Genomic DNA, 287,075 nt, shown 5'->3' on the forward strand with positions numbered 1-287,075 from the left:
CCCATGTCACTGGTGGCCTACCTCTCACATCAACAACTTTAATCTTACTATCATACATTCAGGTGCTTTCTTTCATATCAACATGAGTTATGCCTGAAGTTCCTGCAATATAAACAAACAGCCTTGTGCTCATTATATTAGGATTTGGATATTCAGAGGAATTCAGCCTCTCAGATTATGCCAAAATATAATCATGTACATAGATTGATTATAGAGCAGTAGATAATAGATTTCTTCTGTCAACAGGTATTGCGAGATTTCCCAAAGCTGGAGTTAGAAGTGAATGGGAAGAAAGAATCCATTATGAAGCGCACTTGTCTTGTTGCCAACACATCAAATATGCCTGTAGCTGCCCGAGAAGCCTCAATCTACACTGGTATTACATTATCTGAATATTTCCGTGACATGGGTCTCCATGTCTCCATGATGGCTGACTCCACCTCACGTTGGGCTGAGGCTCTTCGTGAAATTTCTGGACGATTAGCTGAGATGCCTGCAGATTCAGGCTATCCTGCATATCTGGGTGCCCGTCTTGCCTCTTTCTATGAACGTGCTGGTCGTGTTAAATGTTTGGGCAATCCTGAACGTGAAGGTTCTGTGACCATCGTTGGTGCTGTGTCTCCTCCTGGTGGTGACTTCTCAGATCCTGTAACATCTGCCACTCTTGGTATTGTACAGGTGTTCTGGGGTCTCGACAAGAAGTTAGCTCAGCGTAAACACTTCCCATCAGTCAACTGGTTACAATCATATTCCAAGTACCTGCGTGCTCTTGAAGAGCATTATGATGCTAAATACCCAGAATTTGTTACATACAGGTTTGTAATTTTTCCCTGCAATTTGTGACTGTGGCTCCATTATTTGAAATTTTGAACTGATGTGGATGAACCACTGTACATTTCACACTAATATAAGACACCTCTACAATACAAACACCTTTCGGGCCAAAACAAACCTTTTTTATTAACAAATTGATATTCATTCGTAACAGTATTCAGATATATGAAACTGAAACTACAAATCACATATGTTTAAAAGTAAACCCCTGTTCTAAGACTTCCGTAAAAGACTTACACTGCAGATTACATCTGATAAACTAAAAGCCCATTGGACTGAGTGTGGGATGTAATGGGGTAGTTCATTAGTTCCTGCCCTCATTCCGGGATGCTGGGCATCAGGAGAATATGTGAGAGACAGCTTATTGCATGTCACCTCAGTGCATTTTTTGCCTGTTTTATTCACACAGTGTTCTCTGTACACATACAGATAGTTTACATTGAACCCTGATTTACAATAATTTAATAGTGTAACCTTTTGTGCCATAAAACCTGCAAAGATATTTTAAAAAGAAATGTAAGGACAAAACAAGCATAGCTTAGTCATTGTCCACCAGTCTGAGATAAGTAACCTTTCTTCCCTCCCCCATGATCTATTAGAATGGGGATTTACTGTACACCAATTTCTATAGACTACTATCTAAAATATGAAAAGATTGACATCCAAAAGCAGTTTCTTCATCCAGGATGTTTTGCACTGTTCCCCCAGCAAGATGCTGTACATGTCATTGTCAATGGCCCCTTTGTGTGAGGTCTTTATATACATATACGTGTATTCTATTTTTTTCATACTCTCACCATTTCCTACATCAGCAAGGTAGTGTCAAAAACAGAGGACTGAGCCTTAGAGGGAAAATCCTCACTTGGCCCTCTTCTCTGTTCCTTCTTTTGGAAAAGTAAAAAGTGGAGGGGAGGATTTCCAGATGCCCAACTCCCTCCCCATTCCCGGAACACCCCAACAGGAAACACCATCACTACCCCATGCCTCAGCACCAGGAAAACAGACAGAAAAGGCCACATTCGTTCACACTCGGTCTCATATTATATATTTTTCATACTTATTCGCCATTTCCCTCTAGATACAAGGAAGTATTTACTGTTGAGACACAGGGTACTAATTATTTTAGTTATCTGCAAATGTAATTCTGTAATAGCTCTAGCTTTTTTATTTCAGGACCAAGATGAAGGAGATCCTGCAAGAAGAGGATGACTTGGCTGAGATTGTGCAGCTGGTCGGTAAGGCTTCCCTCTCTGATGCTGACAAGATAACACTTGAAGTAGCCAGGATAATCAAAGATGACTTTCTCCAACAGAATTCTTACACTACGTATGATCCCTTCTGTCCATTTTACAAGACTGTTGGAATGATGAAAAATATCATTGCATTTTATGACATGTCACGACAGATTGTCAACCGCACAGCCCAGAGTGATAATAAAGTGAGTCTTATTTTAATATTATGAATAATGTATTACATATAAAGAGGAAATTGAGAATTGGTTAAACAAAAGTAAGGTTATGAGATTTAGCAATGGAACAAGACATTGGTCTGAGCGAGAGTCTGGATGGGGAGAACCTGGAGAAGTGGAGTACTATATAGATACTTGACTTGTGGACATGGAAGCAGATAGAACTATGACAACTTTGGTGAACCATATGTGAGGACACTGATGTCCTGGGTGCATTAAGGACTGTTTGGAAGGAGAGGACATTGTCTGTGGAGAGAGGGCTAGGCAAATGTGTGGTAGGTGATCAGTTGCATCATGGGTATGAAGGGTCATGGGATATGTTTAAATGATGATTGTTGTGATGGGTGATGTCCAGTTTCTAGCTGTCATGTGTAATGCACCAAAACCAGAGCTTCCTATCCACATCCAGGTCCCACAAACCTTTCCATGGTTTACCCCACACATTTTGCATGCCGTGGTTCAGTCCATTGACAGCATGTTGACTCCAGTATCCCATGTTGTTCCAGTGCACTCTTTCCTATGTACACCTTTCACCCTCCTGCATGTTCAGTTACCAGTCACTTAAAATCTTTTTCACTCCTTCCTTCTATTTCCAATTTGGCTTCCCCCTTCTTGTTCTCTACACTTCTGACATATATCCTCTTTGTTGACCTTTCCTCACTAATTCTCTCCATAAGTCCAAGCTATTTCAGTACATCCTCTTCACTTCTCTCAGCTACACTCTTTTTGTTACCACACCTCTCTCTTACACTTTCATTACTTGATCAAACCCCCTCACACCACATATTTAATTTCCAATAGTGCCACCACTTACCACACAAAATCGTCTGTAGCTCAAGCCTCACAATATAAAATTGTGGGGGTTACTATGCCATCAAACATACACTTAATTGCCCTACCACACATTTTTTAATGGTCCCAGAACCTTGGCCTCCACCCCCACCCATACTGTGACTCGGTTCTGCTTCCATTGTACCATTTGCTTCCATGTTCACCTAGGTATCTGAATCACTTCACTTCCTCTAATTTTTCTCTGTTCAACCACACACCAACTGAACTGCCCCTCAACTCTGCAAACCTAATGACCTTACATTTATTCAGTTTTACTTTGAACTTCCTCCTTTCACACACTCTTCCACTCGGTCACCAACTTCAGTTTCTCATTCGAATCTGTCACCTGCACTGGTTCATCAGCAAAACAGCATCCGACTCCCTTCCTAGGCTCTCTCACCCCCTGCAGACTGCAGACTCATGGGGGGTTGGGGATGTAAACAACAGAAGAAAGGAAAGATAGGTAGTACGAGGAAAGGAACTTGGATAATCTACATCTGTGTTGAGCGAAGCTTAAGGGACTGGGGAAGAATGGTTTGGGAATGTCATAGGGCACAGGTCAGGAGTTAGTTACAGATGAGAGCTAAGGAAGGGGCAGCACAACTGCTGCAGCAGGAGTCATGGGAATGTTAAAGAATGAAAGGAAGGAAGCTGCAGACTGGTATGGGTAAAATTGAAGATGGGTTTTGAGGGATGAGAAAATGGATGAGTGCTTATGAGCCTGGCCATGAGAAGAAAGATTATTATGAGACAAGTGAAGCCTTGAGCTGCAGAAACCTTTAGAAAGGTCTTGAGTAACACCAGGACTTTTTCATACAGACTGACAAAATAAATGGGAAAAATTTGTGGTAAAAGGAAGAAGTCCTTATAGTAGTGCTCGGCCTAGCTTTGATGTACAGATGTTAAACATTATTTAGGTCAAGATAGGGAATAAGTAAGAAGAATTGAATGTCTTAAATGGTAAAGTTGTGCTTTTTAAAGAATAAAGAAGGTATATGGTAATATATTAGAGCTGTGAACTGCTTAGACCAAGAGATCTTTTAAATAAGAATGTTAGTGGCATGATTTTTTTGTGGTCACTGAAGTATTTGTGTGTGTGTGTGTGTGTGCAAAGCTAATTGAGATATTAGTCTCTTATGAATAATAAATAATTTTAGAATCACCTGTCACATCTGCAGTATTGGTCATTAGTGATTCATCAGCTCAGCGTCAATAGTAAAAAAAAATAAGTTTAATAAGTGAAGTGAAAGACTGTATGTACTTTTGATCTACTTCAAGTAAACTAAATTGAAGATAAGTAAAGATATATTGCTGTGCAATGAACAAGACAAATAGCAATAAGTTTTCTATGGAGACTTTTTCAACAAATGTCAGGTTACTACAAAGACTTTTTATCATAATTTTGATGTAAAAGAGGTTATAATAGAAAGCCTTACTTTATGCTTATATTCCAAATGGCCATTTTGGTACTTTTAGTTAAATGTTTTCCATTTGCAGGTAACGTGGCAGATCATTCGAGACTCGATGAGTCAGATTCTTTCTGAGCTGTCTTCCATGAAGTTCAAGGATGCATTCAAGGAGGGAGAAGTAAAGGTTAAGAGAGACTTTGATGAAATATATGAAAACATCCAGCAGGCCTTTAGGAATCTCGAAGATTAAGAGGGAACACAAGCTAATTATTGGTGCTTTTCTCTCCTAGACTTCCTTAATTATGTACCCACTGTTGGACACATAAAAGGAGAGAGAAGTCAAGGACACAAAAGATTGATAAGATTTCTTAGAACATCTGGCAGGCCTTAAGTAACTTCAGAGATTTAGGGGAACATATGCTAATTAGTGGTACTTTTCTCTCTTTTGACCTTGTTAATATACCCACTGCTGTACCTTACATGCATTTGTAAAAACAGATTATTTTATGTAGATGTACTCTTGAGCAAACAAAACACATTAGTAAGTATGGTACATGCTGAGGGTTAAGTTGTCAAGTTAAGTGGTGAAAAATGCCATATAAAAGCATTTTCTAAGGTCATTCCACCAGATGGCAATTATATGTTTTCCTCACCATCTTACAAATCATGTGGGCCACTTGTAAATTATATATTATTATTTATATGCTGGAAAATTAAATCTTTGTAAGAGCAAGATTCTTTTATATAGTTGTACATTGACATAATTAAGGAACTCCAGTATAAAACTATGTTATCTTGCTTTGTTAGCTAAGAAAGTGAGTATATTGAAATGATTACTTATTGTCAGTTGCACAGATTTTCACAATTATGAAGGTATACTTGATACCAGATGATACACTCATTTTAGAATTAACTGTATGTGCCCATTTATGGAAGCTTGCCAAAATATTGACATCCTATCACCATGTATGCAATATGTTGTTATTCTACCATATTACAACAGTCAGGTTTTGTTTTTATGCTACCTAATTAAAATTTAGTCTTGTAGTAAAAAGTGAATTATTTTGTATGATTATGAAAGTCTTGAAATAAGTTTGTGGTTAGAAATACAACTCCCTTGCTTTGTTAGCTAAGGAAGCAAACGAGCAACAATATTTCTAAGGAATACATTTTGGTGATGTGTAGAGGTGAAACCAGTATCAGGTATCAGATGATATGTCTAGTGGACTTAACTACCTGTACAAGTAATTTGAATATCTTCTCCTCTCTCATTTGACATTCCTCCTATGGAAGCATTTTCTTAGATCATTCCATATAGTTATGGCAGTCACATATTGTTCGCTTATGGATCATTGAAAATTATTATATAGTAAGCATTTAATTTTGATACTATTAGAATATTAGCATCTAAAAATTCAATAATCTTGCTTTTTCAGCTAAGAAAGCAAGTATGATATTCTTAGAAGGAATGTTGATTTTGTCAGTGTTGTAAAGTGGTACAAAGATTTTGTTTGTGCCAATTGTGGGATATACTGTTCCTGGAAAAGGAAAGAAAAATTTTAGCCTTAAATTTGATATTCCAGACTACAGTAAAGAGGTGTTGTCAATGCCAGGTGATACTCTAGTCAAGTATACCATCAGTTTAAAGAACTGAAAACTTTCTAATTTGACATTTTCCCTGGAAGCACTTTCTGTAATTATTGAAGTTATTTCTGTGAAATGTGTTCACTCAATTATGGATCATTTTTTTTAAATCAGTTAAGTACATTATAAAAACTGCTGTATACTTCTGCTAGAAGTGAATTTGACTATGAAACGATTGTTGTTATTTCTATCAGTGTTGTTAGGTGGTATAGAGGTTTAGTTGATGCCAGATGAAACATTGTTAAATTTTGTCTCTGCACAAGGAATTTAAAAACTAGCCGTTGATTTAACATTCCAGACTACTGTGTATATTTGTGATGTATATTGTGAATAAATGGATGGGAACTAATTTCTTGTCTTATTTGAAACATACCATAAGAGCAGAACCCAGTAACCAATGTATGTATCCAATAAGATCTAAAAAACAAAGCAGTCAGATAAAAAACTCCTATATACTAGACTAAATTACATCACATTCCTAAGTACATGTTCTAATAAATGCAATATGCTTGATTTTTGTTCATACTTGTCATTTCCCATGTTGACAAGGTAGTGAAAAGATGAAGAAAGAACTCGTTCACACATCCATTCTCTAGCTCTCATCAAAACCACAGACCCCATCTAAAACTTGGCCGTAGAGAACTTACCATGGTTTCCTATGGCTATTTCACATGACCTGGCACAGCCCATTGACAGCATATCACCCCTTGATATTGCTATTACTTAATCGATGAGCATTTGTATCAGGACCTTGCTCACTCTGTTCAAATGTATGTTTGTGTTGTTCATTCTATTACAGTATATATTCTTGATTTTAATTCTCTCAATCATTCTCTCAAGCATCGTCAATCACAGGGTACAATTTGCATGATGCAAATTCCATTACTGACCAATGCAGGGGTGAGATTAGTACAGGAGTCTGACTCAGCAAAAGGGTAAATATTGGCCACTACCTGGGTACAACTGATGTGGAGTGACTTTGTATATTTTCTTTCTTCGCTTCATTTTATAACATCACCTTCAAATCTCTTATGCAACAAATCCATTGGAAAGATGTTCCTGATGAAATTTGCAGTATAGGCGCACAGTGACTTTTGGTTCACCCTGCACATTTAACAGTGACACAACCCAAGATGATATGTTTAATGAAGTTTTAACACCAAAAACAAAGAAGTTGTTTGAGTAATTCACACAAACATGAACCAACAAAAATCTGGTCGAATGATTTTAACAAATTTTGTGAAATAAGAAAAGTAGGAACAAATTACAAATGCAGGTTGGACACAAACCAACAAGAAACACCAACAAATAACTTGGCTCAAATCACCGACTCTGAGGTTAGCAAGACTAGGCTAACCGACTCTGAGGTCAGCAAAGCTAGCATCTCAGATCACATCATTAAGGGACTGAGCCATTAATCAGTGCAGAAACTGCTGAGACCAGATGAAATGCTGTAAGGGATGAAGTGAGCAATCCAAACTTAAATTTCTATCAGAAGAGAGAATAAAGCCAGGGAAAAACTAGATGAACTCGTAAAATACATACAATATGCAAACAGGTATATAATTTATCAACCTGACTTAGAGGGAAGATGAACAGCTGGCTTGGCTGTGGACAGACTGATGCATTGTTACTGAATATTTGAAATCCTTTATTTGCATTGTACCAAGAAATACAGTTTTACACTAGTGGGACCCCATCTCTTGAGCACTCTCTTCCATCATTATTTATATATTTTTGGAGGCTGTCTGCACTGGTCCCGTTTGTCTTTCTACTTCATTCATCATCCAACCTCATCCTATAACAATCCTCACCACATCTTTTTAAACAAATTTCATGTTATGTCCTCCGTTGTTCTACCCTTTCATCTCTCAAAGAACTATTCACCATGTCATCCATCTCATAAAATCTGAGGTGATGTGATCAGGTCAACTTTCATCTCATTCCCCTGTTCATCTCTTGTAGGATCTTTCAAAGCAAGCGTTACCAGTGATTTACGCCAAACAGAAGCATGATTACGGTAATCATGCATAAGGCCCCCTTCCAAACGTACCTTAGGCCTGGGAACGTAACACAGGCGACCAACGAATTAAGAACTTTGTCCTAAGATGTCCATGCACGTGCACTAACATTACCAACCAAAGACTTTTTTACAGTTACTGTAACCCTGAGTGGTATTGCCCGGGCACCAGAGTTGCCAACTCAAAATTTCAGATGGAGCTAGATTCACTCACCAAAAAGCGCTAAACTTACTAAAATGACAGCCAAAAACGCTCTTCGAATTATTTCTGCTTTAGACGTGCAAGATTACTAATATCAGGTACGACTGACTGCTGTAACACTAAAACACTCACCATTATTCCAGATCTGCGGTGTCCTGGGTTTGTTAGTGTTCTATGTGATTCTTCGTTGCGGTTGGGATGACTCGTATGCTTTCAATGACCCAATGTTGTTCAGTACTTCCTTAGGCAGTTTATAATCATAACAGCAGTTTCCACTTCTTAGTCCACGTTCGATATTACAGCATTTAAGCTTTTCATGATCTATTTCGAAGCTTTGACCTCACGATGTTCATATGGCCAGATACGCTCTACATCAGCGTTGGAGTGAAACAATGTCTGCACAAAGCCAACTCAGAGAGGTCACTGAAGGGATTTTCTCCTGTTGAACCCTGGACGAGGTTACTTTAGCCTAGAGCGCTAGGGTGGTAATGATCTGTTTCCACAATACATGATGAAGCTTCCTCCACTGGAATTCAATGCGTGTGATAATTTCTTCGTTATCAGAAACATCCTTGCTAATTCCAGTATTCCAGGCTTTGTGGGTTGCAGGCATTCACTTGCACTCAGTAATGAAATTGACTGTAACATTTGGACATTGTCTGGCAAACGTTGACGAAGCTGTTTCACCAACTCCACTACAAACTGTCTGCATCTTCCTCGAATATCCTTTTCATTAGGAAACTTACATTGTGCCATCTCCTTTTCAAACTCGTACCCCAAGTGCGTTTGTGGGTCTAAGCAGTTCTCTACTGAATTTCCTTCCTTTAATTTTCTGCCTTGGATTAAGACTTTAGAACTGAGCAGTTTGGTTGGATCCTATACCTCCGCTTCAAATTTTTCATTTACATGCTGAACTTCAAGAATATACTTCAGGAATATCAGGACGGCATAGTTTTTCTTGTCACAAACATGTCAGAGAGAATATAAGTTGTGTAACACCTTTCACCATTTCTTGCCATTTCAAAGTGAGTTTTAAGTTCAACCCACCGCTGCAGTATTCTAACAACTGCTGATTCAGTTGACAGCCTTCGAGTCTGGTTTAGCTGTATTAATTTCAATGGAGCTTGACCATCATTGATCAAAGAAAAGATCTTGTACCTTGTTTGGCGAATGGCAGAGTAGAACCAATTATTGGTTTCTCTGATCATAAAATCCAGGTTCCTAGGAAGACACTTTGCTGCAGCATGAGACAGCCAGCTGCAGAGACTGATACACACACTTGATCAGGATCAGATGAGGAACTTCTAACCTGAGTTTAGTAAACACTCCACTGTTAACACCTGTCATCACAGAAGCATTGTCGGTGCCGATTGCAACAAGATTTTGTAACTCCATTATTTTTCAAGGACTTCTTGATGGCATCACATATCCCATTAGCATTAACAATCATTCAGCTCAACAAGGTCCAAGAACGTCACTACAGTCTTCTTACTTTCAGAATAAAACCTGATAGCGATACCCAGTATTTCGTTACCGTAATGTCATTACTCTCATCAGTTAAGAGGCTGACATTCTCAGTCTATATAACTTTTAAAGTCACTATCAAAAAGCGGGGCAATCACATGCTGAGTATTATTTTTACTCATTCGTTAAATGTAATGGCCTGCACACACACAATCAGCAATGTTACCGTCCTTCATGGTCCACGGATAGATGTGTCACTACCGAGGGTCTGACTGAACCTGAAATGAATGGGGGGCTTGAGGAGGGAGAGCTAGAGGAATACAACAAAAATGAACCTGCTCAAAAAAATTTCGAACATGTTCATTTCGATGAAAATAAATTACGTGCAATATTTGAATTGTTTCCCTTATTTTGATAGTTTCGATTACACTTCCTCAATCATATTAACATATTTTGATATGACACTATGTTTGGCGCCAAATGATAAAAAAAAAAATGCCCCGAAAACGTTCTAATGCACTAAATACGAAGGTTTGGCGCTAGATCTAGCGCCAAAAGCACTAAGTTGGCAACTCTGCCCTGGCGCCTGAATAGCCTCAAGAAGTTTTTAACCCATGTTGTATCTAAAAACGGTTAGAATGGAACCAATATTCGCTAAATTTTCATTTGGTCAATTATGTTAATTGGTTACTAAATATAGAGAAGGTAAACTTATATCAATACATATTAGCAATACAGATTACACATTTCACAATAAAACAACGGAAAAACTCGGAGAATGGGCAACAATGATTCCACGTGGCTGTCCATAGTATTTCTAGTGTATAACCCTCATAGACATAATATTTAACTCACCAAGTATATACTTAGTATTGAACACGAAATCCTTCGTTGAAATATTGATGATATTCATGATTGTAAGAATCAATGTACTGTACAAACATATTTTTGTTTTTCGTTTCCTTCTCCCTCCACACACCATAAACAAGTGCATGGAGGGAGAGGGAGAATGATTGACGATTTTTTTTGTTGAAATAATCTAGTTCCTTACTATCATCAGTTATCAAATTTCTCCAATAGTACATATAGAGAGAATAAGGTACCAAACCTTAAATAATTTCTTCCTCGAAACAATAGTTAATTGCAAGTGTGATAGAGACAGAACGGGCGCCAACTCCATCTTCCTTCTGTAATGTAATCCACTACAATATTTTTGTTTGGTCACTTCACATCTTTTATTTTATCCTTTACTTACTTCAGACACTGATACAAATGATAAGTTTTCCTACATATCACTCAGGACATCTAATAACTATATATTTTTCTCAGAGTTACCATGGGCAAAAAACGTTTCAACATGATAATGGTAATGCAACATGATAATGGTAAGTTGAATCACCATTTGATGGTGGTTGCCATCTTCCTGAGATGACCACCTGCAAGTGACATCATGGATCCTTAAACAGACGCCTTCAAAAACAACGACCACTCGCTCTCCCTACCCACTTAAACACATGCCTTACTCTCATAGTAAGAACTCACTGATCAAGGTAACTTTCCAATTACCACATAACTTTCGAGCATATTCCACTACGTCAGTGTCAATCCTTTCTCCTTATCTGTAAATGCCACATAATCCATTCTTTTTTGCTCGGTGTGCTTCTCTTACACATTGTTTACATGCATTCTCCCAGTCCTTAAACATTACATCCTGAGCCATGCAATGTTGAATTGGCTTTGACTAACATAAATTTATAACACTGACCTTTTCTTGAGAAACTCAAATGCAATGCCATCCAATCATGTTGGTTTATTAAAATTCATCTTTTTCTATTCACCAAGCCATTTCAACAGTGACAGATTTTCCAAATCAACTTTTCACACATCCTCTCCATAAGCATGAACCATTTCAGCAAAACTTTGTTGGTTGTCAGTCAAATTAGGCTTACCACGACACAGTTTCTGATAGTCGTTCTTTACGATAAACTGCCTCAAACTACATAAGGTTCCTAGGTATTTCATTTCCAACACATCCATCCTCTTCCTTACTTTTCCATTCAGGAAACAAAACTCCCATCCTTACAACATGGCTGGGACTACTAAAAATTCAAACATACCTCTCCTAACATTAAGTAATGACTTCTTCCACAACCTCCTTAATGTGCCCGAGACCTTAGCACCCTCTTCCACCCTATGACTTGCTTTCATTCCAGTCTCTTCCACTTCCACTCTTACTTACCTAAACTATGACCCATTTAAATTTAGACTCGAACCATCCTGTATCATCTACCGACAGCATCTCATTATGTTTTGATCACATTTACTCTCAGTTTTCTCCTTCACTCACTTCCGAACCATTGACGGCTTTTGAGTTTCTCTGGAAAATCCTAACAAAGGTGTATCTGAAAACAGCATCCGATACAATCTCCTAGTATCCCATCCCCGCATACTGTAGACCCATCCCTAGTCACCCTCAGAATAACATTCCTCCCCTACCCTGATCTGATATTGCAGCCATAGCATAATTATATATCCTTGATGGAGACTCTGCTTCACCAAGAATCACTAACCCAGATTGATGATGTGGACAGAGAACAGTTTCTCAAGATATGCAGAAATAGAACAAGCAAAGGACATATGAAATTGAGCTGGAAACTTTAAGAAAAATGTTATTTACTTTAATTGTGTAAGAGTTTTGAATGAATTGAATTGAATTCCTGCTCCCAAATCCTACCATGTGAAGAATACAAGTTTTTTTCTCCTCTATCCCCCCTGGAATAAATCCAAGCTGTAATGCTGTTCAACAAATGCATTAATAGGGGTCATCAACCACTCTTTTTGCAGTTTGTCATTATTTTACTATTCATTTGACCATCATTATTATCTTATCCCTGGGATAGGGAAAAAAGAATACTGCCCAAATATTCCCAGCGTGTTGTAAAAGGTGACCAAGAGGGGTTGGAGCGGATGGTTGAAGATCCTTCCTTCCTGTATTACTTTCCAAAAGAAGAAACAAAGCATGGAGCCAAATGGGGAAGTTTCCCCTCTAAGGCTCTGTCATCTGTTCTTGATGCTACCTTGCTTATGTGGAAATTGCAACCATGAAAAATAAAATCATTATTATCTGACTTGGGTCAAGAATGCTACCAAAGTTGAAGAAAGCCTCATGGCTGTTGGATCAAAGATGAAACTTTAACTATGGCTGTAAAAAAAAATGTAATGGTTGTTTTCAGTTTACCATTTGTCAATGTGGTTTCCAAATTGGGCAAACTACCATCTGGTTACTTCCTTTGCTGTCACTCCAAGGAGAGCGGACACCACAGCAAGTAAGGTGTCTATTGGGCAAGTGTTAACTTGTTTTTTTATTTCCCTCCAGAGATATGGAAATCTGTCATTCTGTATACATAGGATGATATATTACACCTCAAATTACATGCCTAGGGTCCACATAAACTATGAAATGTAAAAATGTAACACACATACTTTCACTTTGTGGCTATGCACTATATTCTCCAGTGACAAGTGACAAATTTCAGGTACTCACATAATTGGCTGGACTATAAAGTGCAAATTCCCATACAACTACACATGCTTTAAGGTGAACATGAATATCTTGTTTCCCACATCAGGAAACAGACGAAGAATGGCCCATCCACTCAATATATATATATATATATATATATATATATATATATATATATATATATATATATATATATATATATATGTATATACATGTGTATGGGGGGGGGGTTGGGCCATTTCTTTCGTCTGTTTCCTTGCGCTACCTCGCAAACGCGACAAAGTATAATAAATAAATATGAATATATATATATACTACACATTACTATAAATCCAGCACTTCTTTTCCTCCTAACTGCTATCTACAATCATAGTTGACCACTGAGTTAACATAATTGTTCAAAAAGACTACATATCAAATGAAGGTACTGATTTTGCTTATTTTCTAGACTATTAGTCCAACATAAAAAACTAAATGAATCTATATCATAGGCTGTGTAACAATGCACTTGCTATCTTTTGAATGACAACAGTACCATATAATGTTTTCATGAATGCCTAATTATATACTTAAGTATCTAGTAAGAATGGGTAATAAAAACTGATGAATATTGACATATTTCATTATATTTTCCTGGTAATGTACATGAGGCTTGGCACTGCTACACAAAGGAAAAGCAAGTGCCAAATAAATATATAACTATATACAGTAGTCTGTTTGTTAATGGATTCTCACTTTCATCCTAGCTCAGCAACAATAACTATGTTCATCAGGTCATTATATTCAAAATTCATACTTTGAGGTAACATATGAAAGGCTTTGCCTTCTTAGGAGCAAAAAGGGGATTTGGATCTTGAGTTAAATTCACAGGAACCCACATCTGCTGCAAGAAGTTTGATGATGCCACAGTTTTTCTTTGTTTCAGACCTTAAATACATAATGGGAACATAAACATTCAAAAGTTGGGTGCATGTTACTGAGGGGGTTTGAACGCAATCTTCCGGCTCTTAAGCACTGTCCACTTGTGCCTTTTAATGTAATATGAGATAGCAAAGATGAGCGAGAACATCATTATTGATTTCAGAGCCATCCTCTTGCGATCGTCATGCTCTGGTTCAGCAGCCCACTTGAGAAAAGTAGACACATCTTTAGCCATCTGTGATGCAGTAGCTGGGGTGCCATCACTGTACTCAATCACCTGAAGTGCACATATATTAAATCAATAACTTTTTCAGTTTTGCATGGTAAGCAATCAAAATAAAATTTATCAATAAAGTATACCGCCCTACAACAAAACATAAACATGACTGTCATTATACATAATTAGTTCCATATACTCCTGGATAGCAAAGATTCATCCTGCCATTCTCACACTCAATTATTATCTATCAAAAAGGATTTCTGTTGCTACTACTGGACTGAATGCAGAATGGAACAGCTGAGCAAGCCTCTTATACCATTCTTTTTCTAGAAGCTGTAGCTAAAGGCAGTGGAGGGTGGCAGAGGGCCATCTTGCTGTTCTATCCTTACCTTAAGTTTGTAGATTTCCAGATTTCTTGACAACCACATTAAAGACCAAAAGGCCTTCCTCCCGCAAAGTGATTATCTTGTGTATTCAATTAATCTTAGTAACCATTATTGTCAGAGAATAATGATCAAAATAAACCTGAAACTTACCTCATTGTAAAGGGCTTGGGCCATGCCTATGGCTCCTCCTGTGAAGTAGGGATTGTAGTACAGGCCCTCTCTCAATGAAACACCAGCAGGAGGGTCACAGTATCCAGTCAGTAGAGAAAAGATGTAATTCTGTGGAAAAAGAGCCAAAGACAATGTAACAAACTAGTACATACATAGATAATTGATGGAAAAAATTGTCTCCCCAATTTCAAGGCAAAAAAGTGCAGAAGGAAATTGTATATTTTCTGATGCTTAAATTTCTGAAAAATGGGAAATGTACAAACATGAAAAAATCTTAATAAACATAACATACCTCACCACCATGTCGAGCTGAAGTGATATAAGAGAGATCTGGAGGAAGAGCACCATTGTTGGCAGCACGGGCAGCTTCATCATTGGGATAGGGATTCGGGAAATAATCAGAGAGCTTTCCTGGTCTCTCATACATCTGACCCTCATCATCTGGACCATCTTGTATCTAATCGGATACAGGAAGCAGTAATGGATGAAAACAAATTCTTCTATAATGACTTATTCTCCTTCAAGAACAGAACAGCCAAAATCAATTTAAGAAAGGGATACAGTATCAAAGAAAATACAATTGAATGTAACAAAATAAATGATGGTGAAGTGGCAACTAGGGGGATGAATATTGGGAAATGTGTGAGCTGAGGACTTATACATGATACATGGGAATATAAGGTAAAACCCTTTCAGTGCTAATGTTTTCAATCACGTGTATGAGGGTGCCACAGTTCTCAATTAGCAATTTTTTTTCCTGTCATAAGATATATTCCATAGGTATCTGACACTTTACAGCATGGATGCACAAACTCCAGGCCACACATGGTCATCAACTGCAAGATGTAGAGCCTGGAATGCTTTATGTAATATTGAACAAAATGTCATTAAGCTACCAATTACTCAATTTCTATAAAGGGTTCCCTTACAATCATTATCTACGTTTGCTTAAGGCTACTATTTACAAGTGCTTTGGCTCCTCATCCCTTACCCTGATTAACTGCTCTTTACAACTGACTCCTGATGAATTCATGAATTTTTTTTTTATTTTCTCCTCCCTTGTCCACAATATTCTTTTCAAATCTTATTTGTTCTTCCTCTCTTATTATAGTATACTATATCCTTGCTCTCTTGAACTTAGTAGGTGCTGACTGGCAGAAGTACAGCATTTATATTACCCACTACACATCTAGACTCTCCTTTGGTTTATGACATTATATTAAATAATTCTTGCCCATTTAACCTTCCTTCTAGACTTGAGGGTGAAAATACCCATGCCCCTACTCCTTCATTCTAGATTTCACAGAATCTTTCACCGCAAAATCCTTCTTCCTATCTATTGAGCTCTATTTCCCGATATATGTTGCCACAGAAATATTTAAGTATTTGAGAATTGTGTAGTTTCCATGACTGTATTTCCTCTTTAAATTTTGTCTCACTCTGCACCTTCAATATCCACATTTACCACATTTAAACTTGAGCATTACATGATCTGGCTTTAAAAAGGTACACCATATATATATTATTCTAGATATGTCTGAGCAAGTACCCATTTGCCCAGTAAGGGGAGAGAGTTATAAACTCATGAGGCCATCTGCAGATCTTTCCACACCACCAAGCAGCCTTTTAAACTTTTATGACAGCCAGCATTCACTGCCTCATTGCTCAGTTTATTCCAACCATCCACCAGCCTAACACAAACATTACTTCTTAATATCCTTTCTAACAAGCCTTTTACCCAGATTTCTGTAAAGGTATCTACCTTTACACTACACTAATACTTCTCAATATTCTGTCTCAATAACTCTTTGCTCAACTTTCTACCATGGTATCAGGTTACTCTGGTGTTGCATCTCTTGAAGGTATGTTCACTTTCATACAGCTGATTGGATGGGTGTTATCAGGGTCCCCTCCTCATTCCATAGTAAGCAGCTTTGTAGCCCTGTCTCTCACTGAGGCTTAGTTCACCTAATTCAGGTATCATCCTACTTGCTCTTCTCTGTACTCTTTCACGAAAATCTTAATGCCTTTTCAGAAGCACTGACCATACTTATGAGGCCTTGTACAGTTCTGGTCTATGTTATGAATAACTTACTAAATATATTTTTATCCATACACTTAAATATGATCCTATTATTTGCCAGCAGATACTTCATCTCTTTCCCAATCCTCCATATGTGTATTTCTGGTAACGGATCAGGAACAATGACAACCACTCGGTCTCTTTCAAAAACAGATTCCTGTAATTTATTTCCCACAAAGTAATGATCACACCTATGCCTCAATGTCTTGAACTTCCATGGACTGAATCTCATTGTTAACAAAATGCCTTTTTTAAGCCTTGACATTTGCTGTTTTCTTGGTGAGATTATTCAACAATCCACCACCCTAACATTAACCCAGCCTTTCTAACCCAATATCTGCCATGCTTTCTGTCATGGCTTCTGTTACATTGGTGATTCATCTCTTCTAGATCTGTTCTCTACCAATATCATCCAGCTGATGGATTTAGAAATTTGAAGGTTGTTATCAGGAATTCCCTCTCGTTCCCCACCTCCATTACAGACAGCTTTGTAACCTGCAGCCTATTATCACAGCAGAAGCTCTGATCCTCTCTGTGAACCAGTGATACGTGAGCCAATTTATGTATCTCAGCTATTCTACCATCACCTATGAGATGAACCTGTTAAAATATCAATATGAATTTAGGTAAGGGCAAGCGACCATATCTATAGAGAATCAAGATATTGAAAAACTAGCTTTTTGAGAGTGAAGAGTTTCTGAAACAAACCAAAATAAGGGAATGCAGAAGAACAGCCAATAAATACCTGTGCACCCATAGCTTCTTCCTTTGCTTCAGCTTCAGTGTGAGAAACACCTATAAGGTTACGGAAGGCGATGTACTTCATGGAATGGCATGCAGCACAAACATTTTTATACACCTGGTGAAAAAAATAATGAAACTTATAACTAACACTACAGAGAGGAGAAAATGAAACTGGACAAAGTTTTGTGACAACAATGCATACGAGAATCCCATGTATATGTCTCCTTATTCTAAAAAAAAAAAAAAAAAAAAAAAAAAAAAAAAAAAAAAAGGGACCAAATGACATAAGACTCACAGAGCATTGTGTGTAATTATCTAATTGTACTGTACAGGGAAGGAATTTTTCATTCATAGAGCACTGTCTCTTGAACATTATCATCATACAGCTTAAATTCAAGTAAGGTGTGTGCATTAACAATGTCCTCAGTCATTATGTGTAATTACCTACTTGTACTGTATGGGGAGGGAATCTTAAACTCAAGGTGCCTCATTTCTTGAACTTTCTCTTCTACCATACCTCTCAAATCTGTGTATATGTCAGCATTAACTAAGTCCTTAGTCATTCTATTCCACTCATCCACTGTTCTTATACTATTAAAGTATTTCTTTAAATTCTAATTAACAAGTGTTAAACATTGACTTTCCAGATAGACATATTCCACCCACCTTTCCCTTTGCCTAAGAAAAAGCTCACTCTCTTATAGAAATCTAAGAGGTTTGTTACACAAAACCTCTTTCCCATAAAGCCATGCTGTCTCTCTCATGTAATTTCACATCTATAGAAAGTCATCGACTTGCTTTTAGTCATCTTTTCCAGTGCCTTACAGACCACACTCCTTAGTTAGATCATTCAGTAGTTCAGTGTCTGTTTCCAGTCTTCTTTCTTATGGAGAGTGATGATGTTTGCCCTTTACCATTCCTTGCAGCTGTTTCTCTTCAATGACATCTTTAACAATATCTGAAGAAGTTTATCAAGCATATCTGCAAATATCTTCAGCACCTGTCGTGAAATTTCATCACAACCAAAGCTCTTGTATGGATCACAGACTTTTAATATTTTGTTGATGTCTTTTGGAAATAAAGTTTTCTAAAACTTCCTCCTTATTGCAACTCATATATGTGTGTGATTAACTACTTCTATTGTACAGGGAAAATTTTAAATTCCTGCTTGTAGATGAATGTAATTACCTATTTGTACAATAAGTGGTGAATTTTACACTTGTGAGGCTTCATCTCTTCTATCACACAACTTCCTATATTTATGCATACAGAGTGCATTAAACATGTCTTCAGTCATCTCCTTCAATTCATTCACCACTCATATTATAAAAGTACTTCAATACATCTTTTTAAACAGTTTCTTGCTTAGCTCATGTTATGTCCTCTGGCTGTTCTATTCCTACATCTCTCAAAAAACTTTTCTATGTCAAGTCTTCACGCTATATCTAAACCTTAAATGCTGTAACTAGGCCACCCCTCACTCTTCATACTTCCAGGGGGCAATTTCAAAGCCTCTATCCTTTCCCTGTAACTTGGCTCTCTTAATTCTGGTAACAACAGCTATACCCTGGACCTTCTCTATTAGTTCTTTGTGCTCCTTTACAAGCAGTGACCAAAACTGATAAGCATATCCTAGTTTTTGGATTTTTGTATGCTATGAAAAGCTTCTTGGATATTTCCTTACCCATGAACTTTGTCTAGCTCAGTGTCTAAGTCCAAAATAGAGCATAAATAATATGTCTAAGTCCTGATATGTATTTGCTGGTCCTCACAGAACTCAGTCATGCAGTGCCTAAACTAAAAATTATTTGCACTATTCTGAGTAGCTGAGTCAACATCCTTCAAATAGCAGCATTTACCTTTCTTAAGCCAGTCCAAAAAATTCTGAGTGTTAAATTTACATGTTCACTTGTATGATGAGCACATCTTAGCATATATGGGAGTTAGCATATATACAAACTCCCATTGAATAAAGACTAGGTGCACTCCATGAATTTCTTGTTCTTACAATGATAGAAACAAGTAAACTCATATTTACTACATCCTTAATAAACCCAAATTTACTTCACTTAGCTCAAGAGATCTGCACTAACCATCATCACTATTTCCTTACCTTCACTACAACTTAATGAATCAGCTCAGATGCCACCTTCACTATACCCACATACAGAATTCATATTCTCATCCTCCCTACATCCTCCTCTTCACAACTTTGACACTACAGGCTCTGGCATGATCTTTAAGGGTAATGTTAAAGGCTACCTCCACCAAACCCATATCTTCACTACACCTTCAACACCACTTACCATTCATCTGACCCTCAAGAGTCAAGTCAAAGGACCTGAAACACTGAAGGTGCAACTGTCCAGACCTTTCTGGATATTAACATATGCATCTTCACTGCTTCAGGTACCTATGAATAAATAAAAACTGGATAAGAAGAATAAGAATAAGAAGACATATGAATGAACTAATATCATGGCATAATAAGTTTAAAACATCTTACAAAGTAAATAACTCTAAAACTAACCTCATATCCACGGCGGATGGATGCATGGTCCAATGATGAAAAAATTCCAGAATGTGGCCAAGGGAATTTTACAGTATGTAGCTCCAGCTCAGAAGCTTTCACAGACTGATTGAGAGCATAAACAATACCAGCAGCACTCCCACCTATCACACCCAAAGCACCTAAAACCTAAGGATCAAGAAAAAAGGAATGCATGAGACTTTATGAAAAATGTATACAAAAACTTTACTTCTATAATTTATCGCACAAAACAATAACAAAAAAATTCATGTTACCTTCAATGACTGACATACATTTTCAAAGCATAAGTCTCAAGATACTGGTATCCATATCAAAATATGTCTAATACACTCACAGATACATTTTCCTTTCAAACCTGATCGCCATTTCCCGTGTTAGCAAGGGAAGCCAGGAACAAATGAAGAAAAGTCAAAGCCACTCACATCTATTCCTCAGCTGTCAAGTGTAATGCACTGAAACCACAGTTCCATATTCACAACTTGGCCCCAAAGAACTTTACATGGTTTACCGAAAACACTCCACATGCTCTAATTCAGTCAACTGAGAGCACATCAATTCCAGTATACAGTACCATGACGTTCTAATTCACTCTATCCTGTGCACGACTTTCACTCTCCTGTATGTTTAGGCCCCAATTGCTCAAAATCTATTTTTTTCACCATCCTTCCAACCCCAATTGGTCTCCCTGTTCCCTCAATTTGACACATATCTCCTCTTTGTCAAGCTTTCCTCACTCATTCTCTCCATAAGTCCAACCATTTCAGTACACACTCTTCTGCTCTCTCAACCACACATTTCTCGACCCTTTTCATTCCTTACTTGATCAAACAACCTCACACCATAAATTGTACTCCAACATTTCATTTCCATATCCACCCTCCTCTGCACAGCCTTATCCATAGCCCGGGCTATGTATAGCAGATACAAGTTAATAACTATTTCTAATTATCATACCTCTTTGTACAGTAAGGTAACAGAGTTATGCACTCATAGAGCCCCACCACTTGAACTTTAGAATACAACTTTTTAAACTTTTGTGTACATACACCTTTCTCCCACTTAGCAAGAGGGATGTGTTCCTGGAAAAAATGCAGATGGAAAAAGTAGAGGTGTGTTTCTGATGCCTCCCAGTGCCTCCCATGTCCACCTAATTCACTATACACAAACAACCAACCCTCATGCAGATATAAAAAGCTTATCCCTGCCTCATATTTCAGCAACTTCTGTTAACAGATCCCAACACCAACAAATACAATAATGAAAAGAACAGATACATAGTGAAATAACCCAACTAAACAAGCACTAAACAAATGACCTCCAAACTCAGTCTTAAACCCCAACTCGCTAACCATCCATCCATCAGAAACACACTCCCCAAACAAATATGCCATACTCTCTTGCTTATGCCCTGGACATCATCAACACTACTACACTACAAATACTGTTTCAACTCTCCCAAGACCCTTAATGCTAATGATGCAACTACCATAACAAAGACACCAAGCACATGCTACCCTGAACTCGCTGCATGTAAGATGTAAATCACACCCTTTATGACTTGTGGTCCCAGCTGGATGACATGGCTAGCTTTCCAAGTGCTGCACGAGCCTCATAAGGATAAGGAAGTGAGAGTCATGACAAGGGGTTTGGTAAAAAGGGAAGTGATGACAGCCTTGCATAAGATTAAGTGCAGCAAAGTGGTTGGAGTGAATGGAATATCAGTTCAGTTACATGAAGAAAAGGGGTAATTGTGCTACTGATTGGTTTGCTCAGCTAAAGGATTGTTAGAATACCTGTACAGTACCATAGTATAAAAATGATGGATGACAAAAGTGATAATGATTTATAGCTACAGCACACCAAAACCTTGTACCTTATGATCAATAAAAAAAATCTGTGGACAATGAACCCATGAAAACTACTGCATGCACTTATGTAACAGTTAGTATACTTTCCATAAATTCTTTATAACTACAGGAAACATCAAACACATGCACAAATAAATACAAGTACTTACAGCTTTCCTCGCAAATGCCATCTCTCTCAGTGTCGAGAACCTAGATACCTGTTGAAGAAAAAATATTACAAAGATGAAAATTCACTTTCTTGAAAATGAGGTTCTAACTAAACTATATATACAGTAATAATAATAATATAACAACAACAACAACAACAACAACAATAATAATAATAATAATAATAATAAAAATAATAATAAAAACATTAGTATAATAATATTTATCACAATCACTGTTTAATGCGTCAGCGAGGTAGCATCAAGAAACAGATGAAAAATGGCCCATCCACTCATACACACACACACACACACATATATATATATATATATATATATATATATATATATATATATATATATATACATACATACATATCATTCATTTATTTATTATACTTTGTTGCTGTCTCCCATGTTAGCGAGGTAGCGCAAGAAGACTGACGAAAGAATGGCCCATCCCACCCACATACACATGTATATATATAACATACATGTCCACACACGCACATACCTATACATTCCAACTTATACATCATTTTCTTATACAAAAGAGTTACATCTACCAGTTTCCAACCCAGTGAGACTGTTCCACTGCGGAGAGCTTTATTGAAGAAATAGCTTAACATTTTGGCATTTACATTAGTCTTCAAATTTTTTATCTGTGTAACTACTTCTCTCACTGCGATAGCAAATATGTCACTGCTCTCTAGTGTAAAAACTTAAACAAAATTTTTTTTTAGTTTGTTGCTATGCTTTCATCATACACAAGGGTTTCCCATCCCGCTCCTTATGTTTCTTGTTATCAATATATCTGTAAAGTCTTTTAGGATCTCTATATTACTATCTCTTGCAATACTCACTTTGTATTCTTTCTTGGCTTATCTTATGTTTTCATATCACTCCTAATTGTTTTACAATGTGTTGCAAAATTTATTTAATTTTCTGATTTTTCTAGCTAGAAGAGTTCATTTTCGTACCCATATAGCTCTTATTACATCTGATGGGTACCATTCAGCTTGTTGTTGGTTCTATTGTTTCTGACTTGCATGGGAATAAATGTTTATTGTTGGTGCATAAACGTATGCTTAAAACTAGCCTATAATCTATCTGGGCATGAACCAACAAAGGCAAAACCTTTAATGCATCATGCAAATCATTAAAATCCACACTTTTAAAGTTTCAGGTAAAAATATTGGTTGTAGGGAGTTGGTTTTCATTTTAATGTTGAACCTAATCATATGGTCATATTTAACTAGATTTTCTCCATCACGGAATTTAGTTACCAAGAACTCCAGGGATGCAAGAACTAATTCAAGTTTATGAGCTTCACTCGTCAGCCCAGGGACGCTTTGGCAGAAACAGACGAAGAAAGACCCTTCCACTTTCATACATATATACACATACACATTCATACATATACATATATACACATGTACATATTCATACTTGCTCACCTTTAACCATTTCCATGGCCATCCCACCCCACAGATAATAATAATAATAAAAAGTGATTAATGCACGTAGGTTTGGCGGTGACAATAGTTTGTAACAAACTGGCACCAACAGACCATCAGAACCCAGCATGGGCAAACGAGGTCAGGTGTGGAATTTTCCACATATATTGTCATGTCGCCACCCAAAAAAGTTTCGGATCATGGAGCACTTCGGATTTTCGAATTAGGAATGCTCATCCTGTATTATCATTATACTTGATGGCCGTTTCCCCTGTTAGCGATGTACTTCCAGGAAACAAAGAAAGACCTATTCACTTCCATACATATATACCCATATATGCACATACATGTACACATATAAACATATTCATATATACACATGTACGTATTCATACTTGCTCACCTTTACCCATTTCCGGGGCCATCTCACCCCACATATATGAAAAAAAGATATATGCAAGTAGGTCTGGCGGTGACGATGGTTTGTAACAAACTGGGCAAGTGAGGTCAGGTGTGGAATTTTCCACTTATACTGTCATGTCGCAGCTTCAAAAGTTTCGGATTTTCGGATTAGAGATGCTCAACGTGTATTATCAACTATACTTGATCGCCGTTTCCCGCGTTAGCGATGTGCTGCCTGGAAACAGACGAAGAAAGACCCATCCACTTTCATACATATATACACATATGCACATACAAGTACACAGAAACATATTTATACATATACATATATACAAATGTACATATTCATACTTGCTCACCTTTATCCATTCCCGGGCCATCCCACTCCACAGAAAAAAAAAAAAGTGAATAATACACGTAGGTCTTGCCATGACGACTGTTTGTAACAACTAGCGCCAACAGACCGCCAGAGTCCAGCAACGGCAAGAGAGGTCAGGCGTGGACTTTTCCACTTATATTGTCATGTCGCAGCTCGAAAAGTTTCGAATCTTTTAGAATTTAGGATTAGGAATGCTCAACGTGTATTAACATTATACTTGATCGCCGTTTCCCGCGTTAGCATTGTACTGCCAGGAGGAAACAGACGAAGAAAGACTCATCCACTTTCATACATATATACACATGTATGCACAAACATGTACACAGAAACATTCATACATATACATATATACACATGTATATATGTAGCCTCCTGCAAGATCAGGCTACAATTGCTCAAAATCTTTTTCACCCAATCTTTCCACTTCCAATTTGGTCTCCTGCTACTTGTTCCCTGCACTTCTGACACATATATATTCTTCGTCAGCCTTTTCTCACTCATTCTCTACATACAAAAATAGACAAGCCGCAAATTGTCTGGCAATTACTGTCCTATCAGCCTCATCAATTACACTGGTCAACAAACTGTCCTATTAGCCTCCTCAATTACACTGGTCAACAAACTGTCCTATTAGCTTCAACATTAACACTGGTTAACAAACTGTCCTATTAGCCTCCTCAATTACACTGGTCAACAAACTGTCCTATTAGCCACAACAATAACACTGGTCAACAAACTGTCTTATTAGCCTCCTCAATTACACTGGTCAACAACGATTCTGTCCCATGGGAAAAAATGTTTCTTATTCTTTTACACTGAATCCAAATATATATTCAGAAATTCTGTATCACACATAGTTTTGTATTTTCTTTGTTCCAGCATACTTGTACATCAAAGCGTACCAGTGCTCTACGGATCATCTGAAACAAAATGTTGAATACAGCTATTTTCATTGTTTTTGAAGTGCAATACCTTCTTTTTGAAAGTAAAAGCCTACATAAATGAGTCACCAGAGGCCGACAGAAACACGCTTGGAAATGTTGGGACCTTCAAGCAGTGCCCACTCCTGAGTAGCAATTCTCTGTCGAGGAGCAACTGTGTATGTAAATTTCTGGAGGCACATATCAAAACATATATGATTCATCATCTACTGTTGAACACTTGTGTATTTAGATTAACACAAAGGTTTCCAAACTTTACATAAACATCGTGTACTGATGTCCTAATCAACAAACAGATATGATATTTCATGTGCGAGAGTTTACAACCAGCAATACAGGATAAAGACTCGATCATTCTTAGGGATTTTAATCTTCCAGAAATCAACTAGGAAAACAATCTCAGGTGTAGAAAGGGAATCTGCTAAACTTGCATACAACTTTGTAGAAAACAATTCTCTCTATGAAATCAGACTGACCTAAATATTGCAATGAATTATAATACAATTAGGAGAGATATGAAAAGACTCATCAAAAAAGCCAAGCGAGAGTACGAATTGAGTAATACAAGAGTTAGTAATAGAGATCCTAAAATACTGTAGATATATCAACAAGAAACACATAAGGGACCATTAGCAACGAGGACGGGGAACCCTTTGTGGATGATAAAAGCAACACCTGAACAAGTCTTTTGGTTCAGTTTTTACACTAGGATGCAGTGACACTAATTTGCAGACATAAAAAGTACTTACAGGACACCCGAATTTACCATCACAGTGAGGAAAGGCCTAACATAGACAGACAAGTTGGAGAATGATAAAACTGCCAAACCGTTAACCTATTTCTTCAACATATCTCTCCAGGATGGAACAGTCCCGCTCGTTTAGAAACTGTTGGATGTCACTCCTATACACACACACACACACACACACACACACACAAAGGCCGTGAGCTGCCTGGCAATTACTATCCTACTAGCCTCACACTGATCAAATGTAAAATTTTGGAAACAATGGTCAAGACATAAAATCAATTCATCGTCTGCCGCTTTTCAAATAAGCATAAACTTTTCCAATGAGTATACAAACATTGCGTATAGACGCCCAGTCAACCACCAGATATTGAAACTCATGTACGAGAGCTTACAACAAACAATACAGGATAAAGACTCAATCATTCTTCGGAACTGCAATCAAGAAATTAACTGGCAAACTCAGGCGTTGTAAGTAAATCTGCATGACTTAGAAACCGTCAACGAGTGAACCTAAATTACGTACTTGATTTAGTTCTTGCAACCTATGAGTTCTTAGCTACCGAAATCCGTGTTGGTGAACAATCAAGTATTTGTGACTATAGCATGATTAGGTTAGACGTAAATATCAAAACTGATTCCACTTAAACCAGTATCATTATCCTTAACTTTAAAGGGGTGGATATCATTGGGTTCCACGATGCATTAATGTCTTTCACTCTTGTTTCACGCCCGGAGGAATTATGAGCCAGTTTTAAGCCTCAACTTTTGCACCAAAAAGACATCTTCATTTATATGCAAGACAGCACCTACAAAACCAACAAGCTGAATGGGACTACCCAGATATTGCAAGAGATATACATTACAGAAAGAAACGATGAAAGCATTATAAAATCAATGACCGAGATACTGCAACGCAATATAACAGTTAAAAGAAACGTGAAAAGACTTATCAAAAAAGCTAATAGAGAATATACAGTGATAATTACAAGAGAAAGTGATACAGATCCTAAAAGACTTTATGCATATATCAGTAACATAAGAAACACAGAAGTGGGACATATTAAGACCATTAAAAACGAAGATGGGGAACAAATTGTTGGTTCATGCCCAAAGGAAAGGGACTTTCAAACCTCAGTTTCTGCAACAAGACACATTCATTCCCATGCACGACAGAAACAAAACCAACAATAAGCTAAATGGTACTCCTCATATATTGCAAGAGCTATACAGTGCAATGCAATATACCAGTTACACGAAACGTGAAATATATAAAAAGCCAAGAGGGAATATGAAGTGAGTTTTGCAAGATATCGTAAAAGAGAACTCAAAAGGCTTTAAAGATATATCAATAATAAGGAACATGTATGTGGGATAGGACCATTCGTAAAGGAGGATGGGGGAACGCATTGTGGATGATAAAAGCATAGCAACAACGCTGAACAAGATTTTTTGTTGTTTTTACACTTGAAGGCAGCGACACGAATTTGGAAACTAATAAACAGCACTCACACGACTACAAGAATTTACCATAACAGTTAATGAAGTACTAACACACAGATAAACAGAAGACTAAGCAAAGTCCAGGTCCTCATCGTTTCTATCCGCACGTTATTAGAGGCATGAGACACGAAATCGCCAAACCGTTATCCTATATTTTCGATGAATCTCTCCATGTCAGGAAAGTCCCATAAGACTAGACTGGCAGATGTCACTCCTATCATTATCATTATTACTAGTTGAGCTTCCCTTATCCGAAATTCCTGGGGCCAAAAGTGTTTCGGATTTTGCAATATTCACATATACACAATGAAATATGTAGAAAACGGGATGGCATGGAAAAAAACTGTTTGGAGCAGACTTATACCTCAATGTTTCAACCGTCTTCCTCAGGAGGTACTGATTCCAGCATTCTGCGGGACTGTGTTCCCCAACAAGTGATAATCACCCCCCCCCCCCTTGTCGGACGCCTTGGCGTGTCGCTCTGATTGGATCGCTTGTACTGCTCTGCCAGCTCACAGCGATCTTCGCAGCCTGACGTGACGAGCAGATGTGTTAACGTTGTTCTTAGTCCCTCTCTCTAGGCAAGCTATCACACTATCACCAGTTTGTCAACTTGCCTGTAGTTGCTTTAGCGTCGACCGTTTAGTGACAGTGTGAGAGCTTACCAGGGGGAAGGAATTAAAATCAACGTTAACACAAGTCTGGGTTCATCTGCCCCTCACGTCGCATAGCGGAGATCGCTATGAATAGGTGGAGGCGGCAAGACAGGCCATCCAATCAGAGAGCGACACGCCAAGGCGTCCGACCGGGTGACCATCACTTGCTGGGGAAAACAGTCCCGCCGAATGCTGGAAACTACCATCGGACGGTCGAAACATTATGTCTCAACTCTAACTCGTTTGCTTCCATACCATCGTGTTTTCAACACTTGTCATGATGGATAATATATAACGAGATATCTTGGGGAGGGGACCCAAGTCTAAACACAAAATCCATTTGTTTCATATACAATAAATATAGATAGCCTAAAGGGAATGTATACAATGTCTTTGATAATCTATGCCCGTAAAACAAAGTTTGTGTGACAATGAACAATCAGAAAGCTAAAGTGTCACAACGTCAGCCGTCAATGTGGACAATCTGTAGTTGTTTGGCATCACATTCATTCCTGACTCTGAATTTATATCCTAGTGATAAGCAATCATTTTCTTACACTTATTCACACAGAGCAAAGTATAACCAAAAAAAAACAAAAACAAGAGTAATGCACATAGGTCTGGTGGTGATGATTGTTTGTAACAAAATGGCGCTAACAGACCGTCAGAGCCCAGTACCGGTAAGTGAGGTCAGGCGTTGAATTTTCCACCTCTAACGTCATGTCGCAGCTCAAAAACTTTCAGATTTAGGATAATTTCGGATTACGGATGCTCAACTAGTATTATCATTATACTTGATCGCCGTTTCCCGCGTTAGGGAAGTACCGCCAGGAAACAGACGAAGAACCATCCACTTTCATACATATATGAACATACACGTACATATACACATATATACACAGCCAAACATATTCATACATAATACTTCCCACGTATTCCCTGCGTGTCGTAGAAGGCGACTAAAAGGGGAGGGAGCGGGGGGCTGGAAATCCTCCCCTCTCGTTTTTTTTTTTTAATTTTCCAAAAGAAGGAACAGAGAATTGGGCCAGGTGAGGGTATTCCCTCAAGGCCCAGTCCTCTGTTCTTAACGCTACCTCGCTAATGCGGGAAATGGCGAATAGTTTGAAAGAAAAAGAAAACATATATACAAATGTGCACATTCATACTTGCTCACCTTTACCCATTCACAGGGCCACCCCGTCCTTAAGTAAACAGCATTACTACCCAATGCGTTAGCAAGGCAGCGCCAGGAAACATACAAAGGCCGCATCTGTTCACATTCATTCTCTAGCTGTCACGTGTAATGCACCCAAACCACAGCTCCCTGTCCACCTTTAAGCCCAAGGGACCTTTCCAGATGTTTCACATACCTTGGTTCAGTCCAGTGGCGGTACATCAACCCAAGCATACAACATCGCTCCTATTTACTCTATTCCGTGCATTCTTTTCACTCTCCTGCATGATCAGGCTCCAATTGTTCAAAATCTTTTTCACTCAATCCTTCCAACTCCAATCTGGTCTCCTGCTTCTTGCTCCCTCCACTTCTGACACACATTATATTCTCTTTCTCAACCTTTCCTCACTCATTCTCTACATACAAAAAAGAGAAGCCCCAAACAGTCTGGCAATTACGTTCCTATTCGTCTCATATCAATTATATGTAAACCTATGGAGACAATTATTAAAATACAAACGATTTATCACCTGCCGCAGTTGGACAATTGTGTGTTTCGATTAGCATAAAGCTTTATTTATACACTTTACATAAGCATCGTGAATTGATGGCCTTGTCAACCAGCAGATACTAACACTTCCTGTGTGAGAATTTACAACAAACAATACATGAGAAAGACTCGATCATTCTTAGGGATTTCAATTTTCCACAAATCAACTGGGAAAACTATCTTCGGTGTAGAAAATGAATCTGCTCGACTTTGCTGAAGACAATTCTCTTTACCAAATCAATGACCCAAATATTGCAACGCATTATAACACTATTAGGAGAAATATTAAAAGACTCATCAAAAAAGCCAAGAGAGAATACGTATATCCTAAAATACTTTACAGGTATATCAATAGCAAGAAACACATAGGAGTGGGATGGGACCAACAGCAACGAGGACGGGGAACCCAATGTGGATTATATATAGCACGAACACCATATCAGAATTTACCATCACAGTTAGTGAGGTATTAACACATATATAAATTAAAGACTAATAAAAGTTCAGGTCCTGATCGCTTCTATCCTAACGTTCTTAGAAACATTAAACACGAGTTTGGGAAAGTGTGTGAAAGGAGAAAGTTGAGAGTAAATGTGAATAAGATCAATGTTATTAGGTTCAGTAAAGTTGAGGGACAAGTTAACTGGGATGCAAGTTTGAATGGAGAAAACTGAAGGAAGTGATGTGTTTTAGTTATCTGGGAGTGGACTTGGCAGCAGATGGCACCATGGAAGCGAAACCGAGTCACAGGATGGGGGAGGGGGCAAAGGTTCTGGGAGCGATGAAGAATGTCTGGAAGGAAAGAACGTGATCTCGGAGAGCAAAAATAGGTATGTTTGAAGGAATAATAGTTCCAACAATGTCACATGGTGGCTAGGCATGGGCTACTGGTAGGATTGTACGGAGAAGGGTGGATGTGTTGGATATGAAATATTTGAGGACAATAAGTGGTGTGAGGTGTTTTGATCGAGAAAATAATGTAAGGGTAAGAGACATCAGTGGAAATAAAAAGGAGTATGGTTAAGAGAGCAGAAGAGGGTGTGTTGAAATTGTTTGGACAAATGGAGAGAATGAGAGAAAGAGTGAAGAAAGATTGACAAAGAGGATACATGTTGTCAGAGTTGGAGGGAACAAGAAGCAGGAGCCAAATTGGAGGTGGAAGGATGGAGTAAAAAAGACTTTGAGTGATCGGGGCCTGAACATAGAGGAGGGTGAGGGGCGTGCAAGGAATAGAGTGAATTGAAACGATGTGGTATACCGGGGTCGGCGTGCTGTCAATGGACTGAACCAGGGCATGTGAAACGTCTGGGGTAAACCATGGAAAGGTCTGTGGGGCCTGGATGTGGATAGAAAGCTGTGGTTTCCGTGCATAACACATGACAGCAAGATACTGAATGTGAACGAATGAGGCCTTTTTGTCTGTATTCCTGGTGCTATCTCGCTGAAGCATGGGATAGCGATGCTGTTTTCCAGTGAGGTGGGACAGCGACTAGAATGGATGAAGGCAAGCAAGAATGAATAAGTACATGAGTATGTATACAACGTATGTGTATGTGTACGTATTTATATGTTGGCATGTATATGTGCGTATGTGGGCGTTTATGTACATATATGTGTAAATGAGAGGATGAGCAATTCTTTATGTTTCCTGGCAATACCTCGCTGACGAGGGGAACAGCGATTATGTATAATAAGTAAATATATGAACATAGGCTTACATATATACATACAAATATATTCATACATATACATATATACAAATGTGAACATTCATAATTGCTCACCTTTACCCATTCACAGGGCCACCCCGCCCCTCAGTAAACAGCATTGCCATCCAGTGCGTTAGCAAGCTGGCGCTAGGAAACATACAAAGGCCACATCTGTTCACATTCATTCTCTAGCTGTCATGTGTATCCAAACCACAGCTCACTGTCCACCTTTAAGCCCAAAGGACCTTTCCGGATGTTTCACATACCCTGGTTCAGTCCAGTAGCGGTACATCAACCCAAGTATACATCATCTCTCCAATTCACTCTATTCCGTGCATTCTTTTCACTCTACTGCATGATCAGGCTCCAATGGTTCAAAATCTTTTTCACTCAATCCTTCCAACTCCAATCTGGTCTCCTGCTTCTCCTTGTTCCCTCCACTTTTAACACACAGCATATTCTCTTTCTCAACCTTTCCTCACTCATTCTCTATATACAAAAAAGGAAGCCCCAAACTGTGTGGCAATTACTCTCTATTAGTCTCACATCAATTATATGTAAACCTATGGAGACAATTATTAAAACAAACGATTTATCATCTGCCGCTGTTGAACACTTGAGTTTTTCGATTAGCACAAAGCTTTCTAAACTTTACATAAGCATCATGAATTGATGGCCTTGTCAACCAGCAGATACTGACACTCCATGTGTGAGAGTTTACAACCGCCAATATAGGATAAGACTCGATCATTCTTAATGATTTCATTCTTCCACATATCAAATGAGAAAACTATCTCAGGTGTAGAAAGCGAATCTGCTCGACTTAACAACTTTGTTGAAAACAATTCTCTCTGCCAAATCAAACAATGGCCCAAATATTGCAACGCATAACACAGTTGAGAGATATGAAAGACTCTTAAAAAAAAACACGAGAGAATACGGAGTGTGTTTTGCAAGATACAGTAAACGAGATCCTAAGATACCTTACAGATATATTAATAACAAGAAACACCCAGGGAGTGAAATGGGACCAATAGCAACGAGGACGGGGTACCCAATGTGGATGACAAAATCATAGAAACAACCCTTAATAAGTTTTTCTTTTTAAGTTCTGTTTTCACACTAGAAGGCCTCGAGACGAATTTGGAGACAGTGATATACAGCACGAACACGATACCAGAATTTACCATCATAGTTAGTGAAGTACTAACACACATAAACAAATTAAAGACAATTCGAGGCCAGGTCCTGATCGTTTCTATCCATACATTCTTAGAAACATCAAACACGAAATTGCCAAACCGTTAACTTATATTTTCGATGCCTCTCTCCAGGGTGGAGTGGTCCCGCAAGTCTGGAGACTGGCAGATGTCTCTCCTACTATCATTATCATCATTATCAATTATCATCATCATCATTAATGCTATTACAGGTTGAGTAACCTTTATCCGAAATGCCTGGGGCCAGAACTTTCGGATTGTGGAATATTTGTACATATATAATGTGAGATGTAGAAAACAGGATGGTATGGATACAAACCGGTTGGAGCAGACATACCACAACATTTCGACCGTTCTACGGTCTTCCTCAAGAGATACTGATTCCAGCATTCTGCGGGACTGTTCCCAGCAAGTGATGGTCACCTGTTCGGACGCCTTGGCATATCACTCTCTGATTGGATAGCTAGTCCTCCTGCCTCCACCCGTTCAGAGATCTCCGCTGTCTGACGTGACCAACAGATGAACCAAGATCTAGTATTAACGTTGTTCTTATTCCCTTCCAGTAAGTAAGCTCTCACACTATCATCAAACTGTTTGTCACTTGCCTGTAGTTGCCTAGGCGTCGACCGTTTAGTGATAGTATTGAGAGCTTACCTAAAGGAAGGGATTAAGAACAACGTAACACAAGATTTGGGTTCATCTACTGGTCCACTCAGGCAGTGGAGGTCTCTATGAACGGATGGATGCAACAGTAAAAGCACAGTAAAAGAAATCTAATAAAGAGCGACATGCCAAGGCGTCCGACCGGTTTACCCTCACTTGCTGGGGAACATAGTCCCGCCGAATGCTGAAATCAGTATCTCCTGAGGAAGACCGCCGAACGGTCGAAACGTTGATGTCTCAGCTCTGACCCATTTGAATCCATACCATCGTGTTTTCCACATCTGTCATGATGGACAAAAGATAATGCTATATCTTGGGGATGGGACCCAAGTCTTAACACAAAATCCATTTATGTTTGACATACACCTTATAGCCCGAAGGTAATGTATAAAATATATCTAATAATTTTGTGCATGAAACAAGGTTTTTAACACTGAACCATTAGAAAGCTAAAGAGTACAACGTCAGCCTCTCATGTGGATAATCTGCGGTTGTTTGGCATCACCTACATTCTTGTCTCTAAATTTATATACTACTGATAAGCAATAATTTTCTTACACTTACTCAAAAAAAGAGCAAAGAAAAAAAAAACGGTAATGCACGTAGGTCTGGTGATGATAATGGTTTGGAACAAACTGGCGCTAACAGAGCCCAGCATGGGCAAAAGAAGTCAGGTGTTGAATTTTCCGCTTCTAATGTCATGTTGCAGCTCAAAAATTTTCGGATTTTGGAACATTTCGGATTTAAGACTTTCATATTATGGATGCTCAACCTATATCATAAAACTTGATCGCCGTTTCCCGCGTTAGCGATGAATCGCCAGGAAACAGATGAAGAACGGCCCATCCTCTCTCTCTCTCTCTCTCTTCTCTCTCTCTCTCTCTCTCTCTCTCTCTCTCTCTCTCTCTCTCTCTCTCTCTCTCTCTCTCTAACACACACACACACACACACACACACACACACACACACACACACACACACATATATATATATATATATATATATATATATATATATATATATATATATATATATGCATATATATATATATATATATATATATATATATATATATATATATATATATATATATATATATATATAAACGCCCATATACATACACATAAATACAACGATATATAAATATATACACATGTAAATATTCGTACTTGCTTGCCTTCATCCATTCTGGCGCTACACCGCACCACAGGAAATAGCACTGCTACCTACTCCTTCAGCGACGTAGCACCAGGAAAAGACAAAAAAAAAAAGGGGGGGGGGGGCAATTTTCTTTCGCACTCAGTCTCTAGCTGTCGTATATTAATAAACTGAAACCACAGCACCCTATCCACATCTAGGCCCCACAGACCTTTCCATGGTTTACCCCAGACGTTTCATATGCCCTGGTTCAGTCCAATGACAACAAGTTGACCCTGGTATACCACATCGTTCCAATGCATTTTATTCCTTGCATGCCCCTCACCCTCCTGATAATTCGGCCCCAATCGCTCAAATTCTTTTTCACTCCATCCTTGCACCTCCAATTTGGTCTCCAGCTTCTTGTTTCCCCCACCTCTGACACATATATCCTCTTTATCAATCTTTCCTCACTCATTCTCTCCATATGTCCAAACCATTTCAACACACCCTCTTCTGCTCTCTCAATCACATGCTCTTTATTTCCACATGTCTCTTACACTTTCAGTACTTACTCAACCAAACAACCTCACACCACATATTGTCCTCAAACACTTCATTTCCAACACATCCACCCTCCTCTGTACAACCTTATCTATAGCCCATGCCTTGCAATCACATAACATTGTTGGGACTACTATTCTTTCAAACACCCATTTTTGCTCTCCAAGATAATGTTCTCTCCTTGCTCCCAGAACCTTTGTTCTCTCTCCTAACCTGAGACTCACTTTCGCTTCCATGGTCCCGCTTGCTGCTACACTCCCAGATATCAAAAACAATTCACTTAGCACCAGGAAACATACAAAGAAAGACCACATCTGCTCACATCCATTCTATAGCTCTCATGTGTAATGCACCAAAACCACACCTTGTCTATCTCTTGGCCCCACAAACCTTTCCAGATGTTTCACATGCCCTGGTTCAGTCCAGTAAAGGCACTTCAATCCCAGTATACAACACTGCCCTAATTCCCTCTATTCCATGCAGCCCTTTTCACCCTCCTGCAAGATCAGGCTCCAATTGCTCAAAATCTTCTTCACTCAATCTTTCCACCTCTAATTTGGTCTCCTGCTTCTCTTTGTTCCCTCCACTTTTGACACATATATTCTCTGTCAACCTTTCCACACACAGTTTATATATACAAATAAGAGAAGCCACAAATTGCCTGGCAATTACTGTCCTATTAGCCTCACATCAATTACACTAGTCAACAAAGATTTTGTCCCATAGGGAAAAAAAAAGCTTCTTATGTATTTTTGCATGCTGAATCTAAACATATTTTCAGTTTCTTTATCAAAAATAGTTTTTTGTTCCAGCATACTCACACATCATTACATACCTTATATATGTAACAGAGCTCTATGAAGCATTTGAAACAAAAAGTTTAACAAATACAGCTATTTTCATTGTTTGTGAAGTGCAATAGCTTCTTTATGAAAGCACACGCCTGGAAATGTTGGGACCTTCAAGCAGTGCCCACTCCTGAGTAGCAGTTCTCTGTCAGCTGCAGGCTAGAACTCAATGTGTAAACAGTGTCTTTTCCACTGTTGACAGACTGTGCTTTTGTGTACTCATGTGTAGTGCTGATACCCCATCCACCATTATAAAACTGAGAAAATGTCTAAATAGTCCTGAATTCCTTCTGCTACATCTGCGGTGAACTGACATTCATATAAAAAAGTTCTTTGACACCCCTCATTAAAAAATGCTGTGAACATTACTTTCATTGTAAAGTGGGTAACCAGGATAAAAGTTGTTGTGTCACATATGTCAGGCTTCTCACAGCATGGGCATTAGGTTCATGCCATATGCCTTTTGCCACTCCTAAGGTTTGGAGAACCTACGGATCATGCCTCAGATTGCTACTTCTGTCTGATAAATATGAATGGTAGAGCATCAAAATCCAAGCATAATCAAACATCCTACTTTACCATGTGCCATGTGCTATGAGGCCAGTACCTCAGAGTCAGGAATTATCTGTGCCAGAGCCTCCTTAAAACATGAAACTGAGTGACGAAGTTTAGTGATGAGAAAGTAGACCAAGGAGAAGGCAATATAGATCCAACACTTAAGGCAAGCTGTTCTCCAAAATAACCATATCTGCAGAGTCAAGGAGATCTTAATGATGTCATCTGCAAACTAAATCTTTCTAAGAAGCAAGCTGAACTTTAGGGTTCCATGTTGAAGGGCTGGAATCTTCTCCAGAAAGAAACTCAAGTATGTCTCTATCTTGATCACCATACCGTTTTTAAAGATTTTTTCTCCCTTGAAGATGGTCTGGGGTTTTGCAATGACGTCTGTTCTGTTATGGAGGCACTTGGCCATGAACATAACACATGAGTGGCACTTGATTATAGACTTATCAAAAGCTTGAAAGTGGGTCTACTCCACAATGGAAATAAGTTCCCCTCCATTCCTCTAGCTCCTGCAGCTAACATGAAGGAATCGTATAACACGAAACTTCTTTTGGAAAAAAATTAAGTATGGGTAAGAACGTGGTGACAAGTGCCACAACCTATGGTTGTGGCACTTTTACTCAGAAGGCAACTTGGCTACACAAAGTTCTGTTGTTTCCTCTGTGACTGTGACAGCCAGGACAAGAAAAATCATTATGTAAAGAGAGTGTGGCCAAAACAAACATCCCTCATTCCATTGAAGAATGTCATATATACTCCTCTTGTTGATCCTGATAAAATTTATCTTCCTCCTTTGCACATTAAGCTGGGTTTGAAGAACTTCGTCAAAGGTATGGATAAAACTGGCCATGGATGCACATATTTGAGGAATAAATTCCCAAGAATCGATGATGAAAAAATCAAGGAGGGTATTTTGTTGGACCACAGATCAGGGAACTGCTTCAAAATGAGAAGTACAATGAAGAAAAAATGGTTAATAAAAATTGCATGGCTATCATTTAAAAGTTTTTCAAAATTTTTTCGTAATCACAGATCAGAAAACTACTGTGATATTGTAAAAGATTTACTAACTTCACATAAACCTCTCGGGTGCAATATGAGTTTTAAAATTCATTTTTTGGTCTCAAACTCAGACTTTTTCCCAGAAAACCTTCAGGCAGTCAGTGATGAGCATGGCAAAAGATTTCACCATGACATTTTGGACATGGAAAAGCGGTACCAAGGAAAGTGGAGCCCCTCTATGTTGGCAGATTACAACTGGACACTAAGGAGGGATATTCCAGAGGCCATATATAGCCGAAAATTCTACACTTCCACACTTTAGAGGTATTCTTTTTTTAGTGTAATACCAGCCTTATTCATGAATGAGTAATATACGTGATGTGATCAAGAGTGTCTCCACGAGTGAGTGGCTCCAAGAGAGTCCCAACGAGTGAGTTGGTAACGGAAAATGTACTCAATAAGAGTAAGCCCATTTCGATTTGGAATAGTAGAAAGGTTAACCAGAGCAGGATGTTGGGCATCAAAGTAACCCACGTAGATCATACCACGAATCGTAGGAGTAAGGAAGGCCGGAAGATTGAGAATGATACGGGTACATGAATAAAAACAATGGGCATAAGCTAAGGCGGTAAAAGATTCCACAAAGCTTCACCAGGGAGCTGAGATCCCCAATCATCCCCAGGGAACAGGCTATTATCAAACCGCCTCTACCCAACACAGCAATACTGCCCTAACTTATATCATTCAATCTAATACTAAAAGTCATACTAAGTGGACAATACACTATTACTACTAAGCGAATCATAAAATCCATATCTAATGGCGATACCTAGCTGAACAACACGCGCCAAATACCAGTGCTCAAAGTGATACTCCCAAGCTTGTTGCATTCTTATACTGACAAATCCGTTCTGTTAAACAGAATCTCCCGATATTCAAACTTAATATAGATATGGTGTCAAACTAGTCCTTTCACAATAACTTCCATACTATCAGAATTTCAGTCTGAGATTTTCATCAACAAGACTTTTCTGTATTTAAGTCCAGTCTTGAAAATGTGATAAAAAAAGAGAAAGGCGAAGATAATGTTTATATCTACGTGAGATCAATACCAGCATCATGAATCTAATAGCTAGTTCACACCTAATAACATTCCCAGGGACATCACTGGAGAATCCTAACGGTAAGGTTTCGTAAACAATCCTTTCGTTTTACAATACTTCACTATAATTCAAAACACCACACAATCATCACTGAAATCACTGCATCAACTGGAACAATAAAACTAAAATATGCTATTTACCGGCATATGCAGCCGAGAAGAGTCAACTTTTAAAATCCCGGTTCGCACTATTCGGCCAGCTGTCCCAGCCATCTTGGCTATTAAGCAATAGTGAAAGGCAAAAGAAGTCGATAAGATGAAATACAGAAGGTGTCCAACATTCTTCGCCCGAAGTGAAATAATGAGGAAAAATATTGACGTGCATGATACTTCTATTCATCATCATTTATTCGTGTAAACTAGAATTTATAATTAGAGCGTCGAATAATGATCTTCAAATTTTCGACTACTTTAGTCATGCATTGCCTTACAAAACCATCAGCTGTTTTCCTGCGAATCAAGAAAGGCTTTTTTAATAGTAATATCAGTATCTACCTCTGGGTCTATAGTATAAAACTAAGAGGAAAAGTACTGTATTCTCGTAATTGATAATACAAAATAACTCTATTCACTCCTTACGATTGGATAGTGCTATTGTTACCTTGTAATGGTTCCAGATATATGGTAAAGATCTGATAATGGACTCAGTTTGATAATAATACTTCCATCTGTATGAATATTTCATGTTTTTATATGATGTACCTACCTTTCATCAGTTTCTAAAATTATTGGAACTTCCCGCCTCAAGGGTTTTTCGCAAAGACTTCGCAAACATTACAGAGCGTGAAAACTTTTTGTTCATTGACTACATACTTGAATTTGTGAATTATTCTTAAAGAAAAAATATTCATTACTGATATCGAGTAACATCAAGCCTCGAAAAATGCCTTTGCTTAAATCCTTCCGGTGCTTGACCTGTGACGTCACGGACCGGTAACCTTCGTCGAACACAATGACTGAGAGATCGTTCAAATCGTAGCAAATATCGAAAGACATCGGTGTTACAAATTGGTAAAAAGTGATCATCCACCATGAGTGGTCCCATACCCTTTTTGGGCAGTAAAATTAGCCTAATATCCAAATCAGAAATTCGATATGAAGGGATTTTGTACACCATCGACGCTCAGGAGTCGATTATCGCTCTGGCCAAGGGTAAGTTTTGTTTGTTTACAATACAAGGCGGAAGTTGGAACATGAATAAATTTTTATCTAACCTTTGTACCCTAACAACTTGCTATTCGTCATTTTTGTGTTGCCTTTGGTATTATTGAGGCATTATGTTTGTGTTTTTCAACTTATTACGCCGTTTACTTTGCCAAGTCGCACTTTCTCTGAGTGACGCATATAACTCCATAATTGACATATTAAATTTCATGTCGTCGTTTCGGGCATTTTTCTGTTTTGATGCAGTATGATTTAACATTCGAAGTTACCACATGGTTTTATGTTACGTTATTTTTGTTATAAAGTTCAGTAAGGCATTGTTTACAAACTGATGGCTCTGTTCAACTGTCATTCACAGTTCATTTCTGTGTGTGTGATTATCATGATTAAAGTCTATGGTTTTCAAGGTACCTCGTGATAGGTTAAGTGTGGTTATATGAACACTCTTTTTGTTATAGTTTAGAACTGTATCGTTGTTGCAAAAATTCTAACGAAAATAGTCAGAATGGTTGCGGAAGGATATGTGGAATATCATTGAGGCAGTAAATAGACCCCATAGTTTAAGTAGGATGTTGAAGCAGACTGAAAATGTGGCTGTATTGAAACATAAAGTTCAAGTTAATAGGCACCCTATGAAGTAAGGATTTGAAAGAATTTAGTATTTATGGACTCGGTTACATTTAATAGAAGGGATTTTGATTGAGGGGGGGGGAGGGCGTGGATGAGAGCATTTTCTTTATTGCGTAGGTCAACTATGATGGAGAATATTGGGTAAGAGTAAGTGAAAGTTAGAAGTTGCCACAATAAAGTACAAATTTAGCTCTTCATTCCTATCCATAAGTCATTGTCAGTAATTATAACGTATTGCAATTAGCTTTGAATAACAAAGTTTTTTCTGCAGTGCTTTTTTGGTGTTTATTAAAGATGATTGGAGCTTTACAATTTATTCATCTCAATAGTGAAAGGGTAAAGGAGGTTGATTTGTGGCAAACTTAGGTTGTACATTTGTGAAATATCGTGATTAGCATTGCTGACTTTTAACACATGCATGGATCTCCCATGGTGGAGCTTTCCAGTTGTCAACCCAGGTGTTCATCCTCCTGAAATGGTTGGTTAATACATGGGGTGACTGGCTTAGGGTATGGTTTGTATATATATATAGCTTAAAAGAGATGGCTAACGAATAGAAATATCTGCTGAGGGTGTAACAGATCTTCAAAATATGCTAAAATGAGCCAAAGTGTATGACACAGTGTTTGCCATCAAAATTGCCATATGTTCACTTGAGACAGTGGAACAGTATATAAAAGAAATTCCTAAAGCAAAAATCAGAGGTGCTCTTGCCAGAATTAATCACCTAACACTAATGTGCAGGTACGACAAAACCCTGAATTTCTGAAATTAGCCAAAATGGACCAGAGTAACACAAATGTCATTCATTATTCAAAAGAGCTGGTTTAACAATATTGATAGATTTTTAGCCAGAGAAATAATTTTTCGCAGTGCTCTGACCAGAACAGTCTCTCAAACACCAATACAGCTACATCTCAGCATAAGTGGTTTATGTCTTGACCTCCCCCCTTCCCCCCAAAAAAAGATTATATATATACAGGAGGATGAGAGGCATGCAAGAAATAGTGAATAGGAATGATGTGGTCTTCTGGGTTCAACATGCTGTCAATGGACAGCCATGGCATGTGAAACGTCTGGGGTAAACCATGGATAGGTCTGTGGGGCCTGGATATGGATAGGGAGCCGTGCTTTCAGTGCATTACATATGACTAGAGACTAGAGTGTGAATGAATGTGGCCTTTTTTGTTTCGTTTTCTTGCGTTGCCATGCTAAAGCAGGGGGTAGCACTGGAATGGGTGAAGGCAAGCAACTGTGAATATGTACATGTATGTATATGTCTTTGTGTATGTATATGAGTGGATGAGCCATTTTTAGTCTGTTTCCTAGTGTTACCTCGCTGAAGCAGGAAACGGCAATTATGATATATATATATATATATATATATATATATATATATATATATATATATATATATATATATGATAATAGGGAAATTAATTTATTGGAGCATGTTTAGATGAGTAATGTTAAGAATTAGATTGATGTTGAAATGGAACTGTATGTAAATTATACAGGTCCCATATGATCACCTTTTAACATTTTAAGGAATTGGTTAGATAATCCCTCTTGTCTGTGTACTTGCACTTTGTGCATATGACTATTCCCATACAAGAGTTTTTAGAAGGAAAATATTTCTACAGGGGTAGTCCAGTGAGCATTCGGCATACTTGGCCCACATGCTGCCCCTTGATTTTTTCTTTTTCTTCTATGATTTCTTTGAAGTTCAGATGAAGCTCATTGTGTCACCTCCTACATTGATAGTATTTAGAAAACTGTATTATGAGGAGTCCAGTAGAACTGGAGTTGATCTCTGCAGGTGGTCCACCAGATGGAAGAGGGTTGATTTAAACCCTGTTACCCCAATTTGATGAGTTGGCACACATGTATTTTAAGAAGTTTATCGGAACCCTAGTCATGATAATTTGAAGATTCTTCGTAAACTTTAATTCTTAAAATCCCAGATGTTTACCTCAAGTTCTTCTTTCATACATGACCAAGGAACTTTCCCACCACACACTACTTATTAATCAGCAAGTATCACAAGACACCAGTCTAAAGATTTGGCAAATATATTTTTTTATAGTTTGTTGCTGTCTCCTGCATTAGTGAGGTAGCACAAGGAAACAGAGGAAAGAATGGCCCAACCCACCCATCGCCACCCTGCTACACATGAAATAACCCCCTCCCCCCTCACGTGCGCGAGGTAGCGCTAGGAGAAGACAACAAAGGCCTCATTCGTTCACACTCGGTCTCTAGCTGTCATGTAATAATGCACCAAAGCCACAGCTCCATTTCCACATCCAGGCCCCACAGAACTTTCCATAGTTTACCCCAGACGCTTCACATGCCCTGGTTCAATCCATTAACAGCACGTTGACCCCGGTATACCACATCGTTCCAATTCACTCTATTCCTTGCACGCCTTTCACCCTCCTGCATGTTCAGGCCCCGGTCACTCAAAATCCTTTTCACTCCATCTTTCCACCTCCAATTTGGTCTCCCACTTCTCCTCGTTCCCTCCACCTCTGACATATATATCCTCTTAGTCAATCTTTCCTCACTCATTCTCTCCGTGTGACCAAAACATTTCAAAACACACTCTTCTGCTCTCTCAACCACAATCTTATTACCACACATCTCTCTTACCCTATTATTACTTACTCGATCAAACCATCTCACACCACATATTGTCCTCAGACATCTCATTTCCAGCACATCCACCCTCCTCTGCACAACTCTATCCATAGCCCATGCCTCTCAACCATATATCATTGTTGGAACCACTATTCCTTCAAACATACCCATTTTTGCTTTCCGAGATAATGTTGTCGACTTCCACACATTCTTCAAGGCTCCCAGGATTTTCGCCCCCTCCCCCACCCTATGATTCAGTTCTGCTTCCATGGTTCCTTCTGCTGCCAAATCCACTTCCAGATATCTAAAACACTTTACTTCCTCCAGTTTTTCTCCATTCAAACTTACCTCCCAGTTGACTTGTCCCCCAACCCTACTGTACCTAATAACCTTGCTCTTATTCACATTTACTCTCAACTTTCTTCTTTCACACACTTTACCAAACTCAGTCACCAGCTCCTGCAGTTTCTCACCCAAATCAGCCACCAGTGCTGTATCATCAGCGAACAACAACTGACTCACTTCCCAAGCTCTCTCATCCACAACAGACTGCATACTTGCCCCTCTTTCCAAAACTCTTGCATTCACCTCCCTAACAACCCCATCCATAAACAAATTAAACAACCATGGAGACATCACACACCCCTGCCGCAAACCTGTTGATTTTGTGCATTGGGGAAATTCATGTGATTGCTTCTATAATTTGAATCACAGTGTCATGCTTTGGCAAGTAATCTTGAAACTTGTGCATTTCTTGGTGAATTGTTTGAATTTATCATAGAAGGACCCAGTAGTTTTTCTTGCAATTTTTGTTCTGGCTTTGGAGAGTTTTTTCCTTTATGTGCACTTCCTTTATGGTTTTTACTTTGATTTCCATTCATCACTATTGTTAAGATTTCCGTAAGAAAGTTTGTCTTGAGATGTAGGTAAATGGTAAAGGTGGTTTTGGTTCACGGTTGCAAGATATGGTAGACTTCACAAGCTGCTATCATTGGATAACTATTCAGAACATTATCACATTACCCTGGGATCCTCCCAGACAGCCTCTGATGACCACCTGCCTGAATTCCACCTGTCAGTAGTAGTTTCCAGATCGAGCAGTTTTGCCTTCTACCCCTTGAAGGTACCAAGCTGTCAAACGTGGAAAACATTTGTCCCAACACTGTCATGTATTGTGGGATGATTTTGAATAGCAAATGGAAGATGATTTTTAACTTACGAGCATAGTTGTTTTATTGCTGCATTACATTATTGTGAAAAAGAATATTATAAGTGGAGTTGTCATGAGAAATAATAATGCTGTCCATCTCGCTTCCATGGTCTACTGTGCATTTTTCCCTCTTGAGCCTGCATGCAGGTATAAGTATCCCTCGGTTTTTGTGTGAGGGAGGAATTTGAATGATGTGCAATGGAACTTGCACTCAGCTTTTTGGTGATTTTTTTTTCACAGCAGAGATTTGGAAACGGCTACTGTTCATTGCGAGAATTTCCTTGAAGCAGTCCATTATAAGCCTGTAAGACGTCATTTTTCAGTTAATGAACCCTCAACCTCTGCAGGTCGTGGTCCTGGTGTGAAGTAGTATGCAGTCTGGTGACCAGCAACAGCGTAGAGTGAGTTGCTGTCTTTGTGGATTTTCAGGCTGATGGGCATTTTAAATGACAGCTTCAGAATGTTTTGCCAGCATGTATCAGATTGACCTCTGATGTGAATTAGTTGGCCAGTGTGGTGAGTACAGATTCCAAATTTTGAACATTTAGGTTAAGTTGGATTTGAGGGACAAGAAAGAGTACAAAACATACCACATTTACATCAAGGTTGTAACTGGGTTGCCCCTTGAAATGCGGTCAGTCAGTCACATGGATAAGACTTTATTTATTTATTTTATTTATTTTCTACCTAATAAGTAAGATTGATACTTGCAAATTATGAATAGGTAATTGCTATAAAAAGTGTATTGCATATAGATTGTGCCAGTTATGAATAACACATTGTTTATTCATGGCAAGCCATGCTAGAGCTTGGTTGATGACAATAGAGTTCGGAAAAGTGTCATTGGCATACAAGAAAGTGAACCTCGTTTTTGTGTACATGAATGCCATAAATATTTGGTCGCTGTCTCCCGCTTTAGTGAGGTAGAGCAAGGAAACGGACGAAAGAATGGCCCAACATACCCATATACACATGTATATACATAAACGCCCACACACGCATATATATATATATATATATATATATATATATATATATATTATCCCTGGGGATAGGGGAGCAAGAATACTTCCCACGTATTCCCTGTGTGTCGTAGAAGGCGACTAAAAGGGGAGGGAGCAGGGGGCTGGAAATCCTCCCCTCTCTCTCTCTCTCTTTTTTTTTTTTTTTTTTTTTTTTTTTTCCCCCCCAAAAGAAGGAACAGAGAATTGGGCCAGGTGAGGGTAGTCCCTCAAAGGCTCAGTCCTCTGTTCTTAACGCTACCTCGCTAATGCGGGAAATGGCGAATAGTTTGAAAAAAAAAAAATATATATATATATATATATATATATATATGATCCACTTCCGCTTCCATGGTTCCATCCGCTGACAGATCCACTCCCAGATATCTAAAACACTTCACTTCCTCCAGCCTCTCACCATTCAAACTCACCTCCCAATTGACTTGACCCTCAACCCTACTGTACCTAATAACCTTGCTCTTATTGACATTTACTCTTAACTTTCTTCTTCCACACACTTTACCAAACTCCGTCACCAGCCTCTGCAGTTTCTCACATGAATCCGCCACCAGCGCTGTATCATCAGCGAACAACAACTGACTCACTTCCCAAGCTCTCTCATCCCCAACAGACTTCATACTTGCCCCTCTTTCCAAAACTCTTGCATTTACCTCCCTAACAACCCCATCCATAAACAAATTAAACAACCATGGAGACATCACACACCCCTGCCGCAAACCTACATTCACTGAGAACCAATCACTTTCCTCTCTTCCTACACGTACACATGCCTTACATCCTCGATAAAAACTTTTCACTGCTTCTAACAACTTGCCTCCCACACCATATATTCTTAATACCTTCCACAGAGCATCTCTAGGTGGATCATAGGGTGGGGGAGGGGGCGAAAATTTTGGGAGCCTTGAAAAATGTGTGGAAGTCGAGAACATTATCCCGGAAAGCAAAAATGGGTATGTTTGAAGGAATAGTGGTTCCAACAATGTTGTATGGTTGCGAGGCGTGGGCTATGGATAGAGTTGTGCGCAGGAGGATGGATGTGCTGGAAATGAGATGTTTGAGGACAATGTGTGGTGTGAGGTGGTTTGATCGAGTAAGTAACGTAAGGGTAAGAGGGATGTGTGGAAATAAAAAGAGCGTGGTTGAGAGAGCAGAAGAGGGTGTTTTGAAGTGGTTTGGGCACATGGAGAGAATGAGTGAGGAAAGATTGACCAAGAGGATATATGTGTCGGAGGTGGAGGGAACGAGGAGAAGAGGGAGACCAAATTGGAGGTGGAAAGATGGAGTGAAAAGGATTTTGTGTGATCGGGGCCTGAACATGCAGGAGGGTGAAAGGAGGGCAAGGAATAGAGTGAATTGGAGCGATGTGGTATACAGGGGTTGACGTGCTGTCAGTGGATTGAATCAAGGCATGTGAAGCGTCTGGGGTAAACCATGGAAAGCTGTGTAGGTATGTATATTGCGTGTGTGGACGTGTGTATGTACATGTGTATGGGGGGGGTTGGGCCATTTCTTTCGTCTGTTTCCTTGCGCTACCTCGCAAACGCGGGAGACAGCGACAAAGTATAAAAAAAAAAAAAAAAATATATATATATATATATATATATATATATATATATATATATATTTCTTTCGTACTATTCGCCATTTCCCGCGTTAGCGAGGTAGTGCAAGGAAGCAGACGAAAGAATAGCCCAACCAACCCACATACACATGTATATACATATACGTCCACACACGCAAATATACATACCTATACATCTCGACGTATACATATACACACACAGACATATACACATGTACATAATTCATACTGTCTGCTTTTATCCATTCCCATCGCCACCCCGCCACACATGAAATAACAACCCCCTCCCCCCAAATGTGCACGAGGTAGCACTCGGAAAAGACAACAAAGGCCACTTTCGTTCGCACTCGGTCTCTAGCTGTTATGTGATAATGCACCAAAACCACAGCTCCCTTTCCACATCCAGGCCCCACAGAACTTTGCATGGTTTACCCCAGACGCTTCACATGCCCTGGTTCAATCCATTGACGGCACGTCAGCCCCGGTATACCACATCGTTCCAGTTCACTCTATTCCTTGCATGCCTTTCACCCTCCTGTATGTTCAGGCCCCGATCACTCAGAATCTTTTTCACTCCATCTTTCCGCCTCTAATTTGGTCCCCCACTTCTCCTTGTTCCTTCCACCTCTGACACATGTATCCTCTTGGTCAATCTTTCCTCACTCATTCTCTCCATGTGACCAGACCATTTCAAAACATCCTCTTCTGCTCTCTCAACCACAATCTTTTTATTACCACACATATCTCTTACCCTATTATTACTTACTCGATCAAACCACCTCGCACCACATATTGTCCTCAAACATCTCATTTCCAGCCCATCCACTTGCCTCCGCACAACTCTATCTATAGCCCACGCCTTGCAACCATATAACATTGTTGGAACCACTATTCCTTCAAACATACTTATTTTTGCTTTCCGAGATAATGTTCTCGACTTCCACACGTTCTTCAACGCTCCCAGAACTTTTGCCCCCTCCCCCACCCTATGATTCACTTCCGCTTCCATGGTTCCATCTGCTGCCAAATCCACTTCGAGATATCTAAAACATTGCACTTCCAACAGTTTTTCTCCATTCAAACTTACCTCCCAATTGACTTGTCCCTCAACCCTACTGTACCTAATAACCTTGCTCTTATTCACATTTACTCTCAGCTTTCTTCTTTCACATACTTTACCAAACTCAGTCACCAGCTTCTGCAGTTTCTCAGACGAATCAGCTTGGGGAAGAGAGTCAGTTGTTGTTTGCTGGTGATATATATATATATATATATATATATATATATATATATATATATATATATATATATATTCTATTGCAAAGTACAGCATTTGAATCTTAGAATGTCATATATATGGATGATACATTGATTTTTTTCCCAGTTGCAAAAGTGGCAATACTTTGGAAATTGTTTTATGTGCAATCAGATGGCCATTTCTTGTGTAGTCTTTGCCATTGCCATTCTGAATTCCCGCCAGCATAAGACTGCACTTTTTGCTTTAGTTCTTGGTGAGACAACTATGATTGGATTTGTTTGTTGTCTGTGGATTTTATTTTGTGTTAGTGAAGGAGCAGGCAGGTAATCTTTAGGTCATGTCTTTGAGTTGATATTTTCCCCTCTTGTTATATTTAAATCATGATTTTTTTTTCTAACCTTAGATCATTGCAAATTAATGTTAATGTATTGTAGTTGTTGAGGGAAGTATTTGTACACATTGTATCATTCTGTTAATAATGTTTTAAGTAGTGGCTTTGTATTAAGCTACATTTTGACTTGTTCATGTATAGTAACCATAAAAGATATATGCTACTCATGACTTGCTTATTCATTAATGAATTACTAAATTTTTTTTCTTTTACATGGTGTGCACTTTATTTGGTTTATGGAATGCTAGAAGTACAGAAGTATCTTGCATGAAGTTTTGTATGGAGCTTTTGCAGCTTCATGGCTGAATTACATCCAGCAGTAGGAAAAAAGACTTGATGTGAGAGTGCCTCAGCGAGGTTGTGTTCTTTTTCACTGTTTGTGATGATACAGCCTTGCAGAAAGTGACTTTTTACTCATGGTAGAACCATAGGCAGGTGGAGTCTGCCAATGACTGTTCAGCATATATGTAGGAATATACTTGATCACATGCAAAATTGTGAGCCTTTCCAATATGTATATATATTTATATAAATATATTTTATTTATATTTTACTTTGTTGCTGTCTCCTGTGTTAGCAAGGTAACTCAAGGAAACAGACGAAAGAATGGCCCAACTTGCCCACATACACATGTATATACATACATGTCCACACACACTCGTATGCATACCTATACATTTCAACTTATATATACATACGCAGACATATATACACATGTACATAATTCATACGTGCTGCCTTCATTCATTCCCGTCGCCACCCCGCCACACATGAAATGACACCCCCTTCCTCCGCGAGCTAGGTAGCGCTAGGAAAAGACAACAAAGGCCGTATTCGTTTACACTCAGCCTCTAGCTGTCATGTATAATGCACAGAAACCACAGCTCCCTTTACACATCCAGGCCCCACAAAACTTTCCATAGTTTACCCCAGACGCTTCACGTGTCCTAGTTCAGTCCATTGACAGCACGTCAACCCCGGTATACCACATCGTTCCAATTCACTCTATTCCTTGCACACCTTTCACCCTCCTGCATGTTCAGGCCCCAATCGCTCAAAATCTTTTTCACTCCATCCTTCCACCTCCAATTTGGTCTCCCACTTCTTGTTCCCTCCACCTCTGACACACATATCCTTTTTGTCAATCTTTCTTAATAATTCTCTCCATGTGACCAAACCATTTCAATACACTCTCTTCTGCTCTCTCAACCACACTTTTTATTACCATACATCTCTCTTACCCTTTCATTACTTACTCGATCAAACCACTTCACACCACATGTTGTCCTCGGACATCTCATTTCCAACACATCCACCCTTCTCCAAACTACTCTATCTATAGCCCACGCCTTGCAACCATATAACATTGTTGAAACCACTATTCCTTCAAACAACAATATATACTCAGGCCCTCTTCTCTGTTCCTTGTTTTTGAAAGTTCTATACCCTGGAATGAGCCAGGTACTAATTGTATCAACCAATCCCAAGGGGTGGATGAACATCTGGGTTGATTATGGATCAACTACCGTAACCAGGATTTAAACCTGTGTCCTCAATCCTGGATGGCCCATGAATGTGTCAGTCAGGAACGCTAACCGCTACACCACTGATATTTTGTAAGAGATCAGCGAGTAGTGTAGTGGTAGTGTTTGGGTCTGAAGCCATTCTGTGGGTGAGCATAGGATGTTTTGTTTGAATCTGTGTAGTTTCTCTACTACTAAGCCGGTAAGTTGTGATATGGATCAAGATCCTTTTCCCTGAAAATTGAAAGTATTTCGAGTTAACATAGATTGATAGGCACATTCTATTTATGTTGGAAGCTGCAGTCATGGACGAAAGTCCACATCAAGGCTAGGCCTTAATTGAAATGTTGGGAGGATTATGAGACCTCAGTATGGTTTATTTTTGCAGTACGGTCCTTTGGAACTGAAGATCGGCCAGCAGAGATGCCAGTGCCAGCCAGAGATGAAGTGTATGAATACATTATTTTTAGAGGCACAGACATTAAAAAGATAGAAGTTTGTGATACTCCAAAGCAACCTACTCTTCCAGGGGGACTGCATAATGACCCTGCCATTGTCCAGGTATGTATTCCAGTAACACATGCTCTTTCTAGCTGTGCTGAGATAGATTTTATAGGTTTTAATTGGATACCTTTTCTAACCTTTCATAGGAGGGTATGAATTTGTGTGTTTAGAGCTCTTAACCTTCTTTATTATTGGATTTTTTGGAGGTTTTGATTGGATGCATTTCCTAACCTTTCATAGGAGGGTATGAATTTGTGTGTTTAGAGCTCTTGACCTTCTTTTTTATTGGAATGAAATACAACGTTCATCATTTTAAAAGCTTTTTAGTGCAAGCCAATAGAATCTGCTGTATTTGTAGTGCTCAGATCTCCAAGTAAACTTGTTTATGACTTCAATTTTGCAGTGGTACTTTGGTGACCCCAAAATGGGGGGATTCTGCTTGTCACATGTTAGTGATAGCAGAAACACATTCCTGTACATAATGAAATATTGATAACTTAAAGTATGATATGCCATACAGGTGTATCACTGTAAATCCATGTATTAAAAAGCAAAGGAGAAAGGTAGATACTGTTATTTGTTCTTTTCAGCACTCGGCTCCGGCAGTTCCATCATCCTTTCAGGCAGCACCCTTTTCTCGGCAGTCCTTGGGTCCAATTGGTGGTGGCCTAGGTCTGTCGTATGGTGCTTATGGCCAGTCAATGACACAGCAGGGTATTCCAGGGGCGGGAGGTTTCCCAATGGGCACAACAACCCAGCCCAGTGAGTTGAGTACTGTGGCAGGTGGTGGTAGTGGTGGTGGCAGTGTGGGTGTTGGTAACCTGGATCAGCCATCTGGCACCACACCAGTGGCAGTGCCAGCCCCTATTGGTCCCCCACCTCAGTCTAGTACACATGCACTCCACCAGACAGGTAGGAACAAGTGCCACTTTTACACATGATTAAAAGTAAAACATATGTTTACAGCATATAGGCTAGTATAATCATAATTTTGTTGGCTTTTAAGCTTTTGCATTTTTTTTTGATAATTGGCATTTGTTCCTAAAAATATATTCGGGTGATGGTAGCACTATAACAATTAAAAGGGATGGCTGGTGTAGTTCATCATGTAGATTTTGGTGAGTTGATTGTAAAAATGACTATGTAGAAGTAGCACTACGCGTGAAATCACTGTGTTCAAAAATTAGTAAGAGAGGGATGCTGTATTGGTGAATAGAAAAGTATGCTGTAGATCTATTCGTAGGATTAGAAATATTTGAAATCTTATATTCACATATTTTAGGAGTAGGTAGTAGTTTTTTTGCAGCCACTGACCAGGGAGGTATGATACCAGTACTATCTGCTTGTGTATTGGGAAGGTTAGTGATGGCTGCATAATAAGCCAGCACTTTAATTTTTAAGTTGCACTCCTTTGACCCCGATAGCTGTCTTTTTTTTCTGCTCTACCCAGAGCTTGACTGGTGGCCTTTTGTCCACAAACATATAATCTGTCCTTGTCACACATAACACTTTGCAACATTTGTCGCCTAGCTCGTTTTTCGTTACTTTAGATATTCTTAAGGTGAGCAGTGAATGCTGTGCACAAGCCTTGCCTTTTGGTAAATTGTAGAAGCAAAAGGTAGAAGTATTAGATGGGAACATTAGACAGGAGCATTAGGTAGGTGGGAACATTAGACAGGAGTATTAGTTAGAAGTAATAAGTAGGAACATTTAGGTTTAGGCATTAGGTAAAAGTGGTCGAATAAAACATCAAGCGGGAATATTGAGTATTAGTCAGAAGGAACTTTAGTTAGGAGCCTTTGGAAACTGTGCTGGAGTTGCCATCTGCCAGTGGCATGTTAAGGGCGAGACACTAAAACACTTAAGAAGTGACACTGGAGTTCACCATTTATGGAGATGTTTGTCATGGCCATCCTCATAATGAAGTTCCTGAAGGGAACAGGCATCAGGGATGCAGATAGATAGATGTATTCAGAAGTCATAAATGTACCATTTTTGTTACGCAGGGATCTGGTAACTAGATACTAGGCGAAATCATGGAAGGGTGGGGTATCTTCTTGAAACGGGAAGCACTAATTTGGAATTGAGTGAACACAAAGCTCATTGCTAGACTCTTCATTTGTAGATTACTAGTTTCATTCAGGACACTGCTTTCCTGTTTTTAAACTTGGAGCTTTTAACCATTAAATCATGCAGTTGGTTGTAGGGATCTCTCCTTTGCATGAGAAATGAATTAAAAAGTAATATACTTAACTTCGTATTGGTGTGGTAAGGTTGTGAATGGACAGTGTTTATGCAGAAAGGTCAGTGTATGATGTATTTATTTTGCAGGCATGTTTCACTTATTTGTATATTCATGAATACACACTTTAGCACAATACACTTATAAGTATTCATTGATACTGTACATACTAATAGCACATGTATCCCTCTTTATGTAATTTTATCAATTTATTGTGCAATTTTGTTTTATAATAATTTTTTCTTAGAAATTATTTCATCACCAAATGTAAGCCATAATAATAGAAAAATTTTTTTTACTCAAAAACTGTCACTTTTCATTAATTGATGTTTCTTTTTTGAGAGAAATGGCAAAATATACACTTTTTAAAGATAAATGTGAGTGACTCGGGCATATTTTTTCTAGCTATGACATTAAAATGATGGCTACATAAGTAGGTAATTGGTGGAATTGGAAAATAGGTGAGAATTCATATGAGGATGGGAACCATTAAATTGTCCCTTAATGATAGCAACAAACAATGAATCATCATTTGGCAGTTGTAGCAGTTTAAGGGTGGGAGGGCTGAAACCTCATCTGATGTATATTTTTTCGTTTAAAGTTTGTACACATCTTGATTAAGAAATTTTGAAATGCATGGAGACAGATCTACATCAGATGGGTAAGTTCAACCCTCCTGGGGTTCTACCCTCCACCTGGCCTTCATTATATCCTGTGTCACTTTGTCTTAGTAGGTGGTGATTCAGAAAAGTGGGAACTTTCAGGAGGGGTGGTGGGAGTGGGACACAGTGATACAGTATGATATGTTGGATTGGACTTCAAGGGGGGATGAACTCTCCATCTAAAATATATTTTTCTTATACATTTATGTATTAATTTATCGTTCATCACCAAGCAGGCTGATTCTGGAAAACATGAGGATGGCTGGAGGAGTAGGGGGTTGAGGCTTTCAATAAGGCATCAGATTTCATTGAGCGAAGGCTCTCTCTCTCTCTCTCTCTCTCTCTCTCTCTCTCTCTCTCTCTCTCTCTCTCGCTCGCTCTCTCTCTCTCTCTCTCAACAGACTTGACAGTGATGCAGGGTAATATTCATGGAAGGCTTTGGAGTCATGGAATTTAAACCATCCCTTCTCGTGTGTATATGATTACTGAGTGCCAACCATTTTTGCTGTATTTACTACTTTTTTAATTGTAAAGTGACTAATATTTTTCTTGGTAAAATACGTTTTGAAATTCTGGTCATATGTTCATGTATTATGTAATGTATGGCATATTCACAGGGATGCACTGTTCAATACGTAAGTGTATGATCTCATTGTGCACATAAATCCTAATGTAGTGTACAAAATAAATCAGACATTAGGTAGGAGCCTTTGCAAACACTGTGCTAGACTTGCCCTGTGCCAGTGACCTGTTAAGGTTGAGGCACTCAAAGCTAAGAAGCAGCACTGGAGTTTTTTAATGGTAGAAACTGTTGCCGTGGCCATTCCTTTGGTTGTTTCCTATTGGAACAGGCTTCAAAGATATAGATAGGTAGCTAGATACCAAAAATTGGGGTTACCTTTTTTTGTATATTATTTGCAACTACTCCTCTCTCTCAATTCTCTTTAATGCACACATTTAATCTTAGAGGCTAAGAAAAGGTGATACAGTTTTAGATCATAATTTATTCCTTTGGTAATACTAGATGTATAATTATACATCATTAAATGATGAGATGGTGCAGTAAGGAATAAGAACCATGTTTACTCTGACTTTGGTTGCTAATTGTTATTACAAATATTTTAACTGAAATAATGAACAAGCTTCAGTACTATATTACTGTGAGGTAGATAATGATGATTTGGCTGTATCCTCAGTATGATATAGTATGGTTGTGAATATTTCTTGTGATAGGTACCAAAAAAGTTCATGCTGTATGGAATTGCACTATATCATGATATCCAGTTCCTTAAAAGTTAGAGGTTAGGGGCCATGTGCTAAAGAAAATACAGGAATTGCAATCAAAATGTTGTGCAAGTTGTGGAATAATGTCCTTACATTCCCTCCTTGCATGCACCGTTCATGCATTAATCCCCTATTTGTCTCCCTCCAGTATTTTTACTTTCTAGTTTCCCATATGTGGCTTTTCTCTCACACCATCTTCTTTATTTTACAGTTGTACACTTTCCCTGTAAACTCCCCATCTTTCATTCTTACCACATGCCCAGACCACCTCAAAGTATTACATTTCACCCACTCTACTAATACCCAATTCATTCCCTTTGCCTTTTCTGCCATACCAATTTCTTGAACACTGCCTCGTTACTTTATTCATTCCCACGTGCTCCTCACAAATAACTCCATAGCCTAGATTCTTGACAACTGTGACTTGTTGCATGTTCATATTTTGGCTGCATGGGTCAAATTGGGAGGACTATTTTGTTTCTGAATGTTTCTTTCATTTCCATACTTAAACCTTCATTATTCTAAGAGATTCAGTGACTCTTCTACCCTGTTGTGCTATTTCCCTTCTCTCTAATAGAATGTCTAAAGAAAACAATTTACTGTGCCATTAACTGAGTAATATGCAAGTTTTGAAAAGTGACAGCCACTGTGCACTCGCCTCCCCGAACCAGAAACATTTTCAACTGTACACTGTTTTTACTGCCGATATTTCTGTGACAGTATATATATTAACAATGTGCATTTATGTAGTCCAATTTTAGTGTAAAAGATATAGAAGAAATATAATTTGTCATAGACGATGATAAATACCATGCTTATGCAAAAGACATAGCTCAAATCTACGTTGACCTGTATGAGTGGTATTATGAGCCTCTGTCTATACAATAAAATGATGTGCAGGAAACCACTGATAGATAAATTTTGAAATCCAGTAGGTCAGCCATCATAAGAAGCTGTAGAACCAATTTGCAGAACTGTAAGAAATGCAGACAGCAACACACTTCCAAAATATCAAGAACAAAATCAAGCACAGAATTAGTAAACCAATTACTGTGATTTCAGATCTGACATTGATTCTTCCCTTATCTAGTGTGTAACCTTATTCTTCTATAGTTATCTGGAGTTCCACTTTGCACACACTGGAGACTCGCATCAGCTGTTGCAGCTTCACCTAAGGGTCTCATTTCTCAGGCTATGTCTGAAAGAACTATGAAGCCAACTCTGCATTGCAAAGAATGAGTTGTGCAAGTTAACGTCAGCATGTTACCTCAGGAGCATATTGCTAGATGGTGCATCACATGGAATGAACTTGGATCATGTTCAGAATTTTTCCTGATTTTGACATAATTTGTCACTAATGTGCTACACCTGACATAGATATTCATCTGGAGGTACAAGTAAGGGGTTGAATACCTTGACTTTTAAGATTTATTTTTCTAAGTTAGAATATTGATTTGCATGGAACATTCATATATATATTTATCAGTATGTTAGAATCACTTGGCAAGACCATGAACCCATACAAAACTGACACCTTGTGGGGAAGGTGGAAGGAGTGTTGGTCATGACCCTCCCATACCCAGCACCACCATCCGGCTTCTCCTATGGAATTGGCCGATCAGGTATTGCACAGAGTAATTGTTTCAAATGTATTCTTAGAGATGGGGAAGAAAGAATACTTGTTCACTTAACTCTTTTGTGTCACAGGAGGCAGCTAAAATGGGTGGGATGAAAATCTCCATTTTTACCTTCCAAAAGTAGGAACAGAAGAAAGGGCTAAATGAGGATCTCAAACTCTTAAGGCTCAGTCATCTGTTCCGTTTGCTACCTTGCATACCCAGGAAATAGGAGCATGTAAAAGAAAAGGCAAATGTAGCGTGTTTAGTATATATATATATATATAAAACATGGTTTCATATTTAGATACTTTTCTGATGTATTTGTACCAAAATAGAATACTAATGTTTATGATACATAAGGTCCTTGCTCTTAAGTTGCTTGAACATTCATCGTTTCTGACATACGCTGTCAGTTTTTTTGGAAACCAAATTGCTTTACGTTGAGTAGTTTTGCACTAACGAAAAGCAAGAAGTTTTATGCAGCTTTTATGTATCAGAAGAAAGCATGTGACAAGGGTTGAGTGGAATGCTTCATGGGATGTGTTAAGGATATATGGTGGAGGGGGTCAACTGTTGGATGATGTTAAAGCCTTTTATAGAGGAACAAATTTGTGCATAAAAAATGGGTGGAGAGTTAAGCAAAACTTTTGGGTTACATGTAGGTGTGAGGCAGGGCTGTGTGATGGCACTAAGACTTATCAATATATATGTGTTGGAAATGAAATGGTTGAGGACGTGGTGTGAGGTGGTTTGATCGAGTAACTAATGAAAGGGTAAGAGAGATGTGTGGTAATAAAGAGTGTGGTGGAGAGAGTAGAAGATGGTGTATTGAAATGGTCTTGTCACATGGAGAGAATGAGTGAGGAAAGATTGACCAAGAAGATATGTGTGTCAGAGGTTGAGGGAATGAGAAGTGGGAGACCAAATTGGAGGTGGAAGGATAGAGTGAAAAAGATTTTAAGCGATCAGGGCCCAAACATACAGGAGGGTGAATGGCATGCTAGGAATAGAGTGAATTGGAACAATGTGGTATACCAGTGTTGACGTGCTGTCAGTGGATTGAACCAGGGCTCTTGAAGTGTCTGGAGTCCAGGCTCGTGAAGTGTCTGGAGTAATCCATGGAAAATTTTGTGGGCCTGGATGTGGAAAGGGAACTGTGGTTTTGGTGCATTACACGTGACAGCTAGAGACTGAGAGTGAACGAATGTGGCTTTTGTTTTCTTTTCCTAGCACTACCTTGTGCACACGCGGGGGGAGGGGTGATGCCATTTCATGTGAGGTGGGGTGGCGACAGGAATGGATGAAGGCAGCAAGTATGAATGTGTGCATGTGTATATGTCTGTGTATGTATATGTACATATACGTTGAAATATATAGGTGTTTATAAGTACGTGTGTGGGCATTTATGTATATACGTGTATGTGGGTGGGTTGGCCCATTCTTTCGTCTGTTTCCTTGCGCTGCCTCGCTAACGTGGGTGACAGTGACTAAGTATAATGATGATAATGATAATATATGGAATGGAGTGATGAGAGGGATGAAAGCAAAACTAGGAAAAAGGTATGCAGAGATGGAGTTTGGTAGCAAGATGTGATGGCTAGTGTTAAGCCTGTGTTGTTTGTTGTGAGTGAAGAGGAGTTGAAGTATTATTTTTTTTTTTTGATATGTTTAAGCATATTCAGTTGAAGTTAAATGCTGATAAAACTATAGTAATGGTGTTTGAAAAGGAACAGAGTGAAAGTATAGATTTTTATAAAACCGTATAGAGTGAAAGAAGTGTAATAAATAGTGCTTTGGATATGGGGAGAAAGACTAGAAGTGGGAGAATATAAGTGTTTAGGAGCTCTCTTGGGCAAGATCAGTGATATAGAAGGAGAGATAAAGGAGAGAGCAGTATGGGGTAGAAGAATCATTAGGTCCCTCGTATAATGATTAAGGGTGGAGGTGTAAGTATGGAAGTGGAGAGGATTAAGAGACAGCATAGTCCTCCCAACCTTGACTTATGCAGTCGAAACAGGACATGGAATGAGTCACACAGGTCAAGGATCTATGCTGTGGAAGAGCATGTGATGTTACTAGATAGATGAAATAAAGGGGTGTACAAGAGATATGGTATGGCAGGGAATGCATTGGAATGATTTGTGGATTGGTAGAATTGTTGAAATGTATTACTTTGAGGTGGTTTTGGCATGTGGAAAGAATGCAAGACTGCGAGTTCACAAGGAGTGTATGATAGTTCAATTAAAGGGTTTTGTGTGAGAGGAAGACCACCTGTGACATGGGCAAATGGGGTGGAGGAAGAGAAATGGTGGAAGAATGCATGGAACAGTGTATACGAGGGAGGCATGTAAGGACAAGGGTACTTGGAGACTTTTGTGGTGGCCACCCCTTGAGAGGAGTTCCCAGTGGGGACAGGCATCATAGATGTAGGAGAGTAGATGGCACAAATGTCATTTTCAGTTAAAGCTGAAGGGATTGAGGTAAACTGACCTCCATGCAGGCTTGATGCTGGGTAGTTGATAACGATTTCTCAAGTGTACCATGATGTTGCACAGTGCCTCTGTCCATGATTTCCTCCCACCCAGTTTGTAGGTAATGAAGTGAATGTACTGTCGTCTTATATCCTTGTAATCGTACAACTGTTAGTGGAAAAGCTAGTGCCATTGGAAAGTTGTCCGGTGTTCACCAAAGGCAACATAGTAGTGTTACTCATGATGTGAAAGTTTTGATAAAGCATTGTAGAAATGAAGAATGGGCTGTTGATATTGCATGCCAACTTGGCATGCTGGTTAACATTGTTTATACCATCATCAAGATGACGAGATTATGGCAAACCCAACTAGTCCATTTTTAAGGTAAGAATGGTAAATTTTTGTCTTTAATTCTTTTTATTTGTATCTTGCTCATGTAAATTTTTGGTTTTAGGTACACATATGTTAGTATGTTGGTTCTTTACATGTGTAAAGAATGTATCTCGAGCCAGTTAGAGTATTCCTCGTAGGATAAAATTCCTCTTTAAACATTGATTCGCTGTCGTGTTATTCAGGGACGTAACCCTGACGTATATAGAGGACCCCCTTATGTTAATATCTGTTGCTCAAAGCGGAATTCTTGTGTGAGACATCGCAAACCCTTACCAAAGACAGGCACCTCGTATCTTGGAGTGATGATGGAAACATTATATGTAGTGTAATTACCTAATCACTAATTTACACAGTATGGGGAAGGCTTTTACACATGTGGCCACTGTCACCTAAACTTTCTCTGCCATCAAGTAGCCTTTAAAAACCTTAGTAAACTGTCAGCATTTACTGCTTCATTGGTTCATTTATTCAAGTGGTCCACCACCCTGACACCAAACTAGTACTTCTTAATGTACTTTCTGACAAGCTTTGTACCCAAGTGTTTATCATGGCCTTTGGTTACTTTGGTGCTCAATTTGTTGAAGAATTGTTCCCAGTCAGTATCATCAAGCTGATTTAGAAACTTGAAATATGTTATCTGGTACCTTGTCTCTCCTCTCCTCCACTGTGGACAGCTTTGTAACCCCGAGTGTCTCATTGTAGTTCAGTTCTCTTAATTCAGACAATCTTAGTAACACTTCTCTGTACCCTTTCAAGGAGATTTATGTGCTTCTTAAGGTGCAGTGATAAAACTTGAGGCATAATCCAGTTTTGGGCATTATACATGACAGCTAGAGACTGAGTGTGAACGAATGAGGCCTTTGTTGTCTTTTCCTAGCGCTACCTTGCGTACATGCGGGGGAAGGGGATTGTCATTTCATGTGTGGCAGGGTGGCGACAGAAATGAATAAGGGCAGACAGTATGAATTATGTACATGTGTGTATATATATATATATATATATATATATATATATATGTATATATATATTATCCCTGGGGATAGGAGATTAATACTTCCCACGTATTCCTGCGTGTCGTAGAAGGCGACTAAAAGGGGAGGGAGCGGGGGGCTGGAAATGGGGATAGGAGATTAATACTTCCCACGTATTCCTGCGTGTCGTAGAAGGCGACTAAAAGGGGAGGGAGCGGGGGGCTGGAAATCCTCCCCTCTCATTTTTTTTTTTTTTTTTTTTTTTTTTTTTTTTTTTTCAAAAGAAGGAACAGAGGGGGCCAGGTGAGGATATTCCAAAAGGGGCCCAGTCCTCTGTTCTTAACGCTACCTCGCTAACGCGGGAAATGGCGAATAGTTTAAAAAATATATATATATATATATATATATATATATATATATAATGTATACGTTGAGATGAATAGGTATGTGTATGTGTGTGTGTGGACATGTATATATATACATGTGTATGTAGGTGGGTTGGGCCATTCTTTCTTCTGTTTCCTTGTGCTACCTCGCGAACGCGGGAGACAGCGACAAAGTATAATTAATAAATATCCCTATTCATCCCTTGGGTAGGGAAGAAAGGATCCTATGTCAAAGGTTACTAAGAGGGATGGAAGTTTAGGGAGGGATGGTTGGAACCATCTTGTGGTTTTTGATATCTAAAAGTTGGAGCCAAGCAAGGAGTGCTAATTCTCACAGAAGACTCAGGCCAAGGTGTGTGGTTGTAACCAAGATGAGAAGAAAGAAGAGATGGGTACTGTTTTAAAGGAAAGGAGCCTGGATGTTCTGGCTCCAATGAAACAATACTCAAGGGTAAAGGGGAAGAATAGTTTAAGAATGTTGTACAAGTATAGTCAGAGGTTGGTGTGAAATAGAAGCCAAGGAAGTGGTAGTACTACTATTGAAGCAGGAGTTGTGGGAATGTGTGAGAGAGTGTATAGAAGTGAGTTCCAGATTGATGTGGGTGGAAATGAAAGAGGATTGCAAGAGATCAGTGATTATTAGTGAATTTACATCTTGCCTTAGGAAGAAAGATGAGAGACATTTTGGGTGCAGCTGAGTGAGCGTCAGCATTTTTGATGCAAGAGACTTGGTATTAGTGATGGGTGACTTAAATACTAAGATGAGTAATGTGGCAATTGAGGGTATAATAGGGGGCATGGGGTATAAAGTGAATTGAAATGGTGAACTGCAAATGGAGTTTTCCCTAAAAAAGGCCTAGTGATTGGATATACTTGGTTTAAAAAGGAACATTCATAAGGGAAAGCTATGAACAGGTGCACTCTATCTTCATTTGGTCACTTCCATTAAAGTTATTGTGTATAATACAGTGAAACTAGAAACTCATCCACAGCCAAGCCCTACAGTCTATAATGGGGATTCCCCTTTACCCCATCACATTTCTTAGTTCAGTACTTTGATTATTCCTTGTATACCACATTGTTGCCACTCGTTCAGTTCCATGCACACTTCTCGCCTTCCTTGATTATTCAGGCCACAGTACTTCAAAACTTCCTTTGCTCCATCCTTCCATCTCCTCCTCAGTCTTCCCTTCCCCTTGCTCCCTATGCTTGACACATATCATTTTCGATGTTCTTTTCTCTCTCGTCCTCTGTTTATGTCCAAACCATTTTAGCATGCCATGGTCAGCTTTTTCAATTAGACTGTGCAAACTACCATTCCCTTCTTTTGCATTGCCATTTTTCACACAGTTGACTCATTTCATGTTGCATTGTATCCTCAGATATTTTGTTTCCAACATTTTGCTTACTTTCACCCTCTTCCATTCTTTTGCATTCAAGGCACAAGCTTCTCATCTATTCAGCATTTTCAGGACTACAGTACCTTAAAACATACATCTTTGTCCTAACACATTGTGACCTCTCCTTTTAAACATTCTTCATTGTATTGAGGATCAATTCTCCCTATTCCACCCTTTGACTGACTTTGGCCCCCATGGTTCTGTCTGCTACAATATCCACTCCTAGGTTCCTAAAGCACTCCTTTTCCTACAGGTCCTCCCCATTCAAACTTGCACTCACACCATCTGTCTCGCCCCTCTGCTACACCAAAACCAAAGCTAGAATGTGCTTCTCAAGTTGGGTCATCGCTCTTACAGAGGCATGAAGAACTTATTATGGAGATCATGAGGTGAACAAGAAAGGTGGTACCAAAATTAAGAGCCACATTACAGTGAGTTTAGAGGCTATAATTTACCCACGATGAACTAGAGAAGAGTAAGGGTGACACTTTATTACCCTTGATGACACCCTTAAAGTTTTAAAACCAGTTTGTCAACAATGATACGTTCTCAAGAAGGAAAGACTGCCACCAAAGGCCATTCGAGATGGCTAATTATTAGAAACGATGTGAAGTACTTCATCTTTTTATGAATAGTGAATGAATGAAGTAAACGATGAAATTGTGAATGCTGACGGTACCCAAAAGTTTACACTTGTGTGGTGTGACAGTAGAGAAAGTTAAAGATGGAGCCTAACTAATGTAGAACTCCCTTTACTGCTTTTATTGGTAATTACATAACTGAGATTAGATTTTTTTTTTTTTTTTTTAGTGTGATTAAAACACTACACGTATTAGTTATAGTATGATGCAAACAGATAAGAGGAATTATTTTCTGGAACATTTTGATTATGTATACTAACAAAATTTAATTTTGTTTTGTGCTGGTATGCTGTCAGACATTCTAGTAGGATCAAGGTCATCCACACCTACCACCCGCAAGTCCCCAGTATCTGATGCAGGAGTACAGGTTTCTCCGCCTCCTACTAGAGAGGAGAAAAAGAAAGCACCACCACAACAGCAGAGGCAGTCTCAGCAAGAAAGGTAGTAAATTGTGCTCTTTATGTACTATGTTTATGTTGTCGAAACCGATATAAATTGTCCCCAGTCATGCAGGTTGCATTTATTATATTGATATTAGAACCTTCAGTTAAATTTAGAATGGAGTAATGATAGTCTATTATGCCTTCAGACATACCTAGCTCTGCCTTTAAAGACAATTACATATCTTTCCTCATATTTCTTGGTGTGCCTAATATCTCATATCCACTCTTTAGTATTATCTGAAATACTCCACTTCTTCCAAATTCACTCCATTCAGACATCACTCAAAATAATCTACCCCTCTGCACTGCTAAGCCTGATAATGACCTCTCTTTTATTCACATTTATTCTCGACATTCACCTTTCACACACTACCAAACTCTGACATCAATTAATGCAGTTTCTCACTTGAATCTGCCACCAGTGCTGTCACAAACAAACAAGTTACATGCTTCCTAGGCTTCTTCACCCCCAACAGACTGCATAATAACCTTTTGCACCAAGATTTTTGCATTTACCTCCCTCACCAACCCCATTCATCAGCAATTGAACAGCCATGGTGACAAAGTACCCCTGCTGCTGACCCACCTTTTCTTTGAATCTCGCACTCTTTGCATTCTGTGAAAACTTCCTGCTGCATATAGTAGATTTCCGCTTGCTCTATATATCCATAAGACCTTCCGCAAGGTGTTGAGAATTAAATTTTTGAGGACAATATGTGGCATGAGGTGGTTTGAAGTCTTAAACAGGTAAGAGAAGTGTGGTAATAGAAAGTGTGGTTAAGAGAGTTGAATGCTGAAATTATTTGGACATATGAAGAGGTTGACAAAGATATATGCATTAGAAGTTAAGGGAACAGGGAGAAGGGATAGGCCATTTCTTGTTCAGTAAAGCTTCACTAGGTATCTTAACCCACCTCACACTGCGTTACCCTCAATCATCAAGTTTCTAACATATTTACCATATCCTTTGTATTTTGTCTTTGACTTCACTAAGGTGAAATATTTCGACAGTTTTCCTCTGTCACACCTTGAGTTTTGATTCTTTTCAGCCGACCACAACGGAATGGTAGCCAAGGTCAGAGCCGTCGTACTAATCAGCAGCAGTCACAGCAACAAATGGCACAGCAACAGGCTCAGCAGCAGAGTCAGCAGCAGCCACAGCAGAATCACAGCCAACAGCAACACTATAATAACCAGTACTATTATCAGCAACAATACCAGGGAAGAAGTGGTGCAAATCGTGGACGAGGAAGTAGAAGAACTTCAGGTCAACGTGGCAGAGGGCAGATTTTCAGTCAAGGCAGCCGGCATAGACAGTTCCAAGATCGGCAATTGTTTGAAAAGGAGTATGATTTTGAGCAAGCAAATGAAGAGTTTGAAGAGCTAAAAAATCAGCTTGCCAAAACAAAAATAACTGAGAATGGTGAAAAAAAAGATGATTCTGGACATGAGACAGCTGGAGGGGATGATGTGGAGGAGCATGCATCATTTTATGATAAGAATAAATCCTTCTTTGACAGTATTTCATGTGAGGCTATTGAACGTAGTAAAGGGTAAGTTTATGTTGTACGAGATTGCAGAATAATTATAAATTGAAATTGTATTTACTAGCTTCATCCTTACAGAATGTTCAGGATTATTGAGATATTCAGAATTCCTAATTGCATCTCATTATTGGAAGGTGCCTGTTGAAATGCTTTCTAGAAATTTGCATAAATTATAATTTTCAGGAAGAGCCAGCGTCCTGATTGGAGGCTTGAGCGCAAGATCAATGTGGAAACCTTTGGTGTGAGTTCAGCAAGGAGAGGATATTATCCTCGTGGCCGAGGAGGTTACTACCGTGGTGGCTATTACCGGAACTATAATTATAACCAAGGGTATTACAGGTAATCAGGGTAATTTCTGGATATTTTTTACCTATAGGTATGTGTGTTAGAAAATGCATCTTCCCTGATGGGTCTGATGAATTTTAAAATGTATAATAAGACCTTGTCAGTAGTAGGGTTGGTAAGCTTGAATGAGAAAGATTTCCTTATAAATATGGAAGCCCCTCTATATATATATCTTTTCATATTTTCTTTCTTGCATTAATGTTGTATCACTAGGAGCAATTGAAGAAAGCCACTTATTCATGTGCATTCTCTAGCTGTCATGTGCAGTGCACCAAAACGACAGCCCCTGATCTGCAACCAGGCCCAATAGACATAATCTTTTCATAGTTTTCCCCCATGCTTCACATGCTCTGGTTAAGTCCATTAACAGGATATCTACTCCTGTGTACCACATTGTTCCAGTTCACTCTATCCCATGAATACCATTCACCTTTTTGCATGCTCATGCTCCATTGACTTGAAATTTTCTTCACTCCCTCCTCTCATTTCCACTTGGGTCACCCTCTTCTCCTTTTCCCCTCACTACTGACAAGGAAATGCAGCCTTTTTTCACAAACAGCCTTTTTAGCCCTCTTGGATAACAACCTTTCCACATGTTCCTCAGTGCTACCTGAACTTTCGTCCCCTCACCCACTTTGTGACATTTTTTCTTTATTAAAACAACCAGAAACTTTCATTTTTATTTCCTTGCCAAGAAATGGTCTTCCAACTGCTGTTGCCCTTGCCAGACTCGCACTGAATCATTTCTCTTTTCACATGCCTTCACATGACCTTCACCCTGCTTACCCATGTACACCTGTGTATTCATCTTTTTTAAACCAGATATTCCCAGTGACTGTTTCTTTGTCAGCACATGCTGATTTATTTATATATTTATTATACTTTGTCGCTATCTCCTGCGTTAGCGAGGTAGTGCAAGGAAACAGACGGAAGAATGAAATAACCCACCCACATATGTATATACATACACGTCCACACATGCACATATACTTACCTATACATTTCACTGTATACATATATATACATACACAGATTTATACATATATACACATGTACACAATTCATACTTGCTGCCTTTATTCATTTCTGTCGCCACCCTGCCAACATGAAATGACAACCCCCTCCCCCCACACACGCACGAGGTAGCGCTAGGAAAAGACAACAAAGGCCACATTTGTTCACACTCGGTCTCTAGTTGTCACGTATAAATGCACCGAAACCACAGCTCTCTTTCCACATGCAGGACCCGCAAAACTTTCCATGGTTTACCCCAGGTGCTTCACATGTCCTAGTTCAATGCATTGACAGCACGTCGACCCTGGTATACTACAATGTTCCAATTCACTCTATTCCTTTCACGCCTTTCACCCTCCTGCATGTTCAGGCCCCAATTGCTCAAAATCTTTCTTCCATCCTTCCACCTCTAATTTGGTCTCCCACTTCTCCTCGTTCCCTTCACCTCTGACACATATATCCTCTTTGTCAATCTTTCCTCACTCATTCTCTCCATCTGACCAAACCATTTCAAGACACCCTCTTCTGCTCTCTCAACCACACTCTTTTTATTACCACACATCTCTCACCCTTTCATTACTTACTCAATCAAACCACTTCACACCACATATTGTCCTCAAACATTTCATTTCCAACACATCCACCCTCCTCCGCACAACCCCATTTATAGCCCACGCCTCGCAACCATATAACATTGTTGGAACCACTATTCCTTCAAGCATACCCATTTGTGCTTTCTGAGATAATGTTCTCGCCTTCCACACATTTTTCAATGCTCCCAGAACTTTCGCCCCCTCCCCATCCTGTGACTCACTTCCGCTATCATGGTTCCATCCGCTGCCAAATCCACTCCCATATATCTAAAACACTTCAATTCCTCCAGGTTTTCTCCATTCAAACTTACCTCTCAATTGACTTGTCCCTCAACCGTACTGAGTTGTTCCCCATTTTTATTTACATCAGACACCCCATTCCTCCTTATTACATATAATTGTCACATCACAGAGATAGGCTCATGGTTTTCCATTAGATATAAAGACATGATTGATAATGCTGTTATATTTTTTCTTGTTCGACTGCAGTTTATTCGGTATTGCTATTTCCCTAGATTGTGTGAATTCAGTCAGTCAGATGTTAGTGTAGAGATGATGATTTGCTTGATGAGAATATACATTTTCCTTTTGTAATTACAGACAATATAACTGCAAAGTATTTACAGGGCTGGCAGTAGTGTGTATCGTGGAGGCAGAGGTGGTGGGGGTGGTGGAGGTAGAAGTGGGATACCAAATGTAAATGGAATATCAAGAGGAGGAGCATCGGGAAACTCATATGCATCTGCAGTCAGAAACTCCACGCCAACAAAATAGTCCAGTGAATTGCAATGATACTGCACCATCATCACATTAGAATTAAGGAGGAATAGCAAGATGTTGACTGATGAAATATGCTTGGATCATTGTGCGTGGGTAATGGAAATAAATTGAAGCTTTAATCATTGCAAATGGACATCTTCCTTCTTGTGGTGTTTTGATACCGAGTGAATATTAATCGTGGAATTAAACTAGTTAAAAAATGGTGCAGGAACAAATTTATCTTAAGACAGTTCTAACTCGTTAGAAACTATTAAGTTGGGATATTTTGATTATACATGTGAAGGTAACCTACAGGAAGGCAATTCTTTCAAACATGGTGAATGCTGATTATATAAGTATCTGGCGACAGATAGTGTATATTGGAAAGAAAAGAATTATGTGATCCGTGATTGATAGTGATTTGACCTGTTTTTATATGGCAAGATGTGACTGGATAGAAGTGTTTTGGAATGAATATTGATACGGAGTCAGTTGGTATATTATTAGGAATGTGGAATGGAAAAGTTGGATATGGTTGTGCACAAGACAAGTTTATGACTGATGGATGTGTAGAACAGGTTTTTCTTTTCATGGTGATACCAGGCATTGGTGTGAAAACCAGCAGCATTTTGTAGTCTTTGGTAGATGCAAGGAACTACTTGGTTTAATTAGTAGCTGACAGACTACAAAATATAGAAGCCACTGTTATGCTATAAACAGTTGTATGCAGTTCCTTTTTTTCCTGGCAACTGGAATAAACTAGATTTATAAAAAATAAATGTACAAATAGGGCCCTCCTATTGTCAGGTGATAGCATGCAGTAGAAAACAATGGGGACTACAAATGGATAGATATATTAGATTGGTTGTTAATAAGGAGCTTAGGAAGAGGGTAAAATGTGACTTGCATGATCTAATGAGATGCAATACAGAAAGCTCCAACAGTATTTTTTTTTCTTTTTAGATTTTTTATGTAATTTAGTTTGATAGGCTGAACATTCACTTTGAGGGAAGATGTATGTTGGTTACCTTCCCCATGCATGTTGGGTAGGCTGCCAACCACTTGCATGAGATCAGTTTGGTTTATTCCAACATAAGTGTTTGAGAAATGAACTGAAAATCCTTCAATGTAGAACAATGCAGCTCTAACACATTGGAATTGTGGAGCAACAGGTTTGTCAGACTATAAGTCAGGATATCTTCCTCATTACTGCCCCTGCGTGTTATTATTGGCAGCATCAGACAGCATTGGCTCAGCTTTGCAGGGGCAGCCAATGGACACCAACATTGTCCACTGTAATTAGAAAATGTGGAGGTCATCATCCACACAAAAAATGTGCTGTTGAACATCTATTTTTACAATAAACAATAAAGCACATCATTTGTTTAACTTAATGGACACACAATTATTCCCGGACTAGTTTTTGTAAAAGTTCTTGCGTTAGGCAGGATCTTTCCTCTAACCCATAGCTGCAATACTTCAATAGCAGGGAAATGTAGATGACTTTGGAATGAGAAGTTCTTTGAAAAAGACCATACTCCTAATGATGATGATGCATCGAAGCCAAAAGTGATTTTCACTGACTATATAACCTTGAACATTTGGATTCGGATAATGCCTGTGCATATATTTTTTCTATCATACCTGATTGCCATTTCTGGAATTAGTGTGGTAGCATCATCAACAGACACAGAAAGGCTACACCCACTCACACCCTCAATTTATTTGTAATGAACCAAAACCACCCTTCCCTATCCTCACAGACCTTTTCATGGCTTCCCCTGATGCTTTGCATGCCTTGATTCAGTCCATTGACGGCAAATTGTCACTTGTATACCACATTGTTCAAATTCGCTTTGTCCTATACACGCCTTTTACATTCCTGCATGTTAAGGCCCTGATCCTTGAAAACCTTTTTCACCCCATCTTTCCATCTCCAGTTTGTTCTCTGTGTTTTCCTTGCTCATTCTACTTCTGACACACGCATATCCTTTTTGTCAACTTTGTTTCATACGTATTCGCCATTTCCTGCGTTCCTCTCCAGTTCTCTTCAAATTTTCAAACCATATCAGCACGCCCTCTTCAGCCCTCAACCACATTTATCACATCTTTTTTATCCTTTAATTACATACTTGATCAAACCACTTCTACCTACATACTGAGGTGGTTATTATATTAATAAGTACTCCAGGTCCAATTACTGTGGAAGAGTCCTGGTGTCTTCAAGGGAGACAAGTAAGGACTGGTATAAGTGGAGACTTTTGCTGTGACCACCCCTGCTATGGGAGTTCCCAGAGGGAATGTACATCAGAGTTAGATTGTGGTATCTCTTCACATATGCTTAATTTTCTAGCTCACTCACATTCACCACCCTCTTCCAATCCCATATCTTTACCTCTTTTCCTAAAGAACTTACAAATTGTCACCCTTGCCTCCACCAATTAGTGATCAAACAACCCGCCAGCCTTTCCTTTCAACATATCCACATCCAGAATTATATTTTGCTTACCTATCATTTAGTGCATTATCCCATAATGCCCACTCGCTCACAAATAGTTGTGCATGTCCCACTTTTTAAACTAGGTATTCCCTATTGATGGTAATTTTTCAGATCTTTGCTCCATAAACTTTTCACCATTTTCATTCACAACACTGGGTACCTTGTTACCCCCTCATCTACTACAATACTCTGTCATATCCATGTCACCCATCACTTGATCCCTTGCATAAGAATTGTTAACATTTAGCTCCTCCCATAAAACTCATCTTTCCTTCTTACTACTCTTGTATTCTGGTGCATAAACGCCAACAGTCGCCTGCTTCTCTTATTCCACTTTTAATTTTTACCTACACCTGTGTGGGTGTTGCTATACAACTCTTCCTCCATCAGAAGTGCTACCCATTAGCTTCTGCCCTCACACTAAATCTGACTTTGCTCCAAAGATATTCCTAAAGCATTCTCCCACCTTCCCTTTGAGTTTAGTTTTATTCAGACCTAGATCATTTGGTTCCTTAACCCATATATGCTGCCTGTCATCTGTTCTCTTCCTGGTTACATTTGTGCATGTAAAGAAACCCCTTCCAAAGCCTTTGAGGAGGATGAGTACTCTTTGCTTTGCTGCTCACCTTCTAGCTTTTAGATGAAATATATGAAGAAATATCATATAAGGGATGATATTTTCAATATAAAAGGCTACTTGGGACATGGCCAAGAAATGGACTGTGGTCTTTATGAAGTTTAGTTAGTATCCACCATACCTTGCTGGATGCTGACGTATTAGAATTCAAGGGATTGTGCTGAGGCTGTGTATTAACTTTTGGGCAATTGGAGACTGTGGATGACGTCAGTGACTTAAGGTTGAGGTAGTTGGCTCTACTCAAAATGCACTCCAATGATGAAATTGCTGCTGATGTAGACATTTATGGATAGCACCTTCACCCTAGACCCACTTGATTTGGATGAAGTTGATGAGGTACCAAAATAGGTTTGTGGTTGCTCCCATATTAATCATTTCATTAGCTATGTGATTTCGTGTTTGATGAGGTACAGAAAGAAAGGCTAAAGGGACAGACCAAGATTGGGGATTATTTTATGGTTCCAGAAGACTCCAAGAGGAGCAGCAGCAATATCGATAGCATGAGCATATTAGATTTGGGCAACAGAAATAATGACCCCACAAAGTCCCAAAATCACACCGTTAGAGGTTGCAGTAGCACTACCAGTCACTTTGGATGTCTCTTCAAACATTATGAAGGGGAATGACGTTGAGTGGTCCTTCAGTAGGGTACAGGTACAAAGCAGGCTGTTCTGTATCCCACAACAGTTTGCCTTCAGTGACATGCCAGTCAATCTCAACTTGTCAGCCACAGCTGGTGAGTGTTTCTTTACACATTCATTTTAGTAGTTTGGTATTATTTTTGTTACTTTATTTAAATTTCTAATGTACTGACAAAGGCAGTGAAAGATCAAGGAAAAAAACGCTTTAAGCAAAGTAAGAGAAAAGACCATGGATGACTTTGGAAACTACTCCCAGTCATCTGCTGCATTTGCTTAGTAAAAAAGTAAAAGACCATGAATGACTTTGGAAACTACTTCCAGTCATCTGCATTTGCTTAGTAAACTAGACATCGAATTAGTAATTAAGTCAGCGAAGGTATTCAAAAGCAGGAGAAATTGTATAGAAAGAATTCTTGATTTATGGGTTATTGATGTTTATTTATGATACTCTACAATGGGAAGGTGTTGAAATACGCTACAGTGGAAGTTAGAAGTTATATTGAACAAAACTCTTATCTAGCCCTTTGGAAGTGATGCAATAGAGGAAACATTGTGCTGGGTTCTCAAGTTCAAAAAGATTAAAATCAAACTTGAACTTCTGAATTTTGCAGGAAATAAAAGACATATTGTGAATATCTTGATACATTTGTAAAACATATCCCATCCATGAACCTTTTTGTGCACACTGAATTTGATCGTACTCTCAGACAGCCTGTTATATATATATATATATATATATATATATATATATATATATATATATATATATATATATATATATATATATTCTTTCTTCTTTAAACTATCCGCCATTTCCCGCATTAGCGAGGTAGCGTTAAGAACAGAGGACTGGGCCTTTGTGGAATATCCTCACCTGGCCCCCCTCTGTTCCTTCTTTTGGAAAATTAAAAAAAAGAAAACGAGAGGGGAGGATATATATATATATATATATATATATATATATATATATATATATATATATATATATATATTATATATGACGTAGTAATCAAATTCTGTTATATACTTGTGATGAGTGACAGCGTGTCAAGTAGCCCGACTTTGCTTTTCCTGGTTGTTTGAATGCTTGTCTCGTGAGAGCCAAAGTGATAAGGATCCACAGATATATATACCAGCCTCCACTTCACCTGTGGCCATCATCAGGTGTGAGTGCAGCATGTGCTGCACGAGAGGAATTTTCACACAAGCACATCCATGTTGAATTCTCGTACGTTTACATGAACCTGTCCACTTATACAAACATGCTTACACATGCACTGTGAAACACCTGAACTACAATATAATCAATTACACGGACACATGACCTACCCAAGGGTATATATTCAACTTAGGAAAGCAACGGTTTGAATGATGTATTCAACACTGGTTTTTAACGAGGACGTCGGTCAGGCAAAATTTTTCATTTAATTGCTGTACTCAGCAGATGGAGAATTAGGGTACTTTACTAATACAGTTGTTGCAGAAAGAAAGCGTTATTTGTGAACTCTTAGGCAATACTCTTCCCATGTTCTCTATCTTACCACACCCGCTTCTGCTGCAGGATGTCCTTTTATGGACATATGGGCATTATTCTTGTCACTTTGCTTACTGTTAACTATATTGCTATTTTTTTTTCAGCCTTTGTATATCCAGACAAGTTTGTATAAGAGCCAGGTGTGAGGACAGGTGTCCAGTGGGCAAGTGTGAGGCGGTTCATACTAGTTTTCGACAACACCGAACACCTGGTTAGGGTTGGGTTTATGCGTCACCGTTACTACCTACCATCAACAGCAACAGTTATGATATACACCACAATCCACTCCATCTATACCCCCATCAGCCATCACTAACACCCTCACAAAATTCTCCACCTGTATAATCAGTTCACACCATATTAATACTAGCAAGCAATCCCATCATTACCCACCTAACAATCCCCACTGCCGACAAATTTGCATATCCCAACCACTATCAACCTTACTTTGAAACATATGATCTAACCATTTTGTTTCTCATTTAAGCCTCCTTCCTAGATCATACTAGTTCATCAATTAGGGCAAATATTGTCATTCACACTCCTGTGAAGTTTCTACGGCGGTATATTCAGCGTAATATATAGTACTAAGCTATTTTTCCGCTGGATGTTGTACAAGTGTGTTGGGTGAAGAGGCGCCTACTGCTTCACTATCCTGTCTTTCACTGATAAGATTAAGAACTCTGAACACTATTATAATATTCCAAAAAGTCTTGTTATCTGCCATTTGCATGCACTCCTTACAACTCCCCACGATCTACATGAACCTTAGCGCAGTGGTGGGGTTTGTGTGGATCAGTGATGGAATACAAAGTTACATAACAGAGGGTAATAAGATACTGGAGGTGCAGGATTATAAGGAGAAGGGATAGGTCAGGTTGAGAAAGACGAGGCAGGCTTGGCAGGGGTCCTATGATGCTGATGATGGCAGGCGTCACATGAAGAAGGGAGCACTTGAGAGAAGTGTGCGGCTTAAGAGTCGACGTGGAGCTCCTGCAGATGAATTGTGGCCTGTATTGCGGCGACTACCAAATAGTGATAAGGAAGCAGGAGGCTCCATGAGTGTGCAGTAACTGCCGAATAGTGCTTGGGTTGCAGGAGGCTCTTGAAGAGGTGCTAGGGATGCAGGAGTGCCGCGGGCGTGAACGTAGGTCCCTGTTGTTACAACTGCTGCTTGTGACGAGCGGAAGCGATGTCCCATGCGATTCCCGCAGAAGGTGACGTCGAAGATGAGACACTACAAAGAAACCTGCCAGGAAGATGAGGTGTCAGGAGTATCGTTGGGAGATATGACGGAGGGAACGCCCTAAGGGCGGCTTGAGTCTGGAGTCACATCGCCAAGACTTCAGGCGCCGGAGTGGTACACTTATTTAATGGTGAGTCAACTGACTGACTGGTTTGCTGCTGTGTTTCCCGGTATTTGAGAGGCGGTGAGATCAGGTCTGTGAAGGTCAGCTATTCCCAACGGGAATTTGAGACGCTGAAGCCGAATGTCGCAAGCTTCTGGCCTTCCCCATGCTCATGAACTTGAGGTTAAGTCCTTAAGAGCGGCGTTTCTTATGAAAAGGATCAGGTCATTTATAATTATAACGGCAATTCTGTTCTGCCACCTCTGACATCGAGTGTAAGTGTCAGGGATTAATAATGCCGAAGCAGACGTGTAGGATGGGCCGCTAAACACTCTCCGAGGATTATTATGTCAGGTGAAGTCACAGCTTTAAACCCAGTCGATGGTGACGTTATCAAGGTGACCCTAGGTCACTACATAACTAAAGAGGGTGGAAGCTATTTGCCTTAATTACTCGTCTACCAAAGTCCTTGACTTGGCTCAAGAAGGGAAATCTTATCTTGATAGGGGATGACCTTTACACCTTATCATATAAAACTTTTGATGAGGGGTTAGATAGCACTTGGGGATTGAAGCAATCACCACAAAATTATTGTTCCTAATTTGAGGACCAGCTGCGAAATCGGACGTATGGCACCTCGGAGTCGGAAGTATAAACGTCAGTCGCGGCGAGACTGGAGTGGAGGGAGGAAGAAGGCAATTGACGCTATGAAGGCCAATCGTCCCGAAAGTGGGAGGAATTGGGATAAACTCTTCCCCACGCCATGGAGTTTCATCATTTTTGTGGCCTATATGGCATTATTCATCAATCAGGGTAACGTTAAGAAGACTTTGGGTGTTGTGAAGTATTATTCGGGTATAGGTTTGTTATATCGCGTTATCGGTGTTGATAGATATGAAGTACTTTGCAACAAAGTTTGGGCCAAGCATTTCCGTTGGGGTTCATTTTCCAGCAACTGATTTAACATTCAGAACAAAGAGAACTTATGTTACCACTGTAAGACAAGAATAACTTGTAAAACTTAGTAGTCCTGTATTGGGACATGGTTTTGATATAGACCTTTATTACATATAAAAGCAAGATATTTCTTGGATGAGTGGGTTTCAGATCATACAGGAATGGTAGTAGAGCATACTAATTATGCAGTTTAACCCCACTGCAGAAATAACTTAGGGAAAATGTTACAAGTATATCCAGAAATGGAAGAAAATCATGTCTATGGGACCTGAACACACAGTAAAAATAAATCACGTGTAGGGATGCCTTAAAACTTCAAGGAAAATCATACCTGTGGATTTCTATTGCTTACTGAAATTATTGAGCATGGGTTTGATAAACTAGATATATTTGCTTGGTGTTTATGAGTGAGGTAGTGGGGAGGGCAATGAAGGTTTGGGAAAATGATGGGTTTTGTAATGTAAAAACTGATGTGTAAAAATCAGCTGAATTATGGAAAACTTTTCCACTTTAAACTACACCTCACCTGGTCATCTACCCCCTCAAAAGCAAATATAACAAAAATGCAAGGCACACAAATCATGCACTCAGAACCATCACTGGCTGCCATATCTGTGGGCGTGAAGCATGGACGTGGAGTAGAGCAAACAGTTCTAGAATTCAGTCTGTTTAAATGAATTATTTGAGGGGTACCTGTGGTGTTAGTAAATGGGATGAAATAAATGGTGGTGAGGTGTTGATGTCAGAGAAGGGGGAAGACATATGGTGTGGTATTACTAAGTCTAAGAGAAATACCTTGAAATGACTTGTTGATATGCAGAGAAGCCTATTGGATTTTCTTTCATATTCATTCTAGTTGACTTACAAGTCATTTAATGACATAAGATAGAAAAAAGTACTGAATTATTTAGGTTGTTTTGATATGCATTCAGTTGGATGACATTGCTTTTATCAGTACAGTGTTAGTAAATTGATGATGGGGCTACTTTCAACAACTTTTACCAAATTTTAATAGATTGATAATGGAACTACTTTCAGTCTTTTTTTTTTTACCAAATTCTTAACATTGAATTGATTATGGAACTACTTTCAACCACTTTTACGGAATTTTTAACAGTGAATTCATAAAGGACCTACGATCAACTACTTTTACCAAATTTTTAACTGCTGTAGAATTAGGATTTGGTTGTGCACCTTCATTGTTGTAAGGTGAAAAGAATATTTTGCAATCTTGTTTATGTTACACATATGCTAGGAGGCTGAGATAGGATACACAATGCAATATGATAAAGGTTTATCTTAGGATAGAGAAATTGCCAAGAGAATTTATATGGTGTTATATGTACCTAATTGTTGTTGAAATATTGACTTATTTTATTATTTTTTGTGATTACAGAAAATCATACATTTAATGTAATAAAAAAGTAGTTAGGCATGGCTTTATATTGTTGTTCACAGCCTTTTAGATATCACTTAAGCTACATACTCATATTGAATGCAGTACACTATATAAAGTACGGTAGAATTTTCTTAATTACAACAGTAGTGAATTCAGTTAATTGTGAAAACTAGCAGTTGCTCTTTATATCATTCCACTCAGTTGTTTGTAAGACTGCTTGTGATATCACTTCCTCTTTGTAGGTATTATGGTTACTGCATCCCAGCAAGCAGACAATACCTACAGCTACAACACAGTGACAGTGGTTTTACTGACAGAGGCCACCAAGCTAGTTGCTTCTCTTATCATATTTCTTAAGGAGTAAGTTCAACTCTGAGGTTGAGAAAAATTTTGCTGTATAGCCATCCCATAAGTTTCAACAGTGCAGATGCAGTAGTAAAAGATTTAGATTTTGAAGTTAAAAAGTGCTTTTAGAAATGAAATCAACCCTGTTATACTTTCTATTTATTTCTATGCCCGTTCCCATCGGGAATTCTCATGAAGGGCGTTGCCATGGCAAAAGCATCTCCACTTTTTCCTGTCCTTACATGTCTCCTCCATTTTTTTCATCTCCCTGCAGTACTCTTGCACTCTATTTTCTTGTCACAGGTGATCTTCCTCTTATACTAACTGCTTTAATCTCACTATCATTCCCTCTCCTTGTAAACTCCTTGTCTTGCAGTCTTTTCACATGCTCAAACATCCTCAAAGTATTACAATTCACCCACTCTACCACTCCATAATTCATTTCATTTGCATTCCCTGCCATACCAAGTCTTTCATATACCCTCTCATTACTTTCTTCATTCCATCTAGTCGTACCACATACTCCTCTCAAGTAACTCATTTCCACAGCATAGATTCGTGATGTTTGTGACTCATCCTGTGTCCATGTTTTGGCTGCATAGGTTAGGGTTGGGAGGGCCATATTGTCCCTTAATCCTTTCTTCGTTTTCATGCTTACACCTCTACCCTTGATTATTCTGTTAAGGAGCTTGGTGATTCTTTTACCCTGTACTGTTCTTTCCCTTATATCTCCTTCCATATCACCAGACTAACTGAAATAACTCAAATCACATAAATTCTGTCACCTCTTCCAAAGTTTCTCCCCCAAAACTAATGATACAGTTTAGTACACTTTCTTCTCTCACTCTGTAGGGCTTAGTAAAATCTATACTTTCACTATGTTTCCTTTTATACACCATTACTTTACTTTATGGGCATTCACTTTCAATTGCCTCTGCATACACACATCATAGAATGCACTTATATCTTTTTGCAACTCATCTTTTCTCTCGGTAAACAACACTGTATCATCCGCAAACTAGCTTACTACTAGTCATCATACCCTTTTTCCCTAGTTTTGTTTTCATCTATCTTATGACTCCATCCATATATATGTTAAAGACCCAAGGTGACAATCATGCAGCCCTGCCAGTTATACTGCAAGTGTGAATAGCAGCATTTCTTCAAATGTAACCATGTTATTTGGTTAGTGTCATGTTCAGATAATGAGCATTGTTTTACTTTATAGTTGTAAAACTCCATGACAAACCTAATTACATACCGTGCTGTGTATTGTTATAGAATTTAGGGATTGATAGTGGTGTTATACAATGAAATTCTGATTACCCGGCCTAGTTGGAACGTACTGTTAAGTTGACAACCAGGAAGTTGTTAGATCAAGATAGTTGTAGTAATACGTTATCAAAAAAATAAAGGAAATAAAGCTGAAAAATCTGAATTAACTGATTATTCATTGCTGTATTGTATATGTTCCCACCAAAAAAAGATACAGAAGTTGCTTTTAAGGTCTTGTAACAGTTTTAGGTGAAGTAAAGCCTTTACTGAAGTTTTCTTGCATATGTTAGACTCAGCATAGTCAAGCCTAAATTTTTTTTTACCTGAATACTTAGTCCCACATGCTTACACCTCTTTGTAATGTTTTCAGGTAAACTATATACACTTGCACTGTTTTTAGCTGATATGATGGATTTTTTTATGAAGTCTAATACTAGTGAGAGCACTTATTGAGAAGCAGTGAGGGACTCAAAAATGGAAATGGAGGGAACTCTGTGTGAATGAAGAACTGCATCTTTAGTGACTGTCTCAAGAAAAAGTCAATTTCGGATTAGGGCTCTGGAAGTTGGATGACAGGATGATAGATAATTGGTAGTTACCAGGTTTCAGTGAATTCCTGTGGGTAGGTGGAATAATTCAATGCCAAGAAGTTAGATAATCAGACTTTTTCTGTTCCTGATAGTCTTATGTGATAGGTACCCATTGCACACAGTATTTACCAAAGTGTATTTTACCTCTTATGTGAATCTATGATATATATCCAGGACACACAGTGATTACTGAATAGTGCATTTTATCTTTTATGTGCATTTTCGATCTCCTACCTTCCTTGCTGATGTATGGTGAAATGTTTGTGCTTTCATCTATTTTTCTTCTTCAGTAATTTTTCTGTTGTATGTTTCTTCTTACATTATTTCTACGTTTTCCACTTTCATGATAGTTACATTAATCTTTTTTTGTTTTCTCCTTTTTCATGTGAACCTTTTTCATTTTTTCTTCATCTTCTTTTTGCTCTTTTTCTCTTTTATTCCTCCATATCTCTCCACCCTTTTTTGTACTTTTCAATCTTCAGTTATTTTCTCTACTTGCTTTTTTCCCCTTTCTCAAAATTTTCCTCTACATCTTTTTTCATTTACTCTTTTCTTTCAGATCATATATCATATCCTCTTCTTATATGTACATAATAGGTTAGAAGGAAAACAGATATTGAAGATGAATTACAGTAAGTATGTACTAATAGTGATGACCCCAGCCATAGACAATAGATTTGATGTCATACAGACCACCAAAAACTATGAAGGGTCTTCAGATGTGTTGAAATGGTGTTTGTAGTGTTGTAGTGGTGGGTGATATCCAGAGTGTAGACAGAAGAGTGTGACTTAGTTTTCGTCTGGGTGCTTTTAACAACTGCTATGATATGTGTTGGGGGGATGATGTCCAGAATGTAGATAGAAGAGTGTGACTTGGTTTTTGTTTGGTTGCTTTTAACAGCTGCTGTAATATGCATAGCATCTTTTAACAACTGCTGTAATATGCATAACATTTTAGTGTGGTATCAGTTTTTATTTTGATATACGTCTTTTTTCACTTGTTTTCTTTTTTTTACAGCAGTAAGCTCTCTACTCTCATTGCTGACATGAGGATCCATGTTTATGGTAAGTAAATGAAACCTGAAGGTTGCCTTTCCTTAATCAATAAATAATTAGGTAGTATAGGTCCGCATTTCATATTATATTCAAATGTATGTATAGGGAGAGTGAGTGTAGCATTACCACCTTCTTTTTATAAAGGTTTGATATGTATTCAAATGTGTGTACAGAGAGAGTGAATATAGCAGTACCACCTTCTTTTGGTATTAAGGTTTGATATGTATATAAGGATTTCATTTTGACCTTCCATTATGGTTTAGTTTTCTTTCATCTTTCTGTGATTACAGTGCAGTAGTGTTAAGGGTCTCTACCTGGAAGTGCTTACACCATGTATAAGGAATCACCTTTGCTGAGGTTGTATCACTGTTAGTGGAGAGTGAGGAGTATAGTCTCACTAAGAACCTTCTGAGCTCAGAAGAGTCCGTCATTTGCCTGCTCTTATGTAGAGTTCAGCTTTGATGCTGCAGGATGCCCATGAGAGGGGCCCTATAATTGTATTATAATAATGATAATAATAATAATGATAGAAATTATCATAATATGGTGCAGCCAGAATCCTTCATATGACATGAAGTATTGCTTTAGGGGCCTAAAGTAGTCTTGACTGAATTGTTTTCATGTTTACTTATTTATTTAATAAAGCCATAAAAAGTGAACAATAAGGTCTATAATATCTGTAATATGGTGACTGATTTTAATACAGAATAATGTTGTAGAGAATTTTTGTTTTAGAATTCTGGGACTTGTTTAGAAAATAACATATCCCAGTTGAAAAATGATTTGCCACTCAACACATATATTTTGCCTGACTTTTTGATTTGTGGACAAAATTTCATGTAAAGCATCTTTTGTTTAAGAATTGTTTCAGAGTAAAGACCCAATTCTGTATCTGCTTAGTAGACTACGTTCCCTCCAAGTCTGTGAAATATATTTTGTTTTCTTGGATCCTCACTTGTACTGCATTTTGCTGATCACTGCAGACTTTTTGATTAAGGACTTATTGTCACTGTGGATGTGCTGTTATAATGTAGTTAAATAAAAGAAAAGGTGTTACTGGATTCCACCTGCTTGTAGTTACTCTGTAAGTGAAGAGTCACCTTCGGCAAAGCTGTATGTCATTTGTTGATGAAAGGGAGTACAGTCTCTTTGAGGATTTTTTTGCTTCAGTGGAGTACATTGTTTCCCTACTTTTGACTGTAGTGCAGTCTTGAAGCTGCAGACTCCCAATAAAAGGGGTGCTGGGGCTGTGTGCAATAACAATGATAAACCAAAGAAACTAAGATCACAGCATGTATGTGGCCTTTATCAAGAGGAATTGATAGAACCGTCACTTTACCATGAACAGTCCCCTGATGGACATTCCTGGATGGAAAAGGCATCAGAGATATAGATAGGTAGATAGAGCATGATTATCACAAGCAGGAAGTATCTGGAGTAAACCATGGAAAGGTCTGTGGGGTCAGGATGTGGATAGGGAGCTGTGGTTTTGGTGCATTACACATGACAGCTAGAGACTGAGTGTGAACGGATGTGGCCTTTATTGTGTCTTCCTGGCACTACCTCGCTGAAGTGGGGGGGTAGCAATGCTCTTTACTGTGTGGCAGGGTAGTGCCAAGAGTGGATGAAGGCAAGTGAGTATGAATATGTATATGTCTGTGTATGTGTATATATATTTGTGTACGTTGATGTGTATATGTGTGTGTATGGGCACTTATGTATATATATATTCTTATTATACTTTGTCGCTGTCTCCCGCGTTAGCGAGGTAGCGCAAGGAAACAGACGAAAGAATGGCCCAACCCACCCACATACACATGTATATACATACATGTCCACATATGCACATATACATACCTATACATTTCAATGTATACACGTATATACATACACAGACATATACATATATACACATGTACATAATTCATACTTGCTGCCTTTATTCATTCCTGTCGCCACCCCGCCACACATGGAATGACAACCCCCTACCCCTGCATGCGCGCGAGGTGGCGCTAGGAAAAGACAACAAAGGCCACATTCGTTCTCATTCAGTCTCTAGCTGTCATGTATAATGCACCAAAACCACAGCTCCCTTTCCACATCCAGGCCCCACAAAACTTTCTATGGTTTACCCCAGACACTTCACATGTCCTGCATCAATCCATTGACAGCACGTTGACCCCGTTATACCACATCGTTCCAATTCACTCTATTCCTTGCATGCCTTTCACCCTCCTGCATGTTCAGGCCCCGATCACTCAAGATCTTTTTCACCCCATCTTTCCACCTCCAATTTGGTCTCCCACTTCTCCTTGTTCCCTCCACCTCTGACACATATATCCTCTTTGTCAGTCTTTTCTCATTCTATCCATGTGACTGAACCATTTCAAAACACCCTCTTCTGCTCTCTCAACCACACTCTTTTTATTACCACACATCTCTCTTAGCACAACTCTATCTATAGCCCAGTCTCGCAACCATATAACATTGTTGGAACCGCTATTCCTTCAAACATACCCATTTTTGCTTTCTGAGATAATGTTCTCGCCTTCCACACATTTTTCAATGCTCCCAGAACCTTCGCCTCCTCTCCCACCCTGTGACTCACTTCCGCTTCCATGGTTCCATCTGCTGCCAAATCCACTCCCAGATATCTAAAACACTTCTCTTCCTCCAGTTTTTCTCGATGTGTGTGTGTGTGTGTATATGAGTGGTTGGACCATTCTTTGTCTGTTTCCTAGTGCTACAACACTGACGCAGGAAATGGCAATCTAATATGATGAAATAGATAAAGTTCATGGTAATTGAGGAAAAACACCTATTCTATTTCAGGCTTTGATTAATGATTTTTTTAAGTGAACATTAGTTTGAATTGATTTGAGAAACAGTGAAGGAAGAAAGGTCCAGAGTATTTTTAACCAAGGTCTCATTTTGCAGGTTTAAAGAGACGGAGTATTACTTCTTGATTTTTGAAGAATTTCCTTTATATAGAAACTGTATTTTCTAAAAAAAACTGCTCTCACCCCATGAAAAAACACAGCTTGGAAATTCATGTACCTTTTGTGCCATTTTGAAATATAATTTAGTGTACTTTAAATTTGTTAGGTTTGACTTTTAAATGGCATAGCTGACTGCATCCAACTCTTTACAGTGTTGGGATTGTACATGATACCTGCACTCCTCTATTGCCTCTATAACAACCTGGCCTTTGTCAACCTGGCAGCTTTTGACCCAACAACATACTTCTTATTCCTTCAGCTCAGAGTCGTGGTCACAGGAATTATTTTTCAGGTATGGCTGAAAGGCATTCTTTTTTATACTGAAAATTAAGTCTTGAATCTTAGTAATTTAAGATTTTCAGTAAGTTTCTTTTTCAGAAGAAATTTAGGTTGCAATAAGCAGTGCTATAGAGAGAGGATATATGTGTTAAGAGTGGAGGGAACAAGGAAAACCAAGAGACCAAATTGGAGATGGAAGGATGGAGTGAAAAAGATTTTGAGCAATCAGGGCCTGAACATGTAAGAGGGTAAAAGGTGTGCACAAAATAGAGAAAATTAGAACAGTTTTAATGTGCTATCAGTGGACTGAACCAAGGCATGTGAAATTTCCAGGGTAAACCTTGGAAAGTTCTGTGGGATCTGGATGTGGATAGGGAGCTGTGGTTTTATTGTATTACACTTGACAGCTTTTGTATGGATGTGTGCAGATGTGGCCTTTCTTCATCTGTTTCCTGGTGCTACCTCACTGACATAGGGGGTAGTGATGCTGTTTCCTGTGAGGCAGGGTGGTGCAGGGAATGGATGAAGGCGAGCAAGTATATGTACATGTGTATATAAATATGTATGGGTATATATGTATATGTATGTATGTATATATATGTATATGTGTGTGTGTATTAAGTATAATAAAAAAGATAAAAAAAAATATATTTATATGTATATATATATATATATATATATATATATATATATATATATATATATATATATATATAGAGAGAGAGAGAGAGAGAGAGAGAGAGAGAGAGAGAGAGAGAGTACCATTACAAATGTGGATGGGCAGGAACACTGTAATGCTCTAACGATGTGACCCAGAAGGTCTTCTTCAGAGTGCTGACTACAATTCACCTGGATCTGACATTATATGCACCACAGGTTGATATTCTTTCAGGCTGTCTCCAGACTCTTCCTCCTGATTGGGTACTTTTCAGTTGTGACCGTGACTCCTTTGTTTCTGAAAGGACCAGTCTAATACCTACCTTTTCCATACACACAAATCCCTCTCTGTTGTTAGCACCATTATTTATGCTTATGTATGCAGCCTCATTGATTGTCCCCTTCTTATCCTATCCTTTATGTTACATAAAGGATGATGTTACAACCTCACCTTGGGATAAAGGTGTTTAATCAGCCCATAGGCCCATTAAGACAGAACTTTGAAATAACAGCTTCTTTTGATAGAGAGATTTGGGCTGGACACAGATTCCCTTACCATCTGGCTGACATCTCTTGACAGCTGATTGCTGCTTTATATATCTACACTTCTCTTTGGATCCAATACTGTTTAAATACCAAACACAGTGGTATAGAATTTATAAGAATATATTTACATCAACAAAAAATAAACATGTGTACTCTGAACATAAAATATAACTTATTTACTCATGATATAATGATCTCCCTCTACTTATTTTACTTAGGAAATCTTAGGCAAATATACTGGCCTCAATTTGTAACATAGCTCTTTGAAATCACTAAGATGTGTACAGATAATGTGATACATTTACCCGACAACATTCTACAACATCCTACCAAGACCCATTCAGAGGGAGAGAGAGAACAGAACGTAAATATTCCAATACCTTTTCTATTTTTGTGTACAAGTACTTTCTATTATTTTATTTTAGCTCTTACATATTCCTTGATCTTCCATAAATTTTAATAAAAGTAAAAATATTTACTATTTATTTACAATCTAATACACAAGATTTCAAAATGTAACATATGATAATGTACAGACTTTTCAAAAGAATATAATGTACCTTAGGTAGAAAACTGAAAATATAATGGATAACAAACAAAATTTGGGAATGAGGGGAGATAATTGTAACATTGGGATAAAAAGATTAGGCTACAATTGACCTGGATCTGACATTATACAGGTAGATATTCTTTCTGGCTGTCTCCAGCCTCTTCCTCCTGGTTGGCTGCTTTTCAATTGTGGCTGTGACTCCTTTGCTTCTGTAGCCATCAATCCACTACCAACCTTTTCCAGGCACTCAAATCCTTCTCTGTGGTTAGCAGCCTTATATTTTTGTATGCAGCCTCAGTGATTCTCCTTGTCTTTTTATCCCATCCCCATTTACATAAAGGATAGGATAAAAAGTGAGGCTATGTGTGTTAGATAAGAAAATTCATATTAGATAGGAAAGTTCATATATTTTCACTTTGCAGAACAAGGTTGTTTGTCATATGAGACTTGTGTCTTCATTCATATTATCTTCATTGTCTTCATTCATACCATATTCATACACAAAATGCTTCCTTTGCATCCAGTCCCTTTCTTCATCTCAAGTTCCTCTATCCTGTATCATTTCTCTGATTACATCTACCCATCTCTTCTGCTGTCCAACCCTCCTCTTTGTACCATCTACTCTACCTCTTTATATATCTTCTTGACTAAACTGCTAATTTCCATATGATCAGTCTGATCACATTATCATAAAAGATTTTCATCCGTATGCCATTCTAATGACCTTTTCACACCACATAATCATCTTACATCTTTATTCTTTTCATACAGTTCTAACTATACTACACATGTTATCCTTCTTAGTGCTCCTATTTTGGAACTATCGTGACCCTGCATAAACTCTTAATTTCTTGGTCATAAGTTAGCTTAAAGAAAAATCCCTGTCATATTTTTTCTCTTTCTTTAAGGTTCTTTTCAAGAAGCAGTTAAGCAAACGTCAGTGGATTTCTCTCATCATCCTTACAATTGGGTGTGTGGTCAAGCAGCTCAGTATGTCAAAGAAGCCAGAAGCATCATCTGCTGAGACTGAGGCCACTTTCAAAGCAGTATTCTCAAACCTTATTTCCATCCATACAGGCTTGCTGTTAGTGCAGGTATAAGTTATGCTTTCTTAAAGTGTTCTTTATGCACATTTTAATGTATAATCTCAAGCTTTATAGTGGAACATAGTTTTTTAACTTAACTGATACTTATTTGTGATGTTTTTTCATATGTTTATCTACAGTGTGCCACCACTAACTCCCCATGAGTGTGACCAGTTTAGTGTCCTTCACAAAACTGAATCATTACTTCACTGTAAGGAGCTTCACATACATACTACATAACACTTTCCTTTGACCACTAACTTTGTAACTCTCGGCTTGTGTTCTCTTGAATGTAACTTGTCTAGCTCAAATCTTTTCATTTGACCATGTCATAGAAGAAAGATTGTCATTGCATTTAGGAACTGTTCATGTTTATATACAGTAATTATAAGATTTTCATTTCATGCACAGAGTTCATCCTGGCCTCCTTATATCCAAGCTGTAAAATGTTTTCAGTGCAGCTTGCTGTTTTGTTATTATCTGTAATTCTGTCGAACATTTGAGTTAGCTGAACGATAGATTGGGTTCATAAATGAAGGCTGACATTCTTCACAATTATAGATATGTATAAACAAGTCTGATTGTAAATGTTTGGGAAAGAATTGGGAATTTTTTTTGGTTCATTCACATTTATTGAGGAAAACTTCTTTCAGTTGATTCATATTCTATTTCTCTCTCTTATCATCTTATCGTCAGCCCTCTTCCTATTTACATGAAGGATCAGGTGCAAACAGCTCTCAATTCACTTCTAAACTCTCGTAGCCTTTTTGTCTTTTCCTAGCACTACCTCCCGGGGGAGGGATGCTATTTCATGTGTGGCGAGGTAGTGACGGGAATGGATGAAGGCAGCAAGTATGAATATGTACATGTGTATATAGGTATATGTATGTGTATGTATATGTTGAAATGTATATGTATGTATATGTGCGTGTGTGGGCGTCTATGTATATACATGTGTATATGGGTGGGTTGGGCCATTCTTTCATCTGTTTCCTTGCACTACCTCGCAAACACGGGATACCGACAAAATGTTTATTTAGTTATCATACTTTGTCGCTGTCTCCTGTGTCAGATAGGTAGGGCAAGGAGACAGACAAAAGGATGGGCCAACCCACCCACATACACATGTATATACATACACATCCACACATGTACTTATACATACCTATACATTTCAACGTGTACATACACATGTACATAATTCATACTTGCTGCCTTTATTCATTCCCACCGCCACACATGAAATGACAACCCCTCCCCCCACACGCAAGCAAGGTAGCGCTAGGAAAAGGACAACAAAGGCCACATTCATTCACACTCACTTTATCTGTCATGTGTAATGCACCAAAACTACAGCTCCCTTTCCACATCCAGGCCCTACAAAACTTTTCATGGTTTACCCCAGACGCTTCACATGCCCTGGTTCAATCCATTGACAGTACGTCGACCCCAGTATACCACATCGTTCCAATTCACTATTCCTTGCTTGCCTTTCACCCTCCTGCATGTTCAGGCCCCCATCGCTCAAAATCTTTTTCATTTCATCCTTCCACCTCCAGTTTGGCCTTCCACTTCTCCTCGTTCCCTCCACCTCTGACACATATATCCTCTGTCAGTCTTTCCTCACTAATTCTCTCCATGTGACCAGATCATTTCAATACACCCTCTTCTGCTCTCTCAACTACTCTCTTTTTATTACCACACATCTCTCTTACCCTTTCATTACTTACTCGATCAAACCACCTCACACCACATATCGTCCTCAAACATCTCATTTCCAACACATCCACCCTCCGCACAACCCTATCTATAGCCCATGCCTGGCAACCATATAACTGTTGGAATCACTATTCCCTCAAACATACCCATTTTTACTTTCCGAGATAATGTTATCGCCTTCCACACATTTTTCAATGCTCCCAGAACCTTTGCCCCCTCCCCCAACATATGATTCACTTCCGCTTCTATGGTTCCATCCGCTGCCAAATCCACTCTTAGATATCTAAAACACTTCACTTCCTCCAGTTTTTCTCCATTCAGACTTACTCCTCCTAATTGACTTGTCCCTCAATCCTACTGTACCTAATAACCTTGCTCTTATTCACATTTACTATCAGCTTTCTTCTTTCACACACTTTACCAAACTGTCTCCAGCTTCTGCAGTTTCTCACCCGAATCAGCCACCAGCGTTGTATCATCAGCGAACAACCACTGACTCGCTTCCCAAGCCCTCTCATCCCCAACAGACTGCATACTTACCCCTCTCTCTAAAACTCTTGCATGTCATTAGTGTGGTAGCCATGTCAAATGAAAATTGATTGTTGTGACCTTTTTTAGATATCAGAACTAAATCTTTACTCATTGGATAGTTGTAAAGATATTTTTATCTCATGTTGCAGGTGTTCTGTTCTTGCTTAGCCGGTGTATATAATGAAAAGTTGTTGAAGGATACGGGTGCAGAAGTTCACATTATGGTGCAGAATGTTTTTATGTACACGGACTCCATTTTTTGTAATGTAGTTGTTCTCTTCTGTAGAGGTGAATTAATCTCTGCATTTACAACTACATCACTATTACAGGTGAGTTTCTAGTGAATGTATAAGATCTGTATGTGACTTATTACAGATACCATTGTAGGTATGACCTAATGCATAAAGGCATTTGATGTGATAAAGATGAGACATATTTTTTCATGAAATAGTTGACAAAAACTGTATAATGTTGAAGATGCATTCTTGAGACCAGTCAGCTAAGTGAAAGATCCGGGGAAAGAGGTCATTGTAATGGAAATGGGTTCTTCGTTGATAGTGTAATATTTATAAATAGATGCATTTGAATATTGTTATTTTCCTACAGAATGACTATATGATGATTGAATATGCCAAAATAATGCTTAAACAAAAAAGTTGTACTTAGAGATACTTCTGGGATCTTCTATTGCTGTCTGTATGCAACAAGTAAACACTGAGTGGCAGCTCCAGCGAGCTGATGGTAATACAACAAACATGGCATACCTTAGTCTTGAATAAGAAGGCTGTGATAAACAATAAAGATGATTTATAGCACATCATAAAATACAAAAGCACATGCAAAAAATAATAAATGAAACTAGATTCAATTTCTCTCTCTCTCTCTCTCTCTCTCTCTCTCTCTCTCTCTCTCTCTCTCTCTCTCTCTCTCTCTCTCTCTCTCAGGTTGGTTACCATGCTCCTTTCCTGGTATGCACCTATCCAGGCAGTGGTGTCAGATAACATACAGCACTGAGTTTCTCCTGAGGAGATGGGCCAGGTTGTGGCCTGTCCTCTACCTTGTCTTTGATTACACCAAAGGGCTACCTACACCATGGCACCTGTCATTGTAAATTAAGACACCTCCTGTCTCATTCAATTTCCAGTGAACTCTTTCATCCAGATATTTCTAAAATGTTTTTGTCCCCTGAATTCATCCTGTTTTATAAATACACCAATTTTTTTTTTTTTGTGCATAAAATGTTTGTTCTTTCCATTTTGATCTTATACTTATGTTACTGATGAACATTTGTTAAACTCTTATGTTTTTGAGGGCCTTAAGAAAATCATTTGCTTGGGCTTGGTTTACAAATGGTATTTAAGTCCATGTTTGCACTAGTTTCAGTATGAATTGACTAAATTTTCTTCTTTCTCCAAATTTGATCCAATTTCAATGTCTGGACCTGGTCTTATCCATCACAGGACTTACTCAAGCCACTTGATTAGGTCTCTACATTTACCATCTGCTTTGGTTTATATATTGCTTTATTTCTCTCTATCTGTCTGGCATTTGCCAGATGTCTTTGTCCTTTAGTCCATAACTTTGCCAAGGCAAACTTTTCCTGTTCTCTTCAAACAGAGGCTTTGCTTCTTTAGAGGCTTTTATCAGTACTGAAATGGTAAATGGTCCCGCAGATCTACAAAACACTATTGTGTTTAGACTCACTTCCCACATAGAAACATTTTGACAGTTGATACACAGCATTCTGCACAACTAAAAAAACTGAAAAAAAATTTACTCTTGGCGCTAAGCATTCTACACATCCTCACAAAAAATTTACATATGACACAGAAACATATCTATTTTTGTGAAATGATATTCTCTTAAGAAGACAGGTAACTCCATCATGAAAAAACACGCTTCCTATGGCCCATCAGAACTTTCTGATGAGAAATTAAAACTTGCCTATTATTATCTCTGGCTTGTCTCTCATTACATTGATCTTTCTTCCTTGAACAATAAACATCATATTCGTGAAGTGTTCATGACTATGTTATCTAACTTTATGATAATATTCCCTCTCTTGGCTTTAGGAAAACATAATTCATCACAGAGAATCCATCTTAGAAACTCTACAAAAACGTCACAAAATCAGCTTAACAAAAACAAAGTGTTGCATAGGTATCATAATTATTTTCTCAAGAGCACCTGTTCCATATTATGCTGATAGCTCTGTATTCTTCTAAGAAGCTCTGTATCCTTCTAAGAAACTGGAAGTCTTGTTCAAATGCTGAAGATTCTTCTCTTGTGAACATGCTCTCTTAGTATGCAAAGGATTGATTTTTTCCTTGTACTGAGTACTGCTCTTACGTCTTGGGAGGTTAGAGGTCTATCTATTGACTTGTATACTTCATTCCATGTGTTCTGTGGTACAAAGGCAGTTTTCTCTTTGTCCTAAGCCTGCATACCATCTGTTATATGTATTTTTTTTATGTACTCCTATGTACTATGTCTTCTTTTGATAATCCATAAGACCAAGGATTGGCTGTTTTGCTCCCGCCATTTGGGAGTCATATAATCGATTTATGGTCCTTCTCAGCTCAGTTTCAACTTATGGTATTTTTTTTTTTTTACCATGTGTTGCTTTGGAGCTGTGTATCTTTCCATTTCTTTTATAGCTGCTACAACACTCCACTTTTCAAAAGGCATGTTTTCCATTTCCTCAAAAACTTTTGATTATTTTGTTCTCTTCTATTTGTTCATTTTCTTTCACCTTTTATAATGTTTATTTAAGCCTCAGCCTCAGTGATAGAAGCCTTTAGCATATAATAACACCATAAGATTGCTCTTCCGTAAGGGTTGACACAAAGAACTCTAATTAAGGATTTTGTAGTATAGGGAGTAATATCATCCTTAATTGTAATTTCCATCCTGATATAGTATTTCCACATGAAAAGCAGGTCAGGGCATATAACGTTTTTGCTAATGTTTTTATGATTGTTTTTCACCTTACTTAATGTGTGAATATGCCTCGTACTCCAGTGATTGGCAGCATGATATTTACAGGTTTGGCAGCCAGCTGTCATAGTGATTATTCTTAATAATGCTGCGGTTGGGATTGTAACAAGCTTTTTCTTAAGGAGCTTGAACTCTATTCTCAAAACATTTGCCTCTGCACTTGAGCTAATGTTTACTGCAGTCCTTTCATGGGTAAGTAATTTTTAACTTCATTTCTATTCATCTTACTGTTCCAGGGTATTTTAAAAATTTTATTGGATCCTATTATTTTCGTTTGTGATAGAGGTAGGTGTGGGACAGTAGATTGAAAAAGCAATATTGTGATAAGTAAATTTACTGAGGGAAGGGAAGTAGCCTCATTAGTATATAATTAGTGCCTAAGTTACTTACATCAAGTGTTCACAATGTTAAGGATCAGTTGAAAATTAGAAATATGTTGGAGTCATCTGGCATAGGGAAAGGGCATTAGATGTTGGGGTGGTGTTGTAAGTCTTATGTACCTGATGGGAATTTTCATATACATAGAGAAATATGTTTGAAAATAATTTTTTCTTGCCAACCATGAAAGGGAAAATTACTTCTGAGTGATGATGTAAACATTGCTGATTCTTAAGAGCTTGAGTGATAGTATGAAAAGTAGTTTCAAGATTGCAGGAAATGAAAAATTGTGGATGTCTGAGGGGTCTGGTGAAAATTAGGAATGTAAGAAGGTATCTATATTGAAGAATGGTGATTAGGGGTAATTACCTCGTATTTATTAATACATATGCTACTGTCTATTCTAAACCATAGAGTTTTGGATATATTTCATGCGAAAATGCTTGGATCTCTATTCTAAGATGCACCCCAGTGTTGAATCATTACTTTGAAAACAGGCATATGAAAGCATGGGAGCACTGATATGCCAGTATCTGTTTATGTTAGATTTGGAGATGTGGACAGATGAATTATATTTGAATGCTGTAATGTTTGCTTTCAAATGCACTTTATAACCTTTATCATTTTGATGTATATTCTCAGTTGAAAACACTATTGATATCTTAATGTTTTTGGAAGTAGGTTATAGTTAATAGTTGGTAGTCAGCCATGAACCAGGAAGTACATTACTGGTACTACCCTCTTGGGTATCAGGAAGGTCAGTGACAGTTACATAGTTAGCTAGCACTTCAGTGGTTGTCAAGTTGCACTTCTCTGACCCAGGTAGTTGTCTTTTCTCTCTGCCTCACCTTCATGTGGACTTCTGGCATTCTGTATGGAAACACATGATATCTCCTTGTCACACATAACACTTGATAACACACACATTTCATTCATCATAACACTAGTTTTTTCTATGATAAGCATTCAGCACTAGCCCTGCCTTTTGTAGACCCCGTTGCTCACCAATGTGAGACGAAGGGTATTCGAGTACATAGTATTGGAAGTTATTTCCTATTAGCCAGGCCCATAGCCTAGCAGTAGCATTCCCACATGTGGCACAGGGGTTCCGGGTTCGATCCTGGCTGTTGGAGGTTTCTATGTTCTATGAAGGTGCGCGTTCATATGCACTTTATTCGTATTCATATACCTCCGCGTTATACAGTTAGGTTCGGTAAAATGCTATCTGCTGGCTATGTGCGCCTGTTGGGAAAGAACTGGTGTAGACCCCGTTGCTCACCAATGTGAGACAAAGGGTATTTGAGTTCATAGTATTTGAATAGTTATTTCCTATTAGCCAGGCCCATAGCTTAGCGGTAGCATTCCCGCCTGTGGCACAGGGGTCCCTGGTTCGATCTTGGCTGTTGGAGGTTTGTATGTTCTATGAAGGTGCGCTTTGTTATGCACTTTATTTGTAAACATACATATACATACACATACAAAGACATATACATATATACACATGTACACATTCATACTTGCTTGCCTTCATCCATTCCTGGCACTGCCCCGCTCCACAGAAAACAGCATTGCTACTTCTTGCTTCAGCGAGGTAGCACTAGGAGAATGATCACAGAGTACAGATCATGGTTGAGATAGAAATAAATTAGATGAATAATACTCTTTTACCCAATCCTTATGTCTCATAAAAGTTTGAATTTACTGATTAGTAGTCTCCAAACTGAACTTTTATGTAAATGAAAGCCATGATCGTGCAATTAGAGATGATGATTTTCTTTGAGTTAGGTACTATGTTAGTGCAATATATGAAGGGAATTTCAATTTAAGGGTATCTTTATTTACTCAGAAAATGTATTTAAGTAATTTACAGTGACAAAGTTCCAAAATGAAAGTCTGGTAAATACAGAGGGAATATATGTTGTTTGAATGATTGTGTCTTTTGTCCAGGAGATGGAAGAACAGTTAAGTCAGGCCCTGTATATTATTTTTCTTTTTTTCTAGCCTGTTCGCTGTTTCCTGTTATGAATGAGGTGGTGTCCAGAAAACGTGACTGAGCCGAGGGGATTAGAAGTCCATATTAGGTTATTTCCACTGTTCCTTCTTTTGAAAAGCAATACAAGAGGGGAAGATTTCCAGTCTCTTTCTCTCTCTTTCTCTCCCCCCACCCCCATCCCACATCCCACACCAACTTTTCTTAGTTGCCTTTTACAAAATGCGGAATTATTTTAAATGAATAGTTTTGAACAGAGCTGACATAGGATTTTGATTCTAAGCAAAATAACAAGTAGTTAATGGCATTCAGTGTATTGATAGAATTGCATAAGTATTTCTTATGTAGGGAAAATGTTGGTAGACCTTATTAAAGGTAATTCTTACAACAGGTTATATTTGGAATTCCGGTTGATTGGTGCACTGCTATAGCAATAGCCCTGGTGTCATATGCAACATATATGTATGCTCAAAGTCCAGTGGTGAACAGAGGACGGCTAGATGAATTGGAGAAAAACTCTACTGCTGAGGAGGAAGTACTAGTCAAGAATGGCTCCCCATCACCTGTCTGATGTAAGTTTTGGGATGTACTGTACTTAAAGGTATTTAAAATCATAATTCTTGAAACCTTTTGCATCATAACTATACAGTAAATCACAAGAATGCAATACAGAAAAATGGAATGTACAGTGCATTTGAGTGAGAAGGTTCATCATGAATTGTGAGAGGTAGTGTATACCAGTCAAAATGTATGTTCATAGCATTTTTCATTGTTCCTTGAATCATTTTTGAATTGTCTTTTTCCTCAACAGGTAAGTAAACATTGTGTTTATAATGTATCTTATTGCTGCAATGTATAGCTCATGTCTCTTTTCAATTTAATGAATGTTTTTTTCTTTTGCACTAGTTTGCCTTTTCCACTTTTACAAAGTAGTTTTAGGAAAAGACAGATACTGGCTCCTTTAGTACACATCCAGTGTCTAACTGTGTCTTACAATGTATGGAAACAAAGTCAGTCATCTGGAGTAATTTCAATTTTTGAATATCTTAACTCCACATATTTCTGTTTCCTTTTACTTCTTTCTGGTGAACTTATCAGTGAACTTGCACTGTTTTCAACAGATTCTATGAAGGGATGATCTTATTTTCTCAGATAAGTTCAGGGCTGATGAGAGCATCAACCAAGAATCAGAGGGAGGGACTCAGCATTGTAAAGGGAAGTGACTATAGATTGAGCAGCACCTTTGGAGACCAACTTGCAAAAGGCTTTCAGTTTTATTTAGGAGACCAGAAGTTAAAACGATTTTAGACATGATAGTAAATGGATATTTGGAACATGGTGATCAGATATATGGAAGTTGTATGAACATTGTTATCAGTTTTGGATTATTCTAGATAGAAAATTGGAATAACTGAATACCTGGAAATTGGTAATCAAGCTTTTTTTGTATCCTGTATTAAAGTTTTTTTCGCAAACTGTATCTAGATTTTGAGACTGAGCAAAGCTTGCATCTTTGATAATATTTTCTGAATAAGTTCATGGAATTTTTCTCTATTTGTTGTTATTCTATACATATGTATTAGTGAATTTTCACTTTCTGATTGTTTTGTGGTGTCACTGTATCCATTTTCCTTACAGGTACTGACTTCTGACAGTTTGATGACATCGTAAGATTTTAAAGTATGCTGTAATCAGCATTTGGTTATGTATACAATGTATACGTTAACCATAGTTTTATTGCTTTATTTTGTGAACAGCTTTGATATTTCACATGAAATTATATTGAATATAACTGGGTACAGTTAGAAATAATAGTTAATACTGTTAACTATCATGAAAATGATATTCACTGGATTAATCAGTGAATCCAGTCAGTATCATTTTCTCTGCTTGAATCATGAAAATCTTTTTCATGGTTGTATAATGTGCCTTTAGAATTCAAATTAGAACATCTAGTAAGAATGGGGAAATGTGCATGCAGATGGTTTGGGATACAGCACAGTTTGACCCACCAAATTTGATAAAATGCAAGTACCTAATTTATTTCCACCATGTTATAATAATGAGTCATTGTGATACATTATCAGTCTAGCTGTCTCCATGGTGATTGCAAGCTACTCATTCTACCCACATCATGATGTCCAGGCACATCAAGCTGCACTGCCCTTTATGTCAGTTCTCTGCCATTATCCATTGTGTAATGACATACCGTTTGTTACTTATGTTAAGAATTCTACACTAGTATCCCAGTGTACCAGTCACTACTTTGCCTCAGCATCCAACAAGGTCCCCTTACTACAAGCACACCCCTTAAGATGAGAGGGAAGACATATGAATTAGAGGAATAGGTGAAAATACAGGATGAATTTTAGCTGGGTTCCAGTGCATCTGCTGTTTTCTTCAACATGTTTATTTTACACTTGGTGAATGATATGGCAGGCACATTGTATTTTTGTTTTATTTTTTTCAAGACAGATCTCTTTAGTAGGTTATTAAGTTCTTGACCAGTTCATGGATTAGAAATACAGTACGTCTTAAATTAGAAGATCTGGAAAATCAATACAGGCAGATAATTGATTGTTCTGTTGAGAACATTGACTTTTGATTCATAGAAAGATACAGTAAACTGAATTTTTTTTCCTTTTTTACTGTTTGCTTTAGCAGATTCTTCCAAATGCACAAAGTGGTAATTATGTATAAGTTGAAATATTCTAGAAAAAACTTAATTGCTTATCTTGGGGTTCCAGCCACTCTTCTGTTCAAAAGATTCACCTTGCATTTGGTGAATGTAGAGTAAATTGTATGTATAGTTATTTTTTCTACAGAATTCTCTTTAGAATGTTCTTGATTAATTTATACAATTATGAAGAGTACACAAGAAAAATTACGCGAAAATGGTAGTGCTCTCGTAGATAGGCAAATGATTGGTCATTCCGTTCAAAATCTTCATATTCTTGGTGAATGATACAGTAAGTCTTATTTTCTATACTATTTCAAGACAATTCTCTTCATGTATTAATTAATGCATAAAGTAATGATTACCTACAAATTCAGAAAAAATGTAGGAAAACTTATATCATTTCTTGGGGTCCTAATTGCTTTCCTGTTCAAAAGATTGGCAGTACATTTGGTGAATACTATGGTGAATTGTATTTATTTATATATTTTCATTGCAATTCTCTTAAGTAGGTTCTTAACTAACTAATTTCTTTAAGATAAATTGCATATTTAAAGATAAAAAAGTGAGTGCTACATTTACAGAGGAGTGAGTTCAAAATATCCGTCATTTACTTGATGAATGTTATGGTAGATTGTATTCAATAAATACATTTTCAATACAGATGTCGTCAGTAGGTTCTTACTGAATGCATAATCCAAAAACTTTAAATGTACAGAAAAGATATATGAAAACTTATCTAGCCTTTTTCAGGGTCCCGATCACTCTCCCATTTAAAAATGCTTCTTTCACTGGATGAAGGATATGGTAAATTGTATTTATAAATATATGTATATATTTTTCTTCATACATATTCACCATTTCCCATGTTAGCAAGGTAGTGTTCCAGAACAGATGACTGAGCCTTAGAGGGAAAACTCCTCGCTTGGCCCCCTTCTCTGTTCCTTCTTTTGTAAAAGTAAAACTGAAGGGGAGGATTTCTAGACCCCTGCTCCTGCCCCTTTTAGTCACCCTATATGACACGTAGGGAATATGTGGGAAGTATTCTTTCTTCCTTATCCTTACGGATAATACATATACAGCGATGGTATTTCCTGTGCAGCAGGGTGGCTCCAGGAATGGATGAGGCAAGCAAGTATGAATATGTACAAGTTTATATATGAATATGTCTGTGCATGTATATGTACGTATATGGGCCGTTCTTCTTCTGTTTCCTGGCGCTATCTCACTGATGCGGGAAACAGTGATGAAGTATAATAAGTAAATATATAAATGAATTAAGTATGATGAAATATATATAAAATGAATATGAATATATAAACACTGTTTTGAAATGGTTTGGTCACATGGAGAGAATGAGTGAGGAAAGATTGACCAAGAGGATATATGTGTCAGGGGTGGAGGGAACGAGGAGAAGTGGGAGACCAAATTGGAGGTGGAAAGATGGAGTGAAAAAGATTTTGAGTGATTGGGGCCTGAACATACAGGAGGGTGAAAGGCATGCAAGGAATAGTGAATTGGAACGATGTGGTATACTGGGGTCGACATACTGTGAGTGGATTGAACCAGGGCATGTGAAGCATCTGGGGTAAACCATGGAAAGTTCTGTGGGGCCTGGATGTGGAAAGGGAGCTGTGGTTTCAGTGCATTATTACATGACAGCTAGAGACTGAGTGTGAACGAATAGGGCCTTTGTTGTCTTTTCCTAGCGCTACCTCGCACACATGAGGGGGGTGGGGGATGTTATTCCATGTGTGCCGAGGTGGCGATGGGAATGAATAAAGGTAGACAGTGTGAATCGTGTGCATGTGTATATATGTATGTGTCTGTGTGTGTATATATATGTGTACATTGAGATGTATGGGTATGTATATTTGCGTGTGTGGATGTGTGTGTATATACATGTGTATGGGGGTGGGTTGGGCCATTTCTTTCGTCTGTTTCCTTGTGCTACCTTGCAAATGCGGGAGACAGCGACAAAGCAAAATAAAAAATAAATAAATATATATATATATATATAGGTACAGTAGGGTTGAGGGTCAAGTCAATTGGGAGGCGAGTTTGAATGGAGAAAAACTGGAGGAAGTGAAGTGTTTTAGATATCTGGGAGTGGATCTGGCAGCGGATGGAACCATGGAAGCGGAAGTGGATCATAGGGTGGGGGAGGGGGCGAAAATTCTGGGGGCCTTGAAGAATGTGTGGAAGTCGAGAACATTATCTCGGAAAGCAAAAATGGGTATGTTTGAAGGAATAGTGGTTCCAACAATGTTGTATGGTTGCGAGGCGTGGGCTATGGATAGAGTTGTGCGCAGGAGGATGGATGTGCTGGAAATGAGATGTTTGAGGACAATGTGTGGTGTGAGGTGGTTTGATCGAGTGAGTAACGTAAGGGTAAGAGAGATGTGTGGAAATAAAAAGAGCGTGGTTGAGAGAGCAGAAGAGGGTGTTTTGAAGTGGTTTGGGCACATGGAGAGGATGAGTGAGGAAAGATTGACCAAGAGGATATATGTGTCGGAGGTGGAGGGAGCAAGGAGAAGAGGGAGACCAAATTGGAGGTGGAAAGATGGAGTGAAAAAGATTTTGTGTGATCGGGGCCTGAACATGCAGGAGGGTGAAAGGAGGGCAAGGAATAGAGTGAATTGGAGCGATGTGGTATACCGGGGTTGACGTGCTGTCAGTGGATTGAATCAAGGCATGTGAAGCGTCTGGGGTAAACCATGGAAAGCTGTGTAGGTATGTATATTTGCGTGTGTGGACGTATGTATATACATGTGTATGGGGGGGGGTTGGGCCATTTCTTTCGTCTGTTTCCTTGCGCTACCTCGCAAACGCGGGAGACAGCGACAAAGTATAAAAAAAAAAAAAAAAAAAAATATATATATATATATATATATATATATATATATATATATATATATTGATATTATACTTGATCACTGTTTTCTGCATCAGTGAGTTAGTGCCAGGAAACAGATGAAGAATGCCTCATCCACTTGTATACTGAACCAGGGCATGTGAAACTTCTGGGTAAACCATGGAAAGGTCTGTGGGGCCTGGATGTGGATAGGGAGTTGTGGAGTCAGTGCATTACATATGACAGCTAGAGACTGAATGTGAACAAATGTGTCCTTTTTTATGTTTTCCTGGTGCTATCTTACTGATGCAGATGGTGGCAGTGCTGTTTCCTGTGGGATGGGGTGGTGCTAGGAATAGATGAAGGCAAGCATGCATGAGTATGTACATGTGTATATATGTATATGGGTGTGTATGTATATGTATGTATGTTGATATGTATATGTGCCAGTATGAGTGTGTAAATATATATGTGTGTATGTGAGTGGATGGGTCTTCCTTTGTCTGTTTCCTGGTGCTACCTCACTGATGCTGTCAATAGACTGAACCAGGGCATGTGAAACATCTGGGGTAAACCATAGAAAGGTCTGTGGGGCTCGGGTGTGGATAGGGAGTTGTGGTTTTGGTGCTTTACACATGACAACTAGAGACTGAGTGTGAATGAATGTGGCCTTTTTTGTCTATTTTCCTGGTGGTACCTCGCTGAAGCTGGGGGTAGCAATGCTGTTTCCTGTGGGGTGGGATGGTGCCGGGAATGGATTGAGGGCAAGCAAGTATGAATAGGTACATGTGTATATGTATATGTCTATGTATGTGTATATGTGTACTCTTGAGAATGACAAGACAGTTCTCTTTTGTAGGATATTAAAAGTTTTTAAATGATTTGTAAAAAAAATAAGAAAGTAGATAAAAGAGCATATTTTATTTTGTTTTCTTGTGTGTACAGTTTGCTTTATTAAGGGCATTGTGTTGGGAATAGAACAGATAATTCATAAATACTGTATTGTATTTTCCAAGTACAACTACATCTAAACATTCTAGTCAGATTGTTATTATATTTTGCTTCCTAATAATGGAGGAGATTCTTATGCTTTCTAAAAGTGAATAGAATTTTTCATTTTCTTTATTTTTTGCATTATCATTCTCTTGTATTGCATTCCATTTTATTAAGAAATCTGCATAGATTAGTGAATTTTTCTTTGGAGCACAGTCTTCTTGGAAACAATCTCCATAAAAACTTATTTTTTGAAACAACTACTTAAATTCCTGTAGCCTTGTCAAAATGGATTTTGCATTAGTTGTATGATTTTTCAATTAGCCTCAGAGTATCACAAATACATTTTTGGTCAAAATCATCATAGGAACACAGCGCCAAACTGTGAGTGCTCTTAGAAAAGTGCACTGTCTGTACTAGAATTTTCATTTGTAGCTTGTAGCTACATTGTCTGTGATGATTACAATGATTTATTTTTGTTTTCTCGTATATAGTAGTGTAGTTTTATAATTTTTCCATTTGCAATGCTTTATATTTTATATCTAAATCATGTATCATACTTATTAGATAGATAATCACTAGCTTCAGCCCTGAAATGTTCATCCACTTATTTTTTGAGCATAGGTTTGTGTTGGCTAATTTCAGATTTCTGCTTACATATGTATTTGTACATGATTATGCATATTACCTACACAGCAAGTGTTACAGGACTCTGTCTGCACAAGGTTACAACATGAGTGGAAAATCACCTTCAGTGAGGTTGTGTCATTGCTAGGCATTGAAAAGAAATACAGTGTTTTTGAGGAACTTCACATTCAGGAGGAGACCATCATTTCCTGCACATTGTAGAAAGTGACTAAGAGGGGCAGGAGCAGAGGGCTGGAAATCCTCCCTTCCTCTGTTATTTTTTAACAAAAGAATGAAATGAGGAAGGAGCCAAATGAGGATTTATTTCCTTGAAGGCTCAGTCACCTACTTCTGATGATACCTTGCCGTCATGGGAGATGATGAATATGTTTGAAAGAAAAAGTAGTAACATGGCCTGTAGTTGGCGTAATCCTTTAAAAGGAATCTTGGGTTTATAAGATTAGAATTGAAAACCCAAGTAGAGAGGGACATTACAATTTGTGCTCATGTACATTGGTATGTTTGCGTGGGAGGGGAAAGGGACCTGAGCATGTAGGAGGTTGAGAGGTGTTTGCATGAGATAGAAGGAATTGAATCAGCAGAGGGTGATTTGCTGTCAGTGAGTTTAACCACAGCAAGTAAAAATATTTATTATTATTATTACTCTTAGGACTAATTTTAGTGAAATAGTAAAAGATTCCTGCAGCCCCAGACTGTGGTACTTCTCGTTGCAGGGAAAGGCAGATTCCTTTGGAGTGAGATGTTTTGCCAAAGGTGACTTCTCACTCCTAGTGTAACCTTGTGCAGGCAAAGTCTAATAACATCAGCAAATGAAATGATTAAGGTAAAGAATGGAATAATTTGTTGGGCTTGGTTGTAAATGGTAAGATCTGGTTTCAAGATATTATACATGACAACTAGAGAGTGAATATGTGCAAATAAAGCCATTGTTCATTTGTTTCTTATGCTACCTCACTGACAGGTAAAGAATTAGGAATGAAAAATAAATGTATGCCAAGATATAAAATTGAATGGAAATGTTGCTGTATAAGTAGTAGACTAAATGTATTTGTATATGATGTAAAATAAACAGAGATGTCATATGCTTGCCAAAAAACTTCAAATTTGACAGTTTATCATGTTTATAACCAGTGGAAATCATGTGGAATGTAGAATTACTTTAATGATGAAAAGCAACACATTATATGTATGAAGTGGTGGTGAAAGTGAAAAAGAGAAACAGGTGAAATGAGAAAAAAAAGTGTTACAGAGTGGTTTTAGTGAAACTAAGAAAAAGGGATGCTAGGATGGCACCCCTACCATCCACACACTCCAGCTGCCTTGCCACATTTCATCTTGACTACTGTTTTCATGAACTCTCTTTTCACCAAACCATCTGCCTCGACTCACTTTGCATACCTCCCTGACCCAAATATCTGCCATCTGCCACCTGTCTCAAAGACATTCATCTGTCCTTCAAATTACTTACTCTCACTTTTCCTTTCCTGCTTGTTACCATTTCTTCAATTACCTGTCTTTGATGTTCTCATTTGTACTCATGTTTTTTCTCTATTAATCTCTTTCCAAAACATTTTCTTATTCTGTCAAAGATATGTGGTACTTGCTGGGCTCTACTCTCTTTTGTCCTCTTGTTCAGCCTCTGCATCTTCCTCTTGAACCCCCCTTTTTTTTTTTAGCTCCTGCACCTTCCTTTTCACCTATTACTTTTTCTTGTATATTTCCCAATCATTTGCTCTCTTACCCTGCAAATAATGCCCATATACTTCTCTTTTCTCTTTCACCAACATCTTAACTTCACCATCCCTCCTCTCTCTATTGTTTCTTATGTGTCTATCTCCTACCTTTTGCATGTCAGACTCTTCCCATGCACATGTAAGAAGTGCTCCTCCTAAAGCTACTGATTTCTCGCCAACTTACTTAGCTTCTTTTATATTCGCTGTCTGGGATTCTACTCGCAATCTCTCCGAGTATCTCATCGCATAAGTCTCTTTCCCTAGCTTGCTTGCTTTAACCACCTTCTTTCCACCCATATGATTTAATTTTTCCTAGTCTCTGTAAGCCATCATCCTCATCTCCACCAAGTAATGATCAGTCATCCTACCTGCTGCCCATGTCAACACATTCCCATCCAAGAATCAAGTTTTTGCATACCTGTCAGTTAGATATATGTTGCTCAGTAATGTAAACAGGTGGTGCAGTAAATCAAGAATGTCAAAAGGAAGGGATGAAAGATGTTGATATAATCAGAATAGTTAATTTGAAGGTAGGAAGTCTGGTTAAGGAAATGCTATGATCATGAAAGGTATATCTGCCATCCTGATGCCAGCCTTTGATCAAGGGGGAATTGTAACATTAGCATGATGGACTTGAAATTTCAGGTATGATTGATTGTTTTAAAAAAATACCAGTGTTTTGAAATTTGAGTCTAAAAGACGGTGTGCTATAGCTGTACAGATTAATTGAATTTAAATTTTGTACATGAATGATTGCCTTTATAAGTTCGTGTTTAAATGTTAGTTTTAAATGTCATACCTAAGAGACTTTTAAGTCTCTGACTGCCATGAAATTGCAGCATATGTGTAGTTTTGTGGAGAAAATGGGAAACATGCAGAGTATTTGGACTGGAGATAAAAACTTGGCTTTGGTCTCCAGTCCAAGTATTGTACCTTTAAAGTACAGCATTAATTCAAGAGAAGGTATGGAGTCACTTTGAAGATGATATGAATAAGATGGATCGTATATCACTGAAAATTGAAAAGCAAGTTCTGATAGGTTGAATGTTCCAAGAGAAGAGCTAGTCAAGGACATGGGAGAGGAATGCTTGAGGTGTCGAAATGAGGGAGTTGTCATACATGCAGCATCTAAGCCTAAAAGCTACTTAACATTTTATTGTATTCCAGACAATATTCATTCGAATCTAGCATATGTGATAGGACAGTCAAATGAAGATGCCTTTCTTAGTCCTAACTTCACATCCATATTCCTTCAGGGATGTGCTGCTTTGGGGAGTCTATGCACCTAGTGTTCATGACTATCTGAGGGTTCTGCATTCTTGTACAGTATTTATTAAAGTACATTATTTCTGTGTGTATATCATATTGTTTTAATGCTAAGTGATTATTTGTACAGTTTTTATGCTGAATCTCGAAAAAACCCAAAGTCCCCAATATTCCTGATTGGGAACACATTTTCACCTTTATAGGTGGGTTTATGTGGAAACGTGATGCTTAACAAAGCTTCACTAAACAAAAGCAATAGCTTCACCTAGTGAAAGGCATATCATGGAGCATAACTGTTTTGTATGTTAAAGATTGGCTGTATCTGTATAAATGTATGAATTGTGAACATAACAATGGAAGCAGAAGAGAAATTTTTTTAAAGAAATTGTAAAGTGAAGGTGTTGACATGTAATATGTATAAAAAAGGATATATCATATGCCTTGCAGCTCCTACCACCCTAAAACCTCATTTATATGGCTATCATGTTTGTAAGGTAGGTTTTGGAATAGTTATATTTCTTTTGTAATGGTTATACCAAAATTATGGGTGTTTTTTTTAAAAGTAGAGAAAGTAACCTCAGGTTTTAAGCATGCTTTAGTGAATAGGTTAAGGACCTCAGATGGCCAAAAACTTGATCAGTATTAGGGAATGTGCTGGTTAAATAAAAAAAGTTTCATCATTTTTTGTAATGTTTTCCAAGTATAATGTCTTGTGACGCTCCAGACTTTTAATTACCTTGGATAAATCTCACATTGTGTTTTGTTTATATAGCAGCTATGTTCCCTGACCCCAACTCTGGATTTTTATTAGATTTATCCCCTCTTTTTAATGATTTCTTCAAGTGGCAGTTTGTCATTGCAACATAGGGCTATTGTTAGAATAACAATGCAATAGCTTGAGTTATTGTGTGTTGTAGGCATATTTGTTATTGTGTAGGTGAAGGAAAGTGGAGTGCCAACTTCAGGCCTTGTTTTCTGGAAAGTAAGTTTGCATGTTTAGATCATGAAATTTTTGTAGATTATAGCTTGATTTTTGAATTTCATGATTATCATTCAGAGTTTCAGAAGTTATCGATATGACTGCCTTTTTCAAATCCCCTTTAGATTTTTTCCAGATGCTGTGGTGCTTTAGTTTCATAGTACAGTCTCTCCTTGTCACACATAGCATGTGACAACACTTAGTGGCACAGCTCATGCTTCATAACCATAGCTTTTCCTGCTGTGAGCACTATGCTTTAACCCTGTTTTATGGCAAAATGGTAGGAGCGATAGATAAAAGCAGTACATGGGAACTAAATATTTAGCTAGCAGCATTAGGTAGAAACAAGTAATAGTAGTAGGTGGGAGCATTTACTAAGAAGTAGGTTGTAACACGAGGCAGGAGCATTAGGTAGACAAATTAGAAGTCTTCAGTAGGAACATTAGTTAGGAGCCTCTTCAAACAGTGCTGAGTTGCCCTCTGCCAGTGGCCTGTTAATGGTAAGGCACTAGAGGATAAGAAGCAGCAGTGGAGTTCAATAGTTATGAAGATTCTATTGCTATGGCCACCCCCTTGAGGGAGTTCCTGGAGGGAACAGGCATCAGATGGCTATATAGAATTACTGTGGCTTGAGCCATTGGAATTTCAATATTTTTTGTCTGTTGAGTGCACTATTTTTTTATGTAGTGAATGTGTAATGTTCTATTATTATTTTTTCTGATTCTTTTACTAATTTGAACCAAGGTGATGATGCATACCTCACTCATTTCCTGATTCATTGTGGGAGGAGTTTGAAGTGGCTGCTGGGCAGCATCACTTTCCACATGAGGTCATCTCTGTTTAGCCTGTTGTCCTTGAGGATATAAGCTGCCCATAATATTTTTCACCATGGAACCCAAATGCCCAGCAGTTTTCATTCTGTAGATATGCCAAGCAAGAAGAAGCAAAGCATCTCCATAGCCATCATCAACAGTTCAGAAGGTGGTGATCCAAAGTGTAAGTTTTTATTTACAGTATTTTTTTCTTAAGCTAATCCTGCATTTGCCTGACTTTCACATACGGTAAACCTCTGTTATCTGTACTTCAAGCCAAAAATTTTCAAAACCATGATGTTTTTGCAATTAGTACTGCTATATTGATTTTGCAATTCATACTGCTATATTCCAAAAAAAAAAAAAAAAATTATAATGAAAAAATTAAATCAATTATATGACTGGGATGGAAAACAACGAAGTATTGGATATATTTGTCACCAGTGTTATTGCACATTTTAAACAAAGTTACCTATTCCTAAGATGAAAAAAAAATAATCAATAAACTTGTAAGACACGACAAAACTAATTAAAAGTATCCAATCCAACTACTAATTACTTCATTATGATGCAGGACAAGTCTTTGTTTATATCAAACTCTAACTGGCTGTTCACTTTTGAACAAACAATTTGTTAATTTCCCTTCTGTTGAACATCATACAGTAAACTTTACTAATATTCATATACTAAGAACAAATGATAATTGAAGACTTTTTCAGTTTTCTACATAATTTGACATCAAGAAGAAAATTTTAAAGACCAGAATGATGGCCATCTTGAGAGTGACAGAAGAGATATTAGGTTCTACTGATTGAAGAACACAATTCATATATTGTCATAGTACCTATGTTTATCACGAGTATTGTTATAGTAATCTGACATGATTACCATAAAAGTTTCTTCATACTTGTTTGCCGATTCCTGGATTAGCAAAGAGACACTAGGAACAGGTGAAGAAAGCCCCACTTGCTCCTATGCATTCTTTTGCTATCATGTGTATACACTGAAACCACAGCCCCCTATCCACAGTGAGGTCCCTCAGACCTTTCTGATGTTTCCCCTGGACACTTATCATGCCCTAGTTTAGTGGTCCATGCACAGCACATTGCCTCTGTATACCAAATCATTAATTCTATCTTGAGCATGCTTTACACCCTCTTATATGTTGAAACCCTGAGTACTGAAAACCTTTTTCACCATTCTACCATCTCTAACTTAAATCTCTTCTGAACTCTTCCACTTCTGACACACACACTCTCTGTTCACCTTTCCTCACTCATTACCTCCATATGTCCAAACTATTTCAGTACATCCTCAGCTCTCTTAACCACACTCTTCATATTACCACACCTCTTTCATAACCTATCATGTTTTCCTTTATTAAACCTCCTCAAACATTTAATTTTCAACACTTTCATATTCTCATTTATAGCCCATGCCTTGGGTTCATACAAAACTGTCAGGACTACTGTACCTACAAATATGTTCACCTTCTCCCTCCCAAGTAGTGACTTCTCTTTCCTTACATTCCTCAATACTCCCAGGATCTTCTTCCCCTCATCCATGCTACGACTCACTTCAAGTTCCATAGGTCCATTCACTACCATGTCCACTACCAGGTAGCTAAAACACTTCATTTCCTTTCTGTTTTCTCCATTCAAACATACCCCAACTAATCTCTCTCTCTCTCTCTCTCTCTCTCTCTCTCTCTCCTATATCTAATAACCTTGCTTTTATTCTCATTCACTCTCAAATTTCTCCTTTCATACCCTCTTTTAAACTCAGACAATAATTTCTGCAGTTTTTCACTTGAATATGCCACCAGTGCTGTCATCAGTATATATCTGACTCGCTTCACAGACCCCCTTCCCAATAGAATGCATATCTACCCCTCTCTCTAAGACCCTTGCATTTACCTCGCACATCACCCTAAACATAACTAGGAGCTCTAGGTTATATGTACTGTGGTTTACCTGACAACTTGAGCTATATAAAAAGTTAAAATGTTTGGGATACTCTTATCTGTATAACATGGCTATCATATTTCTATCATATTTGTGAACCATTTCTTGATAATTTACAGTTGAGTTTTTCATTTTGAAAGGTAAACTTTTTCATCATACAATAGTTTACAGAAAATTTTGGTATCATGGGGAAATTTCATGATTATTTGAGAACAGAAAACTAGTAAAAAAAAAAAAAGTGAAAAATAACAATTTCCATTTTTTGATGCAGAAGTATCACTGGGAATTTCCTATGGAGTTTAAATATGCAGCCAAAGGGTTATGGTGAAACCAGAGTTAAAATGTTTACGTTAGCAGTTATATTTACATTAACTGGGCCTAAAACCATTCAGCTTTGTTCCCGTCTCCAAATTCATGTATTTTTTTTTTCCCATATTTGATTGCCAGTTTCCATGTTAGCCAGTAGATGATGACATCATTGCTAAATGAAGGTTGTTGCTTTGTTCAGAGGCTGAACCCAGATCAAGCCAAGGCCATTAACATTGAGTGGTTAACAAGGAGTGAAAGGCATTTACCTCACCAATAAGGTTTCTACTCCCTGGAGATCTGAAATATCTCTCATGACTTGCAGAATGTACTGACCCTGGAAAGAAAATTCAGATTTTTCCACCCAATGGTAATGGGATATCCATAGCAATCTAACTGTTTTAAGTCTTGAAATGCATGAAGTTAGTTCTGACTAATGTGAGAAACTTCCCTTGTAACAGAAAATGAGACTTGGGGGGTCTAAAGCTGGCTAGGTTACAAGCCAAAGAACATGCAATTTAAAATAATGTGTGGAACTACAAAAATGCTAAACATCATGACATTGTGCAGCTACTCTGCCTTTCAGTGGATACTCTCTGACTTATATGACTAAGCACAAAGACTGCCAATACAGACAGACGATATGGGGTATGTAGACATTCACCTTGTACATATAACTATAAACTGACAAATAAAAAAATACACTATTCATTTACCCTTTACTTATAAAAACTAGAGGAATGATCGTTATCTATTAGGCAGTAAATTGGCTGGCCTCAGTTTTGTATGGAAGCACTCGATAAAGAATTATTGGAATGTCATGAAAATTTCTTCCTCCAGCAGAGTACAGTGCAGTTCATCCCAATAATAGGCAGGGCTTGGGCATGGTCCCTTGTCAGTCTACAAAAAAATCATTCACGGTGCCAGACATCATAAAGGTAAACTACAGAACATGAAAGGTTATGGTATCAACAAATCATTCGTGGTGCCAGACACCACAAGGGTAAACTACAGAACAGAAATGGGTATGGTACCATAACGGGGTCTGACAAAGAGGCGAGGCATTCTCTATGATCATTTTTATGAATTGTCTTGCATTTTTGCTGATTATAATCTGTATTTTATAGAAAAATCAATAAAATGTAATTTTATCACATTTTCCTGTAAAATTTTGTATATGCTTTCCCCTTTTGGTCTTTCTATCGAACCTTTCCTTCTATTAGTCCTCCCTCTTATACTTTTAATTACATTTCAGTCTCTGATAATATATTTATTGCACATAGAGTTACTGCCATTTTGATAACTTTTTTTTACATGCTTGCATTTTCCAGCTTTGGGAGGCAGGGTAAGGAACTGAGCCTTAGAGGAAAAAAATCTTTCCTCCTCCTCCTGTTCCTACTTAAGAAAGTAGGGAAACAGCAATTAAGTATAATGTATATATATATTTTCATACTTAATCACTGTTTCCCATGTCAGCGAGGTAGCGCCAGGAAACAGATGAAGAATGGCTCATCCACTCATAAACACACATATATATATATATATATATATATATACATAAATGCCCATACACACTCATATACATATACAGACAAATATATATATAAACATGTACATATTCATACTTGCTTGCCTTCATCCATTCCTGTCACTGCCCCGCCCCACAGGAAACAGCTACCCCAAATTCATACAACCAGTCAAGACCAAACACTGAGCCTTTACATTAACTTACCAACATCATTTCATTTGCGCTCGCATTACAATAATTTTTTGTGCATTATGTTACAGTTCTGTCATTCTAGGATATATAGTCAAAAAGAATTATACAAATGCAATAATAGGCAGACATGGCCTGCAGTAACAGAAATAGCAGCATAGAGAACTTCTTTTCAACTTAGCAATGTCGTATGAGTAAGTAATCCTTGTTTTCTTATAATTCACAAACCCTTATTGAAGTACACAGAAGCTGGAATATTTCCATGGCATTTACTCTCTAGTGCAGCATACACATCAGGCTCCACCTTTGCTATTGCTGCAGTACTGATTGAACTGCAAAGTCAAACATGATTATGTATCAGAACAAAAGACTAGATATAAACACTGTACTAATACTTTTTTAAGCAGTATATATATATATATACTATTTCTAGAATTGAGAAAATGTTATCATCTTATTTATGGTTCTGTTTAATACTGATCTTGTGAAAGTATTTTCATTCTTTTATTGAAGCTGCAATTTAATATCAATCTTAATGAATTTATTTTAAAGTTGACAGTAGGTAAATGATTTTATAAGTAAATGAAAACTGGTAACATCCTTTGTCTGACTACAGTATATGATAACTTTATTAGGTAAACAAAGAAATGTGATACTTAAATTAACGGTCCACTTTACTGCCCCCATATATATGAAGTGGATGAAGTGCATGCAGCATCCTATCTTATCCTAAACTTTTTTCAACAGGTTGACACGGGACAGGTATAAGCACGTACTAATCATTGCAATTACAGGTGACAGGATGAAGATGTAGTAAAGATTAATCTGAGCTCCTCTGGTGTTTGAAGATATAAGTCGTAAAGATAGAGAGGTTACAGGAAGAAAAACAACAGACAAAAGCCATATGAGGCATCACTAATAGCACTTGCTCAAAAGGGGTTGAAACATTTTATCTCTATATAGAATTTATACACCAGACTTTAACTCTCTTTGACCACCATAATATGTGTGTGATTAGTTAATGCTCGTTCATGGACACCATTAGTCACACAGGAACCAGGCCAAGCCAATAATGTTATGGGTGGCACCTTTCAGAAACTAATCCACTTTACTCACTGTCTGCTAATGGTTCTGCCTAAGTGCTCAAAAAATGGCTTTTTTAAAAAGAAGGAAAGAAAGGGATAGCAAAATGCCAGATGCTCAATGCTTTTGGTAAAGTAGTTTTCCATATCTAAAATCTATATTTCTATTCTGTGCCATTTTTCTTGTGAGCATATTAATATTATCTATGAAGATTTCTCCTAATCTTTGGTATTTCTGGTGAGGAAGTGCAAGCCTTCACTCAACCTTTGCTAAGAACATACTTATAATCATGGTGGCTTGTTCATTTCAGGCCTGCCCTTGACCAATCAGCCACTGGGCTCACATCATCAACCTACTCATTTTTAGTCTATCAGAACTCAGTGCTCTCTAGTAAGGTTTAAAATTGGGGATCTGACACTCCTAAATCTACACGAGGCCCACAAAAATGTGCTGACTAAGACGTTCCAGGGAGGGTCCCGTAAAAACCTTTATAAATGTATGTATGTAGTGTGTTAATTTTTTTTATATATAAAGCACAAGTTATGATTTAAATGAAACATGTTACAACAGCTTAATTAGTATTATCAACTGTAAGACCATTACAGTGTTTTATCCAAAATAAGCTGAGAGGGACATGGTGGTACAGGTTTCCCACCTCCTACTAATAACTAATATGATACAGGTGCACCACCGATTTTCCGGCACTCTTGGTTCCAAAGCCTTGCTGGATTAACCATTTTGCCGGACCAACCTTGGTCATGTAATAATAATTCATCAACACAACCTCTAACCCACTAATTATACATCTCCCATGTCTAAAGTATACCATGGACTGCTAGAAATTCAAATGAAACAAATATTGAATGTAAATTAAATAAACGAATGAAATACGGGTACTTATAATCTTGCTCAGGACTGAGGTGCTTGTCAGCTACGAGTTTTGCCAATTCGTCTACATACTTGGAAGCTCCTTCGTGGTTTGCAGACTGCTTTTCTCCGCACACTTTATTCATGGAAATTCCATGACGCTTCTTGAATCTTTGAAGCCATCCTTCCCTATAGTCACACTCATGTTATAATTGAAGTTCTCTATGGATTAACTTAGCCTGGTCCATTATCATGCTACCTGACAAGTCCACTCCATCATTCTCATGCTGTCAAAACCATTCCATCATCACTTGATCGTGCTCAGTACTCTTACCATCATTCATAGTTTTTCTAATCATCATTTGCTTCTTGGAATTGCTGTCTGCATAGAATTTCAATATTTTCTCCATTTGCTTCTTTATATCATAAACAGTTGATGAACCAATACTGGAGATGTTATACAGCTTATGCACCAAAACACCATGGTCCATTTTTTCAACAGTTCTTCTTTATCTTGGATCGATTTGGACTGGTGTGTATGTTTGACACCAAGACTGACACTCATGTCTTAGAAGCCATAGCTAGGGTTAAATTTAAGCAAAATAAGCTAAGAATCTCACAGAATTGTGGTATCACCACCAACAAGTGCAGTGTAAAGAATGTAAGTAAGTGCACCCCACACACAATGCCATCTGTGGCCACCCAGTAAATTAGTCTGGTGGCCGCAGTAATTTCAAGTTCCCTCACGTAATTTTGTTCGGACTAAAGGAGGCGCTGAACCATTAGTTGCCAGAAATTCAGAGGTGTACCTGTACTGCGGCATTCTAATTTTTGTGACTGATATTCTATTGTTATCTACATGACTGTCTATTCCCATTATTGTAATTCTAATTGGCCTGTGCTTTGGTATAATTCACTGTACTACCAGAAACATTCTGGCAGTACAAGTCATACAGTGGGTTTAAGAAATCAGATATCTCTTTATTCCCATGATCATGCCTTTGTACATAATGCAGTATTTTGGTTTAGGTAAATTTCTTTCTTTCAAACTATTCGCCATTTCCCGCATTAGCAAGGTAGCGTTAAGAACAGAGGACTGGGCCTCTGAGGGAATATCCTCACCTGACCCCCTTCTCTGTTCCTTCTTTTGGAAAATTAAAAGAAAAGACAAGTGGGGAGGATTTCCAGCCCCCCACTCCCTCCCCTTTTAGTTGCCTTCTACGACACGCAGGGAATATGTGGGAAGTATTCTTTCTCCCCTATCCCCAGGGATAGGGTTTAGGTAAATATGTAAATATGTATAAGTATATGAATGTGCTCAGGAAGTTATTTTGAACATTTTTAAAATATTCTTACTTTTCACAATATACAGTGGAATATCACTATAAACTCTCCAAGTAAGTAATTACAAACTGGCAATTACTTACCACTTTTGGTTAAATAGTGCACATGCAGTTGGGGTCATAAGAGTAAGCATCACTCCACATGCCAGGGTTTGGAATGGTGCATTTAAGCGTGGATTTCTACGAAGCCAAGCTTGTTTCTCTAACCGCTCCATGATAATTGGAATGATTGTCATTCCTGGGGCAGCCATGAAAATGCGAGAAAACACAACTTGGGAGATGCCTTTCAAGGCAGCCAGCTGGAAATTGAATGAAGATCAATGTATCAAACTAAACATTGCTGCTTACTCTCTTCTATTGTCTTGAACTCTCACCTCCCTCAACACAATATACATCATCACTTCCGATTTCTATTCTATTCCCTCTTTACATGCATGAAGAAAAAAAATCTGTATTTACACAATAATTCAAAATTTTCATAAGTATCAGCAAACCTTGCTAATTCATGCCTAGTTGATCAACTAATGTACTGGCTGGATGCATACCAGTAACAATTTAGGATTTGAAGGATAAAAAATTATTTCTTTGTGGTTGCCAGATTCCTATAAGCAAGAGAGCTTGAGGAACAAAGCAATTTCCCAAGAAATATTATTTGAATCACGAAAAAACTTTGAGAGTTCTGATTGGACTTAAAGGAGATAGTGGATGGTTTACTATGAATCAAATGAGAGCCTGCCAGAGTTCAAATCCTGGTTGAGGCAGTCAATTCACAGCCACCCCAGCCTTTCTTTCTCCTCATTGGGCAGGATGATAATAGGTAACTGGCCTAGGTAGCATCATATATGTTATATCGTCGCATCTGTGGGGTAGGCTAGTGTAAACCTTACGGTGCTACACAAAGAAAGATTATTTGCCCAGCTAAATATAATACCATGAAAGCTTGCACTTAATGATTCATAACAGGTGTTTACTTTAAAACAGACATAATAACATACCCAAGCAAAGGAAACTGGAGAAATATGACATGTTTCAATCCAAGTAAGATCATTTTCCAGTCACAGGAAAAAGATGGAGCATTAAAGCTGCAGCTAGATTTTCAATTGACACTTTTGAGAAAAAAGTATCCAGCTGAAATAAACTGATGATAAAACTATGAATAAATAAGGATGGACTGTCATACTGAAGTATATCCCTGAAATCAAAGATGAACAAAAACTTAGAATAAAGTAGCACCAGCCTGTGAGTTTCTCATACTATCACTTTAGACTGTGTTACCTTCACTATCTATTTATCATTATGCAGTGAACAGTGAACCTTGAGCTCAAATAATTACAGGAAATGTTGTACTTTTAAAACGGTATTGTGTAAAAGATTGTGTTGTAGTATTGAGACAAAAATACTAACAGAGGGCTTGGGAATGCATCCTAGTCTTTTACTAGATGAAAACATGTTCTCTTTGTGTGGTCATGTGAAACAGATTAGAGCAAAGAGAGGGAATGGTGAACTACAGTTAGATAATCAAGGAGGCCTGTACAGCATATCTGAAAAACACAAAAGACAGATATGTAAATTTAAATCACTCACCCTGGAGGTGACAAATTCATTACCGTCTTCATCACACACAATAATTCCATTCAGTAGTTCATTCTGACGCATTAAAGGAATATTGATACAATTTGCTGCAGCTACAGCAGCAAAGGGCACATATCTCTGAAAATGAATATAAGTATCAGGTAAGCAAAATTGGGTATTATACATATAATTAGTTTACCCTCATCATATCTGTGTATAGCTTCATGTCCTTTGCTTCAGCCCCTTTCCTTAAGTTTAAAAGATGACGACTCTAGATACTGGATATGGTCATAACATGAAACGTTACCATCCCACTTACCTCCCTAGCAACCAGTACACATATTGTGTTCAGTGATTTTAACCCTTTCAGTGATATACTCAATAAAGGCAAGTGTAGTAGAGTGCAACAGTCCTCAATCTAGCCACTTATTAACTGACATTGTGCATGCATTGTAAAATCTGTTGGCTGCCATAGTTGGCAACCCCAAAGATGCCAACTATAAAGGATATGAAGGGTAGTCATGTGGCTTTTTTCAGGACTTGTCCCATCTGAGGTGCATTCTTCTTTTTGGGAGTGCTGCACCCCCACTACCCATATAAGTACTTGTTGCATGACTTCCTATGTTTCATCTTTTAAAAGTTAGATTACAAGATGGGAAGGGTTTCCAGCCCCCTACTCCAACCCTCCAACCCCTTTTACCTACCTTATATTCCATAAGGAATATGTGGGAAGCATTCTTTTTACTTATATATTTCACATTTGTCTGCCATTTCCCAGCAAACAAGTATGAAATTTTTTCATACATACGTATTTACCATTTCCTGCTTTGGCGAGGGTAGCACCAAGAACAGAGAACTGAGCCTTTGAGGGAAAATCCTCACTTAGCCCCCTTCTCTGTTCCTTCTTTTGGAAAAGTAAAACTGTTTCTCATGTTAGCTAGGTTGTGCCTGGATCATATGAAGAAAGGACATATTCTCTTACATCCATTCTGTAACTGTCATGTGTAGTGCACAGAAACCACAGCACCCTATCCACAACCAAGCCTCACAGACCTTTCCATGTTTGCATGTGAAATGTCTCGGGTAAACCATGGAAAGGTCTGTGAGGTGTAGATGTGGATAGGGAGCTCTGGTTTCGGTGCATTACACATGACAGCTAGAGACTGAGTGTGAACAAATGTGGCCTTTTTTGTCTATTTCCTGGCACTAACTTGCTGAAGCAGTGGTTAGTGATGCTGTTTCCTGTGGGATTGGGTAGTGACAGGAAGGGATGAAAGCAAGTATGAATATGTACATATTTGTATATGTATGTGTATGTATATGTTGATTTATATTTATTATACTTAGTCGCTCTCTCCAGTGTTAGTGAGGTAGCGCAAGGAAACAGATGAAAGAATGGCCCAACCCACCCACATACACATGCATATACATAAACGCCCACACATACACACACACACATACATACCTATACATTTCAATGTATACATACATATACATACACAGACATAAACATATATACACATGTACATATTCATACTTGCTGTCTTCATCCATTCCCATCGCCACCCTGCCACACATGAAAAAAGCACTCCCTGGGGATAGGGGAGAAAGAATACTTCCCACGTATTCCCTGCGTGTTGTAGAAGGCGACTAAAAGGGAAGGGAGCGGGGGGCTGGAAATCCTCCCCTCTCAATTTTTTTTTTTTTTTTTTTAAATTTTCCAAAAGTAGGAACAGAGAAGAGGGCCAGGTGAGGATATTCCCTCAAAGGTCGTCCTCTGTTCTTAACGCTACCTTGCTAACGCGGGAAATGGCGAACAGTATGAAAGAAAGAAAGAAAATATATATATATCTATCCCTGGGGATAGGGGAGAAAGAGTACTTCCCACGTATTCCCTGCATGTCGTAAAAGGCGACTAAAAGGGAAGCCTTTGGCGAATAGTATGAAATATATATATATATATATATATATATATATATATATTTTTTTTTTTTTTTTTTTTTTTTTATACCTCGTCGCTGTCTCCCGCGTTTGCGAGGTAGCGCAAGGAAACAGACGAAAGAAATGGCCCAACCCCCCCCCATACACATGTACATACATACGTCCACACACGCAAATATACATACCTACACAGCTTTCCATGGTTTACCCCGGACGCTTCACATGCCTTGATTCAATCCACTGACAGCACGTCAACCCCTGTATACCACATCGCTCCAATTCACTCTATTCCTTGCCCTCCTTTCACCCTCCTGCATGTTCAGGCCCCGATCACACAAAATCCTTTTCACTCCATCTTTCCACCTCCAATTTGGTCTCCCTCTTCTCCTCGTTCCCTCCACCTCCGACACATATATCCTCTTGGTCAATCTTTCCTCACTCATTCTCTCCATGTGCCCAAACCACTTCAAAACACCCTCTTCTGCTCTCTCAACCACGCTCTTTTTATTTCCACACATCTCTCTTACCCTTACGTTACTTACTTGATCAAACCACCTCACACCACACATTGTCCTCAAACATCTCATTTCCAGCACATCCATCCTCCTGCGCACAACTCTATCCATAGCCCACGCCTCGCAACCATACAACATTGTTGGAACCACTATTCCTTCAAGCGATATATATATATATATATATATATATATATATATATATATATATATATACATACATACACATATATATATACACACACACGTGGATCAGGCATTTGCTTTAAAGAATTTGTGAGAAATACTTAAAGAAACAGATGAATTTGTACGTGGTATTTATAGATCTAGAGAAAGCATATGATAGGGTTGATAGAGATGTGTGCAGAAGGTCTTAAGAATATGTGGTTTGGGGGAAAGCTGCTTAAAGCAGTGAGAAATTTTTAGTAAGAGAGTAAGACAAGTATGTAGAGGAGGAGAGGAGAGTGAGGGGCTCCTCATGTAGGATGGTCTGCAGCATGGTTGTGTGATGTCACCATGGCTGTGTACCTTGTGTATGGATAAGGTGATGAGGGAGGTAAATGTACAAGTCTTGGAGAAGGGGCGATTATGCAATCTGTAAGAGATAAAAGGGACTAGGAAGTGAGTCAGTTTTTGTTTGCTGATGATAAAGCACTGGTGGCAGATTCAAGTGAGAACTTGGGTAAGTTGGTGACTGAGTTTGGAAGAATGTGAATGGAGGAAGTTGACACTAAGTGCAAAAAATAAAAAAGTAAAGTTATTTGGTTTAGCAGGGTTGAAGGGCAGGCTAGTTGGGGTGCAAGTCTGAATGTGGAAAAATTGGAGGGAGTGAAATATTTTTAGGACACAAACCACAAAACATTCTATGCACATCTTTCACCCTCCTGCATGTTCAAGCCCCAATCACTCAAAATCTTTTTTACTCCATCCTTCCATCTTTAATTTGGTCTCCCTTCCTTGTCTCCTTACTTATTCTCTTCAAAAGTCTAAACCACTGTAGCACACCTCTCTCAACCACACTTTTCTTATTGCTACACCTCTCTTACCCTTCTATTACTTACTTGATTAAACTACCTCATCACATATTTGTCCTCAGACATTTAATCTCTAACTCCCACACTCTTCCCTGCACATCCTCAACTACAGCCCATGCCTTGCATCTATACAACACTGTTGGGACTACTATACCTTTAAACATACCCATTTTGCCCTCTCAGATAATGAAATGTCTTCAAACATTCTTCAATGCTCCCAGAACCTTTGCCCCCTTACCCACCTATGACTCACTTCTGCTTCCATGGTTCTCTTTGGTGTCACCTTGGCTGTTTATTTTGTTTATGGATAAAGTGGTAAGGGTGGTAAATGCAAGGGTTTTGAAGAGAGGGACAGGTTTTTAGTCTGTATAGGGTGAGGGAAGTGAGCCAGTTGTTTGTTGATGCCATGGCACTGGTGGCAAATTTGAATGAGAAATTGCAAAAGCAGGTTTGAGTTTGGGAGTGTGTGTGAAAGGAGAAATTTAAGAGTTAATGTGAATAAAAGTTAGGTTATTAGGTTTAGCAGTGCAAGGAGAGAGGTTATTTGGGTTGGAGTAAAAGTTTTGACTAGTAAAAACTTAAACAGGAAGTGAAGATTTTTAAGATACCTGAGTGGACATGGTAGCAAATGGAAGTAGGAGAGGGTGCAGGTTCTGCGTGCAATGAGGAATGTGTGGAAAGAGGAGTCCCTATCTGGGAAGGCAAAAATGGTTATGTTTGAAGGTATAGTAGTCCCAATTATGTACAGCTGCAAAATATGGGCTTTAGATGAGAATTTACAGTAGAGGGTGGTGGTGTTGGAAATGGAATGTTTGAGGACAATATGCAAGAAGGTTTGATCAAGTAAGTAATGATAGGATAGGGAGGTGAAAAAATGCATGCTTAGTAATACTGCTAAAATTCAGTAAGTTCAGCTGTAAAAATATTGCCTGATGTCATATCCACATCATCAGTATGTATGTAACAAATATGTCAAATTTCAATTCGTTCATAAATAAGAGAGGCTGCTTACAAAAAACAGGGTACTGAACTTGAAAATACAGTTGAAAGGGAAAGCTTGCAACACATAAGTAAAAATTTATTTATGGGCACTATTATTACACACACATCTTCAATAAGTCGAAAGCAAATCTGCACAATTCTGATTTAATCCACTGATATTCACAAGAGAAGCTTATTACACAAACTATATGCTATTAATCAGTACAAAAATATGGCCATGCATGTAAATGGATGGGTGCAAATCAATATGCCTTCCCTTTATTGCATGCTGAGGATACCAAAAAGCATAGATAAAACATCAATGATATGGACAAAACTTCATGATACAAAGAAATCCTTAAATCCAGAGTCAGATATGATAGATCAAGTTGATATTCACCTGAAGAAGAGTAGAGGCTCTTCCAGTTAAATAGTTCTTAAGGCCTATAGCAGTGACAAGAGCTGCTCCAGTAGCAGATATATATGCCATACCCATCTGCTCTACACTCAAAGGGGATTTGGCATTCCGGTTGGTAAAGTTTACCAAAGCATTGAAGGACTGGTTTGCCCACTGCCAAAACAAAACTGCAGGGGTGGATCTGGAATGAATGTTGCATGTAAAACTTTGGTATATTCATTCATAAATATTTCTGTAACATTGTTGGCAATTTTTAGTCCTAATAAATAACAGCTTTTCTAAACGTTAGATGACAGGCATGGTTCAGAAAGTCCATCACAGTCATTTTCTCCCCAAAGAGATGTTTTGTTAGTTCATGATTTTCTGCAGTATATTCTATGGAAATATTAGCAGTAGAACCTTTGAACCCAATGTCCTTATGGTGGGTTATCACTGGCTTTCCCATCTGTCTACAGCCTCCTGAGTAAGTAAGCAGCAGCTCAGTAGTTCTGGGCCCACCAATGGCCACATCTGAAACCACTGCAGAAAGGACATCAATCACTCTGTTGCTCCTGGTGGTCAGACCTCAGAATCTGTGGTGTGTGGACATTAACCCAACAGTGGTCATAATAGGGAATGAAGGGTTTTTCAATAAGAGAAGAGGGGAAGGAGGAAAGGCCAAAGACACTACTTCAGAAAAAAATGGTTTTTCATTTCTTAAAAACCAGCATTTCTCTCCTCAGTGATCTGTCCCACAAGCACAAAAACATATTCACATGAAGGAAAAGGGTTTAAAGAAATAATAAATATAGTGTCTTTGTTAGTATTCTAAAGGCACATTACAGTATGACTCTCCTGGAGGAGGAAAACCCAAAGTCACACAAAGTAGATTCACAAAATTTCAGCTGAGGAACTGCCATACATTTAACATGATTAATGAAACATTTTTCCTCTGTTGACTATTCACTGAGTAGGAGCAATTCTCTGGGATAATTTTTAGGATAAGCAGTATTAGAACCCTTAATGTTTCTGGTGAGGAAGTTCTGACCTTCCCTACCCTTCACTTTCTAACCATGGTAGTGGAAGCTAGTGAAGCTGTGCCAGGAACAAACAAGGAAAGGCGAAATCAGCTTGCATCCACTCTCTCGCTGTCATGTGTAATGCACTGAAATCACAGCTCCCTATCAATAAGCAGGTCCCACAGAACTTTCCATGGTTTACCCCAGCTGCTTCACATGCCCTGGTTCAGTCCACTGAGAGTATGTTAGGGCCAGTATACCACATTGTTCCAATTCATTCTATCCTGTGCATGCCTTTCAACCTCCTGCATGTTCAGGATTACAAAGACCAAAGCTTGTAACTGCACAGAAGAGAAGAGAGGTATGCACACATATCAAAAGATCACATGTGCATAGTTCAAATATACATATTTCCTTTAGTTTCTGCAATACTCAAGCCCAACAGACATTATCGAGTCAAAAAAAATTAATGTACTTTTTAACCAACTCTACAAAAAGATGCACATTTTGAGGATCAAAAGTTTAGATTTTTAAAAAGTAGTAATTTAATATCCAATAAAAATTCTTTGAAGAAATTTAAATCCTAAATTTTGTGTAAATTCAAAGCCAACTAGAAACAGAATAGAGTACAAAAAAAAGGCATAATATCGATAACCCTTTATACATACTTGTAAAAAGTCATCATGGCTCCTGTCAGAATCATACCACCAGGGACTTGGAAGCACATTCTACCAATAACATTCTGCTTCTCACCAGTGTCCGGATGGAAGGCTGATTCATATGCTCGCTTAGCATACCAGATTGATTCTTCTGGTGTACCAGGTGGTTCTTGTCCATGCCTGAAATTACAGACCAGTATATTTGCCCATGGAGACAGGGAACAAATATAACTATGTATGTATCATTCATATCACGTATTATGTTGTAGCTCTGACTCCCATAACGCTATTACACCCTCAGGTGATGCCAGGATCCCATGACAGTGGGATATTCTCTCCTATGCTACACTCATATTGAGGACAGGCCCATAGGACCACTCAAAGTCATTCCTGGCTCCTTGGTAGAGTGCCATAGAAAGAAACAAATAAGGGGAATTACTCTTGACACATATAGAGAAAATATTTATTAATATAGTAATCACATTAGATACAGTTTACCTTTACAAAAATTCATTAATAAATGGACATGAACCTTACCAAGTAAGATTCAGAACAAACAAGATACTACAATACATATTTATAGCATTTTTTAGAATTTGAAATCTAAGGAAAAGCAACATTAGTTAGTATGGGGTCTTTAGAAGACTGAGTATTCATATCTCTACATAACACAAAAGTTGACACTTCCCACATGTAACTTGCCTTTGTCATGGATTACTTTTATCATTGGAATATTTTCATGGACAACAGAATTTGAAAGAGTAAATGTCCATTCACTAATACTTCAGTTACTATAGCCTTACCGATATTTCTGAAGAAGATCTTTCACTTCATCAAGTTCTTTGTTGGTTTTGAAACACAGTCGCCAGTCTGTTATACCAAGGAAATGCTGAAAACGGCCAACAAATTTTGACTGATCATATCGTGGAACATCTAAGTTGATTCTGGATTCAGCCATTCTGCATAAAGCAATAACAATATTAAAAAGAATAGAGTATCTAGCAGTTTTGTACAAGTTAAAAAAATGCAATAAACATTGAAAACTACTGTAAACAAGTATTTGAAGTTGTTAAATACTCTCCGTGGTACATTTGAACTTGTTAAATATTCTCTCTGGTACTTTCAAAATTCTTGAGAAAATAGATTTCATAAGACCCACATCATTTACTGAATAATGATTTGATAGGTCATATTGATTGACATATACATATAATATAAATAAAGTATTAAATACATACATACAGGCTGATACAGTATTTGCATATCAACTATTTGTAATTGTTGTTCAGGTTTAAAAACTGAGGTTGTTGGATAAATCTCTACTTACATTTTATTAGAGGAAAAGGGAAAATCTGACAGGTATCTTTTCAATGGGGGATGTTCCATAACTTTCTTGAACAAGACCAGCAGTGTCAGTTTTTTTAGATACTTTACCTTTTCAGCAAGTAGGATATTTTGGATTCTAATTACAATCAATGATCTATAAAAAAAATTTCCTGTTTTTTGAAATCACCACTCACTCATTTTCCCCTGGTCTGCACTCATCAGCTTTATGATGGACTGATGATTTTTCTCAATGCACTCAGCTTTATAATCGGCTGATGATTTTTCTCAATGCACAATTTGGACTGGTGTAAGCCACTACATTGTTTTCAATTCTGTAAAGTAGCCTGTGGAATAGTTGCATGGAGATGTTGTACCTAATTCATCACTCTACAGTAGGTTTGAAAAGTGCTGTATTGCAAGTATTTTAACCTATCATTTCATTCTGCTTACGATCCTGCCCATTTTGTGAGTCAATATCATTTTAACGGTTGTTCATGTATTTCTGTTTGGCAACAAAATATCTACAGGGAAAGGTTTAAGACTTTGAAGCTACAATCATAAGAAAAGAGAATGAAAGGGATCTAAAAAACCGACGAAATTTTGACAATAGGAAAACTGACAATCAGTTCTCCTTCAAACCAACGAAACTGGTCTTTAAAAGGAAATTCAATTAAACTCTAAAGAGAGGTCCAAATAATTTTTCTCCAAAGAATTTTACTCAAGTACAACATAAATAATGCGAAAACAACGAATTAAAGATTCCTAGATATTAGGAAGTATCAGGCTACGCCTATACAAGCCCATAAACTCCTTAAATGCAACTGTTATCATTGGAGAACCGCAAAAATGCCAGAGTTTAAAGCTACCAATACTGGGCATACAAGAATGACTAGACCACTGTCGGGCCAGCTAGCCCTGTTGAATTCATGACTGTAGTATTTTTCTAAATGACGGAAAAGTATGTCTATACCCATAAATTATCCCCACAGTTAACTTAACGGGATGACAATAAATAACACGAATGACAAACCTTAAGAGACGACTTAATCTTTGCCTCTCCTGAAGGATATCGAGACTACGACTGAGAGTGAGCAGCTGTTTACTACAGAGTTGCAAGAAAATCAAAATATATTAATAAGTTCTCCGATAATAATACACTATGAAATGTCTACCTAATGAATTGCGAAGAATCATATTTTCAATTGATCAAAATAAATCTTCAAACGAGATATATTGCTTTCTTACATTGCTATTATATGATGTAAAGATTTTGATCTTGGCAACTTTATGACGTCATAAGCACTCCCCCCCTCCCAATACTATATAACAGCTGTTCAAAGTCGTATTTTGATTAAAATTTTATCTTTGTCATATTCATACGTTTTTTAGGTTATTTTTTTTTAAAGAAAGGCGAGATAGGATTTCAAAAAATAAAATCATAGTGAATCAATCACTATATCTTCTATTGTAGTAGCTTTCAAAAGTAGATTCTTATAATCTGAATCCGGCTCAAAGTTGCTAAAATTTCAAGAAAATCATGGTATTTTCCACAAATATGTGTAAATAACTTGTATAAGGCTAATGCAACAAATATGTGACACATGAAGCCCAAGGACGAACAGGGCTCTATCGTTATGACTGTTTATTGTGTTAAAGAAAACTTGTATTCTTCCTCTTACGTTCTGCATCATTGCTTACATTGATCTTACACTTCTTTTTCACTTGTGTGTTTAGATATTACATGACGTGTATTATGGGTTGTCAACTAATTACATATGGTGTGTATACATAGATTTAGGAGACAGGGAAACTTAATTGTGTAGAAGGTATGTGCATTGGCCGAATGTTTTTAGTCATAGGTACAATAAGTTTACGTTGTAACAAAGACAAATAATTTGCTGGAAAGTTATTTGATTTACTTCATTTATTACTTGTGCCAGCTGTAGGTCTTTATTATCATATGTCCGTTGAATTCTTTTATAATTTGCTAGTCAATGAAGTTAGAAATGTCGTTTGTTGGCATCAAAAGAACAAAAATTACTGACGTAGTTAAGCGCAGAAAAACATCCATGTATGCATTCGTCCTTGCGTATTGCTGACTTTAATTGGGCAGTTATATTTAGTGTTGGTAATGGTAGCCTTCTCGTGTGACCGCTGTTTTATTGGTTTATCCTAAGACGCTATGTTTTGGTGAGTTTGCTTCGGAAAGTTTATGTCTCAGAGAACACACTGGATCTATATATATCCCTTCTTAACCTTTATTATCGTATCTTTTAGTAGTCAAATAAAGATAGGAGAAAATTCTTGATCGTACTTGCAACTCACACTGTTCATCAGGCAACATCTAACCCAAACGATTCGGACCAAGAACATGTATTCCTTGAGATATGCTGTGAACAATATGATGGTGTATATTTACGGTTGGCAACAACTTGAGCAGAAAAAGAAAAGGCTAATTTCTTTAGGGAAACAGCTCTCGTTTTCAGGAATAAATCCTTGATGCGACTTTGCTACGGTTAATCTCAGAACACTCATATATATATATATATATATATATATATATATATATATATATATATATATATATATATATATATATATATATATATCGAGCACATTATTAATCGTCTTCAGGCCCAAAACAATAATGCTAGTTCTAAACACTATGAATACCCCAAGGTCCTTTTTGCTAACGCATTTCTTGCAACTAAATAAACAACCAGCCGACACACTTTAAACCCATTGTTAACGTGATATATATATATATATATATATATATATATATATATATATATATATATATATATATATATATATATGTATTATATATACTTATGAAGAATAGTTAGGATTTGCTAAGCAAGAGTCTGATTTACTTGGCATTATTAATTGTGGGTGCAGAGCTTAGGTACTTTAGTCATATGTCTGTTGATCTTTGTATAATTGCTAGTCTGAATTAGAAAGCTTGTGCAAGCAGAGGAACAGTTTTAAATTTGACGAACGCAAAGAAAAGTAATGTATATCGTCATTGGTATTGCGACTTTAATTGGGCGTGTATATTGAGTGTTGGTATGGAACTTGTGAACGGGTTAAGGTTTATTAAGATCGCTGGTTTGTGGAGTTGCTCTGGAAAGTTGTCGGAAGCAGATCTATTATGGAGCCGATTTTGAGCCTTAAATGATCGTGATCTTAGTAGTCAAATTAAAGGAAGAAAAATGTGTTTGAGACTTGTACTCACAATGTTATCTAGGACTAGCTACCCAAGATCGGAAAGAACATGATCTGAATATGCTGGAAAATATGTTGGGAATTTGGTTGAACTGAGTCATAAAGTATATAGTATATATATATATATATATATATATATATATATATATATATATATATATTGGAAAGGATCACAATTTTGCCCGTGATCAAGATATTCCTATGAGTCCACGGTGAAAATGAAACACGAAAAGTTCCCAGGTGCACTTTCGTGTAATATTCACATCATCAGGGGAGACAAGAAAGAAATATAACAGTCAGTTGATATATATCGAAGAGACGAAGCTAGGACGCCATTTGGTGAGCATGCGACGACAATCGCATGTTTACCAAATGGCGTCCTAGCTTCGTCTCTTCGATGTATATCAACTGACTGTTATATTTCTCTTTTGTGTCTCCCCTGATGATGTGATTATTACACGAAAGTACACTTAGGAACTTATAGTGTTTCATGTTCCCCGTGGACTCACAGGAATATCTTGATCACGCGCAAAATTGTGATCCTTTCCAATATATATATATATATATATATATATATATATATATATATATATATATATATATATATATATATATATATATATATATATATACTACCAAAGACTATAAACGTTTATAGTCTTTGGCATACTACCAGTAAGCTGCCGAAGTTCATAGCAGGGTCAGAACCAAACTCAAACGGAAACCAGTAGGTTATTCCTTAGGTATGCACCCATAACTATTGTCAGCAAGGATATTGATTAGAGTTGACTATTCTGTCGTTTAAGCCCACTGCTGTCCAAAACTTCAAGTTTAGCCAATCGAAACAGCGAAGCTTCAGACCACTCTCGCTATATCCAAGATTGTATTGATGGTAGAAAGTGATTCATCGGTTCGGTTCTGGAGATTCGTTTCAGAGTATATACTTCGCTGCTTTTCATTTGGCTGGTTGTGTGGTAGAGAGATCGACTGGCTCAGTTTACAGCTGGCCCGAATCAAGACTTAAGTATCTGGAGTTGGTTATGGTGTAGTATCGAGCTGACAGATTACCGATGTTTCATATTTCATAATTTATGTATGTATTGCATGCCAAGGTAAAAGCCTATCTCTAATCTGTCCAATACTTTTTCAGTTCTTCTGGCAGCTGCAGTGCCCACTGGGCGGTGTTTGCTGCCACAGTGACACAACATACCCACCACCGTTTTTAGTCCATTATTTACATTTTGTTTTTCTCGTGTTATTTTCGATACTTATTTATACATTTTTCCAGTAGATTTAGGTAATGCTTATTAGATCACTGTATAGGGACATCTTACGGTCAAAAATCAAAAAGGGTATCTGGGCCTTATGACCTACCTCTTAGGTGTGTGGGGAACCAGCCATTCTCTATTTGTATTATTCAGTGCACGTCGCTACAGATTACAGAATACTTTCTCATTTGCCACCTTTGCTTTACCATGTAGATCCATGAACGCTAGACGCTCATAGTTTATTATGTATATGGCAATTTATGCATCATTTTATGTCCTTTTTCAGCCTACTTTTGTAACACATTTCATGATTTATATTAATGCACGGGTTAGTGAGTGTAGGATTCTTGGCGTCTCTAGGCTTTGCTTTTGCAAATGTGAATGTGACGTTTTATAATATTTATAGTGTATTTAAAGCTTTAACAACTTTAATTTTAGTCTGAAGATTATTTATGTTGTACTCTAAATATTTCTTATATAGTGACATAAAACTTGTGTCAAGAAAGACCAGGAAAGATTGATTATAGAATGTCAAGAACGAAACCAGAGGAGAGGGTGAGGAATAGGAGGTATTGAGGCAAGTAGTGATGACATATGAGAGAGAAGAATGGTATGTGGGAGGTGGGCATGTGAGAAGGGGGTATGAATGGTGGGATAATGAACTAAAATTGCCTGAAAAAATGGATGAGAGGTGTACGGGGGGTACTTCATGGGGGAAAAGTGCATGCAAGTGGGAGATGTGCAAGAGAAAGCGGCAGGAGGTCAAGAAGGAACACCGGCTGAAAAAAGAGGGCAAAAGAGGGGGGGGGGGGGAATATCAGCAGACTTAAAGATTTGTCGGAGGTTAATAGTAAGAGAACAGATGGGAACATCTGTGAAGGGGACAAAAGGGGAAGTGATAGCAGGCAGTGATGACCTGAAGAGGATATGGATTGAGCACTCTGTAGGATTGTTGAATATGTTTGATGATTAGGGTCGCAGATGTAAGATGTTTGGGTCGGGAAGGTATGTGAAGTGAGAGTCGTGGCAAGTGGTTTGGTGAAAAGGGAAGAGGCGGTGAAAGTCTTGTGTAAAACGAAGTGTGGTAAGGCGGCTGGAGTAAATCAATAGTGTTGCAACTGAATTTCTTAAGAAAGGGGGTGACGGTGTTATTGACGGCTTACGATTTTCAGTGTTTGTATGGGTCATGGTGAAGTGTATTAGGATTGCTGGAATGCATGCATAGTGCCAGTGTATAAAGGAAAGGGTAAAAAAGACGAGTATTCGAATTACATAGATACTATTATTTGAGTGTACCGGGTAAACTGTATAGTCGAGTGGTGATTGAGCGGGTAGTTGAAAGCTCAGAGCATCAGACTTGGAAGGAAGAGTGTTGTTTTAGGAGTGACATAGGCTGTGTGAATCAGGTGTTTGTCGTCTTTGAAGAATGAGTGAGAAGAATTAGAGAAACAGAAAAATTTGTATGGAGCTGACTGCTTGAATACCTCCACTGACTAGACAAAGGAACACTCGGTAGGCACTGCGTTCCACAGATGTATGTGGGTAACTCGAAATTTGACTGATTTGGTTGACGTTTGTTTCCTTTGTTCTTCAGGTAGACTGTGGAACTCAACTTTCTTAATTATTTAACCGACCCCACAATCTATCTTTAAAGATGCAGGTCTGTCGTTATTAGATGACCTAATGACCCCGACTTTGATGCTAGTGTTAACACTCGGTGATCTTTTTTATATGAAAATATTTAAGCAGGTAAACAGATGGAAAATGTGTAGTAAGAGAATCTGAACGGGAGATGGTTAAACATATCTAAATACAGATTTATAGTTACGTTTTCGAAAGAAAGGAATAATTTGCTCTTAATGTCGATAAAACGTGTGAGATTAGTGTTTCTATGACAACTATAGCAGGTCTTGACTACATCTTACGTAAGTGTTCTTACGAAACTCTGTTGACTCTGCATCAGGCTAACGTGCGATTATTTCATTATCAGGCGGCGGGGAGGTGTCCAGTGGTCAGCTACTGATAACTTGTGAGGGTGGGGAATGTTCACCGCGCCTGGGGCTTGGGGGAGACGGATCGGGAAGGTAAGAGTCGCAGTGGGACTTGACCAGCAGCCGAGGAAAGGTATCCGAGTCATCGGCACGTCCGCTCAATAGTCACAAGCCGTTTCTATCCATTGGGCGGATGGCAGTGACAGTGGATAAGAAATCCCATACTGAAGACGACCAAACACTCTAAAGACATTAGTTTAACCCCGTGACCCCTACGGCAGCATAATGAAATTTTTTTTCGTTTTGTTCGACAGTCCTGGTGTTGGTTAATCTTGTGCATGCTGTGTCGTCGACCTACCATACCACCTTATCGACCAAGGAGTAACGTCTTCATTCACATGTGCTCCAGCAGAACAAACGAGGCTAACAACATTTTCAAACAAGTAGTCGGTGAAGACGTACGAAAAAAAAAATGTATATAAGCCCATCATATCTGCGGAAGAGAATGCACTGAATTCCTGTGGTCTTTCAGCGTTTCTTCAATAGACAAGAAAGGGCATTGGATAACTGATTTGTGACGAAGGTGGCAGACGCCATGAGAATCGAGGAAAGTTGCGTCAGGTTATGAGCTTGACCGCTCGTGGAGGACAGACAAAACACCGAACGGCCGTACACCATGCACGTCGTGTGAGTAGTCTTCAGTTGGCATCACGTCAGTACTCTCGGGTATTTTGAAAAGCTGAACATTTAGAGTTCTGAGTGTAATTTCCCGACTTTATGCACGGCTGATTTAAGAGAAGGTAATGTAGTTAAATGTTTCTATACGTGAACGAGAAATCCCCGTCAATGATTGCAATTGTCTTTGTCATTGGCTAAAAAGACTTCAGAGTTCGTATGCCACATTAGTATCACAATTTAGTTCTATTTCAAATGAAAATGTTGAATAACATTTGTTAATTGTCATCATTTTTGTCTAAATGTCCTTGCCTTTGTTTGCAAATATGTGAACCCTTCACTTTAAAAGCCTTTGTTATTATCTAATTATTTCCATACTAAAAGCAAATGAACAATATCACTGTGCATTATTCACATAAATCACAAATTTTGTATCATTCATTCTCGACGAATCTTGCTGAAAGTGTCCCATTCTTCTAGTACAATTAAACCACTTTAGCTTAAGCACAGTATACTTGTCATTATTCTGGATGAAGTATACTGTCGAAGGTCTGTAGCATGAAGAAACTGGTACACAGAGCTCGACTTAAACATTCACACAAGTCGCCACCTCGCCCAGCAGGCTTCCTAAGACGCGTGTAGAAAATGGAGTACGTATGCTTGTCTTTATTTTTACTTGTGGGTTGTGTAACAACTGCTGCTGCTGTTCATTGTTCATTCCACCTGTGTCGCTGTTAGGTGTCTGCTCTCATGTTGATCACTTCATGCTGTTCTTGAACATCTCGACTGATAAGTCTATTTATGCTGGCGATAGTAAAAATAATTACTATGTTATTTATCATTTGGTCGATAATTCTAAGGAGTTTTGATAATATAGATAAGGGAAATGATGTATAATGGTAAAAAGAAATATAGAATGATAATAATAATGATAGCAATATTATTATTATTATTATTATTATTATTATTATTATTATTATTATTATCATCATCATCATAGTTTCAGCCTGAAAATTATATATATCAGAGAAGAGTAATATCAAAATTTGTGCCTGGTCTTGCACGGTATATCCGACTTGACGATCAAGGTACAAGATGTAGGGCAAGTATCTTTTTACCGAGGCAGAGGTATCTCACACCACTGTAGTGTGCGACAAGATTAGAAATGGGATTTGGAGGCCTTCCAAAATTGTCGGTTAACTAGAGGGCTAATATATAAGGTACTCATAAATAATTCACCACCGGATATAATCACCACAATCATATTTTTCGCTCTTCATAAATCATGTGTTATATATTCTGTGATAACGTTATAAAGGCTCGACAGCTAAGGGTGCCACTCTCAAGGCCCACTGGCATATAACAGGATTGGATCGAATTTAGTTTGGGCTGTATGCATCAGTTCTAAATAGATGTTCATGAGTGTTAATTATCAAAATGACTTATAAACGTTTTATGTCTGTTGAGAATCGACGAGTATTTATTTTCATGTAATTACAAACAATCTTTCAAAAGATTCACTTGAAGTAAAGATGACCCGAGAATAATGTCAAACACCACAAGAACTCAGGATAAGGTGATGTATTTACTGCAATCGTGAGAGAAAATATTGATATCTAATTGAAAAGTTTGTATCTATTCATTACACCAGAGACACCATATAAAAGCGATGATACTATTGTTCACATTCAAACATGCTTAATTCGTAAATATATTTGCCTTGCCAATAATGCACGTAAAGTCTATGCTCAGTGAATCGAGGCTCGCCTATTTCTACTATAACACGTAGGTACAGCCTTTGAGAACAAAGGTACGACCCTTGGGTACGTCGTCGTAACCCTTGGATATGATGACCAGGACTTTGATCTGAATCTTGATGGAAAAGTCGCGCTATCATACTCAAGGGCCGTTCAGCCGTTCTTGAGAAATCTAGAGCCTGTTGAGGCCTAACAAACATTTGCCCTCGCTGCTACATATCACCGTAAAAGATATGATAGCTAGGGGTTGAGTAAGCCCACAAGTGGTAGATCTTCAAATTATCCAATATTTCTCGTTCTTCCTCACATTACCACTGTACATGAAGCATTCCCATTATACATCCATAATTGCATCTGCGTAAATGGTTTAGTTTCATAATGTTGTAGGCTGTACCAGTGTTCATTATGATAGCCTGGTTATACAATACGGAGAGTGTTGTAAGCCTGTGGCAAAGTTGTCTCATGCACAATGTTCCGACAAAATTTTCAGATATGAAAGGAAGTCGATCGTTTTTATCAGTGACTTCTGAAGTCTTGGATAACATTATTTGGCAAGCCTAGAAAGTTTGTGGTATATGAGAGGCAGCACCCTGACTCGAGCTTGGTGGTCTGGTGCACAAGCCACGGCCCATTGTATAACTCCTGATGTTTCTCTTAATTCCAACTGATTGCAGCATGTATTTATTGAACGCTCGTAATACTGTTACTCATAAAATCATTAAAAGTGGCATTAACTAGAGAATTTCATCATATCACCTTCCGAAGCAATCGTAAGATTAAAACTACTGCAGTTTGAAATATCTTCAGCACACTTCATCCTATAAAAAAGTAGCTGCCTACTGTACCAAGTTTATTATCCAAATGCGCTACACTTGGTAGTTATTCATAGGTATTTATCCTAACAATAGATTTCTAGGTAAGATGTAGATAATACTAAGATATTACAATAAACAACGGTACTTATCCCAAATAGGATGAGGTGCTTAGGTGTCAGGCGAGAAGGCAAGATCGTTATTCCAAATGGGATGAAGTGCTTGGGTGTCAGGCGGGAAGGTTAGTAGCCTAGTCAGGGAGTGCTTGGGTGTCAAGCGGGAAGGTTAATAGCTTAGCCAGGGTAGACTGACCGCGAATCGAGAAGTTAATTGTGATCAGACGCGGTGTGGTAGAGGTCATCTGGACCGCAGAAGTTGTGATTAAAGGTTGGGGTAGGAGGTTAACTGGTGGTTATGAACGTAGATAAGACAGCCAGGGTAAGGAAAGTGGGGAGACAGATGAGTTGAGGTTACTGAGGTTAGCTGGTGGTTGGTCAGGTTACATCACAGGATGTGACCCCACCCGTTTCGAGGCACCGCCGACCCCCACCTCACCCCAGCTCACTTCACCACCGTCTCGAGTGTCTGGGGTACACCACCGTCTCAGGTATAATCCCCCAAAAGATATAGATAAAAAGAAAGTCAGGCAAACAAACCACAATACCATGGTTAGTAGTTATCGTCGTTGATCATGATCCACGCACGAGCCCAGCCAGGTTCGAATCCTGGGCGCAGCAGTCTGCCCACAGCGAACTTAGCTGTTCACCCTTTCCTTGCGCCTGGACGATAAACTACCGACAGAGGTGTCCACCGTCTTAGGCGTGCAACACAATCTCAGGTGTACACCGCCATCTCAGTGTACCAGTCTACCGCGCACACCCCCGTTTTAGCTATACATCACTGTGTCGGATGTACCCTAAAGTGTCAGGGTTCATACATCATCTAATCTGATGACATCATTGTGATGATTAGATGTTATCGACGAATAGAATCAGTTGTAAGAGGAGTTATACAACGTCATTTTTATGGCATATAAGAAATACTTTTTAAATATGATTATTGTTGATTTATATTTGTGTAAATGTCTGTCTGTGGATGGCATTTGGCCTGACAGTCAGCAGAACATTGCTTTTTGTATATAACTATCAAATGTCCCACCATTTTTTTCGTTACCCATAACTACACAAATTTATTGTACGTGTCTGAAAACTGGAAAGGAAAAGTTACAATTTCTTATCTGAAACAGTTTGTTGTTTGGCCTTCGTCCTATTACTATATATCTTTGTATTGGAGCGGTCAGGGTAGATCACGGAACTGACATCTGGGTTTGGCTGTAGATGGCGGGTTCTAGTTTCGGTGCGGTATACATGACAGCTGGAGAGTTAATGTGAACAAAAACTGCTAGGTGGTTTCTTGCGCTATTCGTAAAAGCGGGGAATCAGCGAACAGATACAATATATATATATATATATATATATATATATATATATATATATATATATATATATATATATATATATATGTGTGTGTGTGTGTGTGTTGCGAGGTTTCACCCCCATGTTGACTAGTCCCTTAACCTCTTATATATGGACCATGTCATTACTCCTATTTACGTATGTGTTAGTGTATAATAATTCCAGCTCTATATAGTTATCTGTTTACCAGAAGACCTAATAATCTACATAGTCCCAGATAACGCATTATTACCGATAACCAAGTGAGTAATTATGAAGTTGTTTACACAACTTTTCCAGTCATCGGGCAATAGGCACACAGCTTGTCGGACCAACAAGATGATGCAGTATTATATTAATTATCAGTATTTTACGTATAGATAGTGTCTGCATGAGTATCTGCCGTGAAGTACACTTACTATCGTAAAGGACATGTTACGTGAATACAAAAAAACAACTCGTCCAACTTTATCTCGAGGATTATTTATTCGTTTTATCAGGGACGTAAACAAGATATCGAAAGGCATAGTGCTGGGAGTTTGGTTCAGAGGAATGGTACCCATTCCAAATCCCATCACCAACCCTGCCCACCACTTAACCCAACCACCAATTTGCGTACCCCTAACCCCATCAACTCTGCTTACCCCTCACCCCACCACAGACGACCCTATCTCAACGTTACTTACGTGCATCTGTCACAAACTGCTGACTCTCGCAGTACCCATATAAAGGGTAATGTACTAAACTAGGGGGTACGCAATGGGTTGGGTGTAGGCCGACTGCCACGTCCAGAATTGAAGCCCATGTGGATCCGACCATGGACTGGCCCATGCTGGCTCACGGTCAGTAACTCTTAACCACTACGCCACACCACGGTGTGTGTGTGTGTGCGTCAGAGACCTCCGAGGCACAGCACCTTAGCATTCGCTAAATAACAACATTCGAGATCACCTGTTAGTTATATATATATATATATATATATATATATATATATATATATATATATATATATATATATGCTAACCACTCACACATACGGCCTCAAGACACGTTCACCCTCTCTTAATCTGCCCACTTCCTTTCCTCCCCTGAACTCTACTTATCAGAATAAAGTTCAGTCATTGTCATAGAGGTCGATGTCTGTCGCTTATCTGTAGTATCAGAGGCTCGAGAACTGATTTGTCTTCCCCTTTGGAACGTATCCTCGGCTCCACACTCTGGCGGCACTCGTCTCGCCACCCCATCAACATCTGACGTCACCACAAACATTGCATGCTTCATCGGTTGTCCGATGTTAGTAAGCTTGCAAAATAAACTTCAGCGCTTGACGTAGCATCTGTTGCGGTGTTTTCCCCGTCGACGGTCGCTATACTAGGCCGGTAAAATGGCCGATACTCACATGTCAGTTAGCTGCTGTACGGGGAGAATGATATTTCTGTTTCCTGTCATGAAGTAAGACTAATGGTGTTCCATGGTCTCATCTTACGAAATCTCGAGAACCACTATATAAGCCTGAAGCTGCCCGCTTATACTTCCATACCAGGTTGAACAGGCTCACTATCACCGGTCAGTGACGCCAGTCATCCCATGACCAAGCACAGAAATGTCCTTGATCCTTTGTGTTGATGCCACGAAAAGAAAAACGAAGGTTTCTTGACACTTCACTGATACGCCATATTGTAACAAGGCTGGCTGCTCTCTTATCTCAGGCACTCAACTTTGTTTTGACTAGCGCATTACAGTAGACTCTTAGCTTCTTTTATATGATAAGAGTTTTGTGAGGGATAACGCCGTGCAGCTGTGATCGCTGACTCTGCATCGGGTTAAGTATTTGTCTAAAGGGACAGTGTGTGCCGGCGTGGTCTTCACGTATATTTCAATACGGTTACTGCGTGTTCTGGCGAGACTTAAAATCTGCGCGTGTACAGCCTTTAGTGACCTGTTGTCGAAGGTATACGCAAAAACGATCCATCAAAACATATTTATGATAAATTGTACTTTCTTATTTCAGTGCTGAGAACGAGCAAGGAATTGTTGAAATTTGTAATCAGGTTACCCCTCACTCTTTTCCATGATGGGCAAATTCGTCTTCTATCCTTTGTGTGTGTGTGTGTGTGTGTGTGTGTGTGAACAGATGGTGAAAGAACGATAAGTGGATGAGACCAATCATGAGCGAGGGAGTGTTTTGCTGACTCTGGGGCGTCAGGTCATACGACGTCTGAACCTGGTTATCGACAGGAACGCTTGATTAAGCTCGCCAGGCGCATTATTTTGGATAGTGATAAAAAATGTATCTGATATTGATAGATACATAGATAGCTACCAATTATAGTGTAGCCATAGATTGTTCACTTCTGTTGTAAGTACTTTAATCCTTTTCAAGACTGGACTCAGACCCTCATTCTTTTCTTAGTCTTTTACATATTGTCTGATTCAGTTCCATTACTTGTACACACTTATGATCGACTAGTCTTCTCTACACCTTAACCTTATCTTTATATCCACAGCGTTTGTTTACCGCCTGAAATTGTCTTTATATTGCGCTTCGAACCTTAGACAGTCGCCGAATCTTACATCCTTTGCTTGTCGTATGACCATTGCCCTTTTTTCTTACTTCAGGAAATACCGACGTGCCTCCACCTACAGGCGAGATGGGCATCGCTGGGATTGGGCTCTGCGGGCTTGGGGGCAGACTGTCCATGTTGCCCGCATCCTGGAGGCACGCTTGTCACTCCTCAAGTTTGCCACGACCATCGCGTCCTTCATGGCCTTCCTGTGCGTGTTGCCCATCCTTTTCCTCCTCTACACGGGTAAGTACCCTACACTTTGCTTGAAAATGCCAATGCTTTATTATTCCGAGCATCTATCTAGGTACATCGATAGAAGCAGTGTAGGACCCATGTGTTTCAAGAACATTACAGTTTCCGGCTTCCTTAAATCATATGGTAACGAGGACTCCTTGTAAGGTGCTAGGCTCGTAAAGAGTATCGTAACCCAACTGTTGTGGGTAGGTTGTAATTCTAAACACAAGCAACATTGCGTGTTTGTGACAACTGCACTTCAGCAACACTGACATAGGATCATTTGAATGTATAGTGTTCATATATAAGATTACCTTTCATGTTCAGGACTACTTTTACATTTACACATAATTAAGGTTTTCTGCTGTTTCATTACAGCGATATTCATCTGAAAAACTATTAATGTGTGGTTTTTCTGGTGACTTTTTTGTCAAAAGGTATATTCATCGACTTGTTTGTCTGTCACCTTGTATTCTGAAGTATCACTGTAAAAGGAGAATTTTCCTGACCCTTTGTCCCTTGGCAGGCATTAAGTTTTGGCGGGCGGCAGTGGAGATGTGGGCTATGCAAGCCATGGACGGCGTGGAGGAGATGACGGGAGTAACGGTACGGGCAGCCATGGAGACACCAAACGACCCGGGCGTGGAGACCCTCCTCTTGCGTCTTTCTGGGACCCCACCCGTGGCCTACATCAGGAACAAGATCAAGGTACGTCCCAGACCCCCCGGCAGCCACACTGAGATAGTTCTTGGCATCGCTAGAGATAGAACGCTGGGTAAAAGGACCTTTAGAGCAATGTGAATTGTCAGTCAGAAAGGCGTACTTGTACTACAGTACAACCTGCTGAAAGGATTTGTAGAACTGTTACACATCTACAAAAATGTACTATTTCACTTGCAAAGATCTTCCTTCATCCCACTCATGTTATCAGAAGCTTAGGTATGGCAACATTGATTAAGAAGAACCAAAAGCTACTCTTTGTAAACAATATTCCATAAAATGTAATAGATCTTGAAAGCAACAAAATCCATCCATGATGCATTTCTTCAGGAAGATGTTGTAGACCGGCAAGACGCAAGCGGAGAGTTTCTACACCCAAATTTCCGGCGGCGGCTGGAACAAGTTGGGGGATATTACGTGTGGATGAGACACGAGGTGTTCAACATTAACCAACACGTCACTCAAGCGCCGCTACACTACCGTGGTCGCCTTGTCACATCAAGAAACATCCAGGTAAGTCTTGAGTGTGCAGTGTCCTATTAAAGGTTGAATAGAATATAGCAACTTGCGTTATGTTCTTTTGTGGGAAACTGGAAGACATTCCCCACGGGATTATAGGACACATGGAGATAACTGGGTAGAATCTGAAACAGAGCTGAATCCGATAATTTTTACTGATGCAGTTGTGCTTTAAATAACAAAAACCGTTGTGGGTTCTACGATATATAAGACAAACTGGGTTTTCTTTGCGATTTTTAGAATGTTATAATCAGAAGAGTATTTTCCTGTTATCCAATGTCTAACATCATTACTTCGAAGGTGTGTGTGTGATTACCATTTTAGTGTTACGGAAAGAGAATTTTACACTATTGTTCTCTCTATATATGTTTGTGCATGTGTTTGTATTTGTGATCGCATGAGGTACTTGCCTAATCCAGGCCTTCAGATACTTTTTCTCTGATTGAAGAGACAGGTTTTCAGTTGGCATTTATAATGGAAAGCCAACTTCTTTAAGGTTCTATAGAGCAAGGTTGCAGAGGGTACAAGCAAAATCATACACTTGGACTAGTAAACGAAGAACAAAAATATAAGCTTTTATTCATGTTCAATGCAGATCGCAAGGAAATGGTATAAAATGGTGGGGATGATTTTAATGCATAAAAGAAAGCATAAAACAGTTGGCATCAGGGTATATGTCACCATTTTCTCACAAAAAAGATTAATGTAACGTAATGAGTGATGGAATCCAATGCCGGAGCGATTGACCGTGACGGATTTGGTGATTGTTGATACTAGTTAAGTTACCTAATGTCTAACTTTAGACATTGAAAAAAAAAGAATTCATGAAGAATAAAGAACAGATAGAGGTGATTTAACTTTGTTTACATATTTAGGTTTATGAACAGAACATATCAGGTGTCGTTCTTAAGAATGAGTAGTTGGGCTAGGATGAAGTAAAGTTGCAGTATTAGATCTTATCCACAAGTGCCTGCTGGCAGATAATGTTCTCACCCGTTACATAAGAATTCTAAGTACATAAGAAAGAACAGGTCGTAAATTAGTGTTGACTAATATATCCCAATACACAAACACATCTCCATACGACTCTGTGGTAGCATATAGCTCAAATGTTTGTGTTTCCTGCAGGAGTATGTGAGCGAGGTGATCAGCCAGCCTCTACCAGAGGACTTGCCACCATGGCAAGTAACGTTGATAACGGCGTGCGACGTAGGTGGCGGTGACGACGGAGACACTTGGGTGGTGGCGCGTGCACACCATCTATTGGCCTCCAGGCTGTCACTGCCAGACATACTGGTAACAGCGTACCCTGACCCCTGGCGCTACCCAGCCACAAGAAGTTTTACCCTTCTAGCTGCTCCAGCTGCTACCAGACGATTTATTGACGCCTCTTGTAACTTGGCCATGACAACAGCAGTCAAAGCTAGCAAGGCCTGTAGACGGTGGTGGTGTAGACAACAGACCAACCTGGTGGCGCCTACCTTAACTTTAATCGAAGAAACTTTGCAGGCAACCCAGAAGCTGGCACCTGAAGAACTTCCGGCACCACTTGCACGAGTCATGGCTGTCTTCCTTACTATTCTCATTGTACTGTGGGGAAAATTTAAGTATTACTTTGATTTACTATGGAATGTGTTGAAAAAGTATTTGAATGCATGGTCCGTCTTCCACTTATGCCTCTTTGGTGTAGTCTGGGTTGTAAAGCTGTGGTTGCAATGTGCTGTGTGGGTCTTTTTACTCCCTTGGAAAATTCATTTATGGGGACATGTCCTCTGTCGATGGGTCAGTGAAGTATGTGCCAGAAAAGAGATTGGCATAATGGTGGATGCCATGATAGAGATATACTGGATGGTGCGTGCCTTTGTATCGTTGCCCCGCCTTGTACTGGAAGAGGCGCTGAGCGTCCGAAGAGCAATGCCCCTCATGGGCTGGGTTGGACGGCGCCAGAGGACACTGTCATCCCGAGGTTTAGGTCGCAAGGGTGGTGTGGCTGTGGCATGGAGTGACCCGGTACCCTTGAGCACAGCGCGAGGCGTGCGTGGTGCCACAGGGGCCACGCTGAGTGAGGTGCTGTTGACAGCCTCATCAGGTTCTGTGCGGGACTATCTTCGAGTAATGGGGTTGCCTGTACCCGATGAAGTTTGCTGTACTGTTCCTGTGTACTCACAGCGGTGGGCAGAAAGCCGTGGTACGGCCCAAACACCTGGTCTGGTGACCCTGGCTCTCCCTACAGGTGCTGCCGATTCATCTTCAGCCTTACATGCAGTACGGGAATCTATGGAGAAGATCCGCGACTACCCTGAGCGTTACTTGGCATCAGTGTGGCTTTTGAGGAATGTGGCGTATTTCTTGCCAGAGTCATTGCTTGGCTCAGTATTCCGGGCATTGTCAGTACGCTACCCTGTCCTGATGTCGAACCTGGCAGGACCTTCTCAGCCCATCACAGTCTGGGGCCATGACCTTCTCAACATCTTTTACTGGAGGCCTCCGCTTGATGGAGCTGGTGAGCTAAAATTCTTCTAGTTCATTTCTTACAACCGGTGTACATCTTTTACCCTATGCACTTTTTTTTTTTTCAACACATGAACTCGAGACATCCTAGGTATTCAATAAGAAATACCTCAAACGTATCTTTCATTATTTTTTATTCGTGTAGCTTCCTTCCCACTTAGCAATACGTACTGTGGCCAGTAACAGACATCCCATAAGCCCCTAGATTTATTCCCATTCTTCACTATTCTTCTCAGTGTAATATCATGAAAGCTGTATCTTGCAAAGTTTTTGCCCTCATCTGTTTACCTCTGTCATTTGAAACTCTACTGCTCTGATTTGTACTGCTATCAGACTGTTCTTACTCTGAAGAATTTCTCTGCTCTCCTTTGTAACACTTCACAATAGGTAAATGATATTATTAAACGAACCAATATTAACTAATATGTGGAAATCGCTTGTATAGTGTCAATTCAATAGATATTGTTAATATGTTGTGCACTCGGACGCAAAAATCTGTGATTAGTTTGTGCTTATAATGATTGAAGAAGAGTTTACACCCATCCTAAAATATACCATAAAAAAATGTGGCCTCAGTTAAGACAGATGATCAGTATAATTTCGATAGTTTTTGTCCTTATTAAACAAAATAACATATTGGACAAAATTATGACGGATGCATATCACTGTACTTTCATGATATATATGTAAAGTTATAAACCTATTTATACACGTCCAAGATGTTCATATATATATATATATATATATATATATATATATATATATATATATATATATATATATATATATATATATTATCCCTGGGGATAGGGGAGAAAGAATACTTCCCACGTATTCCCTGCGTGTCGTAGAAGGCGACTAAAAGGGGAGGGAGCGGGGGGCTGGAAATCCTCCCCTCTCGTTTTTTTTTTTTTTTTTCCAAAAGATGGAACAGAGAATTGGGCCAGGTGAGGGTATTCCCTCAAGGGCCAGTCCTCTGTTCTTAATGCTACCTCGCTAATGCGGGAAGTGGCGAATAGTTTGAAAGAAAAGAAAGAATATATATATATATATATATATATATATATATATATATATATATATATATATATATATATATATATATATTGGTGTTACCGGGCTCCGCCTTCAGTAGGGTACACCACAAGTGAAAGATCATCTTTGGCGAGGCTGTATCATTGAGAGTACAGTCTCTTAGATCTTATCATTCCAAAGGAGTCTACATTTCCCTGCTACTTTCCGGAAGTATCGCATTCTTAGGATGCAGGAACCTTTAGAAAGAGGTCCTGAGTTTGTGTGTTCTATTTATTAGGTGTGAATCTATAATGGTATACCAAACGTTATACAAAAATTATGTGCTGTAATTACTTGTTAAATTAAGTGTACTGAAATCGTTTGTCCTACTCTTACCCTTACCTAAGCCAGGTAGTAAATTTCATTACAGTGTCGTTTAACATTACATATTAAAGTCTTTATTTCTCTTATTGGCAGTATTATCAGTGTGTGTAGCATCATACCAGGGTCGAGCCCAGATGGGTGTGGTGGCGAACGGACGCGTGGTGCCCAACGCCGCCACCCTACCCCAGGCCTTCGTCACCCACCTCAACGAACTGGCTGTGGAGGCCGGCGTCAGGCTGTACGTCCTCTGACTCCTGTCTTAGTGTTGGTCCATCTCTCTTGTTTCAGGGAATGTTGCAATCTCCAAGAATTTAAGTGATAATGAGAGACTTTAAACCGTTCTATTATACTGCATTTTTTTTAGTTTTTTTATTACTTTGTATCTCTGTAGTTCTTATCACTGTCAATCGTCAGATATGTCAGTCATTGTACTTTAGTTTTAATGGCGTCAAAAGGTAAAGCAAAGATGAGTTTTGAACTAGGAACCACACTAGTTTTGCCCATTTTTTTTTTTTTTGTGTGTGTGTGCGTTAAAAAAGCAATATTGACATAATAATGTTTGACTTGCAGATCTCGTGCCATCAGACTAATCGAAATTTACTGTAATATAAACTTCAACCTTGCACAGTCACGAAAGTACTCTGGAGGATCTTTCAATTCATAATTTAGGATATTATAACATGTATTAAGAAAAATACCCTTCGTGAGAGAATAGTCGACTTTAGATCGCACTTAATGCGGTTTGATCTTTGTGATTTGTACATTTGGAGTATGAAATGGATTCTGGCTCTGACTTTTCGTTATTGATAAATGCTAGAGTTACCTCCAGAGTAGAGGTAAATGTAGTTTACCTAATAACCTCCAGTTTGCCAAATAAGTCTTTTTTACCCTAAGCCTTTCCTGCTACTTCATAAGAAGGGCTGATTACCCTAAGTATCACTCAGTATGCTTTAGAACCTTGAAGTAATGACCACAGATAATACTCCTTTAATTGGGGTCACCCAAATGGTTGGTAACTTCCTTCATATCCTGGCCAAATTGCTTTCTAACTCATTTTACTAACACGCTGTGCATTCCACGCTTTAGCTAACATCTGAATTTAAATCCTCTGTCTTTGCTTGTTTATGTCTGTAGGCATTTCCCTAAGATTAGCATCACTCAAAACTGTTGTGGGCCCGAGTCATCCCATAAGTGTAAGAGAGAATTTCTTCACGTTTGAGTAAAGTAACTCAGACTTTTTACAGTAATGTATATGTGTTACTGAGAAAACGTCTTTGAATTGTTACTCTGTACTTTTCCCTGGAATGCTTGAGAGTGCCCTAACGGCCTCATCAGCCGTTTGAGTGTTTGGGTTTCTTCCTCAATGATTCTCATATAAATCATTAATATCACTCAAACTTTCTGTGTTTTTCTGCGCAGGGAACGTCAGTGTTCACGCAGCTGGTTCCGAGGTGGCTCTCCAGCTGGTACACCCTCACCCACACCCCCACCCACCCCCACGCCCTCACACCACAGACTGTTCGGCCAGTGGGGTAAACACAAGTCAGCTGGTCAGCTACCCAGGCGACAGTCTTCGGTTTTCTAGCGAAATACACATAACCCTGCCTGGGCTGTCCACTGTGACCTAGTCATTAGCAGGGTGCTCACAACCTTGCCATGGCACTCCTCACTCCTTTAGTAGGGGCGTTTCCAATCATGTTTGGACAACCCTCCAGTGTTCATGTAGGGTGATCCTGCCTGAGCAATCTTCGGTGATCTAGCAGGGTGTTCATACCCGAGTCTAGCAAGTCCTCACTTTCAGTACGACGCTGAAGACTTATCCTGGGTCGTTCTTGGTTCTAGTAGAGTGTTCATAGAGCTTCCTGAACAGTTTCCAGTGTTTTAGTAGGATGTTCATACCCTTGCTTAAACAGTTCTGCATGCACTTACGAGAATGCTCCGCTCATAACCATGCTTTAACATTCCTTAGTTGTCCAGCATAGCACTCGAGCCCTCACTTGCGTGTTGGTCGGGTGCTTACAACCCATGCTGAATATTCCCTGGCATTCCTGTTGAGTATTTGTAACTGCCTGGACGATTCTCAAACTGAATTCCCTTTACAAGTAACAGTAACCGTATCACAAATAACTAAAAGAAACTGCAATGATAACCAACCGAACAGGTGATTTGTATATACAGTAAATGTATAACATTTTTATTTATGTATGTACTGCAAATTATTACGTAGGGTAACAAGAACACCAATTAATGGAAATATGCTTTTAAAAAAAAGTATAATGTATAACTTGAGTAAGGACTACGAAATTCCAGGAATTACAATTCTCAGAAAACATCCAGATTCTAAAAACAAGATTTTGTTGACTCGTAGACATAAAGGTCTTGCTTTATGTTGGTTCTTGTGTATGAATATACCTGAATGATAGACGTCACTGTTTATAAAAACTTCTCTGATTTTGCAGGGAGAAACGTTACGGCGGACTAAACTGGAAATGACTGATGTAACAAACAACAGAGACATTCTTCTGTCTCATATTTCATTATTTTCCATAATGCTAATAATGACATTTATTACAGTGAATAAAATAAAACTCAGTAATTGTACAGTATCTGCCGATGCCTTTAGTAAACTTGTGAAAATATTTAGATATTTACTGTCTTTAGTCTTCGCATTTACAAAGGTGGATCAGGCGAATACATGCATCTTTTGTGAGCAATAGATTTTACAGAACTGGGGTCCGCCACAGCCCCACGGGCTATCTTAAAAGGCAGAGGCATCCATACCCCAGGGTAAATTTACTGTCCATATCAATATGATCGCAAAATATACTTCCTTCTACCTCTATCTGCGAGTGTGAAAGACCACTGTAGATAATGGCTTCACCACGCACATTCCTCAGACACTCCAGTTCTTCCTCTTAATCACTACTCATGCAGAGAAGAATCGTCAGCCTTTCTGTTTCCTGTGTCCATCCTCTCTCCCTTGGGGTTGGCAAGTAAATGGGTATCTGGTGTAATTATCGATTATTATTTATTCATTATAACCCAGTAATGGACTTCTTTTTCACACTATCACGTTTATTACCAATTTAGCCTTGTAATAAGATCATAAAGTTTCGCTATCAGGCCTAGACACTTTGCAAGTGTTTTTCAAGTCGCACAAGAATTTGTCCAGCCTCTTACTAGCAGTAGTGGATGACAAAATCCATATTGGTTATAAATGATTATTTCAGGATAGTAAACATTTTATCACCAGAATCGGATCTTCAAAATGGGCGAAATGTGGCATTCACTTGTGCTTGCAGCATGTAACGCGCCTGTAGATTTCAGTTTAGAGTCAACGGGTAGTCTCATATTGAAACGTTACAGTAATATACTTCACTGACTTCCCTCCCTTAGATGCAGAAGTAGGTCATATCACATTTATTATCTAAGCGAACTGTAAGGTATCGTAGGAACTGTAATCACTATGTACTATGACCTAATTGTATGGATGTTTCATTATTCCCAATACATTGTGGCTGAGCAAAAAAATTGTCTTTATGGGTAATTCATGAATCTATTTTTATTTTCATAAAGTTCTTATGTACGGTAAGCGACTGATGTAGCTTTTAGCACACGGTAGCAGCCTTAGGCAAAAACGAATATGATATGCTACAAGGAAAATCATAGCAATGAAATAATTGGTATGATGTCATATGAAATAGTGAAACATATATATATATATATATATATATATATATATATATATATATATATATATATATATATATATATATAATCCAAGACAAATGGTGAGCCATTGACTCCATTACCACATTACTGTCTACACTGCAAAAGACCAGCAAAGAATGCCATATTAGCAATATTTTTTTTTTCTAAAGAGGTGAATGAGCTACAGTTTGATCAGTTTACTAATACTTATTTTGAACTTGTTTTGTAGCTGTTTTTCCATGTATGTTTCAAGCATTTCTCATGAACACATCTGAAGATATTTGTGTGAAGTTTAATAAAACAAGTACACCAACAGTGTTTGTTTGTCAAGTGCTTGTGGTTATCCTAGACATACAAGAGGCTGTATAAAATAATTTTTACTTGTTCATCCCATTATATGAAAAAATTCATGATATATGGTATCCAGTGAGATATCTGTATCTGAATATAAAGTCCGACTTTCAGCTCTTGCATGCATAAGAACGCTGGAAAAATTGTCCCTTATATTGTTTTATAGTGTAGATTTTGGCGCAGTGTTTTTAACTCATAACCTGACATTAACTAGAGAGATTTGTAGACTCCGGATTCCCATAAGATCTTTTCAATAGGCCGCTATTACTTGTAGGAGAGTTAGGGCGGTTTTACCTCTGATTCTGGCACTAATGTGTGGATGATATGCTCCAACCGACTCGTGAAACGTGCCATGTCTACGGGATGGTCTGTGGTATGTGCTGGTATGGGGGTATGGGTTCCGTCATTAGGATCATGTGGTACGTAGATTCCTCACCTTTTCAAATAACGCACCTGCTTTTTTTGATGTAGTTGCAAAAACTCTCCTCTTCAAACAATCTATCTCAATGAATTTTGTCTAGAAAATAATTCATTAAGATGATTATGGTAGAAAAACAATAGATTTTTTAATGAGGTGATTAGAGATAAGGAAAGGTTTGCCTGCAACTTTCGGGTGATGACCCTTACATACTCGTTAGTCTTTGTCTATCAAAATAGGACACTTTAAAAAGGAACAAACAAAAAAACATGCAGGTAATTCTGGGTCAAGGAAGTACTCCCTGGTAATATAGGGCCGAGCCCCACTGACTGACTTCACACCACTCACTCTACCCATGTATGAAATACTGTGGCCAACGGACTGACCTAACATGTCCTGATCCTACCTTCCTTGCGTCCTTCAAGTCCTTCATGTTTTGAGGCCCATGACCGGTGTACACGTGTGTGTGTGTGTGTGTGTGTGTGTGTGTGTGTGTGAAGGAGACTGGTGTACTGCTGATGTACTGGGGAAGTTAGAGGACATCTACCAAAATACAACTCCCCATTTGTTTGTGTGAGGAAACTATTGCACGACCCCTGGAAACACTACTGTAGGATCTCTAGGGAGACTAATGTACGATCCTGGGGAGACGAGTACGACCTCTAGGGAAACTAAGGACTGGCCCCCTTGAGAGACTTGTATACGACCTTAGCGAGATTAGAGTAGAGGCCCTGGGAGACACGGGTCGACCAAGGAGAGACTAGTGTGCGACCTCTGGGGAGACGAGACGACCACCACAAGGGAGACTGGTGTATGACCCCTCAGGAGACACTAGTGTACGGCCCTCGGTGAGGCTAGTGTACAACCCCTGGGTAGGTTAGAGAACGACTATCAAAGGTAATAACACCTTTGGTCGTGTGTATGGGGAGGCTAGTATACGATTCTTGACGACCAGGGGACAACTACGTACGTGTGGAAAGAATAATGTACGACCCAAGGGAGGCTAAGGAACGTCCCTGGGAAGACTAGTATGCGATCCTGAGAGGGCTAACTTACGACCCTTGGGAAGACTGATGTACGGCCTCCTAAGGAAGCTAGTCACGACCCTAGGGAAACAAACTTATGGTCCCTGGGTCGATTAGTGTAGGAACCTAAGGAGAGTCGGAGTCTGAGTCCGGGATTGCGATCCCTTAGGAGTTGTGTAGTGACAGCTGATGACCTTTGAAGAGGCCTGGGAACGACCAACCGGAAAATGACTTCCCTTGTGATCGTGTGTGTAGACAGACTTTCAACTGACTTTATATTCCACTCTTATGCCCCAATTTGTATTATAAGGGGTATTTCTAGCATGAATTTGATAGATTTGTGCCACTTGCCAATTCTCGATCCCTTTAATGAGTCCTCACTATAGTTCCATGATGAACAAGATTAATAAAAGTGACAAAAGCAACGTAGAAACACTAAACTATTTTGCTTTAGTTAATAAAATGCCCACAATTTTTCTTTCAAAAATTTGACTTTACTAAGTTAAAACAACTTTGTAAGCAACACTAAATGAACTTGATGTGTAATGGTCCAATAGTCACATGAACATGTTACTCGCTCCTCCAACTCGATATTAGTTCCATTACAATGTACAGCATCTGTAACCTATAACATTAACTTAACCTTTTCTTCAGTGCAAACATTATCGACTTAGTTTATTGTGGTGATAGACTATTTTTTTTTACTTTGAATGAGAAAGTTACTGTTTAAAAGTTTAATAAACCGAAATGAAAATATTACTTTTGAATGACAAAATAGAATACATAAAGTATATATGTCTATATGTTAACATTTTAAATAAGATTAGAATGATATGAATGAAGATTTATTATTCCCGGACACTTCTAATCCTGAGTAAAAATCTCAGCCGCTACGGATTGTTTACTATGTCTTAGGAGTGGCGGAGACTAGTAATGATACCTGTGGTGACTGACACATTCTGAATCGGTGATAATTCTCGCTGTCTTGGGTCCAGCTGTTCTTTCCTTACCGTACAGACTACATGTTAGTATGATGCTTGTTGAAATCCTTTGTCATACTTTGTGAGTAGAATGAGTTTTGGGTGTATCAGAAAACTGAAAATACCATCCCTAGACATGTACTGAAATGTGAGTAGTTTTGGATTCAACTTAATGACCTTGAATGGTAGAATTCTGAGTGATGTAGTAATATTTAAAGTTTATACACGTTGGAGGGATTTCCTATGTATTAACTAGATATTGGATGTTAAAGTGTATGAATAATAGCAGCTTACCTTGAATTTAAGTATTGAATGTTAGTTTAATCCTGCTGCTGTATCTTTTCAGAGTAACTGGAGTACACTCTGTCAATATGTTTCTCACACTAAGTAAAAGTGAGTTAGAAAAGTGCTGCATGATTTGTTTTCATTCTTAGTAATAGGGGGAGAGCTGTGAAATTCAGGAAAAATGTGTGAACACAAAATGGGTAAACGTCTATATTAGCTTTATATTGAAACAGACTTTTGGAAATTACTGTTAATATTTGAGGTGTGGTATATAAATCGTGATTGCAGAATACTTGCAGAGATTCGGCCATCCTTACTATATACTGGAGGAGAAGTTAGATATATTTAAAAGAGAGCTTTTGGATGTAAATGTGCAGAGAGGAGCAGCTGATAGGATATCTGATCCCTATAGGTGAAGGAGAAGATTTGTAAAGGTTTTAAAAAAAGAAGAAAGAATGTTAGGAAGAAAAGAGTGGTGTAACTTAATGAGCTTGGAAAGGAGACTTGTTTGAAGATATACCAGGAGAGATTGAGTGTAGAATGGCAGAAGGTGAGAGCAAATGAAAAGAAGAGAGTGGGTGAGGAATGGGATGTCTTTAGGGAATCAATGATGGCATGTGCAAAAGATGCATGTGGTATGAGAAAGGTGGGAAGTGGGCAGATTAGAAAAGGTAGTGGGTAGTGGGATGACGAAGTAAAGTTGTTAGTGAAAGAGAAAAGAGATGCGTTAGGATGGTACTTTACAAGGAAGGAGTGCAAATGACTTGGAGATGTATAAGAGAAAGCAGTAGGAGGTCAAGAGGAAGGTGCAAGGGCTGAAAGAGATGGCAAATGACAGTTAGGGTGAGAGGAAATGTTGGTGAAGGGGGCAAGAGGGGAAGGGATAACAGGTAGTGATGGAGTGAGGAGGAGATGGAGGATTTTGAAGGATTGGTAAATGTGTTTGATGATAGAGTGACAGATGATCGGGATGGTGCATGAAGTAAGAGAGTCAGGGAGAGTGGTTTGGTGAAGAGAGAAGAGGTGGTGAAAGCCTTGTGGAAGATAAAATCTTGCATGCAGCAGCACTGTAAGATATTACAGTGGAATTTATTAAGAAAGGAAGTGAATGTGTTGTTGATAGGTTGGTAATGATGTTCTCTTTATGTATGGATCATGGTGATTTGCCTGAGGATTGGCAGAATGCATGTATAGTGCCATTGTACAAAGGCAAAGGGGATAAAGGTGAGTGTTCAAACTACAGAGGCATAAGTTTGTTGAGTATTCATAGAAAATTGTATGGGAGGATATTGACTGAGAGGGTGAAGGCATGTACAGAGCATCAGATTGGGGAGGAGCATTGTGATTTTAGAAGAGGTAGAGGATGTGTGGATCAGGTGTTTACTTTGAAAAATGTATGTAGAAATATTAAGAAAAACATGAATTTATATGTAGCATTTATGGATCTAGAGAAGGCATATGATAGGGTTGATAGAGAGGCTTTGTGGAAGGTCTTGAAAATATATGGTATGGGAGATAAGCTGCTAGAAGCAGTGAGAAGTTTTTATCAGCGATGTAAGGCATGTGTACGAATAGGAGGAGAGGATAATGAATTGTTCCCTGTGAAAGTCGGTCTGAGGCAGGGATGTGTGATGTCCCCATGGTTGTTTGTGTTGAAGTGGTTTGGGGATATGGAGAGAATGAATGAGGTAAGGTTGACAAAGAGGATATATGTGTTAGAGGTGGAGGGAACAAGGAGAAGCAGATGACCAAATTGGAGGTGGAAGGATGGAGTGAAGATGATTTTGAGTGATCGGGGTGTGAACATGCAGGAGGGTGAAAGGAATGCATGGAACAGAGTGAATTGGAACGATGTGGTATACTGGGGTCAGCATGCTCTCAGTAGACTGAGCCAGGGCATGTAGAATGTTGGGGTAAACCAAGGAAAGGTGTGTGGGGCCTGGATGTGGATAGGGAGCTGTGGTTTTGGTGCATTGCGCATCACAGATAGAGAATGAGTGGGAGCAGATGTAGCCTTTCTTCATCTGTTTCCTGACTCTGCCTCGCTGATGCAGAGGGTGGTGATGCTGTTTCCTGTGTGTATTAGTGGATGGGTCTGTCTATTTCCTGGCACTACCTCACTGTTGCGGAAAACAGTTATCAAGCATAAGATATATGTATATATATATATATATATATATGTATATATATATATATATATATATATATATATATATATATATATATATATATATATATATATATTATCCGTATTCGCCATATCCTGTGTCAGTAGGCAGTTCCCAGAACAGTGTAATATTTCTAGATATATGTGCTGGTATTATTCACCACTAATACTGCCTGTGTTTGAAATAAATGTGGAGTGTGAAATGAAATTCAGGAGGAAAATAGAAAAGAAACTTTAATATTCTTCTTTCATGTGCAAGACACTAACCCTCCTAATACTCGTTTTTAGTGGATGTTGTGTAATGTATATTTATTTACGTTAATCAACACAACATTGTTCTTGTGTATAGTATAAGAGTAAAGTTTGAAGCCAAGTTCAAAAGAAAGAAACACCTCCTTGTCTTCTCTCATACCAGGGGCTGTCAGACATTTCAGCCTTACTCCCTTCCTGCTTCTCTCAGCAAATGTAATTGGGGGATAAATTTTTTTTTTGCATTTTTTATTGCGTGTGTGCCAGTGGACTCTGCAACCAGTCCCAATGTGAATGAGTTCATGTAACTCTGTAAACTGAAGCCACCGTGTCATAATGGTATCAGATATATGTAGTTTCTTAAATGTCTTGGTCATAAGGAAGTGATTCCTCCCCTTTCTGCTAAATGGAGATACCGTGCATATCTCACTTTTTTTTACCTGTTTGTTTAAATCTGTCAGGAGTTGATATTGTACAGTATTTTGCAATATATTCTTAATTGCTGGCAGACAGCATGGATGCCCAAAAACTTGTTTACATGTGTCACATGATATTGAGGTGATGTGTATACTTTTTTTTTTTTTTTAATGAAATAGGTATTTTCTGTTTTTCTGTTGTTGTTGTTGTTGCTGGTATCTCTGATATGATGGCATCTGACTTATATATGCAATAGTTAAGTAATGATACTTTGAGCATAATCCACATGTAATGACCCAGGGGGCAGTACTAACATGAGTTGCATATCATCCATTACTGATAATAATTTTATTACCTGCATGTTTCATGTGAATGTCCCCTTTTCAGAGTCGTGCAAAAATGACCTCTAAGAAATCCTCGGATGCAAGTAAACGAGAGGTACTAACCAAAGTTGTAGTGCATGCGCTTGCTGTAACCAGTGGTGGTGATGGGGCTTTTGATATCTGTAGATATGTGACAGTGTTAAATACTTGTAATGGTCATTAATTTCATACATTATGTTACTTTAGTGTGACTTTAAAATATGTGTATGCATTTGTAAACTTTGTGTTGTTAACATTATTTACAATTTTTTAATTGTATTTTTGAATACTTTCCATTCTTTCCCAAGATTTTAATCATAGCTACAGTATATCTGCATAACGATGTAGCAGCTTGCTCAGTTATCAATTTTTTAATAGATTTGCAGTGTAGTGACTGTCGGCGTATTCGCTAGAGATAGAGGATTTCAGTCTAATGATGTATAATGATTAACAGAACTAATGCTCTTTCTGCCCATCTTTCACTTATATGAAAGTTTTTATTACACTCAGTAGTATGTGCATGAAAACCATTTACTCCAGTGTTTAAACTATGACCTATGGCTATGGTGGCTGATATATAACCTGGCTTTTATGATGCTGGTAGCAAACTTTGAGTAATTGATATCTATTGTATAGATCCATCTTATCCATATGAAGTTTAGGGAAGGATGTTCATGCTAATAAGGTTTTTAAATTTTTTCCTGAGTACATTTGTATGTTAAAGTTGCATATCTTTTTCAGAGTTTAAAAATTGAATCACTTGGATTTTGTAAACTACAATTATATGACTGATACTAACAATTGCATTAAGATTTTGAGAAATGGAAATATATTGTGGATTGTTTCTAACCTTGTATTTTCTCAGGAGGTAAAGGAGATGCTACTTGTAAGATATATTGTAAAGGCCCACGGCAAGCTAGTTTGGGTTGAAATTCATGAGTGACACATATTGTATTGCCCCATGCATCATATGAAATTTAATCCAACCTTCCTACCTAACTTACTGTGGTGGGTTTTGGGTGCTTAGCAGTCAGTGCTTATACCCATTATATTCAACGAAAGATCTTTAAGATCCAGTTTCAGTGTCTGGGCATGTTTGAAATCAATTCTCATTTGCTCTTTTTCTTTAGTTTTTTGATCCCACCAGATCAACCTAATCTGTTTCCTTTTTCCAGTAGTGTTGATGACTTGTTGTTTGTTTTGTAATAGAATGATGGAGGGTACAGGTGTAAGTATGGAAATGGAGAGAGGATTAAATGACAGCATAGTCCTACCAACCCTGACCTATGCAGTCAAAACATGGACATGGAATGAGGCATAGAGGTCAAGAGTCCAGGCTGTGGAAATGAGCTATTTGAGAAGAGCATGTGGTGTAACTAGATGGAATGAAGAAAGAAATGAAAGGGTGTATGGGAGATATGGTATGGAGTGGTAGAATGGGTGAAACATAATTCTTTGAGGTGGCTTGGGCAAGTGGAAAGAATGTAAGACTGGGAGTTTACAAGGAGAAGGTATGTTAGTACAATTAAAGGGGTTGGTGTGAGTGGAAGACCACCTATGATATGGGCAAATGGGATGGAGGAATGCTGGAGGGAGAGAAACAGAGAAAGAATGTGTGGAATGGCCTGTGCAAGGGAGGCATGTAAGGACAGGAATAGGTGTAGACTCTTTTTCCATGGCCACCCCTTCATGGGAGTTCTTGGAGGGAACGGACATCAGAGATATAGATAGATACATCACAGTTTTTAGAATATTTTGATAGATGCTTTCAGTATTTGACTGTGAATGTACAGTAAATCTATTAGAAGTGGTTATGTTTTGTTAACTTTGATCAGGAGGAAACAGTTGTAGCAGTATCACTTGTTGTTCAGTCTTACGGTTAGTGATTTAGATATCAGTTTAACTGGTTACTTATATGTTGTTTTTAAGGGGGCAAGTTGAATATTATTATAAAGTACAAACTCTTTGTTTCTGCCTCTTCTCACCTTGTTACGAGTAGCGGTAGTTGATTGTCTAGTGCTAAACCTCTCTCCCATATCTCTTGTAAGATATTTTTAGATTCCAAGAAGGGTCCGTCACCACTTAAAAGAATTTAAAGATATGAAATTTCCTGCTCAGAGTGTTTTTCCTCAAAGTCAACTAGTTCATCTCATTTGGATTAGAGGGATGCTAATATGGATGTCTTGTGCCATGTTAAAGGTGAAAGCAATTAGATGTTTCTTCAGCCACCAGAATCCTAGAATAGTCCAGACTCTGTTGTTCACCTAGTAACTGCATTATTAGATATTCTTTAGATATCAGTTGACTTGTGATTGTGAGCATATTAGAAAGATTACTGTTAAGGCAGAATTATTTTTGGTGATTGTGATGCTTGGGAATGAATTATGGTGAGATTTAGAGATCTCTAAAGTTTGAATAGATTTTTTAGGATTCCCTGCACAGTATATTTTATGTAATGCAGAGGAAATAATCCAAACTACAGTTTATATATTATGGACAATTTCCTCTAGATTTTTAGGATGGCTGTTTTTGTACTGATTTTGTTGAATTAGATTTTTTCAATTTGAGGGAAAAGATATAAATTTATATCCATGAGCCATTTCATTTTTTCATACATGCCTACCACATTCTATGTTTGTGAGGTAGTGCTAGGAGCGGATGAAGAAATGGCCTCATTTGCTCAAATCCACTCTCTATCTGTCATGTATAATGCACCGAGACCAGCCCCTGTTCACAACCAGGCTGAAACAGACCTTTCTGTTGTGTCCTCTGACTGCTCAATACACCCTGGTTCAGCTTATTGACTGGACACTGTCTCCTGTAAACCATATCACTCCAATTCACTCCGTCCATTGCATGCCTCACATCCTTCTGCTTGTTCAGGTCTTGAGCCTCCAAGGCATCTGTCTAACCATCCTATAACCTGCTCTTGTGCATCAAAACTGCTAACACACTCACTCAGCTGCTCCCAGAACACTTGCCTCTCATTATCTTTCTTCTCATGCCCAGGTGCATAGGCACCAATAATCACCCATCTCTCCCCATCCACTTTGTTTTACCAATATCAATCTAGAGTTTATTTTCTTACGCTCTATCACATACTTCCACAACTCCTGTTTCAGGAGTAGTGCTACTCCTTCCTTTGCTCTTGTCCTCTCACCAATCCCTGACTTTACTCCCAAACCACTCTTCCCCTTTACCCTTGAGCTTTGTTGCACTCAGAGCCAAGACATCCAGGTTCCTTTCCTTAAACATACTACCTATCTCTCCTTTTTTCTCATCTTGGTTACATCCGCACACACTTAGACACCCCAGTCTTAGCCTTTGAAGAGGAGCACTCCCTGTGTGACTCCTTCTGTTTCCCCTTTTAGAAAGTTAAAGTACAAGGAGGGGTGGGTTTCTAGCCCCCTGCTCCTGTCCCCTTTAGTCACCTTCTACAACACCCTGGGAATGCATGGGAAGTATTCTTTCTCTCCTATCCCCAGATAAAAAAATATATATATATATATATATATATATATATATATATATATATATATATATATATGTATATATATTAATAATATTATTATTATTATTATCATTATTATACATATATATATAAATATACATATAAATATATATATGTATATATATATATATATATATATATATATATATATATCCCATTTTAGAAAGTTAATACAAGGAGGGGAGGATTTCCGGCCCCCCGCTCCCGTCCCCTCTAGTCGCTTTCTACGACACGCGAGGAATACGTGGGAAGTATTCTTTCACCCCTATCCCCAGGGATAATATACATATATATATACATATACACACACACACACACACACACACATATGCACATACACACACTCACACACACACACATACATATATATACATATGAAAAATGTAAGAAACAATTTAGAAAACAAACTTTTAGCTTGAAATGAATGAAAAAAAATGAATGTCACATAATGGTTCAACCTCTGGCTATGGAAAGGAAATGTACAATTTATTCACACAAACGTCAATAGCAGTTCTCATCAATTTCACCACTGTGTCAATAAGCTTCAATGTCTAAGCTACATTTTTTTCCAACTTCACTATTTTCTTGTCAAAAACACCATGCATGAAAACTATCACTCCATTAACACAACTATAAACATTTACTTCCCCTTTAGAAAGGGTAGTGAGTGGTGGGATGAAGAAGTAAGAGTATTAGTGAAAGAGAAGAGAGAGGCATTTGGACGATTTTTGCAGGGAAAAAATGCAATTGAGTGGGAGAAGTATAAAAGAAAGAGACAGGAGGTCAAGAGAAAGGTGCAAGAGGTGAAAAAAAGGGCAAATGAGAGTTGGGGTGAGAGACTATCAGTAAATTTTAGGGAAAATAAAAAGATGTTCTGGAAGGAGGTAAATAGGGTGCGTAAGACAAGGGAGCAAATGGGAACTTCAGTGAAGGGCGTAAATGGGGAGGTGATAACAAGTAGCGGTGATGTGAGAAGGAGATGGAATGAGTATTTTGAAGGTTTGTTGAATGTGTCTGATGACAGAGTGGCAGATATAGGGTGTTTTGGTCGAGGTGGTGTGCAAAGTGAGAGGGTTAGGGAAAATGATTTGGTAAACAGAGAAGAGGTAGTAAAAGCTTTGCGGAAGATGAAAGCCGGCAAGGCAGCAGGTTTGGATGGTATTGCAGTGGAATTTATTAAGAAAGGGGGTGACTGTATTGTTGACTGGTTGGTAAGGTTATTTAATGTATGTATGACTCATGGTGAGGTGCCTGAGGATTGGCGGAATGCGTGCATAGTGCCATTGTACAAAGGCAAAGGGGATAAGAGTGAGTGCTCAAATTACAGAGGTATAAGTTTGTTGAGTATTCCTGGTAAATTATATGGTAGGGTATTGATTGAGAGGGTGAAGGCATGTACAGAGCATCAGATTGGGGAAGAGCAGTGCGGTTTCAGAAGTGGTAGAGGATGTGTGGATCAGGTGTTTGCTTTGAAGAATGTATGTGAGAAATACTTAGAAAAGCAAATGGATTTGTATGTAGCATTTATGGATCTGGAGAAGGCATATGATAGAGTTGATAGAGATGCTCTGTGGAAGGTATTAAGAATATATGGTGTGGGAGGCAAGTTGTTAGAAGCAGTGAAAAGTTTTTATCGAGGATGTAAGGCATGTGTACGTGTAGGAAGAGAGGAAAGTGATTGGTTCTCAGTGAATGTAGGTTTGCGGCAGGGGTGTGTGATGTCTCCATGGTTGTTTAATTTGTTTATGGATGGGGTTGTAAGGGAGGTAAATGCAAGAGTCCTGGAAAGAGGGGCAAGTATGAAGTCTGTTGGGGATGAGAGAGCTTGGGAAGTGAGTCAGTTGTTGTTCGCTGATGATACAGCGCTGGTGGCTGATTCATGTGAGAAACTGCAGAAGCTGGTGACTGAGTTTGGTAAAGTGTGTGGAAGAAGAAAGTTGAGAGTAAATGTGAATAAGAGCAAGGTTATTAGGTACAGTAGGGGTGAGGGTCAAGTCAATTGGGAGGTGAGTTTGAATGGAGAAAAACTGGAGGAAGTGAAGTGTTTTAGATATCTGGGAGTGGATCTGTCAGCGGATGGAACCATGGAAGCGGAAGTGGATCATAGGGTGGGGGAGGGGGCGAAAATTTTGGGAGCCTTGAAAAATGTGTGGAAGTCGAGAACACTATCTCGGAAAGCAAAAATGGGTATGTTTGAGGGAATAGTGGTTCCAACAATGTTGTATGGTTGCGAGGCGTGGGCTATGGATAGAGATGTGCGCAGGAGGATGGATGTGCTGGAAATGAGATGTTTGAGGACAATGTGTGGTGTGAGGTGGTTTGATCGAGTAAGTAACGTAAGGGTGAGAGAGATGTGTGGAAATAAAAAGAGCGTGGTTGAGAGAGCAGAAGAGGGTGTTTTGAAATGGTTTGGGCACATGGAGAGAATGAGTGAGGAGAGATTGACCAAGAGGATATATGTGTCGGAGGTGGAGGGAACGAGGAGAAGAGGGAGACCAAATTGGAGGTGGAAAGATGGAGTGAAAAAGATTTTGTGTGATCGGGGCCTGAACATGCAGGAGGGTGAAAGGAGGGCAAGAAATAGAGTGAAGTGGAGTCATGTGGTATACAGGGGTTGACGTGCTGTCAGTGGATTGAAGCAAGGCATGTGAAGCGTCTGGGGTAAACCATGGAAAGCTGTGTAGGTATGTATATTTGCGTGTGTGGACGTGTGTATGTACATGTGTATGGGGGGGGGGGGTTGGGCCATTTCTTTCGTCTGTTTCCTTGCGCTACCTCGCAAACGCGGGAGACAGCGACAAAGTATAAAAAAAAAAAAAAAAAAAAAAAATATATATATATATATATATATATATATATATATATATATATATATATATATATTTGAGGGAATAGTGGTTCCAACAATGTTGTATGGTTGCGAGACGTGGGCTATGGATAGAGTTGTGCGCAGGAGGATGGATGTGCTGGAAATGAGATGTTTGAGGACAATATGTGGTGTGAGGTGGTTTGATCGAGTAAGTAACGTAAGGGTAAGAGAGATGTGTGGAAATAAAAAGAGCGTGGTTGAGAGAGCAGAATAGGGTGTTTTGAAATGGTTCGGGCACATGGAGAGAATGAGTGAGGAAAGATTGACCAAGAGAATATACGTGTCGGAGGTGGAGGGAACGAGGAGAAGAGGGAGACCAAATTGGAGGTGGAAAGATGGGGTGAAAAAGATTTTGTGTGATCAGGGCCTGAACATGCAGGAGGGTGAAAGGAGGGCAAGGAATAGAGTGAATTGGAGCGATGTGGTATACCGGGGTTGACGTGCTGTCAGTGGATTGAATCAAGGCATGTGAAGCGTCTGGGGTGAACCATGGAAAGCTGTGTAGGTATGTATATTTGCGTGTGTGGACGTATGTATATACATGTGTATGGGGGTGGGTTGGGCCATTCTTTCGTCTGTTTCCTTGCGCTACCTCGCAAACGCGGGAGACAGCGACAAAGCAAAAAATATATATATATATATATATATATATATATATATATATATATATATATATATATATATATATATATATATATGTTTATATATATGTATATATATTAATAATATTATTATTATTATTATCATTATTATACTTTTTCGCTGTCTCCTGCATTCGCGAGGTAGCGCAAGGAAACAGATGAAAGAATGGCCCAAACCACCCACATATATGTTCACACATGCGCATATACATACCTATACATTTCAATGTATACACATATATACGTACCCAGACATATACACATTTACACATGTACATAATTCATACTTGCGGCTTTTATTCATCCCTGTTTTTACTGATAAAAATAGAAAAAAATTGAAGCATATATATATATATATATATATATATATATATATATATATATATATATATATTTATGTATGTATTTTTTTTCATGAATTCAGCTTCTATTTTGATCTCTCGTGTTCTGCCTAGAAGTACCCTATCTATAGTAAACTTATTAATTTATTGTGAACAAGACATGAGTATCATTTAATTTTTTTGTAAATTTCACCTAAGATTACATTTTTATTTAATCAGAATACTTTGTATATAAATATAATTCAATTTTTCACCTTTGTTAGGTGAGTGTCTCTGGGATGTCTTTTCTCCGAGGCTCAGCAAACTATGTGTGGTGTACAACATCTGTACTTGGAAAGGGGGCCACGGGTGCTGTTTTCCAGGGAGTTAACAGGGTATGTATCACACTATGTGTAAATTGTTCGGTCTACAATTATAATTCATGTAAAGTCAGTTCAACGTCTCAGCTAATTAGCTGAATCATTTTTATTCATAGATTACCCCAGGTCTGGTTTTTATGAGAGTTCTAGTGTCACCCAGAACCTCTTTCTAAAGTTTCCTGGGGTCATGCTTCTTCCAGTAGTAGGGAAATGTAGACTCCTTTGGAGTGAGAAGTTCTTTAATGAGACTATATTCCCAGGGATACAGCCACACCAAATGTGGCTTTCCACTTATGGTGTAACCTTGAGCAGGCAGTCTGGTTGCACCTCTCAGGTAATTCAACAACCCATTCACCCTGTTTTCATATAGCTGAGGGTGTATTGTGCATTGTTGTAGGACCTCAGAAGAACAAAGTAATTCAGATATAGCATTGTTGTTATTGATTAGATTTTATTAAGAGGGTTTGGCTTATCAGCCATAACTTTTATTTGCTGTTTCCCTTGGAATGTAAAATGATATTTCCCTCTGATTAAAGAGCCCTTGGTATCACACTTTTCATAGAAGAATGAAAATTTAAGACTGTTTTTGCTTGAATGTAGATTCTATTTTGAGCTGTTTTGAATATATTTCATGAAAAAAAGTAATTTCTAGGATGTACTCCAAAGTTGAGCTACCCCTTTGAATTTGCATATTAAAATTACCTTCACATTCAGAATTGTTCTTACATCCTTTTCCCCTTTTTATGTAGCAAATTTCAATCATTTATGTCCTTTTTTATTATGAAAGTTGGGGACAACTTTGATGGAAAATGTACTAGAATCACTGAAAACATAGAAATACAATTTTAAATGCAATAAGAAAACAGCAGTTAGCCAGCAGTTTAGGTTTATGTAGCAGATGCTTCAGTTGTTTTAATGACATTGCCTAAAGCATAAACTGAAAAGCATTGTCCACTCTCAGCTCTACACTGGAGTCTCAATTGTTCATGATTTTGTAATCTGATTTCTGTAACTGTGCCTGCCTTAATTAACCCCATTATTTTAAGGATTAGGGGTAAAAGACTCATATTCGGAGATCAGCTGATTAGATGAACTCAAATCTTTTGGCTAGGACTACAATTTCTTTCACTCACCACCAGAAAGCTTTGGTATGGTGGCATTTTCTGGATGTCTAGGAAGCGTGGATTTTGTTTGGGGATAAGTGCTCATGACATTACTCTGTACATTATACCATATCTATGTCTTTCAGATATCCTTTATCAACAATTTATCTTTTTTAAGACTGAATTTATGCCTCACTTGCCTCATCTTCCATCCTCTCAAAAGCAAATATAACAACTGCAAACCACAAAAAATAGAGCACTTAGAACAATCTCTGGATGCTTTTGCAAAAGCAAATATGATATGTACAAACCACATAGAATTTGCACTTCAGACAGTCTCTGGATGCCCAGCAACCACAAAGTCTCAACATCATCACAATGGAACAAAGATTCTTCCATTCATGTCAACCTACACAGCACTCACTTCTGTGCAATAACTCTAGAACCCTCCCACCTAAATCATTCTACAACTAACCATCAACCTTCCAGTAGAGAGAAAAAGAAAAAGCTTATTCCTGCTTCACATTTTAGTAACCTGTACTCACAGTTCCCCCCTCCCCAACAGTTATATCACTGACAGAATACATACTCACTGAAATAACCCAGCCAGCACTAAGCAACTAATATCCCAACTTACACTTCCAGGTATCTGAAATTCTCTACTTCCTCCAGGGTCTCTTCTTTTAAACTCACACACTAACCGGTCTCTCTTCCCTACTAAAATTAATAACTTTTACTCACATGAACTCTCAGCATACTCTTTTCACACACACTCTCAAAGTCAGAAGCTAGTTCCTGCAGTTTCTCACTTATATCTTCCAGCAGAGCCATGTTATCAACAAACAACAACTGACTTACCTCCCAGCAATCCCTTCCCCGCAGACTGAAGACCTGCCTTTGTCTTCAAGTTCCTTACATTCACCTCCTTTATCACCCTAGCTATAGACATATGAGCACAGTAATTCTTCTTTAGTTTGTAGAGGTGTTGCTGGAGTCTGTCTGCTCTTGGTTACACCATGAATAAAGTCATCTTTATCATTGTATCATTAGTGTTCAAATTCATCGGAGAACTTTTCACTCCAGAGGAGTCCATCTTTTCCCTGCTACTGATTATAGTGTAGCTTTGATGCTGTAATAACCCCTGGAGGGGGTCCTGGAGTTATATAATAATAACATGATTGTGGATGATCTAATGTGTTATACAGCAAAAGATAAATAGAGCAGCATATCATTGTGCTGTGTACATATTTTTTGTAATGCTACACTGCATTCACCTTACTGCACAACACTTCTGAGTTACATGCCACTGTATACAGTAGTCTGTATATATATATATAAGTGAATCATAGGGTGGGGAAGGGGGCGAAAATCCTGGGAGCCTTGAAGAATGTGTGGAAGTCGAGAACATTATCTCGGAAAGCAAAAATGGGTATGTTTGAAGGAATAGTGGTTCCAACAATGTTGTATGGTTGCGAGGCGTGGGCTATGGATAGAGTTGTGTGCAGGAGGGTGGATGTGCTGGAAATGAGATGTTTGAGGACAATGTGTGGTGTGAGGTGGTTTGATCGAGTAAGTAATGTAAGGGTAAGAGAGATGTGTGGAAATAAAAAGAGCGTGGTTGAGAGAGCAGAAGAGGGTGTTTTGAAATGGTTTGGGCACATGGAGAGAATGAGTGAGGAAAGATTGACCAAGAGGATATATGTGTCGGAGGTGGAGGAAACGAGGAGAAGTGGGAGACCAAATTGGAGGTGGAAAGATGGAGTGAAAAAGATTTTGTGTGATCGGGGCCTGAACATGCAGGAGGGTGAAAGGCGGGCAAGGAATAGAGTGAATTGGATCGATGTGGTATATATATATATATATATATATATATATATATATATATATATATATATATATATATATATGTACAGAGCATCAGATTGGGGAAGAGCAGTGTGGTTTCAGAAGTGGTAGAGGATGTGTGGATCAGGTGTTTGCTTTGAAGAATGTATGTGAGAAATACTTAGAAAAGCAAATGGATTTGTATGTAGCATTTATGGATATGGAGAAGGCATATGATAGAGTTGATAGAGATGCTCTGTGGAAGGTATTAAGAATATATGGTGTGGGAGGCAAGTTGTTAGAAGCAGTGAAAAGTTTTTATCGAGGATGTAAGGCATGTGTACGTGTAGGAAGAGAGGAAAGTGATTGGTTCTCAGTGAATGTAGGTTTGCGGCAGGGGTGTGTGATGTCTCCATGGTTGTTTAATTTGTTTATGGATGGGGTTGTTAGGGAGGTAAATGCAAGAGTTTTGGAAAGAGGGGCAAGTATGAAGTCTGTTGGGGATGAGAGAGCTTGGGAAGTGAGTCAGTTGTTGTTCGCTGATGATACAGCGCTGGTGGCGGATTCATGTGAGAAACTGCAGAAGCTGGTGACGGAGTTTGGTAAAGTGTGTGGAAGAAGAAAGTTAAGAGTAAATGTCAATAAGAGCAAGGTTATTAGGTACAGTAGGGTTGAGGGTCAAGTCAATTGGGAGGTGAGTTTGAATGGTGAGAGGCTGGAGGAAGTGAAGTGTTTTAGATATCTGGGAGTGGATCTGTCAGCGGATGGAACCATGGAAGCGGAAGTGGATCATAGGGTGGGGGAGGGGGCGAAAATTTTGGGAGCCTTGAAAAATGTGTGGAAGTCGAGAACATTATCCCGGAAAGCAAAAATGGGTATGTTTGAAGGAATAGTGGTTCCAACAATGTTGTATGGTTGCGAGGCGTGGGCTATGGATAGAGTTGTGCGCAGGAGGATGGATGTGCTGGAAATGAGATGTTTGAGGACAATGTGTGGTGTGAGGTGGTTTGATCGAGTAAGTAACGTAAGGGTAAGAGGGATGTGTGGAAATAAAAAGAGCGTGGTTGAGAGAGCAGAAGAGGGTGTTTTGAAGTGGTTTGGGCACATGGAGAGAATGAGTGAGGAAAGATTGACCAAGAGGATATATGTGTCGGAGGTGGAGGGAACGAGGAGAAGAGGGAGACCAAATTGGAGGTGGAAAGATGGAGTGAAAAGGATTTTGTGTGATCGGGGCCTGAACATGCAGGAGGGTGAAAGGAGGGCAAGGAATAGAGTGAATTGGAGCGATGTGGTATACAGGGGTTGACGTGCTGTCAGTGGATTGAATCAAGGCATGTGAAGCGTCTGGGGTAAACCATGGAAAGCTGTGTAGGTATGTATATTGCGTGTGTGGACGTGTGTATGTACATGTGTATGGGGGGGGTTGGGCCATTTCTTTCGTCTGTTTCCTTGCGCTACCTCGCAAACGCGGGAGACAGCGACAGAGTATAAAAAAAAAAAAAAAATATATATATATATATATATATATGATATTGATGCAGATATTGACTGTTGAATATGAAATGCTGATGAGTGTCTAAAGATTAAGATACTGTATCTGCCACAGACCTTCTGTGGATAACATCTAATTGACAGTGATGTACTTATTGTTGATTCCTACATGATATTTTTGTTTGATATGTTATATCATGTTTCATCCTAGCATACAGGTGAACCAGTTGCAGTTAAGACCTTTAATCAGCTGTCACATATGCGGCCACATGAAGTTCAGATGAGGGAGTTTGAAGTTTTGAAGAAAGTCAACAATGAAAGCATTGTGAAACTCCTGGCAATAGAAGAAGAGGTGAGTTAGTATTTTTCATTGCAGCTTTATACTTTTTTTTTATAATCATCATTATACATTAGTCTGATTTTTGTGGAAGTTAATCCATAAAGCATGATAAAGCTCTTGGCAGTATAGGAAAAGTTGTGATTCATGTTCACTGTGAGTCTAGTGATGCTCTCATAGATGTTTATCTAATTTCATTAGATTTTTATGATTTATAGGTTTTTTTACTAAATTAACTAATGTACTGAGTATCACATGATAATTAGGCTATCACAGTATAAGAGTCTTGACATATTTAAGTTTTTAGTGAAAAAAAAGATTACAAAGCATGTATTTGAACTGGCTGGTTATTAGGAAGATTCCCACATATTATAAGAACATTTTGTCTTCTGAAATTTATTGTAAGTCGTAATAAAAAAGTAAAAGTTGAAATTATTACTGATAATTTTTTGAATTGAATTAGTAAATGAAGAAATAGTGAAGTAAGGGAATTGTTTTGTGTGTTACTGCTTAATGGATTATATATGAGATCTGAGATTAAGGACAGTTTCTCAGAATTGTAGCATCTGAGTTTTGTTTTGCGTTTGTATTGACTAGTAGAAATAGTTTTCAAATGCTGTGATAAGATTTTTGAAAGAAGATAGGGCATGTGTTTCAAGGTGTTTAGATCTGTATAGTTTGCTTGAAGTTGAAATAAGAGTTAAAGAAAGATCTGTTGTGTGTGTGGTTCTCATTATGCAATGGGTTACATTCCTTGAAAATTTCTGCTGTATTATCTTTCATTATATGAGTACTTGAAACCGATTATGTAATGGGGGGCTGTGTTCTTGAGCAAATATTTCCCGTCTCAGTGTGAAGTATACATGAAGCAGCTCAGTAGCAATACACCACACTCTCTCTTCAGGTTATTAGGTGATATTCAGTGAAAAATTAAGAGAATAAGTTAATGAGGGTTTAAGGTGGAGGTGGGATGGGATGGAATTGGGGTGAGGTGAGGGTTACTGAGAAGGAGCGTAAGGCTACTTAGGCATGTCTGTGCCTGCACTGGAGTTCTCTAGTTATGTAGATTCTATTGCTGTGGCCACCTGCTTGAGGGAGTTCCATTTAGAACAGGCATCAGGGATTTAGATAGACAGAATATAGTCTGTGTTATCCTTGAGTAATCTGATTCAGCTACTGTTTTTTATTTAAGGTAGAGGAGAAGTGTTCCTAGGCCTTTGGAAAAAGCTATCCAATGTTAGTTTTGTTGCCGCCACTTTTGTTCACCATAATTCTCCCTTTTAGGTATATGAAGTATATGTAATCACTCCTTAGGACACCAGGGATCTATGTTGTTCTAGAGTGCCACAGCTACATCCGAATGTGTGTTGAACTGTGTAACCTCAACACCAGTAATTTTTTTTAAACATACACAGACTGTCAATAAGTAAAAGCAAGATGAATCATGAAAGCATGCATTGGAATACTGTTGTTTTTCTTTACTGCACATCTCGCCGTTGGCTGATGAGATACAAGAATATTTTGCCAGTTAGTAGTATGTGAATGGAATAATGTTTTGTTGTGACATCAGTGAAATATGCATAAAAAGTAAACAGATACCTTAAAGTATCCTGACATTGTTTGTTATCTAGAGAAAAGATTATTTACTACTTCAGAAATATAAAGATAATGCACAGAATGAGTGAGGTCCATGCCATGAGTTTTTAACCAGCATCAAACCATCAAAGAACCTCAGATTTAACTGCAAGTGATAGCCATACATCTTTTACTTCACATGATACCTTTAGCTTTTCCTTCAGACATATTAAAATGCCTACACTTACTTTGCATGTAGTAAATAATGGGGTAGCAGTGAACAGAAATGAGCTTATCTTGGCAGTCAGTGGGATACGAATTGAAAGGTACTCTGCTGTTACATCATAATATGTATAATAAATATACAAATACCTTTACCTTAAAATCAGCTGGCATAATTCATAATTTAAAGAGAAGATTGATTTAAACATTATGAATATGAATGTAAATTTTTTTTTGGAAATTTGTCACAGTTTGAAGTGTACATGTTGCATGTTGATAAATGTGTTCTGATTCTAAAGTGTGCAAATTTGAAATGGTGCAAGATCAAACATTGCAAGTTGAAGCATAGATGTAGCTTTTTTCATGGGCTCTTTTGAGGAGAATGGACTGGCTGAAGTCATTACACTTAGTGTCACATTTTCTGGAATGCAACCCTGATGTTTGACAAGGTCCCTCTATCTTTATGTAATCTCATTGTATGTTCTTATAGATAATGGGATTCCCTGGATAGCAATGGCTTCTAGAGCAAAGTTTTGGAGTAGTATCAAATGAGACTTTGGTAACAAACTCTCAGAAAGACACTAATGGCTTGCAGTAGCAACAGGTGTGAACAAACTCATGTTCCTTATTTACATATATTCTTTTCCACTGATGATAAAGTATTTGAAGATACTGTAAGTTTATTTTATTTTATTCTTTTTAGTAAGAATGCATTTTATAAAGATTTCAAAGCAAAATAATTTTGGATTTCTATCCCACAAGTGCTAGCAAAATTTGCTTGGTTTCATATCCCACCCACAAAAGTCAGCTTTTGAAGCATCTTTTGATTTAGACAATGATTAATGATGACTCTCTAGAAAATGTATTAATGGTGGTATGAGATGGTAATGGAGTGGATTGAGGTAGAGTGAGGGTTACTTGGAAGGAGCAGGGTGTTGTATTCACTCTGAATTATTCAATTCAGCAAAATATTTCAACTGGAGGTTGAAAAGTATACTTAGCTCATTTCCTCTTAAATAAACTGGCTCACCTTATGATGGCTTTTGAGAGTTCGAGACATGGTGTAGATGCTGAGGGGGGAATACAGGTGCATGATGTTATGCATAGGGTATCCAAGTGTAGCTGTACCAGGTGATTTCGGTAGTGCTTTTGAGTAGCTGTCACTCTTCCTTTCAGGTCATATTATACAGAAGTTATAATTTTTGTGTGCAGTAAGTTACTGGCTCTTTCTTTTGTGCTTGCCAATATTGCTGATAATGGACCATATGGCATACAAGGATTTATAGGATGACTATACAGAAGGGCAAGTTAGGGATTTGGCTCAAAAACATGCTTTTTGTAAGCTCAAAGCTAACTTTTTGATACCGTGCATTTCATGCATTCTCTCCTGTTATTGAACTTAAAGAATTATTGTTTCAATGCACTTTTCGATTCATTCTTGATCTAGGTAGGTTTTCAAGAATTTTAAGTTAATTATTTTACTGAACTGTTTTGGGGTGATATTTAACCATCCTTTTTTCAATGGCATTTAGCAATACTTTTGACCGGTTTCATTCTCCTCCACTTTCAGCAAGAGGGACGAGGAAAAGTTATAGTCATGGAATTATGCACAGGAGGCTCCTTATTCAATATACTGGATGATCCAGAGAACAGCCACGGTCTAGAAGAGGGGGAGTTCCTTTTAGTGCTGTCGCACCTTGGTGAGTTTCATTCCTTACTGTCAGTACTGACATGTAATGCAGATAGATTTGTATTTATTATTGCCATCTGTAGGTTTGTTTATTTTACAGGTTGCTTGGGTTATATTTGAATGGGAAAAATAAGAGAAAAGTGTTTGGTTTGGTTAAAATGTATACATTTTAATTCTTTCATTGCAGCTGCTGGTATGAAACATTTAAGAGACAACAGTCTGGTTCATCGTGATCTCAAACCAGGAAACATTATGAAATTTATAGATGTAGATGGGTCTACAATATACAAGTTAACAGACTTTGGTGCTGCACGAGAGCTTCAAGATGACCAACAGTTTATGTCACTATATGGCACAGAAGAATATTTGGTAATTGATTTCTGTGAGAGAGTGTACTGCCTAGAATTTACAAATTACTTATTGCTCACATTGACCTTCCAAGACAGTTCCCAAAATTGTGTTAGTTTACATGAGAAAGTGTAGATGGATTTCATCTTTATTTATTTTTTAACATGATGTGATCATGAAATTTTCATATCTTACGTCAGTGGACTGAATCAGGGCATGTGAAACATCTGGGGTAAACCATGGAAAGTCTATGGGGCCTGGATGTGGATAGGGAGCTGTGGTTTTGGTGCATCACTCATGACAGCTATAGACTGAGTGTGATTGAATATGGCCTTTTTTTTTAGTATTGTTTTCATTCTTTCATACATATTCGCCTTTTCCCGCATTAGTAAGGTAGCGTTAAGAACAGAGGACTGAGTCTTAGAGGGAATATCCTGTCTTGGCTCCCTTCTCTGTTCCTGTGTTAGCAAGACAGCGTTAAATGCCAGGAATAGATGACGAAAGGCCACTTCTGCTCACATCCATTCTCTGACTTATCATTTGTAATGCACTTATACCACAGCTCCCTATCCACAACCATGCCCCACAGATCTTTTCATAGTTTACCCAGGATGATTCACATGCTCTGGTTCAATTCGTTGACAGCTTGTTAACCCCAGCACGCCACATGATTCCAATTCACTCTAAACCATGCATGCCTTTCACCTTCTTGTAAGTTCACTCCCCAATTGCTCAAAATCTTTTTCACTCCATCCTTGCCCCCCCCCCCACTTCTGACACATATATCCTCATTGTTAATCTTTCCTCTCTCATTCTCTCCATATATCCAAAACATTTCAGCAGATCGCTTATCCACACTTTTTCTTATTACTACACTCCTCTCTTACTTGATCAAACTAGCTCATACCACATTTCAAAACAGCTACCTAGGCCAAAGGATTGCAACTTGATAATCACTGAAATGCAGTCTCACCAAGCAACCATCACCAACCCACCTGGTACTGAGGTAGGTAGTACTGGTAATGTACCTCACTCGTTGATGGCTGTTTACCAAGTGCTACTGACTAATGTGTAGCTTCCCTCTATATCTCTGCAGAACATGGTTGCATTTTTAAACAGAGAATGCATTATAAGTCCATTACTGTAGGTAATATAGTGATAGGGTCTTGATACCTGGATACCTTGCAATAATTTTTACCTTCTTCATATTGAGGTGCTTCTGTCCACCTGCAACCACACTGACATTTATAATCTCTCACACCCACATCCATATATGTAGATTCTGCCTGTTACCAACTCAGTTATTCCTTTATTTGTTGAGTAAAGATTTCTGTGTTGTTTAATATGTATTTTCTCTTTTTTCCAGCATCCTGATATGTATGAAAGGGCCGTACTTAGGAAACCTGTTGGAAAAACTTTTGGTGCCAGAGTAGATTTATGGTCTATAGGTAAGAATTATTACTTTGGGAAAAGGAATGGAGTATATTATGTGCATCAGTAGTATTCCTATGGTGTTACTGTGAGGCTGTATCATTTGGAGTAAAGTCTTGTCAAAAAATTTCACTCTAAAGGAATTTACGTTTCCCTGTTACTGAAAGTAGCACAGCCTTGGGCTGCAGGAGTCTTTAAAAATTAGTCTTAGGTAATTATAGATAAATAAGTGAATGAATTTTTTTATTATTATACACAATCGCTGTTTCCTGCGTCAGCGAGGTTACTCCTTGAAACAGATGAAGACTGGCCCATCCACTCATGTACACACACATATACATATACATAAACCCACATACACACATATGCATACATATACATATCAACATACACATACATATACATACACCTACACAGACATTACATACATACACATGTACGTATTCATACTTGCTTGCCTTCATCCATTCCTGTTGCTACCCCTCCCCACAGGAAAACAGCATCGCTATCCCCTTCTTCAGTGAGGTAGCACCAGGAATACAGACAAAAAAGGCCACATTAGTTCATACTCAGTCTCTAGCTGTCATGTGTAATGCACCTAAACTACAGCTCCCTATCCACATCCAGGCTCCACAGACAGACCTTTCCATGGCTTACCCCAGACATTTCGCATGCCGTGGTTGAGTCAATTGACAGCACATCGACCCCAGTATACCACATTGTTCCAATTCACTCTATTCTTTGCACGCCTCTCACCCTCCTGCATATTCAGACCCCAATCACTCAAAATCTTTTTCATTCTATCCTTCCACCTCCAATTTGGTCTCATGCTTTTCCTTGTTCCCTCCACCTCTGACACATATATCCTCTTTGTCAACCTTTTCTCTCATTCTCTCCATTTGTGCAAATCATTTCAACACACCCTCTTCTGCTCTCTCAACCACACTCTTTTTATAACCACACATCTCTGTTACTCTTTCATTACTTACTCGATCAAACAATCCCACACCCCATTTTGTCCTCAAACATTTCATTTTCAACACATCCACCCTCCTCCATACAGACCTATCTAAAGCCCATGCCTTGCAGCCATATAATATTGTTGGAACTTGTGTTCCTTCAAACAGACCCATTTTTGCTCTCTAAGATAATGATCTCTCTTTCCACACATTCTTCATCACTCCCAGAACCTTCGCCCCCTCCTTTACCCTATAACTCACTTCCCCTTCCATGGTTCCATTTGCTGCTAAGTCCACTCTCAGATATCTGAAACACTTCACTTCCTCCAATTTTTCTCCCATTCAAACTTACATCCCAGTTAAATTGTCCCTCAACCCTACTGAACCTGATAACACTGCTCTTATTCACATTTACTCACAACTTTCTCCTTTTGCACACTTTTCCAAACTCAGTCACCAACTTCTGCAGTTTCTCACTTGAATCAGCCACCAGAGCTGTATCATCAACCCACTTCTATCTTGGCCATTCTCTTCCACACATTCTTCATTGCTCCAAGAACCTTTGCCCCTTCCCCGACCCTGCAATATTTGATAAATCATCAGAACCATCAGAACCATTGAAAATTTCATATAATTCAGTAACATTTATCTTATATGTAAGCTGTAGAATTTTATCTAAACCGAACCTGTAATTTCTTTTCATGGTGTATGAATTATATATTACATGGAGATTACACCCTACCCCTTATTTTATCACAGGTGTGACACTTTATCATGTAGCAACTGGACAGCTTCCCTTTCGTCCATATGGAGGAAGACGTAACAAAGAGACTATGTATCATATCACCACTGAAAAAGCACCAGGTGTCATTTCAGGAGTACAGACTTCAGAGAATGGGCCTATTGAATGGTGTACTGATCTTCCTGAAACCTGCCAGCTTAGTTTGTGAGTGAAAGAATAATAAATAACTCATTTTCAGTCTTGTCTTATATTTTTGTTATATATAAGAAGAATGATATAGATGTGATGGGATTTTGTAGAGATAAATGGAAGAAATAAGATAAAGAAAAAAAGGAATGGTCAGGATAGAAGTGGTTTGAGTATATCAAGGAGAATAACACGCTAAAGAATTTATAGCTCATAGAGGAGGAAAGGGAGAAATACCTAGAGGGAAGTTGTACATTTTACTGAGAGTGTTAAGGCAAGTTATCTTATTTTTCTTTTCCAATTTCAATTATTTTTATCCCCTCCTTACTCTAAAACTGTTACTCTTTCTTCTACTGTACATATTTCTTTTAATTCAGACCTATGCAGTATCACAGAATGGTTGAATTGATTGGTGCTGAAATGCAGTTTTTACTTTATCTCTTTCTAAGTGTCACTCTTTTCCTCTTTTCAATTTCAAAAGACCATAATGCACCCCTGCAGTAACTTTAACATGTTAGGCAAAACCATATCTAATCTATACTGGAAGCCTCACATAATGAACATTACAAAAATGGTTCCCAAAAGGTGGGTGGGGGGGATGTATATGAGCCATAATTATATTTCAAGTGAACAGCTGTTTCATATCTGATCCATCCTGAAATGTAGCACTGTTAACATAATTAGGGATACTTCTTCAAAAGCCTTCCATCTCATTCATTCATCAGGAATCACCATTCTCCAACCATATTCTTGATCTATATTGTAAATGCTGTTTTGGCCATTGCTTTTGTGAACCATTTGCATGTGTCCCTGTCATCAAGGCTGGAAGCCTTTTTCACATCTAGATGCTGTTTTCCATAGTGTCTTTGTTGACACCAACTGTATGAGGATTAATTGTTATGATACCTGTTTCTTCCCTTGAACAGTGAAGCTGTGGAACTCCCCATTTTCTTTCATTTTCCCCTCTTCCTTTAAGCTATCTGCTTTTAAAAGTCATTTCTAGAACCTGAAAAGTTCTGCTTGACTGTTTCATCTTTTATTTATCCTGGTCTCCATATACCTAAGATTGCTAAGATTAAGGCATGTTTTGCTAGTGTTATGCCAGTCATAGTAACAACTGTTAAGAGAATGTTTCATGGATGAAACAGAGAATGATTATGTAGAAAAATTGCCAACCTTATAGAATGTAAATAATTGGTGGTGTTACAGTAAGATTTTAAAAGAACAGAACATGTAATGGAGGTAAGAGTAAAATTTGACGTAGAAGACTAAAGAGATGTAATCAGTAAAGATGAACGGTATTGTTTTTAGGATTTGTATGATTCCATAGCTAAGAGTAGAGCTGAGAGGATGTATGAAATTAAGGAAGGGCTAGTAGTATGAAATGTTTGTGAATTAACGGGAGATTGAATGGGGAGGAAATGAGTTACTGATAAAGATATTTCAATAACTCCTGTATAGAGGTGTGTAGGTGGTCTAACTTTACCTCAGAAATCCTAGTATCTGCAAGAATTTGTTTTTTTAACTTTTGTATCTGTAGTACCTGTAGATCACCCTGTTTTGGTTCACAGATACATTTGAGAATCTCATTTTCTTATTCATTTTCAACAGGGGTTTAAGAAAACTGGTAACACCTTTGCTGGCAGGACTGCTTGAGGTGGACCCCCAGAGAATGTGGAACTTTGAGCGGTTCTTTCAGGAGGTAACAATGATTCTTAACAGGAAGGTGGCTCACATATTTCTGGTCAACAGAGTTCAGCCTCTGACTGTGTATATGGACCCAGAACATAGGTAAAGAAATGAAATGTAACTCTTTAATTTGATTTCTAATTAGTTCAGTTATGTTTTATTAGCTTTGAAGGCAGCAGTGAAGGTGGCATTACATAAGTAGAGGACTGAACCACCAATCAGCAGATGGGTGAATGGGAGATATAGGCAGGAAAATAGCTGATTGGCTGGGAGTGTCTTTGATTTGTATTTCTTAATTAGTCCACTGAGGAAGGTAGTTGTATTGAAACATATGCATTAATTTCTGTACCCTAGCTAGTTATGTCAGTTACCACCCATACTCCAACACATCTTGACATGGAAGTTCTTTGCATATTCATCATAACACTTTATGACCTGTGGTTCAGACTAGTGAATGTGGTAAGCTTCCTGAGTGCTGCATGAGCCTCATAAGGATGTAAGGACTCCTGAGGCAGGAAGTAAGTGAGTATGTTTCTGTAGAAATTCATTGTAGGATAAGTTTTCAACATATGTTTTATTTTCCTAACCTTAAAGTTAGGTAATTTTACATAGAGAGAGAGATACTTGTTAGTATTTTTTGAAGACAGCTTGTGCTGGCATCCTCATATATGCAGTTTTTTTTTCCATATAATCCACTTTTGCCCTTCAGGAACTATTAAGTGCAAAAAATGAGCTGAATGAGGAAAGGTTAATGAGCTTAATCTTAAAATGTGGGAAAACATTTTCTCTTCTCCATAACCAAGTTAATAAAGCCATTTGACTGACTCAGATGGTGATAAGAGGAAGAACATCCTCCCACAATTTAAGAATAATGCATGATATCTGCACTTGACAGAGGCATATTGAAGAATATTTGCTTTTCTACGCACTTTCAACAATGAACGGTGCTTGTGGCTTTAGCTTGTAAGTGGTTAATCTTTCCTGATAGGCAGCCATTGTTGGCACCTTAAGCCCTTGCATGACCCTGAGTTTTGTGGATCTGGAACAGACTGATGTTTTCTTCTGTAAGGACTATAATTAGCTGGTTTATTATAGATAGTTGTTTGTGGGCTGGTAAATCCTTCAATAGAGTAATTTGAATTTACATTTGGGGCACAGTTACCTTGAACAGAGAACACAGCGTACCATATACCCTTCAGGGTTCTGTCAGAGTGAGGGAATTAGTCTCCACATGCAACAGCTTTAAATTTCTTTTCTTTAATTCTGTTTATCTCTTCTTGTACCTGAGCACAACTATTAATTGAAATTTGTTGGATTATGTTTTAGGTATGAGGAACTGCAGTATTTGATATGTGAACAGACAGACATGAATCCAGTAAATCAATTGTTGTTGTATGATAAGAAACACTTAAGTGACGTGGTGGCACCAGACCAACCAGCATCATCATACCCGTCAACTACTCCACGGACACCGCTTGTTCTCTTTTCCAAACAGGATGATGATATTACTCTCACCCTTCCAGAAACACCAGGTGAGTTATAGTAGAGCCTGTGATAAGCTGAAAATAGAAACCATAAAAAAATGTAATTTTTAGTATCATAAAATCTTAAGGGGCCCATTTTCAGGGTTCCTGCAGCCTCAGAATTGCACTATAGATCAGTAGAATAGAAAAGATGGACTCCTTTAGAGTGGGAAGTTCTTGGAGAAGATTGTACTACAATGCTACAGCTTCACTGAAGGTGGCTTTTTACTTGCATCATAACCACAAGCAGGCAGAGTTCAGTGACATCAGAAATTTTCATAAGTTCCATTTACAGCATAAAATTTTGTTTTTGGTATATGGGGCATTTGTATGAGAGACCTGAGAATATAGAACTCCCCAGTATGGTTAAGTTATGGAATGTTACATATAGATTCTTCTCATGTGGTCAGAAACCCCATACTGACTTTGGAGGGGGCCAAAACCCTCTGACAGTACAGTGAAAATTTGCCAGAATTCACTACTCTTTGACATCCATCTGTCCTATTACAGCAGCTTTGCTCAACCTTGCTGTCTTCTTCTTAGCCAATCAGCAACTGCCTTGGCCATAGTATCATCATTGGATCCAAGTTTGTGGCTCATGTTTCCTGTATTCCTCAGATTTTGCTGACTTCAAGCCTGTGGTAGTTCAAAACTACCTAAGGGAGTTTGTTTTTGACCACAACTGACATTCTAGTTAGCAGAAAACCCCTGGGACTTGGCCTTGAGGGGAAGGGGATATTCTTTCATGGATTCTATTTTTCTGTCATGCAAATTGGATGTCAAGAGTGCCTTGTAAACAGAGCCTTGTTACCTGAGTCATAGTAGGGCAATTAAGAGATTCCTGTTGCCATTCAACACCTCAACCAGTGTACAGTGTTACATTGGGGGATGCAGGTCTACCCAGAGGTATCTACACAGGTACAAGGTATTACAAGTTAGATGTTACATGGCAAATGCAGACAGCATACATAGATATAAGAAGTTGTATGGGAGTAAAGAATGTTCAGGAAAGGGGCCCCACAAGTGGAAAACTCCCTATCCATACAGTACAAATAGATAATTACATCACTATATTGCTGTACCTGTGGTCATGGTTGATGGAGGTGGCCAGTTTCCCGTGTGCTTCAGGAACTCCAAAGAAGGGGTTTCTGAGGCAGTTTCCTGTGTGCTGCGTGAGGTCCTTAGAAGGGGTTTCTGAGGCAGGAAAGTAATAGTACTGTATGTGTAGTAGTATAGTATGTACTGTATATGAATGTAATTGATTGTAATTTTGAATTTTTTTTTAGCTCAAATCCATGCTTCCTTTATTCTTTTGAATGATTAATGGGATGTACCTTTCAGGTGTGTAGGAATTTATAGTCACTTTCCCTCATTTTCATTGACTTGCTTCTTGATTCTATTGTCTCTATAGCTTGATTCAATTACAGAAAATGAGTTTTTGATAAGATAAGTTTTGTGTACTTGAATGGTGTTAGATGTGGAAACTATTTAATGTTTTCTTCCCAACTCAGTTTTATTTTTATTCTGGTTTATTGTTTGTCATGTTAACAGTGAAAGTTGATGATTTCTAGCTTCTTGAGGGTTGTATTATACCACCCATTAGGGTTGGTAATGGTTAGGTTCAAGGGAAACTTAGCACATTATTCCTCATCTTAGATGAACTTAAAACATAGTTGGATGATTTAACAGACTAACATGTGAGAGAGAATGATAACTGCTTTTCTGTGGTTTGGCTTGCATTTATATGTTGTCCAGTATCATGTTTTGATATTGTGAGGGAGGATGTTTTCTGAGCTCATTCACTTGGCAAAACTATATCTATTTGTCTATTATACTTGATCACCATTTCCCATGTCAGCGAGGTAGTGCCATGAAACAGACAAAGAATGGCCCACCCACTCATATACGCATATATATATACATAAATGCCCAGACATGCACATATGCATACATAAACATATACATATCAACATATACACATATACATATACTTACACATACACAGACATATACATATATACACATGTACATATTCATGTTTGCTTGCCTTCATCTATTCCTGGTGCTACTCCGCCTCACAGGAAACAGCATCACTACCCCTACTTCAGCGAGGTTGCACCAGGAAAACGGACAAAAAAGGCCATATTCATTCATACTCAATCTCTAGCTGTCATGTGTCATGCCCCAAAACCACAGCTCCCTATCCCTATCAGGCCCTACAGACCTTTCTATGGTTTACCCCAGATGTGTCACATTCCCTGGTTCAGTCCTCTGACAGCACATTGACCCCGGTATACCACATCGTTCCAATTCACTCTATTCCTTGCATGCCTTATCATCCTTAAAACTTTCTTTTCTTTAAATTGTTAAATATATTCCTTATTATTTGTTGTGAAAAAAACAAGTGGGTATGAAAAACACTCTTTCTTGTCAAGTTTCTTAACTCTACAATTGTAATGTTCTTGAATTTCTTGTTAAGTTTTTATAACTCTTGTACTGTGCTTAAGAAATAACTTTTTGATTATCTAACTGTTCTTTTCTAGCTGTGAAGTTTGGCAGTTTCCCAGCCCTAGTTAGTGTGGAGCATGATGCTGCAGTTGGGAAGTCCATGTGCTCTGTTGGTCATGCTATCAAACGCAAAATTGACTATTTCTCGAAATGTGTTCACCTGATAGAGTATAGTGTCTTCATGTTTATGTAAGTTCTTAACTTTAACACTTTTGGATGTGTTGTTGTGTACAGATACTTGTTACATAGGCTTAGGGTTTTGTTGCATATATTTTTATTTTGTGTTTTTATTGATTGTGTTTGTTAAATATTTTTGGTTTTGCGTAATGTTAGAGTAAGGTGGATATGATGATATGTCAACATTATTTGAATGGAGAAAAACTGGAGAAAGTGAAGTGTTTTAGATGACTGGGAGTGGACATGGCAACAAGTGGAACCATGCAACTGTGAGTGAGTCATGGGATGGGTGAGTGGGCAAGGTTCTGGGAGCACTGAAAAATGTGTGGAATGAAGATAAGTGTCTGGAAGGGTTAAAATGGGTATGTTTGAAGGTATTGTAGTCCCGACAACATTATTTGGATGCAGGATTATTCTTCTGCTTTGCTGGCATTGTAAATACAGTGTTATGAAATACTTGTTTTCAGTATTGTCATATTTGCTCTATTATTACTCATTTTTCAAAATAGAAATTATCTTTTCATCTCTTCTGAGATGTTATAACTTTCGAGGAAATCTTTGTGCAGTGATTAGTGTTATCATATAGCCCAACAAAAATAGGTACAATTGAATATAAAAAAGATCATGTTTCAAAGACCTGTAAACTTCCAAAATCCTTAGTGCAATGCATACAAATTTCTTTTGATGTTTGTAAAAGGTTTTAGATATGTATTTACATATATTACAAACAAGTAATGTTTACACCTGCATTAGGTATACAAAACACTCAGTTAAAGTTGTAGTGTATGCAGACCCCAATTTGCAGTTGAGGTATTTAAAAGATCCATAGAACTTTGAAATACAAAATACTGTATTGCTTGGGCCTAAGGATTACAGAGTTTCAGTATTATATCTGTGCCTTAGTAGTCAGTCATTCTGCTTTTATGGAATAGGATATCTTGTGCCTTTATAACTTTCTTTGTCAGACTGTAGAAATTTGTTTTCAGAGAGTCTGTTTTCTTTCAGAGAGGTGATTGTGCAAGAGTTGACAAGTCTGAAGAATCAGATGGGTCATGTACAAGCCCTGACATCAGCTGTTAGTGATCGGTTTAGTCAATTGGTTGCCAATCATCGTAGATTCCTTATGCTGACACAGATGTGTGGTGGCACCCAAGAAACTTTTACACAGCCTTTAAGGGAACGTTTAGAAGATTTTGTTAATAATAAAGTTGATACAGAGAAAGCTGTAAGTAAATGCTAGTAATTTTATGCTTTACCACATTCTCAGTCCTAACCAGCAAAATTTTTATCAAAACTTTAACTCTTTCAGTTTTGTCATTGCTTGACGTGGTGCATATACACACACACTCATGAAGCCTATATAGATATATTATCAAACTCTCTTATCTTTACCTTTGGTTAGTCACTTGTAGCTCTTCATACTAACTACACTTGCACCTGTTCATGACTAGTTGTCTTGGAGTTTTTCAGGTTAGCTGTTGAAACACTTTGGTATTCACAGTTGTTGCAGTTGGTGATAGAAGAGAAAGAACACTACTCATTTATCTTCTGCATGTCATATGATGTGGCTAATGATTGGTAGCAGGGGGTGAAACCCTCTCATCTTGTATTATCATATTATGAAATAAAGAACAGGAGGAGCCTAGTAAGGATTTGTTCTTGAAAGCTAATTGCTGGTGTAACCAGGGTGAAGGTAATGGTGAGATATTGTAGGTTTTATGTTTGATGAGGGAAACCTGGATTTTCTGGCTCTAGGCAGAAGAGAGTTGAAGGAGAAGTGGTTAAAATGGTTTTGGAATTTGGAATGTCGAGGGAAAACGAGGAATGAGACTTAAAGAATTATATGTGGGACTGTATTAAAGTATGCTAGAAATTGAGTTAAGGATTGATGTGGACTTGAATGAAAACAAAATAAGAGAAGTGGGTGATTATCATTAGTTATGATTTTGATTGTGAGAGAAGCTGAAAGGAATGGAGCTAGGTGGTCATTTGCAGTCTTGATGCAAGGGATTGAATCTTGGTGCCAGCAGATTTGAATGCAGATGTGGGTACATGTAGGTATTTGCAGGGGAAGAGTGCAAGTGATTGGGAGCACTATAAGAGAGTGTGACAGGAGATTAAGAGATGGATATTTGAGCTGAAAAGGAAGGCAAATGAAAGATGGAGGAGAGAGTATCAGTAAACTCCAGAGAGATGCACAAAATGTTTTGGAATGTGGTGAGTAATGTTAGAACAAGAGAATGGTTGGGAACAATATTTAGGAGTTTGGATAGGAAAGTGGTTAACAGACAAAATAGTTATGGAGAAGAATTGGAATGACAATTTTGATAGACTGTTAAATGTTTTAAATGATAGGGATGCATATGCAGTGTGGTTAGAAGGAGGTGTTATATTGATCAGGAATGGTATGGTGGCCAATTATGTTTTGGGATGAAGTGTGGTAAAGTATCAGGAGTGGATGGAATTGCGGTTGGGTATCTCAAGAAAGGGGTGACTGTTATTAATTAGTTAGTCTGGGTTTTCAGCGTAAGTGTGGCTAAAGCAGATACAGGGATGTCTCAGTTCACACACATTTGATTTATACAATTTTTAAGATAATATGCATGGTTTATTTAGTTTTTTAATTTATGCGGGCTTAAGTATGGAATAATCTAATCATCATTGGAATGGCAGCTCAGTGGTGTGGTGTTGCCAGCACTGTGTAAGATGGGTGCATACGCGTGGCACAGGTAGAGTCTATAGTTATGGAATGCTAAAGTATTTTGTGCTATAGTATACTGTATATTGCTTATTGCCTCATGCATTATACCACCAAAGCATTTTTTTAAGTTCTGGTTCCAGTGGTGCCAAGAAACAAGGCCATCACCATTGCTGATATCAAGCTTGCCCATGGACTTGATGAATGTATTTCACAGACTATTCGTGAAAGTGCAGATATCAAGGAGGGTGCCAAGAGTGGGACATTAATCATTGCCCCCAGACCTTGTATTCCCAAAGTCCAGTTATGGAGAATGAAATGAACGTATTTTTTAGTATTTTATTACCTGGTATGTGTATACGGTAATTTTTTACTGATACTGTCATATTGATAACAGAATCCCCTAACCTCCATCACTTACATTATTTGATATATGCAACCATTTTTAATCACATAATTATTGCCTAAATCAAGAGGTCACCATATAACAGTTTCAACTGCACAAAATAGTACACTTAGAACAATCACTCAACAACTTTACAATGAAACGAAGATCAGTGCTATGCAACAGCACTAGAGCCCTCCCATCCAAACCATTCAGTAACTAGTCACCTGGCACTCACTGCTATGCAACAATAGTAGAGCCCTCCCATCCAAACCATTCAGTAACTAACCACCAACTCCAGGTAGAAATAAGAAGCTGATTTATCCCTATCTCATACTTCAGTAAACTCTACTCACAGATCTTCTCCCCCAAATGAATATAACACTGACAAAACCAAAACACACTGAAGTAACCCTGCAAGAACTAAACATCCGACCTCCTAACACTGTTTTAAACTCTAGCCCACCAGACATACATTCATCAGAAACCCAAACTCCCAAGATACACCCAAGTCACATTATCTTGCTCAGGCTATGGACATCACCCTTCACTATAATGCTACAAACACCGTAGAAGGCACTGAACACTTACTGCTCATTTGCCCTGGAACTCTCTGCACATAGATGCACATGCAACATCACAACACTTTATGACCAGTGACTCTGACTGATGGATGCGGACGGTTTCCTTAATGCTGCAGGAGCCTTATGTGGATAGAAGGGACTCCTGTTGGCTTCAGGAGTGGTAGAAGATATGTAGATCAGGTAACTGCTTTGAAGAATGTGTGCAAGAAACACTTAGAGAAACAAAAGGACTTTTATGTTGTATTAATGGATCTGGTAAAAGCCTAAGATAGGGTAGGATAGAGATGCTCTGTGGAGGTGGTGCAAATATGTTTTGTGAGAGGAAAGCTGCAAGAAGCACTGAAGGGTTTTTCTCAAGAGAGGAAGCATGTGTGTGAGTATTAAAGAGGATGGTGAGTGGTTCCAGGTGAAAGTAAGTCTGCAGCAGACGTGTGTTATTAGTATGAAGTCTGTTCGGCGTTGGGGTGCATGGGAGATGAGTCAGTTGTTGTTTGATGAAGCCAAGATGTGAATTAACCTCGAGCAGGTGGAATCCAACAACACCCTTCCTCCCCACATTTATAGTACACATATTAATGGCTTTTTTATATTTGCATGAATTAATGAAAAACAATCAAATCTATTGGAAAATAAAACCCCTCATACAAGAGGAATGACTACAAAAGTAGGCATCTAAATCTGGCACTGCATCAAGATGAGATGAGTGTACTATTGTTGACAGTCTGTGGGTGATTGAGATGCATGATAAAATTTTCAGCTTTGGTGGTAGACTGCTAGTGACTCCTGTGGATAATTAGTGGAAGCAAACATCATCTAGGATATTGAATGATGATGGGATTCAATAAAATGTTATATGACATGGAACTATATTGCCTTAACTTGACATATGAAACATGGAGCAGTGAAAGAGTTGATATTCTCTCCACATTATGGACAATCATTATCAGTTACTATTTTGCTGAGTTACTGTGTACTGATATTTTCAAAATGTTTTTCACATGATAAAGGATACATTATATAAATTTAGTTCAAAAGATGATTAACATCTCATGTATTTTGAATTCACCCTGTATTTCATATCTTTCTGATGCCTTACAGCATACAGAATTTCACCTTTTTTTTTTTAGGTAATTCTCCTCTAATGTATTATTACTTGATTTGAATTACCATTAAAGCTGAGTGGTTTGAAACTGTACTGTATTTGCTATTAAATGATTGTGATGGCATCCTAGGAGTCCTCACAACCTGGAATTGAGAGGCTAGAGGAGCTGGTGAATAGGGCAAGTGATGAAGATAAGGTGGTGAGTGTGAAAATTTATGATAGTAATTAACTGAAGCAACATAGCACAGATCCTGAGCACAGGCACTTCATTACTCTGAACAACAAGTGGTAAAGCAGTCACATATGTATCATCACTTTATTGAAGGTGGGACTGATGGGGCAGACACTGTTTGGGATTTCCAGGTAGTTACTTTTATTCTGTAATTCTATAGTTTTCTTATTGTTTTTCTTGTTTTGTCATTAATTTTTACTTTGATATTTTCCTCTGAGATAAATGTAGTTTTGTTCAGAATTCTTTCAAGACATATGAGTGTCATTTTGCTGGAAAAGATGACTTTGAGTTCTTGTAGGATATGATGTGTTTGGTTTGTTTCCAGCCCTAGCTAGATTAAGGCAGATGACACATTAGTAACAAGAAGGTCTCATACACAAGGATAGAGGTAAAATGTTAAGGACATGAGATTAAGAGCTTATGATGTTCATGGTGTAAGAGAAGGATACTTACTTATGAGAGCCTATGACATTATTTTGCCTTGGGTGATAGCTTGCGCATAATGCTCACTGCATAGCTTGCCTGAGTTGTGGAGCTGCCTTCTGCTGCCACTGTTCTTTTGTAATCATTGGTTCTTGGTTGATCTGATGTGTTCCTCAACAACCCAAATAATTTTTAAGATTTGGATGCTTATTCCTGAGATGTTCCTTAATTTCCTAAATAAAACTTTATAGCCACTCCATTTGTCTTGCATGGCAAGGGGTCTAGTGCAGTTGCATAGAATTGAGTGGTGAGCATGTTGACATGCGACTATAGTGGGAGGAGCTTTGTATCATTATGAAGGTGTTCAGAGTTTGTGGTTGCAATGCAGCTGGTGATTGTTCTGAATGCACTATTTTGTTTGATTTGTAGCTTTGTTGTACAGATGATCCCCAACCTATGATGGGGTTACATTCCGATGAACCCATGGTAAGTTGAAAATATCGTATGTCGAAAATATTTATTACATGTAATACAGTTGTTTACACTCATGGTCATGTGACTGACTGGAATCTGAGCTTGCTACTACTGCGCAGCACCATGAGACTATTGCACCACATATTGCTAGCCCAGGAAAAGATCAAAGTTCAAAATTCAAAGTATTGTTTCTACTGAATGTGTATCACTGTTGCACCATCTTAAAGTCAAAAAGTCATAGTTCAAACCATCATAAGTTGACGATCATCTGTATCTATTTTTATGAAAGTGGAAGACCACATAGGTCAGGCATAGTTTAGAATGAAGTGGATGAATTGTTTGTAAAGGATGTTGAAGGATTCATTTTCTTATCCAACTCTGGTGCAAGTCAGTGTTGTTAGGGTATTTGGTACATGTGCTGCTTTTCTGTTGATGTTAAGGTTTGGGAGCAAATGTCATGTCATGTGTGTCTTATGTGATGTCCAGAATGGATGGTATCTTGCTCAGCGAGAGAGATTATCCACTCAAGGTAACTAGAGATGCAGACATTCTTTTCTGGATGAGCTTTTGTTCCAAATGTGTGATGTAGAACTGCATGTTTGATGTTATGTGACTGTGAGGTCTTTTGCATATAAAAGGATCTTCATGTTGAGGTTTGCCTGCTGCAATGAGAGGTTATGTAGGAAGAGAATGATGGGAGTTGGAGAAAGAACTGCTCCCAAGGGAAGTCCATTGTAGAATTTAAGTGATTCAAAGTATGAGTGACATTGGCATGGCAGCTGGATGTGAAGTTGGCCAACCACTAATTGTCATTAAAACAAGTATCATGTACTTTTTGTGTGAGGATGTGTCTGAGGAGTGTTAAATCCTTTGTTTTCTATTGCCACTAGTCACTGCTGTACAGGAGGGGGAGTTGTGGTTGGATCAGTCCATCTATGATGTATTGTATGAGCTTAGTGTGTAATATAATGGTAAAGTTTTTGGGTCTGAATCCATGCTGTGTGGGTACGATTGGGAAATTTTATTCACTTCTGTTGTGGATCATTTTTTTTTGCTGTCATATCCACTCCCAGGTATCAAAAGCACTCATCTTCCTCCAAGTTCTTTCCATTCAGACATGTACTCCAAATAATCTGTGTTTCTTCATTGCTAAATTTAATAACCTTGCTTTTATTCACATTTGCTCTAAAATTTCTTCTTTCACACAGTTTCTTGCTTGAATTTGCCACCAGTGCCTTGTTATAGGCAAAAAAAATAACTTACCAGTGATGCCCCCAAGCCCCCCACCACCATCCACACACACACACACACACACACACACACACACACACACACACACACACACACACACACACACCCCAAATCACCCCTCACAACCCCCCACCTCAGCATACTGTATGCCTGCTTCTCTCTCCAGTACTCTTGCATGTACCTCCCTGACCATCCAATCCATTTTTCTTCATTCAATTCCTTTAGGTTTTATTCTGTCTGTATGTAAATTATATCAAGTCTATTTGCATGCGCTCTTTGGCTTCCCCTTACTCTGTCATTTTGCTGACTCAGGTGTCATCTCTAAAGATTTAAACTATTTTTGTTTACTTCCCTGTCTGTGTCTTATATCTTAATGATAAACAATATTGAGGTTAAAGCTGGTCCATATGGTATACCAGATAGAAAATCTTAATCAGACATGTTCCATTTAATACTACTCTGAATTTTCTTTTTGTTAGAAATTCCCTGATCCGTCTTATATCATACTTCTGATATCTTGTTTCATTTTTCCTTCTTATAGAATCTTACAGTTTAATTCGTTAGATGCCCTTGCAGTGTCGAGAAAAACAGTATTCATTCTCTTTCTTCACAGTAGTTCCAAAAATATTTGTTTAATGGACCAGTAGTTGAGTTTGTGTGCATTTCCCTGGTACAAGTGTGCATTGCTATTTCTATATGTGGTTTTATATCAAGTGTTTTGATGTTTTATTTTTGTTACTCTCACATACTTTAAGTATATTAGGTGTTAGTTCGCTGGTCTCATTTACTTTGATATTAGATTAGACCCCCTTTGTGTATTGGTGTTAATTGTGCTGATCTATGAATATCTACACTATTTTGATGTAGGCTTTAACTCATATCAGCATCACTAGTTTACTGTAGTCATCATCTCTTTGTTTTAAGAAAAATAGCCAATATAATCTGTCACTGTGCTCTAAGTTTATGTCTTGTTTTAATTGTCATTTAAGGATAGAAGGTATGATGTGTTTGGAGTAAGAGTGATACATTTATCAGATGGAAAAATGTGGGAGGAGGGTAGTGACCGAGAGTACATGGATGTGATATAGATTGAAAGAGGTTGTGTGGAAAGGTGTGGAAGAAGGTAATATGTGGAAGACTAAGGAGGTCATAACCCTTTTACTGCGACAAAGAGTTTAGGAAGATGTTACAAGATATGGAGGAAGATAAATATGTTTGTATATGTGTATCCAAAATGGAAACAAAAGTAGATAGAGATGAAATAATCTAGGAAAAACTAAACTTGCATGTAGGATTTTATGGTGGGAAGAACATATTTGGAGAGGACTTGGGAAGATGTGTGTGTGTGTGTGTGTGTGTGTGTGTGTGTGTAAGGAACCTTGGGGATTTCTTCACTGAGGCCTTCTTCTGGGCTGAGTTTATGTCTCGTATAAGTACTCTTGAGATCCTGCTAGCTTGGACTCCTTGTACTTAAAGTGTTTTTGGATTAGTTCCAAGAGAGACTCATCCATCAATCAGTTGCAAGGGATTGAAATTCTCTTTTGTATCACTGTCTTGCCAGCATGACCCACCATTTTGACCATAGAACTTCTCATCATATGCTCATCTTTTTATTTATGCATTTTGTGCAGCCCCATTGTATTCCTCAGCTATGATTGACAATTATTTGGGTAAGATTTTCCTCTTTGACAGTTGTATTATCCCTGGCACATTAAGAGCTTAGGTGTGGTTAGGAGTATATATGAGGAAAGATAGTCTTTTAGTTTTATGTAAGGAAATTGAAACATCAGGCAGAGGAGGATGTTGAGACTCATAGCTAAGGAATATTGATTTTTTTTTTTTTTTTTCCCAAAAGAAGGAACAGAGAAGAGGGCCAGGTGAGGATATTCCCTCAAAGACCCAGTCCTCTGTTCTTAACGCTACCTCGCTATCGCGGGAAATGGCAAATAGTATGAAAGAAAAGAAAAGAAGAATAAGTAAAACCAGTTTATGGAAATCCTAGTGGTACTTGAAGATAAAAGCTTTTACATTGAACAGAAAGATACACACGACTATAAGAGGAACTTTATGGAGTCCACAAAATGTCAGAATTTAACAAGGTTGTGTTTTAATGCAAAAGGTAGAAATTTTTTTCCATATTGTTATGTTGATATGATGACTAAGATGATGCATATTTGCATGTACAGTAGTAAAACATGTACAGAACTCAAGTAACTAAACTCTGCAAAGCTTCTTTATAGAGAGGTAAATACCTTTAGTGATTTGTGGAATACTGTAACTCCTTTGTAAAGCTTTTTTATAGAGAGGTAAATATCTTTAATGATTTGTGGAATACTGTAACTGCTTTTCATAATTACAAATTTTTAAAATTATTTTGTGAATTTTCTTTTATATGCTGACTTATCTTATTGATTTTTGAAGACTTATGATTTTACCATGTGTATTATGATTTGTCTTTATTTACCTTCTATTGTTCATTTTGCCATAAATATAATTATTGATACATGGTACCTAAGCTCTCTATTTATTCTTATTTTACAGAATTTTTTGTTTCTTGAAAAAGTGTTCACCCCATTTTTTACAAGTTTGTGGGCTTATGATGTATAAGTTAGAATACAGAGTAAACATATTACATATGAATAGCTTTTCATAACAATAGACAGTAGAAAAGATTTGATAAGATGTGCTGTGTACTCAAAATTATTTTTTAATGAGTCATTTATTTTTTTTGAGAAGATTATGTATTCTTGATGATGAATATAGATGTATTGTTTTGAAGTCCCTTGTTGTTCAGAACCATCACCATGTGGCACCTAAACCTGGATCATGATATTCTACAATATATAATGAAAAAATAGTCTTGTAAAGTTTGCATTTTGTGTATTTCTATATTTGATGATATGATTAGGTTGCACAGACTATGTTATTTTTTATAGGTACGTGACTCTTTGAATGCTATAGTGCCTGTGGTAAACCAGCTCTATGAAAGAGTAGTAGTTGGGGCACAACTTCGTCGCCAGTGGGAGCAGGTAAGGAGTGATGCTGCAGCAGTAGAGCGAGCACCGAACAAGGCTGCAACGCATGTTACTAAACTACGGGAGTCATGGCAGCATCTTCTAAGAGACAGAGCAGCAAGAAGTAAGTTATGCAATAAAATCATTCAGTAGAAATTTCAAGACAAAAAGCCTGAGGTAAACAGTGATACTTGCTTTTATGAAGTTACTTTCTGCTGAAAAGTTTTGCTTAGCTCATTCCATAAAATTTCTATCTATCTATCTATCTATCTATGTCTCTGATGCTTGTTCCTAATGGAACTCCTTCAAAGGAGTGGCCACAGCAACAGCCTCCATAACTAAAGAACTCCAGTGCCACTTAACCGTTAGTGCCTCACCCTTAACAGGCCACTACCAAAGGGCAAGTATAACACAGTGCTTGCAGAGGCTCCTATCTAGTGTTTTTAATGACTACTATCTCATGCTCCTACCTACTGCTTCTACCTATTTTTTCTACCTAGTAATCCTGCCTAAATGTTCTTACCATCTACTTCTATCTACTGCTCCTACCATTTTGCCAAAAGGCAGGGCTGGCACATAGTGCTCACACCAGGAAAATCTACGAGTTATGAAGAATGAGCTGTCTGAGTTGTATTGTCAGGTATTATATATGACAAGGAGAGTTTGTGTGTTTGTAGACAGAATGCTAGTAGTCCACATGTTAGTGAGGTAGAAAGAAAAGACAGCTACCTGGGTTAGAGGAGTGGAACTTGACAACCACTAAAGTGCTGGCTCACTAAGCAGATGTCACTTTTCTCCTTGACATTATATCTCTAACCTTTACATTTGGTGCAAATAGCATTTTGAAAATCATAGGGAGGTAACCATCATGTAGTGTTCCATAGAGACATTTTCCATGCTATTCACTTAAGCCTCACCCACACTTTTTATTTCTGTGCATAATGCTAATTTGATCCGTGAAGTTTAAGAGTATGTAGTATGAAAGAAAAGGAATCTCAGGTGTCAGCTTTGACCAAACACATTTGAATTGAAACACTAACCACAGAGCTGCTTAAAATTTTTCTGTGTATCAAAGTATCTTATTAATCTAGGAGGCTTACTTTCAGAGTCCTTGAAATAAGTTTCATGTAGATTAGTTGGTTTAAAGATTGAAGGGTGAAGAATTAAAACCATTAATTATTTTTTTGCATTTCATTCCTCTATCAGCACTGACCTTTAATGATGAGCAGTTTCACTTGTTGGAGAAGATGAAGATGAAGGAGACAGCAAAAAGTTTGGAGACTTTGCTGGCTTCTGTCACTGCTACTTTGCATCACACAACAGATAATCTTGCAGATTGGTGCAAGTGAGTGGTTATCAGTACTATTTTGTTATGCTATTAACAATGTGATTCAAAGCACTAGAAAAGTTACTTACATTTAGTCTCAACAATGAGAGAGCTGAGGATACCAAGGGCTTGAATTAACCAAACTGACAATAAGAGTTTTCTTTAATATTTGGTAAGCTTTTTTTTTTTTTTTTTTCTTCAGCACTGGTATGTGATGTGTGGTAAGTGAATTTGAATGGGAAAGTTAATGCATAAGGCACCCTGTTTCAATGGAAGGAATGGTCAAGGCCTTGTAGGTGATCATAGAAGAGTATATGAAGTTTGTGAATTTCTTGTATTGCTTAGTGTGTTGAAATGATATAAAGTGGTGGATTATATAAAGAGGAAAAAGCAGTTTTTGTAGATAGTGGAATGAGCACTTTAGGTGAAAGTTGAGGTCCAGTATTATTGTTTCATAATTGTCATGTATCTTAGATTTAAAGCTGTAACCATATGTACAATGCCAGAAGATAGGATTTATGAAATGGATAGAGGGAGGGAGTCAGGCTTGAGAATGACGGATGTGAGTTACAATGGTTTATTAGATTTGTCATATGTTGCAGACACTGATAAAATACTTTGTAAAGGTAAGTAGAAATGTTAAAGTGTAATTGAAAGTGGGGAATAGCTTCTTGAGTTTTATGCTGGATAAAGGATTTGCGATTGGGAATACTTGGTTTAGAAAGTATCTACATAAGTATGTGTGGATGAATGGAATTGGGGTTAGCGGGGATTATTGTATTATATAATAATTCACAGATATAGAAAAGAGAGGTTTTTGCTTATGAGTGTACTGTGAGGGGCAGCAAGTAGGATGCCTTATCATTTTCTGGTGAAGGTGAGCATGAACCACTTTTCTTCTCTTCTTAGCACTTCCTCATTAAGGAAGGATATAGTGAGCTGTTATGAAGAAAAAATAAAAAAAAAGAAAAGAAATAGAATGTATGAGAAAATATAGCCATGTTGATTGCATTTGTATTCTTAAATTGCCCATTAGGGGAATGGTCACAAGATGCATGAACACAAACGATCACCCACCTCTCGTAATCCACTTTCATTTCACCCTCATCAAGTCACATCACACATTTCCACAACTTATTTAGCAGAAGTGTCAACTCCTTCGTTGTTCTTTCTCTTACACTAATCCCAGAATATATACCTAGTACATTTCCAAACCACTCAGTGAAATCAGTTAATGCTTGTTTATTTTTTTTTTTTATTATACTTTCTCGCTGTCTCCCGCGTTTGCGAGGTAGCGCAAGGAAACAGACGAAAGAAATGGCCCAACCCCCCCCCATACATATGTATATACAAACGTCCACACACGCAAATATACATACCTACACAGCTTTCCATGGTTTACCAAAGACGCTTCACATGCCCTGCTTCAATTCACTGACAGCACGTCAACCCCGGTATACCACATCGCTCCAATTCACTCTATTCCTTGCCCTCCTTTCACCCTCCTGCATGCTCAGGCCCCGATCACACAAAATCTTTTTCACTCCATCTTTCCACCTCCAATTTGGTCTCCCTCTTCTCCTTGTTCCCTCCACCTCCGACACATATATCCTCTTGGTCAATCTTTCCTCACTCATTCTCTCCATGTGCCCAAACCACTTCAAAACACCCTCTTCTGCTCTCTCAACCACGCTCTTTTTATTTCCACACATCTCTCTTACCCTTATGTTACTCACTCGATCAAACCACCTCACACCACACATTGTCCTCAAACATCTCATTTCCAGCACATCCATCCTCCTGCGCACAACTCTATCCATAGCCCACGCCTCGCAACCATACAACATTGTTGGAACCACTATTCCTTCAAACATACCCATTTTTGCTTTCCGAGATAATGTTCTCGACTTCCACACATTCTTCAAGGCCCCCAGGATTTTCGCCCCCTCCCCCACCCTATGATCCACTTCCGCTTCCATGGTTCCATCCGCTGCCAGATCCACTCCCAGATATCTAAAACACTTCACTTCCTCCAGCTTTTCTCCATTCAAACTCACCTCCCAATTGACTTGACCCTCAACCCTACTGTACCTAATAACCTTGCTCTTATTCACATTTACTCTTAATTTTCTTCTTCCACACACTTTTCCAAACTCAGTCACCAGCTTCTGCAGTTTCTCACATGAATCAGCCACCAGCGCTGTATCATCAGTGAACAACAACTGACTCACTTCCCAAGCTCTCTCATCCCCAACAGACTTCATACTTGCCCCTCTTTCCAAAACTCTTGCATTTACCTCCCTAACAACCCCATCCATAAACAAATTAAACAACCATGGAGACATCACACACCCCTGCCGCAAACCTACATTCACTGAGAACCAATCACTTTCCTCTCTTCCTACACGTACACATGCCTTACCTCCTCGATAAAAACTTTTCACTGCTTCTAACAACTTTCCTACCACACCATATATTCTTAATACCTTCCACAGAGCATCTCTATCAACTCTATCATATGCCTTCTCCAGATCCATAAATGCTACATACAAATCCATTTGCTTTTCTAAGTATTTCTCACATACATTCTTCAAAGCAAACACCTGATCAACACATCCTCTACCACTTCTGAAACCACACTGCTCTTCCCCAATCTGATGCTCTGTACATGCCTTCACCCTCTCAATCAATACCCTCCCATATAATTTACCAGGAATACTCAACATTCATATATATATATATATACATATATATTTTTTTTTTTTTTTTTTTTTTTTTTTTTTTATACTTTGTCGCTGTCTCCCGCGTTTGCGAGGTAGCGCAAGGAAACAGACGAAAGAAATGGCCCAACCCCCCCCCCCCATACACATGTACATACACACGTCCACACACGCAAATATACATACCTACACAGCTTTCCATGGTTTACCCCAGACGCTTCACATGCCTTGCTTCAATCCACTGACAGCACGTCAACCCCTATATACCACATGACTCCAATTCACTCTATTTCTTGCCCTCCTTTCACCCTCCTGCATGTTCAGGCCCCGATCACACAAAATCTTTTTCACTCCATCTTTCCACCTCCAATTTGGTCTCCCTCTTCTCCTCGTTCCCTCCACCTCCGACACATATATCCTCTTGGTCAATCTCTCCTCACTCATTCTCTCCATGTGCCCAAACCATTTCAAAACACCCTCTTCTGCTCTCTCAACCACGCTCTTTTTATTTCCACACATCTCTCTTACCCTTACGTTACTTACTCGATCAAACCACCTCACACCACACATTGTCCTCAAACATCTCATTTCCAGCACATCCATCCTCCTGCGCACATCTCTATCCATAGCCCACGCCTCGCAACCATACAGCATTGTTGGAACCACTATTCCCTCAAACATACCCATTTTTGCTTTCCGAGATAATGTTCTCGACTTCCACACATTTTTCAAGGCTCCCAAAATTTTCGCCCCCTCCCCCACCCTATGATCCACTTCCGCTTCCATGGTTCCATCCGCTGACAGATCCACTCCCAGATATCTAAAGCACTTCACTTCCTCCAGTTTTTCTCCATTCAAACTCACCTCCCAATTGACTTGACCCTCACCCCTACTGTACCTAATAACCTTGCTCTTATTCACATTTACTCTCAACTTTCTTCTTCCACACACTTTACCAAACTCAGTCACCAGCTTCTGCAGTTTCTCACATGAATCAGCCACCAGCGCTGTATCATCAGCGAACAACAATTGACTCACTTCCCAAGCTCTCTCATCCCCAACAGACTTCATACTTGCCCCTCTTTCCAGGACTCTTGCATTTACCTCCTTTACAACCCCATCCATAAACAAATTAAACAACCATGGAGACATCACACACCCCTGCCGCAAACCTACATTCACTGAGAACCAATCACTTTCCTCTCTTCCTACACGTACACATGCCTTACATCCTCGATAAAAACTTTTCACTGCTTCTAACAACTTGCCTCCCACACCATATATTCTTAATACCTTCCACAGAGCATCTCTATCAACTCTATCATATGCCTTCTCCAGATCCATAAATGCTACATACAAATCCATTTGCTTTTCTAAGTATTTCTCACATACATTCTTCAAAGCAAACACCTGATCCACACATCCTCTACCACTTCTGAAACCGCACTGCTCTTCCCCAATCTGATGCTCTGTACATGCCTTCACCCTCTCAATCAATACCCTCCCATATAATTTACCAGGAATACTCAACAAACTTATACCTCTGTAATTTGAGCACTCACTCTTATCCCCTTTGCCTTTGTACAATGGCACTATGCACGCATTCCGCCAATCCTCAGGCACCTCACCATGAGTCATACATACATTAAATAACCTTACCAACCAGTCAACAATACAGTCACCCCCTTTCTTAATAAATTCCACTGCAATACCATCCAAACCTGCTGCCTTGCCAGCTTTCATCTTCCGCAAAGCTTTTACTACCTCTTCTCTGTTTACCAAATCATTTTCCCTAACCCTCTCACTTTGCACACCACCTCGACCAAAACACCCTATATCTGCCACTCTGTCATCAGACACATTCAACAAACCTTCAAAATACTCATTCCATCTCCTTCTCACATCACCGCTACTTGTTATCACCTCCCCATTTACGCCCTTCACTGAAGTTCCCATTTGCTCCCTTGTCTTACGCACCCTATTTACCTCCTTCCAGAACATCTTTTTATTCTCCCTAAAATTTACTGATAGTCTCTCACCCCAACTCTCATTTGCCCTTTTTTTCACCTCTTGCACCTTTCTCTTGACCTCCTGTCTCTTTCTTTTATACTTCTCCCACTCAATTTCATTTTTTCCCTGCAAAAATCGTCCAAATGCCTCTCTCTTCTCTTTCACTAATACTCTTACTTCTTCATCCCACCACACACTACCCTTTCTAAACAGCCCACCTCCCACTCTTCTCATGCCACAAGCATCTTTTGCGCAATCCATCACTGATTCCCTAAATACATCCCATTCCTCCCCGACTCCCCTTACTTCCATTGTTCTCACCTTTTTCCATTCTGTACACAGTCTCTCCTGGTACTTCCCCACACAGGTCTCCTTCCCAAGCTCACTTACTCTCACCACCTTCTTCACCCCAACATTCACTCCTCTTTTCTGAAAACCCATGCTTGTTTATGGATACCCAATAACCATTCAGCAATATGGATTCAGAGAAAAGTGGTCATGCTTAACAATTCTTTTAGATGGTTATGAAAGGATGAGTTCTGTTTTAGACAAGATGGGTGGTATGTGTGCCAGAAGGCATTTAATGCTGTGCCACACATGAGGGTGGTAAAGTGGCTGGATTTTCAAGCAGACATAAGGGGATGACTCCTCCAGTATATAGAAAATAATCGTATTGGAAGGGAATGTAGGGCACATATCAGAGGAGCTCTTCTTCAAGTGGGTTGGGGTAAACAGTGACATGCTGTAGTACTCACTCTTAGGGCCATTAATATTATTAATCTATTTTGATACCTTAACTAGAAGGGATGGATTCCTTTCTGAATATGTTTGCTGATGATGCTAAATTGTGTGAGAAGTAAGGAATGAGCAGAAATGGATCAACATACAAAGGAACCTAGACAAACTCTAGAGTTGGCAAGTTATATGGTTGTTGAAATTCAAATCAGATAGATGCAAATCAGTGAAATTGAGACTCAGCAGAAGAGGGCTCCATTAAGATAGCAGTCTCGCAGAAAACAAGCTGCAAAAATCTGTGTTACATACACTTGGGGGTCTACCCAATACTCAGTGTATGACCAGAACACCATGTCTTGAGAATTTTTAAGGAGTCATATTATCTATTAGTCATTACATAGATTCATGGAAAAGGAAATGTTGAATAAACTATTTGCAATTAATCCTAACCTAAATTGGAATATGTATATCATATTTGGTCACTACATTCAAAAAACATAAATATCCAAAGGACAGGTTCCAATGTAGGACAACAAAGTTAGTACCTTAGATAAGAGAATTAGATTACAGGAAGAGGTTTAAGTTCATAAATGTGCCCACCAATGAAAAAAAAGAATGGGAAACCTGTTTACAACCTTTAAGTTTCTGAATCATTTTGACTTATCAACAGTGATCAGTTCTTTGAAGATGCAAAGAAATAGTAACCAAAGGTCATTGTGAGATACAGGTGTATGAGTCAAGAAACATAACAGGAAAGATGTGAAGCAGTCCTTGAGTAGTATCTGAGTTGTGGATGATTGGAATAAGCTAAGGAATGAAACTGTAAATCCATACAGTATGCAGATGTTAAAAAAGTTGTTGATAGTAAAGGTAGTTCAAGAAATGGGAACCCTTGTGTGTGAATCTTCCTCCAAGAAATGGGGACCCATGTGTGTGAATCTTCCTCCCACATCAATAGTGTACAGATTGGTAATTACAAACACATATACTCACTCTTCTGATGCTGCAATATGTGGAAGAATTTTAAGCTACACATACCCTTCATTGGCAGAACAGTTTGTGGGACATACCACCTATATTAAACATGATATCAATGCCTTTTCTTACTCATTTGTTCCTAAAATCAAAAATTGTTCTAATCTTTAAAAAATGCAAATTCATTTTATGTCTTCCAGGGTTGCCAAAGTTCAACGTGTCCAGACTGAGATTGAAAAAGCTGACGTTGAGAAACATGAGGCACTCTTAAGCTCCTTCCAGGATACTCTCGGTGACACTGAAGATAGCTATCACCACACTCTTTCAGAGCTTTTGGCAGCCATCAAAGACAGAAAACTTCAGGATGATGCCAGACTCCAAATAGAGGTTACCAGTGAAGTCTTTATGCTTATTATTTCCATTCTTGTAATTTTTTGCACTTTGGTGTTCAGTGTAAGGCATTTTTGACCAGAGTGAGATGGATTACAAAAATTTCTTCATGTTTTGAATGATTGAATCTAATGGTGTGATAGGTCCCAGCTAACTAGGTTTTGGTTGACCTAAACATGTTCCTATCCAGATCCCCACACCTAACCACAGATGTCTGCAAATCTGAAGAGGTAGAGCTATACATTTAGGGTTTTCTTAATAAAGAGGAGACATTTAAGGAGGTCTAATGCTCATTTTGCTGATTGGAAAGTAGCTGCAACAAAACTTTACAATCTTTTGAAAATCAATTTCTTTACTTTTAGTTTCATTCATGCTTAGGGATGATCAGCTGTGTACAAACCTCACGACGTAATCATATGTACACTTGTCGCATGTTTAGTGTGAGACAGTGAACAGCCTTCTTATGGAAACTAATGGTTTATGATTGTTCATGTTGCACACAAAGATGAATCATTTTTTGAAACTATATCTACATCTTCCATCCTTATTTAAAGGTCTCCACTGTGTATGATCAATATTTGCTTTCATATAATTTATCATTGAAAACACTGAGAGACCTCAACATTTTGAATCTATCCTCTTTCTGATTATTATTTGAATTTTCCATTTGTCTTTAATCTGCTCTCTGTTTTACTTGTCACTACCATTGTAATAGGCTTTTACCCATTGGGTAGGATATTCCTATGCTGCTCAGCTCCCTGGCAGTGTGCTATTGTTGTACATTCCTCATTGACATTTTGATGGATACTGACTAGCTGTGTTGAGAAAATATAGGCAAGGGCATGGAAATAGTCTGAAATGCCAGCAATTGTTTTACAATTCACTACTCCTCTACTTACTGCATGCAGGAATTTTGATGGTCCTGGACTGTTTTGGGCACATTTACAGTCAGTTGATAGATGTTGTCCATACTGTATTTAGCACATCAGCAGTCATTGGGTTAGAGAAACTGGAGGATAGAAGACTGCTTGGAAAAGTGGGTCCTGTTGTCTTACAGCTTCTGGGTAATTTCTTCATGTAGGTTATACTGAAAATCAAACCTATACACCCACATACTGTGAGGGTTGAATTTGATATGCTTTTTACATGCACCAAAGTTTCATGGATCATTAAAGGCTTTTTTTCTACTCTGGAGCTTGATACTAGAGCTTCCTTTTGCACTTGATGTTAGATGTAAAGAGGTAGGGCTTTCTTAACCTTTGTACTGCACATGTTTTGCCACTTCAATCACTTCATCCCTGTTACACCTTTTCTTTCCCTCCCTTAAGAATTTTTGTAACTGTGAGAAATATCATTTTTATCCTTTCATAATGAGAGATAGACAACATAAAAGTAATTTTACCTCGTAGTACCCATGGAGTGGCTAATGCTCCACTACTGCAAGAGGTAAGAGTGAATAGTGTTGCTTTCATAATATGTGTTTTTCAATTTAATTTGTTGAGTGAATCATTTTCATTTTGCTTTTATTCCTTAGTAAACAAAATACTTTATGAATATACTTTAATAGTTAATAACTTTATCAGTAACATGCAGATACTGTATAAATGTTACACATCAGCAGAAATTGTTAAATATGGCAATAACACAAACTGCACACTTTCCTCCACATCTTGCATGTTGGATAACTTGAGGTGATTGTCACATGAAAGCATTTAGCACACACCTCCTTACCTCCACCCTGAACATAGCTTTGAAATCTACAGTGTAATGATTTTTGTCTTTCAACATTGATCACATGATGAAGATCCTCATTTGTGAATGTTAAAGGATTAGTATCATTGGAAATGAATGGGGACTTGCAACTCTACCAACATCTTTTTCCATGTTTCATACTCTTGATATGTTTGCTAACCTTGTGGTGTATAAGTAGTGTAGGAAATTACTCCCTCTTTTCTGGCTACCCTAAAATTTTACTTAAAACCCAAGAAAAATCAATCTTTTCAGCCTCTTCACTGGTGTTACACTTGCAGGGAAACTTTAGGGTATCTTTTCTGAAGCAACATTGTACTTCTTATATCACTATATTATAGACACAAGACTAGTAAGTGCACAGTGGAAAGAACATGCAAAAGAATTTACAAAACCATATATGTCAACTATGAATTTACACTAGACACTCTCTTTTTGTAAATGATCTTGCAGATACCAGCCATAAATGGTTTCATAAAAGTTGAACAGTTAGCCCACAACTTTTTACTCATACTTTATTATCTGTCACTTGATTTTTGTAAATTGGGCCGTTGTTTTCTTTCATGTCATATTTATTGTATGCATGTCAACTTAGATTACTGCACACACTTCAGTCTTACACTCTTCAGTGTATATAATGCTTAACTGTATAAGAAGTGCTATTAGAATGCTCTCCAGTTTTATAAGTCGCATACTTTATTTGTGAATATAGCAAGTTGACTCATGCATTATGTTACTGAAAGTCGATTCATGAACTACCATACACAGTTGGCATTTTCCTTTCAGACTCAAGACCTAGGAGATAGCCAGACAACGAGCAGAACAGGTGACTCTAAAAGCAATCAGAAATCAAAGAAAGATGATCTCAATAAAGCAAAAGTTAAAAATAGGTGAGTACAAATGTTGTTTAGCTTAAGAAAGGAGAGTATTAATGCTTGGAACCTTTCTTAAGATTGGGAATCTAGGTTAGTAATTTTTTTTCTTTGTATGTGAAATTCAAGTGGCAACTTAAACACCACATTATTTCATTGACTGAAAAAAAAAAGATAGATCATAGTCAAAAACTAGGAGCAGCATATACTGCATTTCTCTCCACTGTGGTCTTTCCATGAGCATGAGAGATTCTCCACTCATACGCACTTGTAGGGCCGAGTCCACCATCCAGACAGACTCCTGTTAGAGCTTCCATCTGACATCATTCCCCCAGAAAATGCTGGGTCTGGTTGACCTAGGAAAAACAGTAAGGCAACTGATAATCAGTTGAAACATGATATTTTGAAAAACTTATCTCTGTCAGGTTATGAGTCATGTTGAGCAGATCCAGTTTTTTGTGGAGGGTGATGTTAAAAGTTTCCAGATTGTGGACTTGGCCCTGCCAGCATATCTTGAAATCTCACTTATAGACACATTTTCTTGCTCTCAAGCAAGATATAGGCCTTTTCTTCCCTGGGACGATTTCTAACGACCTATGGATATTTACTAGTAGAGAAATGATATCACCCAGAATAGAAGTAGTGAGAAAATCACTAAACACAAGGACAGCAAGCAAAAGATGCATCCCTTTACTCTTGATAACAAGATTACCAAGTAACTGAAATGGTAGATATGTTCAGCTGACTTTGAAAACTGTACCACACTGCCAGATGTACTTTATCCCAACCATGAGCGCACAATAGGATTTTTTCCAAAAATAAAACCTGATGCATGAAAGCTATATTTCAAACGGTATTGGATTTTTTTTGGCAAACTACTTTTCTAATTCATGAGGCAGTCTTTTCTTTCTGCCTCACCCATAAGTGGGCTGCTGGCTTTCTGTCCACAAACATACAATCTCACCTTGTCACAACTTAGGTAGAAGCATCAGGTAAAGGTAGTGGGTAAAGGTTGGTTGGAACATTAGGTAAACACGTCAAGGAGAAGTAGTCTGAAGGAACGTTCAGTAGGAGCTTCTGGAAATGATGAACTATCGTTGCACTCCGCCAACGGGCTGTTAAGGGTACGTCAATAAAGGTTAAGAAGTGGCACTAGAGTTCACAAATTTTGGAGACTTTTTTGCCATGTTCCCCCTCTGAAGGAAGTTCCTGGAGGGAAGAGATAGATGTACTTCAGATGAATTAAAATGTATCAATTTTCTCTCTCAGTTTCCCTTTTCAGGAGTGGAAAATGCCATACATGATGCAGTGAATTGATACAATAAAGAACAATTTTAAACTAAGTTCACTTGTGGCAGAATACACTTTGAGTACTATTTTGTTTTATCAATGTATTATGACTGTCATATGATTAAATGAAATCTTTACAGACTCTCAAAAAGATAGATTTTATCTTTATAATTGAATTTGATATTTCATTAAATACAGTACAAATTTAATTTATAATCTTCAATGATGATAGCAATTTTAATGAAAACAGAAGCTGCTTTGATGAAATTAACTGTACCTCAAATTCATTAATGTGCAGCACATAGATACTAAAAACTGGCATTAATACCATGTTGTAACTTAGATGATAAGTACTGTGTTTACAGGAAAAGCATGTTTTTTTGCTCATGTTTAGAGAGTATGACAATTAATGTACTTATTGATTCTCTTTATTACCTACAGTCTTCGTGAGATGTGTGAAGCCCAAGAAGAAGTAATGAAACTTCTCCAGGAGAATGGCATCATCATCAGGGGATTTCAGCGTTTAACAGCCCTGTCAAACCCTGCTGCTGATGAACAGTAGACTGTAACTATCTTATGTGTATCTATGGAGCTTAGTTTCAGATGGATATATCTGGGGAAATATAGGTTTGGCCTAGGAGTCATTGCTGTGTACTGTATATATGTTTTGTCAGTATTGTATTTGTTAGAGAAAGAGAGGACCTTATAACATACCACTGGGGTAGGTGGTTTGTTATAAAGGGGTATGGGTGGGTATGGTGCAAATAAATGAGTGGTGAACATTTTTGAAGTGAGATTGTATCTGAACTATTTTTATTTCGTTATGTATGCATTGAATGTTTGAGATCGTTAGGCAGCCAGTGTGGGTTTTGGGTGCATTTATTTGTGTTAGTGCAATTTTAATACGTTTGCTTTTGAAAGGGTGAATGACCAGGCAGATGAGCTGTAGTTTAGGCTGAATTAGATGAATTGTTTGTAGAGTATATAAACTAATGATTTTCTTGTTGAAAGCTGGTGCTGATAATTGTTCTGAGGGCATTTAAATTGTTTATAGTATTTGTGTTAATGTTTGTGGTTTGAGGAGTAAATATTATGTGTATGTGTCATATGTGATACCCAGTATGGTTGGAGTTCTGTGGAGTGGAAGTGGTTCACCATTAAGAATGATGGGAAGGTGTAGTATGGAGTCATGTCTGTATGTGCTAAATTAAGAGGGTTACTCTGGATTTCACTGGGCATGCAGACATTCTGTTCAAAGTGATGTATTTTTGTTGTGGATTCATTAGTGTCATGGTGCTGTTATATGATTCTGAGGTCACATATGTGTGAAAGGACTTCCACATTAGTGTGCATGAGGTTATGGTTGGTCATTTAGAAAGTTTGAAGTGTTGGAGAAAGAACTGCTCCATGTTGAACCCCACTACAGAGCTTGAAGATTGTGGAGGTGAAGTGTGTAGCATGCAGAAGATGGGATGTGGACAAATGAGTGAGGGTGAGTAATGGAATGAGGAAATTAAATTGTTAGGGAAAGAAAATTTGCTGGGAAGGAGTACTAGTGATTGGAAGATGTATAAGAGGAATCGGTAGGTCAGGAAATGAATACATATTTCTTACCATTAATCTGATAATTATGATGAAAATGAAAATAAGTTAGGGTATTTGAAACTAGATTAATGCTTGATAGGAAACCAGAAAATGTTGTATAATGCAGATATGTTGATGGCATCTTATGTTTTTGGCCAATCCATTCAGATATTAGATTATTCTTAACAGGACTGAACAACTTTTGCCTTTCTATAAAATTCACTGAAGAAGTGATAATGATTTACCATTAGATGTTAAGATAAGTAGAGGCAAAGGTATTTTAAAAACTAAAGTGTATTGCTTTGAAGAATGTATGTGAGAAATACTTAGAAAAGCAAATGGATTTGTATGTAGCATTTATGGATCTGGAGAAGGCATATGATAGAGTTGATAGAGATGCTCTGTGGAAGGTATTAAGAATATATGGTGTGTGAGGCAAGTTGTTAGAAGCAGTGAAAAGTTTTTATCGAGGATGTAAGGCATGTGCACGTGTAGGAAGAGAGGAAAGTGATTGATTCTCAGTGAATGTAGGTTTGCGGCAGGGGTGTGTGATGTCTCCATGGTTGTTTAATTTGTTTATGGATGGGGTTGTTAGGGAGGTGAATGCAAGAGTTTTGGAAAGAGGGGCAAGTATGAAGTCTGTTGGGGATGAGAGAGCTTGGGAAGTGAGTCAGTTGTTGTTCGCTGATGATACAGCGCTGGTGGCTGATTCATGTGGGAAACTGCAGAAGCTGGTGACTGAGTTTGGTAAAGTGTGTGAAAGAAGAAAGTTAAGAGTAAATGTGAATAAGAGCGAGGTAATTAGGTACAGTAGGGTTGAGGGTCAAGTCAATTGGGAGGTAAGTTTGAATGGAGAAAAACTGAAGGAAGTAAAGTGTTTTAGATATCTGGGAGTGGATCTGGCAGCGGATGGAACCATGGAAGCGGAAGTGGATCATAGGGTGGGGGAGGGGGCGAAAATCCTGGGAGCCTTGAAGAATGTGTGGAAGTCGAGAACATTATCTCGGAAAGCAAAAATGGGTATGTTTGAAGGAATAGTGGTTCCAACAATGTTGTATGGTTGCGAGGCGTGGGCTATGGATAGAGTTGTGCGCAGGAGGATGGATGTGCTGGAAATGAGATGTTTGAGGACAGTGTGTGGTGTGAGGTGGTTTGATCGAGTAAGTAACGTAAGGGTAAGAGAGATGTGTGGAAATAAAAAGAGCGTGGTTGAGAGAGCAGAAGAGGGTGTTTTGAAATGGTTTGGGCACATGGAGAGAATGAGTATGGTTTGGGCACATGGAGAGAATGAGTGAGGAAAGATTGACCAAGAGGATATATGTGTCGGAGGTGGAGGGAACGAGGAGAAGAGGGAGACCAAATTGGAGGTGGAAAGATGGAGTGAAAAAGATTTTGTGTGATCGGGGCCTGAACATGCAGGAGGGTGAAAGGAGGGCAAGGAATAGAGTGAATTGGAGCGATGTGGTATACCGGGGTTGACGTGCTGTCAGTGGATTGAATCAAGGCATGTGAAGCGTCTGGAGTAAACCATGGAAAGCTGTGTAGGTATGTATTTGCCTGTGTGGACATATGTATATACATGTGTATGTGGGTGGGTTGGGCCATTTCTTTCGTCTGTTTCCTTGCGCTACCTCGCAAACTCTTGCATTTACCTCCCTAACAACCCCATCCATAAACAAATTGAACAACCATGGAGACATCACACATCCCTGCCGCAAACCTACATTCACTGAGAACCAATCACTTTCCTCTCTTCCTACACGTACACATGCCTTACATCCTCGATAAAAACTTTTCACTGCTTCTAACAACTTTCCTCCCACACCATATATTCTTAATACCTTCCACAGAGCATCTCTATCAACTCTATCATATGCCTTCTCCAGATCCATAAATGCTACATACAAATCCATTTGCTTTTCTAAGTATTTCTCACATACATTCTTCAAAGCAAATACCTGATCCACACATCCTCTACCACTTCTGAAACCATATATATATATATATATATATATATATATATATATATATATATATATATATATATATATATATATATTTTCTTGTTTTGTAGAAAAAAATGTGTGGGGAGTATCTTATTAATGGAGAACTATTTATATTTCAAATTTCTGAATGTGTAGATACTGTATTGTAAACAGTTACACATATACAGACATATACATATATACACATGTACATATTCATGCTTGCCTTCATCCATTCCTAGCACTACACCGCCCCACAGAAATCAGCATTGCTATCCTCTGCTTCAGCAAGGTAGCACCAGGAAAACAGACAAAAGATGTCTTTTTGTCCTTTGTTGTTTGTACTATGTAAAGATAGTGTCATCCAATTCCTTTTATTCTGTGAGCTTTATAATAGTGATGACAGTTTTAGTACCTAATTGTTTGTTTACAATGGATTTTATATACTCTAGTCCCCTAGAATACTATTACTAGTCCTTAAACCAGCAGTTTCTTGGTAACAAGTGTCACAGCCTTTGCTCTTTGCAATAATCATTATTCTCATATATGCCAGCACCTTGTTTGTTCGTCTAGTTTTCACTGCATCCTACCCTTCTGATTTACTAGAGATGCTGAAATTTCAGATGATATTTTACAGTAAGGACTGCTAAATACAAATTCAGATCACATAAACTCCTTAGAATCTGTACTAAAAGGGAAATGAATATGTGCTGATAAACTGCTCAGGCAGAGAGGGAAGCCACAAGGCTACAACTAATGAGGGTTGTATAATTACATTATTATGTATACATAGAAATATATATTTTCCATACCTGGGCCAGTTGGTGAATGCCTCTCAGATTCCAGAAAAAGAGGCAAGAGCTTTCAGAATTTTGGTTAAAATTAGCAGGATTACATTGTGTGCAAATAGTCATTTTGAATATATTGTTGTTATGATGTAAATATTTCCTCTTGATATAGATAGTTAATTGTTAAGTCGAATATGTAACCCCAGGATCCTTTTCATGAGGCTTCTGCTGCTTTAAGTTGTATTTCATATGAGAGTGGGTAAGTTATATTAATTTTAGGCTGATAGGACCTCGATGATGCTATACTAAATAGCAGTTTTCCCTTCACAGAATAATTTGTAAAATGTTAAGCAAGAAGTCCCCTTTAACAATGCTGAATCATTGTCACATGAAATAAAAGAGGCCATTGACACCCCAGAGGGTCCCACATTACTCACCTTCTAAGCTGCAGGAGCCCCATAAAATGGGTCCTAGGGTTATGTAATGATGATAATGGTAATAATGATACTTATATGTGCATGTATATAGATGTACTCGTGTGATTTTTATATTTTCTTGAATATATATTCGATATTATTTTACTGAATCCTTGTCTCTTTTTATCCTTTTCCACAAGATGTAGATCACAGCAGTTTTGTATTGTATAGCTGTTTTGTATGTTGTATATCACAATTTCCTAATTCCTTACATTTAATAGTCTGCCCTTAGTGTTTTATCATTATTCCTCACAGGTAATATGACAGTCTGTCTATTACCATCATTCCATTCCCAATCAGTGTGTTGGACAAGTAACACTCAACCCCTGCAACATTACTCAGCTTCCGTTTTTCATTTCTTTATGCTGTTTTCCATTTTAATGATATAAAAAGAAACTTGAACCTTCACACTTATGAAAGGACTTGATAATTTTTGAATTTATACTCTAATGTGATTCATCATCTGAGACCAAAATCCCCATTTATACTGTTTTCATAAATATGGTGCTTCCCTTACTTGAAATCCCAATCATTCCTTAGCCCTAATAAAAGTTCTTACTACATCTGTCCATGTCTTTCATAGTTTATGCTTCTTTCTTGTGCCTTGTACTTTATTACAAGATACCCTCTTAATCAGCTCATCATTTACCATGCATTCTTCATGACCATACTATCCTTAAAGACTCATTTGTGTACCTATATTCTCACTTCTTTACTTAACATACCCTTCACACATCTTCATCCTTTATTTTGTCCATCCTAATTCCATGTATACTTTGCTTGTTATCCATCTCTACTGTCCGTATTTTCAACATGTTCTGACCAATATGTACTTGGGTTTCACATATTTCAGTACTGGGATGAGCACTGCTTCATGCAAGTGTATTGCAGAAACAATGCTCCTGTTTTTTCAGTTGCCAGAGTTTTCTGTCCATTCCTAATTTATCTACCATGTATAATTTTACTTTCAACTTCAGCATTCCAACAACTGTACTCAAAAAACACATTTTTTTATTATACTTAATTGCTGTTTCCCACGTCAGCTAGGTAGTGCCAGGAAACAGACCTAGCATGGCCCATTCACTCATATATGCCCATAAACATAAACATATCAGCATATACGCACATACATAGATATTCATACACAGACATATATATATATATATATATATATATATATATATATATATATATATATATATATATATATATATATATATATATATCCCTGGGGATAGGGGAGAAAGAATACTTCCCACGTATTCTCTGCGTGCTGTAGAAGGCGACTAAAAGGGGAGAGAGCGGGGGGCTGGAAATCCTCCCCTCTCATTATTTTTTTTTTAATTTTCCAAAAGAAGGAACAGAGAAGGGGGCCAGGTGAGGATATTCCCTCAAAGGCCCAGTTCTCTGTTCTTAACGCTACCTCGCTAACGCGGGAAATGGCGAATAGTTTAAAAGAAAAAAAGAATATATATATATATATATATATATATATATATATATATATATATATATATATATATATATATATATATATATATATATACCTCGCAAACGCGGGAGACAGCGACAAAGTATAAAAAAAAAAAAAAAGATATATATATATATATATATATATATATATATATATATATATATATATATATATATATATATGTACACACACACACACACAAACATATACATTTATACACATGTACATATTCATTCCTGGTGCTACCCTGCCCCACAGGAAACAGCATCGCTATCCCCTGCTTCTGCGAGGTAGCACCACGAAAACAGACAAAAAAGGCCACATTCATTCACACTCAGTCTCTAGTTGTCATGTGTAATCCACTGAAACCACAGTTCCCTATCCACATCCAGCCTCACAGACCTTTCCATGGTTTACCCCAAACTTTTTGTTTTGTTTTAGCAGTGAAAAAAAAAAAAAAAAAACGAAATATTTGGGGTGTAAGTTTGAATGGAGAAAATGTAGAGGAAGTGAAGTATTTCAGATATCTGGATGTGGACATGTTTGCGAATGAAACCATAGAAGCCGGTCAGTCATATCGTGTGAGAGGGGACTAAGGTGCAGGGAGCATTGAGAATTTTGCGATGATTTCTGCTGTTTAAACGTGCAAATCCTAAAATTTTGAAACTAGTTTGATAGGCAGAAACTAATCTTAGAACACGGAAGCAATCTGTTAACAGAGTATGACGACAATGACATACCTTTATAAAACTGCTTAATATTTGAGGCCTTATTAGTAATTATGTTTGCTCAGGAAATCTGGTCTCACGTATGCTTAACTATTCATTTCATTCAAGAAAGAATAGCTGGATACCCATGAAAAGAATTTCATTTAGACATACTTCAGCAAGATATCCACGTGGCTACCAAATGATGCAATCTTACGTATAACTAATTTAGTAAGCAAATCTTACAGGGTCTGATGGTATTTCTTTTGCAGAGACCTAGAACTACATATCCGTCTTTTGTACTGAATATCAAATCGTTCACTTTTCCTTCTGTATACTATTATGAAAGAAGCAAAACCAAGTTACGGAACATATTTCAGGTTATGAAATTACATCTTGCAGTTCTTTATTTTGGGATGAAATATTTATGAAAATATTATTATAAAGTACAATTTGGACTAATACAATATTTTGTCATTCACTCAATTTAGTCACAGCAGTAGATTTTGCACTGCCGTTAAACTACTTTGTAAAGATAACAAATAAACTTCATCCCCGGCTCCTGGGTGTATTAGCGTTTAGTCTGGATCAGGCAGCCGAAGCGTAGGGTTGTGCAATTCGTCTGCTCCGTAAGGACAACTCTTATACGTTATTGTATTCACTGACCGGTAATTGCGGGTCACTGAAGTATTGCTAGTATTTAAAAGAACTGTAAGGAGAATTGTTTCACAAAAGCTTGATATATTTCAAACTAGTAATGTTGGAAAGTTTTATGATTGTGACACGTACTCAATCCAACTCATACAAACTGATATAAAATTTTATTGGATATATAAGAATAAATAGTGACAAACACACCATTAGATTAATCATTAAAATTTCAAAAGATTTCATTAGTGTGTGTTATAACGCAACGTGAGTGTCGTCTGCTAACAGCTGACCGCGCACGAATACGTCAAAATGTACAACGTCTCCCGAGGTCCCAGCCGTATCATAAACAGAACCAGGAGGGGTAAGAGTTCGTTCAGTTTATGCCATCATATGGGTGAAAATCATACAATTTGAGGACAGTATGATGATAATATCATAGGATAAGGAACTGTGCATTGACAAAAGTTTCGTTTTACCCACAGATCTAAGTCAGAAACTCGAAAGTTTAGATCAAATCCGCGAGTTGACAAGGAAGAATTCGGTGACAGACGACGCGGAACAGACTACTATGAGGTAAGTATCCGCAAAACAAAGTAGTTCCATGTGCCTTGCTTTCACTTCTGTGGAAAGGATTGGTTTAACTTTGTTAAAAATCCTGTGCTGTAGGTGAGTAATCAGAATGACGATTACTGGACCCTTGTGTTAGAGGCAAGAGATGGTAGATATCCGAGTATGGGAAATTTACGAAAGACGCAGTCAATATCGTATTTTCTTACGTTTATATACAATGCAAATGCTCATTGTACTTTTAAGAAATTGTATTCTGTCTAGAAAAGTGATGGTCTGGCAGCATACACAATTTATGTAGTGTTAACTTTACATGCCAGCTTCATACTTGATTTCCATGCAGGTCAAGGCCACTCAATTTGTTCATATTTAGGGTAAACCTCCTTTTGGCTGTTGTGTTACTTCTCGTCCTTGGCTGATTTTCCCACCAGTCTGTGTTTTATCTGAAAATCAGATAAGAATCAAAGGTAGGAATACACTTGTGAATATATATTCCCCAACCGGATTACAGTACATTTGATACTGAAATATTCCTTTCAAGAAAAAAGCTCCTTTATGCATTGCTGTAAATGAGAATAAAGAACTCGGTTTACATTGTTTTGGTAGAATGATAGAAGATGCTACTGCTTTCTGGCCAGCAGTTTATCCTTATTTACCATAATGGTAATTTATCAGCTTGGCTCCCCTTACTATTACCTTTGGATATTAAATAACCTTGTTCTGCAGTGCTAGTAAAATGTTTAGAGAATACACTAATGGTTGTGCAGCATATTATGGAACGTTTTAAACTATTTTTGTTCTAGTGACTGACATGGTATGGGGAAAATATGTATCAGTCTTGGCCATCTTAGTTGAAAGGAAAATAGGGTAAGAAAAAGAATGGAGAAATTATTTAGAGTTCCTTAGGTGTTTGTAGACTTAAAGTTTAACAAAAATGTAAAAAATAAACAGAAACCATTTAAACATTTACTTACCTAACCTTATTTTGTAGTTAAGATAACAGTAGAATTATTCTACGTTAAGTGTATGGTAAAACTGCAGTTGAGGTCAACATCGCTTTTAACTTTGGACAATAATGTTTTGCAGTGATAGTGTTGTGATTTATAGTTGTAGAACATCTTATTTTGTTTAAGGATATTAAACTTAGATCTGCTCCTTTTATTTTCTGACTAATTTGAAAGGACTGCTCTCATTGCCACATGACAAAGCTTCCCACCTCTGCTTGAAATCCCAGCTGATGTTTGCTTCCACCAATTATCCATAGACGTCCCTAGTAGCCTTTTGCCGCAGCTGTAAAAAGTATGCATTGTAGACACTCATAGATCAGAATGCACACATGTCATATGGGCATGATGCCAGCTGTATGCACTCACTATTGTAGTTAGCTCTAGAATGAAAAGTTTATGTGGTAACTATTAGTGTTGATATTTTTGGTGCAAAGTTATCTGTTCATTTAAATAAAGTTCTGTCTGTGTCAATAACATGTAAATATTCATGTAAATATTAAAAAATAACTTGCATGATAGTTTTAAGAATATAGAAAATCTATAAAAAGGCATATATATAGTATGAAATCATGTTTAGAAAATAAACGATAAATTGTGTAATTTGATTATGTGTATGCAGAATGAAAACATGGCTGGAAAAAATCATAATTATCCTGTACTTACCTCTGTTGAAAGTCTAGATAAGGTGATAGTGGTATATCATGGAAGATTTGACACATATTAAAATAGGTATGACATAAAAGTCATTAGAAACTCATGAACTGAATTTATTTGGAATGAAGCAGTTTATCTCATTTAAAAAACATACATCCACATAAGAGCCCACTGTTCAACAGTTATGCTTGGGCATCCCTGTACCAGAAAATGACACCCTGAGCACACACATCCGACCTGTGTTAGTAATGGCACTCCTGAAAATGGTCTTTGACAGGAACCCATGCCAAGCTGAAATATTAAACTGTGGAGGAGAAAGTGTGATAGAGTGAATGCATTTGATGTGTGATTTAGTTTGTAAGCAGAGGGTTGTTCCTGAGGGTTGGATAGAAGCTGTTATTGTTCCTTTATTCAAAGGAAAACGTGTTAATGATGTATGAAGCAATTACAGAGGCATAAGTCTGTAAGTGTATGCAGGAGTGTTGATTGATAGAGTGACTGAGTGCAGAGTAAGTGAGAAGCAAGGGGATTTTAGGAAAAATAGGGATGTGTGGATCAGATTTTTGCAGTGAAAATGACTGTGGAAAAGCACCTCGTGAAAGGTAAGAAGCTGTGAGCATCTTTTATGTATCTAGAGAAAGCATATGATAGTGTCAAGTAGAATTCTTCATAGTATGTGTTAAGGATATATGGGGTAGAGGGACAACTGATCGATGGTGTCAAGGCCTTTAATAAAGGAGTTAATGCATGTGTAAGAGTGGATGGAGAGTTGGGCAAAAGTTTCGCTATACATGTGGGTGTGAGGCAGGGCTGTGTGATTTCACTGTGACTTTATCACAAGTATATGGACGGGATGATGAGAGAGATGAAAGCAGGACTAGGGAAAAGAGATGGAAAATGGTGGTGAGGTATGGTGGCTAGTTACAAGCCTGTTTGCAGATGATACTGTGTTGTTTGCTGAGAATGAATAGGAGTTGCAGAAAGTTGAGAGTGTTTTATGATAGTTGTAAGCATAGGCGAATGAAGATAAGTGCGAATAAAAGTAAGGTAATGGTGTTTGCAAGGAAACGCAGTGAAAGTATATATTTTGCAAAGCCATATATAAATGAGAGAAGAAAGTGTGCTAAACTGTTATAGATGTGGGAGAGAAAGACCGGAATAGATGACAGAATTTAAGTACTTGGGAGCTTTCTTGTGTAATTTTGGTGATATGGAAGGAGAGATAAGGGAGAGAGCAGTACAGGGTAGAAGAGTCACTGGGTCTCTTAACAGGATAATGAAGGTAGAGGTGTAAATATGGAAGTGAAGAAAGGAGTAAAGAACAGCCTTGTAATGTTGATCATGACCTGTGCACTTGAAACATGGACATGGGATGAGTTAGAGAGGTCAAGAATCCAGGCTGTGGAAGAATTATTTGAGAAGAGCCTGTGATTTGACCGATTACATGAAGGAAGTAATGAGGAGGTTTATGAGAGATTTGGTATGACGGGAAAAGCAAAGAGAATGAATTGTGGAATGTTAGGTTGGGTGAAAGGTAATACCAAATTTAAGTTGGTTTGGGCATGTTGAAAAGATGCAAGACTTAGATTTTACAAGGAGACTGTATGATAGCACGATTAAGGGGGTTGGTGTAAGAGTAAGCCCATTTGTGATATTGGGAAATAGAGTAGAAGAGTAATGGAAGAAGGACGTAGAGTGGTGGATGCGAGGGAGGCATGTAAGGGCAGGGATAAATGGAGACTTTTGTTTTGGTCACTCCCTTGATGAGAGTTCCTGAAGGGAATGGACATCATAGGTATAGATAGATATATAGTATTTACACTTACATACACACATATGCAGCAGAACTCACTTAGTAGTTGAAATGAGAGTAGAAATATACAAACATTATATGTTTCTGCTCTTAGGAATTGTATGGCTTTTGACATTCAGCACCATTTTCCTGGTACCCAGTCATGAGTCTGACTGGTATGCTCAAACTAGATTATTGAACATTGGTGTAGTGTTAGTGTTCCTGGACATGACGCATTCACAGGCCGCCTAGGGTGGAGCATATAGGTTAGAATGCTGGTCATGGCAGGCATTCCACAGTCAACCCAGCTGTCCATCCACCCCAAGGGGTTTGTTGATAAAGTGGTTACTTGACTCAGGGTAGTGTGTGTATATATATATATATATATATATATATATATATATATATATAAGAGAGAGAGAGAGAGAGAGAGAGAGAGAGAGAGAGCATTAATAGGATGACCTTGATTAGAGTCTTAGCTGCCTGTGCTGTTGCAACTAACATTAAGAGTTTCTTGATTGCTTGATGATGTTATATTTTTTTTACAAGTGTTTTGTTTCATTTTTCTAGTTTTTACCAGATATACTACCGTTTCCTTATTTAATATCATTCAGTGCTAGACAACCTACAGTAAAGTGCAGCTAATGCTCAGACTCATGCTCCACAACTGTTAGTATTTTGTAAACACTAGACTGGCATTGCTGAATAGAATCACTCAGTATGTAAAGCTAATCGTTATTAGGAGCTGAAGTGATAAGTTATCAACATGATAATGTAGCTTAAATTTTTTTTTGTAGATATCTAAAAACTCTTTTACCTAAAGTTGGTTATGTTTAAGTTAGGTAAGGTTTTCTAGGTTAGGGTAGGGATTGTTAATAAAAAATCTGGTTTATAACTGCTGGATATCCATGTTGTTATCACTGTCTACCTTTATCATATGTGATATACTTTACTTATTTTTAACTATGCTGTGTTTGGAACGCCAGTATTGGTATGTTCCATTCCTAATTCTTTCACATTCATCAGGTCCTGCTACTGATTGCAGCACTTTACACACCTAAATAAGGTCAGAAAAAAAATTTTCATTACACTTTTTCTAATCTGAGGAAGGTTTCAAGTTTTTAGAATTCAGCCAAAGTATGCTGAGCCTGGCCTGTCATATACAAAGTCCAGATTTTCATAATACGCCTCAAAATGGTGTTAAATATCAGCCTTCCATTGGTGTTAAAGATGAACTGATCATCATTGCATGCAATTTAGTGCATTTTACACATGGAAATGTAGTTTTGTGTGTACAGTATTTCAGTGCAGCTCAGCCTTTGATATTACTGTACATATAATCATTAGGCACTTTCGTTTTTGCCCCATTATCCTCTGATGAATTTATTTGCACGAAGATTAACAAAAGTAGACAGGGTATCAAGTTTAAGGGAAACTAGAATTGATAAAATCATTGAACCTACAAGCCTTACCTGACAAAGTTTTGCAAGTTAGTAAGGTTTAGTGTTTCCTGACCAATCATGGTAAGGCTATATGTAATCAGATTGAAGGTTCTGGGTAAGTTTGGTAAGATAGTTAAGGATGAGTTTGTTAATCTTTTTATCAGGTTTGATTTTCCATTCCTCAATACAGGTCACAGAGTGCTGGCATCCTTTAAAGAGTCATTGAAACTAAGCTGTAGCTTTGATGTTTGGATGCTTGAATTTATATCTGCTAGATGATATTTATCTCAAATGTTTGGAACTTGGCTATGCATATATAACAAGATCTACAAAACTGCTTAATTGGTTACTATATATTATTGTGTTCTTTCTTATAGACACCCAGAATAACCTTTGAATTATATTGATATCTTACAATAAGTATTACTCTGCTGGATCCAATCCCTTATTCCAGAGATTCAGTAAACATAATGGAAATGATTTATTCCACCTCTACATTGTTGTTGGTAACCCTTGTCCATGATGTTAACAACTTTTGATATGTACTTGGTTCCTGCATTTATTTTTGTTTGCATAGAACTTCAGTTATTGCCACATATTGCTTTACATGTTCAGGATAGTACACCAACAAATGACAAAAGTTGACTTGTGACCATTCCTTTATTTTCTCATTCAGACATGTTCCTCATGTTAGGTAAGATCACAGAGCAGTGTTATTTCATCTTGGCTTGCAGACTGCACCACAATCGCGTGATATGTGGCTCATAATGCCTTATGTAGGGTTGAGCAGTATGTTATTACAATTCTGTTAATTTGTGATGCTGAAAAACTTTTGGCTTTACCATGTCATCCAGCCTAGTTGTTTGTATGGTTTGACAGTATGGCAACAAACGTTTTGATGATGTGTACAAATTGTTGTAGGTCTTTATTTTGTTGTTAGCTTTTGGGTGTGAATTTATGTAAGCTTATGTCATGCATATTGTATACCTCCATTTTGCTTAAAGGGAAAATGTTGCGAAGACCTGAGAGTAATTGTATTATTAAACATAACAGATAATAGAGATGAATGGGAACTCAAAGCTTTGTTGATTATTGGGATATAAAGTCATTTCCGGTGGTGACATTATGCAGTTCTTTCACATTTATTTTAGATTTCCAGTCCTTGATTACCATCTTACAATGGCTTACATGTCTGTAGGAGAAAATCTGTGGTGAAGGAAACTTTAAAATGAAAACAAAAAGTTACAGAAAAGTCGACCGTAAGTATTTTCTTAGAAAAGACAGCTCAAAGAAATGAATTAATTTGACTTGCCAAATTTTTATTGCTGTTCTGAAGAAGATGATTTCCAAAGACACTACATGACAAAGTACTAAATGTATAATGAATTTATTGGAAAAGTTATGATGAAAAAACAATCCCTTATGCCTGGTTTTGGTGTTCAGAAAACCATGTTCACAAAAAGTTAAGATGGAAGAACTGTGACAGATGGAGCCATGAAGTTGCATGTTTGACTGCAAAAACTCTGCTTCCATTCACAGATGGAGACTTAAAAAGTGCATGGTTAGAGGTCCTGGAGAAACGGTTCATGTCTCATTAACATTTCAGCTGTTAGCGTTTATGTGCACTGTAAAGCAAGATTTTACTATTTATGAAGAGGTTGTTAGCTTTACTCCACTTGAAATGTTAAGCAAAAGGAAATGACCCCTTAGGTAGTGCCGCTAAGCTTGTTATGGAAAAATTAGATGGCATAGCAATTGTTGGGGCTTCTGCAAATTTTGACAGCTTAATTTTAGGTCCCATTGTTTATCACACAACTTTGTAAAATCAAAAATTGATTTATATATGGTTTTAGGGCATTATACATAAGCAGGATTTGTGAGGCAAAGGTCTGAAGTTTGAAGATATAATGGAAGTATTGTTTCTGTGGTAAACTTTTTAAATTGCAAGCCCAGTTTTAGTTACTTCTCAAAGAGATCAGAGATGGGTTTGAAAATTTTATTTTCTTATAGAAATTGAGTGGCTAAATAGGGGAAGGGCTTTATGGCAATTCTTTGACCAATTGGACAGAGTTTATTTTTGTCAGGGAAGAATGGATATCAGTATGGGAATTTAAGAATGAAGAGTGATTTTGATTTATCTGTCATCTAGATAAGTTAGATACCAGAAATCAAGGTAGTAAGTGGCCAATTGCTCCACTTACCTATACAACAAATTGTATTGGTCAACTTGCATATTGCAGTTCATTTTTTACATGAATTATTTCTTGCTCATGCTATTAAAGTGTGCGTGAATATGTAGAAGATTTGTTCATGAAGTTTATTATGGAGATACAGATGAATTAAAAATTGAGCCTTGTACACTTGTCCAGGTTGCTTAATAGCCTAAGAAATATTTTTTTTCTAAGGCTCCAGTCACAGAGTCCACATCAAGGCTGAGCCTTAATTGAAATATATAGAGAGAATTATGAAATGAAAAGAAAGACAAGGGAAAGTACTTATGAATTTTATGAATGTAGGAGTCAAATTGCCTGCATAAGAATTTATATGAACATAAATCATGTTGCAAAATGATGCATTTTAAGATGATTTTCTTTTTGAAAATGGTCTGAATGTTTGATTTGTTATGGTTTTGTTTTTTCATTTTGGCGGTTTTTCTTGTTTTAGCTGCACAAGTTAACCGGAACTTGAAAAGCCCATCCACATTCATAGTATATGATATGAAGAATATGACAATTTTTTTTTTTCTATTAAACTGTCCAACTGTTACTGTATGTATTTGTTGGTTGAAGTTAGCAAGTAAGATCTTTTGGTATAGACTAGTCCATTTTCATGCTTGTCGTACACATTAATTCATATGTGACACATATATGTGGTTGGGAGAAATGTATAATTTGTCCCATTTCTTTTAAGGGGCCTTTCCTTGCTTCCATACACCACCATCAGGACTGCTATACCATCAAACATACCCCTCTTTACCCTCATGGGCAGTGATCTCTTTTTACACACTCTTCAGTGTGAACAGTGCCTTAGCCCCTTTACCCATATCATTAATGGCTTATCAGAACTCCCATTTTTCCATCCCTTGCCATATCCACTCTCAGGTATATGAAGCATTTCACTTTCACTGGGTTCTCTCTTTACAAACTCTCACTACAACCAGCCCATCTTCCTCAGTTGCTAAACAATAACCTTTTTTTAGTCACATAAACTTTCAAATCTTATTTCACACACTCTCCCAAACTCAGAAATTGTTCACTGCAGTTATTTTGGAATATGTAACTTTTTCAGCTTTTACTTGAGATTATGCATTTCATCCTAGGCTTATCTGTAACAACGTAAATATATTTGTAACACTAAGTATATTTACTTGGCTGAGTGGGGACCCATTAGTGTCGGTAATTTAATGATTTTTTATTTTATAAAAACAGTCACTGTAGCTAACTTTCAGGAGTTCTGAATGATCGAGTATAGAACTGTTTCTTTGAAAATGGTAGAATATTGTCCAAGAATATGGTGTACATAGATATCGCTGCGTGGGAACATTTGCATGTCAAGCATTACACGGTACAAGCCACAGGCTATACATATGTTTATTTAGGAAGAAATCATTTTAATAACATGGAACTGGTGCCCTTCTACTGGGAATTGTGACCATTTTCAGGTAGTTCATTTTATTTTTTATTTTTCGTAGCAGAACTTATATAATGTTTGTTCAGTCAAGTTTTGACATTTGTCGTTTGTTCAGTCAGGTTTTGACATTTGTTCTTGCGTTTGTGAAACAAGTTTTATCACATATTGTCATTTGTATATGCGGTCCGCATAGCGTGTTTTCGTTGAAATCGCACTACATCGCATCCGCCATTATTGAGGACAACTAAACAAAGGCAGATAGTAGCAGCAATTATTACGAGATCCTTCAAAGAGATGCAGAGATAATGCAAAAAGTGAAACAATTATAGATGCATATTCCCTGAAAAAGTAGGTGACAACGGAAGAAAATATTCTTGCAGTGCTTGGAAGGTTAAGCATTAACATTTATACATATTGTTTAGCTTATATAATGGCCATATTTGTAAACTAGATTTCTTTGGAGATGGATTTCATGTAAAATTTATATAACTAATCAGAGAAAGAACTTAGTTCAAAAGTGACATATATTTCGTTAGCTACTATCTTGGTCAGTTAGCTAGATTATGACCTGATTATTCTATCTTGGTCAGTTAGCTAGATTATGACCTGATTATAAGTATCACTCATTTCTTGCCCCCTTTTTCTTGCTACCAAATTCTTGCAGAAGTATTCAGACTTTATTTTTGTGCAACTTCGATAACATACCAAAGTTCAAATAGATCGAGAAACTGTTGGTATCAATTGATTGATGATGCTTTCTCGTTGTTTATCAATTTTAGTAAGATTAAGCAATATCCTAGACAAAGGCTTACCAGAAGGGAAATGATCTGTACCAACTCAGTGTTAAGGGGCTGGCGCGTCAAAATACACGAAGAGGTCATGGTTTATGTATTTTTTTTACAATGGCAAACAGATGTTATGTCCAGCAGTAAATTGACAGCGGTCGTAGGTCGACAATAGTTGCCAGGTATACTTTTACCGCATAAGCCTTCCTTAACGGCTATATGTTGTTTAGTATTATCTTTAACTAAGCCGAGCAGACTGTCGTACCTAGCTGATAGTGATATGAATATAGACGAAGTTCATGGTGGCAATATATAGATATCTAAGGTGACTGGCATCTGTGCTAATGCGTGAGGTTATAGTGTACAAGCTGAGAGGGAAGACCGGCTGGTGTCTGTGTAATCGATTTATGTGACATCCATATCCTGCGTTTGTTGTGCGAACGCACATTTCCCTATCCTTTTTCGGAACATGGGGTAAACTTAGGCTCACAGTTCAAACTGTGCTGTACGGTACAGAGAAATCGGCATGGGTTTGATGCTCGAATGAATCGTAAAGTGGGTGAGGAAGTGGCTGGTATTGAAGATGGTGAGGGGCGGGGGAGGGGGTGTAGAGGTTATGGGAAAAACGTTAGGGGTGGAGGGTAACTTTAGCAGGTAAGGGGAGGGGGTGGGCAGCGAGGAGGTTGGGAACCTGCCAACATGTGGCCGAAGTTCTTGTGTTTGTGGTGGCCAACTGACTTGTGAAGGCAGTGGCCAAGCAGCCAAGACCGCACTAACATTACAAACGCTTATCCGTAATGGAATTTTTACTTGTGAAGAAAGCACCCTATTGTAATTCATTAATTTTTGCCCGTAGTGAGATCATTAATTCGCTGAAAACTAATGATATGAATTATTTAAATGAATAACATTTTAAGGAAAATGGTATCGAATGTGTTGTGTTGTAGACTGCGCACTCTGTAAACCACAGGGTCATGGGGTATTTTCTTGGGTTACTGTTGAAAACGAATTCTTAGCTTACAGGTATTATTGTGTGAGAAGAGTGCTATTTTAGGCCAGACTTGGACCGTCGATAGGTAGGTGAATGGGGGTGCCAAGGCCAACCTGCTACCCGGTTTGGTGGGTCGCAGTACCTTACTTTTTTTTTTCTTTTTTTGTCTCAGGCGATAGCGCCAAGTTATTAAGCCTAAGTCAGCAAAGTATTACAACAATAACACTAAAGCTGATTGAATACTTTTCAAATTACAGACTCATCAAAGTAGATGTGAAAATTGAATAAAAATTCAAATTTCACGTTCTTAACCAGTACCCGTAAGATGCAGTTCCATCTTTTAAATTTGAGAGGTTGTTAAGTCCTCTGAAAGGTAAAATTTTCTGACAAAGTTAAACTGTGTCCTTAACTTTGCCCACGCAGTTTTGCAGTTCATTTCTAGAGACTAAAACATCAGTAGTAACTATAGCCACAAATTAATCTAGCATTGACTATTTTGTAGTCTACTGATCTTGTGTCACCATCCACATCATTTAACAAATGATTGGAAACGGATCTGCTGATGCGAAAGTCTGTTGAGCCTTATGAAAAAACATAATGCATTCTGGGCTCTTGTTATTTAGGACATGTTAAGGGTATTTTTTTCAAGCTCACGAGCTATGAGTATGTTACAACAGTCGCTTAAATTTTTAGACGCCCAATTATATATTCTAACTCCTCGTTTATTATCGATGGGTTGGGTTATAACTGCTACACTACTAGCCCACCTTAGTGATAGTTATAAGTGTAACTTCTATTTTAGCTTTTGATTAGAGATATCTCACTATAGGCTCAGTGCTTTTGCGGTTTGATTTGCTGACTTCTTTGTATTCTTTTTGGATAACATTATGATTGAAAAAAAAGTTCATAGGTAGTCACTTGGTTAAAACATAATCATTAAATGAAAGTAGATTTCCGCGTTCGGAATCCTTATCATTTGTACTTGAAATATATGAACTAATTTTCTTGCCCTCGTTTTACTGTTAGTCTGTTAAGTTTTGTCCGGACAAGTCAACATTAGCTACGGAAGATCAACTGTGCAAAAGTTTTGTGTGCGATTCATTAAATCCTGTATACATATCCCGGACTCTCCTGTAAATTTGTATTGTGTGATTCTTACGAGTTGATCATTTGCAGTTAAGAATGAGTTTAATCTTATTGGCGAGGTCACCTGTATCCATGCATTTACTAAGTAATGGAAGTCGCCACTTAGGACAAAAGATTTAGCATCAGGAATATCAAGAACTGTACACACATTGTAAAAGTACTGTATTAAGTATACCTTTGTACTAGAGTACTGGAATCTTCCAAATTTTTTGGTGAGGAATGCATGAGGTAGTGACTTTACATACATTGAATAGATATTTACTGCTTTATTTGCAGTTGGTTAATTTGCATAAAGATTTACCAGCAGGTGTTACTTATTCTTGTAGGCAAATGGCGTACTCGCAAAAACTTGTGATTGGAGGATCAGAGCCCCACTTTTTTCGTCTTGATATTCGTCCTGTATTTCGTAAAATCCTACATCTGAATGATGGATGTATTTATCCGTTGGTTATTTTGTGTTGTCTCTCTGATGGTGTCAGGCAGTTTACATATTAACTCATTTCTTTAGTTTTTAAACTTTCTTGAGACAAGGTCTCGTATTCCATTACCACTGAGACTAGTAGGGATTGCATTTATGTAACACATAATCAGCTGTTTCGTTTATCTTATCATCTCTGTTTGTAGGAATACCATGTTCAATTGTATTTCCTTATTGTAGTGCAATATTCTTTTATGGTTTCACTTTGCATGGCCTTTATCCATTTTTGGTAAATCATCTTTTCACTTTCTCACTAAGCATTTCTGTGACTCTATAGCTTGATTTTCCTTTTCCCTTTGGATTTCCTTTACATTTCAATTTTAATGATGACTTCATTTTTTCTCTGAATCAATGTTGCTCACAACTTTTCCACTAGGTGTGACAGGTGGTTCCTGTGGTTGTGAGGTGACTACCCTGCACCATGGCCTCCCGGGGATTGCATCATTTGGTAATGGCTGGACTCCAGGAGCAGGGGCCAGCGCCGGAGCTGCCGAGGGGAGCTGGCAGCCCATCTGCCGGGGCAGGTGTCTGCTGCAGCTACCAGCCCGATCCCAGAGGAGAAGGAGGTAATGCAGGACAGTCGGCTTGCCACGCCCTGACTCCTAGCTGCTTTCAGTTGATGCAATGTTTCTTGAACAGACCCACCCTGAGCGAGTTTATCTTTGCAAACCAGTATTGAGTGTCGCCTCTAACGCAGATCTCGCGCCAAGGTGACTTGGCACAGCAGACTTTCGGGACATGATTCATTGAAACACCAGGGTTCATGGGGAGTCCTGTCTGGGTACTCTTTCACTGATCCCATCAGTTCTTATGGCTTCCTTTCCTATTAAGTCTTTTATGTTTTCTTGATACTTTCGTTATGCTAAAGTATAGCTGAGTCTTTAGAATCATCATATCCGGGAAGATTATATATATATATATATATATATATATATATATATATATATATATATATATATATATATATATATATATATATGATAGGGGGAAGTTTCTTGACTGGGATGGTTGATCTGTTGTCTGCTATTTCGTAGGTGAGATTTCCTCTCTCTATTTTAAGTTGGACATAGTTCTTCGTGTGGTAAATGCATGCCAAAATTCATCGCCTGATATTTCTGCCCTGCATCATGTTGCCATGTATGTTTCGGCAGCATTGTAATTGTGGGTGAAGTCAAGCCATGCTCGTCTGTGGTGACCCTCGTACTAAGTAGAGGGTTATCCACTTCTCACTACTACTACCGCTTGGCGCTTGTAGTTACTCCTCTTTGCGTTTTTTTTTTTTTTTCTATAAACCTCTTAGAATTATTCTGAATCACTGTATGGTTTCTTCATATGTGTTTGAATTTCTGTAATAATAACTCAGTGTCCCATGTGTGTAGGGTCTGCTGTAATGATAACTCAGTGTCCCATGTGGTGTAGGGTCTGGAAGTGCAGCCTCACAAATATTTCCATTTTTAGGTCGAATACGTATACAGTGCAGACTATGCTAGAGAGGAATGCTGGCTGTAGGGTGGCACATAGGGCCTTGTGTTTACAGGCCCTAGGTAAACCCGACCCTCGGGTGTCATAAAATATCGACTCACCCTAAACTAGGGCGAAAGGGGGATGGAAGCCGCTCTTTAGATGTTAAGTCAGTGGTCACACTTATTAGGAGTAGGTACTGCATCGGCAAGGTTAGTGTAGAAGCAGCTCGATGTTATGTGTGACCAAGTTAGCATTCTGCGCTCACCAGTTGACATATTTGGTGGAGGAGTGGTATTGCATTCGAGGCCAGCATCATCTTTGGTCACCATGTCTTCCGCAGTCCATGACATTAATATTGACCATAACCCTTCAGGTGCAGCCGCTGCTGTACGCTTATGTTGGCTGCCTTGAATATACTGTTATAACGATATCGGCAAACGAAAGCAAGCTTACCCATGATCACGCTACTGTGTACCATGGGTATTTTCTTGACGTTCTCCACTGATATTTCACACTAGCTTCTTGTTTCTGTGTATCAAGGTATATTTCTGGTACCTTGTTTAGATATATATATATATATTTTTCTCTTACATGCTCGTTAACTGATCATTGGATGCATACAGCAGTTGCTTGTCATTTGATCTTAATTACTTCAGCGGTCCTCCTCGTTAATTGGCTGTGCATATGTCTTTTACCTATTTACTTTATCTTTTATCTTTATTTCTGTAAAATGTTTACTTGTCTTATATATATATATATATATATATATATATATATATATATATATATATATATATATATATATATATATATGGGGGCTGGAAATCCTCCCCTCTCTTTTTTTTTTTATTTTCCAAAAGAAGGAACAGAAGGTGGCCAGGTGAGGGTATTCCCTCAAAGGCCCAGTCCTCTGTTCTTAACGCTACCTCGCTATCGCGGGAAATGGCGAATAGTATGAAAATATATATATATATATATATATATATATATATATATATATATATATATATATATATATAAGTGTGTGTGTGTGTGTGTGTGTGTGTGTGAAGCGTCTGGGGTAAACCATGGAAAGTTCTGTTGGGCCTGGATGTGGAAAGAGAGCTGTGGTTTCAGTGCATTATTACATGACAGAGACAGTGTGAACGAATGGGGCCTTTGTTGTCTTTCCTAGCGCTACCTCGCACACATGAGGGGGGAGGGGGTTGTTATTCCATGTGTGGCGAGGTGGCAATGGGAATGAAAAAAGGCAGACTATGAATTATGTACATGTGTATATATGTATATGTCTGTGTGTGTATATATATATATATGTATACGTTGAGATACATAGGTATGTATATTTGCGTGTGTGGACGTGTATGTATATACATTGTGTATTTGGGTGGGTTGGGCCATTCTTTCGTCTGTTTCCTTGCGCTGCTTCGCGAACGCGGGAGACAGCGATAAAGCAAATATCGAGTTTGCCTTTAGAGTTTCGCAGGTTTATTCATAAGTTCATTAAGTTTAACACGTTGGTCATTGGTTTCGTTGTCTTAGTAGTCTCCGTCGACAGGGACTGATATATTAGAGTGGTAATCTTAGGAAAATACCTGAAGTCTGATACAAATATTTTCTTGAGTAGACGTACTTGTCGGCTCAAGGATGATGAAGACTTGCCATGTAGCCACAAATATTTGATTTTAGAGTTTGATGATAATGGATGTGTCGATGATAGCAGCGAGTCGTTCACAAGTGTAAGCAGGTGCATGGTAACTGTATTGACGCATGACCGTTTCAGTCCATCAACTGGGTGATTTTTTTTTTCTATTTAGGTTACACATCACGAACTAGCATCTTGGTAACGCCTGCTGGGTTTATGTTTTGTCATCATGAGCCAGTGTCCTCCCTGATAAGTGAGAGTCATGGCCATAAGGCTGTAATCTTAAACCATGTAATTTGTGACTAAAGCTTAAGCTCGGAGTTGACGAGGATAGAATTTTGAAATTCCGTGAGAAAGGTCATTTATGTAGATTCGCAATCCTGTTAACAGCAAGAACGTACTTAGCAGATTTTTGAAGTTCATTATTAAGTGCATGACGCTCATTGTATGTTATTATTATGGTTAGTGATTTTCTGTTTTACCATTAACCATCTGCTTTGGAAACAGATTTAACATATCGGGGAGATATTAGAGTGGGAACCAAGTAACAGAGGAACCTGTCTACTCCAGGAAATAGATTCATAACCATGTAAGGGACTTGGGAGTTAAGCTTCATACTGTTAATGCATGTAGCCTGCTTGATCGTTTTCCTTATTTCTTGGGGCGTGAAATCATCAGAATGAAAGGAACCTTTGGAGCTCTGTTTATAATCGGACGACATTGAAAATGGGGAAGAGGAAATGAGATGAAGAGATTGAGCGAATATCTTGAAGGAATGTTGCAGGTGGTTGATAATAAGTTGGAAGATATGAGACATTTCGGCCGGGGAGGTATGCGAAGTGAATTAGGCATGGCAGGGGGTGTGGTGAAAAGAGAAGAGATGGGGAAACTCTTTAGCGTGAGATGAATTGTGTCAAGGTGGCTGAAATGGATGGATATGCATAAGAAGTACCTTCCATTTAGTACTTTCCACGGGTAGTCTCTCACGCTAAGCTCCGCACGCTTTATGTGTCACATTACCTCTCCCTGTTTTGCATCTCTCACTTCTGTTGTCATATCATCCAGCCATTATGTTCATGGTATTCCCAGGGGGGGGGGGGGCTACATCCATCCGCACATCTCCACCCTCACCGCCAATGATTTTAGGTTCTGTTTTTCATTTCGTCTACATGTCCAGATCTTTTCAGCCTTCTCCATATCGCTTTCTGACGTTTCTCTGTTCAGTTCTCGTCCTTCTATTTTCATTCCATACAAATTTTCCCAGGTGAATGTCTAGCAGTCTTCTCGGCCGTCTTTTCCCCAGAGATTATCACTGTTATCTTCAGTTGCTGTCAGTGCTCTTAGTGCTCCTCCACACAACAGAAGTGGCAGTATTGCCACATAAGGTACTCATCGTCGTTATCAGACTCGCCTTTCGTACTTCCCCGTCATTGCATCGTCGGTTGCACCTGTCTTTCTCATTCCGTGCCTTCCCTGGCTCCCATATGTCTCTAGTGAACCCAGATGGTATAGCACCACCAGCTATAATTAATCAGGATGTTTATCAAACCATCGTTTTCTTGTTTTCGCTTGTGAGGACCCCCTTCCACGTTAGTTATTCCCTCTGTTTCTTCCCCCTTCCCGGTACACAGTTGTGGTCAGCGTGTTTTTATAAATTTCATTGCTGAAAAGGACACCCTTACTCTTTCCTTTCTGTGCGGTATGCTCTTAATTTGCTTAGTTTCTGCCCTCAATGCATTTTTCAGTTTTGTCCTTTTATCACCCATTCTTGTTCCCAGCTGCCACTGCTCTTTATTTTTTCTTTTACTTCGACTCTAGACGTATGGACTTCGTCTTAGTGTTGTCTGCCTCCCTCGTTTTTGAGCTTTATGAACTCCAGACTTGCTCCTCAACTGTCTGGTCTACCTGTTCGTGCTCCAGACTTCCCTCCACCTCTAACTCGATGCACCTGATGTATTGATGTGAAACCTAAAGGATCATTTGCCTAGTATCGATTTTAGGAGGATAGATAGAAATGTTGGTTCACTTTCCCTTGTCTGTGTTAGTTTTGTTTATGCTTCTGAGAACTGGCTGCTTGTGTGACCCCACCGCTAGCTAAACCACGCAATACTCGGGAAACTGCTGCGTCACATGATTACTGTGTGGCCGTCGGCAACTCAAGGGTGGGCCCTTTTGATAACTCTTTCTTTCCCAACACCTCGCTTTGGACATCTCTACCCTCTTATGTCTTTTCCAATAACTTTAACGGGGCACATTACTAATGAGACGTTTTTCACTTCCAAAATTCATGATTACTTCCCCTGTTTCTTCTTTTTCCCCATTCATTAACCGCTCTGTGTTTCAATTAAAGCCCGGCCTTGATGTTAACTTTTGTCCTTGACTGGAGCCTCCATCGAGAAAAAAAAAAAAAAGGTATGAGAAAGATATGGGGTTTGAACAATCATCAGAAAACTCAAAGATGAATGTCTCGTATGTAACGTAGGGGAGACGATAAGTTGGCGATAATGTCGATAATGTCGACGCACAAGGAGGAGGGGTATCTCATCGGAGAGGTCAATATGAGAGAACGAATGAGACTCGATCGGGGCGACGGATAATTCGGATGAGGATGCCAGAGGAACGATGTGCGTGGTCGAACGAAGCGTCCTCTGCCCAAAGTTGATACGGAAGGGGACCACGTTAGTGTGTAAAATGAACAAAAGATAAAACTGATAAAAGTTAGGATGTTCATGTTTCACTTCAGATGACTTGGCTTGAATTGAGGAAACGTATGTGTGTTCTGAGAGACAGTTATGTGCCAAGTCCACGCCGTGGAATTGAGAGTGGAGTCAGGGCTAGATAGATGACTGTTGGATTAGATATTCCTTATCTAAACAGTAGCCTTTTTTTTTTTTTTTTACGTACAGATCACATAAATTGATTGCACCCGACATGAAATTTTGTCACGTGACGCTATGGCCATCCTTGGTCCCTCGCGATGTGCCATTTTTCGTGTTTACTCACTTTCATAATTTGATGTTTCCCTGTGTTAACATGTTGTTAGACATGTATTTCACACTTTGGTGTAGAGTTTGGCATTCATTTAGAGTAGTAGCTGGTGTTTGTAAATGTCATGGTGTCTCCAATTTCTGTTGTTCATTGTCAGTTACTATGTTGACGGAGGAACAACATATCTATTGGTCGCTGCTTCTGCCTGAACGGTCAAGAGAAAGTAGCCGGTTTAGTGTTATCCTCTGGGGTACATGAGGTTGTTGGATCCAGCATGTAGATTTAGATTAATAGACGCCACTGTTGGGCTTCGTTACATCTAGCATATTGAGACAGTCTTATGATGCGTGTCATAGGACGCTGGGTCTGACCTGAATTATAAAGTAGCTTGTTTTTGTGCTGTTCTCGTCCTGCCGGCGACGTATCTTCACGGGATGTGTAGGTTTAGAAACGTTGTGATGTAGTGTTGTCTGTGACTGAAGTGGAAATCGTAAAAAAAAAAAAAAGAACTTTTGCTTTATTCTATGACAGTCTTAGGCCATGGACGCTTGTCTTATTTGAGACCGGGCCACTGAATGTCAAAGTGGCAAGAGACAAAGGAAAAGAACCATTAAGAGTGATAAAGGTACAGAAGTGTTAGTATCATGGTAACGAGATGTAGAGTTTCAAAGATTAACTGTATATACAAACAGCATTAGCGCGCACTTCTACCATCATTACATCACTTGTGTGTGTATATATATATATATATATATATATATATATATATATATATATATATATATATATATATATTATATATATATATATATATATATATATATATATATATATATATATATATATATATGGGTGTATTTATATATTTTTGTGTATACAATAAGGTAACGATGATGCGCAAGATCTAAGATGCTGACAACCACGAGGGAAAATAAAAAGACCTGTAATAAGACCGTACCCCAGGAATAAGGCCTTACCTTGTTTCAGCATTCCTCATGGTTGTAAGAATATATATATATATATATATATATATATATATATATATATATATATATATATATATATATATATATATATATATATATATATATGTGTGTGTGTGTGTGTGTTTGTTTTTGTTTTTTAAGGAACCCCAAAGAATTATCCTTTTGTTTACCCGGGACCTCCTTTCCTGAGGCACCTGCAGCCCACGGCTGCGCTTCGTCCTGTAACAGGGAGTGATGGACTCCTGTGGAATGAGTTCTGTTGTGACTGTACTCCCAATGATAAAGCCAAACCCAAGGTGACTTCACTCGCGGTTTAACTTCGAACAGGCGAAGTAAGGTAGCACATATATATATATATATATATATATATATATATATATATATATATATATATATATATATATATATATATGTGTGTGTGTGTGTGTGTGTGTGTGTGTGTGTGTAGGAAATGATCACAGTTAAGCGCGTGATCAAGTAAGTTCCTAATCCACGTGGAAATGAAACAATGAGTTCCCACTTTCGTGTAATGATCACATTTTCAGGAGACATACAAGAAAGAAATATGTCAATTGATATACAAGGAAGAGACGCAGCTAGGACGCCATTTGGAAAACAAGTAGCTTAGCCAATGGAGGTCGGGTGCGTTCAAGTCTGGCAACATGCGTATCATAAGATTTAGTATGTGGACAAGGAATTGAACTGTTTAAGAATTTTTCAACAATAAAGCTATCCAATTTGTGTAGACCTTCACTAATATTAATGTTACAACTGTGTATTTGATCATAGAAGATTCAATATTTCTCTTGGTACAGGAGTTGAGTAAATAATTGAGAAGGCATTACTCCATTTAGTACGATGATCATATTTTTTTTAATATGATTAAACAAGGCATTTGATTCTTGTCCTGTTCTTATACTATATTTACTTTGCTAAAGTCTAACAGAAAGATCCTTACCAGTCTGCCCAACATTAAACATGTCACAGTTTTTACATGGTACTCTATAAACACAGCCTGCAGAACTTTTTAGTGAGTTCCTGATTAAGTGTTGTTGTTCAAGGCAACATTTACATTAAAGTCTCTAAGCAGCATGGGAAGTAATATAGAATTATTACTGAAAGGGAGAACTGTAAGGTTCTTGGTATCAAGGGAGTGTTTGGGTTTAATTCTTAAAAAAATTTCTTTGCCAACATAGGGGGTTTCCCAAAATCGTACTGGTTATCTGACAAGTCTGATTGTGAATGCCTGGGAGAACGAAAGTTGAGCCAGAAACTTTGAAGATTAGATTCATAGCAATAGGGTAATACATAGAAATATGATAGCCACCCTTTTCATAATGGGCCGTACCACTGTATATTTCCAAGAAAAAGGAAAAGTGTTTTCAGGCAAAATAAAACCTGTGAACAAGGGCAAGCTTTTAGGCGTATTCCCTCTGAACATGAGGAGCGAGAGATACAGCTCGTAGTTGTGTTGAACATCCCGTATAAACTGTACAAAAGATAAGGAGGAGGGAAGTAGGATTTAGGAGAAATGAAGGAATATAGAATTCATTCATTGTGAAATTTAAAGGTAAAACAGTAGTTTTATGAGGAGAAATAGCAGTAGTGGCATCGTCGGTATGGAAGTGGAAAGTAGACGAACAAAAGTTGGTCAAGATATATGGTGAAAGTAGGGAAAAGAGACTACCCGTAGCCTGGAACCTTGGTTGTAGTAAGAGAAAGTAAGACCAGCATACCAGACACGGACGGTGTAAGATGGTTCCGGGTATCATTTCCGCATTCCCAAGTCAGGAATACAGTTCTTCCTTATCTCTCTTCTCTCTGCAGTTTCCTGACATGAAGTGTTTACGATGGTCCCGGGCGACACTTTCAACACTTTCTTCGTCCTGTAGTTATTCCTAGGACGACGTTTGCTATTGGTTGTTTATCCGAAGGCATTCTGTGTCTCTTCATCGTATCTGGGTTTTTTTTAACCATGACAATCAAAGCAGCTATGAAGAAACTGGATCCTACTGCCTTGGGTTTTATAGAGTGACTGACTGCATATTTGGTGATCGTATTATGATAATGCAGTGGCACTGCAGCTTTCAAGTTCCTCAGTCGATTTGAAGAAATCTTTATAGTCGTTACTTGAAGAAGGATATGACCGACTAGATTACACATGAATCTAAGCAAGATTCAGAAAGTATACGAAGGAATACTATCTCTTGTGATAGACCAGGGAATGAACAGCTGAAGCAATTACTGTGAAAAAAAATGGCATTGGCAAAAAAAAGAAAAAATACAGGACATTTCATGAGAAATGAGTAAGGTACTGTTGTCTGAAATACCACTGAATGCTATACGCCAAAAGCTTTTTGAATTGCTACATTCATTGCGTAGCTTCATAGGTTGATATACTATCCATCTACCAACCCCTGTTCTCGCTTTCTTTATCTCTACACGTTATCTGACTTTATGGTGGTCCATCGGATTTTTTTTTGTTAGGCCGGAACTTGATTAGTAATTTTATATTCTCTCAATTTCCATATACAGGTTTTATGGACATATTGTTGCGCTCATTGATGTTTATTTGCAGTTGTCCTTGGGAAGGCTTTAGAGCCAGTTTTTGCTTGGGGATGTCATCAGAAGTGGTAGGATTGTGATTTCTGTATGTGAGGTCCATATGGGTACTAAATATGATGGTGGTGGTCTTGCAGCTCTCCGCGTCCCGTGTTCCAGCCGGTGAGCGGGAACAACAAAGGGGGACGCTCAACCAATGGCCGCGCACCACCTCACGACGTCATCTCGCCGCAGCACGAGGAATTAATCAGGTTCTTCAACGATTGTGAGTATATTTTAAGTTTTTTTTTTTTCTGCAGTGGAGTGTTATGTTCATGGTGTTTACTATCCATTTCATACATATGTTTATTGTGATTTATGCGATTTTTTTTTTTTATCTAACAATTCACAATGATCTCACCTACTGAGAACTCTTCAGTATAGTGACGAAAAGCTGAAAACAAGTGTTACGTAATTACCCATTGCATCAAAGTACTTTGCATTAAATGAATCACTAATATTCGTCAGATTCTCTTCAGATTGACGACAGGTTTTTGGAAAAGTGAGTTTGTAATATGACCGGCGACCAGTTTTTAGTAAAAATAGATAACATAACAGCTGATTATAACGATCAAAGGAGTTAAATTCGATAAAGCAAACCAATACGGTATAGCAGAAAGAAATATTCCTTTTTTGAAACTGTGTTTTAGGAAGGTGGTGAAAATGACACTTGTTTTCGTTAGTCATTCGTGTAAGCCATGAAAACAGTTGATGTACATACATATACATATTTCTTTACGGTACCCAAAGGTTAGAATGCTTGTACTGAATATATAAACCTATTTTAATCCAGGGGGTTTAAACCCCAGTCTGCGGTCAGAATGATTTAATTGCATATGATCAGAATTCATTTTCGGGCTGCTTCTGAAACACACTTCAGTTCAAAACATTTCACCATCAGATATGCACTTGCCATGTACATACTTATTTGGCGACCTCTTATCTAAGTATTTTTTCTGCATACTACATTACTACTAGAGTTTTGTAGGGAATTTTGCAATAACTACACAAGAGATTCTTTGGGATAAGGATATCGTGCATTTTTTTTTTTTTTTTTTTTTTTTTTTTGTCATCCCTGGCCGTAGAACATGTTTCCATACTGCCTAGCACAACTCTCACAACCTCGGTTACATATGTAGTGCAAGCGCATGACACGGGAACGCCACTGCTGGATAAGAAAGAATGGATTTGATTGTTCATTTGGTGTGTCAAGACCGCAGCGTTACCCAAGGTCCTATATTAACGTTCACGATTTAACTCTGTTACGCGCCTAGTCTCCCACTTTTCCCATGTAAGATACCGAATTTTAGGCCATATAATCGAGACTTTAGAACCGTCAAAACCCCTGTAGGGATCTCGGATTTCGAGCTGGAACTCGGAAGGCATAAAATCTCCGTACCAAGTCAGGAGTTATCGGACTGCATTATCTTAGACGTGCACCCCGAAAACTCCCGATACTTGATATACCGATAACGGTAACTTACTTCGTACATGAAGCGTATTGTTGAGGACATGTTACCCTGATTTGATGCCAGACTGTGGATTAGAAAAGAAAAAATAAGCATTTACCAGCAAGTGAGTGCTCTAAAGGGTGAAAGTATCGTAAAATAAAAGGTCATGTTTTTTGTCTTAAGATTCCGTTTCGATCCCAAGCCGTGTTGTCAAAACACCCCTTGGGTCCATAAACAACCGCAACAATTCTTGTAGTTTTTCTCATGAAGATTAAGCACCTTAGACTGAAATTAACTATTTGAATCAAAACTTCAGTGGCGTAAGATTTTGAACTTTGAATTGTTCTTGTTTGTAGGTTATTGACTCATTATTTTTATCTGTTTGGTACCTGTAGATAGATTTGTCTTTAAAAAAATGCCGGTGCTTGAAGGAGTCAGTGGTGGCTGTGATAATCGATGAATCGAAAATGTGGCATAAGCTAACTGTTGTCGCGCGGGGGGCAACTTTCACAGTTATCTTCGTCATAATCTACTTGGAGCGTCTTTTTCAAGGCCTTAAGATGTGGGGCTATGAGTAGCCACAGACGTTTCCTCATCGTAGGTATTAGGTCTGAATTTAATTCTTCTGGGTTATTTGGGTTATGTTATCGCCTCATGTTTCCGCTTTAGACGCAGTAAATTGGTCTCGCCATTTTACGATTCTCCTTGGCTTTTCAGATGACCATGAGAGAGGCTACTGATGTCACTTGTACAGCCTTGGTTTACTGATAATGTCTGCCTCATATCTTTGTACCATTGGTTTTGAGATGTCTCTTCACCGTACCAAGTGGTATCTTAGTAAATGCATATGTTGATATACATTATGTTGCTAGATTTCAGCTGAAGCGTATTTGATATGTTGATATAAATAATCATGAATCATTAAGTTTTGATAAAGGATGAAGTTCTTTCCTTGTTACAACTCTTCAAGTTCTATTGACTATTTTTTCTTGGTCACAATGATTGTTTTAGATGTCAGAAAAGTGTAAGTAGCATGTTTTACTTCATGAGTAACACGTGTTCGTATGTGAATGTAGAAGACTTGCATTCAGCAAGAAGTAAAATGACATGATTACGATGAATTCACAGTAAGGAAGGTTTTACTGTGGAATGTGGGTAAGAGGTTGGTGCTAGTTGTTGCACTTGTGGATATCAGTTATGTTATGATTTAGATTTTTTTTTGTAAGATGAAAAGTAATTACTTTGCTAATTCATGTTGAATTGCCCATATGTTTTTCCTTGTTTATTATTAGACAAGGGCCCGCCAGACTTACAGTTCTCGTAGGGTAACGTCTGACTCCTAAACAGCTGGTGGGTGAGGGTGTGTTAGGGGCGGGCGACTAGTCACCAAAACAGGTCAAACCTGTTCGTGTTGATGTCTGTTGCCTGGCCTTGACGTCACACTGTAGACGGTGAGGCAAGGGAGTGTTGTCCTCGGCCACACCGTAAACCACCTTCTTGGCAACTAAACTATTTCCTGGCATTTGTACGTGCTGTTAGTAAATTTGTTATGACTTGCATCGAGAGCCTGTTAGTGTTTGTGATGGAAGGACGGCGAGACCGAGTGTCCTTTGAAAATCATTTGTTTGGTCAGCGAGAAAGCACAATAGCAGATATTGCATGTGAATGTATCATGTTGAGTGACCTTTATATTATCCCTCATTTCATCTGTTAATGTGTTCTGCGTGATGATGTTAAAGATCACACGGATTTCAACATTTTTTCTGTCTGTTGAAAGTGATAAAGGAGGCACTGATGCCTGGAAGGAATCTGGAAGCAATACGTCGAGGACAGTAGCAGGAGTGGCATCTAGATGAAGCTGCAGTATAAGTCGATTGGCACCGGATTTCTCCCCTCCCCTCACACACACACACACACACACACACACACACACACACACACACACTTAGAACAAGCATCTGTAAGGAAACTGTCGTGTACCGTCTGTGATTAGGAGGTTCGTTGCCTACTCTCAGACGTTTCACCACTCGAAGATGGCCGGAGATAAGAGATTATTATGCTCCTAGGGGGGGTTGATCTGAATTCACTGCTGGCCCATAGGACATTACGGATGCGGCTAGTAACAAGTTGATCTTTTTAAACTCAGTGCATCTTTGTGTTCGTTACATGTATTTTGCAGTAACCGATAGCAGTTGTAGTGGATGGTATTGTGAATGTGTAGAGTGGTTGCCAGAGGTTCTGTGAGCATTGTGCTGCATTTGGTTGAGATGATTCAGGTTTGTAGGTAAGGATGGTAAGAAGGCGACAATCATATCTGCTGTCTCTAAGAATTGTGAACGAGTTTTTTAGTTGTTGGAGCTTGTATGTACTGTTACACTATTTAGGCCGATGCGTTAGTTATTGATAACTAAATTAGTCGCAGAGTTAACGATGTTAGCTCTCGGCGGTGTAAGTTAGTGGTAAAATTTATAAGTTAGACCCCAGGTGATGTCACAGTTTGAAATTTAAGCCTCTTGTATATTTGATATAAGGTTAAGTACACCATATTAGTACGGAAACCTATATAGTATTTGTGCAGTTTCGGCCAGATAACTAAAGAAATGCACCGGCAAACAGATGACCTGAATAACGTACCAGGTCTGACGCTTGGCTACATGTGTCCGTATTGGCGACAATTACGGTAGTGGATACTGGGAATATACCATCTTATACAACTTTTCAAGAAGATTAGAATACTAAGATAAGAGTTACTGGTGGTGCATTGGTGAGATAAGAGTTATTGGTGGTGCAATGGTGAGATAGGAGTTACTGGTGATGAATTCTGACGGTACTGTCCATTATTTCACCCGTATATGTATAACACAGGCGGCATATATTTGACGCTAGAGACTCCGTGTCTCTCAAAAGAAGGCTGATGTCTCTTTTATGCGGAGAAAAAAAAGTAGCTATTAGACTCCTTACCACTGGTTGAACTGATGGTCGAGAACCGCCTGACTCGTCCATATTTTCATTAAATTTGGCTCAGTCACAGTGACGTCATTGGCCAGATCTCTTGACGCCAAATGTTTTTCAAGAACCGACGCTCCACTAGACTAACGGTCATGATGGCGATTTTGTTTGTTGCACCAATATTCTTCATTTATTCGTGCTTGAAGTTTTAGTTGTAGTTAGTAAGTCATTTGCTTGTTGCGCCACAGTAATAGTATGGATTTAATCATGCTTGAAGTATTTGTTGTAGTTAGTAAGTACAAGTAAGGAGAGCCCAATGGATTAAATGCTTTCGGGCAGTACCGACAGACTGTATATATATTTTCATGATAGCCGCATGACTTGTTTATAACAACACTTATTATATGAGATGATTAATTAGTGTCAGATAGTTTAAGGTACATTTAAGAAAAAGTAAATTACGCTGTTAATGTTTAATTCTAAGGAATAAGATTAATGCTAGAGTACGACTTATTATTCTGTATGATCATATTCATTGTTGCCTGTATTTGAATATCCATTTGTCATACTTGTATGTCTCTTGCATGTGAATACACATGTTTTTGGACAAAAAACAAACAAATTTTCTTATCATTATGCATCAGAAATACAGTGAAAGAAAGCCTAGTATGTCATTCTTTGTAACAGTAACGGGAGATACATTGATACAAGACCAGTGATCTTTTGTCAGTAACGGGAGATACATTGATACAAGACTTAGTGATCTTTTGTCAATGACACTGAAAGTTGCATATGTTTAAATAACGAAGGCCAACTAATTTTGCTCGAGAGTGCAGTAAGGAATTAAGCTGTTTTACAAGTAGCAACTGATTTTTTTAAATGATCATATGCTATTTAGCGTCTGTATTAAACTCCGTTAATGAAGTCTTGTACTTGGATTGTCGGATTATGTATGTATAGGGAAAACTAGTGATTGAATGGAGGAAACAGTGGCAGGCATACAATATCGGATGTGCTGAGTAGGTCATGAGGCTTAACGAGAGGTCGTGTGTTACGTATAATTCGAGTGTGAAAAAATTTTCCGGATGCCTTTTCCTGGATTATAGTGGGATGAAAGTGACTTTTAAGATGCAAGATCTCAAGATCAGAAAGCATAGGTAATGCAGCGTAGACATAAGATTACACATTTGCTTCATGTTTTAGGCTATAGTAGCAGATTTTTTTTTTTTTCCACTTTTGGCACCTTGTAGGAGATGGTAGTTTAGTTAAACATCAAGATAAATCCTGGAAAATTCCTTTGTGTGTGTGTGTGTGTGTGTGTACTTTGTAGTAGACTGTAAAAAGCAGCCGCCCTTGCAAGTATCCCACTACCCGACTTCCCTGTGTGAAACTGGTATCTGGAAGTATCTTTTAACCAGTGTTAGTTGCTTATTGACAGCAGATTTGGATGCATGTGTAGGTATCTTCCGATTCTTTTATTCTTTAGATTTGTTTATTTTTCGCTAAGATGACAACTGGTCTGCGAGTTATCAACCGTCACTTCTTTCGTTGTTTTCATATATTTTGTTATGCTCCGACTCTCATAGGTCGCTTGGGATCTGAATCCAGAGTCATATTAGGGTTTTGAGCGCAGTTAAGGACAGATTTCCCAGACGAGGTGTTCAGTTCGGTATGTTACCGATCGGAGCTGGAAAATATCTCTTCGGTGCTAGATCGAATGCGGATATATAAGTATTCAGACCATCGGGTTGATCAGAGCTGTTGGATGAGTTTGGACAGCACCAGTCAAACTTCCTGTTTTGATGGCCGTCACACCCTAGGGTAGAACCGTCGTACTCAAGGTTCTTACCGCAGTGCTCAAGAGGTTGATTGCATATGTAAAGGTACAGTGTATAAGCTGTGAGTTTTCGATGCTCACAGTGACCCACGGGTAGAGATTACTGCACGTCCAATGACCCTTTAAAGTTTTCGGAAACTGCCGTTGTTAAAAGATACATACATCCGAAATACATTTTAAAGTGTATTCATTTGTACATCACCTTTGCGTAATCAGAATAAGGGAATATTTGAAAAATTACATGTAGGAAACTAGAATCTGGGAAAATTCCGACCTCAGTCGACTAAAGTTTACAGAGGAAGATGTTCTGAGGCGCGGTGTAGCATATATAACTGGTTGATGATGATGACAGCCAAAACTGTTGGCAGAGAGAGGGGTCATAATTTAACAGGGAAACTAAAGGCGCGCGCTCTACTTTGCTGAGATGACCCTAGTTATAGAATTATGGATAGAATTATCATACTTAACCAGTATCGCTCTGTTATGATTACATCTTCACAGCATTATTGGTTATAAAGGTTGTACACAGATATGTATCCTACATACAAACCTGCAGTCATTATATAGAATAAGAATTAAGTTAAACATCCGGATACTGAGTGCCAGTTTCCACACATAGACGTCCTTTCAATAGATTCTCGCAAGAACTTGTGAAGCGCACATCCGTCGCTACACATGGGGAACCGGCCGCACCTTCCTTTCTAAAGGAATGCGAGAAACACTTGTATCTCCCAGTCCACACCCGGTTACCGGTAGACTTACCAGTGAGCTAGTAATAGCCGGAGTAACTTTAGTGATTTAAACGTCATAATTGGGTAATTGTCTATAGATTATTTTTGTGACACCTCTTTATGATAGACTAAGAATTTTACGGGAATATAGTTCTATCAATGGTCTTTCAAACGGCCTTCTCTAGAAATTGACTTTGGGTGGTGATAGGCAGGCCAAGTGGAAGTGATGGTCACATGTAGCGTTTGCCAACAGTTTCTCCTTATATATCATTACTGTCGGCCATGATTTAGTTTTTTCCTTGATGAGTTGCCAAGGAGAACTGCCATGTCAAACAACAGCGAGAGTGTGACGCACTTGATGACGCAGTGCCAGTATAGAGGAAAGGTTCGCTTTGCACATTTTCAGTTTGCGCTACAAAGTTATGAACTAACTAGTGACTGCAGTAATTTGATAATGCCAGTTAGTTGTACTGTGGTAGTTGTAATGATGCACATAACGTGTTGGGAGATGTGTTTGATAATGAAAAATTGGTGTGTGTGATAAGTATGATGGTAGTATGTGTTATATGTGATGGTGGTTGAGACGATGGTAAAGTAATGATTCTGCTGTTGCTTGTAATGTAAGATTTTTATTTGAATATAGTGCTAGGTGTTGTATGGTAGTGGTGTATCGCCTGGCTATATATTCGTTGTGAAGAGAAGCGGGCTGGATAGGAGTCTAGGTCATAGCCAAGCCACGTATTCTCATGAATCCCTTACAGCACAAGATTCTCCCTCGTCTTGCCAATCTGTAGCAATACATTTGGTGTATGCGTTTTATGTCTGTTGTTTAAGTTATGTAAAGGTATACTGAATATATAACACGACACGTTTGCTTGCTAGCTTTTGTGTATATGGTATTTATGTTTCATGTAATATTAGGTTTTTCGTATTCTAGCATTGGACATTAAAGTATTGCTGTATTAGGTAGTCTTATAACATTCTTTACCAGCAGTGTAACGGATTAACAGTGGATTGTTCTGCTTATCTCAACCGCTAGTTACGGTTAGTGGCTGCAGTGTTGTGTTCCTAGGTGTAGAAACTCTGATTATCTGGGGATTTTCACCCTATTGATATGCGTTATGGGGACGAGGTATTTATGTAATCTCAGCTTATTGTTTTCTATCCATAGAAGGAAGTGCTTTAAGGTATATTCTGTATCCTTCACAGACGGTAGAGTTCTATTCATCCTAAAACATATATTGTGTAAGTCATGGTGACTCGACGCTTAATAACGGAGAAGGGGTGGCAGGGATGGATCAGTACGGGTGGGGGACTTAAGGTCAGAGACTATAGTCTGTGATATATACAGGTTGCGTCATCCCTTGAGACACACCTCCGCGCGGCTACTTATGATTGGTTGACGTCAAACCGCGTGTGGTTCTCATAGGTCGGTAGCCAGCGTTGGCGACTGATTTGGCCCGAGTTTCGCATTGGCGTCTTGCCAGCGTTGCCGGCTGATGTGGTATGCGGTTGCTGAATCACCTCTTCGTATTATTAGAAAGGTATAATCGTTGCAATAATCATTCGCTGTAAGATTTTGGTGTACTTTTAATGGTCACTTATTTTTTTTTTTTCGATTTGGTGTGTCTGATGTCGGTTCAATTCTGAAGATTCTAGCCTGAAAAGCACACTAGGAAAATCGGGAACATGTTTCGTGTTTTTATCATTAACAAGTATAATTGCCAGACTAACCCTGATCTCAAACGTATATATCATTGAATGCGCCTGTTTTAAAATATATGTAATTTACATCATGTCTGTCTCCTACGCATACACTATCAAATGAAATTATTTTTTTATTTGAAGGATTACTATATTCTAACGTCTTGTGTTATCACCAGCATGGGGCAATGTGTGTAAAGAGTTGGAGATGGGCCGACAGAACGGACACGATGCAAGAGGTAAGTTGCGTGTTCAGTATATAATATTGAGTATCAATTGCTTAGAAGTTGAAGCTAATTAGGAGTGTAATAGTAGTGCATTACTTAGGCTTTCAAACGATAAACTTGCTTAATTTCGTCCTTTATGAAAATGGAATCCCTTTCCATTTCAGGGACGATCAGAACAAAATTTATGTTCGTACATGTGTACATAGTTGATATGAGATATGGAAAGAAAAATGACAAATATGCCTGTAAGAGATGTGATTACCTGCTAGAATACTTGGGAGGTGTTATAGCAGAATATGTATGGAAGGGAAATAGCTTGAAAATAATGTTTTGAGTACTTATGTTAGCTGTAAGTGTGCAGATAAATTATGTTGATTAATCAGCCGAGTAAGACAACACTAAATTGAGTTCAGTAAGGGTCAACAACTTCATTGGTAGCGGGATAGCCCACCTGCTTTCTTCTTCCTCAGTATTTCATATTCTAGTCTTAAATTTTTCCATCAAGCCCTTTTCCTTACTTTTCAATGTGCCTATTAGGATATATATATATATATATATATATATATATATATATATATATATATATATATATATATATATATTATTTAGCTTTGTCGCTGTCTCCCGCGTTAGCGAGGTAGCGCAAGGAAACAGACGAAACAATGGCCCAACCCACCCACATACACATGATAGCATTTTACCGAACCTAACTGTACAACGCGGAGGTTCGGTAAAATGCCATCAGCTGGCTACGTGCGCCTGTTGGGAAATAACCGGTATCAACCCCGTTGCTTACCATTGTGAGACGAAGGGTATTCGAGTACATAGTATTCGAATAGTTGTTTTATATTAGCCAGGCCCATATCCTAGCGGTTAGCATTCCTGCCTCTAGCACAGGGGTCCCGGGTTCGATCCTGGCTGTTGGAGGTTTGTATGTTCTATGAAGGTGCGCGTTTCTATGCTCTTTATTCGTGTGTTTGTATATATATATATATATATATATATATATATGTTTACATTTCCTGCGTTAGCGAGGTAGCCTAAAGAACAGAGGACTGAGCCTTAGAGAAAATTTTCTCTTGGCCCTCTTCTCTGTTCCCCCACTCTCTCCCCTTTATGTCGCCTTCTACTACACGCAGGGAATATGTGGGAAATAATCTTTCTTCCCTATCCCCAGGGATAAACTGTGCTTTTATTTTCAGTTAATCACAATTTTCTTTTCTCCTACACACTCTAAAACTAGTTTCTGTAATTTCTCACTTGAATCTACCTGTAGGTTCTCTACCTACATGATCATTACATTATGCAGAGTGCAGTATGAAGGTCCTCTCATATCTAGATGACCTTGCAAACACATCTCAGCACCTTGACAATACAGATATGATAAACATTACACTGCATAACTAGAACTGTGCCTCATCCAGAACAGAATGTATTCTTTACTCATGTCTGCAATCACCCTCTTCACTGCAGACACAGGAATCCACCTTGTACCATCCTGTCATTATGAATCATCAGTCACTCACTCAACAAAAGCACAAAATATTTTGGGCGTTGTTTATGACGCACACATGACATTCAATCCCATTCATTACCTGAAAAGCAATGCTCAGTCTAGATCCCTTTAGAACACTGACTGGCACCAGACTTGGACATCTTGCAGGTTGGGAAAGAATGACTTCGATAGATATTGTATTTGGAGGACAGTATGTTGTCAGTGGGCTGAACTAGAGCATATGAAACTGTCAGTGTAAACCACACAACAGTCTGTGGGGTTTGGCGTTGGATGGTAGGTGCTAGCTTCACCAAATTTTACATAATAGCAAGAGAGTGGACATATGTAAATGAGGCCATTGTTCATAACAGTAACTCACTAAGGTAGAAGAAACTATAGTTAGTTTCCCATACACTATTTTTATTTGTCAAATGTAAACTAATATTTGTGGCAGCCTGTTGCCGGGATGTCACAGCCTTTGTGGAGTAATACTTTGCTGCAAAGGTTACTCAGCAATGGGATCCTTTTTTGTCCTGATGTGATGTATTTTTATTGAAAGAATATATGATATATATTTACAATAACTAGTTTTTTTTTATTTACAGGGAGCAGCATTGCATATTACCAGGAAAAAAATGAACATCCAGCATTACAAGGTATGCCTCATTCAGCTTTGTCCTTTAACATGCAGGAGGGTTAAACGTGTGCAAGGAATAGAGTGAATTGGAATTATGTGATATACTGAGGTCACCCTGTTGTCAGTGGACTGAACCAGGGCATGTGAAACGTCTGGGGTAAAACATGGAAAAGTCTGTGGGGCCTGAATGTGTGGATAGGGAGCTGTGGTTTTGGTGCATTATATATGAGAGCTAGAGACTGAGTGTGAGCGGATGTGGCCTTTTTTTGTCCGTTTCCAATGCTACCTCGCTGATGCATATGTATGTGTGTATATCAGTAGGTCTTTCTTCGACTGTTTCCTGGTGTTACCTCGCTGACACAGGAGCAGCGACTAAGTATAGTAGATATGATGAATATATAATAATATTAGTAATGATAATAATAATGATAATGATATTAATAATAATAATAATAATAATAATAATAATAATAATAATGATAATAATAATAATAACAGTAACAGCAACAAGGGAGAAAGCCTTCTACCTCTGTATATCATGCGTATCATAGAAGGGGACTAAAGGGAAGAGAAGCAGGGGCTTGAGACCTTTCCCTTCCTTTTTCCAACATCTAAAAGGCCGAACAGAAGGAGCGAGGCAGGGAGTGTTCATCCTCCTAGAACGCTCAGGTTGGGGAAAAGAAACTTGGATGATCTGGCTCTGAGTGAAACAAAGCTCAAGGATTGAGGGGAAGAATGGTTTGGAAATGTCTCGGTAGTAAAGTCAGGGGTTAGTAAGGTGACAAGAGGTAAGGAAGGAGTAGTAGTGCCGCTGAAGCAGTTGTGGCAGTGTGTGAAAGAGTGTATTACTGGTTATATCTATCTATCGATCTATATCTCTGATACCCATGGGATCTTCCAGGAATATAACTTCCATGGGACTTCTGCTAAAATCAAATTAGAAAGCTGACCCTTCACAACCTTTACCATGATACCTTTGAATTACAGCATGCATAGTAGAGTAAGTTATGTGTAAGTAATGTGAGATTGCAATTGGTAAAAGATGGAACATATACTTTTTGATGTAATGTATATATTTTATTATGCTGCTTTCCTAATTTTTTGTTTTCTTTTTTCAGATTTTAAGCCATTTGACCTAGAAGCGTGGTGGGGCAAGAGACTTTATCAAAATCTTACCCAGTCTACTTAGAATATCCACAACCTCAGTGGTTGATATCAGGCAACTTGTCTCTCCACTTTGAATAGCATTGTATTATCTTTTTGACCATGGCACCAACAGTGTAAGAAGTACTTACACAGATATTAATGGAAGAGAGTCTCATAAGTAAGCAGTATGGCCTCTTTTAAATCATCAATGCTGAGTTCATTTATGGATTTGCATAGCTGATTATTATTATCTAAGTGGATATAACAGGGAAGCTCAAAATGCTATTACTGTATACTACCAAGTACAGGCAGTGCCCACATTTCTCAGTTTTCTCAACAAACAAATCATGATAAGTGTCAGTATTGCAGGTCAATGAGAGAGGAGGCATTTAAACTATTTTTTTAAGATGCAGATTTTACGAAACTTGAACTTATTCAGTTGTATGAAAGAACAGGACAGATGAAATGTATGAGTAGTAGTTTCCCCAGATTTTGGGGAATAGCATTGTAGGACTAGGTGATCCAAGATAGTAACTTGTAGCATTCCAAACAAAAAGGGACTTTTTCAATTTTTTTGGAATCAAAGTTTGGTGTATATTCATGAAATGTAGCTCATATTATGACTGCACTCACCTTGCAAACTGGATTCATGAACCACTGAATCCTTTTATGTACTTAAAAGATCAACTTTCAGATAAAGCAAGTTGATATGAGATCAAAATAATTTTTAAGCGTAAATTAATGGTAGTTCAGAAAATGTTGGGATATATTACTTTTTATGTATTTTTTGAATATATGACCCTTGTTATTGATACATAATCATGGATGCCAATATAATACATCCTTACACCAATTATGTATTTTCAGGATTTTCCAATGACGTACATTGTAAGTGTGGCAGGTTTGTTTGGAAATATTATATATTTCTCTCTCTACTTGCTATACAGTACAAAACCACCTAAACTGATACCACCTGAATGATAAGAACTGGCCATTGAAAACCAGCTGTTTTATAGATTTATTAGTGAATGCAGTTGGTTGGAGTCTCATGATATTTGAGGCCTTTTTTTATTTTTAGCCCACATTCAAAGTAAATTATATTGGAAGGAACATTCCTCAGCACATCTAAATGGTATTTGTTTGGGGTTTAGTTAGGAGCATGAATATACAAATTTTGTATTAAATCATAGTTAAGTTTTTAATAAGCCCCAAGCATAAAATCAGATAATTGCTGTAGAATTGTAGTTCTAGTTAGTTTTGGCATAAGTTTGTGTGTAATGCTGAGGTACACCAACAGTGATATAGGGTGAGGCAGTGTTTTTGTAGTAATTTTTTTTATGACTAAGCACTGTGAATATGGTTATACCTACTTTCTACTGTAGGTATATTATCAAAATTATTAACTTTTAACCAAACTTTTTATGAACTGACATAATGTGTATCATTTATATTCATTTCATGGCTATAGGGAGGGAGTAAAATGATATCCAAGATGTGATGATAACCACACTGTTGTAGTTATGTTGTATATAGATAATATCCATAAAGAATTTCTCTGAATTCCAGTATGGAACTAGATTTTACATCTTTGGATAAAATAAGTGATTGTGGGAAAGTACATTTCCCATTGTTGGGATTAATGTTAGAAAGGAAAACATGAAATAATAGTATCATGAGACTCCAACTGTGACACTGCCCTTTATGTCAGGTGTCTCCAATGTCGAGTGTCAGTTGGATGAAGGGGTTATCTCCCTGAGGAACTAAAACTCACCCATAACCTCTGCTGTTTGTGGACAATTTTTATGGAATAAGAATAATCTAATCTTAGCTGGTATAAAAAGTTAATTTCTTTTTATCGTCTGGTCTGGACAAATGTGATACAATAGTTCAAGAAAGTAAAGTGAGCTCAGTTCCTTGGGGGCATAACCTAATCGTTTAGTCTGTGATATTGTTTCTTCCTGTGAGGCACCTCACAACTTGAGACAAAGTATTTTGAACCAATCTTGATGCTGGATATCTTTGACCTGACATACTTTGTACAAATACACATTGAAAAATCTCTTTGTTTGCTGATATCCCTTATATTATTTTGTAGACTTCTTGTGGTTTTACATCAAGCTGGTCATGGTGACCTTGCATCTTTGAATCAATTGGGAATTTTCACAAGGAAAATACAAAAGGTTTTTACATCTATTAATATAGTATAGAAAAAATATAAAGCAATATTTTTCCTCAATGATTATGACAACCACTCCTAGTTTCAGAAAACATTATCAACTTGTTTGGACACTTCTCTGTATTCAAGTCACAGCAGCTTTAACATCATAATAATATTATAATAATCACAGTGCCACCGTGCCCCACAGAAAACAGCATTGCCACCCCGTGTCAGTGAGGTGTGCCAGGAAAACAGTCAAAAAAAGGCCACATTTGTTTACACTCAGTCTCCAGCTGAATGGGAGGGGGGCAGCAATATTGTTTCCTGTCTGTTTATTGATATGTAAGTGTATCGGTATAAATATATGTATGTGTGTGTATGTGAGTGGATGGATCATATGTAAAGGTGAGTCATGAAAAGTGGTTTGGTGGTGAAACTTCTGGGTAAGATGAAATGCAAGGCACTTGGAGTGGATGGTGATGCAATTGAATTTCTTAAGAAAGGGTGACTGTGATGTTCATTAGTTGGCTAGGATTTTCAATGTATGTATGGATCATGGTGAGGATTGGTAGAATGCATATGAAGTGCAAGGGGGACAAAGGTTAGTGATTAAACTACAGAGTTGTAAGTTTTTTGAGAGTTCATGGTAAGCTGCATGGAATAGTGATGACTGAAAGGGTGAAGGCATGTACAGAGCATCAGAACAGAGGAGGAACATTTGTGGTTTCAAGAATGATACAGGATGTGTGGATCAGGTGTTTGTTTTAAATAATGTGTGCAAGAAAAAAAGGATTCTGTATGTGGCATGTGTGGATTAGGAGAAACCATGTGATAAGGTTGATGGAGATGTCCTGTGGAAAGTAATGAATTTATGGTTTGGGAGGGAAGCAACTAGAGGTAGAGAAATTTTTAGCAAGAGTGATGGTATATATATATGAATGAAAAAGAGGAGAGCGAGTGATTCCAGGTGAATATTGGTCTGCAGCAAGAGTGTGTAATGTCACCTTGGCTGTTCATTTTGCTTGTAGTTGGAATGGCAAGGGAGATAAATACAACGGTTATGGAGAGATGGGTGAATACACTGTCTGCTTGTAGGGTGTACGTGGGCATTGAATGTGGAAGATGTGAGTGAGAAACTGCAGAAGTATGTGACTAAGTCTGGGAGGATATGTGAAAGGAGAAAGTTCAGAATAAAGGTGAATAAAAGTAAAGGTATTAGATTTAGCTGGGCAGGTTGGTTGAAGTTTGAGTTTGAAAGGAAAAAAATGGAGGAAATGGGGTGTTTTAGATACCTGGGATTGGAAATGGCAGCAGAATGAGCAATGGAAGTGTTGATAGGATGGGTGAAGGTTTTGTGAGCACTGATGAATATGTTGAAATATATGTCATTATCAGGAAAAGTGAAAATAGCATGTTTGAAGGTATAATCATCCCATCACTGTTGTATGGATGTAAGACATGGATTTTAGATGAGGATGTGCAGACGAGGGAGGATGTGTTTGAAATGAAATATTTGTGGACTGTGGTGTGAGGTAGTTTGACCTAGTAAGTAATAGGGAGAGAGGTGCGGTAAGAAGAGTGTGGTTGAGAAAGCTAAAGAGGGAGTACTGAAATGGCTTAGACATGGTGAGAATGAGTGAAATGAGGTTATATGTGCTAGAAGTGAACAGTAAAAGAGGGGAGATAAATTGAAGATGGAAGGCTGAAGTGAAAATGATTTTGAATGATGGGCCTGATTCAACTTACAGGAGAGTGAAAGGTGTGCATGGGATAAAGTTAACTTGAATGATGTGATATAAAAGGGGCCACATGCTCTCGTAGACTGAGCCAGAGCATGTGATGTGGCCGGGGTAAACCATGAAAAGGTCTGTGCCTGGTTGTGTTTAGGGAGCATACATATGATAGCTACAGACTGGATGTGATTGCATGTATTCTTTCTGCCTATTCTTGGCGCTATCTCCCTAACGCGGACAATAGGAATCATGTATAAATACATACATATGTAAATATATAATGAATCTGTAAATCACAAAACAAATCACATGGAAAAGTACCCTTTGTCCAGCAACCATAAAGATTTGACACCTGCACAGACAAACGAAAATACTACGAATACAATTTCACTAAAGTATTCTGTTCTCAGTTCAGTGAACAGTGATACACCTTTCTTAACCAAACCACATCCTCATCAGCCTAGAATTATGTTGGCTTTCACATATACCAACATCTTAGAATCTAATCCAACATAATCATAAGGTTGTGACAGGTGCTGTGTATAAAATTCCTTGTGACATGTTATAGTCTTTATTTGGGCCAGGCACAGAAATGACAGCCAACAAGAATAAAACAACCTGAATACCAAGGTAGGAGCTGCCAGCATAATAAAGCATTATTTGACCATCATACAGAGTAGGAAAGCATTTCCAAGATTATAAAATCAACCATTGTTGTAGAAACAAACGTTGTTGAATCCTGTTAATTGGCAGATTCCTATTGAATCTTTTTTTTTTTTTTAAAGTTTTGGCCACTTTCGATGTGCCATCTTTAATGACAGTTCTAATCTGTAAAGTTTCTGCAACCTCCCATCTCAGGGTGATGGGTTTTATCAACCTTGTATGTTCTGGTTTGACCTCCCCTCCAGTATTTCCTTCCAAAAGAGATAGAGAGGGAGCCAGAATGAGAATTTTTTCACTACAGCTCGGTCAGGACACGATATATAGTAAACATTTCTGAACAGAAAAGATTATATATATATATATATATATATATATATATATATATATATATATATATATATATATATATATATATATATCTTTTCTTTCATACTATTCGCCATTTCCCGCATTAGCGAGGTAGCGTTGAGAACAGAGGACTGGGCCCTTGAGGGAATATCCTCACCTGGGCCCCTTCTCTGTTCCCTCTTTTGGAAAATTAAAAAAAAAAAAAAGTGAGGGGAGGATTTCCAGCCCCCCGCTCCCTCCCCTTTTAGTCGCCTTTTACGACACGCAGGGAATACGTGGGAAGTATTCTTTCTCCCCTATCCCCAGGGATATATATATATATATATATATATATATATATATATATATATATATATATATATATATATATATATATTATCCCTGGGGATAGGGGATTAAGAATACTTCCCACGTATTCCCTTCGTGTCGTGGAGGGCGACTAAAAGGGAAGGGAGCGGGGGGCTGGAAATCCTCCCCTCTCGTTTTTTTTTATTTTTCCAAAGAAGGAACAGAGAAGGGGGCCAGATGAGGATATTCCCTCAAAGGCCCAGTCCTCTGTTCTTAACGCTACCTCGCTAACGCGGGAAATGGCAAATAGTATGAAAGTATAGTAGTATGATATATATATATATATATATATATATATATATATATATATATATATATATATATATATATATATATATCATACTACTATACTTTCATACTATTTGCCATTTCCCGCGTTATATATATATATATATATATATATATATATATATATATATATATATATATATATATATATATTTTTTTTCTTTTCAAACTATTCGCCATTTCCCGCATTAGCGAGGTAGCGTTAAGAACAGAGGACTGGGCCTTTGAGGGAATACCCCCACCTGGCCGAATTCTCTGTTCCTTCTTTTGGAAAAAAAAAAAAAAAAAATATATATATATATATATATATATATATATATATATATATATATATATATATATATGAACAAAGTGCATATGAATGCGAGAATGGATGAGCGAAACAATATACCTGAAAATACTTTAAGGTATTGATTGTTTCACCTCCATGATAATAGAAACTAATCATGCGGATATGGAAGGACTAACAAAGGTGACTGTTAAAGAGTGACATGATTTTATCTCACAGGGAATTATCTAGAATTAACTTACCTCTTTTTTTTCTGTCGATTAGCTAAATAGACTCATTATATTACTCCTTTCGCCTTTCCCTCTTTCTATGACCTTTCTATTCTTAAGATTTAGGTCGACAGATATCCGTTGAGTTCTGAATAGTTTTTGCTTTATGTTCTTGTTACATATTTCTTCCAGTCATGACAGTCATTGTGAAAGAAAAGGATTCGGGATATTTGTTCATGTGAATTCTTTATGCGCAGCCCAGGTTTCGATTGAAAATATACCTTTAATTTTTCTTACTGTATTTATAGTTTATCTCTATGAAGAAAAAGTCTCATAATTTATCACAAAAATAATAGAATATATTGCAATTACTATTTGAAGTAAAGCCATTTCAAGATAGTTCTATTATTTTGACTTACACAAAGTTTGTTTACTTCCACTGAACTTTGTAGGGGCGGGATATGGCTCACTGCGGGAAAATTTCTGCTGTCAGTCTTTCTAACATGCGAATTAACACGTGAATCCACTGACAATGGAAGAATGCGTGACACTTGAGAATCTTCCATATGAAGTTACTGAGAGAATATTGACTGACGTATGTGTGACTGTCGAAGATGTAGTCAGCAGTTCTGTTACCTGCAAATACCTCAGTGGAGTGTGTCAGAGGAACTCCTTATGGAAATCAAAGTTGAGTCAGCAATATCCGTATACTTACGAACATACTGAATCTCTGTGCAAAGAAAAAGTAGACTGGAAGGCTAAATTGATATCGTTGTACCGGTGCAAGAGGAAACTCGTTCAGTGTATCTTGGCTCTCTCTAGAACATTTGTTTGGTCAATGTATCATGACTACGAGTGGCCAGATATACCCAGACGTGCTTTGGCATTGTATGAAACTCTCTTCCTGGAGGACCTGGGTGAAGCCAACGTGTGTTACATCTTGGATGAATGTCGCAACATTTTGAAGGCTGGTCCGTCAGGCATGGATTTGACATTGAAGTATTACGCTGGAAAACTGTACAATCATATGTATGAACGCAGTGTGACAAACAGTAAGTGGAGAGAGTTCATTGTTCAACCGGAAGAATCTTTAAAATACAGCTATGAGGAAGCCTTATTATTAGTCGTGGTGAGCCTTCAACCTGTGTGTAGTGAGAATATTTGCAATAGCAACAAAGTAAGGCTTGGGCTTGACAGATTGGCATGTGAAACACTTGAACACATAAAGGAAATATCTCCAAATAATCCTGTTAGCAATAAAATGAGAAACAAGTGTGACTTTGTGAAAGGGAGTTTAAGTTACTGGAAAGGTGAACAGTGTAGTGAAATTCTTCAAACAGTACATTATATAATAAAACATAAATGTGGTTTTAAGATCAATAATAGTTTACATGATAGTGGACCAGACCATTATTGTATTGATCAAGTACTTTTAAACAAAAAAGGAAGCTCAAAACTCCTTTTAGTTATCGAATCCTGTGTAGCAAATCGACTGGGTGTACATACTGAAGTGCACAAAAATATAACAGATCATGTTTTAGATACATGGAAACTTTATTACATTGGGCAAGATGGTGTCAGTGGATATGTAAATGTGTGTGAATTATGCAAGCAAGATCCTTCATCACTTAGCATTGTAATGAATGACTGGCAAGAAGGACAGACTGTAGATGCATCAGGAACATGCCAAGCCATACTTCAACAGATTGTGTTTTTGGGAGAGAGCTGGTTGAAAGGAGAAAGATGGCAAGCTGGTGAACCAGTTCTTTATGATCTTCTTGATGAAGAGACTTACAATCAACCAATTCGTCTTCTATTCACTGCTTGGCAGCATGTTGAGCACTGGAAGATGAGCAGACTTTACCACTACATGCACGAACTTTTAAGAGTAACAGAAAATAATCAGATACTTGGAAAACTTTTGCATCTCAGCATTTTGCTACGCATCAACTCCAAACTTACACTAGAGAAATTATTGAATTTCAGGAGAAGAATGGGACAACCACCGAATACCATGCGAGACTTATTGCGAATGCTTGCCAGTGTTGACAAAAGAGCCCGCACAAGGATCACAGAGTTAAAAAGTCTCTTGTCATCAGCAGTTTCAAATTACTCAAGTCTAAGTCCATTAGCCAGTGTTCCTTGGCCACATGGATGGCCAGGAGGTGAGATGGTGCAGAAACGACGTGTTGATCGGAAAAGCTGGCAGGTGCAGTTTGCTGTGGGCGAAGTTCTAGAACAACGTGGAGGAGACTTATGTGTGGTGTATGACTGGGATTCCATGTGTGTGGAGAGTGAGGATACTTTGGTGCTGATGGGAGAGACAGGGCTTGCTCATGGCACAGATCAGCCATTTTATAGGGTTCTTACAGATGGTGGATCAGCGCGTTATCTTGCCCAAGAGAACCTCCGACATGCACGTCAACCACAACATTTAAGAAATCCCTTGATTGGTCGCTACTTTACAGCTTTCATATATCCTTTTTATATACCGAATCCTCAAAAGGCATATGAATATCCCGAGGATGCTAATATCAGAGAACAGAATGCACTAACTCTGAAATTAAAATTTTCTGTTCATGAATAAGTCACTATTATTCATTAGAAATTACTAATGATGACATCATTCATTTATTTTATAATAATTTATGGCACGTGTTTGACATTCAAATCTTTTTATTTATCACAAAGAAACTATACTTTTTTGTACCATGTCATAAGTGTACCAAAATTTTGCTGGGAATCTCACAAGAATTTCATCTTTTGAAAACATGAAAAAGAATTTCAGGAATCATGTGATGATCTCAGAATTTATCTTAATGTTTACCTCTCCAATACTGCTCAGGCAATAAGTTTGGAGAGCATGTAGTATATTAACAGCAGATTTCTAAAAGAAGTTTTTTCAAAAGTTGATTCTTTCATGTATTGGTGTAAGAAAACCAGCAAATCTTGCATTCCATTTTCTATATGAATTTTAAATTGGCAACTACTTTTATGTGATTTGTACACACGCACACAACACACACTCATAACCGGTGCCTTGTTTATAAGAATAAGTTGTGTTCATGTTTGATTTCAATGCATTTTTAATGTTACTACATATGCAAATAAGATAAAGTATACAAAAGAATGGTACATGTAACCAAAATATTTTGGTTCTCGATACTGCATTGTTATGATTTCGAAAAATTATTTAAACTTTAGTGTATAAGCTATTATCCAAATATGTACATAGGCTGGAATTAGTTATTTTTGGAAGTACAATAGAATGCTATATGAAAAGAACTGTCTAATCAATATTGGCTTTACATTTTATCCCTGAAATAAAGTGATTTATCAAAGCACCTGATGTTTTTAGTCACATATCTGGCAATTTTTTTATGTATAAATTTGTCATACATTTAATCAAAGTTACTCCTGGTATTTTTGTTGTCAGCTTATTTGATAGGCTAGTTATTAATCATATACAATTATGAATAATTCTTTTGTTGAACATTGAATGCTATCAGTGCAGTTATATTACACTGCATCGCATAAGATTAACTATTAAGTAGATGTCTGTAATAATTCTAAATGCCTCAAAGCACTTGCTTGTACCAGATTTGGAAAAGAAAAATAATCCCTCAGTATTCTTTACAAACAATTCATGCACTCCATCCCAAACTACATGTCACTTACCTCTTGTGCAACTGCAATGGAGCTGCAAACAGCACAGAATAGAGCATTCAGAACACTTATTGGCTCTTTAACAACTACAAACATTCAGAACATACACAAGGGGAAAAAATTACAATGCAACCCCACCCCAGTATACTTAACACTTAGGTTTTTGCAATGGCACAAAATCCTGTGCATCAAAACTTTCATATCCAGCCACCAAACCCCAAGAAGAATTGAAAAGTTAACCCTTTCTTCACATTTCAACAGTGTATAGTTATAGATCCCCTCTCACCTAACACACACAACTTTTACGAAACTTGTACACACCAAAATGACTGGACAAGCACAAACAACCAGACCATCATCCTGCTGTTGATACCATTCACAATTAACTACACTCCCAAGACATATATGAGTTACCCTTTCTTGTATGCATCGTGGACACCACTCATGTCTTATGCATAGCAAATGCTTCACAAAGATATAACAGCATCGGTGGACATGGGTGGTTTCCTTAGTGCCTTAGGAGTCCCATCAAAGGGGTCCTAAGGCAGGAAAGTAATGGTGATAGTAGAGCATTTGCATACAGTGGTACCCCAACTTGCAGTGTTCTGACTTAATAGATATCAGACATGTGACACTTGAGAATTAGCGTACATCATCGACTTGCAACGAATTTGAAAAATTACTTCTATATATCTAATGTGTTAAATACTCTTCTTTAAATGAAAAACCATGTTAGGATACTATTGGATATTATGCATATTTTATTGATATAGTAACTATTTGATTTGTATCCCACTCACTGGTGGTCCACTTGTAAGTGAGATTGCCTGATACACACTACAGTTTATGAATGCTGCTGTACCTGCTCTACCCTATTATTTACTGCCTTCCAATGTAAGAAAAGTAATTTCAATATAACTGCATGGAATGTTAAAGATACTTAGGGTAATACAAGACATAATTCTAAAATAAATTGGAGGTGTTCAGTAGCTTTCACGATGGTGAGAAACTTATTGTTATTTTTGTGATGGTGAGCAACTCTTGGCTATAGCCTGCATATTTTAAGAAACTTGCTGAGGAAGGAGGTTACACACCTTGATAAATACTTAATATGGATGAGACTGGTGTATTTTGGATTTGAATGTAAACCAGGACATTGATTAACTGGGTAGAATAGTTTGCTCCTGGGTTCACAGCAGCCAAAGGATTTTTGAAAGAGATTCTAAACTTAAACCCTTTCTTTTGTTTCATTTAGGAAATCCAAGGACAATGTAGTCTGCACAACCTGGCAGTAGATGTTAAATCCCGTTATTCAGGAGTTGAGGTGGACAATTTTAGTGCCCCTCCTCCTTCCCAGTAAGGCTCAATCCACCACCACATAAAGCATTCATTGCTATGTTTTTCAGTATCCATTCAATATTTCCGAGAGATCACATAAAGCAATCATTATGTTTTTCAGTATCCATTCAATATTTCCAAGAGTACTGTGATATGGCAGCAATTGCTGAATCAGATAATTTGGGATGAGGGGGATCTGTGAGTAAAGTTGCTGATGTGTGAGGCAGGGATAAGTTTTTCATTTCTGTTTGGAGGTTGGTTGTTAGTTGTGGAATGGTTTAGGTAGGAGGGATCCAGTGCTGTTGCATATAATTGAGTACCGAGCATTATTTTGGACAATACTAAATAATGCCCAAAACTGATTGAAAGATATATCAGGATCAAACATTCACTCAAGAATTTGTTAAGCTAACAGAAATTCAGATGGTAGTTTTTGACAAGAATGAAGATTAAAAAAAAAATTAATGCTAAGCCTCCAAAAGTATTTACCAGGCAAGATTTACAACCACTGGCACCGCTACACTGGGATGCAAATTAGATCCTAGAAGGAAGTAACATCAAAAGACAAGATATTTGGGAGCTTAGGAAGGAATTAGATCAATACAAGGTATATGAACCAGAAGTTTTATTTATTTGAAATTACCCCAAGAACAAATTCTGTGAATGAGTCCTGGTGTTACCTAGGACTATTTTTCTTTTCAAAGGTTCCTGTAGCTTTAAGGTTGCACTACTTTCAGTTGCATGGGAATGAAGACCCCTGTGGAGGGAGAGGTTCTTTGATGAGACTGTACACCTTGCCAGAGGTGACTTCACTTGTGGCATAACCTCGAGCAGGCGGATTCGGGTAACACATGAACCAGATGTTATGTAAATATATATAACAATCCACAGTGACCCTAGACCATCCACGAAACTGTTTAAGAGCTCATTTGAGATGTCCTGATAGAACGAGAGAGAATTTAAATGAGGCCAGTAACTTAGGTGATTGCTAAATACTGTTAAGGACAAATATATATATATATATATATATATATATATATATATATATATATATATATTCTTTTTTTTTTTTTCATACTATTCGCCATTTCCCGCGATAGCGAGGTAGCGTTAAGAACAGAGGACTGGGCCCCTGAGGGAACATCCTCACCTGGACCTCTTCTCTGTTCCTTCTTTTTGAAAAAAGAAAAAAAAAAAAAAAACGAGGGGGGAGGATTTCCAGACCCCCGCTCCCTTCCCTTTTAGTCGCCTTCTACGACACGCAGGGAATACGTGGGAAGTATTCTTTCTCCCCTATCCCCAGGGATAATATATATATATATATATATATATATATATATATATATATATATATATATATATATATATATATATATATATATATAATTTTCATGAAAGAGTCTTAGCATTTACTGCATGACTGGTAATTCCTCAGCTCGCTAGTGTCAGGCTTAAGAGCATAGATTAACCAGTTTCATTCTAGGCTCATCAGAATAAATTATTTCATATGCCAGAAATGGTTGGTCTAAACTAGGTATGGCAGACTTTTCACCCTTGCCCAACTTTAAAGGGCTTTCGTGACATTTATTTTCTGCTTTCTCCCAATAAGTTAATCTATGTTTGTTGCATTCCTCCGTAATTGAATTGTGAACCTAGACCCGTGATCATTCGCTTGGAGACATCAACCAGTCATGCTAACTTATCAAGAATTCATAATCCACATCCAAAAGAAAATTCTTCCTAGCATAACAGATACAAACCTTGAAATTCTGTATTTTATGCAACTAGGAACACTGTAACGTAGAAATGGAGAGTTGCCAAACATTTGTCAATATATATATATATATATATATATATATATATATATATATATATATATATATATATATATATATATATATAATATCTTTTTCGTACTATTCGCCATTTCCCGCTTTAGCGAGGTAGCGTTAAGAACGGAGGACTGGGACTTTTAGGGAATATCCTCACGTGGCCCCCTTCTCCGTTCCGTCTTTTGGAAAATTAAAAAGAAAAAAAAGACGAGAGGGGAGGATTTCCAGCTCCCCTCTGATTATTTCAAGGCGATCTCTCGCTTGCCGTTGTGTATTCGCTGAAAAGTTTATTCGCTGACATCTGTTTGTGTCTGCGGTCGCTGGACGTGATCCTTGACAACTTGAGCCTCTGGCTTCGGGTAGACAACAACAACCGCCAAAAACTGTTTAAGAGATACTAAACGTTTATAATTACTGTAAATTTCAATGCAATGGCAGGCAATTTCTGGCAAAGTGCCCACTAGTAAGTGTTCCGTATGTCAATGGTTATTCATGAGCCATGGAAGTAGTTGAATGCGTATAACAGTTTTAAATGACTGGGGAATATTTATATTTGTAATGAAGTCAAAAGTTATATGAAATATATGTAATGTAGTACTCATAAAATATATGTATCGTATAACTTCAAGTATCTGTTGCAGGGAGGCTAGAGGTTCGTTGATTTTTAACATTGCGAAAATTATATTCAACCTGTGCATTTTAGACTTTATTTCACTGCAGTAACCCTTATTATATTATTTTTTTTTTTTGTATATTTAAGTATAAAAGAAAGGCAGTTATAACCAGAGAAACGTCACCCAAACCAAACATAACCTAAGTATGGCTAATGCAGCTTAATATTGTGATAGCTGCTGGTGGAACAGAGTTCTGCAAAATAATAAATTCATTTTTATGATTTATATTTTCATTGCTGTGCCCCTAAAGTATTATGGGAATATCCTCCATTTTCCTTTCAGCAATAAATATGTTACTATTTTCATATTTATTGATGTTCAAAGTCATATCAAAGGTTTGCTGCAGTTCATAGGATAAGTAATGACCAGCATGTAAGTGGAACTGCATTTTTCTTAGGTCATATGATGTCTTTAGGTCTGGTATTCGTCTTGGAAGCTCACTCCTGTACTCTCTTCAGGGATTTTTATTTGAACTTTACTGTGGTTTTGAATGAACTTTACTGTGATTTTGAATATTTGAGTTGAAAAAAAAATAATTCCCCATGATATGTAAGTGATTAGTGTTTGATATATTACTCAGTGACTTGATATGTTATACATCATTATACTGCAGCCAGCAGTGGCTCCTGGACAGCCAGGACCTGATTCAGGAACGTCGCGCAGATCTGGAGGTACTTGCTGAGGACGAGTATCACAAGGTCATGATTTTCTTCTGCAATTGTAAGACTCTTTATTCATTGTACACATAATGATATTGCTATGAAGTATAGGAATCTCTTGCACACATTTAGAAGATGTGTGAATCTGGTGTTTTCTGAAAAGAATATGTGTGAGAAATACTCAGAGAAATAGAGGGATTTGTACGTGGCATTTATCAGTCAAGATTTGTGAAAGAATTCTTTGGAGACTCTGACCATTTTGCAGTTCTTGTTAGGGTTAAGGACCAGGGAGAAGTGGAGGTATGGTGTAAGGAGTGAAGAGGTAAAAGTGTTGACAAGTTAGAAAGTAAAATCAGAAAGAGTGTAAGGTGGAATATGAAAGAAGGGTGACTGAAAGTTGAGATGAAAGTGCAATAATTGTAAGGATGCAGACATGTGTGAATGTGTTTAAGATGTTTAGAGACTGTTAATCGTTGTAGGATTAGTATTTAGATACAAGGTCGTGAGATATAAGTATAAAAGGAAAGTGCATGGTGGACGAATGAAATTAGAAATGCTGTATAAAAGTAGAAAAAAGCATATGGTAGATTGCTTGAAAGAAATGTACCAATGGGAGTTCAACAAAGGAAGAACAAATATAAAATGTGTAAGCAGAATGTTAAGAATGACAGAGGAAATCAACGAAAGAAGAGATAAATATATTGGAAGAAAGTTGAGTGAAAAGTTAAGGGAAAATAAGAAATTGTACTGGAAGGAGATGAAAAAGGAAAGGGGGGATGTGAGGGTGGAAATATTAATGTGAGAAGTGAGGAAGGGGAGTTGTGGAATCAAAAGGAGGCAGTGAAAGGAAGTCGGAGAGATATTTTGAAGAACTGGTGAATATGGAAGAAGGTGAGGTAGCAGAGATATTACATCATGGGTATGGAAGATGGAAGGAAAAAGATACAATAGCAGGGCTTGTTGCAAGAAGAGAAGTGGAAAGGCTGATGATGAGGTTGAAGGCAGGAAAGGCACCTGGGATGGATAGGATTACAGCTGAAATGTTGAGATATGGAAGAGAAAGTGTGATAAAGTGGATGTATTTGATATCTAATTTAGCATGGATGATTGGGTGAAAGCTGTTATTATTACTTAATTTAATGGAAATGGCTGAGGATGTATGTAACAGTTGTAGGGGAATAGGTCTCAAGTTATCCCTGGGGATAGGGGAGAAAGAATACTGCCCTCATATTCCCTGCATGTCGTAGAAAGTGACTAAGAGGGTCAGGCATGGGTGGCTAGAAATCCTCCCATCTTTTATTACCTTCCTGAAGAAGGAACAGAGCAAGGAATCAAGTGAGAAATTTTCCTTTAAGGCTCTGTCATCTGTTCTCACTACCTTGCTCACAAGGAAGGCTCTGTCATCAGTTCTTGATGTTACCTTGATCACAAGCGAGATGGCGAACATGCAAGAGTGTTGATTGGTAGGGTGATGGAAGTGACTGAATACAAACTGAGTGAAGAGCAGAGAGGTTTTAGAAAAGGTAGTGGATGTGTGAACCAGATTTTCATGGTGAATATTACTGTGAAAAAGTATCTAGCAAAAGGTAAGAAACTGTATGAAGCTTTTATGGATCTGTACAAAGCATATGACAAAGGAATGCTTTTTGGGAAATGTTTAGGATATATTGGGTAGGGAGACAACTGCTGCATGGTATGAAAGCCTTCTGTACTGTAGCATATGCATGCGTAAGAGTGGATGGCAAGTTTAGCAAAAGTTTCGATATACGTATGGGTGTGCGGCAGGGGTGTGTGATATCACTATGGCCTTTCAACATATATGTGGATGGAGTGATAAGAGAGATGAAAGCAAAAGTAGGGAAAGGGGGGAGCAGAGATGAAGTGGCTAGTTACATGCCTGTTTGTAGATGATTCTGTGTTGTTTGCTGAGAGTGAAGGAGTTGCAGGTTGTCAGAGTGTTTATGATGAGTGTAAGCATAGGCAATTTAAATGAAAGGGAGTAAAAGTAAAGCAGTGGTGTTAGAAAGGAAACAGAATGAAAGTACAAATTTTGCAAAACCCTGTAGAGTGAAAGAAGAAAATGTGGTAAACTGTGTTATAGATATGGAGAGAAAGAATGACTGGAAGAGGTGAAGAAATTTAAGTATTTAGGAGCTATCCTGGGTAAGATTGGTGATTCCAAGGAAAGGTAAGGGAGAGAGCAGTACAGGGTAGAAGAGTCATTGGTCCCTTTATAGAATAATAAAGGGTAGAGGTGTAAGTCTGGAAATGAAGAAAGGATTAAGGGACGATATAGTCTTCCTGACCCGGACCCATACAACCAAAATATAGATGGGAAATGAGTCACAGAGCTCAAGAATCCAGGCTGTGGAAATAATTTGTTTGAGAGGAGCATGTGATATGACTAGATGGAATGAAAAAAGAAATGAGGGGGTTAATGAGAGATATGGTATGGCAGGGAGTGCCAAAGGAATGAATTGTGGGGTGGTAGAGAGAATGAAAGGTAATATTTTGAGGTGATTTGGGCATGTGGAAAGGATGCAAAGTGCGGAGTTAACAAGGAAATGTATAGTTGTATGATTAAAGGGGTTGTTGTGAAAGGAAGACCATCTGTAACATGGAGAAATAGAGTGGAAGAGTACTAGAGTTAGAGAAATGGTGGAGGAATGCATGGAATGTGAGTGTGCGAGGGATTCATGTAAAGACAGGTATAAGTGGGGACTTTTATAGCATGGTGACCCCTTTGATAGGAGTTCCCTCAGGAATGGGCATCAAAGATATAGATAGATAGACATATTTATCCTTTTATAAGGCAGTTCAGGTAGGAAGGTGATAATGAGCTACTGAGAAAAGGGGCAAGAAAAACAAAAAACATATGATAGAAGTAAACATATAATCGAAGTTACCTGTAAAAACCATCAGTTTGAGGAATGACATATCGTATGATTTTTTTTTCTAGCTTCTATTGGGGTGATTTTCATGAAAAGCATAGGATTTAAACCTTTGACTTGCATCCATTTTTTTCAGTTATTCAGCAGCTTGGTGAAACTCTGAAATTGCGACAACAAGTTATTGCAACAGCCACAACGTTCCTTAAGAGGTTCTATGCAAGGAATTCTCTCAAGTGTATTGATCCTCTTCTCCTTGCCCCCACAAGTGTCTTCCTTTCATCCAAGGTTGAGGAGTTTGGAGTTATCTCCAACAGTCGATTGATTTCAACTTGTCAGACTGTGGGTAAGAAATACAGCACAAAGTCTTCATGTTTTTAAAATTCCAACTTTGAAACAAAAACAATGAACTATGATGTCTTTACAGTCTTATATCTTTGATTTTAATTTCATTACATTTATAATGGTGGATCATTCAATGTGTCATCGGTACTGTTAGTTACCAAGTTATGCATGACTGACATACGAACACCCATATGCACAAACACAAAGAAGAAATTTGTAGTTTCCCAATCCAACATATGAATTATCACTTATACATAGGTACCAAGGAACTACTTTGTTTGGTGGGATGCCTCAGCTGGATGCCCCATTGTATGTTGCCTTTTTGTGAAGACTGATCCCTTTATCGACTGGCTTTTCTTTTTATGTATGAATAAAGAATGAATAGGGGATAGGGGATAAAGAATATTTTTCTCGTACTCCCTGTGTGTTGTAGAAGGCAACTAAATGGAGTGGGAGAGGGGGGAACAGAGAAGGGGGCTGAGTGAGGATTTTCCCTCTCGAGGCTCAGTCATCTGTTCTTGACGCTACTTCACTAATGTGGGAAATAGCGAATATGAAATGTCTGGGGTAAGCCATGGAAAGGTCTATGGGGCCTGGATGTGGATAGGAAGCTGTGGTTTCATTGTATTACATATGATAGCTAGAGACTGAGTATGAACGATTGTGGCCTGTTTTGTCTGTTTTCTTGGCTCTACCTTGCTGAAGCAGGGGATAGCAATGCTGTTTCCTGTTGGGCAGGGTAGTGCCAGGAATGGATGAAGGCAAATATTTATTATATGTGTTGAATGAACATTTTTTCATGTCTGGTAAACAGAAATGTGATATGTTAGGAATTGTTGTAAGAGAACTGTCTGTGTACTTTTTAGCTTTTGTGAATAAGCTCATACATAATGGTCAAGAGTGGGAATTGTGTATTTGTGTTGTGGCATGTTGAATTTATGTCTTATTAGCTGCTCCTCTCTACTTAAGGTAAAGAGAAGTCTAGTGAAGATGAAGATGCAGTAAAGATAAGGATGTAGTGAAGACAAGGATATTGTGAAGATTGTCACTGACCTGACTTTTATGGAAGGAATGACGATGAATGTAAAGTGAAATTAAGTATTATGATTATGAGGATATTGTGAAGTTCAGAGAATGCCATTTACCTATATGGATAGAGTGAAGAGAGACGCTAAATGGAGGTATAATGAAGGATGTAGTGAAGATTAGGGTGTGATGATATTGGCTTTTTACCTGACACCCTAGTTCTCGGGTGTCCATCATGAGGCCTGCCTAACTCTGGGGAATGGCCCACTTGAGATATGTAGAAAAAAGATATTTACCAAATGAGCTAATACACATGGACTAGTAGGCTAAACAAGCCTTAACCTAACCACAACTAAAGTTTATACTTGTTGATTGCTTTTGTATTACTTCTCAGAAATTCATATTTGAATTGCTAACAGGCTGTTGTTACCATTGTTATCAATGAAAAATTTATATGGCCCATTCTCATGATCATGACACCCTCAGTTACAAAGCTAAGACAACCCTGCCCAAAATGATCAAAGGCAGGTACTAGATTGACTGAAGAAGCTAGCAATTTTAAGAGACACATTTAGTCTGTTCATAGTAACTGATAGGAAGATTACTCTTCATTTTACTTAAGACTAAGTGCAATTATCATTCTGTTTTTCAGTGAAGAACAAGTTTTCATATGCATACTCCTCAGAATTCCCATACAGAACTAATCACATACTGGAATGTGAATTTTATTTACTAGAAAGTATGGACTGCTGCCTTATTGTCTATCAACCATACAGGTAAGATAATATAGAATACTTTCTGTGTAAAATGAATTATCATCCCACTCCAGATTTATATATGTATCATATACTATAGTTTTGTGTTTTTATGTTTACTTTGATGTGTAAGGCAGACTGAGAACTGAGAAACAAAATAATATTAACGAGGGCATTGCGTGTATTAGGGTAATTAATGAGGGCATTGCGTGTATTAGGGTAATTAACGAGGGCATTGCGTGTATTAGGGTAATTAACGAGGGCATTGCGTGTATTAGGGTAATTTTCACATAACAATTTGGAAGGCTTATTTGTTACTATACTCTGTTTAAGATGTTTTTGGTAAACACTATGAAAATGCATATTTTTATTGAAGTATGGATGAAAGAATATGCATTAAGTCTAAAGAGTTTTGGTTAATCGTGTAAACGATAAAATGATGTACTATTATATTTTGATCAGTGATGAATGTCTCTGTCGATGAGTGGCTGAGAAATGCTAAGCATGTATAGTTTAGTACTGTGGTGAATGAAGTTGAAATATAATGGAAGCAAATTTGGGATATGGTTTAGAAGTTAACTTGTATCAGCTCTGATATTGACTATCATCCCACTGACACCAGAAGTGCACATCATATCTCATTCAGGGCTTGCTTTATTTCAACCTGTTACTGGCACATTGTGACCTTAGTCACACTTTTTTTTAGATCATGTTGGCAAATGCTGCATCTTAGCATCAGTTTCTGATGTGGTTTGATATACCTTAATATCAGAGACTGCCACCATCTGACTTAACTATATATCAAAGAGACTGCCACCACAATTGCCCCCAGGCTGCTGAACACTCTGAAAATGACTCATATTTTATGGTTAACAAATCATGTTTTAAGAAGACTAGAAAACTAGTAGCTATATGTAACAAATTATTCAATAAACCATTTTTTTCTTAGGACCACCTTACTGTAGTTTTTTCTGATACTGATTATTTTTCAGACCCTTGGTGCAATACATGCAAGATCTTGGTGGGGAAGGTGAGGTGTTACAGCTGGCTTGGCGAATTGTTAATGATTCTTTGCGGACTGATGTTTGTCTCCTATTTCCTCCATATGAAATTGCTCTTTGTAAGTTGGAAGTTTTAAGATTTCTTTGATAGAGTTGGAATCTGTTTAGTATGCCATTTTAAAGATAACATGTCTGGAAGTGTGTGTTATTCATTGCTGTACATTGTTTTGCTCATACAGAACTTTCAGAGTATTTCAGTTAGATACTTTACAATAAATTTAGTAAAATTTTCTCAAATGTCATTTATAAGTACTTACATGTATTACAGTTGTATGTAAGTACTTGCATAAATTACAATTAAATAGTATTTAAGCCTGCATTACTTTCCAAAGTCCTTATGAAGGTTATGATATATTTCTACCATAAGTTGTGTGCCTGTGTCTCTGATGTTCATATAGTTCCAAAATTCACACATTGATTGGTTTTGAGGATTACTATTTATTGAAAATAGACGTACAGTGTCAGCATTCACAGTTTCTTCATTTCACCTTTTCCATTTATTATTGACCACTCCATTATTGTAAAAGTACTTCTTAACATCCTTTCTACCAAATCTCTTGTTATGGCCTCTTTTTGCTCTATCTGGTTGTGCTTGTGTGAAACTTGTTAACTTTGTGAACCTATGATTTTGAGTTTTGCAGTTTGTCTAAAGAATGTATTTAAACTTACAATCTCAAAGATATTTGTAGAACAAAAATACTTCAAAAGTGTCCACTACTTTCATTCTGATAATGCGTATAAGTTTTGCAGATATTTCAGCCCAATTCACTAAAAACTGTGGGAGTAAGGTCTGGTTGTCCGTGCATATTTATCATGTAATTTACCTTCACGGAAAATTTATTGATTTTTATTGTGTTTTATCGTATATGATAAATATTTCTTTGATATCATCAGTTTGATTTATTGATTTTTTCATAATAGACCAGTTATAAAAGTTTGTAATGTAAAATTACGAGCCACTCCATTTACATGCAGTGTTGTCAAGGTCAGGCAGGTGCTAGCAACATTACCTCTAACTTTCCTAGAGACACCTTTTCTCCTGCCTCAGTTTGATCGGCTTTCATTGCTGAAAAGTTGGTGTCCATAAAATCACTCCACTCAGTCCGAAGACAGATCATCGTTGTCAAGCAATTCAGAATCATCTTCAGCCTTATCCTCTAAATATAGCTAAAAGCTGCTTAGATCCCTTCCTAGAAGACTCGCTAGAATATGCTTGAAGATGACTGAATGCAGGGACAATTTTTGTGCACTGCCACCTTGACAACCACCCAAGTTTATCATGTGGTTTGGAAACGAGGTGCAAAACTTACTGCATTGCTTAGCTTGCTTGAATATTAACGTAGAGGAGTACTAGTGCATGGCTCTTTGACAAAGAGTTTCATGCGTTGCTCAGAGACACTGCAAACTGTTACAGCACCCATAATTAAGAAGCAGGTTTTAGGATGGAGATTAGTTGACATTGATTGCTTCTTTGAGGCACAACAAAGACAACTTTGATTGTGTAATGCTCACTGCTACATTTTTATGATGAATTACCTATGAATAGGTTTAAGAAGGCTAATTGCAAAGCATTTGGAGGTTATGTTTTTGCTGCTTTGGTGAAATTGACTATTGTATATAATGGAGATACTTTTTCAAACTGCATATTAAATGCAACTTATTTGCAGCTTGCATCCACATGGCCTGTGTGGTTCATCAAAAGGATTGTAAGCAGTGGTTTGCTGAATTAAACACAGACTTAGATCGTATCATGGAGATCACCCGGTACATCTTGAACCTATATGAGCTTTGGAAATCTTATGATGAACGAAAGGAAATTCAAGGACTGTTGCAGAAGATGCCTAAACCCAATACACAGTCAGTTCCTCGGTGATTAGAACCAAATGTATATGGTGCTTGTGATGACAGTATGTCTGTAGACGCAGGGCATACAACTCAAGACTTTCATATTCCAGAAGAGGAAGGTAGTTAAAGTTTGAAATTTTTCCTTCAACAATTCTTAGTAATGCCAGTTACATTTTCATTTTAGTGTTTTCCAAAGTAACTCGAATGATCTAAAGAAATAGTTTCTTTTACATCCTCAGAGAATTATGAATTTTGTATTGACATCAGTGGTTCCTTTACACTGAAAATTTTTCCCTTTTTACATTAATTACTGTTGTATACATTATTAGTTTTCTTACATTATTTTATAATCTCTTGCACATCAGAGCTGGTTAGTATTCTCAGGTTTCTGAAGATTTATCAGTTGTGTATGTGACATTTGCTAAAGAATTCTTCAGATAGGATTGGGTATCATTTAAGTAAAAATGTTGCTGCCTGTATCCTGTTTAACAAAAGAAAGCATGTTTAACATGAATAATTTTGTCCTTGATAGGTATACTATAAGGAGGAAATGAAAAATGAAAATTTAGAAAAAAAGAAATAGAGCTATAGTAAAGCTGTGAACAGCTTTGAGATGATGAAAAATTGTCATATAAGACTGAAATGGAGTCAAAAAATGTGAAGTAGATAAGGAAGTGGAGCTCCAGAGTTTCTAATGAAAACAATTGCAGTAGGTGAGAAGAGCAGTATTTTATTTCTTTCATAGTAGTACTTTCTTGGATAACTGAGTAGTTATATTAAAGCATCCAGTATTGATAATTATAAGTATTATTTTGATTTTATCTTTTGCTATGACTGTGATTGTCATATGATATTTTGGTATAGAATGGTAACCAAGCTGATTTAGGGCCAAGTTAAGATGGGTTTGAGGTATCTCAAAAGAGTATTAATAAGAATTAGATATTACCAGACTCTGCCTACAAGTGGTTACACTGCAGGTAAGAAGTTGCCTTTGTTTTGGCTATTTCACTGTCATTGGAAGGAAAGGAATATGATCTCAAAGAAGACTTACTTCAAAGGAGTCCATCATATCCCTGATCCTGAATGGAGTGCAGCCTTGTACTTGCAGGAGCCACATAAAAGGGATCTTAAGGTTATTGTTACTTATTATTATTGTAACCCTAAGACTTCTCCATGGGGTCCTGCAGTTTCAAGGCTTCTCTGTGATCATTAGCATGGTCATGAACTCCCTTGGAGTGAGAAGTTCTTTAACATGTTTGTACTTTGATGACACAAATTTGCTTAAAGTGAATTTTCACTTGTAGCATAACCACAAGCAGGCAGAGTCCAGTAATACTGGATCCTGGGGATTACGTGATAATAAAAAGTCCCTTATTTATATACTGAGCACTCTTATGTTGCAGAAGTCATTTTTTGGATTGAGGAGAAATGTGCTCAGAGTACGGGTACTTTGGCATAATCATGAAAGTAAATGAGAAAAATAGCCTTTCACTTTGTGTTTTTTTATTTGTTTTATCTTACATATCACAGTCTTCAGTATCAGCATATCTCTTTATATCTTCTGCACCATTTCTTGCTGTAGTTTAGTACTGTATGTGTGAACAAAACATTCACACACCTTAATCTTTGTATACCTCCACAGACTTCTTGAATGTCTGTTTATCTATTTAAATCCTCTGTACCTTTTTCATTTGTAAATTAGTAATGTATGTCATACAAAACATCCATACACCTTCATTTTCGTATACCTGTACAGACTTCTCCATAAGTGTTACTGGGCTCTGCCTGCAAGAGGTTACATTGTGAGTGAAAAGTCATCTTTGGTAAGGCTATATCATTAGAAATACTGTCTTGTCAGAGAACTTATCTCTCCAAAGGAGTCAGCATATCCCCGCTAAGAAGTACAGCCTTGGGCTGCAGGGACCTTTAGAAAGAGGTCCTGGGTAACACCTGAACTCTTTATAGAAATTGGTCCCGGGGAAATTATAAATGAATAGATAAAAGAAAAAATCCTCCTTGGAGACAATTGTTTTACATATGAACCTTTTCATCCTGTTCTTTTACTTTACTTTCATCGTTCCTTCATGTATATTCCTACTCATGTAACTGAAATTTTGCTTTTGAATCATTCATCTTACTTTTTCCCTATGTGCCCATGTTGTGTCAGTACTTTGTGTTTTACTTCGTTAAAATTTCCCTCATGAAAATACATATCTTTAGTAGAAGTTTCGTCACCCCTTTTTCGTAACTGTGTATATTTCAAAGTTATAATGAAGGAATTTTCATTAAAATCTAGATAAGTGACAAGTTAATTTTTTTATTGCAAGATATTTAGAGAAATATTCCTTTCCATGTCAAATAATGAATATCCTTATGTGTTGGAATGCAGTGCTTCCATGCTAAGCAGTCTTTTTTTTAAATCTACATAATATTTGAAATTTTTTTTTATTCAGAAAATAGATGCATTTTGTCAAATTCAGATTAACATTTAGATAAAGCTAAATAATTTTTATCAAAATTAAACGATATTTATCATACCCATGTGTGTTTTCTTTTCTACATTATATCTTTGTAAGAAGAGAGGAAAGTAAGAGTATAGGTTAAGAATTTTGGTGATTTCAGTCATGGTTATGGTTGTTCTGTACTTACTGAGTGAAGAGAGTCTTTTCAGTGTTATACATAAAAAGCAATGTATACATGCTGTAGCGGAATTATATGAGGAGTGTTATATCTATTTGCTACTGTATTAGGCATTTGTAAATGATCTTAAGCTTAGATTCAACTCAGTGCTGCCTATTACTTTTAGCTAAATAATGTGCACAGCCAATAACTTGTATCATATAGAGACTAATTCATTTAACCTGTTTCTCTTTGGTAAGGGTGGTACTTTCGGGACACTGAATTAGTTATTAGTTTATATGCCGTGTTTGTACCAACATTACTTACTTCATTCCATTTAGTCTTACCACATGCTCCTCTCATAATGCATTTCCTCAGCTTGGGTTCATGACCTTTGTACTCATCCAGTATCCATGTTTTGGCTGAATAGGTCAGGGTCAGAAGGACTATACTGTCCCTTAATTCTTTTTTCTTTTCTGTACTAACACCTCCACCCTATATTGTTCCATTAAGGGACTCTTCTTCCATATCACCAAACTTAGCGAAGATAGCTCCCAATTACTTAAATTTTGTCACTTCTTCCAATTTTTCTCCCCCTTATCTATATGTGTGAGTCATGTGAAAAATTATAGTCTTTTTTCATCTGTTCCTTACTGTACCTCACTAATGTGGGAAACGAAAATCAAGTATATTAAATTTCTACTTAGTTTTTAAAGATGAGTACTTTTTGCTTAAAAGGGTTTGATATTTAAAGGTGAGTACTTTTTGCTAGAAGGGTTTAATATTTAAAGGTGTTTTGTATGTACTGTGTTTCTTTTTTCTTGCTTGATCACCATATCCCATGTAAGCGAGCTACTGCATGGAAACATACACATTTATATGTGTACATATATGCACATACATGCACATATACGTACATACATGTACATATGCATATATATATACACATATACATATTCATACTTGTTCATCTTTATCCATTCCCGGCCCCACAGGAAGCAGCATTGCCACCCCCCCTGTATCAGCGAGATAGCACCAGCTAACAGAGGGAGAGAGGCCACATCTGATCATATTCATATACAAGTTGTCATGTATAATTTACCAAAACCACACCTCCCTATCCAGATCCAGGCCTCACTGACCTTTCCATGGTATACCCTGAGTGTTTCATATTCCCTGGTTCAGTCCACTGATGGTGCATTGACCCCAGTATACCACATCATTCCAATTAACGCTATCCTGTGTATGCTTTTCTCCCTCCTATATGTTCAGGCCAGAATCTTTTACACTCCATCCTTCCATCTCCAATTTGATCCCCTGGGTCTCCTTGTTCCCTCCACTTTTGACACATATATCCTCCTTGTCAACCTTTTCTCACTCATTCTCTATGTCTGAATAATTTCAACATAACCTTTTCTGCTCTCTCAACCACACTCTTTTTATTTCCAGACATCACTTTTACCCTTTCATTACTAACTTGATCAAAGTACCTCACACCTTGCTGTTCATCCTTGTCTGTTTGGGTTAACTTGCTAGTTTAGGTTATCATCATTCTTCCTGATGTGCTTATAAGGGTTATTGTCTTCATAACATACTTGTTAGGGTTATCTTGTCTTCATAATGTGCTTGAGCATTGCTGTAGGGCCTCCAACACAAAAGTATCATGTGTATGTAAAAACCTAAGTGTTAGGTGAATATTCTGCAATGACGTCATTGCTCTGAATGAAGGAAATGGCTCATTTCACAGAGTATAAATTGTTAGGAGAAAAGCTTACCTTTAGGAACCACTTTTAACTTTTATTTTACATTTTACATTTATAAGAACAACCATACAGTATAATATTTGTATTGAATATGATAAAGAAATAGAACATTTCGATAAGCAGACACATACAAACACCTTTGAATTGTGACAAGTTCATTACAGCTTATAAAGTTTTTGAAAATTATCCTAACAGAGCTTGTGAATGGAAAAGTATTTATACAATGTGAACACTTTTCCCTGTAGTCTGTTGCATTAGATTGCTTGTTAACAGTAATAAAACATTTAAGTGACATTGACAAACATTGCACAGATTATGTTAGTGTATTATTTGGAATACAAAGTTTCAAAACATTTTGTCCAAATACGTAGCATTTTTAACACTTGGTTACACTCTTTTAAATTCATCAGCTAAAATGAGCCTTTTCACAAAGGCAGTGGAGCTTAGAAAGCATGATTTTTTGTTTCTGATCGTAAGTATGCGGTACATCACAGATCATAATTTGAATCAGTAGATTCTTGTTTAAAAGTTCTTTCCATTCTGGCCTGTCCATGGTCCTTTGTTATTTCACGGGTAATGACCCCCAAGTGGCTATCACTTTCATCATTATTGCTATATGAGGACAGGCACAGAGGTCCATGGGAAGTAGGTACCTGTATGTTCCCTCCACCTGTGTTCATTCCCATTGCCATTCCACCACCTGCTGCTGTGGCAGCCCCAAGAGGTATTGGAAGACCAACACCACCAGGAGGAGGAGCTGGTACTCCTATGCCAATGCCTCCATCACCTCCACCATATCCACCTCCAGAACCACCAGACAATCCGTTTACACCATCTCCATTTGCCCCTGTGTGATACAGAAGTTGATTAGAAAGTCTGTTCTTTGTGTGATATGTAGGTGTTTCCTAGATAAGCCAGTGAGCAGATAGAAAAATGCATGTACCTTCTTTCTCCTTTGCTATACACCTTCAACCCTCCATGGCAGTCATCACACAAACCAGCAATCAGTCAGCTACAATTATGGACATCCTCTACTCTTCCAAGAAATTTATAATCTTTAAAAGTGGTGACATTGTTGTTCATGCTTACAAGTCGGGGACTACTACACCTTTTGGCCTAAATATTACACCATAGATATTTACAAAATTGTTAGGTGTAATTGTAAAATGTCTAAGGGGAAGAGATATCCATATAGATGACTAACATATGTAGGGAGACTCTCCTCAGGTCTTAGGTAGCCTAAAAGGGAATAGAGAAGTTTGACCTATTCAGTTAAAAATGTAATTCCTGCTATTTACCTCATAGATCAGTGAAATGGTTGGGTTTAGTTAAAGGAACATGAGGACAGATCTTGTCGTTTTCTCTTAAATTTTCAAGCTGAGTGTCAGGGAAGGGTAGATATTAATGACTGAAAAGCAGAATAACCTGGAAAGACTGACTTCAAGAAATTTAAGTACAGCTTTTTAGAAAAGTCATCACAAGACATTCAAAATTCAAAGACACTGAGACTGAAAAGGTTATACATACCACCCAGGAGCATTTCCTGTAGAAGATTGTCAATCCTGGCTACTCCAAAGAGTTTAGCAAATTGGATCTGTTCAATCATCTGCCAAGTTATTGACTGCAGTACTGGAAGTGTAAGTAGGATCTCCCCAAACCTGCCACGGGATTCATATTGTCGGTCATTAATGTAGTCTTCTAACATTAACTGAACTTGGTAACGCAAAGCTTTCACCCGTTCCACGTTACGAAGACCTCGAATAACTGAAATGTAAGCAGTGATAGCTTCATTCTTTTTCATAAATACTAAATTTTCTGTCTATATCTATATCAGTTTGTTTATTTTTTCTTCTTGTTGGAGGCTTCAGTCACGGACTAAAGTCCACATCAAAGCCAGGCCTTAACTGAAATATATAAAGGATTGTGAATGGAAAAGAGAAGAGACAAAGGAAAGTATTTAAAGATTTTTGGAGAAAGTGAAAAACCTGTATTTTGAAATGTGCCAGGTCATATAAGTGCTCGATGTTTTGGTTATCTTAGTTGTATCATGGGCATGAAGGGTCTTTGGATGTTTTGAAGCAGTGTTTATAGTGTTGTAGGGATTGATTATACCCACAGCATTGATGGGAAAGTGTGACGTGTTTGGAGGGTTTAGTTTCTAATGGGTGGACAAAAGGAAGGGTGGAGATTAAGGCTGAGTTGGGAGGACATTTGTTTAGTGCTTGTTGGGTTATTTCACTGTGCATGTATTTTGTCGTTGTTTTAATTGTTGGGATTGGGGGAATTTGTAAGTCAAATTTACTGAAGTGTGAGGAAGAGTTATGCTTTTTATTTCTACTGTGTGGCTGGTGGTTAGTTATGGAATATTCTGGGTGAGAGGGGTGTAGTGCTGTGGATATGATTGAGTGCCAGGGATGTTGAGATGGGATCGTATCAGATATATTAGTTTCACTGAGTAGGTTTTGACTATTTGTGGTTTCTAGGCTGCCAATGATTGTTATAAGTCCACAATTTTGTATAGTATGTAGCTTTATTATACTTGCTTTTAAGAGAAAGGAATACCAGGCAGGTGCTACATTTGTGTGGAATCAGGTACTTCCTAAGCCTTTGAGAGAAAGGAACAGTAGGTAGGTGCTACTGTTGTGTGGAATCAGGTACAGCCTAACCCGAACCCTACCCCCTGCTCTCCATATGTTAGACTGTTGGTATGAGAATGGGCAGTGCCGGAGTTTTACCGAAGGCAGCAAAGTTGTTATGACAGTTTACACACAGAAAGATTTTGAGTTATCAGACGGTTCATCATTTGATTGTTACTTTGTGTTTTGTGAAGTCAAGAACTGTCAGTTTACTGAAAGACAGTTTGTTTAGCCATAATTTAAGGCACTGGTATGATAAGAAGAGGGAGAATAGTTGTAAATGATGTAGTATGAATCACTTGTTATTTTTCAGCAGGCCTAATTTAGAGATAGTAATCATCTTTGAATACATGGTAAACTAGGGAAAAGTACATATCTGAAAATGGAAGCTATGTTTCTCACATAAGAAGAAAGAAATCGATTTATCTGCCACATGTATATCCAGATTACTACCTGTTTTAGCTTATGAAAATGGAGACTTTTTCCTTTTCAGGAGACTGGCTTGCATAGCACAGGAGCATATGACATGCCAGCTGCACCCTTGAGCATAATATAAGGCACTGGAACTGGCTAACAGTAAGTGAGATAGTGTTTTAAAGAATGTAGATTGTAAAGGATGATAGTGTGAGGAACAGTGAAATTCATGAGGGCTTTGGAAATGGAAATAAGCGACGAAAAAAGCTGTCCGTAAGAATGTTAGGTAGGAGCCTCTGCAAAATACTGCGCTAGACTTGCCCTCTGCACCCTGCAAGTGACCTGATAATGGTGAGGCTCTGAAGGATAAGAAGTGGCACTAGAGTTCACTAGTTATGGAGACTCTTTTGCTGTGGCCACCACAGTGAGGGAGTTTTAGAAAGGAACAGGCATCAGAGATATAGATAGATAGATGGATAGAAAAAATAGAAGATGAACGTTTTAGTGTAACTGTCATAAGGAGGGATGTGTAAGCTGTGTTAAAGGGAGGTATAGAGGGTTATGTGCATGGCATTGAGAGCAATCACATACCTTGAGGCAAACAATATTGCACCCCCATGAAAGAGGGATGATAATGTTTTCTGGGGCCCTATTTTTTTTTTCTAATTTTTTAAGAACTGACAAAAAAAGGAAAAGAAAATGAGATCCTAAATAAGGACAATAACATGCTCATAATGTCAAGTGCATGCAGTGTATTATGTAACGAAGACAAAGTGAGGACAAGGGTATTTGGGTTACTTTTGAAATAAAAATAAGTAGGGTTTGAGAAAAAAAGCTCAGGTCCCAACCCCTCAATTGACTTGGCAGTGACCTCTCCATCACCCACTTTCCATCAGGCTTGGTTTGGTGAGGGACATGTCATTATTTGTGCTTAAGGATAAGAGTTTTGTACTTGTTGCTTCTTAGAGGGGCTGCTTTGGCTCTAAATACCCTAGATAAACTGAATGTTTTTGTTTTGACTGATGATGTGTAAATGCAGCATGTATGGCAAATGGGTGAGAGCACATGGAAAATTATTTAAAAAATGGAGACATATATAGAAAGATGAACAAAGGAGTGGAAATAACAATAAAGCACTGGGTTTTCTTGGGAGACAGGGAGACATTATGATATACTTTATTTCCATGCATAAACTTGAAAGAAATTGTCTTTGGCTTACCAGGATCAAAGAATACAATTGCTTTAAGACATGCATACTCATGCTCGTCCAGCTGGACACTTCGCAGGGGCTGAATGAGCTCATCTATTACACGCTGACCAATCCTACTGATCTCTATCTCTGTCAACAAATAGGACATTGATAAGAAAAAGACAAAAATATGTTCTTTACCTTCTCATCACCTCTGTTGTAGATCACTGTGCAATGTCTTTATATAGAGAAAGTTAAGCTCTTTGGCTGCTCCTTATATTAACAATATTTCATCACTTGGTTGTCCATATGAATTTCAACTTTCACAGCATATATGACTAATTCTCACTCTAGTTTAATCTTCAAAATTTTCTCTAATGCTAGTCTTGTCTATACTACCATATAACTTTTTCCAGTTTTCAACTACTCCCTTTTTTATGTAAGCAATGCGGGTACACTGAATTTCCTAAACTGTGATCAACTTTCCTAACTGGGTAAAAGGTAGTATTGAAATTTGAAAGCAAGAGCTTGGAATTTATTCCTGCCGGCTAGTTTTAACAATATCTTCTTCAGATGTTATCAAAACTAGTTTAGAAAAAAAATTCCTGGCTCTTGCTTTTAGTTTTTGTTTCTACCTTTTCTGTATTTTCACTTTACTCCATTAATTTCTGTAGAGAACACCCATCTTCTAAATCTATTATTTTTGGAAGAAATTAATGTCCTCTGCCTTGTTTTGGGTTGCCTGATTTTGTACTACCTATATCCCTCCTATGGATAAGAGCAGTTCTTGAGATGTATAAATTTGTTCATTTCCCAATAATGTTTCTCTTACCATCAGAATGTACCGAAATCTACAGCTATTCAGCAAATTGTTCTGGCTCTGATACTTTGTTTTTTTAGTGTATGTATGAATTACCTATTTGCACTGTACAAAAAGGAGTTTTACACTTGCGGGGCCCCATTTTTTAGTATGAAAAAGTTTTGATTTGAAATTTAGATCGTGTGTAAATAATTACCCATTTGTTTTTCTCGGTAGAGAGCTTTACATTTGTAGGGCTACACTACCAAACCTCAAATAGTCTGTCATACAGTCTTGTATTTTTCAAATACTCTCTATATTGAATTCACCTTTGCATAGTTTGTTCTATGTGTCATCTACTCTGTTTTTGGAAAAAACAATTCTGTACTGATAGTTTTTCCTTAGTTTCTTATGGGAATATTATCTATTATTGTTACTAAAATGCCTAGTCTCAATTCCATCCACAAAAAAGATGGAAAACAAAAGTAATTCAGTCTTATATTATCAAACTTAAATTTTTATACTTAAGTAGATGACTTGGAATATATTTCCTCATGAAAGTGAAAAGTGGTGTTGACATATATGATTAGCTGTTTGTTGCTTGGAACACCTTGTTACTTTAAATAGAAAAAAATGAAGTGGGACAAAAATTTGATGCTTACCAGTATATTTTTTTATTTATTTTTTTACTCAGTAATATGTAGTTTTTCTTAAATCAAGCTTTAAGAACTTTGACCCACTTTGTTTTCATAATAGAACAGCATTCTTACTTGAATTTTACTCAAATCTTCCTCAAACCATGTAAACAACGAAGCTTCATCTAGCTGGGTCAGTCTTACCTGAGGAATTCCTAAGGATGACACAGTCATTACCGAGGAGGATCATGTCCTGCAGGTTCATAGAGCGCCAGGCAGCACCTAGCAGAAGGTGCTCCCCTGCATGGGCCCGTAGTAGCGCCACCTGTGGAAGGTAAGGCTGTCATTATACCTGGAGCTTGTAAGTATATGTGCTCACTACACTTAGATAAGGGAGTGAGATTCCTCACTTCACTTAGGTTCATCTTTACACCTGGACATGGTAGGTTCATCTCTATACCTGGACATGGGGATGTTAAGTTTCTTCACTACACTTAGACATGGAAGGTAAAGTTCATCACAGTACATAGACATGGTTGGTAAGGTTCATCGCTACACCTGGACATGGGAGGTAAGGTTCATCACTGCACTTGAACATGGAATGTAAGGTTCATCACTATACCTGGACATGGTAGGTAAGGTTCATTTCCATACCTGGACATGGGAGGTAAGGTTCATCACTGAATTTGAACATGGAAGGAAAGGTTCATCACTATACATGGATATGGTAGGTAAGGTTCATTACTACACCTGGACATTGGAAGTAAGGTTCATCACTACACCTGGACATGGGATGTTATGTTCATCGTTACACCTGGACATGGCCATAATGTAAGGTTCGTCACTACAGATGGATATGGGATGTAAGCTTCTGAACCGCACCTGGAAGGAGGTAAGGCTCATATCTGCTCCTAGACAAATGGCAGGGGGAAAATCTGAAGCAGCATCTAGAAGGTTTTGCTGCTCCATATTTTTTGGTTACTGATAAGTATCTGGAAGGTATTGACTAACTTTTAGTAAACTGTGGAACTCGCACGATGGACAGCGCTTGCTAACGTTGTCTGTCTTTGGGGCACTACTTGAGTATTTTACTTGGCGAGCAATACCCCACAGGCTTCATTATATGAAAACTATCTGAACGACAGTACTTTGAAGACGTGACGCGCTGTTGGCCCTGATGGTGGATGTTAATCTGATTGCCATTACATTTTTGGATGTTACCTGATAGACGTTACCATATGGACAATGACCGACGGACTTCCTGTTATGGTTAGCAGATGATGGACATTTTATGGAAAGGAACTCACGTGCTTCTCATGGTGGAAATTAGATGAAGGAAAGCACGTGGCGAACAATACCCCACAGGCTTCATTATATGAAAACAATCTGAACGACAGTACTTTGAAGACGTGACGCGCTCTTGGCCCTGATGGTGTATGTTAATCTGATTGCCACTATATTTTAGATGTTACCTGATAGACGTTACCCTACGGACAATGACCGATGGACTTCCCGTTATGGTTAGCATATGATGGACATTTTATGGAAAGGAACTCATGTGCTGCTCATGGTGGAAATTACATGAAGGAAAGCACGTGACAGAAAGTACCAGTTAGAGCTCACCTGTTGGACAGAAGATGGAGGTTACGGACACATTACTTGCTGGCCCTCACCTGGTCATCTAGGACGAGGTCACAGAAGGCGGGTATGTACTTGGCCCACTCTACTAGGATGAGGAGCTGCTGCTTCATGCTGTCGCACACGTCCATCATGCCAGCAACCTTCTTGTTCATCACGCTTACTTCACCCATCGCAGGGGAGAACTGCCAGGGGAATGGTAGCATTTTCACATTTTTGTGTCGGTTTGGTGTCCACAGACGTATATAACAGGTCATATTACTTTTTTAAGCTGATACGGCACTGATAACTGAATGCCCCAAACAAGACCACATCATGTCAAATACACGTCTCTGTGCTACTGGGCTGTTCCTGGAACACCGAGAGTGAAAAGTCACCTTGGCGAGGCTTTCTCATTAGGACTACGGTTTCGTCAAAAGAACTTCTCACTCCAGAGGAGTCATATTTCCTTGCAACTGGAAGTAGCTCAGCCTTGGACAGCAGAAGACTTTTAGAAAGAGGTGCTAGGTAACATCAGGACTAATTCATAGAAATTGGTCCTGGGATGATTAGAAATAAATGATAACTTCATAGAAATTGGTCGTGGGATTAGAAAAACAAATGATAATTATATGTACATATATATCCAAGTCAGGTATCCATTTTGTCAAGCAACCCCTAAGGTAGGATGAATAGCTAGGTTGACGGTGGATCAGGAATTAAAATTAAACCTTATCGGTCTCCACGGCGGCCCGCGAATGTACCGGTCAGCAACGCTAACCGCAACACCACGGAAGTCAGTCAGATTAATGACCGTTTTTGTTCTTCCATAACACCAGGGTATATCATTAAAAGGCATAAAATAGGAAATAAAATTTCGCTAATTTTGGCGTGGCTGGCGAATTTTTGGTATGTACTGCGAACAGGGACCCTGGTCATCCAGAGAAAGAGCTGGAAAACATATAATTAAAGAGACGAAAGGAGGAATAGAATCAAACAGAGAGAAGGCTCACCTGGCGGGAAAGGTGGTCGGCGTTTAGAATGGTGGAGAGGGACATATTGCTGCCGCCGCCGCCCGCGTCGTCGTAGCTGGGTCGGCGGGTGCTGATCCGGTCACGCTCGTTCTGCACGGCTGCCAGATATTAAAGACAGAATGAACCATCGTGAGACAAAGGCCTTCGTCCGGGCCGAAATCTGGTATCTAAGATGACTAAGGTACAGCAGAACCCCACACGCACACGTTCACAATGTCAATGATCATTTGTTTGCATGACGCAAAGAATGGAAACTCAAGAGGTCATAAAATGAAAAACACCTTTTAGAAAAAAAAAGATGTAAAGTTCATTTGTTTTATATTGTATTGGAAAATAACAAGTGATGAAACTTTGAATGCATATAGCATACAGAAGGTTAGAATGGTTTATAACAAGTTCAAGAGATGGGGCTCCGTCAGCTTCAACTACCCGTACAGTGCAAATACATGAATCAGTATATTCCATGGTTTACCCCTGCTGTTTCATATATACGACACGCAGATGAAGAATATACGTAGGCAGTATTTTTTCCTCTATCCCAGGGACGATATATATATATATATATATATATATATATATATATATATATATATATATATATATATATATATATAAAGTTGAGACACCTACCTTCCTTCTTCATGCCTGCCCTAATACACTTGCGAAGCCTGCAGTAGCGGCACTGGTTCCTCTTGTCCTTGTCCACGGTGCAGCTTCTGCTGAACCTGGGGAGGGAGGTGCACGGGTATCGTGTAAGTTACACCAGATTTCTGACCATCCCTGCCTCTTATCCGTAAATCTAGACATATGTCAGTGTTACGTTAGGCCGTGGGGTGTCTGTTCTGTGTCTGTGTAAGAAATATATTTAAACAGGTCGATAATCAGGGATTAAAAGCTGAACTTTATGAGCTTATGAAAGAAATGCTTTGGTTCCCTCTTCACTTTCTGGTGTTTTCAGAAACGTTTTGCAGGTTTCTTTGTGTTTACTAGGGTGTCGTGTAAGAAGTTACGTGACAAGGTTGTGTACGAAGGGCATGAGCAGCTTGACCACCTGGAGTTGTAATAGGCCATCAGTAGTGATGCTAAAACTGCTACCGTTTCAGTGCTAACATTACCTGTCGTGTTAAAGTCACAAGTACTTGCTTACTGTACAAGTGGTGCTGATATTGTAAGTGATGGTGACATCATAAGCAGTGTTTCAAGATCATAAACAGAATCGACATCACCCTCAGAAATGATATCGCTCGCGTTCATAATGGTATAGTAATTATTGTCGTCAATGGCAGGGCTAATTTGCTAGCTTAGACATCAATGTATTAACATCAGTAAAAGTAACAGAACTGTGACACGCCGCTAACACCACGAACGGCGTCAACATCAGCAGGAGCAACAATACTGGGCCACTGAATTACAAGATGTTAAAGAGATGGGGAAACATGGAGACAGGTTGGAAAATACTTGTGGAAGAGCTGTCCTCTTGAACAGACTTTGCCAATGTATGTGTTTCCAAGAAGAATAAGTTGTAGGGAATAAGAGAAGCGCGCTTAAGTGCAGAAGCATACTCCTTTAGAACATAAGGATAGATGACATCTGGTCCATACGCCTTGTTTGTATTCAGAAAGAAGTACACTTTGGACTGTAAGAACAGAGATTACAGGGAATTATAGGAATAATAAGAGGAGCATCGGAGAGTCGGGAAAAGTCAGAGTCACAGTTATCGAAAGTAGAGTTCGATAGACGGCTGTAGTATCGTCAGAACGGAAAAATTGAGGAAAGGTAGTTCAACCTAAAAGATTTATCAGCACCGTAACATAGGTAACTTGAGCATTACATCCCCGTGAGTAACATCACCAGCAGTAATAGTAGTAATACCTGCAGTTGTAGGTGTGGTTTTTCCTGACGGAGCGGCGAAAAAAGCCCTTGCAGCCGTCGCAGGAATGGGCGCCGTAGTGTTTGCCGGTGGCTCGGTCGCCGCAGATGGCGCACGCCAGACCTGCTAGCCCGCCGCCCACGGTACAAGCCGCTTGCACGTCCCCACTTCCTGGAGCCCCACCCATGATGGTCACGCCCACCCCGCCCACGGTGCACAGCGTCGAACTGCCTGCGTGGAAGAGAAACGGGAAGGATTAGAGGTTTCATTTATAGATGAGTGTGTGTGAATTTTCAGTGAAGTGAGAGTATGTGTGTTTGTTCATATTTAGGTACCCTGAATGTATGATAAGCGCTCGTGGGAAGGGTATGATGGGAGTGTGTGATGGTTGTGAAATTATATGTGGATAAGTAGGGTATTACATAGTATGTGTGTGAATTTCACGGGAGCTTACTAGTAAATAATTCATATGTATGTGTGGTTCTAGATGATTTATGATGGGTGCAGGTGGTTCTAGTTACTATATAATGGGTGTGGGTGGGTCTAGCAAGCAGGGATGTGAATTATAGTGAAATCAAAGTTTTTTCATCCTCGACAGCTTGAAACAAAAGTATTATACATTCCCAAAGACTGACCTGCCGAGCTTGTTTCTCAGTAGAGCTCAAGAAACCATCTCTTGGAAATCTAACCAAAAATTTCATTAAAAGGGGAACATTTTGGGTCTTTATGTTAAAAATTCCAATCTTGAGTAATAATGATATGTATTTGTTTATATTATTTCTTTTACACGTGGCATACTGTGAAATCTGATGTATGTTGACCAACATCTCAATGAGCTTTAGTTATCAGGGAGGATGATTCAACAAGATATCATAGTTATCACAGCCGGGATACGAACCCCCTTCCCGTCCTCCTCAACCGACGCATTGATGTTTGAGTTGTAATTGTGGCAGGAACGCAAAATATTTGTCCTCTCTCCAGGGTGGGTAAACAGTGTGGTTAGATTGTATGACTGGTTTTGAAGGGTGTAAGTTGAGTTTGTAGTGGTTGTAGTGTAAGTGTGCACAGGGTTAGGAGGGCGTTGAGTAGATGTCTTGTAGTCGTGTAAGTCTGATGTGTCACTGAAGATGATGGACAACTATACTCGGGGAGTGGACGTAAGATCACCTGGAAATTAATCTTGAGTGACGGATGTCCACAGCTTTTCAAATGTTGGGTCGCTAGTTAGTAATTTCTTTGGTCATACGCTACCGTTTATTCGTCATAAATGCCGGTGACGGGAATAGTGGGGATTGAATTTGACAACCTCCAGCAAAGCCCAGCAGGTCGTCTGACACATAATCCTCAGTCCTAAAGCTAGAATAACTTCCAGTATTTATCACAATATAGGATTAGGACTTTCATCACAAGATGAAAGTCCACCGTGTGAAACGCTGAAACGCTTCTTGACGTTGGAAGAGATTCTCATTCTTCTTTTGATACCAAAACGAAGAACAATCGTTCAATGTCAGCGTCTTTGTAATATCTTAACTAAGCGAAGGTGAGGAATCTATTCCACAGCAGTTTCAAATTCTAGGATAAAAGGTACTGAAAGCTGTGTCCGTCCAGTTTCCTAAAATATAAAGCCAATGATGGGGATTCTGGAAGCTTTTCACTTGACGCGTACCTACTCAAAACACATGACTGATTGATAGTTTGTCTAAAGATTACCGTCCGCGTCAACAACAAACGTCATTATCGGCGCCATACTCACTCTGCTGCTGCAGCACGGCTGAGTTAGGTACGATGACGGAGTGGGTCGGCGTGCTTGGGATGGGCGTCGGGGGCGGAGCCATGAGTGTGCTGTTACTGCTGCTGGTGTTGGGGTAGTGTTGTGTGGGCGGCAGGGGTGTGCTGGTGACCGGATAGGCCTGCGAGGAAGGTGTTAACACAGCCACATGACCTCCGCCGCCCGCAATGTCCACATCACCGCGCGGGAGACTCATCCCTCCGAACCACAGGCTCAACAACCTTATCACCGTCACTGGGCAGCTCAAGTGATGATGAATCTATCAGTTTTTATCGTCTTTTCCACTGGTTCTCCACTTCATGAAAGACTGGCGCTAGTTAGATGAGGTAGTTGAACTCCTGTTGCTCCTGCAGACTTGCTTGTAAGGTGGCTCCTCCCTTCGTGACTCAGTTTGGTCTCTTATTTGTGAGATGTTTGAAGATTGCAGAATTGTATCTAAGGGAGAGAAGAATATGAGTGATTTCTAGGTATGTTCAGAACGAGTTATATATATATATATATATATATATATATATTGATGACACTAGTCCGTGAAGATAGTTATCAAGGTAAAATCACACTTCAGTATTTCATATAATTCTATTTTTATATTCATGTGGCACAGTATGTTTCATGAAGACAGTCCATCTCATCAGCGACAAAGCGACAATATATATATATATATATATATATATATATATATATATATATATATATATATATATATATATATATATATTTTTTTTTTTTTTTTTTTTTTCAAACTATTCGCCATTTCCCGCGTTAGCGAGGTAGCGTTAAGAACAGAGAACTGGGTCACTGAGGGAATATCCTCACCTGGCCCCCTTCTCTGTTCCTTCCCTTGGAAAATTAAAAAAAATTGAGAGGGGAGGATTTCCAGCCCCCCCGCTCCCTCCCCTTTCAGTCGCCTTCTACGACACGCAGGGAATACGTGGGAAGTATTCTCTCTCCCCCATCCCCAGGGAGAATATATGAATATATATATATATATATATATATATATATAAATATATATATATATATATATATATATATATATATATATATATATATATATATATATATATTTCACTATTCGATATTTCCCGCATTAGCGAGGTAGCGTTAAGAACAGAGGACTGAGCCTTTGAGGGAACATCCTCACTTGGCCTTCTTCTCTGTTCCTTCTTTTGGAAACGAGAGGGGAGGATTTCCAGCCCCCCGCTCCCTTCCCTTTTAGTCGCCTGCTATCCCTAGGGATAATATATATATATATATATATATATATATATATATATATATATATATATATATATATATATTTTTTTTTTTTTTTTTTTTTTTTTTTTTTATACTTTGTCGCTGTCTCCCGCGTATTGCGAGGTAGCGCAAGGAAACAGACGAAAGAAATGGCCCAACCCCCCCCATACACATGTACATACACACGTCCACACACACAAATATACATACCTACACAGCTTTCCATGGTTTACCCCGGACGCTTCACATGCCTTGATTCAATCCACTGACAGCACGTCAACCCCTGTATACCACATCGCTCCAATTCACTCTATTCCTTGCCCTCCTTTCACGCTCCTGCATGTTCAGGCCCCGATCACACAAAATCTTTTTCACTCCATCTTTCCACCTCCAATTTGGTCTCCCTCTTCTCCTCGTTCCCTCCACCTCCGACACATATATCCTCTTGGTCAATCTTTCCTCACTCATTCTCTCCATGTGCCCAAACCATTTTAAAACACTCTCTTCTGCTCTCTCAACCACGCTCTTTTTATTTCCACACATCTCTCTTACCCTTACGTTACTTACTCGATCAAACCACCTCACACCACACATTGTCCTCAAACATCTCATTTCCAGCACATCCATCCTCCTGCGCACAACTCTATCCATAGCCCACGCCTCGCAACCATACAACATTGTTGGAACCACTATTCCTTCAAACATACCCATTTTTGCTTTCCGGGATAATGTTCTCGACTTCCACACATTTTTCAAGGCTCCCAAAATTTTCGCCCCCTCCCCCACCCTATGATCCACTTCCGCTTCCATGGTTCCATCCGCTGACAGATCCACTCCCAGATATCTAAAACACTTCACTTCCTCCAGTTTTTCACCATTCAAACTCACCTCCCAATTGACTTGACCCTCAGCCCTACTGTACCTAATAACCTTGCTCTTATTCACATTTACTCTTAACTTTCTTCTTCCACACACTTTACCAAACTCCGTCACCAGCTTCTGCAGTTTCTCACATGAATCCGCCACCAGCGCTGTATCATCAGCGAACAACAACTGACTCACTTCCCAAGCTCTCTCATCCCCAACAGACTTCATACTTGCCCCTCTTTCCAAGACTCTTGCATTTACCTCCCTAACAACCCCATCCATAAACAAATTAAACAACCATGGAGACATCACACACCCCTGCCGCAAACCTACATTCACTGAGAACCAATCACTTTATATATATATATATATATATATATATATATATATATATATATATATATATATATATATATATATTACACTACCTTCCTGCGCAGTTATGTGAAGTGGTCTCCTCTCCCGCACTTCAAATTATCAACCAGTTACCAGATCTGCATTCACTCAGTAACCTAAGTGATTTCAAGATAGAACCACTCAAAATGTCAAGGAGCCAACGAGTCGATCTATTCAACTCTGTACCAGTCATCATCTGATTAGGAAATGATAGTTTGATCACCAGCCCTATGATTATCAAATCGTCAGAAGACCATCCATCCACTGGTCTAATTACACTTCCATAGAACATAATAACCCGATCCAGTAGGGCTCGACTATCCGTACCTAGCCATCCACATACTCGAGTTATATCTCGCAGTGATTGTTTTGGGCAGAATAATGAATTACGTAGATGTATATGGTAAGATTAACGAACGACAGAAGATAAAGAAAGGTGTTGAAGTATGGCATTTATCCTTCAACAGGAATTGCCAAATTGAGACACTTCTGTCCATCGTGGGATGATCATTCTGTGTTGATCTATGGTCACTCCATGGAGAGTAGACCTTCCCCAGTACGTGTATTACCGTAGAAAGTACTAGTTGATCAACAAAACTGTAGGGGTTTGAAAGTGAAATATATACACTGAAATTGAAAGATTTAAAATCATTGAGAAAACTTGAAATAAAATGTAGATAGATTGATTAACTTTTTAAAGTATGCATGAATATATGAATCTATAAATAAAGTTTTCAGATATTTTTTAAAGGAATCCAAAATATATTCCTCTAGTTTTAAGATTGTAGATATTTTGTCAAACTGGATAACCATTAGGTTGTAGAACTTAATTAATTCCACAAAACCAAATCAAATTAGTTGGAGCCTACGGCCGCTTGGCGAGAGGTAATATACACAAAACTCTATATTGATAGAGAATTGCATAGGTGAAAACATTGGTAAGGTCCATGGGTGTGTATGTGTAATGCGTGCGTGTGCGATCGCGTCTGTGCAAACACGATGGATGAGGATATGCTAGAGCTTGTGGCGACTAGGATGGCCTTGTCGGAGCGCCACGTAGCGGGCGCGCGTCTAGTATTTACCGTGATCAGTAATATCTGGCGTTCATCTTTTGACCTAATAACAGTAGTTGAACAGTGCACTTCCTTGGGCAAGTTAAGGTATCAACCTCTCTCTTTCTCGTTACCGGTACGACTCGCACGGGTATCGGGGAGGGTTAGGTACCGCTGCGGAGTGAGCTAGGACGTAAGTGGTTGTCAAGTTCTCACTTCTCTGGTCCAGGTAACTGTTCTTTTTCTCTCTGCCCCGCCCACGCATGGGATACGGCTCATTCAGTCCACAAACATACACCCTCTTCATCTTACACATAATTCTTTTTAACGCGTAACTCATACGATTTAGTATTAACTGTTTTCATACTGTGAGCGCTACGTGCTCGCTCTAACCCTGCCTTTTTGGCAAAAATCTAGTCGTAAGTACTGGTGAGTAAACAGTTTCATGTGGCATGCTGTCAGCTGAACACCTCAGCTTCATAATTGCTTTTAAGTACAAGCAGAAAGAAGTACACTACTTGCATTCAAGCTGGGATATGTTGTGGCAACATGCTGGTTCCCTTCACATGATGAACAGCATAAAACAGTTGGATGGACGGCGATGGTGGGAGGTAATGTGGGGTTGCTGCCATGGTAGGGTGGAGATAGGGGGAGTTAGGTGATGCAGGTAGGGGAAGAGGGAATGTAGCGAGGAGAATGGTTGAGGTAATGGTAGGGCAGTGATTGAGGAGCCAGTGGGCATAAGAAGTAAGGATGGAGGAAAGAGAGGGTGTGGTGAAGAGGCTGTAGAGGGATAGGCAATTTGGAGTTATGAAGGAGGGAGGGTGGGGGCGGTAAGGTGATGGGATAGAGAAAGGTGTGAGGTCAACTGGTGGCAGGGCTGTTGTTTGTAGAGGGGAGTTGCCAAGGCTATTGTTTGCGGCAGTAAGAGCTAGGTGGGCTTTTGTTTGTGTTGGAGGGCTACCAGAGCCGTTGTTTATGGTGGGGAGCCTGCATGACTGTTAAATGTCGCCAGGGATTGCCTTATGCTTGCACACACACACACACACACACATTCAGATTTTTGGATGAGCGACCTCATGAAGATGATGTCAACACTGTCCGGCGTCCCCTCCTCCTGCCAAACACCACACTGTCCACGGCTACTGATCGTACTATCATTACAAGTTCTGAGCTCGCATCAAGTAGTCGGGAAGACGTGCAGATAAACGCGTAGTACTGATCTGGCCACAACATTGATGATACGTACTGCACCTTATTCCACCCAGCGGGAAAAGCAGTGTAGTAGCCTGAGTGAGAGCGGACATTGGGAGGATGCTCGATTGTCACAATGTAGGGTGTGGCGCCGGTGTGCCTGCTGGACCGCTAGTGAGCTTTGATCGAAATAACTTATTGGTTTACACCACAGGACACCTTCCTCACTGACCAAAGTTGCCGCTTGGTCTTTCTCATGTAATGGAATACTAACATGAAGACTTACATAGACACTAATGTCTACAATCATTGCATACGAGGCTAGCAAACTGGAGGTTACATAGTTAACTTTAACTTTCAAATTTAGTTCAGGACTTTTGGAAAACGAGTTACGTGTCGTCAACAGTGAGAAATAAGCCCCAGCCTACCACCTTGCGGAGAGATGAATGGTGACTTAATAATACCAGTAATGATCAGGCATCACCTTTACCACATTATCAACCCTGTGGTCATCTCCCCACTCATATATATATATATATATATATATATATATATATATATATATATATATATATATATATATATATTTTTTTTTTTTTTTTTTTTTTCATACTATTCGCCATTTCCCGCGATGGCGAGGTAGCGTTAAGAACAGAGGACTGGGCCTTTGAGGGAATATCCTCACCTGGCCCCCTTCTCTGTTCCTTCTTTTGGAAAATTAAAAAAAAAAAAAAAAAAAAAAAAAAACGAGAGGGGAGGATTTCCAGCCCCCCGCTCCCTTCCCTTTTAGTCGCCTTCTACGACACGCAGGGAATACGTGGGAAGTATTCTTTCTCCCCTATCCCCAGGGATAATATATATATATATATATATATATATATATATATATATATATATATATATATATATATATATATATATATATATATATATATATGCAAGTTATTGTATCTATGACGTTATCTATTGGTATTTTCAGTGATTATATAAATCGATTCGGTTTTATTTTCTGTATGCTACCTAGAATGGTTCTCCTGAGCCAATCCCGTGATCCCTAGAGTTTCCTCACGACCTTCGCCCACCCGTGTATGACGGCCCCGATGTCCCGCCCGCTCCCTTAAGTATAAAGGTCATGAACACTATCAGTTTGTGAATGGGGTGAGATATTGGTTTAGGAAGTGAACTTTGCCACCGTTTAATTTTCCTTCCTCTGAATCATACTGGCGTTCGCTTTTCCTTCCTCTGATTCATGACGTTCATTCTTCTGAATCATACCAGGATATAATCTCGAGGGTGACCTTGTTAGATATGTCTGAGATTCTACCACAACCGCCCATGGCATTGTTGATGTAGCCAACTTGATTGTTACGGTATTGTGTCTGTGTGACGTACTCGTCTCGGGAAAGAATGTGATTGATTCTCTTATTAAGGTTCTCATTGTTAGCGAGGCTATAGCAGCAACGCCCGACACCTATACGCAACTTATGGACGTCGATAGGTTGACACTGTTGTAGATGCAGTTGGCATGTGTGACGCTAGACTTAAATTTTACTCTGAGATAAATTTATTTCCATTCAGAAATGGCACTGAAACCATATAAGAATCTAACATTCTCAGCGTTTAAGGGTTAAACTTTCGCTGGTGAAAACGAAGGTGGATTATACAAATTCCTCGTGCGAAATGTAGAGTATATAAACGTAAGCAGTAATGAATGAAAGGATAATTTTCAGTGTTCACAAATCGCAACATTACCTTCTAATCTGAAACAGTGGAATAATTCCCTTTATGGTAGACATGCACAGTAGGTAGCATGTCAACTCATCCCTTGAATGACGTAGTGACATCATCCTCGGGGTAGTCTAGGGTTCAGAACCTGTTGTGCATAGCGGTGGCGGTGACACAGACGAGTCTAACGTCCAGAGGTGGAGCTGGTGAGGGAACGCACTGGTGAGTGAGCATTTTCTTACCCTGCACCAGAGAGGGGGGGAACACTCGCTCAACACACAATGGCCAACACCTAGGCACTGGGGTTGGCCAAGGCCTTGCTACCCTGGTCAAACTTATGTTTATAAAGGGAAGGATGTACACACATGTATATAGGTCCGTCACTGTCTGCACACCCACTGCTGTTGCGTTATCTCTATATCTCCCCCTCTCTTGGTGGTTGCGAGGGACACCTGTTGGTCATGAGAGTATATTTGGCAGTAAAGTTGTTTGAGAAGGTCACATTTGATGGTGACATGCATGTTTGATGATAAGGGATTTTTTTTTTCTGTGGTTTTGATGCACACGAGGTTATGGTAAGTGGCACGTGGTGGTAAAACATGCATGTATACCTGGTGAAGGTTAGGTACCCGTTGATGGACCTGTGTAATGGTTGGTGGCGGAAACACATTCGATAATGGTGAAGGGGG

At 38.3% G+C, this 287,075-nt stretch overlaps 11 protein-coding genes across 26 annotated transcripts in view; 8 read left to right on the forward strand and 3 right to left on the reverse strand.

The window, feature by feature from the left end:
* The window catches only part of LOC139760873 (V-type proton ATPase catalytic subunit A-like), a 10,203-nt gene extending 3,668 nt beyond the window's left edge, over nt 1-6,535 (forward strand). The window contains exons 4-6 of the mRNA XM_071684598.1: nt 247-815; nt 2,008-2,272; nt 4,631-6,535. Of these exons, the coding sequence (XP_071540699.1) occupies nt 247-815; nt 2,008-2,272; nt 4,631-4,792 (996 nt within the window). The 3' untranslated portion in view covers nt 4,793-6,535. The remainder of the gene's footprint in view (nt 1-246; nt 816-2,007; nt 2,273-4,630) is intronic.
* A 7,468-nt stretch (nt 6,536-14,003) lies between these two features.
* Cyt-c1 (Cytochrome c1) lies at nt 14,004-39,413 on the reverse strand. The gene is made up of 7 exons (XM_071684600.1): nt 39,306-39,413; nt 22,489-22,536; nt 20,451-20,618; nt 17,922-18,035; nt 15,386-15,550; nt 15,073-15,201; nt 14,004-14,593 (listed from the first exon to the last, which is right to left on the reverse strand). The coding sequence occupies exons 1-7, from the start codon at nt 39,375-39,377 to the stop codon at nt 14,369-14,371; spliced, it is 921 nt and encodes a 306-aa protein (XP_071540701.1). The 5' UTR covers nt 39,378-39,413; the 3' UTR covers nt 14,004-14,368.
* A 657-nt stretch (nt 39,414-40,070) lies between these two features.
* On the forward strand, nt 40,071-69,232 carry tral (trailer hitch). 4 transcript variants are annotated; one of them, XM_071684605.1, is made up of 8 exons: nt 40,082-40,316; nt 45,153-45,321; nt 50,970-51,142; nt 51,676-51,997; nt 63,451-63,595; nt 64,647-65,150; nt 65,328-65,483; nt 67,723-69,232. In XM_071684605.1, the coding sequence occupies exons 3-8, from the start codon at nt 51,005-51,007 to the stop codon at nt 67,868-67,870; spliced, it is 1,413 nt and encodes a 470-aa protein (XP_071540706.1). In that variant the 5' UTR covers nt 40,082-40,316; nt 45,153-45,321; nt 50,970-51,004; the 3' UTR covers nt 67,871-69,232. The 4 variants fall into 4 exon arrangements, with proteins under 4 accessions (XP_071540703.1, XP_071540704.1, XP_071540705.1 ...); XM_071684602.1 differs by lacking the exon at nt 45,153-45,321 and having other exon boundaries at nt 40,071-40,316; XM_071684603.1 differs by lacking the exon at nt 45,153-45,321 and having other exon boundaries at nt 40,071-40,316; nt 51,676-51,847; nt 63,439-63,595.
* A 5,814-nt stretch (nt 69,233-75,046) lies between these two features.
* On the forward strand, nt 75,047-96,224 carry LOC139760877 (UDP-galactose transporter senju-like). Of its 3 annotated transcripts, none has more exons than XM_071684606.1 (9): nt 75,047-75,329; nt 77,115-77,232; nt 80,101-80,147; nt 83,290-83,429; nt 86,078-86,263; nt 88,654-88,833; nt 91,550-91,693; nt 94,261-94,441; nt 95,508-96,224. In XM_071684606.1, the coding sequence occupies exons 1-8, from the start codon at nt 75,146-75,148 to the stop codon at nt 94,438-94,440; spliced, it is 1,179 nt and encodes a 392-aa protein (XP_071540707.1). In that variant the 5' UTR covers nt 75,047-75,145; the 3' UTR covers nt 94,441; nt 95,508-96,224. The 3 variants fall into 3 exon arrangements, with proteins under 3 accessions (XP_071540707.1, XP_071540709.1, XP_071540708.1); XM_071684608.1 differs by having other exon boundaries at nt 75,062-75,329; nt 80,104-80,147; nt 95,508-95,647; XM_071684607.1 differs by having other exon boundaries at nt 75,063-75,329; nt 95,022-96,224.
* A 10,029-nt stretch (nt 96,225-106,253) lies between these two features.
* Nucleotides 106,254-123,658, reverse strand: Sfxn2 (sideroflexin 2). Its single transcript, XM_071684610.1, has 7 exons — nt 123,583-123,658; nt 122,030-122,185; nt 121,236-121,406; nt 119,552-119,750; nt 114,696-114,821; nt 113,196-113,410; nt 106,254-110,150 (listed from the first exon to the last, which is right to left on the reverse strand). The coding sequence occupies exons 2-7, from the start codon at nt 122,182-122,184 to the stop codon at nt 110,039-110,041; spliced, it is 978 nt and encodes a 325-aa protein (XP_071540711.1). The 5' UTR covers nt 122,185; nt 123,583-123,658; the 3' UTR covers nt 106,254-110,038.
* Nucleotides 123,659-126,856: 3,198 nt separating this feature from the next.
* LOC139760879 (uncharacterized) lies at nt 126,857-145,464 on the forward strand. 2 transcript variants are annotated; one of them, XM_071684612.1, is made up of 7 exons: nt 126,857-126,873; nt 136,357-136,547; nt 137,065-137,246; nt 137,589-137,771; nt 138,906-140,280; nt 141,780-141,924; nt 143,106-145,464. In XM_071684612.1, coding segments are annotated over exons 1-7 (2,244 nt in total). In that variant the 5' UTR covers nt 126,857-126,871; the 3' UTR covers nt 143,272-145,464. The 2 variants fall into 2 exon arrangements, with proteins under 2 accessions (XP_071540713.1, XP_071540712.1); XM_071684611.1 differs by lacking the exon at nt 126,857-126,873 and adding an exon at nt 129,139-129,726.
* A 2,614-nt stretch (nt 145,465-148,078) lies between these two features.
* Nucleotides 148,079-200,910, forward strand: IKKepsilon (I-kappaB kinase epsilon). 2 transcript variants are annotated; one of them, XM_071684613.1, is made up of 17 exons: nt 148,085-148,215; nt 151,677-151,727; nt 159,277-159,387; nt 164,002-164,142; nt 167,495-167,624; nt 167,802-167,983; nt 169,329-169,410; nt 171,112-171,298; nt 172,892-173,071; nt 174,296-174,501; nt 177,036-177,189; nt 178,183-178,402; nt 187,263-187,464; nt 188,547-188,685; nt 195,308-195,494; nt 198,033-198,136; nt 199,850-200,117. In XM_071684613.1, exons 2-17 carry the CDS (start codon nt 151,689-151,691, stop codon nt 199,968-199,970), a joined length of 2,385 nt encoding a protein of 794 aa, XP_071540714.1. In that variant the 5' UTR covers nt 148,085-148,215; nt 151,677-151,688; the 3' UTR covers nt 199,971-200,117. The 2 variants fall into 2 exon arrangements, with proteins under 2 accessions (XP_071540715.1, XP_071540714.1); XM_071684614.1 differs by lacking the exon at nt 151,677-151,727 and having other exon boundaries at nt 148,079-148,215; nt 199,850-200,910.
* Nucleotides 200,911-206,989: 6,079 nt separating this feature from the next.
* Nucleotides 206,990-243,482, forward strand: LOC139760881 (MAPK regulated corepressor interacting protein 2-like). 5 transcript variants are annotated; one of them, XM_071684618.1, is made up of 7 exons: nt 206,990-207,051; nt 207,359-207,434; nt 207,556-207,646; nt 229,345-229,472; nt 238,098-238,157; nt 240,246-240,296; nt 241,396-243,482. In XM_071684618.1, exons 2-7 carry the CDS (start codon nt 207,383-207,385, stop codon nt 241,464-241,466), a joined length of 453 nt encoding a protein of 150 aa, XP_071540719.1. In that variant the 5' UTR covers nt 206,990-207,051; nt 207,359-207,382; the 3' UTR covers nt 241,467-243,482. The 5 variants fall into 5 exon arrangements, with proteins under 5 accessions (XP_071540719.1, XP_071540718.1, XP_071540720.1 ...); XM_071684617.1 differs by having other exon boundaries at nt 207,008-207,051; nt 207,310-207,434; XM_071684619.1 differs by lacking the exon at nt 238,098-238,157 and having other exon boundaries at nt 207,008-207,051; nt 207,310-207,434.
* A 4,411-nt stretch (nt 243,483-247,893) lies between these two features.
* LOC139760883 (F-box only protein 21-like) lies at nt 247,894-250,803 on the forward strand. The gene has a single exon (XM_071684620.1). The coding sequence runs from the start codon at nt 247,992-247,994 to the stop codon at nt 250,044-250,046; it is 2,055 nt and encodes a 684-aa protein (XP_071540721.1). The 5' UTR covers nt 247,894-247,991; the 3' UTR covers nt 250,047-250,803.
* Nucleotides 250,804-254,494: 3,691 nt separating this feature from the next.
* CycC (cyclin C) lies at nt 254,495-272,193 on the forward strand. 3 transcript variants are annotated; one of them, XR_011715423.1, is made up of 7 exons: nt 254,495-254,758; nt 255,583-255,689; nt 258,656-258,862; nt 260,540-260,663; nt 261,635-261,762; nt 263,371-263,667; nt 271,060-272,193. XR_011715423.1 is itself a non-coding variant. In XM_071684628.1 (6 exons), the coding sequence occupies exons 1-6, from the start codon at nt 254,727-254,729 to the stop codon at nt 263,574-263,576; spliced, it is 804 nt and encodes a 267-aa protein (XP_071540729.1). In that variant the 5' UTR covers nt 254,496-254,726; the 3' UTR covers nt 263,577-266,085. The 3 variants fall into 3 exon arrangements, 1 of the variants encoding a protein (XP_071540729.1); XR_011715424.1 differs by lacking the exon at nt 271,060-272,193 and adding an exon at nt 264,081-266,085; XM_071684628.1 differs by lacking the exon at nt 271,060-272,193 and having other exon boundaries at nt 254,496-254,758; nt 263,371-266,085.
* Nucleotides 267,944-287,075, reverse strand: part of LOC139760885 (hepatocyte nuclear factor 4-gamma-like) — a 23,418-nt gene continuing 4,286 nt past the window's right edge. For all 3 annotated transcript variants that reach the window (XM_071684623.1, XM_071684624.1, XM_071684625.1), the window contains exons 2-10: nt 279,878-280,348; nt 278,127-278,355; nt 276,885-276,979; nt 276,234-276,352; nt 275,277-275,426; nt 273,808-273,928; nt 272,200-272,319; nt 269,458-269,694; nt 267,944-268,777 (exon numbers count right to left, since the gene is read on the reverse strand). In XM_071684623.1, the coding sequence (XP_071540724.1) occupies nt 268,419-268,777; nt 269,458-269,694; nt 272,200-272,319; nt 273,808-273,928; nt 275,277-275,426; nt 276,234-276,352; nt 276,885-276,979; nt 278,127-278,355; nt 279,878-280,109 (1,662 nt within the window). In that variant the 5' untranslated portion in view covers nt 280,110-280,348 and the 3' untranslated portion in view covers nt 267,944-268,418. The remainder of the gene's footprint in view (nt 268,778-269,457; nt 269,695-272,199; nt 272,320-273,807; nt 273,929-275,276; nt 275,427-276,233; nt 276,353-276,884; nt 276,980-278,126; nt 278,356-279,877; nt 280,349-287,075) is intronic.

Source organism: Panulirus ornatus, chromosome 38 (genome assembly GCF_036320965.1).
Source record: "Panulirus ornatus isolate Po-2019 chromosome 38, ASM3632096v1, whole genome shotgun sequence".
Lineage (NCBI taxonomy): Eukaryota > Metazoa > Arthropoda > Malacostraca > Decapoda > Palinuridae > Panulirus > Panulirus ornatus.

What these genes read in the sequence shown, in the direction of transcription:
- Cyt-c1 (XM_071684600.1), bottom strand. Translation starts at nt 39,377, where the DNA reads ATGGCTGGGACAGCTGGCCGAATAGTGCGAACCGGGATTTTAAAAGTT. An exon ending in CTTCTCGGCTGCATATGCCG is followed by an intron (nt 22,537 to 39,305) that starts GTAAATAGCATA and finishes TTTCTTCAACAG; the next exon opens with GTATCTAGGTTCTCGACACT. An exon ending in AAGAAGCTATGGGTGCACAG is followed by an intron (nt 15,551 to 17,921) that starts GTATTTATTGGC and finishes GTATCCGATTAG; the next exon opens with ATACAAGATGGTCCAGATGA.
- tral (XM_071684602.1), top strand. Translation starts at nt 40,196, where the DNA reads ATGAGTGGTCCCATACCCTTTTTGGGCAGTAAAATTAGCCTAATATCC. An exon ending in ACATGCACTCCACCAGACAG is followed by an intron (nt 51,998 to 63,450) that starts GTAGGAACAAGT and finishes GTATGCTGTCAG; the next exon opens with ACATTCTAGTAGGATCAAGG. An exon ending in GCTATTGAACGTAGTAAAGG is followed by an intron (nt 65,151 to 65,327) that starts GTAAGTTTATGT and finishes TATAATTTTCAG; the next exon opens with GAAGAGCCAGCGTCCTGATT.
- LOC139760877 (XM_071684606.1), top strand. Translation starts at nt 75,146, where the DNA reads ATGGCACCTCGGAGTCGGAAGTATAAACGTCAGTCGCGGCGAGACTGG. An exon ending in CTTATCATATTTCTTAAGGA is followed by an intron (nt 77,233 to 80,100) that starts GTAAGTTCAACT and finishes TTTTTTTTACAG; the next exon opens with CAGTAAGCTCTCTACTCTCA. An exon ending in CAACTACATCACTATTACAG is followed by an intron (nt 88,834 to 91,549) that starts GTGAGTTTCTAG and finishes TGATATTTACAG; the next exon opens with GTTTGGCAGCCAGCTGTCAT.
- Sfxn2 (XM_071684610.1), bottom strand. Translation starts at nt 122,184, where the DNA reads ATGGCTGAATCCAGAATCAACTTAGATGTTCCACGATATGATCAGTCA. An exon ending in GATCTTCTTCAGAAATATCG is followed by an intron (nt 121,407 to 122,029) that starts GTAAGGCTATAG and finishes CTGTAATTTCAG; the next exon opens with GCATGGACAAGAACCACCTG. An exon ending in GCCATGATGACTTTTTACAA is followed by an intron (nt 119,751 to 121,235) that starts GTATGTATAAAG and finishes CATTCATTCCAG; the next exon opens with ATCCACCCCTGCAGTTTTGT.
- LOC139760879 (XM_071684611.1), top strand. An exon ending in GCCTCCGCTTGATGGAGCTG is followed by an intron (nt 140,281 to 141,779) that starts GTGAGCTAAAAT and finishes TCTTATTGGCAG; the next exon opens with TATTATCAGTGTGTGTAGCA. An exon ending in GTGGAGGCCGGCGTCAGGCT is followed by an intron (nt 141,925 to 143,105) that starts GTACGTCCTCTG and finishes TTTTCTGCGCAG; the next exon opens with GGAACGTCAGTGTTCACGCA.
- IKKepsilon (XM_071684613.1), top strand. Translation starts at nt 151,689, where the DNA reads ATGACCTCTAAGAAATCCTCGGATGCAAGTAAACGAGAG. An exon ending in CGGATGCAAGTAAACGAGAG is followed by an intron (nt 151,728 to 159,276) that starts GTACTAACCAAA and finishes CACCTTTGTTAG; the next exon opens with GTGAGTGTCTCTGGGATGTC. An exon ending in TATAGTGTCTTCATGTTTAT is followed by an intron (nt 177,190 to 178,182) that starts GTAAGTTCTTAA and finishes GTTTTCTTTCAG; the next exon opens with AGAGGTGATTGTGCAAGAGT.
- LOC139760881 (XM_071684615.1), top strand. Translation starts at nt 217,748, where the DNA reads ATGGAATTTTTACTTGTGAAGAAAGCACCCTATT. An exon ending in AATCAGGTTCTTCAACGATT is followed by an intron (nt 229,473 to 238,097) that starts GTGAGTATATTT and finishes TGTTATCACCAG; the next exon opens with CATGGGGCAATGTGTGTAAA. An exon ending in GAACGGACACGATGCAAGAG is followed by an intron (nt 238,158 to 240,245) that starts GTAAGTTGCGTG and finishes TTTTATTTACAG; the next exon opens with GGAGCAGCATTGCATATTAC.
- LOC139760883 (XM_071684620.1), top strand. Translation starts at nt 247,992, where the DNA reads ATGGAAGAATGCGTGACACTTGAGAATCTTCCATATGAAGTTACTGAG.
- CycC (XM_071684628.1), top strand. Translation starts at nt 254,727, where the DNA reads ATGGCAGGCAATTTCTGGCAAAGTGCCCACTA. An exon ending in CATGATTTTCTTCTGCAATT is followed by an intron (nt 255,690 to 258,655) that starts GTAAGACTCTTT and finishes CATTTTTTTCAG; the next exon opens with TTATTCAGCAGCTTGGTGAA. An exon ending in TTCAACTTGTCAGACTGTGG is followed by an intron (nt 258,863 to 260,539) that starts GTAAGAAATACA and finishes TCTGTTTTTCAG; the next exon opens with TGAAGAACAAGTTTTCATAT.